Genomic DNA, 288,358 nt, shown 5'->3' with positions numbered 1-288,358 from the left:
AATGCAAAAAAATTCTAAAAATTAAAAAACATCATCCAGGCTTCATTTCAAGAAGAAACGGGTTAGGACAGGCTGAAAAATAGAGAAGAAAAAAAATTTCCTTCCTATCTGTTCGAACCCGACCTGGGTTAGAAAATTGAAAAATAAATGCAAAAAAATTCTAAAAATTAAAAAACATCATCCAGGCTTCATTTCAAGATTAAACGGGTCTGGACAGGTTGAAAAATAAAGAAGAAAAAAAAATTTCTTCCTATCCGTTCAAACCCGACCCGAGTTAGAAAATTCGAAAATAAATGCAAAAAAATTCTAAAAATTAAAAAACATCATCCAGGCTTCATTTCAAGAAGAAACGGGTTAGGACAGGCAGAAAAATAGAGAAGAAAAAAAATTTCCTTCCTATCCGTTCGAACCCGACCCGGGTTAGAAAATTGAAAAATAAATGCAAAAAAATTCTAAAAATTAAAAAACATCATCCAGGCTACATGTCAATACGAAACGGGAAAGGACAGGCCGAAAAATAGAGAACAAAAAAAATTTCCTACCTATCCGTTCGAACCCGACCCGAGTTAGAAAACTCAAAAACAATTGCAAAAAAAATTCTAAAAATTAAAAAACATCATCCAGGCTTCATTTCAGGATTAAACAGGTCTGGACAGGTTGAAAAATAACGAAGAAAAAAAAATTTCTTCCTATCCGTTCGAACCCGACCCGGGTTAGAAACTTCAAAAATAAATGCAAAAAACTCTAAAAATTAAAAAACAACATCCAGGCTTCATTTCAATACGAAACGGGAAAGGACAGGCCGAAAAATAGAGAACAAAAAAAATTTCCTTCCTATCCGTTCGAACCCGACCCGGGTTAGAAAATTGAAAAATAAATGCAAAAAAATTCTAAAAATTAAAAAACATCATCCAGGCTTCATTTCAATATGAAACGGAAAAGGACAGGCCGAAAAATAGAAAACAAAAAAAATTTCCTTCCTATCCGTTCGAACCCGACCCGAGTTAGAAAATTCAAAAACAAATGCAAAAAACATTCTAAAAATTAAAAAACATCATCCAGGCTTCATTTCAAGATTAAACGGGTCTGGACAGGTTGAAAAATAAAGAAGAAAAAAAATTTCTTCCTATCCGTTCAAACCCGACCCGAGATAGAAAATTCGAAAATAAATGAAAAAAAATTCTAAAAATTAAAAAACATCATCCAGGCTTCATTTCAATACGAAACGGGAAAGGACAGGCCGAAAAATAGAGAACAAAAAAAATTTCCTTCCTATCCGTTCGAACCCGACCCGGGTTAGAAAATTGAAAAATAAATGCAAAAAAATTCTAAAAATTAAAAAACATCATCCAGGCTTCATTTCAAGACTAAACGGGTCAAGGCAGGCTAAAAAATAAAGAGGAAAAAAAATTTCCTTACTATCCGTTCAAACCCGACCCGAGTTAGAAAATTCAAAAATAAATGCAAAAAAATTCTAAAAATTAAAAATCATCATCCAGGCTTTATTTCAAGACGAAACGGGTCAGCACAGGCCGAAAAATAGAGAACAAAAAAAATTTCCTTCCTATCCGTTCGAACCCGACTCGAGTTAGAAAACTGAAAAACAAATGCAAAAAAAATTCTAAAAATTAAAAAACATCAGCCAGGCTTCATTTCAGGATTAAACGGGTCTGGACAGGTTGAAAAATAAAAAAGAAAAAAATTTTCTTCCTATCCGTTCAAACCCAACCCGAGTTAGAAAATTCGAAAATAAATGAAAAAAAATTCTAAAAATTAAAAAACATCATCCAGGCTTCATTTCAAGATTAAACGGGTCAGGACAGGTTGAAAAATAAAGAAGAAAAAAAATTTTCTTCCTATCCGTTCAAACCCGACCCGAGTTAGAAAATTCGAAAATAAATGCAAAAAAATTCTAAAAATTAAAAAACATCATCTAGGCTTCATTTCAAGAAGAAACGGGTTTGGACAGGCTGAAAAATAGAGAAGAAAAAAAATTTCCTTCCTATCCGTTCGAACCCGACCCGGGTTAGAAAATTGAAAAATAAATGCAAAAAAATTCTAAAAATTTAAAAACATCATCCAGGCTTCATTTCAATACGAAACGGGAAAGGACAGGTCGAAAAATAGAGAACAAAAAAAATTTCCTTCCTATCCGTTCGAACCTGACCAGAGTTAGAAAATTCAAAAACAAATGCAAAAAAAATTCTAAAAATTAAAAAACATCATCCAGGCTTCATTTCAAGATTAAACGGGTCTGGACAGGTTGAAAAATAAAGAAGAAAAAAATTTTCTTCCTATCCGTTCAAACCCGACCCGAGTTAGAAAATTCGAAAATAAATGAAAAAAAATTCTAAAAATTAAAAAACATCATCCAGGCTTCATTTCAAGATTAAACGGGTCTGGACAGGATGAAAAATAAGGAAGAAAAAAAATTTTCTTCCTATCCGTTCAAACCCGACCCGAGTTAGAAAATTCTAAAATAAATGCAAAAAAATTCTAAAAATTAAAAAACATCATCCAGGCTTCATTTCAAGAAGAAACGGGTTAGGACAGGCTGAAAAATAGAGAAGAAAAAAAATTTCCTTCCTATCTGTTCGAACCCGACCTGGGTTAGAAAATTGAAAAATAAATGCAAAAAAATTCTAAAAATTAAAAAACATCATCCAGGCTTCATTTCAAGATTAAACGGGTCTGGACAGGTTGAAAAATAAAGAAGAAAAAAAAATTTCTTCCTATCCGTTCAAACCCGACCCGAGTTAGAAAATTCGAAAATAAATGCAAAAAAATTCTAAAAATTAAAAAACATCATCCAGGCTTCATTTCAAGAACAAACGGGTTAGGACAGGCAGAAAAATAAAGAAGAAAAAAAATTTCCTTCCTATCCGTTCGAACCCGACCCGGGTTAGAAAATTGAAAAATAAATGCAAAAAAATTCTAAAAATTAAAAAACATCATCCAGGCTACATGTCAATACGAAACGGGAAAGGACAGGCCGAAAAATAGAGAACAAAAAAAATTTCCTACCTATCCGTTCGAACCCGACCCGAGTTAGAAAACTCAAAAACAATTGCAAAAAAAATTCTAAAAATTAAAAAACATCATCCAGGCTTCATTTCAGGATTAAACAGGTCTGGACAGGTTGAAAAATAACGAAGAAAAAAAAATTTCTTCCTATCCGTTCGAACCCGACCCGGGTTAGAAACTTCAAAAATAAATGCAAAAAACTCTAAAAATTAAAAAACAACATCCAGGCTTCATTTCAATACGAAACGGGAAAGGACAGGCCGAAAAATAGAGAACAAAAAAAATTTTCTTCCTATCCGTTCAAACCCGACCCGAGTTAGAAAATTCGAAAATAAATGCAAAAAAATTATAAAAATTAATAAACATCATCCAGGCTTCATTTCAAGATGAAACGGGTCAGGGCAGGCTGAAAAATAGAGACGAAAAAAAATTTCCTTCCTATACGTTCGAACCCGACCCGGGTTAGGAAATTGAAAAATAAATGCAAAAAAATTCTAAAAATTACAAAACATCATCCAGGCTTCATTTCAAGACTAAACGGGTCAAGGCAGGCTAAAAAATAAAGAGGAAAAAAAATTTCCTTCCTATCCGTTGAAACCCGACCCGAGTTAGAAAATTCAAAAATAAATGCAAAAAAATTCTAAAAATTAAAAAACATCATCCAGGCTTGATTTCAAGACAAAACGGGTAAGGACAGGCCGAAAAAAAGAGAAGAAAAAAAATTTCCGGCCTATCCGTTCGAACCCGACCCGGGTTAGAAACTTCAAAAATAAATGCAAAAAAACTCTAAAAATTAAAAAACAACATCCAGGCTTCATTTCAATACGAAACGGGAAAGGACAGGCCGAAAAATAGAGAACAAAAAAAATTTCCTTCCTATCCGTTCGAACCCGACCCAAGTTAGAAAATTCAAATACAAATGCAAAAAACATTCTAAAATTTAAAAAACATCATCCAGGCTTCATTTCAGGATTAAACGGGTCAGGACACGTTGAAAAATAAAGAAGAAAAAAAATTTTCTTCCTATCCGTTCAAACCCGACCCGAGTTAGAAAATTCAAAAATAAATGCAAAAAAATTCTAAAAATTAAAAAACATCATCCAGGCTTCATTTCAAGAAGAAACGGGTATGGGCAGGCGGAAAAATAGAGAAGAAAAAAAATTTCCTTCCTATCCGTACGAACCCGACCCGAGTTAGAAAATTGAAAAATAAATGCAAAAAAATTCTAAAAATTAAAAAACATCATCCAGGCTTCATTTCAAGAGTAAACGGGTCAAGGCAGGCTAAAAAATAAAGAGGAAAAAAAATTTCCTTACTATCCGTTCAAACCCGACCCGAGTTAGAAAATTCAAAAATAAATGCAACAAAATTCTAAAAATTAAAAAACATCATCCAGGCATTATTTCAAGACGAAACGAGTCAGCACAGGCCGAAAAATAGAGAACAAAAAAAATTTCCTTCCTATCCGTTCGAACCCGACCCGAGTTAGAAAATTCAAAAACAAATGCAAAAAACATTCTAAAAATTAAAAAACATCATCCAGGCTTCATTTCAAGATTAAACGGGTCTGGACAGGTTGAAAAATAAAGAAGAAAAAAATTTTCTTCCTATCCGTTCAAACCCGACCCGAGTTAGAAAATTCGAAAATAAATGAAAAAAAATTCTAAAAATTAAAAAACATTATCCAGGCTTCATTTCAATACGAAACGGGAATGGACAGGCCGAAAAATAGAGAACAAAAAAAATTTTCTTCCTATCCGTTTGAACCCGACCCGGGTTAGAAAATTGAAAAATAAATGCAAAAAAATTCTAAAAATTAAAAAATATCATCCAGGCTTCATTTCAATACGAAACGGGAAAGGACAGGCCGAAAAATAGAGAACAAAAAAAATTTCCTTCCTATCCGTTCGAACCCGACCCAAGTTAGAAAATTCAAAAACAAATGCAAAAAACATTCTAAAAATTAAAAAACATCATCCAGGCTTCATTTCAAGATTAAACGGGTCTGGACAGGTTGAAAAATAAAGAAGAAAAAAATTTTCTTCCTATCCGTTCAAACCCGACCCGAGTTAGAAAATTCGAAAATAAATGAAAAAAAATTCTAAAAATTAAAAAACATCATCCAGGCTTCATTTCAATACGAAACGGGAAAGGACAGGCCGAAAAATAGAGAACAAAAAAAATTTCCTTCCTATCCGTTCGAACCCGACCCGGGTTAGAAAATTGAAAAATAAATGCAAAAAAATTCTAAAAATTAAAAAACATCATCCAGGCTTCATTTCAAGACAAAACGGGTCAAGGCAGGCTAAAAAATAAAGAGGAAAAAAAATTTCCTTACTATCCGTTCAAACCCGACCCGATTTAGAAAATTCAAAAATAAATGCAAAAAAATTCTAAAAATTAAAAATCATCATCCAGGCTTTATTTCAAGACGAAACGGGTCAGCACAGGCCGAAAAATAGAGAACAAAAAAAATTTCCTTCCTATCCGTTCGAACCCGACCCGAGTTAGAAAACTGAAAAACAAATGCAAAAAAAATTCTAAAAATTAAAAAACATCAGCCAGGCTTCATTTCAGGATTAAACGGGTCTGGACAGGTTGAAAAATAAAGAAGAAAAAAATTTTCTTCCTATCCGTTCAAACCCGACCCGAGTTAGAAAATTTGAAAATAAATAAAAAAAATTCTAAAAATTAAAAAAATCATCCAGGCTTCATTTCAAGATTAAACGGGTCTGGACAGGTTGAAAAATAAAGAAGAAAAAAAAATTTCTTCCTATCCGTTCAAACCCGACCCGAGTTAGAAAATTCGAAAATAAATGCAAAAAAATTCTAAAAATTAAAAAACATCATCCAGGCTTCATTTCAAGAAGAAACGGGTTTGGACAGGCTGAAAAATAGAGAAGAAAAAAAATTTCCTTCCTATCCGTTCGAACCCGACCCTGGTTAGAAAATTGAAAAATAAATGCAAAAAAACTCTAAAAATTAAAAAACATCATCCAGACTTCATTTCAAGATTAAACGGGTCTGGACAGGTTGAAAAATAAAGAAGAAAAAAAATTTTCTTCCTATCCGTTCAAACCCGACCCGAGTTAGAAAATTCGAAAATAATCGCAAAAAAATTCGAAAAATTAAAAAACATCATCCAGGCTTCATTTCAAGAAGAAACGGGTTAGGACAGGCAGAAAAATAGAGAAGAAAAAAAATTTCCTTCCTATCCGTTCGAACCCGACCCGGGTTAGAAAATTGAAAAATAAATGCAAAAAAATTCTAAAAATTAAAAAACATCATCCAGGCTTCATTTCAGGATTAAACGAGTCCGGACAGGTAGAAAAATAAAGAAGAAAAAAATTTTCTTCCTATCCGTTCAAACCCGACCCGAGTTAGAAAATTCGAAAATAAATGCAAAAAAATTCAAAACATTAAAAAACATCATCCAGGCTTCATTTCAAGAAGAAACGGGTTAGGACAGGCTAAAAAATAGAGAAGAAAACAAATTTCCTTCCTATCCGTTCAAACCCGACCCGGGTTAGAAAATTGAAAAATAAATGCAAAAAAATTCTAAAAATTAAAAAACATCATCCAGGCATCATTTCAATACGAAATGGGAAAGGACTGGCCGAAAAATAGAGAACAAAAAAAATTTCCTTCCTATCCGTTCGAACCCGACCCGAGTTAGAAAATTCAAAAACAAATGCAAAAAAAATTCTAAAAATTAAAAAACATCATCCAGGCTTCATTTCAGTATTAAACAGGTCTGGACAGGTTGAAAAATAAAGAAGAAAAAAAATTTTCTTCCTATCCGTTCAAACCCGACCCGGGTTAGAAACTTCAAAAATAAATGCAAAAAAACTCTAAAAATTAAAAAACAACATCCAGGGTTCATTTCAATACGAAACGGGAAAGGACAGGCCGAAAAATAGAGAACAAAAAAAATTTTCTTCCTATCCGCTCAAACCCGACCCGAGTTAGAAAATTCGAAAATAAATGCAAAAAAATTCTAAAAATTAATAAACATCATCCAGGCTTCATTTCAAGATGAAACGGGTCAAGGCAGGCTGAAAAATAGAGACGAAAAAAAATTTCCTTACTATACGTTTGAACCTGACCCGGGTTAGGAAATTGAAAAATAAATGCAAAAAAATTCTAAAAATTAAAAAACATCATCCAGGCTTCATTTCAAGACTAAGCGGGTCAAGGCAGGCTAAAAAATAAAGAGGAAAAAAAATTTCCTTCCAATCCGTTGAAACCCGACCCGAGTTAGAAAATTCAAAAATAAATACAAAAAAATTCTAAAAATTAAAAAACATCATCCAGGCATTATTTCAAGACGAAACGGGTAAGGACAGGCCGAAAAATAGAGAAGAAAAAAAATTTCCTGCCTATCCGTTCGAACCCGACCCGGGTTAGAAACTTCAAAAATAGATGCAAAAAAACTCTAAAAATTAAAAAACAACATCCAGGCTTCATTTCAATACGAAACGGGAAAGGACAGGCCGAAAAATAGGGAACAAAAAAAATTTCCTGCCTATCCGTTCGAACCCGACCCGAGTTAGAAACTTCAAAAATAAATGCAAAAAAACTCTAAAAATTAAAAAACAACATCCAGGCTTCATTTCAATACGAAACGGGAAAGGACAGGCCGAAAAATAGAGAACAAAAAAAATTTTCTTCCTATCCGCTCAAACCCGACCCGAGTTAGAAAATTCGAAAATAAATGCAAAAAAATTCTAAAAATTAATAAACATCATCCAGGCTTCATTTCAAGATGAAACGGGTCAGGGCAGGCTGAAAAATAGAGACGAAAAAAAATTTCCTTCCTATACGTTCGAACCCGACCCGGGTTAGGAAATTGAAAAATAAATGCAAAAAAATTCTAAAAATTAAAAAACATCATCCAGGCTTCATTTCAAGACTAAACGGGTCAAGGCAGGCTAAAAAATAAAGAGGAAAAAAAATTTCCTTCCTATCCGTTGAAACCCGACCCGAGTTAGAAAATTCAAAAATAAATACAAAAAAATTCTAAAAATTAAAAAACATCATCCAGGCATTATTTCAAGACGAAACGGGTAAGGACAGGCCGAAAAATAGAGAAGAAAAAAAATTTCCTGCCTATCCGTTCGAACCCGACCCGGATTAGAAACTTCAAAAATAGATGCAAAAAAACTCTAAAAATTAAAAAACAACATCCAGGCTTCATTTCAATACGAAACGGGAAAGGACAGGCCAAAAAATAGAGAACAAAAAAAATTTCCTTCCTATCCGTTCGAACCCGACCCAAGTTAGAAAATTCAAATACAAATGCAAAAAACATTCTAAAATTTAAAAAACATCATCCAGGCTTCATTTCAGGATTAAACGGGTCAGGACAGGTTGAAAAATAAAGAAGAAAAAAAATTTTCTTCCTATCCGTTCAAACCCGACCCGAGTTAGAAAATTCAAAAATAAATGCAAAAAAATTCTAAAAATTAAAAAACATCATCCAGGCTTCATTTCAAGAAGAAACGGGTCAGGGCAGGCGGAAAAATAGAGAAGAAAAAAAATTTCCTTCCTATCCGTACGAACCCGACCCGAGTTAGAAAATTGAAAAATAAATGCAAAAAAATTCTAAAAATTAAAAAACATCATCCAGGCTTCATTTTAAGAGTAAACGGGTCAAGGCAGGCTAAAAAATAAAGGGGAAAAAAAATTTCCTTACTATCCGTTCAAACCCGACCCGAGTTAGAAAATTTAAAAATAAATGCAACAAAATTCTAAAAATTAAAAAACATCATCCAGGCTTTATTTGAAGACGAAACGAGTCAGCACAGGCCGAAAAATAGAGAACAAAAAAAATTTCCTTCCTATCCGTTCGAACCCGACCCGGGTCAGAAAATTGAAAAATAAATGCAAAAAAATTCTAAAAATTAAAAAACATCATCCAGGCTTCATTTCAATACGAAACGGGAAAGGACAAGCTGAAAAATAGAGAACAAAAAAAATTTCCTTCCTATCCGTTCGAACCCGACCCGAGTTAGAAAATTCAAAAACAAATGCAAAAAACATTCTAAAAATTAAAAAACATCATCCAGGCTTCATTTCAAGACTAAACGGGTCAAGGCAGGCTAAAAAATAAAGAGGAAAAAAAATTTCCTTACTATCCGTTCAAACCCGACCCGAGTTAGAAAATTCAAAAATAAATGCAAAAAAATTCTAAAAATTAAAAATCATCATCCAGGCTTTATTTCAAGACGAAACGGGTCAGTACAGGCCGAAAAATAGAGAACAAAAAAAATTTCCTTCCTATCCGTTCGAACCCGACTCGAGTTAGAAAACTGAAAAACAAAGGCAAAAAAAGTTCTAAAAATTAAAAAACATCAGCCAGGCTTCATTTCAGGATTAAACGGGTCTGGACAGGTTGAGAAATAAAGAAGAAAAAAATTTTCATCCTATCCGTTCAAACCCGACCCGAGTTAGAAAATTCGAAAATAAATGAAAAAAAATTCTAAAAATTAAAAAACATCATCCAGGCTTCATTTCAAGATTAAACGGGTCTGGACAGGTTGAAAAATAAAGAAGAAAAAAAAATTTTCTTCCTATCCGTTCAAACCCGACCCGAGTTAGAAAATTCGAAAATAAATGCAAAAAAATTCTAAAAATTAAAAAACATCATCCAGGCTTCATTTCAAGAAGAAACGGGTTAGGACAGGCTGAAAAATAGAGAAGAAAAAAAATTTCCTTCCTATCCGTTCGAACCCGACCCGGGTTAGAAAATTGAAAAATAAATGCAAAAAAATTCTAAAAATTAAAAAACATCATCCAGGCTTCATTTCAGGATTAAACAGGTCTGGACAGGTTGAAAAATAAAGAAGAAAAAAAATTTTATTCCTATCCGTTCAAACCCGACCCGGGTTAGAAACTTCAAAAATAAATGCAAAAAAACTCTAAAAATTAAAAAACAACTTCCAGGCTTCATTTCAATACGAAACGGGAAAGGACAGGCCGAAAAATAGAGAACAACAAAAATTTCCTTCCTATCCGTTCGAACCCGACCCAAGTTAGAAAATTCAAATACAAATGCAAAAAACATTCTAAAATTTAAAAAACATCATCCAGGCTTCATTTCAAGAAGAAACGGGTCAGGGCAGGCGGAAAAATAGAGAAGAAAAAAAATTTCCTTCCTATCCGTACGAACCCGACCCGAGTTAGAACATTGAAAAATAAATGCAAAAAAATTCTAAAAATTAGAAAACATCATCCAGGCATCATTTCAAGAGTAAACGGGTCAAGGCAGGCTAAAAAATAAAGCGGAAAAAAAATTTCCTTACTATCCGTTCAAACCCGACCCGAGTTAGAAAATTCAATAATAAATGCAAAAAAATTCTAAAAATTAAAAAACATCATCCAGGCTTTATTTCAAGACGAAACGGGTCAGCACAGGCCGAAAAATAGAGAACAAAAAAAATTTCCTTCCTATCCGTTCGAACCCGACCCGGGTTAGAAAATTGAAAAATAAATGCAAAAAAATTCTAAAAATTAAAAAACATCATCCAGGCTTCATTTCAATACGAAACGGGAAAGGACAGGCCGAAAAATAGAGAACAAAAAAAATTTCCTTCCTATCCGTTCGAACCCGACCCGAGTTAGAAAATTCGAAAACAAATGCAAAAAAAATTCTAAAAATTAAAAAACATCATCCAGGCTTCATTTCAAGATTAAACGGGTCTGGACAGGTTGAAAAATAAAGAAGAAACAAATTTTCTTCCTATCCGTTCAAACCCGACCCGAGTTAGAAAATTCGAAAATAAATGAAAAAAAATTCTAAAAATTAAATAACATCATCCAGGCTTCATTTCAATACGAAACGGGAAAGGACAGGCCGAAAAATAGAGAACAAAAAAAATTTCCTTCCTATCCGTTCGAACCCGACCCGGGTTAGAAAATTGAAAAATAAATGCAAAAAAATTCTAAAAATTAAAAAACATCATCCAGGCTTCATTTCAAGACTAAACGGGTCAAGGCAGGTTTAAAAATAAAGAGGAAAAAAAATTTCCTTACTATCCGTTCAAACCCGACCCGAGTTAGAAAATTCAAAAATAAAAGCAAAAAAATTCTAAAAATTAAAAAACATCATCCAGGCTTCATTTCAAGAAGAAACGGGTCAGGGCAGGCAGAAAAATAGAGAAGAAAAAAAATTTCCTTCCTATCCGTTCGAACCCGACCCGGGTTAGAAAATTGAAAAATAAATGCAAAAAAATTCTAAAAATTAAAAAACATCATCCAGGCTTCATTTCAAGATTAAACGGGTCTGGACAGGTTGAAAAATAAAGAAGAAAACAAATTTTCTTCCTATCCGTTCAAACCCGACCCGAGTTAGAAAATTCGAAAATAAATGCAAAAAAATTCTAAAAATTAAAAAACATCATCCAGGCTTCATTTCAAGAAGAAACGGGTTAGGACAGGCAGAAAAATAGAGAAGAAAAAAAATTTCCTTCCTATCCGTTTGAACCCGACCCGGGTTAGAAAATTGAAAAATAAATGCAAAAAAATTCTAAAAATTAAAAAACATCATCCAGGCTTCATGTCAATACGAAACGGGAAAGGACAGGCCGAAAAATAGAGAACAAAAAAAATTTCCTACCTATCCGTTCGAACCCGACTCGAGTTAGAAAACTCAAAAACAAATGCAAAAAAAATTCTAAAAATTAAAAGACATCATCCAGGCTTCATTTCAGGATTAAACGAGTCCGGACAGGTTGAAAAATAAAGAAGAAAAAAATTTTCTTCCTATCCGTTCAAACCCGACCCGAGTTAGAAAATTCGAAAATAAATGCAAAAAAATTCAAAACATTAAAAAACATCATCCAGGCTTCATTTCAAGAAGAAACGGGTTAGGACAGGCTGAAAAATAGAGAAGAAAAAAAATTTCCTTCCTATCCGTTCGAACCCGACCCGGGTTAGAAAATTGAAAAATAAATGCAAAAAAATTCTAAAAATTAAAAAACATCATCCAGGCTTCATGTCAATACGAAATGGGAAAGGGCAGGCCGAAAAATAGAGAACAAAAAAAATTTCCTTCCTATCCGTTCGAACCCGACCCGAGTTAGAAAATTCAAAAACAAATGCAAAAATAATTCTAAAAATTAATAAACATCATACAGGCTTCATTTCAGGATTAAACAGGTCTGGACAGGTTGAAAAATAAAGAAGAAAAAAAATTTTCTTCCTATCCGTTCAAACCCGACCCGGGTTAGAAACTTCAAAAATAAATGCAAAAAAACTCTAAAAATTAAAAAACAACATCCAGGCTTCATTTCAATACGAAACGGGAAAGGACAGGCCGAAAAATAGAGAACAAAAAAAATTTTCTTCCTATCCGTTCAAACCCGACCCGAGTTAGAAAATTCGAAAATAAATGCAAAAAAATTCTAAAAATTAATAAACATGATCCAGGCTTCATTTCAAGATGAAACGGGTCAGGGCAGGCTGAAAAATAGAGACGAAAAAAAATTTCCTTCCTATACGTTCGAACCCGACCCGGGTTAGGAAATTGAAAAATAAATGCAAAAAAATTCTAAAAATTAAAAAACATCATCCAGGCTTCATTTCAAGACTAAACGGGTCAAGGCAGGCTAAAAAATAAAGAGGAAAAAAAATTTCCTTCCTATCCGTTGAAACCCGACCCGAGTTAGAAAATTCAAAAATAAATGCAAGAAAATTCTAAAAATTAAAAAACATCATCCAGGCTTTATTTCAAGACGAAACGGGTAAGGACAGGCCGAAAAATAGAGAAGAAAAAAAATTTCCTGCCTATCCGTTCGAACCCGACCCGGGTTAGAAACTTCAAAAATAAATGCAAAAAAACTCCAAAAATTAAAAAACAACTTCCAGGCTTCATTTCAATACGAAACGGGAAAGGACAGGCCGAAAAATAGAGAACAACAAAAATTTCCTTCCTATCCGTTCGAACCCGACCCAAGTTAGAAAATTCAAATACAAATGCAAAAAACATTCTAAAATTAAAAAAACATCATCCAGGCTTCATTTCAGGATTAAACGGGTCTGGACAGGTTGAGAAATAAAGAAGAAAAAAATTTTCTTCCAATCCGTTCAAACCCGACCCGAGTTAGAAAATTCGAAAATAAATGAAAAAAAATTCTAAAAATTAAAAAACATCATCCAGGCTTCATTTCAATACGAAACGGGAAAGGACAGGCCGAAAAATAGAGAACAAAAAAACTTTCCTTCCTATCCGTTCGAACCCGACCCGGGTTAGAAAATTGAAAAATAAATGCAAAAAAATTCTAAAAATTAAAAAACATCATCCAGGCTTCATTTCAAGACTAAACGGGTCAAGGCAGGCTAAAAAATAAAGAGGAAAAAAAATTTCCTTACTATCCGTTCAAACCCGACCCGAGTTAGAAAATTCAAAAATAAATGCAAAAAAATTCTAAAAATTAAAAATCATCATCCAGGCTTCATTTCAAGACGAAACGGGTCAGCACAGGCCGAAAAATAGAGAACAAAAAAAATTTCCTTCCTATCCGTTCGAACCCGACCCGAGTTAGAAAACTGAAAAACAAATGAAAAAAAAATTCTAAAAATTAAAAAACATCAGCCAGGCTTCATTTCAGGATTAAACGGGTCTGGACAGGTTGAAAAATAAAGAAGAAAAAAATTTTCTTCCTATCCGTTCAAACCCGACCCGAGTTAGAAAATTCGAAAATAAATGAAAAAAAATTCTAAAAATTTAAAAACATCATCCAGGCTTCATTTCAAGATTAAACGGGTCTGGACAGGTTGAAAAATAAAGAAGAAAAAAAATTTCTTCCTATCCGTTCAAACCCGACCCGAGTTAGAAAATTCGAAAATAAATGCAAAAAAATTCTAAAAATTAAAAAACATCATCCAGGCTTCATTTCAAGAAGAAACGGGTTTGGACAGGCTGAAAAATAGAGAAGAAAAAAAATTTCCTTCCTATCCGTTCGAACCCGACCCGGGTTAGAAAATTGAAAAATAAATGCAAAAAAATTCTAAAAATTAAAAAACATCATCCAGGCTTCATTTCAGGATTAAACAGGTCTGGACAGGTTGAAAAATAAAGAAGAAAAAAAATTTTATTCCTATCCGTTCAAACCCGACCCGGGTTAGAAACTTCAAAAATAAATGCAAAAAAACTCTAAAAATTAAAAAACAACTTCCAGGCTTCATTTCAATACGAAACGGGAAAGGACAGGCCGAAAAATAGAGAACAACAAAAATTTCCTTCCTATCCGTTCGAACCCGACCCAAGTTAGAAAATTCAAATACAAATGCAAAAAACATTCTAAAATTTAAAAAACATCATCCAGGCTTCATTTCAGGATTAAACGAGTCAGGACAGGTTGAAAAATAAGGAAGAAAAAAAATTTTCTTCCTATCCGTTCAAACCCGACCCGAGTTAGAAAATTCAAAAATAAATGCAAAAAAATTCTAAAAATTAAAAAACATCATCCAGGCTTCATTTCAAGAAGAAACGGGTCATGGCAGGCGGAAAAATAGAGAAGAAAAAAAATTTCCTTCCTATCCGTACGAACCCGACCCGAGTTAGAAAATTGAAAAATAAATGCAAAAAAATTCTAAAAATTAGAAAACATCATCCAGGCTTCATTTCAAGAGTAAACGGGTCAAGGCAGGCTAAAAAATAAAGAGGAAAAAAAATTTCCTTACTATCCGTTCAAACCCGACCCGAGTTAGAAAATTCAATAATAAATGCAAAAAAATTCTAAAAATTAAAAAACATCATCCAGACTTTATTTCAAGACGAAACGGGTCAGCACAGGCCGAAAAATAGACAACAAAAAAAATTTCTTTCCTATCCGTTCGAACCCGACCCGGGTTAGAAAATTGAAAAATAAATGCAAAAAAATTCTAAAAATTAAAAAACATCATCCAGGCTTCATTTCAATACGAAACGGGAAAGGACAGGCCAAAAAATAGAGAACAAAAAAAATTTCCTTCCTATCCGTTCGAACCCGACCCGAGTTAGAAAATTCGAAAACAAATGCAAAAAAAATTCTAAAAATTAAAAAACATCATCCAGGCTTCATTTCAAGATTAAACGGGTCTGGACAGGTTGAAAAATAAAGAAGAAAAAAATTTTCTTCCTATCCGTTCAAACCCGACCCGAGTTAGAAAATTCGAAAATAAATGAAAAAAAATTCTAAAAATTAAAAAACATCATCCAGGCTTCATTTCAATACGAAACGGGAAAGGACAGGCCGAAAAATAGAGAACAAAAAAAATTTCCTTCCTATCCGTTCGAACCCGACCCGGGTTAGAAAATTGAAAAATAAATGCAAAAAAATTCTAAAAATTAAAAAACATCATCCAGGCTTCATTTCAAGACTAAACGGGTCAAGGCAGGTTAAAAAATAAAGAGGAAAAAAAATTTCCTTACTATCCGTTCAAACCCGACCCGAGTTAGAAAATTCAAAAATAAAAGCAAAAAAATTCTAAAAATTAAAAAACATCATCCAGGCTTCATTTCAAGAAGAAACGGGTCAGGGCAGGCGGAAAAATAGAGAAGAAAAAAAATTTCCTTCCTATCCGTTCGAACCCGACCCGGGTTAGAAAATTGAAAAATAAATGCAAAAAAATTCTAAAAATTAAAAAACATCATCCAGGCTTCATTTCAAGATTAAACGGGTCTGGACAGGTTGAAAAATAAAGAAGAAAAAAAATTTTCTTCCTATCCGTTCAAACCCGACCCGAGTTAGAAAATTCGAAAATAAATGCAAAAAAATTCTAAAAATTAAAAAACATCATCCAGGCTTCATTTCAAGAAGAAACGGGTTTGGACAGGCAGAAAAATAGAGAAGAAAAAAAATTTCCTTCCTATCCGTTTGAACCCGACCCGGGTTAGAAAATTGAAAAATAAATGCAAAAAAATTCTAAAAATTAAAAAACATCATCCAGGCTTCATGTCAATACGAAACGGGAAAGGACAGGCCGAAAAATAGAGAACAAAAAAAATTTCCTACCTATCCGTTCGAACCCGACCCGAGTTAGAAAACTCAAAAACAAATGCAAAAAAAATTCTAAAAATTAAAAGACATCATCCAGGCTTCATTTCAGGATTAAACGAGTCCGGACAGGTTGAAAAATAAAGAAGAAAAAAATTTTCTTCCTATCCGTTCAAACCCGACCCGAGTTAGAAAATTCGAAAATAAATGCAAAAAAATTCAAAACATTAAAAAACATCATCCAGGCTTCATTTCAAGAAGAAACGGGTTAGGACAGGCTGAAAAATAGAGAAGAAAAAAAATTTCCTTCCTATCCGTTCGAACCCGACCCGGGTTAGAAAATTGAAAAATAAGTGCAAAAAAATTCTAAAAATTAAAAAACATCATCCAGGCTTCATTTCAATACGAAATGGGAAAGGGCAGGCCGAAAAATAGAGAACAAAAAAAATTTCCTTCCTATCCGTTCGAACCCGACCCGAGTTAGAAAATTAAAAAACAAATGCAAAAAAAATTCTAAAAATTAATAAACATCATACAGGCTTCATTTCAGGATTAAACAGGTCTGGACAGGTTGAAAAATAAAGAAGAAAAAAAATTTTCTTCCTATCCGTTCAAACCCGACCCGGGTTAGAAACTTCAAAAATAAATGCAAAAAAACTCTAAAAATTAAAAAACAACATCCAGGCTTCATTTCAATATGAAACGGGAAAGGACAGGCCGAAAAATAGAGAACGAAAAAAATTTTCTTCCTATCCGTTCAAACCCGACCCGAGTTAGAAAATTCGAAAATAAATGCAAAAAAATTCTAAAAATTAATAAACATGATCCAGGCTTCATTTCAAGATGAAACGGGTCAGGGCAGGCTGAAAAATAGAGACGAAAAAAAATTTCCTTCCTATACGTTCGAACCCGACCCGGGTTAGGAAATTGAAAAATAAATGCAAAAAAATTCTAAAAATTAAAAAACATCATCCAGGCTTCATTTAAAGACTAAACGGGTCAAGGCAGGCTAAAAAATAAAGAGGAAAAAAAATTTCCTTCCTATCCGTTGAAACCCGACCCGAGTTAGAAAATTCATAAATAAATGCAAAAAAATTCTAAAAATTAAAAAACATCATCCAGGCTTTATTTCAAGACGAAACGGGTAAGGACAGGCCGAAAAATAGAGAAGAAAAAAAATTTCCTGCCTATCCGTTCGAACCCGACCCGGGTTAGAAACTTCAAAAATAAATGCAAAAAAACTCTAAAAATTAAAAAACAACTTCCAGGCTTCATTTCAATACGAAACGGGAAAGGACAGGCCGAAAAATAGAGAACAACAAAAATTTCCTTCCTATCCGTTCGAACCCGACCCAAGTTAGAAAATTCAAATACAAATGCAAAAAACATTCTAAAATTTAAAAAACATCGTCCAGGCTTCATTTCAGGATTGAACGGATCAGGACAGGTTGAAAAATAAAGAAGAAAAAAAATTTTCTTCCTATCCGTTCAAACCCGACCCGAGTTAGAAAATTCAAAAATAAATGCAAAAAAATTCTAAAAATTAAAAAACATCATCCAGGCTTCATTTCAAGAAGAAACGGGTCAGGGCAGGCGGAAAAATAGAGAAGAAAAAAAATTTCCTTCCTATTCGTACGAACCCGACCCGAGTTAGAAAATTGAAAAAGTAAATGCAAAAAAATTCTAAAAATTAAAAAACATCATCCAGGCTTCATTTCAAGAGTAAACGGGTCAAGGCAGGCTAAAAAATAAAGAGGATAAAAAATTTCCTTACTATCCGTTCAAACCCGACCCGAGTTAGAAAATTCAAAAATAAATGCAAAAAAATTCTAAAAATTAAAAAACATCATCCAGGCTTTATTTCAAGACGAAACGGGTCAGCACAGGCAAATAGAGAACAAAAAAAATTTCCTTCCTATCCGTTCGAACCCGACCCGGGTTAGAAAATTCAAAAATAAATGCAAAAAAATTCTAAAAATTAAAAAACATCATCCAGGCTTCATTTCAATACGAAACGGGAAAGGACAGGCCGAAAAATAGAGAACAAAAAAAATTTCCTTCCTATCCGTTCGAACCCGACCCGAGTTAGAAAATTCAAAAACAAATGCAAAAAAAATTCTAAAAATTAAAAAACATCATCCAGGTTTCATTTCAAGATTAAACGGGTCTGGACAGGTTGAGAAATAAAGAAGAAAAAAATTTTCATCCAATCCGTTCAAACCCGACCCGAGTTAGAAAATTCGAAAATAAATGAAAAAAAATTCTAAAAATTAAAAAACATCATCCAGGCTTCATTTCAATACGAAACGGGAAAGGACAGGCCGAAAAATAGAGAACAAAAAAAATTTCCTTCCTATCCGTTCGAACCCGACCCGGGTTAGAAAATTGAAAAATAAATGCAAAAAAATTCTAAAAATTAAAAAACATCATCCAGGCTTCATTTCAAGACTAAACGGGTCAAGGTAGGCTAAAAAATAAAGAGGATAAAAAATTTCCTTACTATCCGTTCAAACCCGACCCGAGTTAGAAAATTCAAAAATAAATGCAAAAAAATTCTAAAAATTAAAAATCATCATCCAAGCTTCATTTCAAGACGAAACGGGTCAGCACAGGCCGAAAAATAGAGAACAAAAAAAATTTCCTTCCTATCCGTTCGAACCCGACCCGAGTTAGAAAACTGAAAAACAAATGCAAAAAAAATTCTAAAAATTAAAAAACATCAGCCAGGCTTCATTTCAGGATTAAACGGGTCTGGACAGGTTGAAAAATAAAGAAGAAAAAAATTTTCTTCCTATCCGTTCAAACCCGACACGAGTTAGAAAATTTGAAAATAAATGAAAAAAAATTCTAAAAATTTAAAAACATCATCCAGGCTTCATTTCAAGATTAAACGGGTCTGGACAGGTTGAAAAATAAAGAAGAAAAAAAATTTTCTTCCTATCCGTTCAAACCCGACCCGAGTTAGAAAATTCGAAAATAAATGCAAAAAAATTCTAAAAATTAAAAAACATCATCCAGGCTTCATTTCAAGAAGAAACGGGTTTGGACAGGCTGAAAAATAGAGAAGAAAAAAAATTTCCTTCCTATCCGTTCGAACCCGACCCGGGTTAGAAAATTGAAAAATAAATGCAAAAAAATTCTAAAAATTAAAAAACATCATCCAGGCTTCATTTCAAGACTAAACGGGTCAAGGCAGGCTAAAAAATAAAGAGGAAAAAAAATTTCCTTACTATCCGTTCAAACCCGACCCGAGTTAGAAAATTCAAAAATAAATGCAAAAAAATTCTAAAAATTAAAAATCATCATCCAGGCTTCATTTCAAGACGAAACGGGTCAGCACAGGCCGAAAAATAGAGAACAAAAAAAATTTCCTTCCTATCCGTTCGAACCCGACCCGATTTCGAAAACTGAAAAACAAATGCAAAAAAAATTCTAAAAATTAAAAAACATTAGCCAGGCTTCATTTCAGGATTAAACGGGTCTGGACAGGTTGAAAAATAAAGAAGAAAAAAATTTTCTTCCTATCCGTTCAAACCCGACCCGAGTTAGAAAATTCGAAAATAAATGAAAAAAAATTCTAAAAATTTAAAAACATCATCCAGGCTTCATTTCAAGATTAAACGGGTCTGGACAGGTTGAAAAATAAAGAAGAAAAAAAAATTTCTTCCTATCCGTTCAAACCCGACCCGAGTTAGAAAATTCGAAAATAAATGCAAAAAAATTCTAAAAATTAAAAAACATCATCCAGGCTTCATTTCAAGAAGAAACGGGTTTGGACAGGTTGAAAAATAGAGAAGAAAAAAAATTTCCTTCCTATCCGTTCGAACCCGACCCGGGTTAGAAAATTGAAAAATAAATGCAAAAAAATTCTAAAAATTAAAAAACATCATCCAGGCTTCATTTCAGGATTAAACAGGTCTGGACAGGTTGAAAAATAAAGAAGAAAAAAAATTTTATTCCTATCCGTTCAAACCCGACCCGGGTTAGAAACTTCAAAAATAAATGCAAAAAAACTCTAAAAATTAAAAAACAACTTCCAGGCTTCATTTCAATACGAAACGGGAAAGGACAGGCCGAAAAATAGAGAACAACAAAAATTTCCTTCCTATCCGTTCGAACCCGACCCAAGTTAGAAAATTCAAATACAAATGCAAAAAACATTCTAAAATTTAAAAAACATCATCCAGGCTTCATTTCAGGATTAAACGAGTCAGGACAGGTTGAAAAATAAGGAAGAAAAAAAATTTTCTTCCTATCCGTTCAAACCCGACCCGAGTTAGAAAATTCAAAAATAAATGCAAAAAAATTCTAAAAATTAAAAAACATCATCCAGGCTTCATTTCAAGAAGAAACGGGTCAGGGCAGGCGGAAAAATAGAGAAGAAAAAAAATTTCCTTCCTATCCGTACGAACCCGACCCGAGTTAGAACATTGAAAAATAAATGCAAAAAAATTCTAAAAATTAGAAAACATCATCCAGGCTTCATTTCAAGAGTAAACGGGTCAAGGCAGGCTAAAAAATAAAGCGGAAAAAAAATTTCCTTCCTATCCGTTCGAACCCGACCCGGGTTAGAAAATTGAAAAATAAATGCAAAAAAATTCTAAAAATTAAAAAACATCATCCAGGCTTCATTTCAATACGAAACGGGAAAGGACAGGCCGAAAAATAGAGAACAAAAAAAATTTCCTTCCTATCCGTTCGAACCCGACCCGAGTTAGAAAATTCGAAAACAAATGCAAAAAAAATTCTAAAAATTAAAAAACATCATCCAGGCTTCATTTCAAGATTAAACGGGTCTGGACAGGTTGAAAAATAAAGAAGAAAAAAATTTTCTTCCTATCCGTTCAAACCCGACCCGAGTTAGAAAATTCGAAAATAAATGAAAAAAAATTCTAAAAATTAAAAAACATCATCCAGGCTTCATTTCAATACGAAACGGGAAAGGACAGGCCGAAAAATAGAGAACAAAAAAAATTTCCTTCCTATCCGTTCGAACCCGACCCGGGTTAGAAAATTGAAAAATAAATGCAAAAAAATTCTAAAAATTAAAAAACATCATCCAGGCTTCATTTCAAGACTAAACGGGTCAAGGCAGGTTAAAAAATAAAGAGGAAAAAAAATTTCCTTAATATCCGTTCAAACCCGACCCGAGTTAGAAAATTCGAAAATAAATGCAAAAAAATTCTAAAAATTAAAAAACATCATCCAGGCTTCATTTCAAGAACAAACGGGTTAGGACAGGCAGAAAAATAGAGAAGAAAAAAAATTTCCTTCCTATCCGTTGGAACCCGACCCGGGTTAGAAAATTGAAAAATAAATGCAAAAAAATTCTAAAAATTAAAAAACATCATCCAGGCTTCATGTCAATACGAAACGGGAAAGGACAGGCCGAAAAATAGAGAACAAAAAAAATTTCCTACCTATCCGTTCGAACCCGACCCGAGTTAGAAAACTCAAAAACAAATGCAAAAAAAATTCTAAAAATTAAAAGACATCATCCAGGCTTCATTTCAGGATTAAACGAGTCCGGACAGGTTGAAAAATAAAGAAGAAAAAAATTTTCTTCCTATCCGTTCAAACCCGACCCGAGTTAGAAAATTCGAAAATAAATGCAAAAAAATTCAAAACATTAAAAAACATCATCCAGGCTTCATTTCAAGAAGAAACGGGTTAGGACAGGCTGAAAAATAGAGAAGAAAAAAAATTTCCTTCCTATCCGTTCGAACCCGACCCGGGTTAGAAAATTGAAAAATAAGTGCAAAAAAATTCTAAAAATTAAAAAACATCATCCAGGCTTCATTTCAATGCGAAATGGGAAAGGGCAGGCCGAAAAATAGAGAACAAAAAAAATTTCCTTCCTATCCGTTCGAACCCGACCCGAGTTAGAAAATTCAAAAACAAATGCAAAAAAAATTCTAAAAATTAATAAACATCATACAGGCTTCATTTCAGGATTAAACAGGTCTGGACAGGTTGGAAAATAAAGAAGAAAAAAAAATTTCTTCCTATCCGTTCAAACCCGACCCGGGTTAGAAACTTCAAAAATAAATGCAAAAAAACTCTAAAAATTAAAAAACAACATCCAGGCTTCATTTCAATACGAAACGGGAAAGGACAGGCCGAAAAATAGAGAACGAAAAAAATTTTCTTCCTATCCGTTCAAACCCGACCCGAGTTAGAAAATTCGAAAATAAATGCAAAAAAATTCTAAAAATTAATAAACATGATCCAGGCTTCATTTCAAGATGAAACGGGTCAGGGCAGGCTGAAAAATAGAGACGAAAAAAAATTTCCTTCCTATACGTTCGAACCCGACCCGGGTTAGGAAATTGAAAAATAAATGCAAAAAAATTCTAAAAATTAAAAAACATCATCCAGGCTTCATTTCAAGACTAAACGGGTCAAGGCAGGCTGAAAAATAAAGAGGAAAAAAATTTCCTTCCTATCCGTTGAAACCCGACCCGAGTTAGAAAATTCAAAAATAAATGCAAAAAAATTCTAAAAATTAAAAAACATCATCCAGGCTTTATTTCAAGACGAAACGGGTAAGGACAGGCCGAAAAATAGAGAAGAAAAAAAATTTCCTGCCTATCCGTTCGAACCCGACCCGGGTTAGAAACTTCAAAAATAAATGTAAAAAAACTCTAAAAATTAAAAAACAACTTCCAGGCTTCATTTCAATACGAAACGGGAAAGGACAGGCCGAAAAATAAAGAACAACAAAAATTTCCTTCCTATCCGTTCGAACCCGACCCAAGTTAGAAAATTCAAATACAAATGCAAAAAACATTCTAAAATTTAAAAAACATCATCCAGGCTTCATTTCAGGATTAAACGGATCAGGACAGGTTGAAAAATAAAGAAGAAAAAAAATTTTCTTCCTATCCGTTCAAACCCGACCCGAGTTAGAAAATTCAAAAATAAATGCAAAAAAATTCTAAAAATTAAAAAACATCATCCAGGCTTCATTTCAAGAAGAAACGGGTCAGGGCAGGCGGAAAAATAGAGAAGAAAAAAAATTTCCTTCCTATTCGTACGAACCCGACCCGAGTTAGAAAATTGAAAAAGTAAATGCAAAAAAATTCTAAAAATTAAAAAACATCATCCAGGCTTCATTTCAAGAGTAAACGGGTCAAGGCAGGCTAAAAAATAAAGAGGATATAAAATTTCCTTACTATCCGTTCAAACCCGACCCGAGTTAGAAAATTCAAAAATAAATGCAAAAAAATTCTAAAAATTAAAAAACATCATCCAGGCTATATTTCAAGACGAAACGGGTCAGCACAGGCCGAAAAATAGAGAACAAAAAAAATTTCCTTCCTATCCGTTCGAACCCGACCCGGGTTAGAAAATTCAAAAATAAATGCAAAAAAATTCTAAAAATTAAAAAACATCATCCAGGCTTCATTTCAATACGAAACGGGAAAGGACAGGCCGAAAAATAGAGAACAAAAAAAATTTCCTTCCTATCCGTTCGAACCCGACCCGAGTTAGAAAATTCAAAAACAAATGCAAAAAAAATTCTAAAAATTAAAAAACATCATCCAGGCTTCATTTCAAGATTAATCGGGTCTGGACAGGTTGAGAAATAAAGAAGAAAAAAATTTTCATCCAATCCGTTCAAACCCGACCCGAGTTAGAAAATTCGAAAATAAATGAAAAAAAATTCTAAAAATTAAAAAACATCATCCAGGCTTCATTTCAATACGAAACGGGAAAGGACAGGCCGAAAAATAGAGAACAAAAAAAATTTCCTTCCTATCCGTTCGAACCCGACCCGGGTTAGAAAATTGAAAAATAAATGCAAAAAAATTCTAAAAATTAAAAAACATCATCCAGGCTTCATTTCAAGACTAAACGGGTCAAGGCAGGCTAAAAAATAAAGAGGAAAAAAAATTTCCTTACTATCCGTTCAAACCCGACCCGAGTTAGAAAATTCAAAAATAAATGCAAAAAAATTCTAAAAATTAAAAATCATCATCCAGGCTTCATTTCAAGACGAAACGGGTCAGCACAGGCCGAAAAATAGAGAACAAAAAAAATTTCCTTCCTATCCGTTCGAACCCGACCCGAGTTAGAAAACTGAAAAACAAATGCAAAAAAAATTCTAAAAATTAAAAAACATCAGCCAGGCTTCATTTCAGGATTAAACGGGTCTGGACAGGTTGAAAAATAAAGAAGAAAAAAATTTTCTTCCTATCCGTTCAAACCCGACCCGAGTTAGAAAATTCGAAAATAAATGAAAAAAAATTCTAAAAATTTAAAAACATTCCAGGCTTCATTTCAAGATTAAACGGGTCTGGACAGGTTGAAAAATAAAGAAGAAAAAAAATTTTCTTCCTATCCGTTCAAACCCGACCCGAGTTAGAAAATTCGAAAATAAATGCAAAAAAATTCTAAAAATTAAAAAACATCATCCAGGCTTCATTTCAAGAAGAAACGGGTTTGGACAGGCTGAAAAATAGAGAAGAAAAAAAATTTCCTTCCTATCCGTTCGAACCCGACCCGGGTTAGAAAATTGAAAAATAAATGCAAAAAAATTCTAAAAATTAAAAAACATCATCCAGGCTTCATTTCAGGATTAAACAGGTCTGGACAGGTTGAAAAATAAAGAAGAAAAAAAATTTTATTCCTATCCGTTCAAACCCGACCCGGGTTAGAAACTTCAAAAATAAATGCAAAAAAACTCTAAAAATTAAAAAACGACATCCAGGCTTCATTTCAATACGAAACGGGAAAGGACAGGCCGAAAAATAGAGAACAAAAAAAATTTTCTTCCTATCCGTTCAAACCCGACCCGAGTTAGAAAATTCGAAAATAAATGCAAAAAAATTCTAAAAATTAATAAACATCATCCAGGCTTCATTTAAAGATGAAACGGGTCAGGGCAGGCTGAAAAATAGAGACGAAAAAAAATTTCCTTCCTATACGTTCGAACCCGACCCGGGTTAGGAAATTGAAAAATAAATGCAAAAAAATTCTAAAAATTAAAAAACATCATCCAGGCTTCATTTCAAGACTAAACGGGTCAAGGCAGGCTAAAAAATAAAGAGGAAAAAAAATTTCCTTCCTATCCGTTGAATCCCGACCTGAGTTAGAAAATTCAAAAATAAATGCAAAAAAATTCTAAAAATTAAAAAACATCATCCAGGCTTTATTTCAAGACGAAACGGGTAAGGACAGGCCGAAAAATAGAGAAGAAAAAAAATTTCCTGCCTATCCGTTCGAACCCGACCCGGGTTAGAAACTTCAAGAATAAATGCAAAAAAACTCTAAAAATTAAAAAACAACATCCAGGCTTCATTTCAATACGAAACGGGAAAGGACAGGCCGAAAAATAGAGAACAACAAAAATTTCCTTCCTATCCGTTCGAACCCGACCCAAGTTAGAAAATTCAAATACAAATGCAAAAAACATTCTAAAATTTAAAAAACATCATCCAGGTTTCATTTCAGGATTAAACGGATCAGGGCAGGTTGAAAAATAAAGAAGAAAAAAAATTTTCTACCTATCCGTTCAAACCCGACCTGAGTTAGAAAATTCAAAAATAAATGCAAAAAAATTCTAAAAATTAAAAAACATCATCCAGGCTTCATTTCAAGAAGAAACGGGTCAGGGCAGGCAGAAAAATAGAGAAGAAAAAAAATTTCCTTCCTATCCGTACGAACCCGACCCGAGTTAGAAAATTGAAAAATAAATGCAAAAAAATTCGAAAAATTAAAAAACATCATCCAGGCTTCATTTCAAGAGTAAACGGGTCAAGGCAGGCTAAAAAATAAAGAGGAAAAAAAATTTCCTTACTATCCGTTCAAACCCGACCCGAGTTAGAAAATTAAAAAAATAAATGCAAAAAAATTCTAAAAATTAAAAAACATCATCCAGGCTTTATTTCAAGACGAAACGGGTCAGCACAGGCCGAAAAATAGAGAACAAAAAAAATTTCCTTCCTATCCGTTCGAACCCGACCCGGGTTAGAAAATTGAAAAATAAATGCAAAAAAATTCTAAAAATTAAAAAACATCATCCAGGCTTCATTTCAATACGAAACGGGAAAGGACAGGCCGAAAAATAGAGAACAAAAAAAATTTCCTTCCTATCCGTTCGAACCCGACCCGAGTTAGAAAATTCAAAAACAAATGCAAAAAAAATTCTAAAAATTAAAAAACATCATCCAGGCTTCATTTAAAGATTAAACGGGTCTAGACAGGTTGAAAAATAAAGAAGAAAAAAATTTTCTTCCAATCCGTTCAAACCCGACCCGAGTTAGACAATTCGAAAATAAATGAAAAAAAATTCTAAAAATTAAAAAACATCATCCAGGCTTCATTTCAATACGAAACGGGAAAGGACAGGCCGAAAAATAGAGAACAAAAAAAATTTCCTTCCTATCCGTTCGAACCCGACCCGGGTTAGAAAATTGAAAAATAAATGCTAAAAAATTCTAAAAATTAAAAAACATCATCCAGGCTTCATTTCAAGACTAAACTTGTCAAGGCAGGCTAAAAAATAAAGAGGAAAAAAAATTTCCTTACTATCCGTTCAAACCCGACCCGAGTTAGAAAATTCAAAAATAAATGCAAAAAAATTCTAAAAATTAAAAATCATCATCCAGGCTTCATTTCAAGACGAAACGGGTCAGCACAGGCCGAAAAATAGAGAACAAAAAAAATTTCCTTCCTATCCGTTCGAACCCGACCCGAGTTAGAAAACTGAAAAACAAATGCAAAAAAAATTATAAAAATTAAAAAACATCAGCCAGGCTTCATTTCAGGATTAAACGGGTCTGGACAGGTTGAAAAATAAAGAAGAAAAAAATTTTCTTCCTATCCGTTCAAACCCGACCCGAGTTAGAAAATTCGAAAATAAATGAAAAAAAATTCTAAAAATTTAAAAACATCATCCAGGCTTCATTTCAAGATTAAACGGGTCTGGACAGGTTGAAAAATAAAGAAGAAAAAAAATTGTATTCCTATCCGTTCAAACCCGACCCGAGTTAGAAAATTCGAAAATAAATGACAAAAAATTCTAAAAATTAAAAAACATCATCCAGGCTTCATTTCAAGAAGAAACGGGTTTGGACAGGCTGAAAAATAGGGAAGAAAAAAAATTTCCTTCCTATCCGTTCGAACCCGACCCGGGTTAGAAAATTGAAAAATAAATGCAAAAAAATTCTAAAAATTAAAAAACATCATCCAGGCTTCATTTCAATACGAAACGGGAAAGGACAGGCCGAAAAATAGAGAACAAAAAAAATTTCCTTCCTATCCGTTCAAACCCGACCCGAGTTAGAAAATTCAAAAACAAATGCAAAAAAAATTCTAAAAATTAAAAAACATCATCCAGGCTTCATTTCAAGATTAAACGGGTTTGGACAGGTTGAAAAATAAAGAAGAAAAAAATTTTCTTCCTATCCGTTCAAACCCGACCCGAGTTAGAAAATTCGAAAATAAATGAAAAAAAATTCTAAAAACTAAAAAACATCATCCAGGCTTCATTTCAAGATCAAACGGGTCTGGACAGGTTGAAAAATAAAGAAGAAAAAAAAAATTTTCCTATCCGTTCAAACCCGACCCGAGTTAGAAAATTCGAAAATAAATGCAAAAAAATTCTAAAAATTAAAAAACATCATCCAGGCTTCATTTCAAGAAAAAACGGGTTAGGACAGGCAGAAAAATAGAGAAGAAAAAAAATTTCCTTCCTATCCGTTCGAACCCGACCCGGGTTAGAAAATTGAAAAATAAATGCAAAAAAATTCTAAAAATTAAAAAACATCATCCAGGCTTCATGTCAATACGAAACGGGAAAGGACAGGCCGAAAAATAGAGAACAAAAAAAATTTCCTACCTATCCGTTCGAACCCGACCCGAGTTAGAAAACTCAAAAACAAATGCAAAAAATATTCTAAAAATTAAAAAACATCATCCAGGCTTCATTTCAGGATTAAACGAGTCCGGACAGGTTGAAAAATAAAGAAGAAAAAAATTTTCTTCCTATCCGTTCAAACCCGACCCGAGTTAGAAAATTCGAAAATAAATGAAAAAAAATTCTAAAAACTAAAAAACATCATCCAGGCTTCATTTCAAGATCAAACGGGTCTGGACAGGTTGAAAAATAAAGAAGAAAAAAAAATTTTTCCTATCCGTTCAAACCCGACCCGAGTTAGAAAATTCGAAAATAAATGCAAAAAAATTCTAAAAATTAAAAAACATCATCCAGGCTTCATTTCAAGAAGAAACGGGTTAGGACAGGCAGAAAAATAGAGAAGAAAAAAAATTTCCTTCCTATCCGTTCGAACCCGACCCGGGTTAGAAAATTGAAAAATAAATGCAAAAAAATTCTAAAAATTAAAAAACATCATCCAGGCTTCATGTCAATACGAAACGGGAAAGGACAGGCCGAAAAATAGAGAACAAAAAAAATTTCCTACCTATCCGTTCGAACCCGACCCGAGTTAGAAAACTCAAAAACAAATGCAAAAAATATTCTAAAAATTAAAAAACATCATCCAGGCTTCATTTCAGGATTAAACGAGTCCGGACAGGTTGAAAAATAAAGAAGAAAAAAATTTTCTTCCTATCCGTTCAAACCCGACCCGAGTTAGAAAATTCGAAAATAAATGCAAAAAAATTCAAAACATTAAAAAACATCATCCAGGCTTCATTTCAAGAAGAAACGGGTTAGGACAGGCTGAAAAATAGAGAAGAAAAAAAATTTCCTTCCTATCCGTTCGAACCCGACCCGGGTTAGAAAATTGAAAAATAAATGCAAAAAAATTCTAAAAATTAAAAAACATCATCCAGGCTTCATTTCAATACGAAATGGGAAAGGACAGTCCGAAAAATAGAGAACAAAAAAAATTTCCTTCCTATCCGTTCGAACCCGACCCGAGTTAGAAAATTCAAAAACAAATGCAAAAAAAATTCTAAAAATTAAAAAACATCATCCAGGCTTCATTTCAGGATTAAACAGGTCTGGACAGGTTGAAAAATAAAGAAGAAAAAAAATTTTCTTCCTATCCGTTCAAACCCGACCAGAGTTAGAAAATTCGAAAATAAATGCAAAAAAATTCTAAAAATTAATAAACATCATCCAGGCTTCATTTCAAGAAGAAACGGGTCAGGGTAGGCTGAAAAATAGAGAAGAAAAAAAATTTCCTTCCTATCCGTTCGAACCCGACCCGGGTTAGAAAATTGAAAAATAAATGCAAAAAAATTCTAAAAATTAAAAAACATCATCCAGGCTTCATTTCAAGACTAAACGGGTCAAGGCAGGCTAAAAAATAAAGAGGAAAAAAAATTTCCTTACTATCCGTTCAAACCCGACCCGAGTTAGAAAATTAAAAAAATAAATGCAAAAAAATTCTAAAAATTAAAAAACATCATCCAGGCTTTATTTCAAGACGAAACGGGTCAGCACAGGCCGAAAAATAGAGAACAAAAAAAATTTCCTTCCTATCCGTTCAAACCCGACCCGGGTTAGAAAATTGAAAAATAAATGCAAAAAAATTCTAAAAATTAAAAAACATCATCCAGGCTTCATTTCAATACAAAACGGGAAAGGACAGGCCGAAAAATAGAGAACAAAAAAAATTTCCTTCCTATCCGTTCGAACCCGACCCGAGTTAGAAAATTCAAAAACAAATGCAAAAAAAATTCTAAAAATTAAAAAACATCATCCAGGCTTCATTTCAAGATTAAACGGGTCTAGACAGGTTGAAAAATAAAGAAGAAAAAAATTTTCTTCCAATCCGTTCAAACCCGACCCGAGTTAGACAATTCGAAAATAAATGAAAAAAAATTCTAAAAATTAAAAAACATCATCCAGGCTTCATTTCAATACGAAACGGGAAAGGACAGGCCGAAAAATAGAGAACAAAAAAAATTTCCTTCCTATCCGTTCGAACCCGACCCGGGTTAGAAAATTGAAAAATAAATGCAAAAAAATTCTAAAAATTAAAAAACATCATCCAGGCTTCATTTCAAGACTAAACTTGTCAAGGCAGGCTAAAAAATAAAGAGGAAAAAAAATTTCCTTACTATCCGTTCAAACCCGACCCGAGTTAGAAAATTCAAAAATAAATGCAAAAAAATTCTAAAAATTAAAAATCATCATCCAGGCTTCATTTCAAGACGAAACGGGTCAGCACAGGCCGAAAAATAGAGAACAAAAAAAATTTCCTTCCTATCCGTTCGAACCCGACCCGAGTTAGAAAACTGAAAAACAAATGCAAAAAAAATTCTAAAAATTAAAAAACATCAGCCAGGCTTCATTTCAGGATTAAACGGGTCTGGACAGGTTGAAAAATAAAGAAGAAAAAAATTTTCTTCCTATCCGTTCAAACCCGACCCGAGTTAGAAAATTCGAAAATAAATGAAAAAAAATTCTAAAAATTTAAAAACATCATCCAGGCTTCATTTCAAGATTAAACGGGTCTGGACAGGTTGAAAAATAAAGAAGAAAAAAAATTTTCTTCCTATCCGTTCAAACCCGACCCGAGTTAGAAAATTCGAAAATAAATGCAAAAAAATTCTAAAAATTAAAAAACATCATCCAGGCTTCATTTCAAGAAGAAACGGGTTTGGACAGGCTGAAAAATAGAGAAGAAAAAAAATTTCCTTCCTATCCGTTCGAACCCGACCCGGGTTAGAAAATTGAAAAATAAATGCAAAAAAATTCTAAAAATTAAAAAACATCATCCAGGCTTCATTTCAGGATTAAACAGGTCTGGACAGGTTGAAAAATAAAGAAGAAAAAAAATTTTATTCCTATCCGTTCAAACCCGACCCGGGTTAGAAACTTCAAAAATAAATGCAAAAAAACTCTAAAAATTAAAAAACAACATCCAGGCTTCATTTCAATACGAAACGGGAAAGGACAGGCCGAAAAATAGAGAACAAAAAAAATTTTCTTCCTATCCGTTCAAACCCGACCCGAGTTAGAAAATTCGAAAATAAATGCAAAAAAATTCTAAAAATTAATAAACATCATCCAGGCTTCATTTAAAGATGAAACGGGTCAGGGCAGGCTGAAAAATAGAGACGAAAAAAAATTTCCTTCCTATACGTTCGAACCCGACCCGGGTTAGGAAATTGAAAAATAAATGCAAAAAAATTCTAAAAATTAAAAAACATCATCCAGGCTTCATTTCAAGACTAAACGGGTCAAGGCAGGCTAAAAAATAAAGAGGAAAAAAAATTTCCTTCCTATCCGTTGAAACCCGACCCGAGTTAGAAAATTCAAAAATAAATGCAAAAAAATTCTAAAAATTAAAAAACATCATCCAGGCTTTATTTCAAGACGAAACGGGTAAGGACAGGCCGAAAAATAGAGAAGAAAAAAAATTTCCTGCCTATCCGTTCGAACCCGACCCGGGTTAGAAACTTCAAGAATAAATGCAAAAAAACTCTAAAAATTAAAAAAACAACATCCAGGCTTCATTTCAATACGAAACGGGAAAGGACAGGCCAAAAAATAGAGAACAAAAAAAATTTCCTTCCTATCCGTTCGAACCCGACCCAAGTTAGAAAATTCAAATACAAATGCAAAAAACATTCTAAAATTTAAAAAACATCATCCAGGCTTCATTTCAGGATTAAACGGATCAGGACAGGTTGAAAAATAAAGAAGAAAAAAAATTTTCTACCTATCCGTTCAAACCCGACCCGAGTTAGAAAATTCAAAAATAAATGCAAAAAAATTCTAAAAATTAAAAAACATCATCCAGGCTTCATTTAAAGAAGAAACGGGTCAGGGCAGGCAGAAAAATAGAGAAGAAAAAAAATTTCCTTCCTATCCGTACGAACCCGACCCGAGTTAGAAAATTGAAAAATAAATGCAAAAAAATTCGAAAAATTAAAAAACATCATCCAGGCTTCATTTCAAGAGTAAACGGGTCAAGGCAGGCTAAAAAATAAAGAGGAAAAAAAATTTCCTTACTATCCGTTCAAACCCGACCCGAGTTAGAAAATTAAAAAAATAAATGCAAAAAAATTCTAAAAATTAAAAAACATCATCCAGGCTTTATTTCAAGACGAAACGGGTCAGCACAGGCCGAAAAATAGAGAACAAAAAAAATTTCCTTCCTATCCGTTCGAACCCGACCCGGGTTAGAAAATTGAAAAATAAATGCAAAAAAATTCTAAAAATTAAAAAACATCATCCAGGCTTCATTTCAATACGAAACGGGAAAGGACAGGCCGAAAAATAGAGAACAAAAAAAATTTCCTTCCTATCCGTTCGAACCCGACCCGAGTTAGAAAATTCAAAAACAAATGCAAAAAAAATTCTAAAAATTAAAAAACATCATCCAGGCTTCATTTCAAGATTAAACGGGTCTAGACAGGTTGAAAAATAAAGAAGAAAAAAATTTTCTTCCAATCCGTTCAAACCCAACCCGAGTTAGACAATTCGAAAATAAATGAAAAAAAATTCTAAAAATTAAAAAACATCATCCAGGCTTCATTTCAATACGAAACGGGAAAGGACAGGCCGAAAAATAGAGAACAAAAAAAATTTCCTTCCTATCCGTTCGAACCCGACCCGGGTTAGAAAATTGAAAAATAAATGCAAAAAAATTCTAAAAATTAAAAAACATCATCCAGGCTTCATTTCAAGACTAAACTTGTCAAGGCAGGCTAAAAAATAAAGAGGAAAAAAAATTTCCTTACTATCCGTTCAAACCCGACCCGAGTTAGAAAATTCAAAAATAAATGCAAAAAAATTCTAAAAATTAAAAATCATCATCCAGGCTTCATTTCAAGACGAAACGGGTCAGCACAGGCCGAAAAATAGAGAACAAAAAAAATTTCCTTCCTATCCGTTCGAACCCGACCCGAGTTAGAAAACTGAAAAACAAATGCAAAAAAAATTATAAAAATTAAAAAACATCAGCCAGGCTTCATTTCAGGATTAAACGGGTCTGGACAGGTTGAAAAATAAAGAAGTAAAAAATTTTCTTCCTATCCGTTCAAACCCGACCCGAGTTAGAAAATTCGAAAATAAATGAAAAAAAATTCTAAAAATTTAAAAACATCATCCAGGCTTCATTTCAAGATTAAACGGGTCTGGACAGGTTGAAAAATAAAGAAGAAAAAAAATTGTATTCCTATCCGTTCAAACCCGACCCGAGTTAGAAAATTCGAAAATAAATGACAAAAAATTCTAAAAATTAAAAAACATCATCCAGGCTTCATTTCAAGAAGAAACGGGTTTGGACAGGCTGAAAAATAGGGAAGAAAAAAAATTTCCTTCCTATCCGTTCGAACCCGACCCGGGTTAGAAAATTGAAAAATAAATGCAAAAAAATTCTAAAAATTAAAAAACATCATCCAGGCTTCATTTCAATACGAAACGGGAAAGGACAGGCCGAAAAATAGAGAACAAAAAAAATTTCCTTCCTATCCGTTCAAACCCGACCCGAGTTAGAAAATTCAAAAACAAATGCAAAAAAAATTCTAAAAATTAAAAAACATCATCCAGGCTTCATTTCAAGATTAAACGGGTTTGGACAGGTTGAAAAATAAAGAAGAAAAAAATTTTCTTCCTATCCGTTCAAACCCGACCCGAGTTAGAAAATTCGAAAATAAATGAAAAAAAATTCTAAAAATTAAAAAACATCATCCAGGCTTCATTTCAAGATCAAACGGGTCTGGACAGGTTGAAAAATAAAGAAGAAAAAAAAATTTTTCCTATCCGTTCAAACCCGACCCGAGTTAGAAAATTCGAAAATAAATGCAAAAAAATTCTAAAAATTAAAAAACATCATCCAGGCTTCATTTCAAGAAGAAACGGGTTAGGACAGGCAGAAAAATAGAGAAGAAAAAAAATTTCCTTCCTATCCGTTCGAACCCGACCCGGGTTAGAAAATTGAAAAATAAATGCAAAAAAATTCTAAAAATTAAAAAACATCATCCAGGCTTCATGTCAATACGAAACGGGAAAGGACAGGCCGAAAAATAGAGAACAAAAAAAATTTCCTACCTATCCGTTCGAACCCGACCCGAGTTAGAAAACTCAAAAACAAATGCAAAAAATATTCTAAAAATTAAAAAACATCATCCAGGCTTCATTTCAGGATTAAACGAGTCCGGACAGGTTGAAAAATAAAGAAGAAAAAAATTTTCTTCCTATCCGTTCAAACCCGACCCGAGTTAGAAAATTCGAAAATAAATGCAAAAAAATTCAAAACATTAAAAAACATCATCCAGGCTTCATTTCAAGAAGAAACGGGTTAGGACAGGCTGAAAAATAGAGAAGAAAAAAAATTTCCTTCCTATCCGTTCGAACCCGACCCGGGTTAGAAAATTGAAAAATAAATGCAAAAAAATTCTAAAAATTAAAAAACATCATCCAGGCTTCATTTCAATACGAAATGGGAAAGGACAGGCCGAAAAATAGAGAACAAAAAAAATTTCCTTCCTATCCGTTCGAACCCGACCCGAGTTAGAAAATTCAAAAAAAAATGCAAAAAAAATTCTAAAAATTAAAAAACATCATCCAGGCTTCATTTCAGGATTAAACAGGTCTGGACAGGTTGAAAAATAAAGAAGAAAAAAAATTTTCTTCCTATCCGTTCAAACCCGACCAGAGTTAGAAAATTCGAAAATAAATGCAAAAAAATTCTAAAAATTAATAAACATCATCCAGGCTTCATTTCAAGAAGAAACGGGTCAGGGTAGGCTGAAAAATAGAGAAGAAAAAAAATTTCCTTCCTATCCGTTCGAACCCGACCCGGGTTAGAAAATTGAAAAATAAATGCAAAAAAATTCTAAAAATTAAAAAACATCATCCAGGCTTCATTTCAAGACTAAACGGGTCAAGGCAGGCTAAAAAATAAAGAGGAAAAAAAATTTCCTTCCTATCCGTTGAAACCCGACCCGAGTTAGAAAATTCAAAAATAAATGCAAAAAAATTCTAAAAATTAAAAAACATCATCCAGGCTTCATTTCAAGAGTAAACGGGTCAAGGCAGGCTAAAAAATAAAGAGGAAAAAAAATTTCCTTACTATCCGTTCAAACCCGACCCGAGTTAGAAAATTAAAAAAATAAATGCAAAAAAATTCTAAAAATTAAAAAACATCATCCAGGCTTTATTTCAAGACGAAACGGGTCAGCACAGGCCGAAAAATAGAGAACAAAAAAAATTTCCTTCCTATCCGTTCAAACCCGACCCGGGTTAGAAAATTGAAAAATAAATGCAAAAAAATTCTAAAAATTAAAAAACATCATCCAGGCTTCATTTCAATACGAAACGGGAAAGGACAGGCCGAAAAATAGAGAACAAAAAAAATTTCCTTCCTATCCGTTCGAACCCGACCCGAGTTAGAAAATTCAAAAACAAATGCAAAAAAAATTCTAAAAATTAAAAAACATCATCCAGGCTTCATTTCCAGATTAAACGGGTCTAGACAGGTTGAAAAATAAAGAAGAAAAAAATTTTCTTCCAATCCGTTCAAACCCGACCCGAGTTAGACAATTCGAAAATAAATGAAAAAAAATTCTAAAAATTAAAAAACATCATCCAGGCTTCATTTCAATACGAAACGGGAAAGGACAGGCCGAAAAATAGAGAACAAAAAAAATTTCCTTCCTATCCGTTCGAACCCGACCCGGGTTAGAAAATTGAAAAATAAATGCAAAAAAATTCTAAAAATTAAAAAACATCATCCAGGCTTCATTTCAAGACTAAACTTGTCAAGGCAGGCTAAAAAATAAAGAGGAAAAAAAATTTCCTTACTATCCGTTCAAACCCGACCCGAGTTAGAAAATTCAAAAATAAATGCAAAAAAATTCTAAAAATTAAAAATCATCATCCAGGCTTCATTTCAAGACGAAACGGGTCAGCACAGGCCGAAAAATAGAGAACAAAAAAAATTTCCTTCCTATCCGTTCGAACCCGACCCGAGTTAGAAAACTGAAAAACAAATGCAAAAAAAATTATAAAAATTAAAAAACATCAGCCAGGCTTCATTTCAGGATTAAACGGGTCTGGACAGGTTGAAAAATAAAGAAGTAAAAAATTTTCTTCCTATCCGTTCAAACCCGACCCGAGTTAGAAAATTCGAAAATAAATGAAAAAAAATTCTAAAAATTTAAAAACATCATCCAGGCTTCATTTCAAGATTAAACGGGTCTGGACAGGTTGAAAAATAAAGAAGAAAAAAAATTGTATTCCTATCCGTTCAAACCCGACCCGAGTTAGAAAATTCGAAAATAAATGACAAAAAATTCTAAAAATTAAAAAACATCATCCAGGCTTCATTTCAAGAAGAAACGGGTTTGGACAGGCTGAAAAATAGGGAAGAAAAAAAATTTCCTTACTATCCGTTCGAACCCGACCCGGGTTAGAAAATTGAAAAATAAATGCAAAAAAATTCTAAAAATTAAAAAACATCATCCAGGCTTCATGTCAATACGAAACGGGAAAGGACAGGCCGAAAAATAGAGAACAAAAAAAATTTCCTACCTATCCGTTCGAACCCGACCCGAGTTAGAAAACTCAAAAACAAATGCAAAAAATATTCTAAAAATTAAAAAACATCATCCAGGCTTCATTTCAGGATTAAACGAGTCCGGACAGGTTGAAAAATAAAGAAGAAAAAAATTTTCTTCCTATCCGTTCAAACCCGACCCGAGTTAGAAAATTCGAAAATAAATGAAAAAAAATTCTAAAAACTAAAAAACATCATCCAGGCTTCATTTCAAGATCAAACGGGTCTGGACAGGTTGAAAAATAAAGAAGAAAAAAAAATTTTTCCTATCCGTTCAAACCCGACCCGAGTTAGAAAATTCGAAAATAAATGCAAAAAAATTCTAAAAATTAAAAAACATCATCCAGGCTTCATTTCAAGAAGAAACGGGTTAGGACAGGCAGAAAAATAGAGAAGAAAAAAAATTTCCTTCCTATCCGTTCGAACCCGACCCGGGTTAGAAAATTGAAAAATAAATGCAAAAAAATTCTAAAAATTAAAAAACATCATCCAGGCTTCATGTCAATACGAAACGGGAAAGGACAGGCCGAAAAATAGAGAACAAAAAAAATTTCCTACCTATCCGTTCGAACCCGACCCGAGTTAGAAAACTCAAAAACAAATGCAAAAAATATTCTAAAAATTAAAAAACATCATCCAGGCTTCATTTCAGGATTAAACGAGTCCGGACAGGTTGAAAAATAAAGAAGAAAAAAATTTTCTTCCTATCCGTTCAAACCCGACCCGAGTTAGAAAATTCGAAAATAAATGCAAAAAAATTCAAAACATTAAAAAACATCATCCAGGCTTCATTTCAAGAAGAAACGGGTTAGGACAGGCTGAAAAATAGAGAAGAAAAAAAATTTCCTTCCTATCCGTTCGAACCCGACCCGGGTTAGAAAATTGAAAAATAAATGCAAAAAAATTCTAAAAATTAAAAAACATCATCCAGGCTTCATTTCAATACGAAATGGGAAAGGACAGTCCGAAAAATAGAGAACAAAAAAAATTTCCTTCCTATCCGTTCGAACCCGACCCGAGTTAGAAAATTCAAAAACAAATGCAAAAAAAATTCTAAAAATTAAAAAACATCATCCAGGCTTCATTTCAGGATTAAACAGGTCTGGACAGGTTGAAAAATAAAGAAGAAAAAAAATTTTCTTCCTATCCGTTCAAACCCGACCAGAGTTAGAAAATTCGAAAATAAATGCAAAAAAATTCTAAAAATTAATAAACATCATCCAGGCTTCATTTCAAGAAGAAACGGGTCAGGGTAGGCTGAAAAATAGAGAAGAAAAAAAATTTCCTTCCTATCCGTTCGAACCCGACCCGGGTTAGAAAATTGAAAAATAAATGCAAAAAAATTCTAAAAATTAAAAAACGCTTCATTTCAAGACTAAACGGGTCAAGGCAGGCTAAAAAATAAAGAGGAAAAAAAATTTCCTTACTATCCGTTCAAACCCGACCCGAGTTAGAAAATTAAAAAAATAAATGCAAAAAAATTCTAAAAATTAAAAAACATCATCCAGATTTATTTCAAGACGAAACGGGTCAGCACAGGCCGAAAAATAGAGAACAAAAAAAATTTCCTTCCTATCCGTTCAAACCCGACCCGGGTTAGAAAATTGAAAAATAAATGCAAAAAAATTCTAAAAATTAAAAAACATCATCCAGGCTTCATTTCAATACAAAACGGGAAAGGACAGGCCGAAAAATAGAGAACAAAAAAAATTTCCTTCCTATCCGTTCGAACCCGACCCGAGTTAGAAAATTCAAAAACAAATGCAAAAAAAATTCTAAAAATTAAAAAACATCATCCAGGCTTCATTTCAAGATTAAACGGGTCTAGACAGGTTGAAAAATAAAGAAGAAAAAAATTTTCTTCCAATCCGTTCAAACCCGACCCGAGTTAGACAATTCGAAAATAAATGAAAAAAAATTCTAAAAATTAAAAAACATCATCCAGGCTTCATTTCATTACGAAACGGGAAAGGACAGGCCGAAAAATAGAGAACAAAAAAAATTTCCTTCCTATCCGTTCGAACCCGACCCGGGTTAGAAAATTGAAAAATAAATGCAAAAAAATTCTAAAAATTAAAAAACATCATCCAGGCTTCATTTCAAGACTAAACTTGTCAAGGCAGGCTAAAAAATAAAGAGGAAAAAAAATTTCCTTACTATCCGTTCAAACCCGACCCGAGTTAGAAAATTCAAAAATAAATGCAAAAAAATTCTAAAAATTAAAAATCATCATCCAGGCTTCATTTCAAGACGAAACGGGTCAGCACAGGCCGAAAAATAGAGAACAAAAAAAATTTCCTTCCTATCCGTTCGAACCCGACCCGAGTTAGAAAACTGAAAAACAAATGCAAAAAAAATTCTAAAAATTAAAAAACATCAGCCAGGCTTCATTTCAGGATTAAACGGGTCTGGACAGGTTGAAAAATAAAGAAGAAAAAAATTTTCTTCCTATCCGTTCAAACCCGACCCGAGTTAGAAAATTCGAAAATAAATGAAAAAAAATTCTAAAAATTTAAAAACATCATCCAGGCTTCATTTCAAGATTAAACGGGTCTGGACAGGTTGAAAAATAAAGAAGAAAAAAAATTTTCTTCCTATCCGTTCAAACCCGACCCGAGTTAGAAAATTCGAAAATAAATGCAAAAAAATTCTAAAAATTAAAAAACATCATCCAGGCTTCATTTCAAGAAGAAACGGGTTTGGACAGGCTGAAAAATAGAGAAGAAAAAAAATTTCCTTCCTATCCGTTCGAACCCGACCCGGGTTAGAAAATTGAAAAATAAATGCAAAAAAATTCTAAAAATTAAAAAACATCATCCAGGCTTCATTTCAGGATTAAACAGGTCTGGACAGGTTGAAAAATAAAGAAGAAAAAAAATTTTATTCCTATCCGTTCAAACCCGACCCGGGTTAGAAACTTCAAAAATAAATGCAAAAAAACTCTAAAAATTAAAAAACAACATCCAGGCTTCATTTCAATACGAAACGGGAAAGGACAGGCCGAAAAATAGAGAACAAAAAAAATTTTCTTCCTATCCGTTCAAACCCGACCCGAGTTAGAAAATTCGAAAATAAATGCAAAAAAATTCTAAAAATTAATAAACATCATCCAGGCTTCATTTAAAGATGAAACGGGTCAGGGCAGGCTGAAAAATAGAGACGAAAAAAAATTTCCTTCCTATACGTTCGAACCCGACCCGGGTTAGGAAATTGAAAAATAAATGCAAAAAAATTCTAAAAATTAAAAAACATCATCCAGGCTTCATTTCAAGACTAAACGGGTCAAGGCAGGCTAAAAAATAAAGAGGAAAAAAAATTTCCTTCCTATCCGTTGAAACCCGACCTGAGTTAGAAAATTCAAAAATAAATGCAAAAAAATTCTAAAAATTAAAAAACATCATCCAGGCTTTATTTCAAGACGAAACGGGTAAGGACAGGCCGAAAAATAGAGAAGAAAAAAAATTTCCTGCCTATCCGTTCGAACCCGACCCGGGTTAGAAACTTCAAGAATAAATGCAAAAAAACTCTAAAAATTAAAAAAACAACATCCAGGCTTCATTTCAATACGAAACGGGAAAGGACAGGCCAAAAAATAGAGAACAAAAAAAATTTCCTTCCTATCCGTTCGAACCCGACCCAAGTTAGAAAATTCAAATACAAATGCAAAAAACATTCTAAAATTTAAAAAACATCATCCAGGCTTCATTTCAGGATTAAACGGATCAGGACAGGTTGAAAAATAAAGAAGAAAAAAAATTTTCTACCTATCCGTTCAAACCCGACCCGAGTTAGAAAATTCAAAAATAAATGCAAAAAAATTCTAAAAATTAAAAAACATCATCCAGGCTTCATTTAAAGAAGAAACGGGTCAGGGCAGGCAGAAAAATAGAGAAGAAAAAAAATTTCCTTCCTATCCGTACGAACCCGACCCGAGTTAGAAAATTGAAAAATAAATGCAAAAAAATTCGAAAAATTAAAAAACATCATCCAGGCTTCATTTCAAGAGTAAACGGGTCAAGGCAGGCTAAAAAATAAAGAGGAAAAAAAATTTCCTTACTATCCGTTCAAACCCGACCCGAGTTAGAAAATTAAAAAAATAAATGCAAAAAAATTCTAAAAATTAAAAAACATCATCCAGGCTTTATTTCAAGACGAAACGGGTCAGCACAGGCCGAAAAATAGAGAACAAAAAAAATTTCCTTCCTATCCGTTCGAACCCGACCCGGGTTAGAAAATTGAAAAATAAATGCAAAAAAATTCTAAAAATTAAAAAACATCATCCAGGCTTCATTTCAATACGAAACGGGAAAGGACAGGCCGAAAAATAGAGAACAAAAAAAATTTCCTTCCTATCCGTTCGAACCCGACCCGAGTTAGAAAATTCAAAAACAAATGCAAAAAAAATTCTAAAAATTAAAAAACATCATCCAGGCTTCATTTCAAGATTAAACGGGTCTAGACAGGTTGAAAAATAAAGAAGAAAAAAATTTTCTTCCAATCCGTTCAAACCCGACCCGAGTTAGACAATTCGAAAATAAATGAAAAAAAATTCTAAAAATTAAAAAACATCATCCAGGCTTCATTTCAATACGAAACGGGAAAGGACAGGCCGAAAAATAGAGAACAAAAAAAATTTCCTTCCTATCCGTTCGAACCCGACCCGGGTTAGAAAATTGAAAAATAAATGCAAAAAAATTCTAAAAATTAAAAAACATCATCCAGGCTTCATTTCAAGACTAAACTTGTCAAGGCAGGCTAAAAAATAAAGAGGAAAAAAAATTTCCTTACTATCCGTTCAAACCCGACCCGAGTTAGAAAATTCAAAAATAAATGCAAAAAAATTCTAAAAATTAAAAATCATCATCCAGGCTTCATTTCAAGACGAAACGGGTCAGCACAGGCCGAAAAATAGAGAACAAAAAAAATTTCCTTCCTATCCGTTCGAACCCGACCCGAGTTAGAAAACTGAAAAACAAATGCAAAAAAAATTATAAAAATTAAAAAACATCAGCCAGGCTTCATTTCAGGATTAAACGGGTCTGGACAGGTTGAAAAATAAAGAAGAAAAAAATTTTCTTCCTATCCGTTCAAACCCGACCCGAGTTAGAAAATTCGAAAATAAATGAAAAAAAATTCTAAAAATTTAAAAACATCATCCAGGCTTCATTTCAAGATTAAACGGGTCTGGACAGGTTGAAAAATAAAGAAGAAAAAAAATTGTATTCCTATCCGTTCAAACCCGACCCGAGTTAGAAAATTCGAAAATAAATGACAAAAAATTCTAAAAATTAAAAAACATCATCCAGGCTTCATTTCAAGAAGAAACGGGTTTGGACAGGCTGAAAAATAGGGAAGAAAAAAAATTTCCTTCCTATCCGTTCGAACCCGACCCGGGTTAGAAAATTGAAAAATAAATGCAAAAAAATTCTAAAAATTAAAAAACATCATCCAGGCTTCATTTCAATACGAAACGGGAAAGGACAGGCCGAAAAATAGAGAACAAAAAAAATTTCCTTCCTATCCGTTCAAACCCGACCCGAGTTAGAAAATTCAAAAACAAATGCAAAAAAAATTCTAAAAATTAAAAAACATCATCCAGGCTTCATTTCAAGATTAAACGGGTTTGGACAGGTTGAAAAATAAAGAAGAAAAAAATTTTCTTCCTATCCGTTCAAACCCGACCCGAGTTAGAAAATTCGAAAATAAATGAAAAAAAATTCTAAAAACTAAAAAACATCATCCAGGCTTCATTTCAAGATCAAACGGGTCTGGACAGGTTGAAAAATAAGGAAGAAAAAAAAATTTTTCCTATCCGTTCAAACCCGACCCGAGTTAGAAAATTCGAAAATAAATGCAAAAAAATTCTAAAAATTAAAAAACATCATCCAGGCTTCATTTCAAGAAGAAACGGGTTAGGACAGGCAGAAAAATAGAGAAGAAAAAAAATTTCCTTCCTATCCGTTCGAACCCGACCCGGGTTAGAAAATTGAAAAATAAATGCAAAAAAATTCTAAAAATTAAAAAACATCATCCAGGCTTCATGTCAATACGAAACGGGAAAGGACAGGCCGAAAAATAGAGAACAAAAAAAATTTCCTACCTATCCGTTCGAACCCGACCCGAGTTAGAAAACTCAAAAACAAATGCAAAAAATATTCTAAAAATTAAAAAACATCATCCAGGCTTCATTTCAGGATTAAACGAGTCCGGACAGGTTGAAAAATAAAGAAGAAAAAAATTTTCTTCCTATCCGTTCAAACCCGACCCGAGTTAGAAAATTCGAAAATAAATGCAAAAAAATTCAAAACATTAAAAAACATCATCCAGGCTTCATTTCAAGAAGAAACGGGTTAGGACAGGCTGAAAAATAGAGAAGAAAAAAAATTTCCTTCCTATCCGTTCGAACCCGACCCGGGTTAGAAAATTGAAAAATAAATGCAAAAAAATTCTAAAAATTAAAAAACATCATCCAGGCTTCATTTCAATACGAAATGGGAAAGGACAGGCCGAAAAATAGAGAACAAAAAAAATTTCCTTCCTATCCGTTCGAACCCGACCCGAGTTAGAAAATTCAAAAACAAATACAAAAAAAATTCTAAAAATTAAAAAACATCATCCAGGCTTCATTTCAGGATTAAACAGGTCTGGACAGGTTGAAAAATAAAGAAGAAAAAAAATTTTCTTCCTATCCGTTCAAACCCGACCAGAGTTAGAAAATTCGAAAATAAATGCAAAAAAATTCTAAAAATTAATAAACATCATCCAGGCTTCATTTCAAGAAGAAACGGGTCAGGGTAGGCTGAAAAATAGAGAAGAAAAAAAATTTCCTTCCTATCCGTTCGAACCCGACCCGGGTTAGAAAATTGAAAAATAAATGCAAAAAAATTCTAAAAATTAAAAAACATCATCCAGGCTTCATTTCAAGACTAAACGGGTCAAGGCAGGCTAAAAAATAAAGAGGAAAAAAAATTTCCTAACTATCCGTTCAAACCCGACCCGAGTTAGAAAATTCAAAAATAAATGCAAAAAAATTCTAAAAATTAAAAAACATCATCCAGGCTTTATTTCAAGACGAAACGGGTAAGCACAGGCCGAAAAATAGGGAAGAAAAAAAATTTCCTTCCTATCCGTTCAAACCCGACCCGGGTTAGAAACTTCAAAAATAAATGCAAAAAAACTCTAAAAATTAAAAAACAACATCCAGGCTTCATTTCAATACGAAACGGGAAAGGACAGGCCGAAAAATAGAGAACAAAAAAAATTTCCTTCCTCTCCGTTCGAACCCGACCCGGGTTAGAAAATTGAAAAATAAATGCAAAAAAATTCTAAAAATTAAAAAACATCATCCAGGCTTCATTTCAAGATTAAACGGATCTGGACAGGTTGAAAAATAAAGAAGAAAAAAAATTTTCTTCCTATCCGTTCAAACCCGACCCGAGTTAGAAAATTCGAAAATAAATGCAAAAAAATTCTAAAAATTAAAAAACATCATCCAGGCTTCATTTCAAGAAGAAACGGGTTAGGACAGGCAGAAAAATAGAGAAGAAAACAAATTTCCTTCCTATCCGTTCGAACCCGACCCGGGTTAGAAAATTGAAAAATAAATGCAAAAAAATTCTAAAAATTAAAAAACATCATCCAGGCTTCATTTCAGGATTAAACAGGTCTGGACAGGTTGAAAAATAAAGAAGAAAAAAAATTTTATTCCTATCCGTTCAAACCCGACCCGGGTTAGAAACTTCAAAAATAAATGCAAAAAAACTCTAAAAATTAAAAAACAACATCCAGGCTTCATTTCAATACGAAACGGGAAAGGACAGGCCGAAAAATAGAGAACAAAAAAAATTTTCTTCCTATCCGTTCAAACCCGACCCGAGTTAGAAAATTCGAAAATAAATGCAAAAAAATTCTAAAAATTAATAAACATCATCCAGGCTTCATTTAAAGATGAAACGGGTCAGGGCAGGCTGAAAAATAGAGACGAAAAAAAATTTCCTTCCTATACGTTCGAACCCGACCCGGGTTAGGAAATTGAAAAATAAATGCCAAAAAATTCTAAAAATTAAAAAACATCATCCAGGCTTCATTTCAAGACTAAACGGGTCAAGGCAGGCTAAAAAATAAAGAGGAAAAAAAATTTCCTTCCTATCCGTTGAAACCCGACCCGAGTTAGAAAATTCAAAAATAAATGCAAAAAAATTCTAAAAATTAAAAAACATCATCCAGGCTTTATTTCAAGACGAAACGGGTAAGGACAGGCCGAAAAATAGAGAAGAAAAAAAATTTCCTGCCTATCCGTTCGAACCCGACCCGGGTTAGAATCTTCAAGAATAAATGCAAAAAAACTCTAAAAATTAAAAAACAACATCCAGGCTTCATTTCAATACGAAACGGGAAAGGACAGGCCGAAAAATAGAGAACAAAAAAAATTTCCTTCCAATCCGTTCGAACCCGACCCAAGTTAGAAAATTCAAATACAAATGCAAAAAACATTCTAAAATTTAAAAAACATCATCCAGGCTTCATTTCAGGATTAAACGGATCAGGACAGGTTGAAAAATAAAGAAGAAAAAAAATTTTCTTCCTATCCGTTCAAACCCGACCCGAGTTAGAAAATTCAAAAATAAATGCAAAAAAATTCTAAAAATTAAAAAACATCATCCAGGCTTCATTTCAAGAAGAAACGGGTCAGGGCAGGTGGAAAAATAGAGAAGAAAAAAAATTTCCTTCCTATCCGTACGAACCCGACCCGAGTTAGAAAATTGAAAAATAAATGCAAAAAAATTCTAAAAATTAAAAAACATCATCCAGGCTTCATTTCAAGAGTAAACGGGTCAACGCAGGCTAAAAAATAAAGAGGAAAAAAAATTTCCTTACTATCCGTTCAAACCCGACCCGAGTTAGAAAATTAAAAAAATAAATGCAAAAAAATTCTAAAAATTAAAAAACATCATCCAGGCTTTATTTCAAGACGAAACGGGTCAGCACAGGCCGAAAAATAGAGAACAAATAAAATTTCCTTCCTATCCGTTCGAACCCGACCCGGGTTAGAAAATTAAAAAATAAATGCAAAAAAATTCTAAAAATTAAAAAACATCATCCAGGCTTCATTTCAATACGAAACGGGAAAGGACAGGCCGAAAAATAGAGAACAAAAAAAATTTCCTTCCTATCCGTTCGAACCCGACCCGAGTTAGAAAATTCAAAAACAAATGCAAAAAAAATTCTAAAAATTAAAAAACATCATCCAGGCTTCATTTCAAGATTAAACGGGTCTGGACAGGTTGAAAAATAAAGAAGAAAAAAATTTTTTTCCAATCCGTTCAAACCCGACCAGAGTTAGAAAATTCGAAAATAAATGAAAAAAAATTCTAAAAATTAAAAAACATCATCCAGGCTTCATTTCAATACGAAACGGGAAAGGACAGGCCGAAAAATAGAGAACAAAAAAAATTTCCTTCCTATCCGTTCGAACCCGACCCGGGTTAGAAAATTGAAAAATAAATGCAAAAAAATTCTAAAAATTAAAAAACATCATCCAGGCTTCATTTCAAGACTAAACGGGTCAAGGCAGGCTAAAAAATAAAGAGGAAAAAAAATTTCCTTACTATCCGTTCAAACCCGACCCGAGTTAGAAAATTCAAAAATAAATGCAAAAAAATTCTAAAAATTAAAAATTATCATCCAGGCTTCATTTCAAGACGAAACGGGTCAGCACAGGCCGAAAAATAGAGAACAAAAAAAATTTCCTTCCTATCCGTTCGAACCCGACCCGAGTTAGAAAACTGAAAAACAAATGCAAAAAAAATTCTAAAAATTAAAAAACAACAGCCAGGCTTCATATCAGGATTAAACGGGTCTGGACAGGTTGAAAAATAAAGAAGAAAAAAATTTTCTTCCTATCCGTTCAAACCCGACCCGAGTTAGAAAATTCGAAAATAAATGAAAAAAAATTCTAAAAATTTAAAAACATCATCCAGGCTTCATTTCAAGATTAAACGGGTCTGGACAGGTTGAAAAATAAAGAAGAAAAAAAATTTTCTTCCTATCCGTTCAAACCCGACCCGAGTTAGAAAATTCGAAAATAAATGACAAAAAATTCTAAAAATTAAAAAACATCATCCAGGCTTCATTTCAAGAAGAAACGGGTTTGGACAGGCTGAAAAATAGAGAAGAAAAAAAATTTCCTTCCTATCCGTTCGAACTCGACCCGGGTTAGAAAATTGAAAAATAAATGCAAAAAAATTCTAAAAATTAAAAAACATCATCCAGGCTTCATTTCAATACGAAACGGGAAAGGACAGGCCGAAAAATAGAGAACAAAAAAAATTTCCTTCCTATCCGTTCAAACCCGACCCGAGTTAGAAAATTCAAAAACAAATGCAAAAAAAATTCTAAAAATTAAAAAACATCATCCAGGCTTCATTTCAAGATTAAACGAATCAGGACAGGTTGAAAAATAAAGAAGAAAAAAATTTTCTTCCTATCCGTTCAAACCCGACCCGAGTTAGAAAATTCGAAAATAAATGAAAAAAAATTCTAAAAACTAAAAAACATCATCCAGGCTTCATTTCAAGATCAAACGGGTCTGGACAGGTTGAAAAATAAAGAAGAAAAAAAAATTTTTCCTATCCGTTCAAACCCGACCCGAGTTAGAAAATTCTAAAATAAATGCAAAAAAATTCTAAAAATTAAAAAACATCATCCAGGCTTCATTTCAAGAAGAAACGGGTTAGGACAGGCTGAAAAATAGAGATGAAAAAAAATTTCCTTCCTATCCGTTCGAACCCGACCCGGGTTAGAAAATTGAAAAATAAATGCAAAAAAATTCTAAAAATTAAAAAACATCATCCAGGCTTCATTTCAAGATTAAACGGGTCTGGACAGGTTGAAAAATAAAGAAGAAAAAAAATTTTCTTCCTATCCGTTCAAACCCGACCCGAGTTAGAAAATTCGAAAATAAATGCAAAAAAATTCTAAAAATTAAAAAACATCATCCAGGCTTCATTTCAAGAAGAAACGGGTTAGGACAGGCAGAAAAATAGAGAAGAAAAAAAATTTCCTTCCTATCCGTTCGAACCCGACCCGGGTTAGAAAATTGAAAAATAAATGCAAAAAAATTCTAAAAATTAAAAAACATCATCCAGGCTTCATGTCAATACGAAACGGGAAAGGACAGGCCGAAAAATAGAGAACAAAAAAAATTTCCTACCTATCCGTTCGAACCCGACCCGAGTTAGAAAACTCAAAAACAAATGCAAAAAATATTCTAAAAATTAAAAAACATCATCCAGGCTTCATTTCAGGATTAAACGAGTCCGGACAGGTTGAAAAATAAAGAAGAAAAAAATTTTCTTCCTATCCGTTCAAACCCGACCCGAGTTAGAAAATTCGAAAATAAATGCAAAAAAATTCAAAACATTAAAAAACATCATCCAGGCTTCATTTCAAGAAGAAACGGGTTAGGACAGGCTGAAAAATAGAGAAGAAAAAAAATTTCCTTCCTATCCGTTCGAACCCGACCCGGGTTAGAAAATTGAAAAATAAGTGCAAAAAAATTCTAAAAATTAAAAAACATCATCCAGGCTTCATTTCAATACGAAATGGGAAAGGACAGGCCGAAAAATAGAGAACAAAAAATATTTCCTTCCTATCCGTTCGAACCCGACCCGAGTTAGAAAATTCAAAAACAAATGCAAAAAAAATTCTAAAAATTAAAAAACATCATCCAGGCTTCATTTCAGGATTAAACAGGTCTGGACAGGTTGAAAAATAAAGAAGAAAAAAAATTTTCTTCCTATCCGTTCAAACTCGACCAGAGTTAGAAAATTCGAAAATAAATGCAAAAAAATTCTAAAAATTAATAAACATCATCCAGGCTTCATTTCAAGAAGAAACGGGTCAGGGTAGGCTGAAAAATAGAGAAGAAAAAAAATTTCCTTCCTATCCGTTCGAACCCGACCCGGGTTAGAAAATTGAAAAATAAATGCAAAAAAATTCTAAAAATTAAAAAACATCATCCAGGCTTCATTTCAAGACTAAACGGGTCAAGGCAGGCTAAAAAATAAAGAGGAAAAAAAATTTTCTTCCTATCCGTTCAAACCCGACCCGAGTTAGAAAATTCGAAAATAAATGAAAAAAAATTCTAAAAATTTAAAAACATCATCCAGGCTTCATTTCAAGATTAAACGGGTCTGGACAGGTTGAAAAATAAAGAAGAAAAAAAATTTTCTTCCTATCCGTTCAAACCCGACCCGAGTTAGAAAATTCGAAAATAAATGACAAAAAATTCTAAAAATTAAAAAACATCATCTAGGCTTCATTTCAAGAAGAAACGGGTTTGGACAGGCTGAAAAATAGAGAAGAAAAAAAATTTCCTTCCTATCCGTTCGAACTCGACCCGGGTTAGAAAATTGAAAAATAAATGCAAAAAAATTCTAAAAATTAAAAAACATCATCCAGGCTTCATTTCAATACGAAACGGGAAAGGACAGGCCGAAAAATAGAGAACAAAAAAAATTTCCTTCCTATCCGTTCAAACCCGACCCGAGTTAGAAAATTCAAAAACAAATGCAAAAAAAATTCTAAAAATTAAAAAACATCATCCAGGCTTCATTTCAAGATTAAACGGGTTTGGACAGGTTGAAAAATAAAGAAGAAAAAAATTTTCTTCCTATCCGTTCAAACCCGACCCGAGTTAGAAAATTCGAAAATAAATGAAAAAAAATTCTAAAAACTAAAAAACATCATCCAGGCTTCATTTCAAGATCAAACGGGTCTGGACAGGTTGAAAAATAAAGAAGAAAAAAAAATTTTTCCTATCCGTTCAAACCCGACCCGAGTTAGAAAATTCTAAAATAAATGCAAAAAAATTCTAAAAATTAAAAAACATCATCCAGGCTTCATTTCAAGAAGAAACGGGTTAGGACAGGCTGAAAAATAGAGATGAAAAAAAATTTCCTTCCTATCCGTTCGAACCCGACCCGGGTTAGAAAATTGAAAAATAAATGCAAAAAAATTCTAAAAATTAAAAAACATCATCCAGGCTTCATTTCAAGAGTAAACGGGTCTGGACAGGTTGAAAAATAAAGAAGAAAAAAAATTTTCTTCCTATCCGTTCAAACCCGACCCGAGTTAGAAAATTCGAAAATAAATGCAAAAAAATTCTAAAAATTAAAAAACATCATCCAGGCTTCATTTCAAGAAGAAACGGGTTAGGACAGGCAGAAAAATAGAGAAGAAAAAAAATTTCCTTCCTATCCGTTCGAACCCGACCCGGGTTAGAAAATTGAAAAATAAATGCAAAAAAATTCTAAAAATTAAAAAACATCATCCAGGCTTCATGTCAATACGAAACGGGAAAGGACAGGCCGAAAAATAGAGAACAAAAAAAATTTCCTACCTATCCGTTCGAACCCGACCCGAGTTAGAAAACTCAAAAACAAATGCAAAAAATATTCTAAAAATTAAAAAACATCATCCAGGCTTCATTTCAGGATTAAACGAGTCCGGACAGGTTGAAAAATAAAGAAGAAAAAAATTTTCTTCCTATCCGTTCAAACCCGACCCGAGTTAGAAAATTCGAAAATAAATGCAAAAAAATTCAAAACATTAAAAAACATCATCCAGGCTTCATTTCAAGAAGAAACGGGTTAGGACAGGCTGAAAAATAGAGAAGAAAAAAAATTTCCTTCCTATCCGTTCGAACCCGACCCGGGTTAGAAAATTGAAAAATAAGTGCAAAAAAATTCTAAAAATTAAAAAACATCATCCAGGCTTCATTTCAATACGAAATGGGAAAGGACAGGCCGAAAAATAGAGAACAAAAAATATTTCCTTCCTATCCGTTCGAACCCGACCCGAGTTAGAAAATTCAAAAACAAATGCAAAAAAAATTCTAAAAATTAAAAAACATCATCCAGGCTTCATTTCAGGATTAAACAGGTCTGGACAGGTTGAAAAATAAAGAAGAAAAAAAATTTTCTTCCTATCCGTTCAAACCCGACCAGAGTTAGAAAATTCGAAAATAAATGCAAAAAAATTCTAAAAATTAATAAACATCATCCAGGCTTCATTTCAAGAAGAAACGGGTCAGGGTAGGCTGAAAAATAGAGAAGAAAAAAAATTTCCTTCCTATCCGTTCGAACCCGACCCGGGTTAGAAAATTGAAAAATAAATGCAAAAAAATTCTAAAAATTAAAAAACATCATCCAGGCTTCATTTCAAGACTAAACGGGTCAAGGCAGGCTAAAAAATAAAGAGGAAAAAAAATTTCCTAACTATCCGTTCAAACCCGACCCGAGTTAGAAAATTCAAAAATAAATGCAAAAAAATTCTAAAAATTAAAAAACATCATGCAGGCTTTATTTCAAGACGAAACGGGTAAGCACAGGCCGAAAAATAGAGAAGAAAAAAAATTTCCTTCCTATCCGTTCAAACCCGACCCGGGTTAGAAACTTCAAAAATAAATGCAAAAAAACTCTAAAAATTAAAAAACAACATCCAGGCTTCATTTCAATACGAAACGGGAAAGGACAGGCCGAAAAATAGAGAACAAAAAAAATTTCCTTCCTCTCCGTTCGAACCCGACCCGGGTTAGAAAATTGAAAAATAAATGCAAAAAAATTCTAAAAATTAAAAAACATCATCCAGGCTTCATTTCAAGATTAAACGGATCTGGACAGGTTGAAAAATAAAGAAGAAAAAAAATTTTCTTCCTATCCGTTCAAACCCGACCCGAGTTAGAAAATTCGAAAATAAATGCAAAAAAATTCTAAAAATTAAAAAACATCATCCAGGCTTCATTTCAAGAAGAAACGGGTTAGGACAGGCAGAAAAATATAGAAGAAAAAAAATTTCCTTCCTATCCGTTCGAACCCGACCCGGGTTAGAAAATTGAAAAATAAATGCAAAAAAATTCTAAAAATTAAAAAACATCATCCAGGCTTCATGTCAATACGAAACGGGAAAGGACAGGCCGAAAAATAGAGAACAAAAAAAATTTCCTACGTATCCGTTCGAACCCGACCCGAGTTAGAAAACTCAAAAACAAATGCAAAAAATATTCTAAAAATTAAAAAACATCATCCAGGCTTCATTTCAGGATTAAACGAGTCCGGACAGGTTGAAAAATAAAGAAGAAAAAAATTTTCTTCCTATCCATTCAAACCCGACCCGAGTTAGAAAATTCGAAAATAAATGCAAAAAAATTCAAAACATTAAAAAATATCATCCAGGCTTCATTTCAAGAAGAAACGGGTTAGGACAGGCTGAAAAATAGAGAAGAAAAAAAATTTCCTTCCTATCCGTTCGAACCCGACCCGGGTTAGAAAATTTAAAAATAAATGCAAAAAAATTCTAAAAATTAAAAAACATCATCCAGGCTTCATTTCAATACGAAATGGGAAAGGACAGGCCGAAAAATAGAGAACAAAAAAAATTTCCTTCCCATCCGTTCGAACCCGACCCGGGTTAGAAAATTGAAAAATAAATGGAAAAAAATTCTAAAATTTAAAAAACATCATCCAGGCTTCATTTCAAGACGAAACGGGTCAGCACAGGCCGAAAAATAGAGAACAAAAAAAATTTCCTTCCTATCCGTTCGAACCCGACCCGAGTTAGAAAACTGAAAAACAAATGCAAAAAAAATTCTAAAAATTAAAAAACATCAGCCAGGCTTCATTTCAGGATTAAACGGGTCTGGACAGGTTGAAAAATAAAGAAGAAAAAAATTTTCTTCCTATCCGTTCAAACCCGACCCGAGTTAGAAAATTCGAAAATAAATGAAAAAAAATTCTAAAAATTTAAAAACATCATCCAGGCTTCATTTCAAGATTAAACGGGTCTTGACAGGTTGAAAAATAAAGAAGAAAAAAAATTTTCTTCCTATCCGTTCAAACCCGACCCGAGTTAGAAAATTCGAAAATAAATGCAAAAAAATTCTAAAAATTAAAAAACATCATCCAGGCTTCATTTCAAGAAGAAACGGGTTTTTACAGGCTGAAAAATAGAGAAGAAAAAAAATTTCCTTCCTATCCGTTCAAACCCGACCCGGGTTAGAAAATTGAAAAATAAATGTAAAAAAGTTCTAAAAATTAAAAAACATCATCCAGGCTTCATTTCAGGATTAAACAGGTCTGGACAGGTTGAAAAATAAAGAAGAAAAAAAATTTTATTCCTATCCGTTCAAACCCGACCCGGGTTAGAAACTTCAAAAATAAATGCAAAAAAACTCTAAAAATTAAAAAACAACATCCAGGCTTCATTTCAATACGAAACGGGAAAGGACAGGCCGAAAAATAGAGAACAAAAAAAATTTTCTTCCTATCCGTTCAAACCCGACCCGAGTTAGAAAATTCGAAAATAAATGCAAAAAAAATTCTAAAAATTAATAAACATCATCCAGGCTTCATTTCAAGATGAAACGGGTCAGGGCAGGCTGAAAAATAGAGACGAAAAAAAATTTCCTTCCTATACGTTCGAACCCGACCCGGGTTAGGAAATTGAAAAATAAATGCAAAAAAATTCTAAAAATTAAAAAACATCATCCAGGCTTCATTTCAAGACTAAACGGGTCAAGGCAGGCTAAAAAATAAAGAGGAAAAAAAATTTCCTTCCTATCCGTTGAAACCCGACCCGAGTTAGAAAATTCAAAAATAAATGCAAAAAAATTCTAAAAATTAAAAAACATCATCCAAGCTTTATTTCAAGACGAAACGGGTAAGGACAGGCCGAAAAATAGAGAAGAAAAAAAATTTCCTGCCTATCCGTTCGAACCCGACCCGGGTTAGAAACTTCAAAAATAAATGCAAAAAAACTCTAAAAATTAAAAAACAACATCCAGGCTTCATTTCAATACGAAACGGGAAAGGACAGGCCGAAAAATAGAGAACAAAAAAAATTTCCTTCCTATCCGTTCGAACCCGACCGAAGTTAGAAAATTCAAATACAAATGCAAAAAACATTCTAAAATTTAAAAAACATCATCCAGGCTTCATTTCAGGATTAAACGAATCAGGACAGGTTGAAAAATAAAGAAGAAAAAAAATTTTCTTCCTATCCGTTCAAACCCGACCCGAGTTAGAAAATTCAAAAATAAATGCAAAAAAATTCTAAAAATTAAAAAACATCATCCAGGCTTCATTTCAAGAAGAAACGGGTCAGGGCAGGCGGAAAAATAGAGAAGAAAAAAAATTTCCTTCCTATCCGTACGAACCCGCCCCGAGTTAGAAAATTGAAAAATAAATGCAAAAAAATTCTAAAAATTAAAAAACATCATCCAGGCTTCATTTCAAGAGTAAACGGGTCAAGGCAGGCTAAAAAATAAAGAGGAAAAAAAATTTCCTTACTATCCGTTCAAACCCGACCCGAGTCAGAAATTTCAAAAATAAATGCAAAAAAATTCTAAAAATTAAAAAACATCATCCAGGCTTTATTTCAAGACGAATCGGGTCAGCACAGGCCGAAAAATAGAGAACAAAAAAAATTTCCTTCCTATCCGTTTGAACCCGACCTGGGTTAGAAGATTGAAAAATAAATGCAAAAAAATTCTAAAAATTAAAAAAATCATCCAGGCTTCATTTCAATACGAAACGGGAAAGGACAGGCCGAAAAATAGAGAACAAAAAAAATTTCCTTCCTATCCGTTCGAACCCGACCTGAGTTAGAAAATTCAAAAACAAATGCAAAAAAAATTCTAAAAATTAAAAAACATCATCCAGGCTTCATTTCAAGATTAAACGGGTCTGGACAGGTTGAAAAATAAAGAAGAAAAAAATTTTCTTCCAATCCGTTCAAACCCGACCCGAGTTAGAAAATTCGAAAATAAATGAAAAAAAATTCTAAAAATTAAAAAACATCATCCAGGCTTCATTTCAATAGGAAACGGGAAAGGACAGGCCGAAAAATAGAGAACAAAAAAAATTTCCTTCCTATCCGTTCGAACCCGACCCGGGTTAGAAAATTGAAAAATAAATGCAAAAAAATTCTAAAAATTAAAAAACATCATCCAGGCTTCATTTCAAGACTAAACGGGTCAAGGCAGGCTAAAAAATAAAGAGGAAAAAAAATTTCCTTACTATCCGTTCAAACCCGACCCGAGTTAGAAAATTCAAAAATAAATGCAAAAAAATTCTAAAAATTAAAAATCATCATCCAGGCTTCATTTCAAGACGAAACGGGTCAGCACAGGCCAAAAAATAGAGAACAAAAAAAATTTCCTTCCTATCCGTTCGAACCCGACCCGAGTTAGAAAACTGAAAAACAAATGCAAAAAAAATTCTAAAAATTAAAAAACATCAGCCAGGCTTCATTTCAGGATTAAACGGGTCTGGACAGGTTGAAAAATAAAGAAGAAAAAAATTTTCTTCCTATCCGTTCAAACCCGACCCGAGTTAGAAAATTCGAAAATAAATGAAAAAAAATTCTAAAAATTTAAAAACATCATCCAGGCTTCATTTCAAGATTAAACGGGTCTGGACAGGTTGAAAAATAAAGAAGAAAAAAAAATTTCTTCCTATCCGTTCAAACCCGACCCGAGTTAGAAAATTCGAAAATAAATGCAAAAAAATTCTAAAAATTAAAAAACATCATCCAGGCTTCATTTCAAGAAGAAACGGGTTTGGACAGGCTGAAAAATAGAGAAGAAAAAAAATTTCCTTCCTATCCGTTCGAACCCGACCCGGGTTAGAAAATTGAAAAATAAATGCAAAAAAATTCTAAAAATTAAAAAACATCTTCCAGGCTTCATTTCAGGATTAAACAGGTCTGGACAGGTTGAAAAATAAAGAAGAAAAAAAATTTTATTCCTATCCGTTCAAACCCGACCCGGGTTAGAAACTTCAAAAATAAATGCAAAAAAACTCTAAAAATTAAAAAACAACATCCAGGCTTCATTTCAATACGAAACGGGAAAGGACAGGCCGAAAAATAGAGAACAAAAAAAATTTTCTTCCTATCCGCTCAAACCCGACCCGAGTTAGAAAATTCGAAAATAAATGCAAAAAAATTCTAAAAATTAATAAACATCATCCAGGCTTCATTTCAAGATGAAACGGGTCAGGGCAGGCTGAAAAATAGAGACGAAAAAAAATTTCCTTCCTATACGTTCGAACCCGACCCGGGTTAGGAAATTGAAAAATAAATGAAAAAAAATTCTAAAAATTAAAAAACATCATCCAGGCTTCATTTCAAGACTAAACGGGTCAAGGCAGGCTAAAAAATAAAGAGGAAAAAAAATTTCCTTCCTATCCGTTGAAACCCGACCCGAGTTAGAAAATTCAAAAATAAATGCAAAAAAATTCTAAAAATTAAAAAACATCATCCAGGCTTTATTTCAAGACGAAACGGGTAAGGACAGGCCGAAAAATAGAGAAGAAAAAAAATTTCCTGCCTATCCGTTCGAACCCGACCCGGGTTAGAAACTTCAAAAATAAATGCAAAAAAACTCTAAAAATTAAAAAACAACATCCAGGCTTCATTTCAATACGAAACGGGAAAGGACAGGCCAAAAAATAGAGAACAAAAAAAATTTCCTTCCTATCCGTTCGAACCCGACCCAAGTTAGAAAATTCAAATACAAATGCAAAAAACATTCTAAAATTTAAAAAACATCATCCAGGCTTCATTTCAGGATTAAACGGATCAGGACAGGTTGAAAAATAAAGAAGAAAAAAAATTTTCTTCCTATCCGTTCAAACCCGACCCGAGTTAGAAAATTCAAAAATAAATGTAAAAAAATTCTAAAAATTAAAAAACATCATCCAGGCTTCATTTCAAGAGTAAACGGGTCAAGGCAGGCTAAAAAATAAAGAGGAAACAAAATTTCCTTACTATCCGTTCAAACCCGACCCGAGTTAGAAAATTCAAAAAAAAATGCAAAAAAATTCTAAAAATTAAAAAACATCATCCAGGCTTTATTTCAAGACGAAACGGGTCAGCACAGGCCGAAAAATAGAGAACAAAAAAAATTTCCTTCCTATCCGTTCGAACCCGACCCGGGTTAGAAAATTGAAAAATAAATGCAAAAAAATTCTAAAAATTAAAAAACATCATCCAGGCTTCATTTCAATACGAAACGGGAAAGGACAGGCCGAAAAATAGAGAACAAAAAAATTTCCTTCCTATCCGTTCGAACCCGACCCAAGTTAGAAAATTCGAAAATAAATGAAAAAAAATTCTAAAAATTAAAAAACATCATCCAGACTTCATTTCAATACGAAACGGGAAAGGACAGGCCGAAAAATAGAGAACAAAAAAAATTTCCTTCCTATCCGTTCGAACCCGACCCGAGTTAGAAAATTCAAAAACAAATGCAAAAAAAATTATAAAAAATTAAAAAACATCATCCAGGCTTAATTTCAAGATTAAACGTGTCTGGACAGGTTGAAAAATAAAGAAGAAAAAAATTTTCTTCCTATCCGTTCAAACCCGACCCGAGTTAGAAAATTCGAAAATAAATGAAAAAAAATTCTAAAAATTAAAAAACATCATCCAGGCTTCATTTCAAGATTAAACGGGTCTGGACAGGTTGAAAAATAAAGAAGAAAAAAAATTTTCTTCCTATCCGTTCAAACCCGACCCGAGTTAGAAAATTCGAAAATAAATGCAAAAAAATTCTAAAAATTAAAAAACATCATCCAGGCTTCATTTCAAGAAGAAACGGGTTAGGACAGGCTGAAAAATAGAGAAGAAAAAAAATTTCCTTCCTATCCGTTCGAACCCGACCCGGGTTAGAGAATTGAAGAATAAATGCAAAAAAATTCTTAAAATTAAAAAACATCATCCAGGCTTCATTTCAATACGAAACGGGAAAGGACAGGCCAAAAAATAGAGAAAAAAAAAATTTCCTTCCTATCCGTTCGAACCCGACCCGAGTTAGAAAATTCAAAAACAAATGCAAAAAAAATTCTAAAAATTAAAAAACATCATCCAGGCTTCATTTCAAGATTAAACGGGTCTGGACAGGTTGAAAAATAAAGAAGAAAAAAAATTTTCTTCCTATCCGTTCAAACCCGACCCGAGTTAGAAAATTCGAAAATAAATGCAAAAAAATTCTAAAAATTAAAAAACATCATCCAGGCTTCATTTCAAGAAGAAACGGGTTAGGGCAGGCAGAAAAATAGAGAAGAAAAAAAATTTCCTTCCTATCCGTTCGAACCCGACCCGGGTTAGAAAATTGAAAAATAAATGCAAAAAAATTCTAAAAATTAAAAAACATCATCCAGGCTTCATTTCAATACGAAACGGGAAAGGACAGGCCGAAAAATAGAGAACAAAAAAATTTCCTTCCTATCCGTTCGAACCCGACCCGAGTTAGAAAATTCAAAAACAAATGCAAAAAAAATTCTAAAAATTAAAAAACATCATCCAGGCTTCATTTCAAGACTAAACTTGTCAAGGCAGGCTAAAAAATAAAGAGGAAAAAAAATTTCCTTACTATCCGTTCAAACCCGACCCGAGTTAGAAAATTCAAAAATAAATGCAAAAAAATTCTAAAAATTAAAAATCATCATCCAGGCTTCATTTCAAGACGAAACGGGTCAGCACAGGCCGAAAAATAGAGAACAAAAAAAATTTCCTTCCTATCCGTTCGAACCCGACCCGAGTTAGAAAACTGAAAAACAAATGCAAAAAAAATTCTAAAAATTAAAAAACATCAGCCAGGCTTCATTTCAGGATTAAACGGGTCTGGACAGGTTGAAAAATAAAGAAGAAAAAAATTTTCTTCCTATCCGTTCAAACCCGACCCGAGTTAGAAAATTCGAAAATAAATGAAAAAAAATTCTAAAAATTTAAAAACATCATCCAGGCTTCATTTCAAGATTAAACGGGTCTGGACAGGTTGAAAAATAAAGAAGAAAAAAAATTTTCTTCCTATCCGTTCAAACCCGACCCGAGTTAGAAAATTCGAAAATAAATGCAAAAAAATTCTAAAAATTAAAAAACATCATCCAGGCTTCATTTCAAGAAGAAACGGGTTTGGACAGGCTGAAAAATAGAGAAGAAAAAAAATTTCCTTCCTATCCGTTCGAACCCGACCCGGGTTAGAAAATTGAAAAATAAATGCAAAAAAATTCTAAAAATTAAAAAACATCATCCAGGCTTCATTTCAGGATTAAACAGGTCTGGACAGGTTGAAAAATAAAGAAGAAAAAAAATTTTATTCCTATCCGTTCAAACCCGACCCGGGTTAGAAACTTCAAAAATAAATGCAAAAAAACTCTAAAAATTAAAAAACAACATCCAGGCTTCATTTCAATACGAAACGGGAAAGGACAGGCCGAAAAATAGAGAACAAAAAAAATTTTCTTCCTATCCGTTCAAACCCGACCCGAGTTAGAAAATTCGAAAATAAATGCAAAAAAATTCTAAAAATTAATAAACATCATCCAGGCTTCATTTAAAGATGAAACGGGTCAGGGCAGGCTGAAAAATAGAGACGAAAAAAAATTTCCTTCCTATACGTTCGAACCCGACCCGGGTTAGGAAATTGAAAAATAAATGCAAAAAAATTCTAAAAATTAAAAAACATCATCCAGGCTTCATTTCAAGACTAAACGGGTCAAGGCAGGCTAAAAAATAAAGAGGAAAAAAAATTTCCTTCCTATCCGTTGAAACCCGACCCGAGTTAGAAAATTCAAAAATAAATGCAAAAAAATTCTAAAAATTAAAAAACATCATCCAGGCTTTATTTCAAGACGAAACGGGTAAGGACAGGCCGAAAAATAGAGAAGAAAAAAAATTTCCTGCCTATCCGTTCGAACCCGACCCGGGTTAGAAACTTCAAGAATAAATGCAAAAAAACTCTAAAAATTAAAAAAACAACATCCAGGCTTCATTTCAATACGAAACGGGAAAGGACAGGCCAAAAAATAGAGAACAAAAAAAATTTCCTTCCTATCCGTTCGAACCCGACCCAAGTTAGAAAATTCAAATACAAATGCAAAAAACATTCTAAAATTTAAAAAACATCATCCAGGCTTCATTTCAGGATTAAACGGATCAGGACAGGTTGAAAAATAAAGAAGAAAAAAAATTTTCTACCTATCCGTTCAAACCCGACCCGAGTTAGAAAATTCAAAAATAAATGCAAAAAAATTCTAAAAATTAAAAAACATCATCCAGGCTTCATTTAAAGAAGAAACGGGTCAGGGCAGGCAGAAAAATAGAGAAGAAAAAAAATTTCCTTCCTATCCGTACGAACCCGACCCGAGTTAGAAAATTGAAAAATAAATGCAAAAAAATTCGAAAAATTAAAAAACATCATCCAGGCTTCATTTCAAGAGTAAACGGGTCAAGGCAGGCTAAAAAATAAAGAGGAAAAAAAATTTCCTTACTATCCGTTCAAACCCGACCCGAGTTAGAAAATTAAAAAAATAAATGCAAAAAAATTCTAAAAATTAAAAAACATCATCCAGGCTTTATTTCAAGACGAAACGGGTCAGCACAGGCCGAAAAATAGAGAACAAAAAAAATTTCCTTCCTATCCGTTCGAACCCGACCCGGGTTAGAAAATTGAAAAATAAATGCAAAAAAATTCTAAAAATTAAAAAACATCATCCAGGCTTCATTTCAATACGAAACGGGAAAGGACAGGCCGAAAAATAGAGAACAAAAAAAATTTCCTTCCTATCCGTTCGAACCCGACCCGAGTTAGAAAATTCAAAAACAAATGCAAAAAAAATTCTAAAAATTAAAAAACATCATCCAGGCTTCATTTCAAGATTAAACGGGTCTAGACAGGTTGAAAAATAAAGAAGAAAAAAATTTTCTTCCAATCCGTTCAAACCCGACCCGAGTTAGACAATTCGAAAATAAATGAAAAAAAATTCTAAAAATTAAAAAACATCATCCAGGCTTCATTTCAATACGAAACGGGAAAGGACAGGCCGAAAAATAGAGAACAAAAAAAATTTCCTTCCTATCCGTTCGAACCCGACCCGGGTTAGAAAATTGAAAAATAAATGCAAAAAAATTCTAAAAATTAAAAAACATCATCCAGGCTTCATTTCAAGACTAAACTTGTCAAGGCAGGCTAAAAAATAAAGAGGAAAAAAAATTTCCTTACTATCCGTTCAAACCCGACCCGAGTTAGAAAATTCAAAAATAAATGCAAAAAAATTCTAAAAATTAAAAATCATCATCCAGGCTTCATTTCAAGACGAAACGGGTCAGCACAGGCCGAAAAATAGAGAACAAAAAAAATTTCCTTCCTATCCGTTCGAACCCGACCCGAGTTAGAAAACTGAAAAACAAATGCAAAAAAAATTATAAAAATTAAAAAACATCAGCCAGGCTTCATTTCAGGATTAAACGGGTCTGGACAGGTTGAAAAATAAAGAAGAAAAAAATTTTCTTCCTATCCGTTCAAACCCGACCCGAGTTAGAAAATTCGAAAATAAATGAAAAAAAATTCTAAAAATTTAAAAACATCATCCAGGCTTCATTTCAAGATTAAACGGGTCTGGACAGGTTGAAAAATAAAGAAGAAAAAAAATTGTATTCCTATCCGTTCAAACCCGACCCGAGTTAGAAAATTCGAAAATAAATGACAAAAAATTCTAAAAATTAAAAAACATCATCCAGGCTTCATTTCAAGAAGAAACGGGTTTGGACAGGCTGAAAAATAGGGAAGAAAAAAAATTTCCTTCCTATCCGTTCGAACCCGACCCGGGTTAGAAAATTGAAAAATAAATGCAAAAAAATTCTAAAAATTAAAAAACATCATCCAGGCTTCATTTCAATACGAAACGGGAAAGGACAGGCCGAAAAATAGAGAACAAAAAAAATTTCCTTCCTATCCGTTCAAACCCGACCCGAGTTAGAAAATTCAAAAACAAATGCAAAAAAAATTCTAAAAATTAAAAAACATCATCCAGGCTTCATTTCAAGATTAAACGGGTTTGGACAGGTTGAAAAATAAAGAAGAAAAAAATTTTCTTCCTATCCGTTCAAACCCGACCCGAGTTAGAAAATTCGAAAATAAATGAAAAAAAATTCTAAAAACTAAAAAACATCATCCAGGCTTCATTTCAAGATCAAACGGGTCTGGACAGGTTGAAAAATAAGGAAGAAAAAAAAATTTTTCCTATCCGTTCAAACCCGACCCGAGTTAGAAAATTCGAAAATAAATGCAAAAAAATTCTAAAAATTAAAAAACATCATCCAGGCTTCATTTCAAGAAGAAACGGGTTAGGACAGGCAGAAAAATAGAGAAGAAAAAAAATTTCCTTCCTATCCGTTCGAACCCGACCCGGGTTAGAAAATTGAAAAATAAATGCAAAAAAATTCTAAAAATTAAAAAACATCATCCAGGCTTCATGTCAATACGAAACGGGAAAGGACAGGCCGAAAAATAGAGAACAAAAAAAATTTCCTACCTATCCGTTCGAACCCGACCCGAGTTAGAAAACTCAAAAACAAATGCAAAAAATATTCTAAAAATTAAAAAACATCATCCAGGCTTCATTTCAGGATTAAACGAGTCCGGACAGGTTGAAAAATAAAGAAGAAAAAAATTTTCTTCCTATCCGTTCAAACCCGACCCGAGTTAGAAAATTCGAAAATAAATGCAAAAAAATTCAAAACATTAAAAAACATCATCCAGGCTTCATTTCAAGAAGAAACGGGTTAGGACAGGCTGAAAAATAGAGAAGAAAAAAAATTTCCTTCCTATCCGTTCGAACCCGACCCGGGTTAGAAAATTGAAAAATAAATGCAAAAAAATTCTAAAAATTAAAAAACATCATCCAGGCTTCATTTCAATACGAAATGGGAAAGGACAGGCCGAAAAATAGAGAACAAAAAAAATTTCCTTCCTATCCGTTCGAACCCGACCCGAGTTAGAAAATTCAAAAACAAATGCAAAAAAAATTCTAAAAATTAAAAAACATCATCCAGGCTTCATTTCAGGATTAAACAGGTCTGGACAGGTTGAAAAATAAAGAAGAAAAAAAATTTTCTTCCTATCCGTTCAAACCCGACCAGAGTTAGAAAATTCGAAAATAAATGCAAAAAAATTCTAAAAATTAATAAACATCATCCAGGCTTCATTTCAAGAAGAAACGGGTCAGGGTAGGCTGAAAAATAGAGAAGAAAAAAAATTTCCTTCCTATCCGTTCGAACCCGACCCGGGTTAGAAAATTGAAAAATAAATGCAAAAAAATTCTAAAAATTAAAAAACATCATCCAGGCTTCATTTCAAGACTAAACGGGTCAAGGCAGGCTAAAAAATAAAGAGGAAAAAAAATTTCCTAACTATCCGTTCAAACCCGACCCGAGTTAGAAAATTCAAAAATAAATGCAAAAAAATTCTAAAAATTAAAAAACATCATCCAGGCTTTATTTCAAGACGAAACGGGTAAGCACAGGCCGAAAAATAGGGAAGAAAAAAAATTTCCTTCCTATCCGTTCAAACCCGACCCGGGTTAGAAACTTCAAAAATAAATGCAAAAAAACTCTAAAAATTAAAAAACAACATCCAGGCTTCATTTCAATACGAAACGGGAAAGGACAGGCCGAAAAATAGAGAACAAAAAAAATTTCCTTCCTCTCCGTTCGAACCCGACCCGGGTTAGAAAATTGAAAAATAAATGCAAAAAAATTCTAAAAATTAAAAAACATCATCCAGGCTTCATTTCAAGATTAAACGGATCTGGACAGGTTGAAAAATAAAGAAGAAAAAAAATTTTCTTCCTATCCGTTCAAACCCGACCCGAGTTAGAAAATTCGAAAATAAATGCAAAAAAATTCTAAAAATTAAAAAACATCATCCAGGCTTCATTTCAAGAAGAAACGGGTTAGGACAGGCAGAAAAATAGAGAAGAAAACAAATTTCCTTCCTATCCGTTCGAACCCGACCCGGGTTAGAAAATTGAAAAATAAATGCAAAAAAATTCTAAAAATTAAAAAACATCATCCAGGCTTCATTTCAGGATTAAACAGGTCTGGACAGGTTGAAAAATAAAGAAGAAAAAAAATTTTATTCCTATCCGTTCAAACCCGACCCGGGTTAGAAACTTCAAAAATAAATGCAAAAAAACTCTAAAAATTAAAAAACAACATCCAGGCTTCATTTCAATACGAAACGGGAAAGGACAGGCCGAAAAATAGAGAACAAAAAAAATTTTCTTCCTATCCGTTCAAACCCGACCCGAGTTAGAAAATTCGAAAATAAATGCAAAAAAATTCTAAAAATTAATAAACATCATCCAGGCTTCATTTAAAGATGAAACGGGTCAGGGCAGGCTGAAAAATAGAGACGAAAAAAAATTTCCTTCCTATACGTTCGAACCCGACCCGGGTTAGGAAATTGAAAAATAAATGCCAAAAAATTCTAAAAATTAAAAAACATCATCCAGGCTTCATTTCAAGACTAAACGGGTCAAGGCAGGCTAAAAAATAAAGAGGAAAAAAAATTTCCTTCCTATCCGTTGAAACCCGACCCGAGTTAGAAAATTCAAAAATAAATGCAAAAAAATTCTAAAAATTAAAAAACATCATCCAGGCTTTATTTCAAGACGAAACGGGTAAGGACAGGCCGAAAAATAGAGAAGAAAAAAAATTTCCTGCCTATCCGTTCGAACCCGACCCGGGTTAGAATCTTCAAGAATAAATGCAAAAAAACTCTAAAAATTAAAAAACAACATCCAGGCTTCATTTCAATACGAAACGGGAAAGGACAGGCCGAAAAATAGAGAACAAAAAAAATTTCCTTCCAATCCGTTCGAACCCGACCCAAGTTAGAAAATTCAAATACAAATGCAAAAAACATTCTAAAATTTAAAAAACATCATCCAGGCTTCATTTCAGGATTAAACGGATCAGGACAGGTTGAAAAATAAAGAAGAAAAAAAATTTTCTTCCTATCCGTTCAAACCCGACCCGAGTTAGAAAATTCAAAAATAAATGCAAAAAAATTCTAAAAATTAAAAAACATCATCCAGGCTTCATTTCAAGAAGAAACGGGTCAGGGCAGGTGGAAAAATAGAGAAGAAAAAAAATTTCCTTCCTATCCGTACGAACCCGACCCGAGTTAGAAAATTGAAAAATAAATGCAAAAAAATTCTAAAAATTAAAAAACATCATCCAGGCTTCATTTCAAGAGTAAACGGGTCAACGCAGGCTAAAAAATAAAGAGGAAAAAAAATTTCCTTACTATCCGTTCAAACCCGACCCGAGTTAGAAAATTAAAAAAATAAATGCAAAAAAATTCTAAAAATTAAAAAACATCATCCAGGCTTTATTTCAAGACGAAACGGGTCAGCACAGGCCGAAAAATAGAGAACAAATAAAATTTCCTTCCTATCCGTTCGAACCCGACCCGGGTTAGAAAATTAAAAAATAAATGCAAAAAAATTCTAAAAATTAAAAAACATCATCCAGGCTTCATTTCAATACGAAACGGGAAAGGACAGGCCGAAAAATAGAGAACAAAAAAAATTTCCTTCCTATCCGTTCGAACCCGACCCGAGTTAGAAAATTCAAAAACAAATGCAAAAAAAATTCTAAAAATTAAAAAACATCATCCAGGCTTCATTTCAAGATTAAACGGGTCTGGACAGGTTGAAAAATAAAGAAGAAAAAAATTTTTTTCCAATCCGTTCAAACCCGACCAGAGTTAGAAAATTCGAAAATAAATGAAAAAAAATTCTAAAAATTAAAAAACATCATCCAGGCTTCATTTCAATACGAAACGGGAAAGGACAGGCCGAAAAATAGAGAACAAAAAAAATTTCCTTCCTATCCGTTCGAACCCGACCCGGGTTAGAAAATTGAAAAATAAATGCAAAAAAATTCTAAAAATTAAAAAACATCATCCAGGCTTCATTTCAAGACTAAACGGGTCAAGGCAGGCTAAAAAATAAAGAGGAAAAAAAATTTCCTTACTATCCGTTCAAACCCGACCCGAGTTAGAAAATTCAAAAATAAATGCAAAAAAATTCTAAAAATTAAAAATTATCATCCAGGCTTCATTTCAAGACGAAACGGGTCAGCACAGGCCGAAAAATAGAGAACAAAAAAAATTTCCTTCCTATCCGTTCGAACCCGACCCGAGTTAGAAAACTGAAAAACAAATGCAAAAAAAATTCTAAAAATTAAAAAACAACAGCCAGGCTTCATATCAGGATTAAACGGGTCTGGACAGGTTGAAAAATAAAGAAGAAAAAAATTTTCTTCCTATCCGTTCAAACCCGACCCGAGTTAGAAAATTCGAAAATAAATGAAAAAAAATTCTAAAAATTTAAAAACATCATCCAGGCTTCATTTCAAGATTAAACGGGTCTGGACAGGTTGAAAAATAAAGAAGAAAAAAAATTTTCTTCCTATCCGTTCAAACCCGACCCGAGTTAGAAAATTCGAAAATAAATGACAAAAAATTCTAAAAATTAAAAAACATCATCCAGGCTTCATTTCAAGAAGAAACGGGTTTGGACAGGCTGAAAAATAGAGAAGAAAAAAAATTTCCTTCCTATCCGTTCGAACTCGACCCGGGTTAGAAAATTGAAAAATAAATGCAAAAAAATTCTAAAAATTAAAAAACATCATCCAGGCTTCATTTCAATACGAAACGGGAAAGGACAGGCCGAAAAATAGAGAACAAAAAAAATTTCCTTCCTATCCGTTCAAACCCGACCCGAGTTAGAAAATTCAAAAACAAATGCAAAAAAAATTCTAAAAATTAAAAAACATCATCCAGGCTTCATTTCAAGATTAAACGAATCAGGACAGGTTGAAAAATAAAGAAGAAAAAAATTTTCTTCCTATCCGTTCAAACCCGACCCGAGTTAGAAAATTCGAAAATAAATGAAAAAAAATTCTAAAAACTAAAAAACATCATCCAGGCTTCATTTCAAGATCAAACGGGTCTGGACAGGTTGAAAAATAAAGAAGAAAAAAAAATTTTTCCTATCCGTTCAAACCCGACCCGAGTTAGAAAATTCTAAAATAAATGCAAAAAAATTCTAAAAATTAAAAAACATCATCCAGGCTTCATTTCAAGAAGAAACGGGTTAGGACAGGCTGAAAAATAGAGATGAAAAAAAATTTCCTTCCTATCCGTTCGAACCCGACCCGGGTTAGAAAATTGAAAAATAAATGCAAAAAAATTCTAAAAATTAAAAAACATCATCCAGGCTTCATTTCAAGATTAAACGGGTCTGGACAGGTTGAAAAATAAAGAAGAAAAAAAATTTTCTTCCTATCCGTTCAAACCCGACCCGAGTTAGAAAATTCGAAAATAAATGCAAAAAAATTCTAAAAATTAAAAAACATCATCCAGGCTTCATTTCAAGAAGAAACGGGTTAGGACAGGCAGAAAAATAGAGAAGAAAAAAAATTTCCTTCCTATCCGTTCGAACCCGACCCGGGTTAGAAAATTGAAAAATAAATGCAAAAAAATTCTAAAAATTAAAAAACATCATCCAGGCTTCATGTCAATACGAAACGGGAAAGGACAGGCCGAAAAATAGAGAACAAAAAAAATTTCCTACCTATCCGTTCGAACCCGACCCGAGTTAGAAAACTCAAAAACAAATGCAAAAAATATTCTAAAAATTAAAAAACATCATCCAGGCTTCATTTCAGGATTAAACGAGTCCGGACAGGTTGAAAAATAAAGAAGAAAAAAATTTTCTTCCTATCCGTTCAAACCCGACCCGAGTTAGAAAATTCGAAAATAAATGCAAAAAAATTCAAAACATTAAAAAACATCATCCAGGCTTCATTTCAAGAAGAAACGGGTTAGGACAGGCTGAAAAATAGAGAAGAAAAAAAATTTCCTTCCTATCCGTTCGAACCCGACCCGGGTTAGAAAATTGAAAAATAAGTGCAAAAAAATTCTAAAAATTAAAAAACATCATCCAGGCTTCATTTCAATACGAAATGGGAAAGGACAGGCCGAAAAATAGAGAACAAAAAATATTTCCTTCCTATCCGTTCGAACCCGACCCGAGTTAGAAAATTCAAAAACAAATGCAAAAAAAATTCTAAAAATTAAAAAACATCATCCAGGCTTCATTTCAGGATTAAACAGGTCTGGACAGGTTGAAAAATAAAGAAGAAAAAAAATTTTCTTCCTATCCGTTCAAACTCGACCAGAGTTAGAAAATTCGAAAATAAATGCAAAAAAATTCTAAAAATTAATAAACATCATCCAGGCTTCATTTCAAGAAGAAACGGGTCAGGGTAGGCTGAAAAATAGAGAAGAAAAAAAATTTCCTTCCTATCCGTTCGAACCCGACCCGGGTTAGAAAATTGAAAAATAAATGCAAAAAAATTCTAAAAATTAAAAAACATCATCCAGGCTTCATTTCAAGACTAAACGGGTCAAGGCAGGCTAAAAAATAAAGAGGAAAAAAAATTTTCATCCTATCCGTTCAAACCCGACCCGAGTTAGAAAATTCGAAAATAAATGAAAAAAAATTCTAAAAATTTAAAAACATCATCCAGGCTTCATTTCAAGATTAAACGGGTCTGGACAGGTTGAAAAATAAAGAAGAAAAAAAATTTTCTTCCTATCCGTTCAAACCCGACCCGAGTTAGAAAATTCGAAAATAAATGACAAAAAATTCTAAAAATTAAAAAACATCATCTAGGCTTCATTTCAAGAAGAAACGGGTTTGGACAGGCTGAAAAATAGAGAAGAAAAAAAATTTCCTTCCTATCCGTTCGAACTCGACCCGGGTTAGAAAATTGAAAAATAAATGCAAAAAAATTCTAAAAATTAAAAAACATCATCCAGGCTTCATTTCAATACGAAACGGGAAAGGACAGGCCGAAAAATAGAGAACAAAAAAAATTTCCTTCCTATCCGTTCAAACCCGACCCGAGTTAGAAAATTCAAAAACAAATGCAAAAAAAATTCTAAAAATTAAAAAACATCATCCAGGCTTCATTTCAAGATTAAACGGGTTTGGACAGGTTGAAAAATAAAGAAGAAAAAAATTTTCTTCCTATCCGTTCAAACCCGACCCGAGTTAGAAAATTCGAAAATAAATGAAAAAAAATTCTAAAAACTAAAAAACATCATCCAGGCTTCATTTCAAGATCAAACGGGTCTGGACAGGTTGAAAAATAAAGAAGAAAAAAAAATTTTTCCTATCCGTTCAAACCCGACCCGAGTTAGAAAATTCTAAAATAAATGCAAAAAAATTCTAAAAATTAAAAAACATCATCCAGGCTTCATTTCAAGAAGAAACGGGTTAGGACAGGCTGAAAAATAGAGATGAAAAAAAATTTCCTTCCTATCCGTTCGAACCCGACCCGGGTTAGAAAATTGAAAAATAAATGCAAAAAAATTCTAAAAATTAAAAAACATCATCCAGGCTTCATTTCAAGAGTAAACGGGTCTGGACAGGTTGAAAAATAAAGAAGAAAAAAAATTTTCTTCCTATCCGTTCAAACCCGACCCGAGTTAGAAAATTCGAAAATAAATGCAAAAAAATTCTAAAAATTAAAAAACATCATCCAGGCTTCATTTCAAGAAGAAACGGGTTAGGACAGGCAGAAAAATAGAGAAGAAAAAAAATTTCCTTCCTATCCGTTCGAACCCGACCCGGGTTAGAAAATTGAAAAATAAATGCAAAAAAATTCTAAAAATTAAAAAACATCATCCAGGCTTCATGTCAATACGAAACGGGAAAGGACAGGCCGAAAAATAGAGAACAAAAAAAATTTCCTACCTATCCGTTCGAACCCGACCCGAGTTAGAAAACTCAAAAACAAATGCAAAAAATATTCTAAAAATTAAAAAACATCATCCAGGCTTCATTTCAGGATTAAACGAGTCCGGACAGGTTGAAAAATAAAGAAGAAAAAAATTTTCTTCCTATCCGTTCAAACCCGACCCGAGTTAGAAAATTCGAAAATAAATGCAAAAAAATTCAAAACATTAAAAAACATCATCCAGGCTTCATTTCAAGAAGAAACGGGTTAGGACAGGCTGAAAAATAGAGAAGAAAAAAAATTTCCTTCCTATCCGTTCGAACCCGACCCGGGTTAGAAAATTGAAAAATAAGTGCAAAAAAATTCTAAAAATTAAAAAACATCATCCAGGCTTCATTTCAATACGAAATGGGAAAGGACAGGCCGAAAAATAGAGAACAAAAAATATTTCCTTCCTATCCGTTCGAACCCGACCCGAGTTAGAAAATTCAAAAACAAATGCAAAAAAAATTCTAAAAATTAAAAAACATCATCCAGGCTTCATTTCAGGATTAAACAGGTCTGGACAGGTTGAAAAATAAAGAAGAAAAAAAATTTTCTTCCTATCCGTTCAAACCCGACCAGAGTTAGAAAATTCGAAAATAAATGCAAAAAAATTCTAAAAATTAATAAACATCATCCAGGCTTCATTTCAAGAAGAAACGGGTCAGGGTAGGCTGAAAAATAGAGAAGAAAAAAAATTTCCTTCCTATCCGTTCGAACCCGACCCGGGTTAGAAAATTGAAAAATAAATGCAAAAAAATTCTAAAAATTAAAAAACATCATCCAGGCTTCATTTCAAGACTAAACGGGTCAAGGCAGGCTAAAAAATAAAGAGGAAAAAAAATTTCCTAACTATCCGTTCAAACCCGACCCGAGTTAGAAAATTCAAAAATAAATGCAAAAAAATTCTAAAAATTAAAAAACATCATCCAGGCTTTATTTCAAGACGAAACGGGTAAGCACAGGCCGAAAAATAGAGAAGAAAAAAAATTTCCTTCCTATCCGTTCAAACCCGACCCGGGTTAGAAACTTCAAAAATAAATGCAAAAAAACTCTAAAAATTAAAAAACAACATCCAGGCTTCATTTCAATACGAAACGGGAAAGGACAGGCCGAAAAATAGAGAACAAAAAAAATTTCCTTCCTCTCCGTTCGAACCCGACCCGGGTTAGAAAATTGAAAAATAAATGCAAAAAAATTCTAAAAATTAAAAAACATCATCCAGGCTTCATTTCAAGATTAAACGGATCTGGACAGGTTGAAAAATAAAGAAGAAAAAAAATTTTCTTCCTATCCGTTCAAACCCGACCCGAGTTAGAAAATTCGAAAATAAATGCAAAAAAATTCTAAAAATTAAAAAACATCATCCAGGCTTCATTTCAAGAAGAAACGGGTTAGGACAGGCAGAAAAATAGAGAAGAAAAAAAATTTCCTTCCTATCCGTTCGAACCCGACCCGGGTTAGAAAATTGAAAAATAAATGCAAAAAAATTCTAAAAATTAAAAAACATCATCCAGGCTTCATGTCAATACGAAACGGGAAAGGACAGGCCGAAAAATAGAGAACAAAAAAAATTTCCTACGTATCCGTTCGAACCCGACCCGAGTTAGAAAACTCAAAAACAAATGCAAAAAATATTCTAAAAATTAAAAAACATCATCCAGGCTTCATTTCAGGATTAAACGAGTCCGGACAGGTTGAAAAATAAAGAAGAAAAAAATTTTCTTCCTATCCATTCAAACCCGACCCGAGTTAGAAAATTCGAAAATAAATGCAAAAAAATTCAAAACATTAAAAAATATCATCCAGGCTTCATTTCAAGAAGAAACGGGTTAGGACAGGCTGAAAAATAGAGAAGAAAAAAAATTTCCTTCCTATCCGTTCGAACCCGACCCGGGTTAGAAAATTTAAAAATAAATGCAAAAAAATTCTAAAAATTAAAAAACATCATCCAGGCTTCATTTCAATACGAAATGGGAAAGGACAGGCCGAAAAATAGAGAACAAAAAAAATTTCCTTCCCATCCGTTCGAACCCGACCCGGGTTAGAAAATTGAAAAATAAATGGAAAAAAATTCTAAAATTTAAAAAACATCATCCAGGCTTCATTTCAAGACGAAACGGGTCAGCACAGGCCGAAAAATAGAGAACAAAAAAAATTTCCTTCCTATCCGTTCGAACCCGACCCGAGTTAGAAAACTGAAAAACAAATGCAAAAAAAATTCTAAAAATTAAAAAACATCAGCCAGGCTTCATTTCAGGATTAAACGGGTCTGGACAGGTTGAAAAATAAAGAAGAAAAAAATTTTCTTCCTATCCGTTCAAACCCGACCCGAGTTAGAAAATTCGAAAATAAATGAAAAAAAATTCTAAAAATTTAAAAACATCATCCAGGCTTCATTTCAAGATTAAACGGGTCTTGACAGGTTGAAAAATAAAGAAGAAAAAAAATTTTCTTCCTATCCGTTCAAACCCGACCCGAGTTAGAAAATTCGAAAATAAATGCAAAAAAATTCTAAAAATTAAAAAACATCATCCAGGCTTCATTTCAAGAAGAAACGGGTTTTTACAGGCTGAAAAATAGAGAAGAAAAAAAATTTCCTTCCTATCCGTTCAAACCCGACCCGGGTTAGAAAATTGAAAAATAAATGTAAAAAAGTTCTAAAAATTAAAAAACATCATCCAGGCTTCATTTCAGGATTAAACAGGTCTGGACAGGTTGAAAAATAAAGAAGAAAAAAAATTTTATTCCTATCCGTTCAAACCCGACCCGGGTTAGAAACTTCAAAAATAAATGCAAAAAAACTCTAAAAATTAAAAAACAACATCCAGGCTTCATTTCAATACGAAACGGGAAAGGACAGGCCGAAAAATAGAGAACAAAAAAAATTTTCTTCCTATCCGTTCAAACCCGACCCGAGTTAGAAAATTCGAAAATAAATGCAAAAAAAATTCTAAAAATTAATAAACATCATCCAGGCTTCATTTCAAGATGAAACGGGTCAGGGCAGGCTGAAAAATAGAGACGAAAAAAAATTTCCTTCCTATACGTTCGAACCCGACCCGGGTTAGGAAATTGAAAAATAAATGCAAAAAAATTCTAAAAATTAAAAAACATCATCCAGGCTTCATTTCAAGACTAAACGGGTCAAGGCAGGCTAAAAAATAAAGAGGAAAAAAAATTTCCTTCCTATCCGTTGAAACCCGACCCGAGTTAGAAAATTCAAAAATAAATGCAAAAAAATTCTAAAAATTAAAAAACATCATCCAAGCTTTATTTCAAGACGAAACGGGTAAGGACAGGCCGAAAAATAGAGAAGAAAAAAAATTTCCTGCCTATCCGTTCGAACCCGACCCGGGTTAGAAACTTCAAAAATAAATGCAAAAAAACTCTAAAAATTAAAAAACAACATCCAGGCTTCATTTCAATACGAAACGGGAAAGGACAGGCCGAAAAATAGAGAACAAAAAAAATTTCCTTCCTATCCGTTCGAACCCGACCGAAGTTAGAAAATTCAAATACAAATGCAAAAAACATTCTAAAATTTAAAAAACATCATCCAGGCTTCATTTCAGGATTAAACGAATCAGGACAGGTTGAAAAATAAAGAAGAAAAAAAATTTTCTTCCTATCCGTTCAAACCCGACCCGAGTTAGAAAATTCAAAAATAAATGCAAAAAAATTCTAAAAATTAAAAAACATCATCCAGGCTTCATTTCAAGAAGAAACGGGTCAGGGCAGGCGGAAAAATAGAGAAGAAAAAAAATTTCCTTCCTATCCGTACGAACCCGCCCCGAGTTAGAAAATTGAAAAATAAATGCAAAAAAATTCTAAAAATTAAAAAACATCATCCAGGCTTCATTTCAAGAGTAAACGGGTCAAGGCAGGCTAAAAAATAAAGAGGAAAAAAAATTTCCTTACTATCCGTTCAAACCCGACCCGAGTCAGAAATTTCAAAAATAAATGCAAAAAAATTCTAAAAATTAAAAAACATCATCCAGGCTTTATTTCAAGACGAATCGGGTCAGCACAGGCCGAAAAATAGAGAACAAAAAAAATTTCCTTCCTATCCGTTTGAACCCGACCTGGGTTAGAAGATTGAAAAATAAATGCAAAAAAATTCTAAAAATTAAAAAAATCATCCAGGCTTCATTTCAATACGAAACGGGAAAGGACAGGCCGAAAAATAGAGAACAAAAAAAATTTCCTTCCTATCCGTTCGAACCCGACCTGAGTTAGAAAATTCAAAAACAAATGCAAAAAAAATTCTAAAAATTAAAAAACATCATCCAGGCTTCATTTCAAGATTAAACGGGTCTGGACAGGTTGAAAAATAAAGAAGAAAAAAATTTTCTTCCAATCCGTTCAAACCCGACCCGAGTTAGAAAATTCGAAAATAAATGAAAAAAAATTCTAAAAATTAAAAAACATCATCCAGGCTTCATTTCAATAGGAAACGGGAAAGGACAGGCCGAAAAATAGAGAACAAAAAAAATTTCCTTCCTATCCGTTCGAACCCGACCCGGGTTAGAAAATTGAAAAATAAATGCAAAAAAATTCTAAAAATTAAAAAACATCATCCAGGCTTCATTTCAAGACTAAACGGGTCAAGGCAGGCTAAAAAATAAAGAGGAAAAAAAATTTCCTTACTATCCGTTCAAACCCGACCCGAGTTAGAAAATTCAAAAATAAATGCAAAAAAATTCTAAAAATTAAAAATCATCATCCAGGCTTCATTTCAAGACGAAACGGGTCAGCACAGGCCAAAAAATAGAGAACAAAAAAAATTTCCTTCCTATCCGTTCGAACCCGACCCGAGTTAGAAAACTGAAAAACAAATGCAAAAAAAATTCTAAAAATTAAAAAACATCAGCCAGGCTTCATTTCAGGATTAAACGGGTCTGGACAGGTTGAAAAATAAAGAAGAAAAAAATTTTCTTCCTATCCGTTCAAACCCGACCCGAGTTAGAAAATTCGAAAATAAATGAAAAAAAATTCTAAAAATTTAAAAACATCATCCAGGCTTCATTTCTAGATTAAACGGGTCTGGACAGGCTGAAAAATAAAGAAGAAAAAAAAATTTCTTCCTATCCGTTCAAACCCGACCCGAGTTAGAAAATTCGAAAATAAATGCAAAAAAATTCTAAAAATTAAAAAACATCATCCAGGCTTCATTTCAAGAAGAAACGGGTTAGGACAGGCTGAAAAATAGAGATGAAAAAAAATTTTCTTCCTATCCGTTCGAACCCGACCCGGGTTAGAAAATTGAAAAATAAATGCAAAAAAATTCTAAAAATTAAAAAACATCATCCAGGCTTCATTTCAGGATTAAACAGGTCTGGACAGGTTGAAAAATAAAGAAGAAAAAAAATTTTATTCCTATCCGTTCAAACCCGACCCGGGTTAGAAACTTCAAAAATAAATGCAAAAAAACTCTAAAAATTAAAAAACAACATCCAGGCTTCATTTCAATACGAAACGGGAAAGGACAGGCCGAAAAATAGAGAACAAAAAAAATTTTCTTCCTATCCGTTCAAACCCGACCCGAGTTAGAAAATTCGAAAATAAATGCAAAAAAATTCTAAAAATTAATAAACATCATCCAGGCTTCATTTCAAGATGAAACGGGTCAGGGCAGGCTGAAAAATAGAGACGAAAAAAAATTTCCTTCCTATACGTTCGAACCCGACCCGGGTTAGGAAATTGAAAAATAAATGCAAAAAAATTCTAAAAATTAAAAAACATCATCCAGGCTTCATTTCAAGACTAAACGGGTCAAGGCAGGATAAAAAATAAAGAGGAAAAAAAATTTCCTTCCTATCCGTTGAAACCCGACCCGAGTTAGAAAATTCAAAAATAAATGCAAAAAAATTCTAAAAATTAAAAAACATCATCCAGGCTTTATTTCAAGACGAAACGGGTAAGGACAGGCCGAAAAATAGAGAAGAAAAAAATTTTCCTGCCTATCCGTTCGAACCCGACCCGGGTTAGAAACTTCAAAAATAAATGCAAAAAAACTCTAAAAATTAAAAAACAACATCCAGGCTTCATTTCAATACGAAACGGGCAAGGACAGGCCGAAAAATAGAGAACAAAAAAAATTTCCTTCCTATCCGTTCGAACCCGACCCAAGTTAGAAAATTCAAATACAAATGCAAAAAACATTCTAAAATTTAAAAAACATCATCCAGGCTTCATTTCAGGATTAAACGGATCAGGACAGGTTGAAAAATAAAGAAGAAAAAAAATTTTCTTCCTATCCGTTCAAACCCGACCCGAGTTAGAAAATTCAAAAATAAATGCAAAAAAATTCTAAAAATTAAAAAACATCATCCAGGCTTCATTTCAAGAAGAAACGGGTCAGGGCAGGCGGAAAAATAGAGAAGAAAAAAAATTTCCTTCCTATCCGTACGAACCCGACCCGAGTTAGAAAATTGAAAAATAAATGCAAAAAAATTCTAAAAATTAAAAAACATCATCCAGGCTTCATTTCAAGAGTAAACGGGTCAAGGCAGGCTAAAAAATAAAGAGGAAAAAAAATTTCCTTACTATCCGTTCAAACCCGACCCGAGTTAGAAAATTCAAAAATAAATGCAAAAAAATTCTAAAAATTAAAAAACATCATCCAGGCTTTATTTCAAGACGAAACGGGTCAGCACAGGCCCAAAAATAGAGAACAAAAAAAATTTCCTTCCTATCCGTTCGAACCCGACCCGGGTTAGAAAATTGAAAAATAAATGCAAAAAAATTCTAAAAATTAAAAAACATCATCCAGGCTTCATTTCAATACGAAACGGGAAAGGACAGGCCGAAAAATAGAGAACAAAAAAATTTCCTTCCTATCCGTTCGAACCCGACCCGAGTTAGAAAATTCAAAAACAAATGCAAAAAAAATTCTAAAAATTAAAAAACATCATCCAGGCTTCATTTCAAGATTAAACGGGTCTGGACAGGTTGAAAAATAAAGAAGAAAAAAATTTTCTTCCAATCCGTTCAAACCAGACCCGAGTTAGAAAATTCGAAAATAAATGAAAAAAAATTCTAAAAATTAAAAAACATCATCCAGGCTTCATTTCAATACGAAACGGGAAAGGACAGGCCGAAAAATAGGGAACAAAAAAAATTTCCTTCCTATCCGTTCGAACCCGACCCGGGTTAGAAAATTGAAAAATAAATGCAAAAAAATTCTAAAAATTAAAAAACATCATCCAGGCTTCATTTCAAGACTAAACGGGTCAAGGCAGGCTAAAAAATAAAGAGGAAAAAAAATTTCCTTACTATCCGTTCAAACCCGACCCGAGTTAGAAAATTCAAAAATAAATGCAAAAAAATTCTAAAAATTAAAAATCATCATCCAGGCTTCATTTCAAGACGAAACGGGTCAGCACAGGCCGAAAAATAGAGAACAAAAAAAATTTCCTTCCTATCCGTTCGAACCCGACCCGAGTTAGAAAACTGAAAAACAAATGCAAAAAAAATTCTAAAAATTAAAAAACATCAGCCAGGCTTCATTTCAGGATTAAACGGGTCTGGACAGGTTGAAAAATAAAGAAGAAAAAAATTTTCTTCCTATCCGTTCAAACCCGACCCGAGTTAGAAAATTCGAAAATAAATGAAAAAAAATTCTAAAAATTTAAAAACATCATCCAGGCTTCATTTCAAGATTAAACGGGTCTGGACAGGTTGAAAAATAAAGAAGAAAAAAAAATTTCTTCCTATCCGTTCAAACCCGACCCGAGTTAGAAAATTCGAAAATAAATGCAAAAAAATTCTAAAAATTAAAAAACATCATCCAGGCTTCATTTCAAGAAGAAACGGGTTTGGACAGGCTGAAAAATAGAGAAGAAAAAAAATTTCCTTCCTATCCGTTCGAACCCGACCCGGGTTAGAAAATTGAAAAATAAATGCAAAAAAATTCTAAAAATTAAAAAACATCTTCCAGGCTTCATTTCAGGATTAAACAGGTCTGGACAGGTTGAAAAATAAAGAAGAAAAAAAATTTTATTCCTATCCGTTCAAACCCGACCCGGGTTAGAAACTTCAAAAATAAATGCAAAAAAACTCTAAAAATTAAAAAACAACATCCAGGCTTCATTTCAATACGAAACGGGAAAGGACAGGCCGAAAAATAGAGAACAAAAAAAATTTTCTTCCTATCCGCTCAAACCCGACCCGAGTTAGAAAATTCGAAAATAAATGCAAAAAAATTCTAAAAATTAATAAACATCATCCAGGCTTCATTTCAAGATGAAACGGGTCAGGGCAGGCTGAAAAATAGAGACGAAAAAAAATTTCCTTCCTATACGTTCGAACCCGACCCGGGTTAGGAAATTGAAAAATAAATGAAAAAAAATTCTAAAAATTAAAAAACATCATCCAGGCTTCATTTCAAGACTAAACGGGTCAAGGCAGGCTAAAAAATAAAGAGGAAAAAAAATTTCCTTCCTATCCGTTGAAACCCGACCCGAGTTAGAAAATTCAAAAATAAATGCAAAAAAATTCTAAAAATTAAAAAACATCATCCAGGCTTTATTTCAAGACGAAACGGGTAAGGACAGGCCGAAAAATAGAGAAGAAAAAAAATTTCCTGCCTATCCGTTCGAACCCGACCCGGGTTAGAAACTTCAAAAATAAATGCAAAAAAACTCTAAAAATTAAAAAACAACATCCAGGCTTCATTTCAATACGAAACGGGAAAGGACAGGCCAAAAAATAGAGAACAAAAAAAATTTCCTTCCTATCCGTTCGAACCCGACCCAAGTTAGAAAATTCAAATACAAATGCAAAAAACATTCTAAAATTTAAAAAACATCATCCAGGCTTCATTTCAGGATTAAACGGATCAGGACAGGTTGAAAAATAAAGAAGAAAAAAAATTTTCTTCCTATCCGTTCAAACCCGACCCGAGTTAGAAAATTCAAAAATAAATGTAAAAAAATTCTAAAAATTAAAAAACATCATCCAGGCTTCATTTCAAGAGTAAACGGGTCAAGGCAGGCTAAAAAATAAAGAGGAAACAAAATTTCCTTACTATCCGTTCAAACCCGACCCGAGTTAGAAAATTCAAAAATAAATGCAAAAAAATTCTAAAAATTAAAAAACATCATCCAGGCTTTATTTCAAGACGAAACGGGTCAGCACAGGCCGAAAAATAGAGAACAAAAAAAATTTCCTTCCTATCCGTTCGAACCCGACCCGGGTTAGAAAATTGAAAAATAAATGCAAAAAAATTCTAAAAATTAAAAAACATCATCCAGGCTTCATTTCAATACGAAACGGGAAAGGACAGGCCGAAAAATAGAGAACAAAAAAATTTCCTTCCTATCCGTTCGAACCCGACCCAAGTTAGAAAATTCGAAAATAAATGAAAAAAAATTCTAAAAATTAAAAAACATCATCCAGACTTCATTTCAATACGAAACGGGAAAGGACAGGCCGAAAAATAGAGAACAAAAAAAATTTCCTTCCTATCCGTTCGAACCCGACCCGAGTTAGAAAATTCAAAAACAAATGCAAAAAAAATTATAAAAAATTAAAAAACATCATCCAGGCTTAATTTCAAGATTAAACGTGTCTGGACAGGTTGAAAAATAAAGAAGAAAAAAATTTTCTTCCTATCCGTTCAAACCCGACCCGAGTTAGAAAATTCGAAAATAAATGAAAAAAAATTCTAAAAATTAAAAAACATCATCCAGGCTTCATTTCAAGATTAAACGGGTCTGGACAGGTTGAAAAATAAAGAAGAAAAAAAATTTTCTTCCTATCCGTTCAAACCCGACCCGAGTTAGAAAATTCGAAAATAAATGCAAAAAAATTCTAAAAATTAAAAAACATCATCCAGGCTTCATTTCAAGAAGAAACGGGTTAGGACAGGCTGAAAAATAGAGAAGAAAAAAAATTTCCTTCCTATCCGTTCGAACCCGACCCGGGTTAGAGAATTGAAGAATAAATGCAAAAAAATTCTTAAAATTAAAAAACATCATCCAGGCTTCATTTCAATACGAAACGGGAAAGGACAGGCCAAAAAATAGAGAAAAAAAAAATTTCCTTCCTATCCGTTCGAACCCGACCCGAGTTAGAAAATTCAAAAACAAATGCAAAAAAAATTCTAAAAATTAAAAAACATCATCCAGGCTTCATTTCAAGATTAAACGGGTCTGGACAGGTTGAAAAATAAAGAAGAAAAAAAATTTTCTTCCTATCCGTTCAAACCCGACCCGAGTTAGAAAATTCGAAAATAAATGCAAAAAAATTCTAAAAATTAAAAAACATCATCCAGGCTTCATTTCAAGAAGAAACGGGTTAGGGCAGGCAGAAAAATAGAGAAGAAAAAAAATTTCCTTCCTATCCGTTCGAACCCGACCCGGGTTAGAAAATTGAAAAATAAATGCAAAAAAATTCTAAAAATTAAAAAACATCATCCAGGCTTCATTTCAATACGAAACGGGAAAGGACAGGCCGAAAAATAGAGAACAAAAAAATTTCCTTCCTATCCGTTCGAACCCGACCCGAGTTAGAAAATTCAAAAACAAATGCAAAAAAAATTCTAAAAATTAAAAAACATCATCCAGGCTTCATTTTAGGATTAAACGGGTCTGGACAGGTTGAAAAATAAAGAAGAAAAAAATTTTCTTCCAATCCGTTCAAACCAGACCCGAGTTAGAAAATTCGAAAATAAATGAAAAAAAATTCTAAAAATTAAAAAACATCATCCAGGCTTCATTTCAATACGAAACGGGAAAGGACAGGCCGAAAAATAGGGAACAAAAAAAATTTCCTTCCTATCCGTTCGAACCCGACCCGGGTTAGAAAATTGAAAAATAAATGCAAAAAAATTCTAAAAATTAAAAAACATCATCCAGGCTTCATTTCAAGACTAAACGGGTCAAGGCAGGCTAAAAAATAAAGAGGAAAAAAAATTTCCTTACTATCCGTTCAAACCCGACCCGAGTTAGAAAATTCAAAAATAAATGCAAAAAAATTCTAAAAATTAAAAATCATCATCCAGGCTTCATTTCAAGACGAAACGGGTCAGCACAGGCCGAAAAATAGAGAACAAAAAAAATTTCCTTCCTATCCGTTCGAACCCGACCCGAGTTAGAAAACTGAAAAACAAATGCAAAAAAAATTCTAAAAATTAAAAAACATCAGCCAGGCTTCATTTCAGGATTAAACGGGTCTGGACAGGTTGAAAAATAAAGAAGAAAAAAATTTTCTTCCTATCCGTTCAAACCCGACCCGAGTTAGAAAATTCGAAAATAAATGAAAAAAAATTCTAAAAATTTAAAAACATCATCCAGGCTTCATTTCAAGATTAAACGGGTCTGGACAGGTTGAAAAATAAAGAAGAAAAAAAAATTCTTCCTATCCGTTCAAACCCGACCCGAGTTAGAAAATTCGAAAATAAATGCAAAAAAATTCTAAAAATTAAAAAACATCATCCAGGCTTCATTTCAAGAAGAAACGGGTTTGGACAGGCTGAAAAATAGAGAAGAAAAAAAATTTCCTTCCTATCCGTTCGAACCCGACCCGGGTTAGAGAATTGAAGAATAAATGCAAAAAAATTCTTAAAATTAAAAAACATCATCCAGGCTTCATTTCAATACGAAACGGGAAAGGACAGGCCAAAAAATAGAGAAAAAAAAAATTTCCTTCCTATCCGTTCGAACCCGACCCGAGTTAGAAAATTCAAAAACAAATGCAAAAAAAATTCTAAAAATTAAAAAACATCATCCAGGCTTCATTTCAAGATTAAACGGGTCTGGACAGGTTGAAAAATAAAGAAGAAAAAAAATTTTCTTCCTATCCGTTCAAACCCGACCCGAGTTAGAAAATTCGAAAATAAATGCAAAAAAATTCTAAAAATTAAAAAACATCATCCAGGCTTCATTTCAAGAAGAAACGGGTTAGGGCAGGCAGAAAAATAGAGAAGAAAAAAAATTTCCTTCCTATCCGTTCGAACCCGACCCGGGTTAGAAAATTGAAAAATAAATGCAAAAAAATTCTAAAAATTAAAAAACATCATCCAGGCTTCATTTCAATACGAAACGGGAAAGGACAGGCCGAAAAATAGAGAACAAAAAAATTTCCTTCCTATCCGTTCGAACCCGACCCGAGTTAGAAAATTCAAAAACAAATGCAAAAAAAATTCTAAAAATTAAAAAACATCATCCAGGCTTCATTTTAGGATTAAACGGGTCTGGACAGGTTGAAAAATAAAGAAGAAAAAAATTTTCTTCCAATCCGTTCAAACCAGACCCGAGTTAGAAAATTCGAAAATAAATGAAAAAAAATTCTAAAAATTAAAAAACATCATCCAGGCTTCATTTCAATATGAAACGGGAAAGGACAGGCCGAAAAATAGGGAACAAAAAAAATTTCCTTCCTATCCGTTCGAACCCGACCCGGGTTAGAAAATTGAAAAATAAATGCAAAAAAATTCTAAAAATTAAAAAACATCATCCAGGCTTCATTTCAAGACTAAACGGGTCAAGGCAGGCTAAAAAATAAAGAGGAAAAAAAATTTCCTTACTATCCGTTCAAACCCGACCCGAGTTAGAAAATTCAAAAATAAATGCAAAAAAATTCTAAAAATTAAAAATCATCATCCAGGCTTCATTTCAAGACGAAACGGGTCAGCACAGGCCGAAAAATAGAGAACAAAAAAAATTTCCTTCCTATCCGTTCGAACCCGACCCGAGTTAGAAAACTGAAAAACAAATGCAAAAAAAATTCTAAAAATTAAAAAACATCAGCCAGGCTTCATTTCAGGATTAAACGGGTCTGGACAGGTTGAAAAATAAAGAAGAAAAAAATTTTCTTCCTATCCGTTCAAACCCGACCCGAGTTAGAAAATTCGAAAATAAATGAAAAAAAATTCTAAAAATTTAAAAACATCATCCAGGCTTCATTTCAAGATTAAACGGGTCTGGACAGGTTGAAAAATAAAGAAGAAAAAAAAATTTCTTCCTATCCGTTCAAACCCGACCCGAGTTAGAAAATTCGAAAATAAATGCAAAAAAATTCTAAAAATTAAAAAACATCATCCAGGCTTCATTTCAAGAAGAAACGGGTTTGGACAGGCTGAAAAATAGAGAAGAAAAAAAATTTCCTTCCTATCCGTTCGAACCCGACCCGGGTTAGAAAATTGAAAAATAAATGCAAAAAAATTCTAAAAATTAAAAAACATCTTCCAGGCTTCATTTCAGGATTAAACAGGTCTGGACAGGTTGAAAAATAAAGAAGAAAAAAAATTTTATTCCTATCCGTTCAAACCCGACCCGGGTTAGAAACTTCAAAAATAAATGCAAAAAAACTCTAAAAATTAAAAAACAACATCCAGGCTTCATTTCAATACGAAACGGGAAAGGACAGGCCGAAAAATAGAGAACAAAAAAAATTTTCTTCCTATCCGCTCAAACCCGACCCGAGTTAGAAAATTCGAAAATAAATGCAAAAAAATTCTAAAAATTAATAAACATCATCCAGGCTTCATTTCAAGATGAAACGGGTCAGGGCAGGCTGAAAAATAGAGACGAAAAAAAATTTCCTTCCTATACGTTCGAACCCGACCCGGGTTAGGAAATTGAAAAATAAATGAAAAAAAATTCTAAAAATTAAAAAACATCATCCAGGCTTCATTTCAAGACTAAACGGGTCAAGGCAGGCTAAAAAATAAAGAGGAAAAAAAATTTCCTTCCTATCCGTTGAAACCCGACCCGAGTTAGAAAATTCAAAAATAAATGCAAAAAAATTCTAAAAATTAAAAAACATCATCCAGGCTTTATTTCAAGACGAAACGGGTAAGGACAGGCCGAAAAATAGAGAAGAAAAAAAATTTCCTGCCTATCCGTTCGAACCCGACCCGGGTTAGAAACTTCAAAAATAAATGCAAAAAAACTCTAAAAATTAAAAAACAACATCCAGGCTTCATTTCAATACGAAACGGGAAAGGACAGGCCAAAAAATAGAGAACAAAAAAAATTTCCTTCCTATCCGTTCGAACCCGACCCAAGTTAGAAAATTCAAATACAAATGCAAAAAACATTCTAAAATTTAAAAAACATCATCCAGGCTTCATTTCAGGATTAAACGGATCAGGACAGGTTGAAAAATAAAGAAGAAAAAAAATTTTCTTCCTATCCGTTCAAAACCGACCCGAGTTAGAAAATTCAAAAATAAATGTAAAAAAATTCTAAAAATTAAAAAACATCATCCAGGCTTCATTTCAAGAGTAAACGGGTCAAGGCAGGCTAAAAAATAAAGAGGAAACAAAATTTCCTTACTATCCGTTCAAACCCGACCCGAGTTAGAAAATTCAAAAATAAATGCAAAAAAATTCTAAAAATTAAAAAACATCATCCAGGCTTTATTTCAAGACGAAACGGGTCAGCACAGGCCGAAAAATAGAGAACAAAAAAAATTTCCTTCCTATCCGTTCGAACCCGACCCGGGTTAGAAAATTGAAAAATAAATGCAAAAAAATTCTAAAAATTAAAAAACATCATCCAGGCTTCATTTCAATACGAAACGGGAAAGGACAGGCCGAAAAATAGAGAACAAAAAAATTTCCTTCCTATCCGTTCGAACCCGACCCAAGTTAGAAAATTCGAAAATAAATGAAAAAAAATTCTAAAAATTAAAAAACATCATCCAGACTTCATTTCAATACGAAACGGGAAAGGACAGGCCGAAAAATAGAGAACAAAAAAAATTTCCTTCCTATCCGTTCGAACCCGACCCGAGTTAGAAAATTCAAAAACAAATGCAAAAAAAATTATAAAAAATTAAAAAACATCATCCAGGCTTAATTTCAAGATTAAACGTGTCTGGACAGGTTGAAAAATAAAGAAGAAAAAAATTTTCTTCCTATCCGTTCAAACCCGACCCGAGTTAGAAAATTCGAAAATAAATGAAAAAAAATTCTAAAAATTAAAAAACATCATCCAGGCTTCATTTCAAGATTAAACGGGTCTGGACAGGTTGAAAAATAAAGAAGAAAAAAAATTTTCTTCCTATCCGTTCAAACCCGACCCGAGTTAGAAAATTCGAAAATAAATGCAAAAAAATTCTAAAAATTAAAAAACATCATCCAGGCTTCATTTCAAGAAGAAACGGGTTAGGACAGGCTGAAAAATAGAGAAGAAAAAAAATTTCCTTCCTATCCGTTCGAACCCGACCCGGGTTAGAGAATTGAAGAATAAATGCAAAAAAATTCTTAAAATTAAAAAACATCATCCAGGCTTCATTTCAATACGAAACGGGAAAGGACAGGCCAAAAAATAGAGAAAAAAAAAATTTCCTTCCTATCCGTTCGAACCCGACCCGAGTTAGAAAATTCAAAAACAAATGCAAAAAAAATTCTAAAAATTAAAAAACATCATCCAGGCTTCATTTCAAGATTAAACGGGTCTGGACAGGTTGAAAAATAAAGAAGAAAAAAAATTTTCTTCCTATCCGTTCAAACCCGACCCGAGTTAGAAAATTCGAAAATAAATGCAAAAAAATTCTAAAAATTAAAAAACATCATCCAGGCTTCATTTCAAGAAGAAACGGGTTAGGGCAGGCAGAAAAATAGAGAAGAAAAAAAATTTCCTTCCTATCCGTTCGAACCCGACCCGGGTTAGAAAATTGAAAAATAAATGCAAAAAAATTCTAAAAATTAAAAAACATCATCCAGGCTTCATTTCAATACGAAACGGGAAAGGACAGGCCGAAAAATAGAGAACAAAAAAATTTCCTTCCTATCCGTTCGAACCCGACCCGAGTTAGAAAATTCAAAAACAAATGCAAAAAAAATTCTAAAAATTAAAAAACATCATCCAGGCTTCATTTTAGGATTAAACGGGTCTGGACAGGTTGAAAAATAAAGAAGAAAAAAATTTTCTTCCAATCCGTTCAAACCAGACCCGAGTTAGAAAATTCGAAAATAAATGAAAAAAAATTCTAAAAATTAAAAAACATCATCCAGGCTTCATTTCAATACGAAACGGGAAAGGACAGGCCGAAAAATAGGGAACAAAAAAAATTTCCTTCCTATCCGTTCGAACCCGACCCGGGTTAGAAAATTGAAAAATAAATGCAAAAAAATTCTAAAAATTAAAAAACATCATCCAGGCTTCATTTCAAGACTAAACGGGTCAAGGCAGGCTAAAAAATAAAGAGGAAAAAAAATTTCCTTACTATCCGTTCAAACCCGACCCGAGTTAGAAAATTCAAAAATAAATGCAAAAAAATTCTAAAAATTAAAAATCATCATCCAGGCTTCATTTCAAGACGAAACGGGTCAGCACAGGCCGAAAAATAGAGAACAAAAAAAATTTCCTTCCTATCCGTTCGAACCCGACCCGAGTTAGAAAACTGAAAAACAAATGCAAAAAAAATTCTAAAAATTAAAAAACATCAGCCAGGCTTCATTTCAGGATTAAACGGGTCTGGACAGGTTGAAAAATAAAGAAGAAAAAAATTTTCTTCCTATCCGTTCAAACCCGACCCGAGTTAGAAAATTCGAAAATAAATGAAAAAAAATTCTAAAAATTTAAAAACATCATCCAGGCTTCATTTCAAGATTAAACGGGTCTGGACAGGTTGAAAAATAAAGAAGAAAAAAAAATTCTTCCTATCCGTTCAAACCCGACCCGAGTTAGAAAATTCGAAAATAAATGCAAAAAAATTCTAAAAATTAAAAAACATCATCCAGGCTTCATTTCAAGAAGAAACGGGTTTGGACAGGCTGAAAAATAGAGAAGAAAAAAAATTTCCTTCCTATCCGTTCGAACCCGACCCGGGTTAGAGAATTGAAGAATAAATGCAAAAAAATTCTTAAAATTAAAAAACATCATCCAGGCTTCATTTCAATACGAAACGGGAAAGGACAGGCCAAAAAATAGAGAAAAAAAAAATTTCCTTCCTATCCGTTCGAACCCGACCCGAGTTAGAAAATTCAAAAACAAATGCAAAAAAAATTCTAAAAATTAAAAAACATCATCCAGGCTTCATTTCAAGATTAAACGGGTCTGGACAGGTTGAAAAATAAAGAAGAAAAAAAATTTTCTTCCTATCCGTTCAAACCCGACCCGAGTTAGAAAATTCGAAAATAAATGCAAAAAAATTCTAAAAATTAAAAAACATCATCCAGGCTTCATTTCAAGAAGAAACGGGTTAGGGCAGGCAGAAAAATAGAGAAGAAAAAAAATTTCCTTCCTATCCGTTCGAACCCGACCCGGGTTAGAAAATTGAAAAATAAATGCAAAAAAATTCTAAAAATTAAAAAACATCATCCAGGCTTCATTTCAATACGAAACGGGAAAGGACAGGCCGAAAAATAGAGAACAAAAAAATTTCCTTCCTATCCGTTCGAACCCGACCCGAGTTAGAAAATTCAAAAACAAATGCAAAAAAAATTCTAAAAATTAAAAAACATCATCCAGGCTTCATTTTAGGATTAAACGGGTCTGGACAGGTTGAAAAATAAAGAAGAAAAAAATTTTCTTCCAATCCGTTCAAACCAGACCCGAGTTAGAAAATTCGAAAATAAATGAAAAAAAATTCTAAAAATTAAAAAACATCATCCAGGCTTCATTTCAATATGAAACGGGAAAGGACAGGCCGAAAAATAGGGAACAAAAAAAATTTCCTTCCTATCCGTTCGAACCCGACCCGGGTTAGAAAATTGAAAAATAAATGCAAAAAAATTCTAAAAATTAAAAAACATCATCCAGGCTTCATTTCAAGACTAAACGGGTCAAGGCAGGCTAAAAAATAAAGAGGAAAAAAAATTTCCTTACTATCCGTTCAAACCCGACCCGAGTTAGAAAATTCAAAAATAAATGCAAAAAAATTCTAAAAATTAAAAATCATCATCCAGGCTTCATTTCAAGACGAAACGGGTCAGCACAGGCCGAAAAATAGAGAACAAAAAAAATTTCCTTCCTATCCGTTCGAACCCGACCCGAGTTAGAAAACTGAAAAACAAATGCAAAAAAAATTCTAAAAATTAAAAAACATCAGCCAGGCTTCATTTCAGGATTAAACGGGTCTGGACAGGTTGAAAAATAAAGAAGAAAAAAATTTTCTTCCTATCCGTTCAAACCCGACCCGAGTTAGAAAATTCGAAAATAAATGAAAAAAAATTCTAAAAATTTAAAAACATCATCCAGGCTTCATTTCAAGATTAAACGGGTCTGGACAGGTTGAAAAATAAAGAAGAAAAAAAAATTCTTCCTATCCGTTCAAACCCGACCCGAGTTAGAAAATTCGAAAATAAATGCAAAAAAATTCTAAAAATTAAAAAACATCATCCAGGCTTCATTTCAAGAAGAAACGGGTTTGGACAGGCTGAAAAATAGAGAAGAAAAAAAATTTCCTTCCTATCCGTTCGAACCCGACCCGGGTTAGAAAATTGAAAAATAAATGCAAAAAAATTCTAAAAATTAAAAAACATCATCCAGGCTTCATTTCAAGAAGAAACGGGTTTGGACAGGCTGAAAAATAGAGAAGAAAAAAAATTTCCTTCCTATCCGTTCGAACCCGACCCGGGTTAGAAAATTGAAAAATAAATGCAAAAAAATTCTAAAAATTAAAAAACATCATCCAGGCTTCATTTCAATACGAAACGGGAAAGGACAGGCCGAAAAATAGAGAACAAAAAAATTTCCTTCCTATCCGTTCGAACCCGACCCGAGTTAGAAAATTCAAAAACAAATGCAAAAAAAATTCTAAAAATTAAAAAACATCATCCAGGCTTCATTTCAAGATTAAACGGGTCTGGACAGGTTGAAAAATAAAGAAGAAAAAAATTTTCTTCCAATCCGTTCAAACCAGACCCGAGTTAGAAAATTCGAAAATAAATGAAAAAAAATTCTAAAAATTAAAAAACATCATCCAGGCTTCATTTCAATACGAAACGGGAAAGGACAGGCCGAAAAATAGGGAACAAAAAAAATTTCCTTCCTATCCGTTCGAACCCGACCCGGGTTAGAAAATTGAAAAATAAATGCAAAAAAATTCTAAAAATTAAAAAACATCATCCAGGCTTCATTTCAAGACTAAACGGGTCAAGGCAGGCTAAAAAATAAAGAGGAAAAAAAATTTCCTTACTATCCGTTCAAACCCGACCCGAGTTAGAAAATTCAAAAATAAGTGCAAAAAAATTCTAAAAATTAAAAATCATCATCCAGGCTTCATTTCAAGACGAAACGGGTCAGCACAGGCCGAAAAATAGAGAACAAAAAAAATTTCCTTCCTATCCGTTCGAACCCGACCCGAGTTAGAAAACTGAAAAACAAATGCAAAAAAAATTCTAAAAATTAAAAAACATCAGCCAGGCTTCATTTCAGGATTAAACGGGTCTGGACAGGTTGAAAAATAATGAAGAAAAAAATTTTCTTCCTATCCGTTCAAACCCGACCCGAGTTAGAAAATTCGAAAATAAATGAAAAAAAATTCTAAAAATTTAAAAACATCATCCAGGCTTCATTTCAAGATTAAACGGGTCTGGACAGGTTGAAAAATAAAGAAGAAAAAAAAATTTCTTCCTATCCGTTCAAACCCGACCCGTGTTAGAAAATTCGAAAATAAATGCAAAAAAATTCTAAAAATTAAAAAACATCATCCAGGCTTCATTTCAAGAAGAAACGGGTTTGGACAGGCTGAAAAATAGAGAAGAAAAAAAATTTCCTTCCTATCCGTTCGAACCCGACCCGGGTTAGAAAATTGAAAAATAAATGCAAAAAAATTCTAAAAATTAAAAAACATCTTCCAGGCTTCATTTCAGGATTAAACAGGTCTGGACAGGTTGAAAAATAAAGAAGAAAAAAAATTTTATTCCTATCCGTTCAAACCCGACCCGGGTTAGAAACTTCAAAAATAAATGCAAAAAAACTCTAAAAATTAAAAAACAACATCCAGGCTTCATTTCAATACGAAACGGGAAAGGACAGGCCGAAAAATAGAGAACAAAAAAAATTTTCTTCCTATCCGCTCAAACCCGACCCGAGTTAGAAAATTCGAAAATAAATGCAAAAAAATTCTAAAAATTAATAAACATCATCCAGGCTTCATTTCAAGATGAAACGGGTCAGGGCAGGCTGAAAAATAGAGACGAAAAAAAATTTCCTTCCTATACGTTCGAACCCGACCCGGGTTAGGAAATTGAAAAATAAATGAAAAAAAATTCTAAAAATTAAAAAACATCATCCAGGCTTCATTTCAAGACTAAACGGGTCAAGGCAGGCTAAAAAATAAAGAGGAAAAAAAATTTCCTTCCTATCCGTTGAAACCCGACCCGAGTTAGAAAATTCAAAAATAAATGCAAAAAAATTCTAAAAATTAAAAAACATCATCCAGGCTTTATTTCAAGACGAAACGGGTAAGGACAGGCCGAAAAATAGAGAAGAAAAAAAATTTCCTGCCTATCCGTTCGAACCCGACCCGGGTTAGAAACTTCAAAAATAAATGCAAAAAAACTCTAAAAATTAAAAAACAACATCCAGGCTTCATTTCAATACGAAACGGGAAAGGACAGGCCAAAAAATAGAGAACAAAAAAAATTTCCTTCCTATCCGTTCGAACCCGACCCAAGTTAGAAAATTCAAATACAAATGCAAAAAACATTCTAAAATTTAAAAAACATCATCCAGGCTTCATTTCAGGATTAAACGGATCAGGACAGGTTGAAAAATAAAGAAGAAAAAAAATTTTCTTCCTATCCGTTCAAACCCGACCCGAGTTAGAAAATTCAAAAATAAATGTAAAAAAATTCTAAAAATTAAAAAACATCATCCAGGCTTCATTTCAAGAGTAAACGGGTCAAGGCAGGCTAAAAAATAAAGAGGAAACAAAATTTCCTTACTATCCGTTCAAACCCGACCCGAGTTAGAAAATTCAAAAATAAATGCAAAAAAATTCTAAAAATTAAAAAACATCATCCAGGCTTTATTTCAAGACGAAACGGGTCAGCACAGGCCGAAAAATAGAGAACAAAAAAAATTTCCTTCCTATCCGTTCGAACCCGACCCGGGTTAGAAAATTGAAAAATAAATGCAAAAAAATTCTAAAAATTAAAAAACATCATCCAGGCTTCATTTCAATACGAAACGGGAAAGGACAGGCCGAAAAATAGAGAACAAAAAAATTTCCTTCCTATCCGTTCGAACCCGACCCAAGTTAGAAAATTCGAAAATAAATGAAAAAAAATTCTAAAAATTAAAAAACATCATCCAGACTTCATTTCAATACGAAACGGGAAAGGACAGGCCGAAAAATAGAGAACAAAAAAAATTTCCTTCCTATCCGTTCGAACCCGACCCGAGTTAGAAAATTCAAAAACAAATGCAAAAAAAATTATAAAAAATTAAAAAACATCATCCAGGCTTAATTTCAAGATTAAACGTGTCTGGACAGGTTGAAAAATAAAGAAGAAAAAAATTTTCTTCCTATCCGTTCAAACCCGACCCGAGTTAGAAAATTCGAAAATAAATGAAAAAAAATTCTAAAAATTAAAAAACATCATCCAGACTTCATTTCAATACGAAACGGGAAAGGACAGGCCGAAAAATAGAGAACAAAAAAAATTTCCTTCCTATCCGTTCGAACCCGACCCGAGTTAGAAAATTCAAAAACAAATGCAAAAAAAATTATAAAAAATTAAAAAACATCATCCAGGCTTAATTTCAAGATTAAACGTGTCTGGACAGGTTGAAAAATAAAGAAGAAAAAAATTTTCTTCCTATCCGTTCAAACCCGACCCGAGTTAGAAAATTCGAAAATAAATGAAAAAAAATTCTAAAAATTAAAAAACATCATCCAGGCTTCATTTCAAGATTAAACGGGTCTGGACAGGTTGAAAAATAAAGAAGAAAAAAAATTTTCTTCCTATCCGTTCAAACCCGACCCGAGTTAGAAAATTCGAAAATAAATGCAAAAAAATTCTAAAAATTAAAAAACATCATCCAGGCTTCATTTCAAGAAGAAACGGGTTAGGACAGGCTGAAAAATAGAGAAGAAAAAAAATTTCCTTCCTATCCGTTCGAACCCGACCCGGGTTAGAGAATTGAAGAATAAATGCAAAAAAATTCTTAAAATTAAAAAACATCATCCAGGCTTCATTTCAATACGAAACGGGAAAGGACAGGCCAAAAAATAGAGAAAAAAAAAATTTCCTTCCTATCCGTTCGAACCCGACCCGAGTTAGAAAATTCAAAAACAAATGCAAAAAAAATTCTAAAAATTAAAAAACATCATCCAGGCTTCATTTCAAGATTAAACGGGTCTGGACAGGTTGAAAAATAAAGAAGAAAAAAAATTTTCTTCCTATCCGTTCAAACCCGACCCGAGTTAGAAAATTCGAAAATAAATGCAAAAAAATTCTAAAAATTAAAAAACATCATCCAGGCTTCATTTCAAGAAGAAACGGGTTAGGGCAGGCAGAAAAATAGAGAAGAAAAAAAATTTCCTTCCTATCCGTTCGAACCCGACCCGGGTTAGAAAATTGAAAAATAAATGCAAAAAAATTCTAAAAATTAAAAAACATCATCCAGGCTTCATTTCAATACGAAACGGGAAAGGACAGGCCAAAAAATAGAGAACAAAAAAATTTCCTTCCTATCCGTTCGAACCCGACCCGAGTTAGAAAATTCAAAAACAAATGCAAAAAAAATTCTAAAAATTAAAAAACATCATCCAGGCTTCATTTTAGGATTAAACGGGTCTGGACAGGTTGAAAAATAAAGAAGAAAAAAATTTTCTTCCAATCCGTTCAAACCAGACCCGAGTTAGAAAATTCGAAAATAAATGAAAAAAAATTCTAAAAATTAAAAAACATCATCCAGGCTTCATTTCAATACGAAACGGGAAAGGACAGGCCGAAAAATAGGGAACAAAAAAAATTTCCTTCCTATCCGTTCGAACCCGACCCGGGTTAGAAAATTGAAAAATAAATGCAAAAAAATTCTAAAAATTAAAAAACATCATCCAGGCTTCATTTCAAGACTAAACGGGTCAAGGCAGGCTAAAAAATAAAGAGGAAAAAAAATTTCCTTACTATCCGTTCAAACCCGACCCGAGTTAGAAAATTCAAAAATAAATGCAAAAAAATTCTAAAAATTAAAAATCATCATCCAGGCTTCATTTCAAGACGAAACGGGTCAGCACAGGCCGAAAAATAGAGAACAAAAAAAATTTCCTTCCTATCCGTTCGAACCCGACCCGAGTTAGAAAACTGAAAAACAAATGCAAAAAAAATTCTAAAAATTAAAAAACATCAGCCAGGCTTCATTTCAGGATTAAACGGGTCTGGACAGGTTGAAAAATAAAGAAGAAAAAAATTTTCTTCCTATCCGTTCAAACCCGACCCGAGTTAGAAAATTCGAAAATAAATGAAAAAAAATTCTAAAAATTTAAAAACATCATCCAGGCTTCATTTCAAGATTAAACGGGTCTGGACAGGTTGAAAAATAAAGAAGAAAAAAAAATTCTTCCTATCCGTTCAAACCCGACCCGAGTTAGAAAATTCGAAAATAAATGCAAAAAAATTCTAAAAATTAAAAAACATCATCCAGGCTTCATTTCAAGAAGAAACGGGTTTGGACAGGCTGAAAAATAGAGAAGAAAAAAAATTTCCTTCCTATCCGTTCGAACCCGACCCGGGTTAGAAAATTGAAAAATAAATGCAAAAAAATTCTAAAAATTAAAAAACATCATCCAGGCTTCATTTCAGGATTAAACAGGTCTGGACAGGTTGAAAAATAAAGAAGAAAAAAAATTTTATTCCTATCCGTTCAAACCCGACCCGGGTTAGAAACTTCAAAAATAAATGCAAAAAAACTCTAAAAATTAAAAAACAACATCCAGGCTTCATTTCAATACGAAACGGGAAAGGACAGGCCGAAAAATAGAGAACAAAAAAAATTTTCTTCCTATCCGCTCAAACCCGACCCGAGTTAGAAAATTCGAAAATAAATGCAAAAAAATTCTAAAAATTAATAAACATCATCCAGGCTTCATTTCAAGATGAAACGGGTCAGGGCAGGCTGAAAAATAGAGACGAAAAAAAATTTCCTTCCTATACGTTCGAACCCGACCCGGGTTAGGAAATTGAAAAATAAATGCAAAAAAATTCTAAAAATTAAAAAACATCATCCAGGCTTCATTTCAAGACTAAACGGGTCAAGGCAGGCTAAAAAATAAAGAGGAAAAAAAATTTCCTTCCTATCCGTTGAAACCCGACCCGAGTTAGAAAATTCAAAAATAAATGCAAAAAAATTCTAAAAATTAAAAAACAACATCCAGGCTTCATTTCAATACGAAACGGGAAAGGACAGGCCAAAAAATAGAGAACAAAAAAAATTTCCTTCCTATCCGTTCGAACCCGACCCAAGTTAGAAAATTCAAATACAAATGCAAAAAACATTCTAAAATTTAAAAAACATCATCCAGGCTTCATTTCAGGATTAAACGGATCAGGACAGGTTGAAAAATAAAGAAGAAAAAAAATTTTCTTCCTATCCGTTCAAACCCGACCCGAGTTAGAAAATTCAAAAATAAATGTAAAAAAATTCTAAAAATTAAAAAACATCATCCAGGCTTCATTTCAAGAAGAAACGGGTCAGGGCAGGCGGAAAAATAGAGAAGAAAAAAAATTTCCTTCCTATCCGTACGAACCCGACCCGAGTTAGAAAATTGAAAAATAAATGCAAAAAAATTCTAAAAATTAAAAAACATCATCCAGGCTTCATTTCAAGAGTAAACGGGTCAAGGCAGGCTAAAAAATAAAGAGGAAACAAAATTTCCTTACTATCCGTTCAAACCCGACCCGAGTTAGAAAATTCAAAAATAAATGCAAAAAAATTCTAAAAATTAAAAAACATCATCCAGGCTTTATTTCAAGACGAAACGGGTCAGCACAGGCCGAAAAATAGAGAACAAAAAAAATTTCCTTCCTATCCGTTCGAACCCGACCCGGGTTAGAAAATTGAAAAATAAATGCAAAAAAATTCTAAAAATTAAAAAACATCATCCAGGCTTCATTTCAATACGAAACGGGAAAGGACAGGCTGAAAAATAGAGAACAAAAAAATTTCCTTCCTATCCGTTCGAACCCGACCCGAGTTAGAAAATTCAAAAACAAATGCAAAAAAAATTCTAAAAATTAAAAAACATCATCCAGGCTTCATTTCAAGATTAAACGGGTCTGGACAGGTTGAAAAATAAAGAAGAAAAAAATTTTCTTCCAATCCGTTCAAACCAGACCTGAGTTAGAAAATTCGAAAATAAATGAAAAAAAATTCTAAAAATTAAAAAACATCATCCAGGCTTCATTTCAATACGAAACGGGAAAGGACAGGCCGAAAAATAGAGAACAAAAAAAATTTCCTTCCTATCCGTTCGAACCCGACCCGGGTTAGAAAATTGAAAAATAAATGCAAAAAAATTCTAAAAATTAAAAAACATCATCCAGGCTTCATTTCAAGACTAAACGGGTCAAGGCAGGCTAAAAAATAAAGAGGAAAAAAAATTTCCTTACTATCCGTTCAAACCCGACCCGAGTTAGAAAATTCAAAAATAAATGCAAAAAAATTCTAAAAATTAAAAATCATCATCCAGGCTTCATTTCAAGACGAAACGGGTCAGCACAGGCCGAAAAATAGAGAACAAAAAAAATTTCCTTCCTATCCGTTCGAACCCGACCCGAGTTAGAAAACTGAAAAACAAATGCAAAAAAAATTCTAAAAATTAAAAAACATCAGCCAGGCTTCATTTCAGGATTAAACGGGTCTGGACAGGTTGAAAAATAAAGAAGAAAAAAATTTTCTTCCTATCCGTTCAAACCCGACCCGAGATAGAAAATTCGAAAATAAATGAAAAAAAATTCTAAAAATTTAAAAACATCATCCAGGCTTCATTTCAAGATTAAACGGGTCTGGACAGGTTGAAAAATAAAGAAGAAAAAAAATTTTCTTCCTATCCGTTCAAACCCGACCCGAGTTAGAAAATTCGAAAATAAATGCAAAAAAATTCTAAAAATTAAAAAACATCATCCAGGCTTCATTTCAAGAAGAAACGGGTTTGGACAGGCTGAAAAATAGAGAAGAAAAAAAATTTCCTTCCTATCCGTTCGAACCCGACCCGGGTTAGAAAATTGAAAAATAAATGCAAAAAAATTTTAAAAATTAAAAAACATCATCCAGGCTTCATTTCAATACGAAACGGGAAAGGACAGGCCGAAAAATAGCGAACAAAAAAAATTTCCTTCCTATCCGTTCAAACCCGACCCGAGTTAGAAAATTCAAAAACAAATGCAAAAAAAATTCTAAAAATTAAAAAACATCATCCAGGCTTCATTTCAAGATTAAACGGGTCTGGACAGGTTGAAAAATAAAGAAGAAAAAAATTTTCCTCCTATCCGTTCAAACCCGACCCGAGTTAGAAAATTCGAAAATAAATGAAAAAAAATTCTAAAAACTAAAAAACATCATCCAGGCTTCATTTCAAGATCAAACGGGTCTGGACAGGTTGAAAAATAAAGAAGAAAAAAAAATTTTTCCTATCCGTTCAAACCCGACCCGAGTTAGAAAATTCTAAAATAAATGCAAAAAAATTCTAAAAATTAAAAAACATCATCCAGGCTTCATTTCAAGAAGAAACGGGTTAGGACAGGCTGAAAAATAGAGATGAAAAAAAATTTCCTTCCTATCCGTTCGAACCCGACCCGGGTTAGAAAATTGAAAAATAAATGCAAAAAAATTCTAAAAATTAAAAAACGTCATCCAGGCTTCATTTCAAGATTAAACGGTTCTGGACAAGTTGAAAAATAAAGAAGAAAAAAAATTTTCTTCCTATCCGTTCAAACCCGACCCGAGTTAGAAAATTCGAAAATAAATGCAAAAAAATTCTAAAAATTAAAAAACATCATCCGGGCTTCATTTCAAGAAGAAACGGGTTAGGACAGGCAGAAAAATAGAGAAGAAAAAAAATTTCCTTCCTATCCGTTCGAACCCGACCCGGGTTAGAAAATTGAAAAATAAATGCAAAAAAATTCTAAAAATTAAAAAACATCATCCAGGCTTCATGTCAATACGAAACGGGAAAGGACAAGCCGAAAAATAGAGAACAAAAAAAATTTCCTACCTATCCGTTCGAACCCGACCCGAGTTAGAAAACTCAAAAACAAATGCAAAAAAAATTCTAAAAATTAAAAAACATCATCCAGGCTTCATTTCAGGATTAAACGAGTCCGGACAGGTTGAAAAATAAAGAAGAAAAAAATTTTCTTCCTATCCGTTCAAACCCGACCCGAGTTAGAAAATTCGAAAATAAATGCAAAAAAATTCAAAACATTAAAAAATATCATCCAGGCTTCATTTCAAGAAGAAACGGGTTAGGACAGGCTGAAAAATAGAGAAGAAAAAAAATTTCCTTCCTATCCGTTTGAACCCGACCCGGGTTAGAAAATTTAAAAATAAATGCAAAAAAATTCTAAAAATTAAAAAACATCATCCAGGCTTCATTTCAATACGAAATGGGAAAGGACAGGCCGAAAAATAGAGAACAAAAAAAATTTCCTTCCTATCCGTTCGAACCCGACCCGAGTTAGAAAATTCAAAAACAAATGCAAAAAAAATTCTAAAAATTAAAAAACATCATCCAGGCTTCATTTCAGGATTAAACAGGTCTGGACAGGTTGAAAAATAAAGAAGAAAAAAAATTTTCTTCCTATCCGTTCAAACCCGACCAGAGTTATAAAATTCGAAAATAAATGCAAAAAAATTCTAAAAATTAATAAACATCATCCAGGCTTCATTTCAAGAAGAAACGGGTCAGGGTAGGCTGAAAAATAGAGAAGAAAAAAAATTTCCTTCCTATCCGTTCGAACCCGACCCGGGTTAGAAAATTGAAAAATAAATGCAAAAAAATTCTAAAAATTAAAAAACATTATCCAGGCTTCATTTCAAGACTAAACGGGTCAAGGCAGGCTAAAAAATAAAGAGGAAAAAAAATTTCCTAACTATCCGTTCAAACCCGATCCGAGTTAGAAAATTCAAAAATAAATGCAAAAAAATTCTAAAAATTAAAAAACATCATCCAGGCTTTATTTCAAGACGAAACGGGTAAGCACAGGACGAAAAATAGAGAAGAAAAAAAATTTCCTTCCTATCCGTTCAAACCCGACCCGGGTTAGAAACTTCAAAAATAAATGCAAAAAAACACTAAAAATTAAAAAACAACATCCAGACTTCATTTCAATACGAAACGGGAAAGGACAGGCCGAAAAAGAGAGAACAAAAAAAATTTCCTTCCTCTCCGTTCGAACCCGACCCAAGTTAGAAAACTAAAAAACAAATGCAAAAAAAATTCTAAAAATTAAAAACATCATCCAGGCTTCATTTCAGGATTAAACGGGTCTGGACAGGTTGAAAAATAAAGAAGAAAAAAATTTTCTTCCTATCCGTTCAAACCCGACCCGAGTTAGAAAATTCGAAAATAAATGAAAAAAAATTCTAAAAATTAAAAAACATCATCCAGGCTTCATTTCTAGAAGAAACGGGTCAGGACAGGCTGAAAAATAGAGAAGAAAAAAAATTTCCTTCCTATCCATTCGAACCCGTCCCGGGTTAGAAAATTGAAAAATAAATGTAAAAATATTCTAAAAATTAAAAAACATCATCCAGGCTTCATTTCAAGACGAAACGGGTCAGGACAGGCTGAAAAATTGGGAAGAAAAAAAATTTCCTTCCTATTCGTTCGAACCCGACCCGAGTTAGAAACTTCAAAAATAAATGCAAAAAAACTCTAAAAATTAAAAAACAACATCCAGGCTTCATTTCAATACGAAACGGGGAAAGGACAGGCCGAAAAATAGAGAACAAAAAAAATTTCCTTCCTATCCGTTCGAACCCGACCCGAGTTAGAAAATTCAAAAACAAATGCAAAAAAAATTCTAAAAATTAAAAAACATCATCCGGGCTTCATTTCAAGATTAAACGGGTATGGACAGGTTGAAAAATAAAGAAGAAAAAAATTTTCTTCCTCTCCGTTCAAACCCGACCCAAGTTAGAAAATTCGAAAATAAATGAAAAAAAATTCTAAAAATTAAAAAACATCATCCAGACTTCATTTCAATACGAAACGGGAAACGACAGGCCGAAAAATAGAGAACAAAAAAAATTTCCTTCCTATCCGTTCGAACCCGACCCGAGTTAGAAAATTCAAAAACAAATGCAAAAAAAATTATAAAAAATTAAAAAACATCATCCAGGCTTAATTTCAAGATTAAACGTGTCTGGACAGGTTGAAAAATAAAGAAGAAAAAAATTTTCTTCCTATCCGTTCAAACCCGACCCGAGTTAGAAAATTCGAAAATAAATGAAAAAAAATTCTAAAAATTAAAAAACATCATCCAGGCTTCATTTCAAGATTAAACGGGTCTGGACAGGTTGAAAAATAAAGAAGAAAAAAAATTTTCTTCCTATCCGTTCAAACCCGACCCGAGTTAGAAAATTCGAAAATAAATGCAAAAAAATTCTAAAAATTAAAAAACATCATCCAGGCTTCATTTCAAGAAGAAACGGGTTAGGACAGGCTGAAAAATAGAGAAGAAAAAAAATTTCCTTCCTATCCGTTCGAACCCGACCCGGGTTAGAGAATTGAAGAATAAATGCAAAAAAATTCTTAAAATTAAAAAACATCATCCAGGCTTCATTTCAATACGAAACGGGAAAGGACAGGCCAAAAAATAGAGAAAAAAAAAATTTCCTTCCTATCCGTTCGAACCCGACCCGAGTTAGAAAATTCAAAAACAAATGCAAAAAAAATTCTAAAAATTAAAAAACATCATCCAGGCTTCATGTCAAGATTAAACGGGTCTGGACAGGTTGAAAAATAAAGAAGAAAAAAAATTTTCTTCCTATCCGTTCAAACCCGACCCGAGTTAGAAAATTCGAAAATAAATGCAAAAAAATTCTAAAAATTAAAAAACATCATCCAGGCTTCATTTCAAGAAGAAACGGGTTAGGGCAGGCAGAAAAATAGAGAAGAAAAAAAATTTCCTTCCTATCCGTTCGAACCCGACCCGGGTTAGAAAATTGAAAAATAAATGCAAAAAAAATTATAAAAAATTAAAAAACATCATCCAGGCTTAATTTCAAGATTAAACGTGTCTGGACAGGTTGAAAAATAAAGAAGAAAAAAATTTTCTTCCTATCCGTTCAAACCCGACCCGAGTTAGAAAATTCGAAAATAAATGAAAAAAAATTCTAAAAATTAAAAAACATCATCCAGGCTTCATTTCAAGATTAAACGGGTCTGGACAGGTTGAAAAATAAAGAAGAAAAAAAATTTTCTTCCTATCCGTTCAAACCCGACCCGAGTTAGAAAATTCGAAAATAAATGCAAAAAAATTCTAAAAATTAAAAAACATCATCCAGGCTTCATTTCAAGAAGAAACGGGTTAGGACAGGCTGAAAAATAGAGAAGAAAAAAAATTTCCTTCCTATCCGTTCGAACCCGACCCGGGTTAGAGAATTGAAGAATAAATGCAAAAAAATTCTTAAAATTAAAAAACATCATCCAGGCTTCATTTCAATACGAAACGGGAAAGGACAGGCCAAAAAATAGAGAAAAAAAAAATTTCCTTCCTATCCGTTCGAACCCGACCCGAGTTAGAAAATTCAAAAATAAATGCAAAAAAATTCTAAAAATTAAAAAACATCATCCAGGCTTCATTTCAAGAGTAAACGGGTCAAGGCAGGCTAAAAAATAAAGAGGAAACAAAATTTCCTTACTATCCGTTCAAACCCGACCCGAGTTAGAAAATTCAAAAATAAATGCAAAAAAATTCTAAAAATTAAAAAACATCATCCAGGCTTTATTTCAAGACGAAACGGGTCAGCACAGGCCGAAAAATAGAGAACAAAAAAAATTTCCTTCCTATCCGTTCGAACCCGACCCGGGTTAGAAAATTGAAAAATAAATGCAAAAAAATTCTAAAAATTAAAAAACATCATCCAGGCTTCATTTCAATACGAAACGGGAAAGGACAGGCTGAAAAATAGAGAACAAAAAAATTTCCTTCCTATCCGTTCGAACCCGACCCGAGTTAGAAAATTCAAAAACAAATGCAAAAAAAATTCTAAAAATTAAAAAACATCATCCAGGCTTCATTTCAAGATTAAACGGGTCTGGACAGGTTGAAAAATAAAGAAGAAAAAAATTTTCTTCCAATCCGTTCAAACCAGACCTGAGTTAGAAAATTCGAAAATAAATGAAAAAAAATTCTAAAAATTAAAAAACATCATCCAGGCTTCATTTCAATACGAAACGGGAAAGGACAGGCCGAAAAATAGAGAACAAAAAAAATTTCCTTCCTATCCGTTCGAACCCGACCCGGGTTAGAAAATTGAAAAATAAATGCAAAAAAATTCTAAAAATTAAAAAACATCATCCAGGCTTCATTTCAAGACTAAACGGGTCAAGGCAGGCTAAAAAATAAAGAGGAAAAAAAATTTCCTTACTATCCGTTCAAACCCGACCCGAGTTAGAAAATTCAAAAATAAATGCAAAAAAATTCTAAAAATTAAAAATCATCATCCAGGCTTCATTTCAAGACGAAACGGGTCAGCACAGGCCGAAAAATAGAGAACAAAAAAAATTTCCTTCCTATCCGTTCGAACCCGACCCGAGTTAGAAAACTGAAAAACAAATGCAAAAAAAATTCTAAAAATTAAAAAACATCAGCCAGGCTTCATTTCAGGATTAAACGGGTCTGGACAGGTTGAAAAATAAAGAAGAAAAAAATTTTCTTCCTATCCGTTCAAACCCGACCCGAGATAGAAAATTCGAAAATAAATGAAAAAAAATTCTAAAAATTTAAAAACATCATCCAGGCTTCATTTCAAGATTAAACGGGTCTGGACAGGTTGAAAAATAAAGAAGAAAAAAAATTTTCTTCCTATCCGTTCAAACCCGACCCGAGTTAGAAAATTCGAAAATAAATGCAAAAAAATTCTAAAAATTAAAAAACATCATCCAGGCTTCATTTCAAGAAGAAACGGGTTTGGACAGGCTGAAAAATAGAGAAGAAAAAAAATTTCCTTCCTATCCGTTCGAACCCGACCCGGGTTAGAAAATTGAAAAATAAATGCAAAAAAATTTTAAAAATTAAAAAACATCATCCAGGCTTCATTTCAATACGAAACGGGAAAGGACAGGCCGAAAAATAGAGAACAAAAAAAATTTCCTTCCTATCCGTTCAAACCCGACCCGAGTTAGAAAATTCAAAAACAAATGCAAAAAAAATTCTAAAAATTAAAAAACATCATCCAGGCTTCATTTCAAGATTAAACGGGTCTGGACAGGTTGAAAAATAAAGAAGAAAAAAATTTTCCTCCTATCCGTTCAAACCCGACCCGAGTTAGAAAATTCGAAAATAAATGAAAAAAAATTCTAAAAACTAAAAAACATCATCCAGGCTTCATTTCAAGATCAAACGGGTCTGGACAGGTTGAAAAATAAAGAAGAAAAAAAAATTTTTCCTATCCGTTCAAACCCGACCCGAGTTAGAAAATTCTAAAATAAATGCAAAAAAATTCTAAAAATTAAAAAACATCATCCAGGCTTCATTTCAAGAAGAAACGGGTTAGGACAGGCTGAAAAATAGAGATGAAAAAAAATTTCCTTCCTATCCGTTCGAACCCGACCCGGGTTAGAAAATTGAAAAATAAATGCAAAAAAATTCTAAAAATTAAAAAACATCATCCAGGCTTCATTTCAAGATTAAACGGTTCTGGACAAGTTGAAAAATAAAGAAGAAAAAAAATTTTCTTCCTATCCGTTCAAACCCGACCCGAGTTAGAAAATTCGAAAATAAATGCAAAAAAATTCTAAAAATTAAAAAACATCATCCGGGCTTCATTTCAAGAAGAAACGGGTTAGGACAGGCAGAAAAATAGAGAAGAAAAAAAATTTCCTTCCTATCCGTTCGAACCCGACCCGGGTTAGAAAATTGAAAAATAAATGCAAAAAAATTCTAAAAATTAAAAAACATCATCCAGGCTTCATGTCAATACGAAACGGGAAAGGACAAGCCGAAAAATAGAGAACAAAAAAAATTTCCTACCTATCCGTTCGAACCCGACCCGAGTTAGAAAACTCAAAAACAAATGCAAAAAAAATTCTAAAAATTAAAAAACATCATCCAGGCTTCATTTCAGGATTAAACGAGTCCGGACAGGTTGAAAAATAAAGAAGAAAAAAATTTTCTTCCTATCCGTTCAAACCCGACCCGAGTTAGAAAATTCGAAAATAAATGCAAAAAAATTCAAAACATTAAAAAATATCATCCAGGCTTCATTTCAAGAAGAAACGGGTTAGGACAGGCTGAAAAATAGAGAAGAAAAAAAATTTCCTTCCTATCCGTTTGAACCCGACCCGGGTTAGAAAATTTAAAAATAAATGCAAAAAAATTCTAAAAATTAAAAAACATCATCCAGGCTTCATTTCAATACGAAATGGGAAAGGACAGGCCGAAAAATAGAGAACAAAAAAAATTTCCTTCCTATCCGTTCGAACCCGACCCGAGTTAGAAAATTCAAAAACAAATGCAAAAAAAATTCTAAAAATTAAAAAACATCATCCAGGCTTCATTTCAGGATTAAACAGGTCTGGACAGGTTGAAAAATAAAGAAGAAAAAAAATTTTCTTCCTATCCGTTCAAACCCGACCAGAGTTATAAAATTCGAAAATAAATGCAAAAAAATTCTAAAAATTAATAAACATCATCCAGGCTTCATTTCAAGAAGAAACGGGTCAGGGTAGGCTGAAAAATAGAGAAGAAAAAAAATTTCCTTCCTATCCGTTCGAACCCGACCCGGGTTAGAAAATTGAAAAATAAATGCAAAAAAATTCTAAAAATTAAAAAACATTATCCAGGCTTCATTTCAAGACTAAACGGGTCAAGGCAGGCTAAAAAATAAAGAGGAAAAAAAATTTCCTAACTATCCGTTCAAACCCGATCCGAGTTAGAAAATTCAAAAATAAATGCAAAAAAATTCTAAAAATTAAAAAACATCATCCAGGCTTTATTTCAAGACGAAACGGGTAAGCACAGGACGAAAAATAGAGAAGAAAAAAAATTTCCTTCCTATCCGTTCAAACCCGACCCGGGTTAGAAACTTCAAAAATAAATGCAAAAAAACACTAAAAATTAAAAAACAACATCCAGACTTCATTTCAATACGAAACGGGAAAGGACAGGCCGAAAAATAGAGAACAAAAAAAATTTCCTTCCTCTCCGTTCGAACCCGACCCAAGTTAGAAAACTAAAAAACAAATGCAAAAAAAATTCTAAAAATTAAAAACATCATCCAGGCTTCATTTCAGGATTAAACGGGTCTGGACAGGTTGAAAAATAAAGAAGAAAAAAATTTTCTTCCTATCCGTTCAAACCCGACCCGAGTTAGAAAATTCGAAAATAAATGAAAAAAAATTCTAAAAATTAAAAAACATCATCCAGGCTTCATTTCTAGAAGAAACGGGTCAGGACAGGCTGAAAAATAGAGAAGAAAAAAAATTTCCTTCCTATCCATTCGAACCCGTCCCGGGTTAGAAAATTGAAAAATAAATGTAAAAATATTCTAAAAATTAAAAAACATCATCCAGGCTTCATTTCAAGACAAAACGGGTCAGGACAGGCTGAAAAATTGGGAAGAAAAAAAATTTCCTTCCTATTCGTTCGAACCCGACCCGAGTTAGAAACTTCAAAAATAAATGCAAAAAAACTCTAAAAATTAAAAAACAACATCCAGGCTTCATTTCAATACGAAACGGGGAAAGGACAGGCCGAAAAATAGAGAACAAAAAAAATTTCCTTCCTATCCGTTCGAACCCGACCCGAGTTAGAAAATTCAAAAACAAATGCAAAAAAAATTCTAAAAATTAAAAAACATCATCCGGGCTTCATTTCAAGATTAAACGGGTATGGACAGGTTGAAAAATAAAGAAGAAAAAAATTTTCTTCCTCTCCGTTCAAACCCGACCCAAGTTAGAAAATTCGAAAATAAATGAAAAAAAATTCTAAAAATTAAAAAACATCATCCAGACTTCATTTCAATACGAAACGGGAAACGACAGGCCGAAAAATAGAGAACAAAAAAAATTTCCTTCCTATCCGTTCGAACCCGACCCGAGTTAGAAAATTCAAAAACAGATGCAAAAAAAATTATAAAAAATTAAAAAACATCGTCCAGGCTTAATTTCAAGATTAAACGTGTCTGGACAGGTTGAAAAATAAAGAAGAAAAAAATTTTCTTCCTATCCGTTCAAACCCGACCCGAGTTAGAAAATTCGAAAATAAATGAAAAAAAATTCTAAAAATTAAAAAACATCATCCAGGCTTCATTTCAAGATTAAACGGGTCTGGACAGGTTGAAAAATAAAGAAGAAAAAAAATTTTCTTCCTATCCGTTCAAACCCGACCCGAGTTAGAAAATTCGAAAATAAATGCAAAAAAATTCTAAAAATTAAAAAACATCATCCAGGCTTCATTTCAAGAAGAAACGGGTTAGGACAGGCTGAAAAATAGAGAAGAAAAAAAATTTCCTTCCTATCCGTTCGAACCCGACCCGGGTTAGAGAATTGAAGAATAAATGCAAAAAAATTCTTAAAATTAAAAAACATCATCCAGGCTTCATTTCAATACGAAACGGGAAAGGACAGGCCAAAAAATAGAGAAAAAAAAAATTTCCTTCCTATCCGTTCGAACCCGACCCGAGTTAGAAAATTCAAAAACAAATGCAAAAAAAATTCTAAAAATTAAAAAACATCATCCAGGCTTCATGTCAAGATTAAACGGGTCTGGACAGGTTGAAAAATAAAGAAGAAAAAAAATTTTCTTCCTATCCGTTCAAACCCGACCCGAGTTAGAAAATTCGAAAATAAATGCAAAAAAATTCTAAAAATTAAAAAACATCATCCAGGCTTCATTTCAAGAAGAAACGGGTTAGGGCAGGCAGAAAAATAGAGAAGAAAAAAAATTTCCTTCCTATCCGTTCGAACCCGACCCGGGTTAGAAAATTGAAAAATAAATGCAAAAAAAATTATAAAAAATTAAAAAACATCATCCAGGCTTAATTTCAAGATTAAACGTGTCTGGACAGGTTGAAAAATAAAGAAGAAAAAAATTTTCTTCCTATCCGTTCAAACCCGACCCGAGTTAGAAAATTCGAAAATAAATGAAAAAAAATTCTAAAAATTAAAAAACATCATCCAGGCTTCATTTCAAGATTAAACGGGTCTGGACAGGTTGAAAAATAAAGAAGAAAAAAAATTTTCTTCCTATCCGTTCAAACCCGACCCGAGTTAGAAAATTCGAAAATAAATGCAAAAAAATTCTACAAATTAAAAAACATCATCCAGGCTTCATTTCAAGAAGAAACGGGTTAGGACAGGCTGAAAAATAGAGAAGAAAAAAAATTTCCTTCCTATCCGTTCGAACCCGACCCGGGTTAGAGAATTGAAGAATAAATGCAAAAAAATTCTTAAAATTAAAAAACATCATCCAGGCTTCATTTCAATACGAAACGGGAAAGGACAGGCCAAAAAATAGAGAAAAAAAAAATTTCCTTCCTATCCGTTCGAACCCGACCCGAGTTAGAAAATTCAAAAACAAATGCAAAAAAAATTCTAAAAATTAAAAAACATCATCCAGGCTTCATGTCAAGATTAAACGGGTCTGGACAGGTTGAAAAATAAAGAAGAAAAAAAATTTTCTTCCTATCCGTTCAAACCCGACCCGAGTTAGAAAATTCGAAAATAAATGCAAAAAAATTCTAAAAATTAAAAAACATCATCCAGGCTTCATTTCAAGAAGAAACGGGTTAGGGCAGGCAGAAAAATAGAGAAGAAAAAAAATTTCCTTCCTATCCGTTCGAACCCGACCCGGGTTAGAAAATTGAAAAATAAATGCAAAAAAATTCTAAAAATTAAAAAACATCATCCAGGCTTCATTTCAATACGAAACGGGAAAGGACAGGCCGAAAAATAGAGAACAAAAAAATTTCCTTCCTATCCGTTCGAACCCGACCCGAGTTAGAAAATTCAAAAACAAATGCAAAAAAAATTCTAAAAATTAAAAAACATCATCCAGGCTTCATTTCAGGATTAAACGGGTCTGGACAGGTTGAAAAATAAAGAAGAAAAAAATTTTCTTCCAATCCGTTCAAACCAGACCCGAGTTAGAAAATTCGAAAATAAATGAAAAAAAATTCTAAAAATTAAAAAACATCATCCAGGCTTCATTTCAATACGAAACGGGAAAGGACAGGCCGAAAAATAGGGAACAAAAAAAATTTCCTTCCTATCCGTTCGAACCCGACCCGGGTTAGAAAATTGAAAAATAAATGCAAAAAAATTCTAAAAATTAAAAAACATCATCCAGGCTTCATTTCAAGAAGAAACGGGTCAGGGTAGGCTGAAAAATAGAGAAGAAAAAAAATTTCCTTCCTATCCGTTCGAACCCGACCCGGGTTAGAAAATTGAAAAATAAATGCAAAAAAATTCTAAAAATTAAAAAACATTATCCAGGCTTCATTTCAAGACTAAACGGGTCAAGGCAGGCTAAAAAATAAAGAGGAAAAAAAATTTCCTAACTATCCGTTCAAACCCGATCCGAGTTAGAAAATTCAAAAATAAATGCAAAAAAATTCTAAAAATTAAAAAACATCATCCAGGCTTTATTTCAAGACGAAACGGGTAAGCACAGGACGAAAAATAGAGAAGAAAAAAAATTTCCTTCCTATCCGTTCAAACCCGACCCGGGTTAGAAACTTCAAAAATAAATGCAAAAAAACACTAAAAATTAAAAAACAACATCCAGACTTCATTTCAATACGAAACGGGAAAGGACAGGCCGAAAAATAGAGAACAAAAAAAATTTCCTTCCTCTCCGTTCGAACCCGACCCAAGTTAGAAAACTAAAAAACAAATGCAAAAAAAATTCTAAAAATTAAAAACATCATCCAGGCTTCATTTCAGGATTAAACGGGTCTGGACAGGTTGAAAAATAAAGAAGAAAAAAATTTTCTTCCTATCCGTTCAAACCCGACCCGAGTTAGAAAATTCGAAAATAAATGAAAAAAAATTCTAAAAATTAAAAAACATCATCCAGGCTTCATTTCTAGAAGAAACGGGTCAGGACAGGCTGAAAAATAGAGAAGAAAAAAAATTTCCTTCCTATCCATTCGAACCCGTCCCGGGTTAGAAAATTGAAAAATAAATGTAAAAATATTCTAAAAATTAAAAAACATCATCCAGGCTTCATTTCAAGACGAAACGGGTCAGGACAGGCTGAAAAATTGGGAAGAAAAAAAATTTCCTTCCTATTCGTTCGAACCCGACCCGAGTTAGAAACTTCAAAAATAAATGCAAAAAAACTCTAAAAATTAAAAAACAACATCCAGGCTTCATTTCAATACGAAACGGGAAAAGGACAGGCCGAAAAATAGAGAACAAAAAAAATTTCCTTCCTATCCGTTCGAACCCGACCCGAGTTAGAAAATTCAAAAACAAATGCAAAAAAAATTCTAAAAATTAAAAAACATCATCCGGGCTTCATTTCAAGATTAAACGGGTATGGACAGGTTGAAAAATAAAGAAGAAAAAAATTTTCTTCCTCTCCGTTCAAACCCGACCCAAGTTAGAAAATTCGAAAATAAATGAAAAAAAATTCTAAAAATTAAAAAACATCATCCAGACTTCATTTCAATACGAAACGGGAAACGACAGGCCGAAAAATAGAGAACAAAAAAAATTTCCTTCCTATCCGTTCGAACCCGACCCGAGTTAGAAAATTCAAAAACAAATGCAAAAAAAATTATAAAAAATTAAAAAACATCATCCAGGCTTAATTTCAAGATTAAACGTGTCTGGACAGGTTGAAAAATAAAGAAGAAAAAAATTTTCTTCCTATCCGTTCAAACCCGACCCGAGTTAGAAAATTCGAAAATAAATGAAAAAAAATTCTAAAAATTAAAAAACATCATCCAGGCTTCATTTCAAGATTAAACGGGTCTGGACAGGTTGAAAAATAAAGAAGAAAAAAAATTTTCTTCCTATCCGTTCAAACCCGACCCGAGTTAGAAAATTCGAAAATAAATGCAAAAAAATTCTAAAAATTAAAAAACATCATCCAGGCTTCATTTCAAGAAGAAACGGGTTTGGACAGGCTGAAAAATAGAGAAGAAAAAAAATTTCCTTCCTATCCGTTCGAACCCGACCCGGGTTAGAGAATTGAAGAATAAATGCAAAAAAATTCTTAAAATTAAAAAACATCATCCAGGCTTCATTTCAATACGAAACGGGAAAGGACAGGCCAAAAAATAGAGAAAAAAAAAATTTCCTTCCTATCCGTTCGAACCCGACCCGAGTTAGAAAATTCAAAAACAAATGCAAAAAAAATTCTAAAAATTAAAAAACATCATCCAGGCTTCATTTCAAGATTAAACGGGTCTGGACAGGTTGAAAAATAAAGAAGAAAAAAAATTTTCTTCCTATCCGTTCAAACCCGACCCGAGTTAGAAAATTCGAAAATAAATGCAAAAAAATTCTAAAAATTAAAAAACATCATCCAGGCTTCATTTCAAGAAGAAACGGGTTAGGGCAGGCAGAAAAATAGAGAAGAAAAAAAATTTCCTTCCTATCCGTTCGAACCCGACCCGGGTTAGAAAATTGAAAAATAAATGCAAAAAAATTCTAAAAATTAAAAAACATCATCCAGGCTTCATTTCAATACGAAACGGGAAAGGACAGGCCGAAAAATAGAGAACAAAAAAATTTCCTTCCTATCCGTTCGAACCCGACCCGAGTTAGAAAATTCAAAAACAAATGCAAAAAAAATTCTAAAAATTAAAAAACATCATCCAGGCTTCATTTCAGGATTAAACGGGTCTGGACAGGTTGAAAAATAAAGAAGAAAAAAATTTTCTTCCAATCCGTTCAAACCAGACCCGAGTTAGAAAATTCGAAAATAAATGAAAAAAAATTCTAAAAATTAAAAAACATCATCCAGGCTTCATTTCAATACGAAACGGGAAAGGACAGGCCGAAAAATAGGGAACAAAAAAAATTTCCTTCCTATCCGTTCGAACCCGACCCGGGTTAGAAAATTGAAAAATAAATGCAAAAAAATTCTAAAAATTAAAAAACATCATCCAGGCTTCATTTCAAGACTAAACGGGTCAAGGCAGGCTAAAAAATAAAGAGGAAAAAAAATTTCCTTACTATCCGTTCAAACCCGACCCGAGTTAGAAAATTCAAAAATAAATGCAAAAAAATTCTAAAAATTAAAAATCATCATCCAGGCTTCATTTCAAGACGAAACGGGTCAGCACAGGCCGAAAAATAGAGAACAAAAAAAATTTCCTTCCTATCCGTTCGAACCCGACCCGAGTTAGAAAACTGAAAAACAAATGCAAAAAAAATTCTAAAAAGTAAAAAACATCAGCCAGGCTTCATTTCAGGATTAAACGGGTCTGGACAGGTTGAAAAATAAAGAAGAAAAAAATTTTCTTCCTATCCGTTCAAACCCGACCCGAGTTAGAAAATTCGAAAATAAATGAAAAAAAATTCTAAAAATTTAAAAACATCATCCAGGCTTCATTTCAAGATTAAACGGGTCTGGACAGGTTGAAAAATAAAGAAGAAAAAAAAATTTCTTCCTATCCGTTCAAACCCGACCCGAGTTAGAAAATTCGAAAATAAATGCAAAAAAATTCTAAAAATTAAAAAACATCATCCAGGCTTCATTTCAAGAAGAAACGGGTTTGGACAGGCTGAAAAATAGAGAAGAAAAAAAATTTCCTTCCTATCCGTTCGAACCCGACCCGGGTTAGAAAATTGAAAAATAAATGCAAAAAAATTCTAAAAATTAAAAAACATCATCCAGGCTTCATTTCAGGATTAAACAGGTCTGGACAGGTTGAAAAATAAAGAAGAAAAAAAATTTTATTCCTATCCGTTCAAACCCGACCCGGGTTAGAAACTTCAAAAATAAATGCAAAAAAACTCTAAAAATTAAAAAACAACATCCAGGCTTCATTTCAATACGAAACGGGAAAGGACAGGCCGAAAAATAGAGAACAAAAAAAATTTTCTTCCTATCCGCTCAAACCCGACCCGAGTTAGAAAATTCGAAAATAAATGCAAAAAAATTCTAAAAATTAATAAACATCATCCAGGCTTCATTTCAAGATGAAACGGGTCAGGGCAGGCTGAAAAATAGAGACGAAAAAAAATTTCCTTCCTATACGTTCGAACCCGACCCGGGTTAGGAAATTGAAAAATAAATGCAAAAAAATTCTAAAAATTAAAAAACATCATCCAGGCTTCATTTCAAGACTAAACGGGTCAAGGCAGGCTAAAAAATAAAGAGGAAAAAAAATTTCCTTCCTATCCGTTGAAACCCGACCCGAGTTAGAAAATTCAAAAATAAATGCAAAAAAATTCTAAAAATTAAAAAACATCATCCAGGCTTTATTTCAAGACGAAACGGGTAAGGACAGGCCGAAAAATAGAGAAGAAAAAAAATTTCCTGCCTATCCGTTCGAACCCGACCCGGGTTAGAAACTTCAAAAATAAATGCAAAAAAACTCTAAAAATTAAAAAACAACATCCAGGCTTCATTTCAATACGAAACGGGAAAGGACAGGCCGAAAAATAGGGAACAAAAAAAATTTCCTTCCTATCCGTTCGAACCCGACCCGGGTTAGAAAATTGAAAAATAAATGCAAAAAAATTCTAAAAATTAAAAAACATCATCCAGGCTTCATTTCAAGACTAAACGGGTCAAGGCAGGCTAAAAAATAAAGAGGAAAAAAAATTTCCTTACTATCCGTTCAAACCCGACCCGAGTTAGAAAATTCAAAAATAAATGCAAAAAAATTCTAAAAATTAAAAATCATCATCCAGGCTTCATTTCAAGACGAAACGGGTCAGCACAGGCCGAAAAATAGAGAACAAAAAAAATTTCCTTCCTATCCGTTCGAACCCGACCCGAGTTAGAAAACTGAAAAACAAATGCAAAAAAAATTCTAAAAAGTAAAAAACATCAGCCAGGCTTCATTTCAGGATTAAACGGGTCTGGACAGGTTGAAAAATAAAGAAGAAAAAAATTTTCTTCCTATCCGTTCAAACCCGACCCGAGTTAGAAAATTCGAAAATAAATGAAAAAAAATTCTAAAAATTAAAAAACATCATCCAGGCTTCATTTCAAGATTAAACGGGTCTGGACAGGTTGAAAAATAAAGAAGAAAAAAAAATTTCTTCCTATCCGTTCAAACCCGACCCGAGTTAGAAAATTCGAAAATAAATGCAAAAAAATTCTAAAAATTAAAAAACATCATCCAGGCTTCATTTCAAGAAGAAACGGGTTTGGACAGGCTGAAAAATAGAGAAGAAAAAAAATTTCCTTCCTATCCGTTCGAACCCGACCCGGGTTAGAAAATTGAAAAATAAATGCAAAAAAATTCTAAAAATTAAAAAACATCATCCAGGCTTCATTTCAGGATTAAACAGGTCTGGACAGGTTGAAAAATAAAGAAGAAAAAAAATTTTATTCCTATCCGTTCAAACCCGACCCGGGTTAGAAACTTCAAAAATAAATGCAAAAAAACTCTAAAAATTAAAAAACAACATCCAGGCTTCATTTCAATACGAAACGGGAAAGGACAGGCCGAAAAATAGAGAACAAAAAAAATTTTCTTCCTATCCGCTCAATCCCGACCCGAGTTAGAAAATTCGAAAATAAATGCAAAAAAATTCTAAAAATTAATAAACATCATCCAGGCTTCATTTCAAGATGAAACGGGTCAGGGCAGGCTGAAAAATAGAGACGAAAAAAAATTTCCTTCCTATACGTTCGAACCCGACCCGGGTTAGGAAATTGAAAAATAAATGCAAAAAAATTCTAAAAATTAAAAAACATCATCCAGGCTTCATTTCAAGACTAAACGGGTCAAGGCAGGCTAAAAAATAAAGAGGAAAAAAAATTTCCTTCCTATCCGTTGAAACCCGACCCGAGTTAGAAAATTCAAAAATAAATGCAAAAAAATTCTAAAAATTAAAAAACATCATCCAGGCTTTATTTCAAGACGAAACGGGTAAGGACAGGCCGAAAAATAGAGAAGAAAAAAAATTTCCTGCCTATCCGTTCGAACCCGACCCGGGTTAGAAACTTCAAAAATAAATGCAAAAAAACTCTAAAAATTAAAAAACAACATCCAGGCTTCATTTCAATACGAAACGGGAAAGGACAGGCCAAAAAATAGAGAACAAAAAAAATTTCCTTCCTATCCGTTCGAACCCGACCCAAGTTAGAAAATTCAAATACAAATGCAAAAAACATTCTAAAATTTAAAAAACATCATCCAGGCTTCATTTCAGGATTAAACGGATCAGGACAGGTTGAAAAATAAAGAAGAAAAAAAATTTTCTTCCTATCCGTTCAAACCCGACCCGAGTTAGAAAATTCAAAAATAAATGTAAAAAAATTCTAAAAATTAAAAAACATCATCCAGGCTTCATTTCAAGAAGAAACGGGTCAGGGCAGGCGGAAAAATAGAGAAGAAAAAAAATTTCCTTCCTATCCGTACGAACCCGACCCGAGTTAGAAAATTGAAAAATAAATGCAAAAAAATTCTAAAAATTAAAAAACATCATCCAGGCTTCATTTCAAGAGTAAACGGGTCAAGGCAGGCTAAAAAATAAAGAGGAAACAAAATTTCCTTACTATCCGTTCAAACCCGACCCGAGTTAGAAAATTCAAAAATAAATGCAAAAAAATTCTAAAAATTAAAAAACATCATCCAGGCTTTATTTCAAGACGAAACGGGTCAGCACAGGCCGAAAAATAGAGAACAAAAAAAATTTCCTTCCTATCCGTTCGAACCCGACCCAGGTTAGAAAATTGAAAAATAAATGCAAAAAAATTCTAAAAATTAAAAAACATCATCCAGGCTTCATTTCAATACGAAACGGGAAAGGACAGGCCGAAAAATAGAGAACAAAAAAATTTCCTTCCTATCCGTTCGAACCCGACCCGAGTTAGAAAATTCAAAAACAAATGCAAAAAAAATTCTAAAAATTAAAAAACATCATCCAGGCTTCATTTCAAGATTAAACGGGTCTGGACAGGTTGAAAAATAAAGAAGAAAAAAATTTTCTTCCAATCCGTTCAAACCAGACCTGAGTTAGAAAATTCGAAAATAAATGAAAAAAAATTCTAAAAATTAAAAAACATCATCCAGGCTTCATTTCAATACGAAACGGGAAAGGACAGGCCGAAAAATAGAGAACAAAAAAAATTTCCTTCCTATCCGTTCGAACCCGACCCGGGTTAGAAAATTGAAAAATAAATGCAAAAAAATTCTAAAAATTAAAAAACATCATCCAGGCTTCATTTCAAGACTAAACGGGTCAAGGCAGGCTAAAAAATAAAGAGGAAAAAAAATTTCCTTACTATCCGTTCAAACCCGACCCGAGTTAGAAAATTCAAAAATAAATGCAAAAAAATTCTAAAAATTAAAAATCATCATCCAGGCTTCATTTCAAGACGAAACGGGTCAGCACAGGCCGAAAAATAGAGAACAAAAAAAATTTCCTTCCTATCCGTTCGAACCCGACCCGAGTTAGAAAACTGAAAAACAAATGCAAAAAAAATTCTAAAAATTAAAAAACATCAGCCAGGCTTCATTTCAGGATTAAACGGGTCTGGACAGGTTGAAAAATAAAGAAGAAAAAAATTTTCTTCCTATCCGTTCAAACCCGACCCGAGATAGAAAATTCGAAAATAAATGAAAAAAAATTCTAAAAATTTAAAAACATCATCCAGGCTTCATTTCAAGATTAAACGGGTCTGGACAGGTTGAAAAATAAAGAAGAAAAAAAATTTTCTTCCTATCCGTTCAAACCCGACCCGAGTTAGAAAATTCGAAAATAAATGCAAAAAAATTCTAAAAATTAAAAAACATCATCCAGGCTTCATTTCAAGAAGAAACGGGTTTGGACAGGCTGAAAAATAGAGAAGAAAAAAAATTTCCTTCCTATCCGTTCGAACCCGACCCGGGTTAGAAAATTGAAAAATAAATGCAAAAAAATTCTAAAAATTAAAAAACATCATCCAGGCTTCATTTCAATACGAAACGGGAAAGGACAGGCCGAAAAATAGAGAACAAAAAAAATTTCCTTCCTATCCGTTCAAACCCGACCCGAGTTAGAAAATTCAAAAACAAATGCAAAAAAAATTCTAAAAATTAAAAAACATCATCCAGGCTTCATTTCAAGATTAAACGGGTCTGGACAGGTTGAAAAATAAAGAAGAAAAAAATTTTCCTCCTATCCGTTCAAACCCGACCCGAGTTAGAAAATTCGAAAATAAATGAAAAAAAATTCTAAAAACTAAAAAACATCATCCAGGCTTCATTTCAAGATCAAACGGGTCTGGACAGGTTGAAAAATAAAGAAGAAAAAAAAATTTTTCCTATCCGTTCAAACCCGACCCGAGTTAGAAAATTCTAAAATAAATGCAAAAAAATTCTAAAAATTAAAAAACATCATCCAGGCTTCATTTCAAGAAGAAACGGGTTAGGACAGGCTGAAAAATAGAGATGAAAAAAAATTTCCTTCCTATCCGTTCGAACCCGACCCGGGTTAGAAAATTGAAAAATAAATGCAAAAAAATTCTAAAAATTAAAAAACATCATCCAGGCTTCATTTCAAGATTAAACGGTTCTGGACAAGTTGAAAAATAAAGAAGAAAAAAAATTTTCTTCCTATCCGTTCAAACCCGACCCGAGTTAGAAAATTCGAAAATAAATGTAAAAAAATTCTAAAAATTAAAAAACATCATCCGGGCTTCATTTCAAGAAGAAACGGGTTAGGACAGGCAGAAAAATAGAGAAGAAAAAAAATTTCCTTCCTATCCGTTCGAACCCGACCCGGGTTAGAAAATTGAAAAATAAATGCAAAAAAATTCTAAAAATTAAAAAACATCATCCAGGCTTCATGTCAATACGAAACGGGAAAGGACAAGCCGAAAAATAGAGAACAAAAAAAATTTCCTACCTATCCGTTCGAACCCGACCCGAGTTAGAAAACTCAAAAACAAATGCAAAAAAAATTCTAAAAATTAAAAAACATCATCCAGGCTTCATTTCAGGATTAAACGAGTCCGGACAGGTTGAAAAATAAAGAAGAAAAAAATTTTCTTCCTATCCGTTCAAACCCGACCCGAGTTAGAAAATTCGAAAATAAATGCAAAAAAATTCAAAACATTAAAAAATATCATCCAGGCTTCATTTCAAGAAGAAACGGGTTAGGACAGGCTGAAAAATAGAGAAGAAAAAAAATTTCCTTCCTATCCGTTCGAACCCGACCCGGGTTAGAAAATTTAAAAATAAATGCAAAAAAATTCTAAAAATTAAAAAACATCATCCAGGCTTCATTTCAATACGAAATGGGAAAGGACAGGCCGAAAAATAGAGAAGAAAAAAAATTTCCTTCCTATCCGTTCGAACCCGACCCGAGTTAGAAAATTCAAAAACAAATGCAAAAAAAATTCTAAAAATTAAAAAACATCATCCAGGCTTCATTTCAGGATTAAACAGGTCTGGACAGGTTGAAAAATAAAGAAGAAAAAAAATTTTCTTCCTATCCGTTCAAACCCGACCAGAGTTATAAAATTCGAAAATAAATGCAAAAAAATTCTAAAAATTAATAACCATCATCCAGGCTTCATTTCAAGAAGAAACGGGTCAGGGTAGGCTGAAAAAGAGAGAAGAAAAAAAATTTCCTTCCTATCCGTTCGAACCCGACCCGGGTTAGAAAATTGAAAAATAAATGCAAAAAAATTCTAAAAATTAAAAAACATTATCCAGGCTTCATTTCAAGACTAAACGGGTCAAGGCAGGCTAAAAAATAAAGAGGAAAAAAAATTTCCTAACTATCCGTTCAAACCCGATCCGAGTTAGAAAATTCAAAAATAAATGCAAAAAAATTCTAAAAATTAAAAAACATCATCCAGGCTTTATTTCAAGACGAAACGGGTAAGCACAGGACGAAAAATAGAGAAGAAAAAAAATTTCCTTCCTATCCGTTCAAACCCGACCCGGGTTAGAAACTTCAAAAATAAATGCAAAAAAACACTAAAAATTAAAAAACAACATCCAGACTTCATTTCAATACGAAACGGGAAAGGACAGGCCGAAAAATAGAGAACAAAAAAAATTTCCTTCCTCTCCGTTCGAACCCGACCCGAGTTAGAAAACTAAAAAACAAATGCAAAAAAAATTCTAAAAATTAAAAACATCATCCAGGCTTCATTTCAGGATTAAACGGGTCTGGACAGGTTGAAAAATAAAGAAGAAAAAAATTTTCTTCCTATCCGTTCAAACCCGACCCGAGTTAGAAAATTCGAAAATAAATGAAAAAAAATTCTAAAAATTAAAAAACATCATCCAGGCTTCATTTCTAGAAGAAACGGGTCAGGACAGGCTGAAAAATAGAGAAGAAAAAAAATTTCCTTCCTATCCATTCGAACCCGTCCCGGGTTAGAAAATTGAAAAATAAATGTAAAAATATTCTAAAAATTAAAAAACATCATCCAGGCTTCATTTCAAGACGAAACGGGTCAGGACAGGCTGAAAAATTGGGAAGAAAAAAAATTTCCTTCCTATTCGTTCGAACCCGACCCGAGTTAGAAACTTCAAAAATAAATGCAAAAAAACTCTAAAAATTAAAAAACAACATCCAGGCTTCATTTCAATACGAAACGGGGAAAGGACAGGCCGAAAAATAGAGAACAAAAAAAATTTCCTTCCTATCCGTTCGAACCCGACCCGAGTTAGAAAATTCAAAAACAAATGCAAAAAAAATTCTAAAAATTAAAAAACATCATCCGGGCTTCATTTCAAGATTAAACGGGTATGGACAGGTTGAAAAATAAAGAAGAAAAAAATTTTCTTCCTCTCCGTTCAAACCCGACCCAAGTTAGAAAATTCGAAAATAAATGAAAAAAAATTCTAAAAATTAAAAAACATCATCCAGACTTCATTTCAATACGAAACGGGAAAGGACAGGCCGAAAAACAGAGAACAAAAAAAATTTCCTTCCTATCCGTTCGAACCCGACCCGAGTTAGAAAATTCAAAAACAAATGCAAAAAAAATTATAAAAAATTAAAAAACATCATCCAGGCTTAATTTCAAGATTAAACGTGTCTGGACAGGTTGAAAAATAAAGAAGAAAAAAATTTTCTTCCTATCCGTTCAAACCCGACCCGAGTTAGAAAATTCGAAAATAAATGAAAAAAAATTCTAAAAATTAAAAAACATCATCCAGGCTTCATTTCAAGATTAAACGGGTCTGGACAGGTTGAAAAATAAAGAAGAAAAAAAATTTTCTTCCTATCCGTTCAAACCCGACCCGAGTTAGAAAATTCGAAAATAAATGCAAAAAAATTCTAAAAATTAAAAAACATCATCCAGGCTTCATTTCAAGAAGAAACGGGTTAGGACAGGCTGAAAAATAGAGAAGAAAAAAAATTTCCTTCCTATCCGTTCGAACCCGACCCGGGTTAGAGAATTGAAGAATAAATGCAAAAAAATTCTTAAAATTAAAAAACATCATCCAGGCTTCATTTCAATACGAAACGGGAAAGGACAGGCCAAAAAATAGAGAAAAAAAAAATTTCCTTCCTATCCGTTCGAACCCGACCCGAGTTAGAAAATTCAAAAACAAATGCAAAAAAAATTCTAAAAATTAAAAAACATCATCCAGGCTTCATTTCAAGATTAAACGGGTCTGGACAGGTTGAAAAATAAAGAAGAAAAAAAATTTTCTTCCTATCCGTTCAAACCCGACCCGAGTTAGAAAATTCGAAAATAAATGCAAAAAAATTCTAAAAATTAAAAAACATCATCCAGGCTTCATTTCAAGAAGAAACGGGTTAGGGCAGGCAGAAAAATAGAGAAGAAAAAAAATTTCCTTCCTATCCGTTCGAACCCGACCCGGGTTAGAAAATTGAAAAATAAATGCAAAAAAATTCTAAAAATTAAAAAACATCATCCAGGCTTCATTTCAATACGAAACGGGAAAGGACAGGCCGAAAAATAGAGAACAAAAAAATTTCCTTCCTATCCGTTCGAACCCGACCCGAGTTAGAAAATTCAAAAACAAATGCAAAAAAAATTCTAAAAATTAAAAAACATCATCCAGGCTTCATTTCAAGATTAAACGGGTCTGGACAGGTTGAAAAATAAAGAAGAAAAAAATTTTCTTCCAATCCGTTCAAACCAGACCCGAGTTAGAAAATTCGAAAATAAATGAAAAAAAATTCTAAAAATTAAAAAACATCATCCAGGCTTCATTTCAATACGAAACGGGAAAGGACAGGCCGAAAAATAGGGAACAAAAAAAATTTCCTTCCTATCCGTTCGAACCCGACCCGGGTTAGAAAATTGAAAAATAAATGCAAAAAAATTCTAAAAATTAAAAAACATCATCCAGGCTTCATTTCAAGACTAAACGGGTCAAGGCAGGCTAAAAAATAAAGAGGAAAAAAAATTTCCTTACTATCCGTTCAAACCCGACCCGAGTTAGAAAATTCAAAAATAAATGCAAAAAAATTCTAAAAATTAATAAACATCATCCAGGCTTCATTTCAAGAAGAAACGGGTCAGGGTAGGCTGAAAAATAGAGAAGGAAAAAAATTTCCTTCCTATCCGTTCGAACCCGACCCGGGTTAGAAAATTGAAAAATAAATGCAAAAAAATTCTAAAAATTAAAAAACATCATCCAGGCTTCATTTCAAGACTAAACGGGTCAAGGCAGGCTAAAAAATAAAGAGGAAAAAAAATTTCCTAACTATCCGTTCAAACCCGACACGAGTTAGAAAATTCAAAAATAAATGCAAAAAAATTCTAAAAATTAAAAAACATCATCCAGGCTTTATTTCAAGACGAAACGGGTCAGCATAGGCCGAAAAATAGTGAAGAAAAAAAATTTCCTTCCTATCCGTTCGAACCCGACCCGGGTTAGAAACTTCAAAAATAAATGCAAAAAAACTCTAAAAATTAAAAAACAACATCCAGGCTTCATTTCAATACGAAACAGGAAAGGACAGGCCGAAAAATAGAGAACAAAAAAAATTTCCTTCCTATCCGTTCGAACCCGACCCGAGTTAGAAAACTAAAAAACAAATGCAAAAAAAATTCTAAAAATTAAAAACATCATCCAGGCTTCATTTCAGGATTAAACGGGTCTGGACAGGTTGAAAAATAAAGAAGAAAAAATTTTTCTTCCTATCCGTTTAAACCCGACCCGAGTTAGAAAATTCGAAAATAAATGAAAAAAAATTCTAAAAATTAAAAAACATCATCCAGGCTTCATTTCAAGACTAAACGGGTCAGGGCAGGCTAAAAAATAAAGTGGAAAAAAAATTTCCTTCCTATCCGTTCAAATCCGACCCGAGTTAGAAAATTCAAAAATAAATACAAAAAAATTCAAAAAATTAAAAAACATCATCCAGACTTTATTTCAAGACGAAACGGGTCAGGACAGGCTGAAAAATAGAGAAGAAAAAAAATTTCCTTCCTATTCGTTCGAACCGACCCGGGTTAGAAACTTCAAAAATAAATGCAAAAAAACTCTAAAAATTAAAAAACAACATCCAGGCTTCATTTCAATACGAAACAGGAAAGGACAGGCCGAAAGATAGAGAACAAAAAAAATTTCCTTCCTATCCGTTCGAACCCGACCCGAGTTAGAAAACTCAAAAACAAATGCAAAAAATATTCTAAAAATTAAAAAACATCATCCAGGCTTCATTTCAGGATTAAACGAGTCCGGACAGGTTGAAAAATAAAGAAGAAAAAAATTTTCTTCCTATCCGTTAAAACCCGACCCGAGTTAGAAAATTCGAAAATAAATGCAAAAAAATTCAAAACATTAAAAAACATCATCCAGGCTTCATTTCAAGAAGAAACGGGTTAGGACAGGCTGAAAAATAAAGAAGAAAAAAAATTTCCTTCCTATCCGTTCGAACCCGACCCGGGTTAGAAAATTGAAAAATAAATGCAAAAAAATTCTAAAAATTAAAAAACATTATCCAGGCTTCATTTCAATACGAAATGGGAAAGGACAGGCCGAAAAATAGAGAACAAAAAAAATTTCCTTCCTATCCGTTCGAACCCGACCCGAGTTAGAAAATTCAAAAACAAATGCAAAAAAAATTCTAAAAATTAAAAAACATCATCCAGGCTTCATTTCAAGATTAAACGGGTCTGGACAGGTTCAAAAATAAAGAAGAAAAAAAAATTTCCTTCCTATCCGTTCGAACCCGACCCGAGTTAGAAAATTCAAAAACAAGTGCAAAAAAAATTCTAAAAATTAAAAAACATCATCCAGGCTTCATTTCAAGATTAAACGGGTCTGGACAGGATGAAAAATAAAGAAGAAAAAAAAATTTTCTTCCTATCCGTTCAAACCCGACCCGAGTTAGAAAATTCGAAAATAAATGCAAAAAAATTCTAAAAATTAAAAAACATCATCCAGGCTTCATTTCAAGAAGAAACGGGTTAGGGCAGGCAGAAAAATAGAGAAGAAAAAAAATTTCCTTCCTATCCGTTCGAACCCGACCCGGGTTAGAAAATTGAAAAATAAATGCAAAAAAATTCTAAAAATTAAAAAACATCATCCAGGCTTCATTTCAAGACTAAACGGGTCAAGGCAGGCTAAAAAATAAAGAGGAAAAAAAATTTCCTTCCTATCCGTTCAAATCCGACACGAGTTAGAAAATTCAAAAATAAATACAAAAAAATTCAAAAAATTAAAAAACATCATCCAGACTTTATTTCAAGACGAAACGGATCAGGACAAGCTGAAAAATAGAGAAGAAAAAAAATTTCCTTCCTATTCGTTCGAACCCGACCCGGGTTAGAAACTTCAAAAATAAATGCAAAAAAACTCTAAAAACTAAAAAACATCATCCAGGCTTCATTTCAAGACTAAACGGGTCAAGGCAGGCTAAAAAATAAAGAGGAAAAAAAATTTCCTAACTATCCGTTCAAACCCGACCCGAGTTAGAAAATTCAAAAATAAATGCAAAAAAATTGTAAAAATTAAAAAACATCATCCAGGCTTTATTTCAAGACGAAACGGGTAAGCACAGACCGAAAAATAGAGAAGAAAAAAAATTTCCTTCCTATCCGTTCAAACCCGACCCGGGTTAGAAACTTCAAAAATAAATGCAAAAAAACTCTAAAAATTAAAAAACAACATCCAGGCTTTATTTCAATACGAAACGGGAAAGGACAGGCCGAAAAATAGAGAACAAAAAAAATTTCCTTCCTCTCCGTTCGAACCCGACCCGGGTTAGAAAATTGAAAAATAAATGCAAAAAAATTCTAAAAATTAAAAAACATCATCCAGGCATCATTTCAAGATTAAACGGGTCTGGACAGGTTGAAAAATAAATAAGAAAAAAAATTTTCTTCCTATCCGTTCAAACCCGGCCCGAGATAGAAAATTCGAAAATAAATGCAAAAAAATTCTAAAAATTAAAAAACATCATCCAGGCTTCATTTCAAGAAGAAACGGGTTAGGACAGGCAGAAAAATAGAGAAGAAAAAAAATTTCCTTCCTATCCGTTCGAACCCGACCCGGGTTAGAAAATTGAAAAATAAATGCAAAAAAATTCTAAAAATTAAAAAACATCATCCAGGCTTCATGTCAATACGAAACGGGAAAGGACAGGCCGAAAAATAGAGAACAAAAAAAATTTCCTACCTATCCGTTCGAACCCGACCCGAGTTAGAAAACTCAAAACCAAATGCAAAAAAAATTCTAAAAATTAAAAAACATCATCCAGGCTTCATTTCAGGATTAAACGAGTCCGGACAGGTTGAAAAATAAAGAAGAAAAAAATTTTCTTCCTATCCGTTCAAACCCGACCCGAGTTAGAAAATTCGAAAATAAATGCAAAAAAATTCAAAACATTAAAAAACATCATCCAGGCTTCATTTCAAGAAGAAACGGGTTAGGACAGGCTGAAAAATAGAGAAGAAAAAAAATTTCCTTCCTATCCGTTCGAACCCGACCCGGGTTAGAAAATTTAAAAATAAATGCAAAAAAATTCTAGAAATTAAAAAACATCATCCAGGCTTCATTTCAATACGAAATGGGAAAGGACAGGCTGAAAAATAGAGAACAAAAAAAATTTCCTTCCTATCCGTTCGAACCCGACCCGAGTTAGAAAATTCAAAAACAAATGCAAAAAAAATTCTAAAAATTAAAAAACATCATCCAGGCTTCATTTCAGGATTAAACAGGTCTGGACAGGTTGAAAAATAAAGAAGAAAAAAAAATTTCTTCCTATCCGTTCAAACCCGACCAGAGTTAGAAAATTCGAAAATAAATGCAAAAAAATTCTAAAAATTAATAAACATCATCCAGGCTTCATTTCAAGAAGAAACGGGTCAGGGTAGGCTGAAAAATAGAGAAGAAAAAAAATTTCCTTCCTATCCGTTCGAACCCGACCCGGGTTAGAAAATTGAAAAATAAATGCAAAAAAATTCTAAAAATTAAAAAACATCATCCAGGCTTCATTTCAAGACTAAACGGGTCAAGGCAGGCTAAAAAATAAAGAGGAAAAAAAATTTCCTAACTATCCGTTCAAACCCGATCCGAGTTAGAAAATTCAAAAATAAATGCAAAAAAATTCTAAAAATTAAAAAACATCATCCAGGCTTTATTTCAAGACGAAACGGGTAAGCACAGGCCGAAAAATAGAGAAGAAAAAAAATTTCCTTCCTATCCGTTCAAACCCGACCCGGGTTAGAAACTTCAAAAATAAATGCAAAAAAACTCTAAAAATTAAAAAACAACATCCAGGCTTCATTTCAATACGAAACGGGAAAGGACAGGCCGAAAAATAGTGAACAAAGAAAATTTCCTTCCTCTCCGTTCGAACCCGACCCGAGTTAGAAAACTAAAAAACAAATGCAAAAAAAATTCTAAAAATTAAAAACATCATCCAGGCTTCATTTCAGGATTAAACGGGTCTGGACAGGTTGAAAAATAAAGAAGAAAAAAATTTTCTTCCTATCCGTTCAAACCCGACCCGAGTTAGAAAATTCGAAAATAAATGAAAAAAAATTCTAAAAATTAAAAAACATCATCCAGGCTTCATTTCAAGAAGAAACGGGTCAGGACAGGCTGAAAAATAGAGAAGAAAAAAAATTTCCTTCCTATCCGTTCGAACCCGACCCGGGTTAGAAAATTGAAAAATAAATGTAAAAAAATTCTAAAAATTAAAAAACATCATCCAGGCTTCATTTCAAGACGAAACGGGTCAGGACAGGCTGAAAAATTGAGAAGAAAAAAAATTTCCTTCCTATTCGTTCGAACCCGACCCGAGTTAGAAACTTCACAAATAAATACAAAAAAACTCTAAAAATTAAAAAACAACATCCAGGCTTCATTTCAATACGAAACGGGGAAAGGACAGGCCGAAAAATAGAGAAGAAAAAAAATTTCCTTCCTATCCGTTCGAACCCGACCCGAGTTAGAAAATTCAAAAACAAATGCAAAAAAAATTCTAAAAATTAAAAAACATCATCCAGGCTTCATTTCAAGATTAAACGGGTCTGGACAGGTTGAAAAATAAAGAAGAAAAAAATTTTCTTCCTATCCGTTCAAACCCGACCCGAGTTAGAAAATTCGAAAATAAATGAAAAAAAATTCTAAAAATTAAAAAACATCATCCAGGCTTCATTTCAAGAAGAAACGGGTTAGGACAGGCTGAAAAATAGAGAAGAAAAAAAATTTCCTTCCTATCCGTTCGAACCCGACCCGGGTTAGAAAATTGAAAAATAAATGCAAAAAAATTCTAAAAATTAAAAAACATCATCCAGGCTTCATTTCAATACGAAACGGGAAAGGACAGGCCAAAAAATAGAGAAAAAAAAAATTTCCTTCCTATCCGTTCGAACCCGACCCGAGTTAGAAAATTCAAAAACAAATGCAAAAAAAATTCTAAAAATTAAAAAACATCATCCAGGCTTTATTTCAAGACGAAACGGGTAAGCACAGGCCGAAAAATAGAGAAGAAAAAAAATTTCCTTCCTATCCGTTCAAACCCGACCCGGGTTAGAAACTTCAAAAATAAATGCAAAAAAACTCTAAAAATTAAAAAACAACATCCAGGCTTCATTTCAATACGAAACGGGGAAAGGACCGAAAAATAGAGAACAAAAAAAATTTCCTTCCTATCCGTTCGAACCCGACCCGAGTTAGAAAATTCAAAAACAAATGCAAAAAAAAATCTAAAAATTCAAAAACATCATCCAGGCTTCATTTCAAGATTAAACGGGTCTGGACAGGTTGAAAAATAAGGAAGAAAAAAATTTTCTTCCTATCCGTTCAAACCCGACCCGAGTTAGAAAATTCGAAAATAAATGAAAAAAAATTCTAAAAATTAAAAAACATCATCCAGACTTCATTTCAATACGAAACGGGAAAGGACAGGCCGAAAAATAGAGAACAAAAAAAATTTCCTTCCTATCCGTTCGAACCCGACCCGAGTTAGAAAATTAAAAAACAAATGCAAAAAAAATTATAAAAAATTAAAAAACATCATCCAGGCTTAATTTCAAGATTAATCGGGTCTGGACAGGTTGAAAAATAAAGAAGAAAAAAATTTTCTTCCTATCCGTTCAAACCCGACCCGAGTTAGAAAATTCGAAAATAAATGAAAAAAAATTCTAAAAATTAAAAAACATCATCCAGGCTTCATTTCAAGATTAAACGGGTCTGGACAGGTTGAAAAATAAAGAAGAAAAAAAATTTTCTTCCTATCCGTTCAAACCCGACCCTAGTTAGAAAATTCAAAAATAAATGCAAAAAAATTCTAAAAATTAAAAAACTTCATCCAGGCTTCATTTCAAGAAGAAACGGGTTAGGACAGGCTGAAAAATAGAGAAGAAAAAAAATTTCCTTCCTATCCGTTCGAACCCGACCCGGGTTAGAAAATTGAAAAATAAATGCAAAAAAATTCTAAAAATTAAAAAACATCATCCAGGCTTCATTTCAAGAAGAAACGGGTTAGGCCAGGCTGAAAAATAGAGAAGAAAAAAAATTTCCTTCCTATCCGTTCGAACCCGACCCGGGTTAGGAAATTGAAAAATAAATGCAAAAAAATTCTAAAAATTAAAAAACATCATCCAGGCTTCATTTCAATACGAAACGGGAAAGGACAGGCTGAAAAATAGAGAACAAAAAAAATTTCCTTCCTATCCGTTCGAACCCGACCCGAGTTAGAAAATTCAAAAACAAATGCAAAAAAAATTCTAAAAATTAAAAAACATCATCCAGGCTTCATTTCAGGATTAAATAGGTATGGACAGGTTGAAAAATAAAGAAGAAAAAAAATTTTCTTCCTATCTGTTCAAACCCGACCAGAGTTAGAAAATTCGAAAATAAATGCAAAAAAATTCTAAAAATTAATAAACATCATCCAGGCTTCATTTCAAGAAGAAACGGGTCAGGGTAGGCTGAAAAATAGAGAAGAAAAAAAATTTCCTTCCTATCCGTTCGAACCCGACCCGGGTTAGAAAATTGAAAAATAAATGCAAAAAAATTCTAAAAATTAAAAAACATCATCCAGGCTTCATTTCAAGACTAAACGGGTCAAGGCAGGCTAAAAAATAAAGAGGAAAAAAAATTTCCTAACTATCCGTTCAAACCCGACCCGAGTTAGAAAATTCAAAAATAAATGCAAAAAAATTCTAAAAATTAAAAAATATCATCCAGGCTTTATTTCAAGACGAAACGGGTCAGCACAGGCCGAAAAATAGAGAAGAAAAAAAATTTCCTTCCTATCCGTTCGAACCCGACCCGGGTTAGAAACTTCAAAAATAAATGCAAAAAAACTCTAAAAATTAAAAAACAACATCCAGGCTTCATTTCAATACGAAACAGGAAAGGACAGGCCGAAAAATAGAGAACAAAAAAAATTTCCTTCCTATCCGTTCGAACCCGACCCGAGTTAGAAAACTAAAAAACAAATGCAAAAAAAATTCTAAAAATTAAAAACATCATCCAGGCTTCATTTCAGGATTAAACGGGTCTGGACAGGTTGAAAAATAAAGAAGAAAAATTTTTTCTTCCTATCCGTTTAAACCCGACCCGAGTTAGAAAATTCGAAAATAAATGAAAAAAAATTATAAAAATTAAAAAACATCATCCAGGCTTCATTTCAAGAAGAAACGGGTCAGGACAGGCTGAAAAATAGAGAAGAAAAAAAAATTTCCTTCCTATCCGTTCGAACCCGACCCGGGTTAGAAAATTGAAAAATAAATGTAAAAAAATTCTAAAAATTAAAAAACATCATCCAGGCTTCATTTCAAGACTAAACGGGTCAAGGCAGGCTAAAAAATAAAGAGGAAAAAAAATTTCCTTCCTATCCGTTCAAATCCGACCCGAGTTAGAAAATTCAAAAATAAATACAAAAAAATTCAAAAAATTAAAAAACATCATCCAGACTTTATTTCAAGACGAAACGGGTCAGGACAGGCTGAAAAATAGAGAAGAAAAAAAATTTCCTTCCTATTCGTTCGAACCGACCCGGGTTAGAAACTTCAAAAATAAATGCAAAAAAACTCTAAAAATGAAAAAACAACATCCAGGCTTCATTTCAATACGAAACAGGAAAGGACAGGCCGAAAGATAGAGAACAAAAAAAATTTCCTTCCTATCCGTTCGAACCCGACCCGAGTTAGAAAACTCAAAAACAAATGGAAAAAAAATTCTAAAAATTAAAAAACATCATCCAGGCTTCATTTCAAGAGTAAACGGGTCGGACAGGTTGAAAAATAAAGAAGAAAAAAAATTTTCTTCCTATCCGTTCAAACCCGACCCGAGTTAGAAAATTCGAAAATAAATGCAAAAAAATTCTAAAAATTAAAAAACATCATCCAGGGTTCATTTCAAGAAGAAACGGGTTAGGACAGGCTGAAAAATAGAGAAGAAAAAAAATTTCCTTCCTATCCGTTCGAACCCGACCTGGGTTAGAAAATTGAAAAATAAATGCAAAAAAATTCTAAAAATTAAAAAACATCATCCAGGCCTCATTTCAATACGAAACGGGAAAGGACGGGCCGAGAAATAAAGAACAAAAAAAATTTCCTTCCTATCCGTTCGAACCCAACCCGAGTTAGAAAATTCAAAAATAAATGCAAAAAAAATTCTAAAAATTAAAAAACATCATCCAGGCTTCATTTCGGGATTAAACTGGTCTGGACAGGTTGAAAAATAAAGAAGAAAAAAAATTTTCTTCCTATCCGTTCAAACCCGACCTGAGTTAGAAAATTCGAAAATAAATGCAAAAAAATTCTAAAAATTAAAAAACATCATCCAGGCTTCATTTCAAGAAGAAACGGGTTAGGACAGGCTGAAAAATAGAGAAAAAAAAAATTTCCTTCCTATCCGTTCGAACCCGACCCGGGTTAGAAAATTGAAAAATAAATGCAAAAAAATTCTAAAAATTAAAAAACATCATCCAGGCTTCATTTCAATACGAAACGGGAAAGGACAGGCCGAAAAATAGAGAACAAAAAAAATTTCCTTCCTATCCGTTCGAACCCGACCCGAGTTAGAAAATTAAAAAACAAATGCAAAAAAAATTCTAAATATTAAAAAACATCATCCAGGCTTCATTTCAGGATTATATAGGTCTGGACAGGTTGAAAAATAAAGAAGAAAAAAAAAATTCTTCCTATCCGTTCAAACCCGACCCGAGTTAGAAAATTCGAAAATAAATGCAAAAAAATTCTAAAAATTAATAAACATCATCCAGGCTTCATTTCAAGAAGAAACGGGTCAGGGCAGGTTGAAAAATAGAGACGAAAAAAAATTTCCTTCCTATTCGTTCGAACCCGACCCGGGTTAGAAAATTGAAAAATAAATGCAAAAAAATTCTAAAAATTAAAAAACATCATCCAGGCTTCATTTCAAGACTAAACGGGTCAAGGTAGGCTAAAAAATAAAGAGGAAAAAAAATTTCCTTCCTATCCGTTCAAACCCGACCCGAGTTAGAAAATTCAAAAATAAATGCAAAAAAATTTTAAAAATTAAAAAACATCATCCAGGCTTTATTTCAAGAAGAAACGGTCAGGGCAGGCTGAAAAATAGAGAAGAAAAAAAATTTCCTTCCTATCCGTTCGTACGCGACCCGGGTTAGAAAATTGAAAAATATATGCAAAAAAATTCTAAAAATTAAAAAACATCATCCAGGCTTCATTTCAATACGAAACGGGAATGGACAGGCCGAAAAATAGAGAACAAAAAAAATTTCCTTCCTATCCGTTCGAACCCGACCCGAGTTAGAAAATTCAAAAACAAATGCAAAAAAAATTCTAAAAATTAAAAAACGTCATCCAGGCTTCATTTCAGAATTAAACAGGTCTGGACAGGTTGAAAAATAAAGAAGAAACAAAATTTTCTTCCTATCCGTTCAAACCCGACCAGAGTTAGAAAATTCGAAAATAAATGCAAAAAAATTCTAAAAATTAATAAACATCATCCAGGCTTCATTTCAAGAAGAAACGGGTCAGGGCAGGCTGAAAAATAGAGAAGAAAAAAAATTTCCTTCCTATCCGTTCGAACCCGACCCGGGTTAGAAAATTTAAAAATAAATGCAAAAAAATTCTAAAAATTAAAAAAACATCATCCAGGCATCATTTCAAGACTAAACGGGTCAAGGCAGGCTAAAAAATAAAGCGGAAAAAAAATTTCCTTACTATCCGTTCAAACCCGACCCGAGTTAGAAAATTAAAAAATAAATGCAAAAAAATTCTAAAAATTAAAAAACATCATCCAGGCTTTATTTCAAGACGAAACGAGTCAGCACAGGCCGAAAAATAGAGAAGGAAAAAAATTTCCTTCCTATCCGTTCGAACCCGACCCGGGTTAGAAACTTCAAAAATAAATGCAAAAAAACTCTAAAAATTAAAAAACAACATCCAGGCTTCCTTTCAATACGAAACGGGAAAGGACAGGCCGAAAAATAGAGAACAAAAAAAATTTCCTTCCTATCCGTTCGAACCCGACCCGAGTTAGAAAACTCAAAAAGAAATGCAAAAAAAATTCTAAAAATTAAAAAACATCATCCAGGCTTCATTTCAAGAAGAAACGGGTCAGAACAGGCTGAAAAATAGAGAAGAAAAAAAATTTCCTTCCTATCCGTTCGAACCCGACCCGGGTTAGAAAATTGAAAAATAAATGTAAAAAAATTCTAAAAATTAAAAAACATCATCCAGGCTTCATTTCAAGACTAAACGGGTCAAGGCAGGCTAAAAAATAAAGAGGAAAAAAAATTTCCTTCCTATCCGTTCAAATCCGACACGAGTTTGAAAAATCAAAAATAAATACAAAAAAATTCAAAAAATTAAAAAACATCATCCAGACTTTATTTCAAGACGAAACGGGTCAGGACAATCTGAAAAATAGAGAAGAAAAAAAATTTCCTTCCTATTCGTTCGAACCCGACCCGGGTTAGAAACTTCAAAAATAAATGCAAAAAAACTCTAAAAATTAAAAAACAACATCCAGGCTTCGTTTCAATACGAAACGGGGAAAGGAAGGGCCGAAAAATAGAGAACAAAAAAAATTTCCTTCCTATCCGTTCGCACCCGACCCGAGTTAGAAAACTCAAAAACAAATGCAAAAAAAATTCTAAAAATTAAAAAACATCATCCAGGCTTCATTTCAAGATTAAACGGGTCTGGACAGGTTGAAAAATAAAGAAGAAAAAAAATTTTCTTCCTATCCGTTCAAACCCGACCCGAGTTAGAAAATTCGAAAATAAATGCAAAAAAATTCTAAAAATTAAAAAACATCATCCAGGCTTCATTTCAAGAAGAAACGGGTTAGGACAGGCTAAAAAATAGAGAAGAAACAAAATTTCCTTCCTATTCGTTCGAACCCGAACCGGGTTAGAAAATTGAAAAATAAATGCAAATAAATTCTAAAAATTAAAAAACATCATCCAGGCCTCATTTCAATACGAAACAGGAAAGGACAGGCCGAAAAATAGAGAACAAAAAAAATTTCCTTCCTATCCGTTCGAACCCGACCCGAGTTAGAAAATTCAAAAACAAATGCAAAAAAAATTCTAAAAATTAAAAAACATCATCCAGGCTTCATTTCAGGATTAAACTGGTCTGGACAGGTTGAAAAATAAAGAAGAAAAAAAATTTTCTTCCTATCCGTTCAAACCCGACCCGAGTTAGAAAATTCGAAAATAAATGCAAAAAAATTCTAAAATTAAAAAACATCATCCAGGCTTCATTTCAAGAAGAAACGGGTTAGGACAGGCTGAAAAATAGAGAAGAAAAAAAATTTCCTTCCTATCCGTTCGAACCCGACCCGGGTTAGAAACTTCAAAAATAAATGCAAAAAAACTCTAAAAATTAAAAAACAACATCCAGGCTTCGTTTCAATACGAAACGGGGAAAGGAAGGGCCGAAAAATAGAGAACAAAAAAAATTTCCTTCCTATCCGTTCGCACCCGACCCGAGTTAGAAAACTCAAAAACAAATGCAAAAAAAATTCTAAAAATTAAAAAACATCATCCAGGCTTCATTTCAAGATTAAACGGGTCTGGACAGGTTGAAAAATAAAGAAGAAAAAAAATTTTCTTCCTATCCGTTCAAACCCGACCCGAGTTAGAAAATTCGAAAATAAATGCAAAAAAATTCTAAAAATTAAAAAACATCATCCAGGCTTCATTTCAAGAAGAAACGGGTTAGGACAGGCTAAAAAATAGAGAAGAAACAAAATTTCCTTCCTATTCGTTCGAACCCGAACCGGGTTAGAAAATTGAAAAATAAATGCAAATAAATTCTAAAAATTAAAAAACATCATCCAGGCCTCATTTCAATACGAAACAGGAAAGGACAGGCCGAAAAATAGAGAACAAAAAAAATTTCCTTCCTATCCGTTCGAACCCGACCCGAGTTAGAAAATTCAAAAACAAATGCAAAAAAAATTCTAAAAATTAAAAAACATCATCCAGGCTTCATTTCAGGATTAAACTGGTCTGGACAGGTTGAAAAATAAAGAAGAAAAAAAATTTTCTTCCTATCCGTTCAAACCCGACCCGAGTTAGAAAATTCGAAAATAAATGCAAAAAAATTCTAAAATTAAAAAACATCATCCAGGCTTCATTTCAAGAAGAAACGGGTTAGGACAGGCTGAAAAATAGAGAAGAAAAAAAATTTCCTTCCTATCCGTTCGAACCCGACCCGAGTTAGAAAATTGAAAAATAAATGCAAATAAATTCTAAAAATTAAAAAACATCATCCAGGCCTCATTTCAATACGAAACGGGAAAGGATAGGCCGAAAAATAGAGAACAAAAAAAATTTCCTTCCTATCCGTTCGAACCCGACCCGAGTTAGAAAATTCAAAAACAAATGCAAAAAAAATTCTAAAAATTAAAAAACATCATCCAGGCTTCATTTCAGGATTAAACTGGTCTGGACAGGTTGAAAAATAAAGAAGAAAAAAAATTTTCTTCCTATCCGTTCAAACCCGACCCGAGATAGAAAATTCGAAAATAAATGCAAAAAAATTCTAAAAATTAAAAAACATCATCCAGGCTTCATTTCAAGAAGAAACGGGTTAGGACAGGCTGAAAAATAGAGAAGAAAAAAAATTTCCTTCCTATCCGTTCGAACCCGACCCGGGTTAGAAAATGGAAAAATAAATGCAAAAAAATTCTAAAAATTAATAAACATCATCCAGGCTTCATTTCAGGAAGAAACGGGTCAAGGCAGGTTGAAAAATAGAGACAAAAAAAAATTTCCTTCCTATTCGTTCGAACCCGACCCGGGTTAGAAAATTGAAAAATAAATGCAAAAAAATTCTAAAAATTAAAAAACATCATCCAGGCTTCATTTCAAGACTAAACGGGTCTAGGCAGGCTAAAAAATAAAGAGGAAAAAATATTTCCTAACTATCCGTTCAAACCCGACACGAGTTAGAAAATTCAAAAATAAATGCAAAAAAATTCTAAAAATTAAAAAACATCATCCAGGCTTTATTTCAAGATGAAACGGGTCAGCACAGGCCGAAAAATAGAGAAGAAAAAAAATTTCCTTCCTATCCGTTCGAACCCGACCCGGGTTAGAAACTTCAAAAATAAATGCAAAAAAACTCTAAAAATTAAAAAACAACATCCAGGCTTCATTTCAATAAGAAACGGGAAAGGACAGGCCGAAAAAGAGAGAACAAAAAAAATTTCCTTCCTATCCGTTCGAACCCGACCCGAGTTAGAAAATTCAAAAACAAATGCAAAAAAAATTCTAAAAATTAAAAAACGTCGTCTAGGCTTCATTTCAGGATAAAACAGGTCTGGACAGGTTGAAAAATAAAGAAGAAACAAAATTTTCTTCCTATCCGTTCAAACCCGACCAGAGTTAGAAAATTCGAAAATAAATGCAAAAAAATTCTAAAAATTAATAAACATCATCCAGGCTTCATTTCAAGAAGAAACGGGTCAGGGCAGGCTGAAAAATAGAGAAGAAAAAAAATTTCCTTCCTATCCGTTCTAACCCGACCCGGGTTAGAAAATTAAAAAGTAAATGCAAAAAAATTCTAAAAATTAAAAAACATCATCCAGGCTTCATTTCAAGACTAAACGGGTCAAGGCAGGCTAAAAAATAAAGAGGAAAAAAAATTTCCTTCCTATCCGTTCAAATCCGACACGAGTTAGAAAATTCAAAAATAAATACAAAAAAATTCAAAAAATTAAAAAACATCATCCAGACTTTATTTCAAGACGAAACGGGTCAGGACAAGCTGAAAAATAGAGAAGAAAAAAAATTTCCTTCCTATTCGTTCGAACCCGTCCCGGGTTAGAAAATTGAAAAATAAATGCAAATAAATTCTAAAAATTAAAAAACATCATCCAGGCCTCATTTCAATACGAAACGGGAAAGGACAGGCCGAAAAATAGAGAACAAAAAAAATTTCCTTCCTATCCGTTCGAACCCGACCCGAGTTAGAAAATTCAAAAACAAATGCAAAAAAAAATTCTAAAAATTAAAAAACATCATCCAAGGTTCATTTCAGGATTAAACTGGTCTGGACAGGTTGAAAAATAAAGAAGAAAAAAAATTTTCTTCCTATCCGTTCAAATCCGACCCGAGTTAGAAAATTCGAAAATAAATGCAAAAAAATTCTAAAAATTAAAAAACATCATCCAGGCTTCATTTCAAGAAGAAACGGGTTAGGACAGGCTGAAAAATAGAGAAGAAAAAAAATTTCCTTCCTATCCGTTCGAACCCGACCCGGGTTAGAAAATTGAAAAATAAATGCAAATAAATTCTAAAAATTAAAAAACATCATCCAGGCCTCATTTCAATACGAAACGGGAAAGGACAGGCCGAAAAATAGAGAACAAAAAAAATTTCCTTCCTATCCGTTCGAACCCGACCCGAGTTAGAAAATTCAAAAACAAATGCAAAAAAAATTCTAAAAATTATAAAACATCATCCAGGCTTCATTTCAGGATTAAACAGGTCTGGACAGGTTGAAAAATAAAGAAGAAAAAAAATTTTCTTTCTATCCGTTCAAACCCGACCCGAGTTAGAAAATTCGAAAATAAATGCAAAAAAATTCTAAAAATTAATAAACATCATCCAGGCTTCATTTCAAGAAGAAACGGGTCAGGGCAGGTTGAAAAATAGAGACAAAAAAAAATTTCCTTCCTATCCGTTCGAACCCGACCCGGGTTAGAAAATTGAAAAATAAATGCAAAAAAATTCTAAAAATTAAAAAACATCATCCAGGCTTCATTTCAAGACTAAACGGGTCAAGGTAGGCTAAAAAATAAAGAGGAAAAAAAATTTCCTTCCTATTCGTTCAAACCCTACCCGAGTTAGAAAATTCAAAAATAAATGCAAAAAAATTCTAAAAATTAAAAAACATCATCCAGGCTTTATTTCAAGAAGAAACGGGTCAGGGCAGGCTGAAAAATAGAGAAGAAAAAAAATTTCCTTCCTATCCGTTCGAACCCGACCCGGGTTACAAAATTGAAAAATAAATGCAAAAAAATTCTAAAAATTAATAAACATCATCCAGGCTTTATTTCAAGAAGAAACGGGTCAGGGCAGGCTGAAAAATAGAGAAGAAAAAAAATTTCCTTCCTATCCGTTCGAACCCGACCCGGGTTACAAAATTGAAAAATAAATGCAAAAAAATTCTAAAAATTAAAAAACATCATCCAGGCTTCATTTCAAGACTAAACGGGTTTAGGCAGGCTAAAAAATAAAGAGGAAAAAAAATTTCCTAACTATCCGTTCAAACCCGACACGAGTTAGAAAATTCAAAAATAAATGCAAAAAAATTCTAAAAATTAAAAAACATCATCCAGGCTTTATTTCAAGATGAAACGGGTCAGCACAGGCCGAAAAATAGAGAAGAAAAAAAATTTCCTTCCTATCCGTTCGAACCCGACCCGGGTTAGAAACTTCAAAAATAAATGCAAAAAAACTCTAAAAATTAAAAAACAACATCCAGGCTTCATTTCAATAAGAAACGGGAGAGGACAGGCCGAAAAAGAGAGAACAAAACAAATTTCCTTCCTATCCGTTCGAACCCGACCCGAGTTAGAAAATTCAAAAACAAATGCAAAAAAAATTCTAAAAATTAAAAAACGTCGTCTAGGCTTCATTTCAGGATTAAACAGGTCTGGACAGGTTGAAAAATAAAGAAGAAACAAAATTTTCTTCCTATCCGTTCAAACCCGACCAGAGTTAGAAAATTCGAAAATAAATGCAAAAAAATTCTAAAAATTAATAAACATCATCCAGGCTTCATTTCAAGAAGAAACGGGTCAGGGCAGGCTGAAAAATAGAGAAGAAAAAAAATTTCCTTCCTATCCGTTCTAACCCGACCCGGGTTAGAAAATTGAAAAATAAATGCAAAAAAATTCTAAAAATTAAAAAACATCATCCAGGCTTCATTTCAAGACTAAACGGGTCAAGGCAGGCTAAAAAATAAAGAGGAAAAAAAATTTCCTTACTATCCGTTCAAACCCGACCCGAGTTAGAAAATTAAAAAATAAATGCAAAAAAATTCTAAAAATTAAAAAACATCATCCAGGCTTTATTTCAAGACGAAACGGGTCAGCACATGCCGAAAAATAGAGAAGGAAAAAAATTTCCTTCCTATCCGTTCGAACCCGACCCGGGTTAGAAACTTCAAAAATAAATGCAAAAAAAGTCTAAAAATTAAAAAACAACATCCAGGCTTCCTTTCAATACGAAACGGGAAAGGACAGGCCGAAAAATAGAGAACAAAAAAAATTTCCTTCCTATCCGTTCGAACCCGACCCGAGTTAGAAAACTCAAAAAGAAATGCAAAAAAAATTCTAAAAATTAAAAAACATCATCCAGGCTTCATTTCAGGATTAACCGGGTCTGGACAGGTTGAAAAATAAAGAAGAAAAAATTTTTTTTCCTATCCGTTCAAACCCGACCCGAGTTAGAAAATTCGAAAATAAATGAAAAAAAATTCTAAAAATTAAAAAACTTCATCCAGGCTTCATTTCAAGAAGAAACGGGTCAGGACAGGCTGAAAAATAGAGAAGAAAAAAAATTTCCTTCCTATCCGTTCGAACCCGACCCGGGTTAGAAAATTGAAAAATAAATGTAAAAAAATTCTAAAAATTAAAAAACATCATCCAGGCTTCATTTCAAGACTAAACGGGTCAAGGCAGGCTAAAAAATAAAGAGGAAAAAAAATTTCCTTCCTATCCGTTCAAATCCGACACGAGTTAGAAAATTCAAAAATAAATACAGAAAAATTCAAAAAATTAAAAAACATCATCCAGACTTTATTTCAAGACGAAACGGGTCAGGACAAGCTGAAAAATAGAGAAGAAAAAAAATTTCCTTCCTATTCGTTCGAACCCGTCCCGGGTTAGAAACTTCAAAAATAAATGCAAAAAAACTCTAAAAATTAAAAAACGACATCCAGGCTTCATTTCAATACGAAACGGGGAAAGGAAGGGCCGAAAAATAGAGAACAAAAAAAATTTCCTTCCTATCCGTTCGAACCCGACCCGAGTTAGAAAACTCAAAAACAAATGCAAAAAAAATTCTAAAAATTAAAAAACATCATCCAGGCTTCATTTCAAGATTAAACGGGTCTGGACAGGTTGAGAAATAAAGAAGAAAAAAAATTTTCTTCCTATCCGTTCAAACCCGACCCGAGTTAGAAAATTCGAAAATAAATGCAAAAAAATTCTAAAAATTAAAAAACATCATCCAGGCTTCATTTCAAGAAGAAACGGGTTAGGACAGGCTGAAAAATAGAGAAGAAAAAAAATTTCCTTCCTATCCGTTCGAACCCGACCCGGGTTAGAAAATTGAAAAATAAATGCAAATAAATTCTAAAAATTAAAAAACATCATCCAGGCCTCATTTCAATACGAAACGGGAAAGGACAGGCCGAAAAATAGAGAACAAAAAAAATTTCCCTCCTATCCGTTCGAACCCGACCCGAGTTAGAAAATTCAAAAACAAATGCAAAAAAAAATTCTAAAAATTAAAAAACATCATCCAAGGTTCATTTCAGGATTAAACTGGTCTGGACAGGTTGAAAAATAAAGAAGAAAAAAAATTTTCTTCCTATCCGTTCAAACCCGACCCGAGTTAGAAAATTCGAAAATAAATGCAAAAAAATTCTAAAAATTAAAAAACATCATCCAGGCTTCATTTCAAGAAGAAACGGGTTAGGACAGGCTGAAAAATAGAGAAGAAAAAAAATTTCCTTCCTATCCGTTCGAACCCGACCCGGGTTAGAAAATTGAAAAATAAATGCAAATAAATTCTAAAAATTAAAAAACATCATCCAGGCCTCATTTCAATACGAAACGGGAAAGGACAGGCCGAAAAATAGAGAACAAAAAAAATTTCCTTCCTATCCGTTCGAACCCGACCCGAGTTAGAAAATTCAAAAACAAATGCAAAAAAAATTCTAAAAATTATAAAACATCATCCAGGCTTCATTTCAGGATTAAACAGGTCTGGACAGGTTGAAAAATAAAAAAGAAAAAAAATTTTCTTTCTATCCGTTCAAACCCGACCCGAGTTAGAAAATTCGAAAATAAATGCAAAAAAATTCTAAAAATTAATAAACATCATCCAGGCTTCATTTCAAGAAGAAACGGGTCAGGGCAGGTTGAAAAATAGAAACAAAAAAAAATTTCCTTCCTATCCGTTCGAACCCGACCCGGGTTAGAAAATTGAAAAATAAATGCAAAAAAATTCTAAAAATTAAAAAACATCATCCAGGCTTCATTTCAAGACTAAACGGGTCAAGGTAGGCTAAAAAATAAAGAGGAAAAAAAATTTCCTTCCCATTCGTTCAAACCCGACCCAAGTTAGAAAATTCAAAAATAAATGCAAAAAAATTCTAAAAATTAAAAAACATCATCCAGGCTTTATTTCAAGAAGAAACGGGTCAGGGCAGGCTGAAAAATAGAGAAGAAAAAAAATTTCCTTCCTATCCGTTCGAACCCGACCCGGGTTACAAAATTGAAAAATAAATGCAAAAAAATTCTAAAAATTAATAAACATCATCCAGGCTTCATTTCAAGAAGAAACGGGTCAAGGCAGGTTGAAAAATAGAGACAAAAAAAAATTTCCTTCATATTCGTTCGAACCCGACCCGGGTTAGAAAATTGAAAAATAAATGCAAAAAAATTCTAAAAATTAAAAAACATCATCCAGGCTTCATTTCAAGACTAAACGGGTCTAGGCAGGCTAAAAAATAAAGAGGAAAAAAAATTTCCTAACTATCCGTTCAAACCCGACACGAGTTAGAAAATTCAAAAATAAATGCAAAAAAATTCTAAAAATTAAAAAACATCATCCAGGCTTTATTTCAAGATGAAACGGGTCAGCACAGGCCGAAAAATAGAGAAGAAAAAAAATTTCCTTCCTATCCGTTCGAACCCGACCCGGGTTAGAAACTTCAAAAATAAATGCAAAAAAACTCTAAAAATTAAAAAACAACATCCAGGCTTCATTTCAATAAGAAACGGGAAAGGACAGGCCGAAAAATAGAGAACAAAAAAAATTTCCTTCCTATCCGTTCGAACCCGACCCGAGTTAGAAAATTCAAAAACAAATGCAAAAAAAATTCTAAAAATTAAAAAACGTCATCTAGGCTTCATTTCAGGATTAAACAGGTCTGGACAGGTTGAAAAATAAAGAAGAAACAAAATTTTCTTCCTATCCGTTCAAACCCGACCAGAGTTAGAAAATTCGAAAATAAATGCAAAAAAATTCTAAAAATTAATAAACATCATCCAGGCTTCATTTCAAGAAGAAACGGGTCAGGGCAGGCTGAAAAATAGAGAAGAAAAACAATTTCCTTCCTATCCGTTCTAACCCGACCCGGGTTAGAAAATTGAAAAATAAATGCAAAAAAATTTTAAAAATTAAAAAACATCATCCAGGCTTCATTTCAACACAAAACGGGTCAAGGCAGGCTAAAAAATAAAGAGGAAAAAAAATTTCCTTACTATCCGTTCAAACCCGACCCGAGTTAGAAAATTAAAAAATAAATGCAAAAAAATTCTAAAAATTAAAAAACATCATCCAGGCTTTATTTCAAGACGAAACGGGTCAGCACAGGCCGAAAAATAGAGAAGGAAAAAAATTTCCTTCCTATCCGTTCGAACCCGACCCGGGTTAGAAACTTCAAAAATAAATGCAAAAAAACTCTAAAAATTAAAAAACAACATCCAGGCTTCCTTTCAATACGAAACGGGAAAGGACAGGCCGAAAAATAGAGAACAAAAAAAATTTCCTTCCTATCCGTTCGAACCCGACCCGAGTTAGAAAACTCAAAAACAAATGCTAAAAAAATTCTAAAAATTAAAAAACATCATCCAGGCTTCATTTCAGGATTAAACGGGTCTGGACAGGTTGAAAAATAAAGAAGAAAAAAATTTTCTTCCTATCCGTTCAAACCCGACCCGAGTTAGAAAATTCGAAAATAAATGAAAAAAAATTCTAAATATTAAAAAACATCATCCAGGCTTCATTTCAAGAAGAAACGGGTTAGGACAGGCTGAAAAATAGAGAAGAAAAAAAATTTCCTTCCTATCCGTTCGAACCCGATCCGGGTTAGAAAATTGAAAAATAAATGTAAAAAAATTCTAAAAATTAAAAAAAATCATCCAGTCTTCATTTCAAGACTAAACGGGTCAAGGCAGGCTAAAAAATAAAGAGGAAAAAAAATTTCCTTCCTATCCATTCAAATCCGACCCGAGTTAGAAAATTCAAAAATAAATACAAAAAAATTCAAAAAATTAAAAAACATCATCCAGACTTTATTTCAAGACGAAACGGGTCAGGACAGGCTGAAAAATAGAGAAGAAAAAAAATTTCTTTCCTATTCGTTCGAACCCGACCTGGGTTAGAAACTTCAAAAATAAATGCAAAAAAACTCTAAAAATTAAAAAACAACATCCAGGCTTCATTTCAATACGAAACGGGGAAAGGACAGGCCGAAAAATAGAGAACAAAAAAAATTTCCTTCCTATCCGTTCGAACCCGACCCGAGTTAGAAAACTCAAAAACAAATGCAAAAAAAATTCTAAAAATAAAAAAACATCATCCAGGCTTCATTTCAGGATTAAACTGGTTTGGACAGGTTGAAAAATAAAGAAGAAAAAAAATTTTCTTCCTATCCGTTCAAACCCGACCCGAGTTAGAAAATTCGAAAATAAATGCAAAAAAATTCTAAAAATTAAAAAACATCATCCAGTCTTCATTTCAAGAAGAAACGGGTTAGGACAGGCTGAAAAATAGAGAAGAAAAAAAATTTCCTTCCTATCCGTTCGAACCCGACCCGGGTTAGAAAATTGAAAAATAAATGCAAATAAATTCTAAAAATTAAAAAACATCATCCAGGCCTCATTTCAATACGAAACGGGAAAGGACAGGCCGAAAAATAGAGAACAAAAAAAATTTCATTCCTATCCGTTCGAACCCGACCCGAGTTAGAAAATTCAAAAACAAATGCAAAAAAAATTCTAAAAATTAAAAAACATCATCCAGGCTTCATTTCAGGATTAAACTGGTCTGGACAGGTTGAAAAATAAAGAAGAAAAAAAATTTTCTTCCTATCCGTTCAAACCCGACCCGAGTTAGAAAATTCGAAAATAAATGCAAAAAAATTCTAAAAATTAAAAAACATCATCCAGGCTTCATTTCAAGAAGAAACGGGTTAGGACAGGCTGAAAAATAGAGATGAAAAAAAATTTCCTTCCTATCCGTTCGAACCCGACCCGGGTTAGAAAATTGAAAAATAAATGCAAAAAAATTCTAAAAATTAAAAAACATCATCCAGGCTTCATTTCAATACGAAACGGGAAAGGACAGGCCGAAAAATAGAGAACAAAAAAAATTTCCTTCCTATCCGTTCGAACCCGACCCGAGTTAGAAAATTCAAAAACAAATGCAAAAAAAATTCTAAAAATTATAAAACATCATCCAGGCTTCATTTCAGGATTAAACAGGTCTGGACAGGTTGAAAAATAAAGAAGAAAAAAAATTTTCTTTCTATCCGTTCAAACCCGACCCGAGTTAGAAAATTCGAAAATAAATGCAAAAAAATTCTAAAAATTAATAAACATCATCCAGGCTTCATTTCAAGAAGAAACGGGTCAGGGCAGGTTGAAAAATAGAGACAAAAAAAAATTTCCTTCCTATTCGTTCGAACCCGACCCGGGTTAGAAAATTGAAAAGTAAATGCAAAAAAATTCTAAAAATTAAAAAACATCATCCAGGCTTCATTTCAAGACTAAACGGGTCAAGGTAGGCTAAAAAATAAAGAGGAAAAAAAATTTCCTTCCTATCCGTTCAAACCCGACCCGAGTTAGAAAATTCAAAAATAAATGCAAAAAAATTCTAAAAATTAAAAAAGATCATCCAGGCTTTATTTCAAGAAGAAACGGGTCAGGGCAGGCTGAAAAATAGAGAAGAAAAAAAATTTCCTTCCTATCCTTTCGAACCCGACCCGGGTTAGAAAATTGAAAAATAAATGCAAAAAAATTCTAAAAATTAAAAAACATCATCCAGGCTTCATTTCAAGAAGAAACGGGTCAGGGCAAGCTGAAAAATAGAGAAGAAAAAAAATTTCCTTCCTATCCGTTCAAACCCGACCCGGGTTAGAAAATTGAAAAATAAATGTAAAAAAATTCTAAAAATTAATAAACATCATCCAGGCTTCATTTGAAGAAGAAACGGGTCAAGGCAGGTTGAAAAATAGAGACAAAAAAAAATTTCCTTCCTATTCGTTCGAACCCGACCCAGGTTAGAAAATTGAAAAATAAATGCAAAAAAATTCTAAAAATTAAAAAACATCACCCAGGCTTCATTTCAAGACTAAACGGGTCTAGCCAGGCTAAAAAATAAAGAGGAAAAAAAATTTCCTAACTATCCGTTCAAACCCGACACGAGTTAGAAAATTCAAAAATAAATGCAAAAAAATTCTAAAAATTAAAAAACATCATCCAGGCTTTATTTCAAGATGAAACGGGTCAGCACAGGCCGAAAAATAGAGAAGAAAAAAAATTTCCTTCCTATCCGTTCGAACCCGACCCGGGTTAGAAACTTCAAAAATAAATGCAAAAAAACTCTAAAAATTAAAAAACAACATCCAGGCTTCATTTCAATAAGAAACGGGAAAGGACAGGCCGAAAAAGAGAGAACAAAAAAAATTTCCTTCCTATCCGTTCGAACCCGACCCGAGTTAGAAAATTCAAAAACAATTGCAAAAAAAATTCTAAAAATTAAAAAACGTCATCTAGGCTTCATTTCAGGATTAAACAGGTCTGGACAGGTTGAAAAATAAAGAAGAAACAAAATTTTCTTCCTATCCGTTCAAACCCGACCAGAGTTAGAAAATTCGAAAATAAATGCAAAAAAATTCTAAAAATTAATAAACATCATCCAGGCTTCATTTCAAGAAGAAACGGGTCAGGGCAGGCTGAAAAATAGAGAAGAAAAAAAATTTCCTTCCTATCCGTTCTAAACCGACCCGGGTTAGAAAATTGAAAAATAAATGCAAAAAAATTCTAAAAATTAAAAAACATCATCCAGGCTTCATTTCAATACGAAACGGGAAAGGACAGGCCGAAAAATAGAGAACAAAAAAAATTTCCTTCCTATCCGTTCGAACCCGACCCGAGTTAGAAAAGTCAAAAACAAATGCAAAAAAAATTCTAAAAATTAAAAAACATCATCCAGGCTTCATTTCAGGATTAAACAGGTCTGGACAGGTTGAAAAATAAAGAAGAAAAAAAATTTTCTTTCTATCCGTTCAAACCCGACCCGAGTTAGAAAATTCGAAAATAAATGCAAAAAAATTCTAAAAATTAATAAACATCATCCAGGCTTCATTTCAAGAAGAAACGGGTCAGGGCAGGTTGAAAAATAGAGACAAAAAAAAATTTCCTTCCTATTCGTTCGAACCCGACCCAGGTTAGAAAATTGAAAAATAAATGCAAAAAAATTCTAAAAATTAAAAAAACATCATCCAGGCTTCATTTCAAGACTAAACGGGTCAAGGTAGGCTAAAAAATAAAGAGGAAAAAAAATTTCCTTCCTATCCGTTCAAACCCGACCCGAGTTAGAAAATTCAAAAATAAATGCAAAAAAATTCTAAAAATTAAAAAACATCATCCAGGCTTTATTTCAAGAAGAAACGGGTCAGGGCAGGCTGAAAAATAGAGAAGAAAAAAAATTTCCTTCCTATCCGTTCGAACCCTACCCGGGTTAGAAAATTGAAAAATAAATGCAAAAAAATTCTAAAAATTAAAAAACATCATCCAGGCTTCATTTCAAGAAGAAACGGGTCAGGGCAGGCTGAAAAATGGAGAAGAAAAAAAATTTCCATCCTATCCGTTCGAACCCGACCCGGGTTACAAAATTGAAAAATAAATGCAAAAAAATTCTAAAAATTAATAAACATCATCCAGGCTTCATTTCAAGAAGAAACGGGTCAAGGCAGGTTGAAAAATAGAGACAAAAAAAAATTTCCTTCCTATTCGTTCGAACCCGACCCGGGTTAGAAAATTGAAAAATAAATGCAAAAAAATTCTAAAAATTAAAAAACATCATCCAGGCTTCATTTCAAGACTAAACGGGTCTAGGCAGGCTAAAAAATAAAGAGGAAAAAAAATTTCCTAACTATCCGGTCAAACCCGACACGAGTTAGAAAATTCAAAAATAAATGCAAAAAAATTCTAAAAATTAAAAAACATCATCCAGGCTTTATTTCAAGATGAAACGGGTCAGCATAGGCCGAAAAATAGAGAAGAAAAAAAATTTCCTTCCTATCCGTTCGAACCCGACCCGGGTTAGAAACTTCAAAAATAAATGCAAAAAAACTCTAAAAATTAAAAAACAACATCCAGGCTTCATTTCAATAAGAAACGGGAAAGGACAGGCCGAAAAATAGACAACAAAAAAAATTTCCTTCCTATCCGTTCGAACCCGACCCGAGTTAGAAAATTCAAAATCAAATGCAAAAAAAATTCTAAAAATTAAAAAACGTCATCTAGGCTTCATTTCAGGATTAAACAGGTCTGGACAGGTTGAAAAATAAAGAAGAAATAAAATTTTCTTCCTATCCGTTCAAACCCGACCAGAGTTAGAAAATTCGAAAATAAATGCAAAAAAATTCTAAAAATTAATAAACATCATCCAGGCTTCATTTCAAGAAGAAACGGGTCAGGGCAGGCTGAAAAATGGAGAAGAAAAAAAATTTCCTTCCTATCCGTTCTAACCCGACCCGGGTTAGAAAATTGAAAAATAAATGCAAAAAAATTCTAAAAATTAAAAAACATCATCCAGGCTTCATTTCAAGACTAAACGGGTCAAGGCAGGCTAAAAAATAAAGAGGAAAAAAAATTTCCTTCCTATCCGTTCGAACCCGACCCGGGTTAGAAACTTCAAAAATAAATGCAAAAAAAGTCTAAAAATTAAAAAACAACATCCAGGCTTCCTTTCAATACGAAACGGGAAAGGACAGGCCGAAAAATAGAGAACAAAAAAAATTTCCTTCCTATCCGTTCGAACCCGACCCGAGTTAGAAAACTCAAAAACAAATGCTAAAAAAATTCTAAAAATTAAAAAACATCATCCAGGCTTCATTTCAGGATTAAACGGGTCTGGACAGGTTGAACAATAAAGAGGAAAAAAATTTTCTTCCTATCCGTTCAAACCCGACCCGAGTTAGAAAATTCGAAAATAAATGAAAAAAAATTCTAAAAATTAAAAAACATCATCCAGGCTTTATTTCAAGAAGAAACGGGTCAGGACAGGCTGAAAAATAGAGAAGAAAAAAAATTTCCTTCCTATCCGTTCGAACCCGACCCGGGTTAGAAAATTGAAAAATAAATGTAAAAAAATTCTAAAAATTAAAAAACATCATCCAGGCTTCATTTCAAGACTAAACGGGTCAAGGCAGGCTAAAAAATAAAGAGGAAAAAAAATTTCCTTCCTATCCATTCAAATCCGACCCGAGTTAGAAAATTCAAAAATAAATACAAAAAAATTCAAAAAATTAAAAAACATCATGCAGACTTTATTTCAAGACGAAACGGGTCAGGACAGGCAGAAAAATAGAGAAGAAAAAAAATTTCATTCCTATTCGTTCGAACCCGACCTGGGTTAGAAACTTCAAAAATAAATGCAAAAAAACTCTAAAAATTAAAAAACAATATCCAGGCTTCATTTCAATACGAAACGGGGAAAGGACAGGCCGAAAAATAGAGAACAAAAAAAATTTCCTTCCTATCCGTTCGAACCCGACCCGAGTTAGAAAACTCAAAAACAAATGCAAAAAAAATTCTAAAAATTAAAAAACATCATCCAGGCTTCATTTCAAGATTAAACGGGTCTGGACAGATTGAAAAATAAAGAAGAAAAAAAATTTTCTTCCTATTCGTTCAAACCCGACCCGAGTTAGAAAATTCGAAAATAAATGCAAAAAAATTCTAAAAATTAAAAAACATCATCCAGGCTTCATTTCAAGAAGAAACGAGTTAGGACAGGCTGAAAAATAGAGAAGAAAAAAAATTTCCTTCCTATCCGTTCGAACCCGACCCGGGTTAGAAAATTGAAACATAAATGCAAATAAATTCTAAAAATTAAAAAACATCATCCAGGCCTCATTTCAATACGAAACGGGAAAGGACAGGCCGAAAAATAGAGAACAAAAAAAATTTCCTTCCTATCTGTTCGAACCCGACCCGAGTTAGAAAATTCAAAAACAAATGCAAAAAAAATTCTAAAAATTAAAAAACATCATCCAGGCTTCATTTCAGGATTAAACTGGTCTGGACAGGTTGAAAAATAAAGAAGAAAAAAAATTTTCTTCCTATCCGTTCAAACTCGACCCGAGTTAGAAAATTCGAAAATAAATGCAAAAAAATTCTAAAAATTAAAAAACATCAGCCAGGCTTCATTTCAAGAAGAAACGGGTTAGGACAGGCTGAAAAATAGAGAAGAAAAAAAATTTCCTTCCTATCCGTTCGAACCCGACCCGGGTTAGAAAATTGAAAAATAAATGCAAAAAAATTCTAAAAATTAAAAAACATCATCCAGGCTTCATTTCAATACGAAACGTGAAAGGACAGGCCGAAAAATAGTGAACAAAAAAAATTTTCTTTCTATCCGTTCAAACCCGACCCGAGTTAGAAAATTCGAAAATAAATGCAAAAAAATTCTAAAAATTAATAAACATCATCCAGGCTTCATTTCAAGAAGAAACGGGTCAGGGCAGGTTGAAAAATAGAGACAAAAAAGAATTTCCTTCCTATTCGTTCGAACCCGACCCGGGTTAGAAAATTGAAAAATAAATCCAAAAAAATTCTAAAAATTAAAAAACATCATCCAGGCTTCATTTCAAGACTAAACGGGTCAAGGTAGGCTAAAAAATAAAGAGGAAAAAAAATTTCCTTCCTATCCGTTCAAACCCGACCCGAGTTAGAAAATTCAAAAATAAATGCAAAAAAATTCTAAAAATTAAAAAACATCATCCAGGCTTCATTTCAAGAAGAAACGGGTCAGGGCAGGCTGAAAAATAGAGAAGAAAAAAAATTTCCTTCCTATCCGTTCGAACCCGACCCGGGTTAGAAAATTGAAAAATAAATGCAAAAAAATTCTAAAAATTAAAAAACATCATCCAGGCTTCATTTCAAGACTAAACGGGTCAAGGCAGGCTAAAAAATAAAGAGGAAAAAAAATTTCCTAACTATCCGTTCAAACCCGACACGAGTTAGAAAATTCAAAAATAAATGCAAAAAAATTCTAAAAATTAAAAAACATCATCCAGGCTTTATTTCAAGACGAAACGGGTCAGCACAGGCCGAAAAATAGAGAGGAAAAAAAATTTACTTCCTATCCGTTCGAACCCGACCCGGCTTAGAAACTTCAAAAATAAATGCAAAAAAACTCTAAAAATTAAAAAACAACATCCAGGCTTCATTTCAATACGAAACGGGAAAGGACATGCCGACAAATAGATAACAAAAAAAATTTCCTTCCTATCCGTTCGAACCCGACCCGAGTTAGAAAACTAAAAAACAAATGCAAAAAAAATTCTAAAAATTAAAAAACATCATCCAGGCTTCATTTCAGGATTAAACTGGTCTGGACAGGTTGAAAAATAAAGAAGAAAAAAATTTTCTTCCTATCCGTTCAAACCCGACCCGAGTTAGAAAATTCGAAAATAAATGAAAAAAAATTCTAAAAATTAAAAAACATCATCCAGGCTTCATTTCAAGAAGAAACGGGTCAGGACAGGCTGAAAAATAGAGAAGAAAAAAAAATTTCCTTCCTATCCGTTCGATCCCGACCCGGGTTAGAAAATTGAAAAATAAATGCAAAAAAATTCTAAAAATTAAAAAACATCATCCAGGCTTCATTTCAAGAAGAAAAGGGTCAGGGCAGGCTGAAAAATAGAGAAGAAAAAAAATTTCCTTCCTATCCGTTCGAACCCGACCCGGGTTAGAAAATTGAAAAATAAATGCAAAAAAATTCTAAAAATTAAAAAACATCATCCAGGCTTCATTTCAAGACTAAACGGGTCAAGGCAGGCTAAAAAATAAAGAGGGAAAAAAATTTCCTTCCTATCCTTTCAAACCCGACCCGAGTTAGAAAATTCAAAAATAAATGCAAAAAAATTCTAAAAATTAAAAAACATCATCCAGGCTTTATTTCAAGACGAAATGGGTAAGGACAGGCCAAAAAATAGAGAAGAAAAAAAATTTCCTTCCTTTCCGTTCGAACCCGACCCGGGTTAGAAACTTCAAAAATAAATGCAAAAAAACTCTAAAAATTAAAAAACAACATCCAGGCTTCATTTCAATACGAAACGGGAAAGGACAGGCCGAAAAATAGAGAACAAAGAAAATTTCCTTCCTATCCGTTCGAACCCGACCCGAGTTAGAAAATTCAAAAACAAATGCAAAAAAAATTCTAAAAATTAAAAAACATCATCCAGGCTTCATTTTAGGATTAAACGGGTCAGGACAGGTTGAAAAATAAAGAAGAAAAAAAATTTTCTTCCTATCCGTTCAAACCCGACCCGAGTTAGAAAATTCAAAAATAAATGCAAAAAAATTCTAAAAATTAAAAAACATCATCCAGGCTTCATTTCAAGAAGAAACGGGTCAGGGCAGGCGGATAAATAGAGAAGAAAAAAAATTTCCTTCCTATCCGTTCGAACCCAACCCGAGTAAGAAAATTGAAAGATAAATGCAAAAAAAATTTTAAAATTAAAAAACATCATCCAGGCTTCATTTCAAGACTAAACGGGTCAAGACAGGCTAAAAAATAAAGAGGAAAAAAAATTTCCTTCCTATCCGTTCAAACCCGACCCGGGTTAGAAAATTGAAAAATAAATTCAAAAAAATTCTAAAAATTAAAAAACATCATCCAAGCTTCATTTCAAGACTAAACGGGTCAAGGCAGGCTAAAAAGTAATGAGGAAAAAAAATTTCCTTCCTATCCGTTCAAACCCGACCCGAGTTGGAAAATTCCAAAATAAATGCAAAAAAATTCTAAAAATTAAAAAACATCATCCAGGCTTTATTTCAAGACGAAACGGGTCAGGACAGGCCGAAAAATAGAGAAGAAAAAAAATTTCCTTCCTATCCGTTCGAACCCGACCCGGGTTAGAAACTTCAAAAATAAATGCAAAAAAACTCTAAAAATTAAAAAACAACATCCAGGCTTCATTTCAATACGAAACGGGAAAGGACAGGCCGAAAAATAGAGAACAAAAAAAATTTACTTCCTATCCGTTCAAACCCGACCCGGGTTAGAAAATTGAAAAATAAATTCAAAAAAATTCTAAAAATTGAAAAACATCATCCAAGCTTCATTTCAAGACGAAACGGGTCAGCACAGGCCGAAAAATAGAGAAGAAAAAAAATTTCCTTCCTATCCGTTCGAACCCGACCCGGGTAAGAAAATTGAAAAATAAATTCAAAAAAATTCTAAAAATTAAAAAACATCATCCAGGCTTCATTTCAAGAATAAACGTGTCAAGGCAGGCTAAAAAATAAAGAGGAAAAAAAATTTCCTTCCTATCCGTTCAAACCCGACCCGGGTTAGAAAATTGAAAAATAAATTCAAAAAAATTCTAAAAATTAAAAAACATCATCCAAGCTTCATTTCAAGACGAAACGGGTCAGCACAGGCCGAAAAATAGAGAAGAAAAAAAATTTCCTTCCTATCCGTTCGAACCCGACCCGGGTAAGAAAATTGAAAAATAAATTCAAAAAAATTCTAAAAATTAAAAAACATCATCCAGGCTTCATTTCAAGAATAAACGTGTCAAGGCAGGCTAAAAAATAAAGAGGAAAAAAAATTTCCTTATTATCCGTTCAAACCTGACCCGAGTTAGAAAATTCAAAAATAAATGCAAAAAAATTCTAAAAATTAAAAAACAACATCCAGGCTTCATTTCAATACGAAACGGGAAAGGACAGGCCGAAAAATAGAGAACAAAAAAAATTTCCTTCCTATCCGTTCGAACCCGACCCGAGTTGGAAAACTCAAAAACAAATGCAAAAAAAATTCTAAAAATTAAAAATCATCATTCAGGCTTCATTTCAGGATTAAACGGGTCTGGACAGGTTGAAAAATAAAGAAGAAAAAAATTTTCTTCCTATCCGTTCACACCCGACCCAAGTTAGAAAATTTGAAAATAAATGAAAAAAAATTCTAAAAATTAAAAAATATCATCCAGGCTTCATTTAAAGAAGAAACGGGTCAGGACAGGCTGAAAAATAGAGAAGAAAAAAAATTTCCTTCCTATCCGTACGAACCCGACCCGGGTTTGAAAATTGAAAAATAAATGTAAAAAAATTTTAAAAATTAAAAAACATCATCCAGGTTTCATTTCAAGACTAAACGGGTCAAGGCAGGCTAAAAAATAAAGAGGAAAAAAAATTTCCTTTATATCCGTTCAAACCCGACCCGAGTTAGAAAACTCAAAAACAAATGCAAAAAAAATCTAAAAATTAAAAAACATCATCCAGGCTTCATTTCAAGATTAAACGGGTCTGGAGAGGTTGAAAAATAAAGAAGAAAAAAAATTTTCTTCCTATCCGTTCAAACCTGACCCGAGTTAGAAAATTCGAAAATAAATGCAAAAAAATTTTAAAAATTAAAAAACATCATCCAGGCTTCATTTCAAGAAGAAAAGGGTTAGGACAGGCTGAAAAATAGAGAAGAAAAAAAATTTCCTTCCTATCCGTTCGAACCCGACCCGGGTTAGAAAATTGAAAAATAAATGCAAAAAAATTCTAAAAATTAAAAAACATCATCCAGGCTTCATTTCAATACGAAACGGGAAAGGACAGGCCGAAAAATAGAGAACAAAAAAAATTTCCTTCCTCTCCGTTCGAACCCGACCCGAGTTAGAAAATTCAAAAACAAATGCAAAAAAAATTCTAAAAATTAAAAAACATCATCCAGGCTTCATTTCAGGATGAAACTGGTCTGGACAGGTTGAAAAATAAAGAAGAAAAAAAATTTTCTTCCTATCCGTTGAAACCCGACCCGAGTTAGAAAATTCGAAAATAAATGCAAAAAAATTCTAAAAATTAAAAAACATCATCCAGGCTTCATTTCAAGAAGAAACGGGTTAGGACAGGCTGAAAAATAGAGAAGAAAAAAAATTTCCTTCCTATCCGTTCGAACCCGACCCGTGTTAGAAAATTGAAAAATAAATGCAAAAAAATTCTAAAAATTAAAAAACATCATCCAGGCTTCATTTCAATACGAAACGGGAAAGGACAGGCCGAAAAATAGAGAACAAAAAAAATTTCCTTCCTATCCGTTCGAACCCGACCCGAGTTAGAAAATTCAAAAACAAATGCAAAAAAAATTCTAAAAATTAAAAAACATCATTCAGGCTTTATTTCAAGACGAAACGGGTAAGGACAGGCCGAAAAATAGAGAAGAAAAAAAATTTCCTGCCCATCCGTTCGAACCCGACACGGGTTAGAAACTTCAGAAATAAATGCAAAAAAACTCTAAAAATTAAAAAACAACATCCAGGCTTCATTTCAATACGAAACGGGAGAGGACAGGCCGAAAAATAGAGAACAAAAAAAATTTCCTTCCTATCCGTTCGAACCCGACCCGAGTTAGAAAACTCAAAAACAAATGCAAAAAAATTCTAAAAATTAAAAAACATCATCCAGGCTTCATTTCAGGATTAAATGGGTCTGGACAGGTTGAAAAATAAAGAAGAAAAAAATTTTCTTCCTATCCGTTCAAACCCGACTCGAGTTAGAAAATTCGAAAATAAATGCAAAAAAATTCAAAAAATTAAAAAACATCATCCAGGCTTCATTTCAAGAAGAAACGGGTTAGGACAGGCTGAAAAATAGAGAAGAAAAAAAATTTCCTTCCTATCCGTTCGAACCCGACCCGGGTTAGAAAATTGAAAAATAAATGCAAAAAATTCTAAAAATTAAAAAACATCATCCAGGATTCATTTCAAGACTAAACGGGTCAAGGCAGGCTAAAAAATAAAGAGGAAAAAAAATTTCCTTCCTATCCGTTCAAACCCGACCCGAGTTAGAAAATTCAAAAATAAATACAAAAAAATTCTAAAAATTAAAAAACATCATCCAGGCTTCATTTCAGGATTAAACGGGTCAGGACAGGTTGAAAAATAAAGAAGAAAAAAAATTTTCTTCCTATCCGTTCAAACCCGACCCGAGTTAGAAAATTCGAAAATAAATGCAAAAAAATTCTAAAAATTAATAAACATCATCCAGGCTTCATTTCAAGAAAAAACGGGTCAGGGCAGGCTGAAAAATAGAGAACAAAAAAAAATTTCCTTCCTATACGTTCGAACCCGACCCGGGTTAGAAAATTGAAAAATAAATGCAAAAAAATTCTAAAAATTAAAAAACATCATCCAGGCTTCGTTTCAAGACTAAACGGGTCAAGGCAGGCTAAAAAATAAAGAGGAAAAAAAATTTCCTTCCTATCCGATCAAACCCGACCCGAGTTAGAAAATTCGAAAATAAATGCAAAAAAATTCTAAAAATTAAAAAACATCATCCAGGCTTCATTTCAAGAAGAAACGGGTTAGGACAGGCTGAAAAATAGAGAAGAAAAAAAAATTTCCTTCCTATCCGTTCGAACCCAACCCGGGTTAGAAAATTGAAAAATAAATGCAAAAAAATTCAAAAAATTAAAAAACATCATCCAGGCTTCATTTCAAGACTAAACGGGTCAAGACAGGCTAAAAAATAAAGAGGAAAAAAAATTTCCTTCCTATCCGTTCAAACCCGACCCGGGTTAGAAAATTGAAAAATAAATACAAAAAAATTCTAAAAATTAAAAAACATCATCCAAGCTTCATTTCAAGACTATACGGGTTAAGGCAGGCTAAAAAGTAATGAGAAAAAAAATTTCCTTCCTATCCGTTCAAACCCGACCCGAGTTGGAAAATTCAAAAATAAATGCAAAAAAATTCTAAAACCTCATCCAGGCTTTATTTCAAGACGAAACGGGTCAGGACAGGCCGAAAAATAAAGAAGAAAAAAAATTTCCTTCCTATCCGTTCGAACCCGACCCGGGTTAGAAACTTCAAAAATAAATGCAAAAAAACTCTAAAAATTAAAAAACAACATCCAGGCTTCATTTCAATACGAAACGGGAAAGGACAGGCCGAAAAATAGAGAACCAAAAAAATTTCCTTCCTATCCGTTCGAACCCGACCCGAGTTAGAAAACTCAAAAACAAATGCAAAAAAAATTCTAAAATTAAAAAACATCATCCAGGCTTCATTTCAGGATTAAATGGGTCCGGACAGGTTGAAAAATAAAGAAGAAAAAAATTTTCTTCCTATCCGTTCAAACCCGACCCGAGTTAGAAAATTCGAAAATAAATGCAAAAAAATTCTAAAAATTAATAAACATCATCCAGTCTTCATTTCAAGAAGAAACGGGTCAGGGCAGGCTGAAAAATAGAGAACAAAAAAAATTTCCTTCCTATACGTTCGAACCCGACCCGGGTTAGAAAATTGAAAAATAAATGCAAAAAAATTCTAAAAATTAAAAAACATCATCCAGGCTTCATTTCAAGACTAAACGGGTCAAGGCAGGCTAAAAAATAAAGAGGAAAAAAAATTTCATTCCTATCCGTTCAAACCCGACCCGAGTTAGAAAATTCAAAAATAAATGCAAAAAAATTCTAAAAATTAAAAAACATCATCCAGGCTTTATTTCAAGACGAAACGGGTCAGCACAGGCCGAAAAATAGAGAAGAAAAAAAATTTCCTTCCTATCCGTTCGAACCCGACCCGGGTTAGAAAATTGAAAAATAAATGTAAAAAAATTCTAAAAATTAAAAATCATCATCCAGGTTTCATTTCAGGATTAAACGGGTCTGGACAGGTTGAAAAATAAAGAATAAAAAAATTTTCTTCCTATCCGTTCAAACCTGGCCCGAGTTAGAAAATTCGAAAATAAATGAAAAAAAATTCTAAAAATTAAAAAACATCATCCAGGCTTCATTTCAAGAAGGAACGGGTCAGGACAGGTTGAAAAATAGAGAAGAAAAAAATTTTCTTCCTATCCGTTCGAACCCGACCCGAGTTAGAAAATTCGAAAATAAATGCAAAAAAATTCAAAAAATTAAAAAACATCATCCAGGCTTCATTTCAAGAAGAAACGGGTTAGGACAGGCTGAAAAATAGAGAAGAAAAAAAATTTCCTACCTATCCGTTCGAACCCGACCCGGGTCAGAAAATTGAAAAATAAATGCAAAAAAATTCTAAAAATTAAAAAACATCATCCAGGCTTCATTTCAATACGAAACGGGAAAGGACAGGCCGAAAAATAGAGAACAAAAAAAATTTCCTTCCTATCCGTTCGAACCCGACCCGAGTTAGAAAATTCAAAAACAAATGCAAAAAAAATTCTAAAAATTAAAAAACATCATCCAGGCTTTATTTCAAGACGAAATGGGTAAGGACAGGCCAAAAAATAGAGAAGAAAAAAAATTTCCTTCCTTTCCGTTCGAACCCGACCCGGGTTAGAAACTTCAAAAATAAATGCAAAAAAACTCTAAAAATTAAAAAACAACATCCAGGCTTCATTTCAATACGAAACGGGAAAGGACAGGCCGAAAAATAGAGAACAAAGAAAATTTCCTTCCTATCCGTTCGAACCCGACCCGAGTTAGAAAATTCAAAAACAAATGCAAAAAAAATTCTAAAAATTAAAAAACATCATCCAGGCTTCATTTTAGGATTAAACGGGTCAGGACAGGTTGAAAAATAAAGAAGAAAAAAAATTTTCTTCCTATCCGTTCAAACCCGACCCGAGTTAGAAAATTCAAAAATAAATGCAAAAAAATTCTAAAAATTAAAAAACATCATCCAGGCTTCATTTCAAGAAGAAACGGGTCAGGGCAGGCGGATAAATAGAGAAGAAAAAAAATTTCCTTCCTATCCGTTCGAACCCAACCCGAGTAAGAAAATTGAAAGATAAATGCAAAAAAAATTTTAAAATTAAAAAACATCATCCAAGCTTCATTTCAAGACTAAACGGGTCAAGACAGGCTAAAAAATAAAGAGGAAAAAAAATTTCCTTCCTATCCGTTCAAACCCGACCCGGGTTAGAAAATTGAAAAATAAATTCAAAAAAATTCTAAAAATTAAAAAACATCATCCAAGCTTCATTTCAAGACTAAACGGGTCAAGGCAGGCTAAAAAGTAATGAGGAAAAAAAATTTCCTTCCTATCCGTTCAAACCCGACCCGAGTTGGAAAATTCCAAAATAAATGCAAAAAAATTCTAAAAATTAAAAAACATCATCCAGGCTTTATTTCAAGACGAAACGGGTCAGGACAGGCCGAAAAATAGAGAAGAAAAAAAATTTCCTTCCTATCCGTTCGAACCCGACCCGGGTTAGAAACTTCAAAAATAAATGCAAAAAAACTCTAAAAATTAAAAAACAACATCCAGGCTTCATTTCAATACGAAACGGGAAAGGACAGGCCGAAAAATAGAGAACAAAAAAAATTTACTTCCTATCCGTTCGAACCCGACCCGAGTTAGAAAATTCAAAAACAAATGCAAAAAAATTCTAAAAATTAAAAAACATCGTCCAAACTTCATTTCAGGATTAAACAGGTCTGGACAGGTTGAAAAATAAAGAAGAAAAAAAATTTTCTTCCTATCCGTTCAAACCCGACCCGAGTTAGAAAATTCGAAAATAAATGCAAAAAAATTCTAAAAATTAATAAACATCATCCAGGCTTCATTTCAAGAAGAAACGGGTCAGGGCCGGCAGAAAAATAGAGAAGAAAAAAAATTTCCTTCTTATCCGTTCGAACCCGACCCGGGTTAGAAAATTGAAAAATAAATTCAAAAAAATTCTAAAAATTAAAAAACATCATCCAGGCTTCATTTCAAGACTAAACGGGTCAAGGCAGGCTAAAAAATAAAGAGGAAAAAAAATTTCCTTATTATCCGTTCAAACCCGACCCGAGTTAGAAAATTCAAAAATAAATGCAAAAAAATTCGAAAAATTAAAAAACATCATCCAGGCTTTATTTCAAGACGAAACGGGTCAGCACAGGCCGAAAAATAGAGAAGAAAAAAAATTTCCTTCCTATCCGTTCGAACCCGACCCGGGTAAGAAAATTGAAAAATAAATTCAAAAAAATTCTAAAAATTAAAAAACATCATCCAGGCTTCATTTCAAGAATAAACGTGTCAAGGCAGGCTAAAAAATAAAGAGGAAAAAAAATTTCCTTATTATCCGTTCAAACCTGACCCGAGTTAGAAAATTCAAAAATAAATGCAAAAAAACTCTAAAAATTAAAAAACAACATCCAGGCTTCATTTCAATACGAAACGGGAAAGGACAGGCCGAAAAATAGAGAACAAAAAAAATTTCCTTCCTATCCGTTCGAACCCGACCCGAGTTGGAAAACTCAAAAACAAATGCAAAAAAAATTCTAAAAATTAAAAATCATCATTCAGGCTTCATTTCAGGATTAAACGGGTCTGGACAGGTTGAAAAATAAAGAAGAAAAAAATTTTCTTCCTATCCGTTCACACCCGACCCAAGTTAGAAAATTTGAAAATAAATGAAAAAAAATTCTAAAAATTAAAAAATATCATCCAGGCTTCATTTAAAGAAGAAACGGGTCAGGACAGGCTGAAAAATAGAGAAGAAAAAAAATTTCCTTCCTATCCGTACGAACCCGACCCGGGTTTGAAAATTGAAAAATAAATGTAAAAAAATTTTAAAAATTAAAAAACATCATCCAGGTTTCATTTCAAGACTAAACGGGTCAAGGCAGGCTAAAAAATAAAGAGGAAAAAAAATTTCCTTTATATCCGTTCAAACCCGACCCGAGTTAGAAAACTCAAAAACAAATGCAAAAAAAATCTAAAAATTAAAAAACATCATCCAGGCTTCATTTCAAGATTAAACGGGTCTGGAGAGGTTGAAAAATAAAGAAGAAAAAAAATTTTCTTCCTATCCGTTCAAACCTGACCCGAGTTAGAAAATTCGAAAATAAATGCAAAAAAATTTTAAAAATTAAAAAACATCATCCAGGCTTCATTTCAAGAAGAAAAGGGTTAGGACAGGCTGAAAAATAGAGAAGAAAAAAAATTTCCTTCCTATCCGTTCGAACCCGACCCGGGTTAGAAAATTGAAAAATAAATGCAAAAAAATTCTAAAAATTAAAAAACATCATCCAGGCTTCATTTCAATACGAAACGGGAAAGGACAGGCCGAAAAATAGAGAACAAAAAAAATTTCCTTCCTCTCCGTTCGAACCCGACCCGAGTTAGAAAATTCAAAAACAAATGCAAAAAAAATTCTAAAAATTAAAAAACATCATCCAGGCTTCATTTCAGGATGAAACTGGTCTGGACAGGTTGAAAAATAAAGAAGAAAAAAAATTTTCTTCCTATCCGTTGAAACCCGACCCGAGTTAGAAAATTCGAAAATAAATGCAAAAAAATTCTAAAAATTAAAAAACATCATCCAGGCTTCATTTCAAGAAGAAACGGGTTAGGACAGGCTGAAAAATAGAGAAGAAAAAAAATTTCCTTCCTATCCGTTCGAACCCGACCCGTGTTAGAAAATTGAAAAATAAATGCAAAAAAATTCTAAAAATTAAAAAACATCATCCAGGCTTCATTTCAATACGAAACGGGAAAGGACAGGCCGAAAAATAGAGAACAAAAAAAATTTCCTTCCTATCCGTTCGAACCCGACCCGAGTTAGAAAATTCAAAAACAAATGCAAAAAAAATTCTAAAAATTAAAAAACATCATTCAGGCTTTATTTCAAGACGAAACGGGTAAGGACAGGCCGAAAAATAGAGAAGAAAAAAAATTTCCTGCCCATCCGTTCGAACCCGACACGGGTTAGAAACTTCAGAAATAAATGCAAAAAAACTCTAAAAATTAAAAAACAACATCCAGGCTTCATTTCAATACGAAACGGGAAAGGACAGGCCGAAAAATAGAGAACAAAAAAAATTTCCTTCCTATCCGTTCGAACCCGACCCGAGTTAGAAAACTCAAAAACAAATGCAAAAAAATTCTAAAAATTAAAAAACATCATCCAGGCTTCATTTCAGGATTAAATGGGTCTGGACAGGTTGAAAAATAAAGAAGAAAAAAATTTTCTTCCTATCCGTTCAAACCCGACTCGAGTTAGAAAATTCGAAAATAAATGCAAAAAAATTCAAAAAATTAAAAAACATCATCCAGGCTTCATTTCAAGAAGAAACGGGTTAGGACAGGCTGAAAAATAGAGAAGAAAAAAAATTTCCTTCCTATCCGTTCGAACCCGACCCGGGTTAGAAAATTGAAAAATAAATGCAAAAAATTCTAAAAATTAAAAAACATCATCCAGGATTCATTTCAAGACTAAACGGGTCAAGGCAGGCTAAAAAATAAAGAGGAAAAAAAATTTCCTTCCTATCCGTTCAAACCCGACCCGAGTTAGAAAATTCAAAAATAAATACAAAAAAATTCTAAAAATTAAAAAACATCATCCAGGCTTCATTTCAGGATTAAACGGGTCAGGACAGGTTGAAAAATAAAGAAGAAAAAAAATTTTCTTCCTATCCGTTCAAACCCGACCCGAGTTAGAAAATTCGAAAATAAATGCAAAAAAATTCTAAAAATTAATAAACATCATCCAGGCTTCATTTCAAGAAAAAACGGGTCAGGGCAGGCTGAAAAATAGAGAACAAAAAAAATTTCCTTCCTATACGTTCGAACCCGACCCGGGTTAGAAAATTGAAAAATAAATGCAAAAAAATTCTAAAAATTAAAAAACATCATCCAGGCTTCGTTTCAAGACTAAACGGGTCAAGGCAGGCTAAAAAATAAAGAGGAAAAAAAATTTCCTTCCTATCCGATCAAACCCGACCCGAGTTAGAAAATTCGAAAATAAATGCAAAAAAATTCTAAAAATTAAAAAACATCATCCAGGCTTCATTTCAAGAAGAAACGGGTTAGGACAGGCTGAAAAATAGAGAAGAAAAAAAATTTCCTTCCTATCCGTTCGAACCCAACCCGGGTTAGAAAATTGAAAAATAAATGCAAAAAAATTCAAAAAATTAAAAAACATCATCCAGGCTTCATTTCAAGACTAAACGGGTCAAGACAGGCTAAAAAATAAAGAGGAAAAAAAATTTCCTTCCTATCCGTTCAAACCCGACCCGGGTTAGAAAATTGAAAAATAAATACAAAAAAATTTTAAAAATTAAAAAACATCATCCAAGCTTCATTTCAAGACTAAACGGGTTAAGGCAGGCTAAAAAGTAATGAGAAAAAAAATTTCCTTCCTATCCGTTCAAACCCGACCCGAGTTGGAAAATTCAAAAATAAATGCAAAAAAATTCTAAAACCTCATCCAGGCTTTATTTCAAGACGAAACGGGTCAGGACAGGCCGAAAAATAAAGAAGAAAAAAAATTTCCTTCCTATCCGTTCGAACCCGACCCGGGTTAGAAACTTCAAAAATAAATGCAAAAAAACTCTAAAAATTAAAAAACAACATCCAGGCTTCATTTCAATACGAAACGGGAAAGGACAGGCCGAAAAATAGAGAACCAAAAAAATTTCCTTCCTATCCGTTCGAACCCGACCCGAGTTAGAAAACTCAAAAACAAATGCAAAAAAAATTCTAAAATTAAAAAACATCATCCAGGCTTCATTTCAGGATTAAATGGGTCCGGACAGGTTGAAAAATAAAGAAGAAAAAAATTTTCTTCCTATCCGTTCAAACCCGACCCGAGTTAGAAAATTCGAAAATAAATGCAAAAAAATTCTAAAAATTAAAAAACATCATCCAGGCTTCATTTCAGGATTAAATGGGTCTGGACAGGTTGAAAAATAAAGAAGAAAAAAATTTTCTTCCTATCCGTTCAAACCCGACTCGAGTTAGAAAATTCGAAAATAAATGCAAAAAAATTCAAAAAATTAAAAAACATCATCCAGGCTTCATTTCAAGAAGAAACGGGTTAGGACAGGCTGAAAAATAGAGAAGAAAAAAAATTTCCTTCCTATCCGTTCGAACCCGACCCGGGTTAGAAAATTGAAAAATAAATGCAAAAAATTCTAAAAATTAAAAAACATCATCCAGGATTCATTTCAAGACTAAACGGGTCAAGGCAGGCTAAAAAATAAAGAGGAAAAAAAATTTCCTTCCTATCCGTTCAAACCCGACCCGAGTTAGAAAATTCAAAAATAAATGCAAAAAAATTCTAAAAATTAAAAAACATCATCCAGGCTTCATTTCAGGATTAAACGGGTCAGGACAGGTTGAAAAATAAAGAAGAAAAAAAATTTTCTTCCTATCCGTTCAAACCCGACCCGAGTTAGAAAATTCGAAAATAAATGCAAAAAAATTCTAAAAATTAATAAACATCATCCAGGCTTCATTTCAAGAAAAAACGGGTCAGGGCAGGCTGAAAAATAGAGAACAAAAAAAATTTCCTTCCTATACGTTCGAACCCGACCCGGGTTAGAAAATTGAAAAATAAATGCAAAAAAATTCTAAAAATTAAAAAACATCATCCAGGCTTCGTTTCAAGACTAAACGGGTCAAGGCAGGCTAAAAAATAAAGAGGAAAAAAAATTTCCTTCCTATCCGATCAAACCCGACCCGAGTTAGAAAATTCGAAAATAAATGCAAAAAAATTCTAAAAATTAAAAAACATCATCCAGGCTTCATTTCAAGAAGAAACGGGTTAGGACAGGCTGAAAAATAGAGAAGAAAAAAAATTTCCTTCCTATCCGTTCGAACCCAACCCGGGTTAGAAAATTGAAAAATAAATGCAAAAAAATTCAAAAAATTAAAAAACATCATCCAGGCTTCATTTCAAGACTAAACGGGTCAAGACAGGCTAAAAAATAAAGAGGAAAAAAAATTTCCTTCCTATCCGTTCAAACCCGACCCGGGTTAGAAAATTGAAAAATAAATACAAAAAAATTCTAAAAATTAAAAAACATCATCCAAGCTTCATTTCAAGACTAAACGGGTTAAGGCAGGCTAAAAAGTAATGAGAAAAAAAATTTCCTTCCTATCCGTTCAAACCCGACCCGAGTTGGAAAATTCAAAAATAAATGCAAAAAAATTCTAAAACCTCATCCAGGCTTTATTTCAAGACGAAACGGGTCAGGACAGGCCGAAAAATAAAGAAGAAAAAAAATTTCCTTCCTATCCGTTCGAACCCGACCCGGGTTAGAAACTTCAAAAATAAATGCAAAAAAACTCTAAAAATTAAAAAACAACATCCAGGCTTCATTTCAATACGAAACGGGAAAGGACAGGCCGAAAAATAGAGAACCAAAAAAATTTCCTTCCTATCCGTTCGAACCCGACCCGAGTTAGAAAACTCAAAAACAAATGCAAAAAAAATTCTGAAATTAAAAAACATCATCCAGGCTTCATTTCAGGATTAAATGGGTCCGGACAGGTTGAAAAATAAAGAAGAAAAAAATTTTCTTCCTATCCGTTCAAACCCGACCCGAGTTAGAAACTTCAAAAATAAATGCAAAAAAACTCTAAAAATTAAAAAACAACATCCAGGCTTCATTTCAATACGAAACGGGAAAGGACAGGCCGAAAAATAGAGAACAAAAAAAATTTACTTCCTATCCGTTCGAACCCGACCCGAGTTAGAAAATTCAAAAACAAATGCAAAAAAATTCTAAAAATTAAAAAACATCGTCCAGGCTTCATTTCAGGATTAAACAGGTCTGGACAGGTTGAAAAATAAAGAAGAAAAAAAATTTTCTTCCTATCCGTTCAAACCCGACCCGAGTTAGAAAATTCGAAAATAAATGCAAAAAAATTCTAAAAATTAATAAACATCATCCAGGCTTCATTTCAAGAAGAAACGGGTCAGGGCCGGCAGAAAAATAGAGAAGAAAAAAAATTTCCTTCTTATCCGTTCGAACCCGACCCGGGTTAGAAAATTGAAAAATAAATTCAAAAAAATTCTAAAAATTAAAAAACATCATCCAGGCTTCATTTCAAGACTAAACGGGTCAAGGCAGGCTAAAAAATAAAGAGGAAAAAAAATTTCCTTATTATCCGTTCAAACCCGACCCGAGTTAGAAAATTCAAAAATAAATGCAAAAAAATTCGAAAAATTAAAAAACATCATCCAGGCTTTATTTCAAGACGAAACGGGTCAGCACAGGCCGAAAAATAGAGAAGAAAAAAAATTTCCTTCCTATCCGTTCGAACCCGACCCGGGTAAGAAAATTGAAAAATAAATTCAAAAAAATTCTAAAAATTAAAAAACATCATCCAGGCTTCATTTCAAGAATAAACGTGTCAAGGCAGGCTAAAAAATAAAGAGGAAAAAAAATTTCCTTATTATCCGTTCAAACCTGACCCGAGTTAGAAAATTCAAAAATAAATGCAAAAAAATTCTAAAAATTAAAAAACAACATCCAGGCTTCATTTCAATACGAAACGGGAAAGGACAGGCCGAAAAATAGAGAACAAAAAAAATTTCCTTCCTATCCGTTCGAACCCGACCCGAGTTGGAAAACTCAAAAACAAATGCAAAAAAAATTCTAAAAATTAAAAATCATCATTCAGGCTTCATTTCAGGATTAAACGGGTCTGGACAGGTTGAAAAATAAAGAAGAAAAAAATTTTCTTCCTATCCGTTCACACCCGACCCAAGTTAGAAAATTTGAAAATAAATGAAAAAAAATTCTAAAAATTAAAAAATATCATCCAGGCTTCATTTAAAGAAGAAACGGGTCAGGACAGGCTGAAAAATAGAGAAGAAAAAAAATTTCCTTCCTATCCGTACGAACCCGACCCGGGTTTGAAAATTGAAAAATAAATGTAAAAAAATTTTAAAAATTAAAAAACATCATCCAGGTTTCATTTCAAGACTAAACGGGTCAAGGCAGGCTAAAAAATAAAGAGGAAAAAAAATTTCCTTTATATCCGTTCAAACCCGACCCGAGTTAGAAAACTCAAAAACAAATGCAAAAAAAATCTAAAAATTAAAAAACATCATCCAGGCTTCATTTCAAGATTAAACGGGTCTGGAGAGGTTGAAAAATAAAGAAGAAAAAAAATTTTCTTCCTATCCGTTCAAACCTGACCCGAGTTAGAAAATTCGAAAATAAATGCAAAAAAATTTTAAAAATTAAAAAACATCATCCAGGCTTCATTTCAAGAAGAAAAGGGTTAGGACAGGCTGAAAAATAGAGAAGAAAAAAAATTTCCTTCCTATCCGTTCGAACCCGACCCGGGTTAGAAAATTGAAAAATAAATGCAAAAAAATTCTAAAAATTAAAAAACATCATCCAGGCTTCATTTCAATACGAAACGGGAAAGGACAGGCCGAAAAATAGAGAACAAAAAAAATTTCCTTCCTCTCCGTTCGAACCCGACCCGAGTTAGAAAATTCAAAAACAAATGCAAAAAAAATTCTAAAAATTAAAAAACATCATCCAGGCTTCATTTCAGGATGAAACTGGTCTGGACAGGTTGAAAAATAAAGAAGAAAAAAAATTTTCTTCCTATCCGTTGAAACCCGACCCGAGTTAGAAAATTCGAAAATAAATGCAAAAAAATTCTAAAAATTAAAAAACATCATCCAGGCTTCATTTCAAGAAGAAACGGGTTAGGACAGGCTGAAAAATAGAGAAGAAAAAAAATTTCCTTCCTATCCGTTCGAACCCGACCCGTGTTAGAAAATTGAAAAATAAATGCAAAAAAATTCTAAAAATTAAAAAACATCATCCAGGCTTCATTTCAATACGAAACGGGAAAGGACAGGCCGAAAAATAGAGAACAAAAAAAATTTCCTTCCTATCCGTTCGAACCCGACCCGAGTTAGAAAATTCAAAAACAAATGCAAAAAAAATTCTAAAAATTAAAAAACATCATTCAGGCTTTATTTCAAGACGAAACGGGTAAGGACAGGCCGAAAAATAGAGAAGAAAAAAAATTTCCTGCCCATCCGTTCGAACCCGACACGGGTTAGAAACTTCAGAAATAAATGCAAAAAAACTCTAAAAATTAAAAAACAACATCCAGGCTTCATTTCAATACGAAACGGGAGAGGACAGGCCGAAAAATAGAGAACAAAAAAAATTTCCTTCCTATCCGTTCGAACCCGACCCGAGTTAGAAAACTCAAAAACAAATGCAAAAAAATTCTAAAAATTAAAAAACATCATCCAGGCTTCATTTCAGGATTAAATGGGTCTGGACAGGTTGAAAAATAAAGAAGAAAAAAATTTTCTCCCTATCCGTTCAAACCCGACTCGAGTTAGAAAATTCGAAAATAAATGCAAAAAAATTCAAAAAATTAAAAAACATCATCCAGGCTTCATTTCAAGAAGAAACGGGTTAGGACAGGCCGAAAAATAGAGAAGAAAAAAAATTTCCTTCCTATCCGTTCGAACCCGACCCGGGTTAGAAAATTGAAAAATAAATGCAAAAAATTCTAAAAATTAAAAAACATCATCCAGGATTCATTTCAAGACTAAACGGGTCAAGGCAGGCTAAAAAATAAAGAGGAAAAAAAATTTCCTTCCTATCCGTTCAAACCCGACCCGAGTTAGAAAATTCAAAAATAAATACAAAAAAATTCTAAAAATTAAAAAACATCATCCAGGCTTCATTTCAGGATTAAACGGGTCAGGACAGGTTGAAAAATAAAGAAGAAAAAAAATTTTCTTCCTATCCGTTCAAACCCGACCCGAGTTAGAAAATTCGAAAATAAATGCAAAAAAATTCTAAAAATTAATAAACATCATCCAGGCTTCATTTCAAGAAAAAACGGGTCAGGGCAGGCTGAAAAATAGAGAACAAAAAAAATTTCCTTCCTATACGTTCGAACCCGACCCGGGTTAGAAAATTGAAAAATAAATGCAAAAAAATTCTAAAAATTAAAAAACATCATCCAGGCTTCGTTTCAAGACTAAACGGGTCAAGGCAGGCTAAAAAATAAAGAGGAAAAAAAATTTCCTTCCTATCCGATCAAACCCGACCCGAGTTAGAAAATTCGAAAATAAATGCAAAAAAATTCTAAAAATTAAAAAACATCATCCAGGCTTCATTTCAAGAAGAAACGGGTTAGGACAGGCTGAAAAATAGAGAAGAAAAAAAATTTCCTTCCTATCCGTTCGAACCCAACCCGGGTTAGAAAATTGAAAAATAAATGCAAAAAAATTCAAAAAATTAAAAAACATCATCCAGGCTTCATTTCAAGACTAAACGGGTCAAGACAGGCTAAAAAATAAAGAGGAAAAAAAATTTCCTTCCTATCCGTTCAAACCCGACCCGGGTTAGAAAATTGAAAAATAAATACAAAAAAATTCTAAAAATTAAAAAACATCATCCAAGCTTCATTTCAAGACTAAACGGGTTAAGGCAGGCTAAAAAGTAATGAGAAAAAAAATTTCCTTCCTATCCGTTCAAACCCGACCCGAGTTGGAAAATTCAAAAATAAATGCAAAAAAATTCTAAAACCTCATCCAGGCTTTATTTCAAGACGAAACGGGTCAGGACAGGCCGAAAAATAAAGAAGAAAAAAAATTTCCTTCCTATCCGTTCGAACCCGACCCGGGTTAGAAACTTCAAAAATAAATGCAAAAAAACTCTAAAAATTAAAAAACAACATCCAGGCTTCATTTCAATACGAAACGGGAAAGGACAGGCCGAAAAATAGAGAACCAAAAAAATTTCCTTCCTATCCGTTCGAACCCGACCCGAGTTAGAAAACTCAAAAACAAATGCAAAAAAAATTCTAAAATTAAAAAACATCATCCAGGCTTCATTTCAGGATTAAATGGGTCCGAACAGGTTGAAAAATAAAGAAGAAAAAAAATTTCTTCCTATCCGTTCAAACCCGACCCGAGTTAGAAAATTCGAAAATAAATGCAAAAAAATTCTAAAAATTAATAAACATCATCCAGTCTTCATTTCAAGAAGAAACGGGTCAGGGCAGGCTGAAAAATAGAGAACAAAAAAAATTTCCTTCCTATACGTTCGAACCCGACCCGGGTTAGAAAATTGAAAAATAAATGCAAAAAAATTCTAAAATTTAAAAAACATCATCCAGGCTTCATTTCAAGACTAAACGGGTCAAGGCAGGCTAAAAAATAAAGAGGAAAAAAAATTTCATTCCTATCCGTTCGAACCCGACCCGGGTTAGAAAATTGAAAAATAAATGTAAAAAAATTCTAAAAATTAAAAAACATCATCCAGGTTTCATTTCAGGATTAAACGGGTCTGGACAGGTTGAAAAATAAAGAATAAAAAAATTTTCTTCCTATCCGTTCAAACCTGACCCGAGTTAGAAAATTCGAAAATAAATGAAAAAAAATTCTAAAAATTAAAAAACATCATCCAGGCTTCATTTCAAGAAGAAACGGGTTAGGACAGGCTGAAAAATAGAGAAGAAAAAAAATTTCCTTCCTATCCGTTCGAACCCAACCCGGGTTAGAAAATTGAAAAATAAATGCAAAAAAATTCAAAAAATTAAAAAACATCATCCAGGCTTCATTTCAAGACTAAACGGGTCAAGACAGGCTAAAAAATAAAGAGGAAAAAAAATTTCCTTCCTATCCGTTCAAACCCGACCCGGGTTAGAAAATTGAAAAATAAATACAAAAAAATTCTAAAAATTAAAAAACATCATCCAAGCTTCATTTCAAGACTAAACGGGTTAAGGCAGGCTAAAAAGTAATGAGAAAAAAAATTTCCTTCCTATCCGTTCAAACCCGACCCGAGTTGGAAAATTCAAAAATAAATGCAAAAAAATTCTAAAACCTCATCCAGGCTTTATTTTAAGACGAAACGGGTCAGGACAGGCCGAAAAATAAAGAAGAAAAAAAATTTCCTTCCTATCCGTTCGAACCCGACCCGGGTTAGAAACTTCAAAAATAAATGCAAAAAAACTCTAAAAATTAAAAAACAACATCCAGGCTTCATTTCAATACGAAACGGGAAAGGACAGGCCGAAAAATAGAGAACCAAAAAAATTTCCTTCCTATCCGTTCGAACCCGACCCGAGTTAGAAAACTCAAAAACAAATGCAAAAAAAATTCTAAAATTAAAAAACATCATCCAGGCTTCATTTCAGGATTAAATGGGTCCGGACAGGTTGAAAAATAAAGAAGAAAAAAATTTTCTTCCTATCCGTTCAAACCCGACCCGAGTTAGAAAATTCGAAAATAAATGCAAAAAAATTCTAAAAATTAATAAACATCATCCAGTCTTCATTTCAAGAAGAAACGGGTCAGGGCAGGCTGAAAAATAGAGAACAAAAAAAATTTCCTTCCTATACGTTCGAACCCGACCCGGGTTAGAAAATTGAAAAATAAATGCAAAAAAATTCTAAAAATTAAAAAACATCATCCAAGCTTCATTTCAAGACTAAACGGGTTAAGGCAGGCTAAAAAGTAATGAGAAAAAAAATTTCCTTCCTATCCGTTCAAACCCGACCCGAGTTGGAAAATTCAAAAATAAATGCAAAAAAATTCTAAAACCTCATCCAGGCTTTATTTCAAGACGATACGGGTCAGGACAGGCCGAAAAATAAAGAAGAAAAAAAATTTCCTTCCTATCCGTTCGAACCCGACCCGGGTTAGAAACTTCAAAAATAAATGCAAAAAAACTCTAAAAATTAAAAAACAACATCCAGGCTTCATTTAAATACGAAACGGGAAAGGACAGGCCGAAAAATAGAGAACAAAAAAAATTTCCTTCCTATCCGTTCGAACCCGACCCGAGTTAGAAAACTCAAAAACAAATGCAAAAAAAATTCTAAAATTAAAAAACATCATCCAGGCTTCATTTCAGGATTAAATGGGTCCGGACAGGTTGAAAAATAAAGAAGAAAAAAATTTTCTTCCTATCCGTTCAAACCCGACCCGAGTTAGAAAATTCGAAAATAAATGCAAAAAAATTCTAAAAATTAATAAACATCATCCAGTCTTCATTTCAAGAAGAAACGTGTCAGGGCAGGCTGAAAAATAGAAAACAAAAAAAATTTCCTTCCTATACGTTCGGACCCGACCCGGGTTAGAAAATTGAAAAATAAATGCAAAAAAATTCTAAAAATTAAAAAACATCATCCAGGCTTCATTTCAAGACTAAACGGGTCAAGGCAGGCTAAAAAATAAAGAGGAAAAAAAATTTCATTCCTATCCGTTCAAACCCGACCCGAGTTAGAAAATTCAAAATAAATGCAAAAAAATTCTAAAAATTAAAAAACATCATCCAGGCTTCATTTCAGGATTAAACTGGGCTGGACAGGTTGAAAAATAAAGAAGAAAGAAAATTTACTTCCTATCCATTCAAACCCGACCCGGGATAGAAAATTGAAAAATAAATGCAAAAAAATTCTAAAAATTAAAAAACATCATCCAGGCTTCATTTCAATACGAAACGGGAAAGGACAGGCCGAAAAATAGAGAACAAAAAAAATTTCCTTCCTATCCGTTCGAACCCGACCCGAGTTAGAAAATTCAAAAACAAATGCAAAAAAAATTCTAAAAATTAAAAAACATCATCCAGGCTTCATTTCAGGATTAAACAGGTCTGGACAGGTTGAAAAATAAAGAAGAAAAAAAAATTTTCTCCTATCCGTTCAAACCCGACCCGAGTTAGAAAATTCGAAAATAAATGCAAAAAAATTCTAAAAATTAATAACATCATCCAGGCTTCATTTCAAGAAGAAACGGGTCAGGGCAGGCTGAAAAATAGAGAACAAAAAAAATTTCCTTCCTATACGTTCGAACCCGACCCGGGTTAGAAAATTGAAAAATAAATGCAAAAAAATTCTAAAAGTTAAAAAACATCATCCAGGCTTCATTTCAAGACTAAACGGGTCAAGGCAGGCTAAAAAATAAAGAGGAAAAAAAATTTCCTTCCTATCCGTTCAAACCCGACCCGAGTTAGAAAATTCTAAAATAAATGTAAAAAAGTTCTAAAAATTAAAAAACATCATCCAGGCTTCATTTCAAGAAGAAACGGGTTAGGACAGGCTGAAAAATAGAGAAGAAAAAAATTTCCTTCCTTTCCGTTCGAACCCGACCCGGGTTAGAAAATTGAAAAATAAATGCAAAAAAATTCTAAAAATTAAAAAACATCATCCAGGCTTCATTTCAATACGAAACGGGAAAGGACAGGCCGAAAAATAGAGAACAAAAAAAATTTCCTTCCTATCCGTTCGAACCCGACCCGAGTTAGAAAATTCAAAAACATCCAGGCTTCTTTTCAGGATTAAACAGGTCTGGACAGGTTGAAAAATAAAGAAGAAAAAAAATTTTCTTCCTATCTGTTCAAACCCGACCCGAGTTAGAAAATTCGAAAATAAATGCAAAAAAATTCTAAAAATTAATAAACATCATCCAGTCTTCATTTCAAGAAGAAACGGGTCAGGGCAGGCTAAAAAATAGAGAACAAAAAAAATTTCCTTCCTATACGTTCGAACCCGACCCGGGTTAGAAAATTGAAAAATAAATGCAAAAAAATTCTAAAAATTAAAAAACATCATCCAGGCTTCATTTCAAGACTAAACGGGTCAAGGCAGGCTAAAAAATAAAGAGGAAAAAAAATTTCCTTCCTATCCGTTCGAACCCGACCCGGGTTAGAAAATTGAAAAATAAATGTAAAAAAATTCTAAAAATTAAAAAACATCATTCAGGCTTCATTTCAAGACTAAACGGGTCAAGGCAGGCTAAAAAATAAAGAGGAAAAAAAATTTCCTTCCTATCCGTTCAAACCCGACCCGAGTTAGAAAATTCAAAAATAAATACAAAAAAATTCAAAAAATTAAAAAACATCGTCCAGGCTTCATTTCAATACGATACGGGAAAGGACAGGCCGAAAAATAGAGAACAAAAAAAATTTCCTTCCTATCCGTTCGAACCCGACCCGAGTTAGAAAATTCAAAAACAAATGCAAAAAAAATTCTAAAAATTAGAAAACATCATCCAGGCTTCTTTTCAGGATTAAACAGGTCTGGACAGGTTGAAAAATAAAGAAGAAAAAATTTCCTTCCTATCCGTTCAAACCCGACCCGAGTTAGAAAATTCAAAAATAAATACAAAAAAATTCAAAAAATTAAAAAAACATCATCCAGGCTTTATTTCAAGATGAAACGGGTCAGGAAAGGCTGAAAAATAGAGAAAAAAAAAATTTCATTCCTATCCGTTCGGACCCGACCCGGGTTAGAAACTTCAAAAATAAATTCAAAAAAACTCTAAAAATTAAAAAACAACATCCAGACTTCATTTCAATAGAAACGGGAAAGGACAGGCCGAAAAATAGAGAACAAAAAAAATTTCCTTCCTATCCGTTCGAACCCGACCCGGTTTAGAAATTTCAAAAATAAATGCAAAAAAATTCTAAAAATTAAAAAACAACATCTAGGCTTCATTTTAAGACGAAACGGGCATGGACAGGCCGAAAAATAGAGAACGAAAAAAATTTCCTTCCTATCATTTTGAACCCGACCCGAGTTAGAAAATTCAAAAATAAATGCAAAAAAATTCTAAAAATTAAAAAACATCATCCAGGCTTCATTTCAAGAAGAAACGGGTCAGGGCAGGCCGAAAAATAGAGAAGAAAAAAAATTTCCTTCCTATCCGTTCGAACCAGACCCGATTTTGAAAATTGAAAAATAAATGTAAAAAAATTCTAAAAATTAAAAAACATCATCCAGGCTTTATTTCAAGACGAAACGGGTCTGGACAGGCTAAAAAATAAAGAGGAAAAAAAAATTTTCTTCCTATCCGTTCAAACCCGACCCGAGTTAGAAAATTCAAAAATAAAGGCAAAAAAATTCTAAAAATTAAAAAACATCACCTAGGCTTTATTTCAAGACGAAACGGGTCAGGACAGGCCGAAAAATAGAGAAGAAAAAAAATTTCCTTCCTATCCGTTCGAACCCGACCCGGGTTAGAAAATTGAAAAATAAATGCAAAAAAATTCTAAAAAATAAAAAACATCATCCAGGCTTCATTTCAAGACTAAACGGGTCAAGGCAGGCTAAAAAATAAATAGGAAAAAAAATTTCCTTACTATCCGTTCAAACCCGACCCGAGTTAGAAAATTCAAAAATAAATGTAAAAAAATTCTAAAAATTAAAAAACATCATCCAGGCTTCATTTCAAGAAGAAACGGGTCAGGGCAGGCAGAAAAATAAAGAAGAAAAAAAATTTCCTTCCGATCCGTTGGAACCCGACCCGAGTTAGAAAATTGAAAAATAAATGCAAAAAAATTCTAAAAATTAAAAAACATCATCCAGGCTTCATTTCAAGACTAAACGGGTCAAGACAGGCTAAAAAATAAAGAGGAAAAAAAATTTCCTTCCCATCCGTTCAAACCCGACCCGATTTAGAAAATTGAAAAATAAATGCAAAAAAATTCTAAAAATTAAAAAACATCATCCGGGCTTCATTTCAAGACTAAACGGGTCAAGACAGGCTAAAAAATAAAGAAGAAAAAAAATTTTCTTCCTATCCGTTCAAACCCGACCCGAGTTAGAAAATTCAAAAATAAAGGCAAAAAAATTCTAAAAATTAAAAAACATCACCCACGCTTTATTTCAAGACGAAACGGGTCAGGACAGGCCGAAACATAGAGAAGAAAAAAAATTTCCTTCCTATCCGTTCGAACCCGACCCGGGTTAGAATCTTCAAAAATTAATGCAAAAAAACTATAAAAATTAAAAAACAACATCCAGGCTTCATTTCAATACGAAACGGGAAAGGACAGGCCGAAAAATAGAGAACAAAAAAAAATTTCCTTCCTATCCGTTCGAACCCGACCCGGGTTAGAAAATTGCGAAATAAATGCAAAAAAATTCTAAAAATTTAAAAACATCATCCAGGCTTCATTTCAATACGAATCGGGAAAGGACAGGCCGAAAAATAGAGAACAAAAAAAATTTCCTTCCTATCCGTTCGAACCCGACCCGGGTTAGAAAATTGCGAAATAAATGCAAAAAAATTCTAAAAATTAAAAAACATCATCCAGGCTTCATTTCAATACGAATCGGGAAAGGACAGGCCGAAAAATAGAGAACAAAAAAAATTTCCTTCCTATCCGTTCGAACCCGACCCGAGTTAGAAAATTCAAAAACAAATGCAGAGAAAATTCTAAAAATTAAAAAAAATCATCCAGGCTTCATTTCAGGATTAAACGGGTCAGGACAGGTTGAAAAATAAAGAAGAAAAAAAATTTTCTTCCAATCCGTTCAAACCCGACCCAAGTTAGAAAATTAAAAAATAAATGCAAAAAAATTCTAAAAATTAAAAAACATCATCCTGGCTTCATTTCAAGAAGAAACGGGTTAGGACAGGCTGAAAAATAGAGAAGAAAAAAAATTTCCTTCCTATTCGTTCGAACCCGACCCGGGTTAGAAACTTCAAAAATAAATGCAAAAAAACTCTAAAAATTAAAAAACAACATCCAGGCTTCATTTCAATATGAAACGGGAAAGGACAGGCCGAAAAATAGAGAACAAAATAAATTTCCTTCCTATCCGTTCGAACCCGACCCGAGTTAGAAAACTCAAAAACAAATGCAAAAAAAATTCTAAAAATTAAAAAACATCATCCAGGCTTCATTTCAAGATTAAACGGGTCTGGACAGGTTGAAACATAAAGAAGAAAAAAAATTTTCTTCCTATCCGTTCGAACCCGACCCGAGTTAGAAAATTGAAAAATAAATGTAAAAAAATACAAAAAATTAAAAAACATCATCCAGGCTTCATTTCAAGACTAAACGGGTCAAGACAGGCTAAAAAATAAAGAGGAAAAAAAATTTCCTTCCTATCCGTTCAAACCCGACCCGGGTTAGAAAATTGAAAAATAAATGCAAAAAAATTCTAAAAATTAAAAAACATCATCCAAGCTTCATTTCAAGACTAAACGGGTCAAGGCAGGCTAAAAAGTAATGAGGAAAAAAAATTTCCTTCCTATCCGTTCAAACCCGACCCGAGTTGGAAAATTCAAAAATAAATGCAAAAAAATTCTAAAAATTAAAAAAAAAAACATCCAGGCTTCATTTCAATACGAAACGGGAAAGGACAGGCCGAAAAATAGAGAACAAAAAAAATTTCCTTCCTATCCGTTCGAACCCGACCCGAGTTAGAAAATTCAAAAACAAATGCAAAAAAAATTCTAAAAATTAAAAAACATCATCCAGGCTTCATTTCAGGATTAAATGGGTCCGGACAGGTTGAAAAATAAAGAAGAAAAAAATTTTCTTCCTATCCGTTCAAACCCGACCCGAGTTAGAAAATTCGAAAATAAATGCAAAAAAATTCTAAAAATTAATCAACATCATCCAGGCTTCATTTCAAGAAGAAACGGGTCAGGGCAGGCTGAAAAATAGAGAACAAAAAAAATTTCCTTCCTATACGTTCGAACCCGACACGGGTTAGAAAATTGAAAAATAAATGCAAAAAAATTCAAAAAATTAAAAAACATCATCCAGGCTTCATTTCAAGACTAAACGGGTCAAGACAGGCTAAAAAATAAAGAGGAAAAAAAATTTCCATCCTATCCGTTCAAACCCGACCCGAGTTAGAAAATTCGAAAATAAATGCAAAAAAATTCTAAAAATTAAAAAACATCATCCAGGCTTCATTTCAAGACTTAACGGGTCAAGGCAGGCTAAAAAATAAAGAGGAAAAAAAATTTCATTCCTATCCGTTCAAACCCGACCCGAGTTAGAAAATTCAAAAATAAATGCAAAAAAATTCTAAAAATTAAAAAACATCATCCAGGCTTCATTTCAAGAAGAAACGGGTTAGGACAGGCTGAAAAATAGGGAAGAAAAAAAATTTCCTTCCTATCCGTTCGAACCCGACCCGCGTTAGAAAATTGAAAAATAAATGCAAAAAATTCTAAAAATTAAAAAACATCATCCAGGCTTCATTTCAATACGAAACGGGAAAGGACAGGCCGAAAAATAGAGAACAAAAAAAATTTCCTTCCTATCCGTTCGAACCCGACCCGCGTTAGAAAATTGAAAAATAAATGCAAAAAAATTCTAAAAATTAAAAAACATAATCCACGCTTCATTTCAATACGAAACGGGAAAGGACAGGCCGAAAAATAGAGAACAAAATAAATTTCCTTCCTATCCGTTCGAACCCCACCCGAGTTAGAAAACTCAAAAACAAATGCAAAAAAAAATTCTAAAAATTAAAAAAAATCATCCAGGCTTCATTTCAGGATTAAATGGGTCCGGACAGGTTGAAAAATAAAGAAGAAAAAAATTTTCTTCCTATCCGTTAAAACCCGACCCGAGTTAGAAAATTCGAAAATAAATGCAAAAAAATTCAAAAAATTAAAAAACATCATCCAGGCTTCATTTCAATACGAAACGGGAAAGGACAGGCCGAAGAATAGAGAACAAAAAAAATTTCCTTCCTATCCGTTCGAACCCGACCCTCGTTAGAAAATTGAAAAATAGATGCAAAAAAATTCTAAAAATTAAAAAACATCATCCAGGCTTCATTTCAATACGAAACGGGAAAGGACAAGCCGAAAAATAGAGAACAAAAAAAATTTCCTTCCTATCCGTTCGAACCCGACCCGAGTTAGAAAATTCAAAAACAAATGCAAAAAAAATTCTAAAAATTAAAAAACATCATCCAGGCTTCATTTCAGGATTAAACAGGTCTGGACAGGTTGAAAAATAAAGAAGAAAAAAAATTTTCTTCCTATCCGTTCAAACCCGACCCGAGTTAGGAAATTGAAAAATAAATGCAAAAAAATTCAAAAAATTAAAAAACATCATCCAGGCTTCATTTCAATACGAAACGGGACAGGACAGGCCGAAAAATAGAGAACAAAAAAAATTTCCTTCCTATCCGTTCGAACCCGACCCGCGTTAGAAAATTGAAAAATAAATGCAAAAAAATTCTAAAAATTAAAAAACATCATCCAGGCTTCATTTCAATACGAAACGGGAAAGGACAGGCCGAAAAATAGAGAACAAAATAAATTTCCTTCCTATCCGTTCGAACCCGACCCGCGTTAGAAAATTGAAAAATAAATGCAAAAAAATTCTAAAAATTAAAAAACATCATCCAGGCATCAGTTCAATACGAAACGGGACAGGACAGGCCGAAAAATAGAGAACAAAAAAAATTTCCTTCCTATCCGTTCGAACCCGACCCGAGTTAGAAAATTCAAAAACAAATGCAAAAAAAATTCTAAAAATTAAAAAACATCATCCAGGCTTCATTTCAGGATTAAAAAGGTCTGGACAGGTTGAAAAATAAAGAAGAAAAAAAATTTTCTTCCTATCCGTTCAAACCCGACCCGAGTTAGAAAATTCGAAAATAAATGCAAAAAAATTTTAAAAATTAATAAACATCATCCAGGCTTCATTTCAAGAAGAAACGGGTCAGGGCAGGCTGAAAAATAGGGAACAAAAAAAATTTCCTTCCTATACGTTCGAACCCGACCCAGGTTAGAAAATTTAAAAATAAATGCAAAAAAATTCTAAAAATTAAAAAACATCATCCAGGCTTCATTTCAAGACTAAACGGGTCAAGGCAGGCTAAAAAATAAAGAGGAAAAAAAATTTCCTTCCTATCCGTTCAAACCCGACCCGAGTTAGAAAATTCGAAAATAAATGCAAAAAAATTCTAAAAATTAAAAAACATCATCCAGGCTTCATTTCAAGAAGAAACGGGTTAGGACAGGCAGAAAAATAGAGAAGAAAAAAAATTTCCTTCCTATCCGTTCGAACCCGACCCGCGTTAGAAAATTGAAAAATAAATGCAAAAAAATTCTAAAAATTAAAAAACATCATCCAGGCTTCATTTCAAGACGAAACGGGTCAAAGCAGGCTAAAAAATAAAGAGGAAAAAAAATTTCCTTCCTATCCGTTCAAACCCGACCCGAGTTAGAAAATTCGAAAATAAATGCAAAAAAATTCTAAAAATTAAAAAACATCATCCAGGCTTCATTTAAGAAGAAACGGGTTAGGACAGGCTGAAAATAGAGAAGAAAAAAAATTTCCTTCCTATCCGTTCGAACCCGACCCGCGTTAGAAAATTGAAAAATAAATGCAAAAAAATTCTAAAAATTAAAAAACATCATCCAGGCTTCATTTCAATACGAAACGGGAAAGGACAGGCCGAAAAATAGAGAACAAAATAAATTTCCTTCCTATCCGTTCGAACCCGACCCGCGTTAGAAAATTGAAAAATAAATGCAAAAAAATTCTAAAAATTAAAAAACATCATCCAGGCTTCATTTCAAGACTAAACGGGTCAAGGCAGGCTGAAAAATAAAGAGGTAAAAAAATTTCCTTCCTATCCGTTCAAACCCGACCCGCGTTAGAAAATTGAAAAATAAATGCAAAAAAATTCTAAAAATTAAAAAACATCATCCAGACTTCATTTCAATACGAAACGGGACAGGACAGGCCGAAAAATAGAGAACAAAAAAAATTTCCTTCCTATCCGTTCGAACCCGACCCGCGTTAGAAAATTGAAAAATAAATGCAAAAAAATTCTAAAAATTAAAAAACATCATCCAGGCTTCATTTCAATACGAAAGGGGAAAGGACAGGCCGAAAAATAGAGAACAAAATAAATTTCCTTCCTATCCGTTCGAACCCGACCCGCGTTAGAAAATTGAAAAATAAATGCAAAAAAATTCTAAAAATTAAAAAAAATCATCCAGGCATCATTTCAATACGAAACGGGACAGGACAGGCCGAAAAATAGGGAACAAAAAAAATTTCCTTCCTATCCGTTCGAACCCGACCCGAGTTAGAAAATTCAAAAACAAATGCAAAAAAAATTCTAAAAATTAAAAAACATCATCCAGGCTTCATTTCAGGATTAAATGGGTCCGGACAGGTTGAAAAATAAAGAAGAAAAAAATTTTCTTCCTATCCGTTCAAACCCGACCCGAGATAGAAAATTCGAAAATAAATGCAAAAAAATTCTAAAAATTAATAAACATCATCCAGGCTTCATTTCAAGAAGAAACGGGTCAGGGCAGGCTGAAAAATAGAGAACAAAAAAAATTTCCTTCCTATACGTTCGAACCCGACCCGGGTTAGAAAATTGAAAAATAAATGCAAAAAAATTCAAAAAATTAAAAAACATCATCCAGGCTTCATTTCAAGACTAAACGGGTCAAGACAGGCTAAAAAATAAAGAGGAAAAAAAATTTCCTTTCCTACCCGTTCAAACCCGACCCGAGTTAGAAAATTCGAAAATAAATGCAAAAAAATTCAAAAAATTAAAAAACATCATCCAGGCTTCATTTCAAGAAGAAACGGGTTAGGACAGGCTGAAAAATAGAGAAGAAAAAAAATTTCCTTCCTATCCGTTCGAACCCGACCCGCGTTAGAAAATTGAAAAATAAATGCAAAAAAATTCTAAAAATTAAAAAACATCATCCAGGCTTCATTTCAATACGAAACGGGAAAGGACAGGCCGAAAAATAGAGAAGAAAAAAAATTTCCTTCCTATCCGTTCGAACCCGACCCGCGTTAGAAAATTGAAAAATAAATGCAAAAAAATTCTAAAAATTAAAAAACATAATCCAGGCTTAATTTCAATACGAAACGGGAAAGGACAGGCCGAAAAATAGAGAACAAAATAAATTTCCTTCCTATCCGTTCGAACCCCACCCGAGTTAGAAAACTCAAAAACAAATGCAAAAAAAAATTCTAAAAATTAAAAAACATCATCCAGGCTTCATTTCAGGATTAAATGGGTCCGGACAGGTTGAAAAATAAAGAAGAAAAAAATTTTCTTCCTATCCGTTCAAACCCGACCCGAGTTAGAAAATTCGAAAATAAATGTAAAAAAATTCAAAAAATTACAAAACATCATCCAGGCTTCATTTCAAGAAGAAACGGGTTAGGACAGGCTGAAAAATAGAGAAGAAAAAAAATTTCCGTCCTATCCGTTCGAACCCGACCCGCGTAAGAAAATTGAAAAATAAATGCAAAAAAATTCTAAAAATTAAAAAACATCATCCAGGCTTCATTTCAATACGAAACGGGAAAGGACAGGCCGAAAAATAGAGAACAAAAAAAATTTCCTTCCTATCCGTTCGAACCCGACCCGAGTTAGAAAATTCAAAAATAAATGCAAAAAAAATTCTAAAAATTAAAAAACATCATCTAGGCTTCATTTCAGGATTAAACAGGTCTGGACAGGTTGAAAAATAAAGAAGAAAAAAAAATTTCTTCCTATCCGTTCAAACCCGACCCGAGTTAGAAAATTCGAAAATAAATGCAAAAAAATTCTAAAAATTAATAAACATCATCCAGGCTTCATTTCAAGAAGAAAGGGGTCAGGGCAGGCTGAAAAATAGAGAACAAAAAAAATTTCCTTCCTATACGTTCGAACCCGACCCAGGTTAGAAAATTGAAAAATAAATGCAAAAAAATTCTAAAAATTAAAAAACATCATCCAGGCTTCATTTCAAGACTAAACGGGTCGAGGCAGGCTAAAAATTAAAGAGGAAAAAAAATTTCCTTCCTATCCATTCAAACCCGACCCGAGTTAGAAAATTCGAAAATAAAAGCAAAAAAATTCTAAAAATTAAAAAACATCATCCAGGCTTCATTTCAAGAAGAAACGGGTTAGGACAGGCTGAAAAATAGAGAAGAAAAAAAATTTTCTTCCTATCCGTTCGGACCCGACCCGCGTTAGAAAATTGAAAAATAAATGCAAAAAAATTCTAAAAATTAAAAAACATCATCCAGGCTTCATTTCAATACGAAACGGGAAAGGACAGGCCGAAAAATAGAGAACAAAAAAAATTTCCTTCCTTTCCGTTCGAACCCGACCCGCGTTAGAAAATTGAAAAATAAATGCAAAAAAATTCTAAAAATTAAAAAACATCATCCAGGCATCATTTCAATACGAAACGGGACAGGACAGGCCGAAAAATAGAGAACAAAAAAAATTTACTTCCTATCCGTTCGAACCCGACCCGAGTTAGAAAATTCAAAAACAAATGCAAAAAAAATTCTAAAAATTAAAAAACATCATCCAGGCTTCATTTCAGGATTAAACAGGTCTGGACAGGTTGAAAAATAAAGAAAAAAAATTTTCTTCCTATCCGTTCAAATCCGACCCGAGTTAGAAAATTCGAAAATAAATGCAAAAAAATTCTAAAAATTAATAAACATCATCCAGGCTTCATTTCAAGAAGAAACGGGTCAGGGCAGGCTGAAAAATAGAGAACAAAAAAAACTTCCTTCCTATACGTTCGAACCCGACCCAGGTTAGAAAATTGAAAAATAAATGGAAAAAAATTATAAAAATTAAAAAAATCATCCAGGCTTCATTTCAAGACTAAACGGGTCAAGGCAGGCTAAAAAATAAAGAGGAAAAAAAATTTGCTTCCTATCCGTTCAAACCCGACCCGAGTTAGAAAATTCAAAAATAAATGCAAAAAAATTCTAAAAATTAAAAAACATCATCCAGGCTTCATTTCAAGAAGAAACGGGTTAGGACAGGCTGAAAAATAGGGAAGAAAAAAAATTTCCTTCCTATCCGTTCGAACCCGACCCGCGTTAGAAAATTGAAAAATAAATGCAAAAAAATTCTAAAAATTAAAAAACATCATCCAGGCTTCATTTCAATACGAAACGGGAAAGGACAGGCCGAAGAATAGAGAACAAAAAAAATTTCCTTCCTATCCGTTCGAACCCGACCCGCGTTAGAAAATTGAAAAATAGATGCAAAAAAATTCTAAAAATTAAAAAACATCATCCAGGCTTCATTTCAATATGAAACGGGAAAGGACAGGCCGAAAAATAGAGAACAAAATAAATTTCCTTCCTATCCGTTCGAACCCGACCCGCGTTAGAAAATTGAAAAATAAATGCAAAAAAATTCTAAAAATTAAAAAACATCATCCAGGCTTCATTTCAAGACTAAACGGGTCAAGGCAGGCTAAAAAATAAAGAGGAAAAAAAATTTCCTTCCTATCCGTTCAAACCCGACCCGCGTTAGAAAATTGAAAAATAAATGCAAAAAAATTCTAAAAATTAAAAAACATCATCCAGGCTTCATTTCAATACGAAATGGGACAGGACAGGCCGAAAAATAGAGAACAAAAAAAATTTCCTTCCTATCCGTTCGAACCCGACCCGCGTTAGAAAATTGAAAAATAAATGCAAAAAAATTCTAAAAATTAAAAAACATCATCCAGGCTTCATTTCAATACGAAACGGGAAAGGACAGGCCGAAAAATAGAGAACAAAATAAATTTCCTTCCTATCCGTTCGAACCCGACCCGCGTTAGAAAATTGAAAAATAAATGCAAAAAAATTCTAAAAATTAAAAAACATCAACCAGGCATCATTTGAATACGAAACGGGACAGGACAGGCCGAAAAATAGAGAACAAAAAAAATTTCCTTCCTATCCGTTCGAACCCGACCCGAGTTAGAAAATTCAAAAACAAATGCAAAAAAAATTCTAAAAATTAAAAAACATCATCCAGGCTTCATTTCAGGATTAAATGGGTCCGGACAGGTTGAAAAATAAAGAAGAAAAAAATTTTCTTCCCATCCGTTCAAACCCGACCCGAGTTAGAAAATTCAAAAATAAATGCAAAAAAATTCTAAAAATTAATAAACATCATCCAGGCTTCATTTCAAGAAGAAACGGGTCAGGGCAGGCTGAAAAATATAGAACAAAAAAAATTTCCTTCCTATCCGTTCGAACCCGACCTGCGTTAGAAAATTGAAAAATAAATGCAAAAAAATTCTAAAAATTAAAAAACATCATCCAGGCTTCATTTCAATACGAAACGGGAAAGGACAGGCCGAAAAATAGAGAACAAAAAAAATTTCCTTCCTATCCGTTCGAACCCGACCCGCGTTAGAAAATTGAAAAATAAATGCAAAAAAATTCTAAAAATTAAAAAACATAATCCAGGCTTCATTTCAATACGAAACGGGAAAGGACAGGCCGAAAAATAGAGAACAAAATAAATTTCCTTCCTATCCGTTCGAACCCCACCCGAGTTAGAAAACTCAAAAACAAATGCAAAAAAAAATTCTAAAAATTAAAAAACATCATCCAGGCTTCATTTCAGGATTAAATGGGTCCGGACAGGTTGAAAAATAAAGAAGAAAAAAATTTTCTTCCTATCCGTTCAAACCCGACCCGAGTTAGAAAATTCGAAAATAAATGCAAAAAAATTCAAAAAATTAAAAAACATCATCCAGGCTTCATTTCAAGAAGAAACGGGTTAGGACAGGCTGAAAAATAGAGAAGAAAAAAAATTTCCGTCCTATCCGTTCGAACCCGACCCGCGTTAGAAAATTGAAAAATAAATGCAAAAAAATTCTAAAAATTAAAAAACATCATCCAGGCTTCATTTCAATACGAAACGGGAAAGGACAGGCCGAAAAATAGAGAACAAAAAAAATTTCCTTCCTATCCGTTCGAACCCGACCCGAGTTAGAAAATTCAAAAATAAATGCAAAAAAAATTCTAAAAATTAAAAAACATCATCTAGGCTTCATTTCAGGATTAAACAGGTCTGGACAGGTTGAAAAATAAAGAAGAAAAAAAATTTTCTTCCTATCCGTTCAAACCCGACCCGAGTTAGAAAATTCGAAAATAAATGCAAAAAAATTCTAAAAATTAATAAACATCATCCAGGCTTCATTTCAAGAAGAAAGGGGTCAGGGCAGGCTGAAAAATAGAGAACAAAAAAAATTTCCTTCCTATACGTTCGAACCCGACCCAGGTTAGAAAATTGAAAAATAAATGCAAAAAAATTCTAAAAATTAAAAAACATCATCCAGGCTTCATTTCAAGACTAAACGGGTCAAGGCAGGCTAAAAAATAAAGAGGAAAAAAAATTTCCTTCCTATCCGTTCAAACCCGACCCGAGTTAGAAAATTCGAAAATAAATGCAAAAAAATTCTAAAAATTAAAAAACATCATCCAGGCTTCATTTCAAGAAGAAACGGGTTAGGACAGGCTGAAAAATAGAGAAGAAAAAAAATTTCCTTCCTATCCGTTCGAACCCGACCCGCGTTAGAAAATTGAAAAATAAATGCAAAAAAATTCTAAAAATTAAAAAACATCATCCAGGCTTCATTTCAATACGAAACGGGAAAGGACTGGCCGAAAAATAGAGAACAAAAAAAATTTCCTTCCTATCCGTTCGAACCCGACCCGCGTTAGAAAATTGAAAAATAAATGCAAAAAAATTCTAAAAATTAAAAAACATCATCCAGGCTTCATTTCAATACGAAACGGGAAAGGACAGGCCGAAAAATAGAGAACAAAATAAATTTCCTTCCTATCCGTTCGAACCCGACCCGCGTTAGAAAATTGAAAAATAAATGCAAAAAAATTCTAAAAATTAAAAAACATCATCCAGGCATCATTTCAATACGAAACGGGACAGGACAGGCCGAAAAATAGAGAACAAAAAAAATTTACTTCCTATCCGTTCGAACCCGACCCGAGTTAGAAAATTCAAAAACAAATGCAAAAAAAATTCTAAAAATTAAAAAACATCATCCAGGCTTCATTTCAGGATTAAACAGGTCTGGACAGGTTGAAAAATAGAGAACAAAAAAAATTTCCTTCCTATCCGTTCGAACCCGACCCGAGTTAGAAAATTCAAAAACAAATGCAAAAAAAATTCTAAAAATTAAAAAACATCATCCAGGCTTCATTTCAGGATTAAATGGGTCCGGACAGGTTGAAAAATAAAGAAGAAAAAAATTTTCTTCCTATCCGTTCAAACCCGACCCGAGTTAGAAAATTCGAAAATAAATGCAAAAAAATTCTAAAAATTAATAAACATCATCCAGGCTTCATTTCAAGAGGAAACGGGTCAGGGCAGGCTGAAAAATAGAGAACAAAAAAAATTTCCTTCCTATACGTTCGAACCCGACCCGGGTTAGAAAATTGAAAAATAAATGCAAAAAAATTCAAAAAATTAAAAAACATCATCCAGGCTTCATTTCAAGACTAAACGGGTCAAGACAGGCTAAAAAATAAAGAGGAAAAAAAATTTCCTTCCTACCCGTTCAAACCCGACCCGAGTTAGAAAATTCGAAAATAAATGCAAAAAAATTCTAAAAATTAAAAAACATCATCCAGGCTTCATTTCAAGAAGAAACGGGTTAGGACAGGCTGAAAAATAGAGAAGAAAAAAAATTTCCTTCCTATCCGTTCGAACCCGACCCGCGTTAGAAAATTGAAAAATAAATGCAAAAAAATTCTAAAAATTAAAAAACATCATCCAGGCTTCATTTCAATACGAAACGGGAAAGGACGGGCCGAAAAATAGAGAACAAAAAAAATTTCCTTCCTATCCGTTCGAACCCGACCCGCGTTAGAAAATTGAAATATAAATGCAAAAAAATTCTAAAAATTAAAAAACATAATCCAGGCTTCATTTCAATACGAAACGGGAAAGGACAGGCCGAAAAATAGAGAACAAAATAAATTTCCTTCCTATCCGTTCGAACCCCACCCGAGTTAGAAAACTCAAAAACAAATGCAAAAAAAAATTCTAAAAATTAAAAAACATCATCCAGGCTTCATTTCAGGATTAAATGGGTCCGGACAGGTTGAAAAATAAAGAAGAAAAAAATTTTCTTCCTATCCGTTCAAACCCGACCCGAGTTAGAAAATTCGAAAATAAATGCAAAAAAATTCAAAAAATTAAAAAACATCATCCAGGCTTCATTTCAAGAAGAAACGGGTTAGGACAGGCTGAAAAATAGAGAAGAAAAAAAATTTCCGTCCTATCCGTTCGAACCCGACCCGCGTTAGAAAATTGAAAAATAAATGCAAAAAAATTCTAAAAATTAAAAAACATCATCCAGGCATCATTTCAATACGAAACGGGACAAGACAGGCCGAAAAATAGAGAACAAAAAAAATTTACTTCCTATCCGTTCGAACCCGACCCGAGTTAGAAAATTCAAAAACAAATGCAAAAAAAAATTCTAAAAATTAAAAAACATCATCCAGGCTTCATTTCAGGATTAAACAGGTCTGGACAGGTTGAAAAATAAAGAAGAAAAAAAATTTTCTTCCTATCCGTTCAAATCCGACCCGAGTTAGAAAATTCGAAAATAAATGCAAAAAAATTCTAAAAATTAATAAACATCATCCAGGCTTCATTTCAAGAAGAAACGGGTCAGGGCAGGCTGAAAAATAGAGAACAAAAAAAATTTCCTTCCTATACGTTCGAACCCGACCCAGGTTAGAAAATTGAAAAATAAATGCAAAAAAATTATAAAAATTAAAAAAATCATCCAGGCTTCATTTCAAGACTAAACGGGTCAAGGCAGGCTAAAAAATAAAGAGGAAAAAAAATTTCCTTCCTATCCGTTCAAACCCGACCCGAGTTAGAAAATTCGAAAATAAATGCAAAAAAATTCTAAAAATTAAAAAACATCATCCAGGCTTCATTTCAAGAAGAAACGGGTTAGGACAGGCTGAAAAATAGGGAAGAAAAAAAATTTCCTTTCTATCCGTTCGAACCCGACCCGCGTTAGAAAATTGAAAAATAAATGCAAAAAAATTCTAAAAATTAAAAAACATCATCCAGGCTTCATTTCAATACGAAACGGGAAAGGACAGGCCGAAGAATAGAGAACAAAAAAAATTTCCTTCCTATCCGTTCGAACACGACCCGCGTTAGAAAATTGAAAAATAGATGCAAAAAAATTCTAAAAATTAAAAAACATCATCCAGGCTTCATTTCAATACGAAACGGGAAAGGACAGGCCGAAAAATAGAGAACAAAATAAATTTCCTTCCTATCCGTTCGAACCCGACCCGCGTTAGAAAATTGAAAAATAAATGCAAAAAAATTCTAAAAATTAAAAAACATCATCCAGGCTTCATTTCAAGACTAAACGGGTCAAGGCAGGCTAAAAAATAAAGAGGAAAAAAAATTTCCTTCCTATCCGTTCAAACCCGACCCGCGTTAGAAAATTGAAAAATAAATGCAAAAAAATTCTAAAAATTAAAAATCATCATCCAGGCTTCATTTCAATACGAAATGGGACAGGACAGGCCGAAAAATAGAGAACAAAAAAAATTTCCTTCTTATCCGTTCGAACCCGACCCGCGTTAGAAAATTGAAAAATAAATGCAAAAAAATTCTAAAAATTAAAAAACATCATCCAGGCTTCATTTCAATACGAAACGGGAAAGGACAGGCCGAAAAATAGAGAACAAAATAAATTTCCTTCCTATCCGTTCGAACCCGACCCGCGTTAGAAAATTGAAAAATAAATGCAAAAAAATTCTAAAAATTAAAAAACATCATCCAGGCTTCATTTCAATACGAAACGGGAAAGGACAGGCCGAAGAATAGAGAACAAAAAAAATTTCCTTCCTATCCGTTCGAACCCGACCCGCGTTAGAAAATTGAAAAATAGATGCAAAAAAATTCTAAAAATTAAAAAACATCATCCAGGCTTCATTTCAATACGAAACGGGAAAGGACCGGCCGAAAAATAGAGAACAAAATAAATTTCCTTCCTATACGTTCGAACCCGACCCGCGTTAGAAAATTGAAAAATAAATGCAAAAAAATTCTAAAAATTAAAAAACATCATCCAGGCTTCATTTCAAGACTAAACGGGTCAAGGCAGGCTAAAAAATAAAGAGGAAAAAAAATTTCCTTCCTATCCGTTCAAACCCGACCCGCGTTAGAAAATTGAAAAATAAATGCAAAAAAATTCTAAAAATTAAAAAACATCATCCAGGCTTCATTTCAATACGAAACGGGATAGGACAGGCCGAAAAATAGAGAACAAAAAAAATTTCCTTCCTATCCGTTCGAACCCGACCCGCGTTAGAAAATTGAAAAATAAATGCAAAAAAATTCTAAAAATTAAAATACATCATCCAGGCTTCATTTCAATACGAAACGGGAAAGGACGGGCCGAAAAATAGAGAACAAAATAAATTTCCTTCCTATCCGTTCGAACCCGACCCGCGTTAGAAAATTGAAAAATAAATGCAAAAAAATTCTAAAAATTAAAAAACATCATCCAGGCATCATTTCAATACGAAACGGGACAGGACAGGCCGAAAAATAGAGAACAAAAAAAATTTCCTTCCTATCCGTTCGAACCCGACCCGAGTTAGAAAATTCAAAAACAAATGCAAAAAAAATTCTAAAAATTAAAAAACATCATCCAGGCTTCATTTCAAGAAGAAACGGGTTAGGACAGGCTGAAAAATAGAGAAGAAAAAAAATTTCCTTCCTATCCGTTCGAACCCGACCCGCGTTAGAAAATTGAAAAATAAATGCAAAAAAATTCTAAAAATTAAAAAACATCATCCAGGCTTCATTTCAATACGAAACGGGATAGGACAGGCCGAAAAATAGAGAACAAAAAAAATTTCCTTCCTATCCGTTCGAACCCGACCCGCGTTAGAAAATTGAAAAATAGATGCAAAAAAATTCTAAAAATTAAAAAACATCATCCAGGCTTCATTTCAATACGAAACGGGAAAGGACAGGCCGAAAAATAGAGAACAAAATAAATTTCCTTCCTATCCGTTCGAACCCGACCCGCGTTAGAAAATTGAAAAATAAATGCAAAAAAATTCTAAAAATTAAAAAACATCATCCAGGCATCAGTTCAATACGAAATGGGACAGGACAGGCCGAAAAATAGAGAACAAAAAAAATTTCCTTCTTATCCGTTCGAACCCGACCCGCGTTAGAAAATTGAAAAATAAATGCAAAAAAATTCTAAAAATTAAAAAACATCATCCAGGCTTCATTTCAATACGAAACGGGAAAGGACAGGCCGAAAAATAGAGAACAAAATAAATTTCCTTCCTATCCGTTCGAACCCGACCCGAGTTAGAAAATTGAAAAATAAATGCAAAAAAATTCTAAAAATTAAAAAACATAATCCAGGCTTCATTTCAATACGAAACGGGAAAGGACAGGCCGAAGAATAGAGAACAAAAAAAATTTCCTTCCTATCCGTTCGAACCCGACCCGCGTTAGAAAATTGAAAAATAGATGCAAAAAAATTCTAAAAATTAAAAAACATCATCCAGGCTTCATTTCAATACGAAACGGGAAAGGACCGGCCGAAAAATAGAGAACAAAATAAATTTCCTTCCTATCCGTTCGAACCCGACCCGCGTTAGAAAATTGAAAAATAAATGCAAAAAAATTCTAAAAATTAAAAAACATCATCCAGGCTTCATTTCAAGACTAAACGGGTCAAGGCAGGCTAAAAAATAAAGAGGAAAAAAAATTTCCTTCCTATCCGTTCAAACCCGACCCGCGTTAGAAAATTGAAAAATAAATGCAAAAAAATTCTAAAAATTAAAAAACATCATCCAGGCTTCATTTCAATACGAAACGGGATAGGACAGGCCGAAAAATAGAGAACAAAAAAAATTTCCTTCCTATCCGTTCGAACCCGACCCGCGTTAGAAAATTGAAAAATAAATGCAAAAAAATTCTAAAAATTAAAAAACATCATCCAGGCTTCATTTCAATACGAAAAGGGAAAGGACGGGCCGAAAAATAGAGAACAAAATAAATTTCCTTCCTATCCGTTCGAACCCGACCCGCGTTAGAAAATTGAAAAATAAATGCAAAAAAATTCTAAAAATTAAAAAACATCATCCAGGCATCATTTCAATACGAAACGGGACAGGACAGGATGAAAAATAGAGAACAAAAAAAATTTCCTTCCTATCCGTTCGAACCCGACCCGAGTTAGAAAATTCAAAAACAAATGCAAAAAAAATTCTAAAAATTAAAAAACATAATCCAGGCTTCATTTCAAGAAGAAACGGGTTAGGACAGGCTGAAAAATAGAGAAGAAAAAAAATTTCCTTCCTATCCGTTCGAACCCGACCCTCGTTAGAAAATTGAAAAATAAATGCAAAAAAATTCTAAAAATTAAAAAACATCATCCAGGCTTCATTTCAAGACTAAACGGGTCAAGGCAGGCTAAAAAATAAAGAGGAAAAAAAATTTCCTTCCTATCCGTTCAAACCCGACCCGAGTTAGAAAATTCGAAAATAAATGCAAAAAAATTCTAAAAATTAAAAAACATCATCCAGGCTTCATTTCAAGAAGAAACGGGTCAGGGCAGGCTGAAAAATAGAGAACAAAAAAAATTTCCTTCCTATACGTTCGAACCCGACCCAGGTTAGAAAATTGAAAAATAAATGCAAAAAAATTATAAAAATTAAAAAAATCATCCAGGCTTCATTTCAAGACTAAACGGGTCAAGGCAGGCTAAAAAATAAAGAGGAAAAAAAATTTCCTTCCTATCCGTTCAAACCCGACCCGAGTTAGAAAATTCGAAAATAAATGCAAAAAAATTCTAAAAATTAAAAAACATCATCCAGGCTTCATTTCAAGAAGAAACGGGTTAGGACAGGCTGAAAAATAGGGAAGAAAAAAAATTTCCTTCCTATCCGTTCGAACCCGACCCGCGTTAGAAAATTGAAAAATAAATGCAAAAAAATTCTAAAAATTAAAAAACATCATCCAGGCTTCATTTCAATACGAAACGGGAAAGGACTGGCCGAAGAATAGAGAACAAAAAAAATTTCCTTCCTATCCGTTCGAACACGACCCGCGTTAGAAAATTGAAAAATAGATGCAAAAAAATTCTAAAAATTAAAAAACATCATCCAGGCTTCATTTCAATACGAAACGGGAAAGGACAGGCCGAAAAATAGAGAACAAAATAAATTTCCTTCCTATCCGTTCGAACCCGACCCGCGTTAGAAAATTGAAAAATAAATGCAAAAAAATTCTAAAAATTAAAAAACATCATCCAGGCTTCATTTCAAGACTAAACGGGTCAAGGCAGGCTAAAAAATAAAGAGGAAAAAAAATTTCCTTCCAATCCGTTCAAACCCGACCCGCGTTAGAAAATTGAAAAATAAATGCAAAAAAATTCTAAAAATTAAAAAACATCATCCAGGCTTCATTTCAATACGAAATGGGACAGGACAGGCCGAAAAATAGAGAACAAAAAAAATTTCCTTCCTATCCGTTCGAACCCGACCCGCGTTAGAAAATTGAAAAATAAATGCAAAAAAATTCTAAAAATTAAAAAACATCATCCAGGCTTCATTTCAATACGAAACGGGAAAGGACAGGCCGAAAAATAGAGAACAAAATAAATTTCCTTCCTATCCGTTCGAACCCGACCCGCGTTAGAAAATTGAAAAATAAATGCAAAAAAATTCTAAAAATTAAAAAACATCATCCAGGCTTCATTTCAATACGAAACGGGAAAGGACGGGCCGAAAAATAGAGAACAAAATAAATTTCCTTCCTATCCGTTCGAACCCGACCCGCGTTAGAAAATTGAAAAATAAATGCAAAAAAATTCTAAAAATTAAAAAACATCATCCAGGCTTCATTTCAATACGAAACGGGATAGGACAGGCCGAAAAATAGAGAACAAAAAAAATTTCCTTCCTATCCGTTCGAACCCGACCCGCGTTAGAAAATTGAAAAATAAATGCAAAAAAATTCTAAAAATTAAAAAACATCATCCAGGCTTCATTTCAATACGAAACGGGAAAGGACGGGCCGAAAAATAGAGAACAAAATAAATATCCTTCCTATCCGTTCGAACCCGACCCGCGTTAGAAAATTGAAAAATAAATGCAAAAAAATTCTAAAAATTAAAAAACATCATCCAGGCATCATTTCAATACGAAACGGGACAGGACAGGCCGAAAAATAGAGAACAAAAAAAATTTCCTTCCTATCCGTTCGAACCCGACCCGAGTTAGAAAATTCAAAAACAAATGCAAAAAAAATTCTAAAAATTAAAAAACATCATCCAGGCTTCATTTCAGGATTAAACAGGTCTGGACAGGTTGAAAAATAAAGAAGAAAAAAAATTTTCTTCCTATCCGTTCAAATCCGACCCGAGTTAGAAAATTCGAAAATAAATGCAAAAAAATTCTAAAAATTAATAAACATCATCCAGGCTTCATTTCAAGAAGAAACGTGTCAGGGCAGACTGAAAAATAGAGAACAAAAAAAATTTCCTTCCTATACGTTCGAACCCGACCCAGGTTAGAAAATTGAAAAATAACTGCAAAAAAATTCTAAAAATTAAAAAACATCATCCAGGCTTCATTTCAAGACTAAACGGGTCAAGGCAGGCTAAAAAATAAAGAGGAAAAAAAATTTCCTTCCTATCCGTTCAAACCCGACCCGAGTTAGAAAATTCGAAAATAAATGCAAAAAAATTCTAAAAATTAAAAAACATCATCCAGGCTTCATTTCAAGAAGAAACGGGTTAGGACAGGCTGAAAAATAGGGAAGAAAAAAAATTTCCTTCCTATCCGTTCGAACCCGACCCGCGTTAGAAAATTGAAAAATAAATGCAAAAAAATTCTAAAAATTAAAAAACATCATCCAGGCTTCATTTCAATACGAAACGGGATAGGACAGGCCGAAAAATAGAGAACAAAAAAAATTTCCTTCCTATCCGTTCGAACCCGACCCGCGTTAGAAAATTGAAAAATAGATGCAAAAAAATTCTAAAAATTAAAAAACATCATCCAGGCTTCATTTCAATACGAAACGGGAAAGGACAGGCCGAAAAATAGAGAACAAAATAAATTTCCTTCCTATCCGTTCGAACCCGACCCGCGTTAGAAAATTGAAAAATAAATGCAAAAAAATTCTAAAAATTAAAAAACATCATCCAGGCATCAGTTCAATACGAAATGGGACAGGACAGGCCGAAAAATAGAGAACAAAAAAAATTTCCTTCTTATCCGTTCGAACCCGACCCGCGTTAGAAAATTGAAAAATAAATGCAAAAAAATTCTAAAAATTAAAAAACATCATCCAGGCTTCATTTCAATACGAAACGGGAAAGGACAGGCCGAAAAATAGAGAACAAAATAAATTTCCTTCCTATCCGTTCGAACCCGACCCGCGTTAGAAAATTGAAAAATAAATGCAAAAAAATTCTAAAAATTAAAAAACATCATCCAGGCTTCATTTCAATACGAAACGGGAAAGGACAGGCCGAAGAATAGAGAACAAAAAAAATTTCCTTCCTATCCGTTCGAACCCGACCCGCGTTAGAAAATTGAAAAATAGATGCAAAAAAATTCTAAAAATTAAAAAACATCATCCAGGCTTCATTTCAATACGAAACGGGAAAGGACCGGCCGAAAAATAGAGAACAAAATAAATTTCCTTCCTATCCGTTCGAACCCGACCCGCGTTAGAAAATTGAAAAATAAATGCAAAAAAATTCTAAAAATTAAAAAACATCATCCAGGCTTCATTTCAAGACTAAACGGGTCAAGGCAGGCTAAAAAATAAAGAGGAAAAAAAATTTCCTTCCTATCCGTTCAAACCCGACCCGCGTTAGAAAATTGAAAAATAAATGCAAAAAAATTCTAAAAATTAAAAAACATCATCCAGGCTTCATTTCAATACGAAACGGGATAGGACAGGCCGAAAAATAGAGAACAAAAAAAATTTCCTTCCTATCCGTTCGAACCCGACCCGCGTTAGAAAATTGAAAAATAAATGCAAAAAAATTCTAAAAATTAAAAAACATCATCCAGGCTTCATTTCAATACGAAAAGGGAAAGGACGGGCCGAAAAATAGAGAACAAAATAAATTTCCTTCCTATCCGTTCGAACCCGACCCGCGTTAGAAAATTGAAAAATAAATGCAAAAAAATTCTAAAAATTAAAAAACATCATCCAGGCATCATTTCAATACGAAACGGGACAGGACAGGATGAAAAATAGAGAACAAAAAAAATTTCCTTCCTATCCGTTCGAACCCGACCCGAGTTAGAAAATTCAAAAACAAATGCAAAAAAAATTCTAAAAATTAAAAAACATCATCCAGGCTTCATTTCAAGAAGAAACGGGTTAGGACAGGCTGAAAAATAGAGAAGAAAAAAAATTTCCTTCCTATCCGTTCGAACCCGACCCTCGTTAGAAAATTGAAAAATAAATGCAAAAAAATTCTAAAAATTAAAAAACATCATCCAGGCTTCATTTCAAGACTAAACGGGTCAAGGCAGGCTAAAAAATAAAGAGGAAAAAAAATTTCCTTCCTATCCGTTCAAACCCGACCCGAGTTAGAAAATTCGAAAATAAATGCAAAAAAATTCTAAAAATTAAAAAACATCATCCAGGCTTCATTTCAAGAAGAAACGGGTCAGGGCAGGCTGAAAAATAGAGAACAAAAAAAATTTCCTTCCTATACGTTCGAACCCGACCCAGGTTAGAAAATTGAAAAATAAATGCAAAAAAATTATAAAAATTAAAAAAATCATCCAGGCTTCATTTCAAGACTAAACGGGTCAAGGCAGGCTAAAAAATAAAGAGGAAAAAAAATTTCCTTCCTATCCGTTCAAACCCGACCCGAGTTAGAAAATTCGAAAATAAATGCAAAAAAATTCTAAAAATTAAAAAACATCATCCAGGCTTCATTTCAAGAAGAAACGGGTTAGGACAGGCTGAAAAATAGGGAAGAAAAAAAATTTCCTTCCTATCCGTTCGAACCCGACCCGCGTTAGAAAATTGAAAAATAAATGCAAAAAAATTCTAAAAATTAAAAAACATCATCCAGGCTTCATTTCAATACGAAACGGGAAAGGACTGGCCGAAGAATAGAGAACAAAAAAAATTTCCTTCCTATCCGTTCGAACACGACCCGCGTTAGAAAATTGAAAAATAGATGCAAAAAAATTCTAAAAATTAAAAAACATCATCCAGGCTTCATTTCAATACGAAACGGGAAAGGACAGGCCGAAAAATAGAGAACAAAATAAATTTCCTTCCTATCCGTTCGAACCCGACCCGCGTTAGAAAATTGAAAAATAAATGCAAAAAAATTCTAAAAATTAAAAAACATCATCCAGGCTTCATTTCAAGACTAAACGGGTCAAGGCAGGCTAAAAAATAAAGAGGAAAAAAAATTTCCTTCCAATCCGTTCAAACCCGACCCGCGTTAGAAAATTGAAAAATAAATGCAAAAAAATTCTAAAAATTAAAAAACATCATCCAGGCTTCATTTCAATACGAAATGGGACAGGACAGGCCGAAAAATAGAGAACAAAAAAAATTTCCTTCCTATCCGTTCGAACCCGACCCGCGTTAGAAAATTGAAAAATAAATGCAAAAAAATTCTAAAAATTAAAAAACATCATCCAGGCTTCATTTCAATACGAAACGGGAAAGGACAGGCCGAAAAATAGAGAACAAAATAAATTTCCTTCCTATCCGTTCGAACCCGACCCGCGTTAGAAAATTGAAAAATAAATGCAAAAAAATTCTAAAAATTAAAAAACATCATCCAGGCTTCATTTCAATACGAAACGGGAAAGGACGGGCCGAAAAATAGAGAACAAAATAAATTTCCTTCCTATCCGTTCGAACCCGACCCGCGTTAGAAAATTGAAAAATAAATGCAAAAAAATTCTAAAAATTAAAAAACATCATCCAGGCTTCATTTCAATACGAAACGGGATAGGACAGGCCGAAAAATAGAGAACAAAAAAAATTTCCTTCCTATCCGTTCGAACCCGACCCGCGTTAGAAAATTGAAAAATAAATGCAAAAAAATTCTAAAAATTAAAAAACATCATCCAGGCTTCATTTCAATACGAAACGGGAAAGGACGGGCCGAAAAATAGAGAACAAAATAAATATCCTTCCTATCCGTTCGAACCCGACCCGCGTTAGAAAATTGAAAAATAAATGCAAAAAAATTCTAAAAATTAAAAAACATCATCCAGGCATCATTTCAATACGAAACGGGACAGGACAGGCCGAAAAATAGAGAACAAAAAAAATTTCCTTCCTATCCGTTCGAACCCGACCCGAGTTAGAAAATTCAAAAACAAATGCAAAAAAAATTCTAAAAATTAAAAAACATCATCCAGGCTTCATTTCAGGATTAAACAGGTCTGGACAGGTTGAAAAATAAAGAAGAAAAAAAATTTTCTTCCTATCCGTTCAAATCCGACCCGAGTTAGAAAATTCGAAAATAAATGCAAAAAAATTCTAAAAATTAATAAACATCATCCAGGCTTCATTTCAAGAAGAAACGTGTCAGGGCAGACTGAAAAATAGAGAACAAAAAAAATTTCCTTCCTATACGTTCGAACCCGACCCAGGTTAGAAAATTGAAAAATAACTGCAAAAAAATTCTAAAAATTAAAAAACATCATCCAGGCTTCATTTCAAGACTAAACGGGTCAAGGCAGGCTAAAAAATAAAGAGGAAAAAAAATTTCCTTCCTATCCGTTCAAACCCGACCCGAGTTAGAAAATTCGAAAATAAATGCAAAAAAATTCTAAAAATTAAAAAACATCATCCAGGCTTCATTTCAAGAAGAAACGGGTTAGGACAGGCTGAAAAATAGGGAAGAAAAAAAATTTCCTTCCTATCCGTTCGAACCCGACCCGCGTTAGAAAATTGAAAAATAAATGCAAAAAAATTCTAAAAATTAAAAAACATCATCCAGGCTTCATTTCAATACGAAACGGGAAAGGACAGGCCGAAGAATAGAGAACAAAAAAAATTTCCTTCCTATCCGTTCGAACCCGACCCGCGTTAGAAAATTGAAAAATAGATGCAAAAAAATTCTAAAAATTAAAAAACATCATCCAGGCTTCATTTCAATACGAAACGGGAAAGGACAGGCCGAAAAATAGAGAACAAAATAAATTTCCTTCCTATCCGTTCGAACCCGACCCGCGTTAGAAAATTGAAAAATAAATGCAAAAAAATTCTAAAAATTAAAAAACATCATCCAGGCTTCATTTCAAGACTAAACGGGTCAAGGCAGGCTAAAAAATAAAGAGGAAAAAAAATTTCCTTCCTATCCGTTCAAACCCGACCCGCGTTAGAAAATTGAAAAATAAATGCAAAAAAATTCTAAAAATTAAAAAACATCATCCAGGCTTCATTTCAATACGAAACGGGAAAGGACGGGCCGAAAAATAGAGAACAAAAAAAATTTCCTTCCTATCCGTTCGAACCCGACCCGCGTTAGAAAATTGAAAAATAAATGCAAAAAAATTCTAAAAATTAAAAAACATCATCCAGGCTTCATTTCAATACGAAACGGGAAAGGACAGGCCGAAAAATAGAGAACAAAATAAATTTCCTTCCTATCCGTTCGAACCCGACCCGAGTTAGAAAATTCAAAAACAAATGCAAAAAAAATTCTAAAAATTAAAAAACATCATCCAGGCTTCATTTCAGGATTAAACAGGTCTGGACAGGTTGAAAAATAACTGCAAAAAAATTCTAAAAATTAAAAAACATCATCCAGGCTTCATTTCAAGACTAAACGGGTCAAGGCAGGCTAAAAAATAAAGAGGAAAAAAAATTTCCTTCCTATCCGTTCAAACCCGACCCGAGTTAGAAAATTCGAAAATAAATGCAAAAAAATTCTAAAAATTAAAAAACATCATCCAGGCTTCATTTCAAGAAGAAACGGGTTAGGACAGGCTGAAAAATAGGGAAGAAAAAAAATTTCCTTCCTATCCGTTCGAACCCGACCCGCGTTAGAAAATTGAAAAATAAATGCAAAAAAATTCTAAAAATTAAAAAACATCATCCAGGCTTCATTTCAATACGAAACGGGAAAGGACAGGCCGAAGAATAGAGAACAAAAAAAATTTCCTTCCTATCCGTTTGAACCCGACCCGCGTTAGAAAATTGAAAAATAGATGCAAAAAAATTCTAAAAATTAAAAAACATCATCCAGGCTTCATTTCAATACGAAACGGGAAAGGACAGTCCGAAAAATAGAGAACAAAATAAATTTCCTTCCTATCCGTTCGAACCCGACCCGCGTTAGAAAATTGAAAAATAAATGCAAAAAAATTCTAAAAATTAAAAAACATCATCCAGGCTTCATTTCAAGACTAAACGGGTCAAGGCAGGCTAAAAAATAAAGAGGAAAAAAAATTTCCTTCCTATCCGTTCAAACCCGACCCGCGTTAGAAAATTGAAAAATAAATGCAAAAAAATTCTAAAAATTAAAAAACATCATCCAGGCTTCATTTCAATACGAAATGGGACAGGACAGGCCGAAAAATAGAGAACAAAAAAAATTTCCTTCCTATCCGTTCGAACCCGACCCGCGTTAGAAAATTGAAAAATAAATGCAAAAAAATTCTAAAAATTAAAAAACATCATCCAGGCTTCATTTTAATACGAAACGGGAAAGGACAGGCCGAAAAATAGAGAACAAAATAAATTTCCTTCCTATCCGTTCGAACCCGACCCGCGTTAGAAAATTGAAAAATAAATGCAAAAAAATTCTAAAAATTAAAAAACATCATCCAGGCATCATTTCAATACGAAACGGGACAGGACAGGCCGAAAAATAGAGAACAAAAAAAATTTCCTTCCTATCCGTTCGAACCCGACCCGAGTTAGAAAATTCAAAAACAAATGCAAAAAATATTCTAAAAATTAAAAAACATCATCCAGGCTTCATTTCTGGATTAAACAGGTCTGGACAGGTTGAAAAATAAAGAAGAAAAAAAATTTTCTTCCTATCCGTTCAAACCCGACCCGAGTTAGAAAATTGAAAAATAAATGCAAAAAAATTCTAAAAATTAAAAAACATCATCCAGGCTTCATTTCAATACGAAACGGGACAGGACAGGCCGAAAAATAGAGAACAAAAAAAATTTCCTTCCTATCCGTTCGAACCCGACCCGCGTTAGAAAATTGAAAAATAAATGCAAAAAAATTCTAAAAATTAAAAAACATCATCCAGGCTTCATTTCAATACGAAACGGGAAAGGACAGGCCGAAAAATAGAGAACAAAATAAATTTCCTTCCTATCCGTTCGAACCCGACCCGCGTTAGAAAATTGAAAAATAAATGCAAAAAAATTCTAAAAATTAAAAAACATCATCCAGGCATCAGTTCAATACGAAACGGGACAGGACAGGCCGAAAAATAGAGAACAAAAAAAATTTCCTTCCTATCCGTTCGAACCCGACCCGAGTTAGAAAATTCAAAAACAAATGCAAAAAAAATTCTAAAAATTAAAAAACATCATCCAGGCTTCATTTCAGGATTAAACAGGTCTGGACAGGTTGAAAAATAAAGAAGAAAAAAAATTTTCTTCCTATCCGTTCAAACCCGACCCGAGTTAGAAAATTCGAAAATAAATGCAAAAAAATTTTAAAAATTAATAAACATCATCCAGGCTTCATTTCAAGAAGAAACGGGTCAGGGCAGGCTGAAAAATTGAGAACAAAAAAAATTTCCTTCCTATACGTTCGAACCCGACCCGGGTTAGAAAATTTAAAAATAAATGCAAAAAAATTCTAAAAATTAAAAAACATCATCCAGGCTTCATTTCAAGACTAAACGGGTCAAGGCAGGCTAAAAAATAAGGAGGAGAAAAAATTTCCTTCCTATCCGTTCAAACCCGACCCGAGTTAGAAAATTCGAAAATAAATGCAAAAAAATTCTAAAAATTAAAAAACATCATCCAGGCTTCATTTCAAGAAGAAACGGGTTAGGACAGGCTGAAAAATAGAGAAGAAAAAAAATTTCCTTCCTATCCGTTCGAACCCGACCCGCGTTAGAAAATTGAAAAATAAATGCAAAAAAATTCTAAAAATTAAAAAACATCATCCAGGCTTCATTTCAATACGAAACGGGAAAGGACAGGCCGAAAAATAGAGAACAAAATAAATTTCCTTCCTATCCGTTCGAACCCGACCCGCGTTAGAAAATTGAAAAATAAATGCAAAAAAATTCTAAAAATTAAAAAACATCATCCAGGCTTCATTTCAATACGAAACGGGAAAGGACAGGCCGAAAAATAGAGAACAAAATAAATTTCCTTCCTATCCGTTCGAACCCGACCCGCGTTAGAAAATTGAAAAATAAATGCAAAAAAATTCTAAAAATTAAAAAACATCATCCAGGCATCATTTCAATACGAAACGGGACAGGACAGGCCGAAAAATAGAGAACAAAAAAAATTTCCTTCCTATCCGTTCGAACCCGACCCGAGTTAGAAAATTCAAAAACAAATGCAAAAAAAATTCTAAAAATTAAAAAACATCATCCAGGCTTCATTTCAGGATTAAACAGGTCTGGACAGGTTGAAAAATAAAGAAGAAAAAAAATTTTCTTCCTATCCGTTCAAACCCGACCCGAGTTAGAAAATTCGAAAATAAATGCAAAAAAATTCTAAAAATTAAAAAACATCATCCAGGCTTCATTTCAAGAAGAAACGGGTCAGGGCAGGCTAAAAAATATATAACAAAAAAAATTTCCTTCCTATACGTTCGAACCCGACCCAGGTTAGAAAATTGAAAAATAAATGCAAAAAAATTCTAAAAATTAATAAACATCATCCAGGCTTCATTTCAAGACTAAACGGGTCAAGGCAGGATAAAAAATAAAGAGGAAAAAAAATTTCCTTCCTATCCGTTCAAACCCGACCCGAGTTAGAAAATTAAAAAATAAATACAAAAAAATTCAAAAAATTAAAAAACATCATCCAGGCTTTATTTCAAGATGAAACGGTTCAGGACAGGCTGAAAAATAGAGAAGAAAAAAAATTTCCTTCCTATCCGTTCAAACCCGACCCGAGTTAGAAAATTCGAAAATAAATGCAAAAAAATTCTAAAAATTAAAAAACATCATCCAGGCTTCATTTCAAGAAGAAACGGGTCAGGGCAGGCTAAAAAATATATAACAAAAAAAATTTCCTTCCTATACGTTCGAACCCGACCCAGGTTAGAAAATTGAAAAATAAATTCAAAAAAATTCTAAAAATTAAAAAACATCATCCAGGCTTCATTTCAAGACTAAACGGGTCAAGGCAGGATAAAAAATAAAGAGGAAAAAAAATTTCCTTCCTATCCGTTCAAACCCGACCCGAGTTAGAAAATTAAAAAATAAATACAAAAAAATTCAAAAAATTAAAAAACATCATCCAGGCTTTATTTCAAGACGAAACGGTTCAGGACAGGCTGAAAAATAGAGAAGAAAAAAAATTTCCTTCCTATCCGTTCGAACCCGACCCGGGTTAGAAACTTCAAAAATAAATTCAAAAAAACTCTAAAAATTAAAAAACAACATCCAGGCTTCATTTCAATAGAAACGGGAAAGGACAGGCCGAAAAATATAGAACAAAAAAAATTTCCTTCCTATCCGTTCGAACCCGACCCGGTTTAGAAATTTCAAAAATAAATGCAAAAAAATTCTAAAAATTAAAAAACAACATCTAGGCTTCATTTCAAGACGAAACGGGCATGGACAGGCCGAAAAATAGAGAACGAAAAAAATTTCCTTCCTATCCTTTCGAACCCGACCCGAGTTAGAAAATTCAAAAATAAATGCAAAAAAATTCTAAAAATTAAAAAACATCATCCAGGCTTCATTTGAAGAAGAAACGGGTCAGGGCAGGCCGAAAAATAGAGAAGAAAAAAAATTTCCTTCCTATCCGTTCGAACCCGACCCGATTTAGAAAATTGAAAAATAAATGCAAAAAAATTCTAAAAATTAAAAAACATCATCCCCGCTTTATTTCAAGACGAAAAGGGTCAGGACAGGCCGAAAAATAGAGAAGAAAAAAAATTGCCTTCCTATCCGTTCGAACCTGACCCGAGTTAGAAAATTCAAAAACAAATGCAAAAAAAATTCTAAAAATTAAAAAACATCATCCAGGCTTCATTTCAGGATTAAACAGGTCTGGACAGGTTGAAAAATAAAGAAGAAAAAAAATTTTCTTCCTATCCGTTCAAACCCGACCCGAGTTAGAAAATTCGAAAATAAATGCAAAAAAATTCTAAAAATTAATAAACATCATCCAGGCTTCATTTCAAGAAGAAACGGGTCAGGGCAGGCTGAAAAATAGAGAACCAAAAAAATTTCCTTCCTATACGTTCGAACCCGACCCAGGTTAGAAAATTTAAAAATAAATGCAAAAAAATTCTAAAAATTAAAAAACATCATCCAGGCTTCATTTCAAGACTAAACGGGTCAAGGCAGGCTAAAAAATAAAGAGGAAAAAAAATTTCCTTCCTATCCGTTCAAACCCGACCCGCGTTAGAAAATTGAAAAATAAATGCAAAAAAATTATAAAAATTAAAAAACATCATCCAGGCTTCATTTCAATACGAAACGGGACAGGACAGGCCGAAAAATAGAGAACAAAAAAAATTTCCTTCCTATCCGTTCAAACCCGACCCGCGTCAGAAAATTGAAAAATAAATGCAAAAAAATTCTAAAAATTAAAAAACATCATCCAGGCTTCATTTCAATACTAAACGGGAAAGGACAGGCCGAAAAATAGAGAACAAAATAAATTTCCTTCCTATCCGTTCGAACCCGACCCGCGTTAAAAAATTGAAAAATAAATGCAAAAAAATTCTAAAAATTAAAAAACATCATCCAGGCATCATTTCAATACGAAACGGGACAGGACAGGCCGAAAAATAGAGAACAAAAAAAATTTCCTTCCTATCCGTTCGAACCCGACCCGAGTTAGAAAATTCAAAAACAAATGCAAAAAAAATTCTAAAAATTAAAAAACATCATCCAGGCTTCATTTCAGGATTAAACAGGTCTGGACAGGTTGAAAAATAAAGAAGAAAAAAAATTTTCTTCCTATCCGTTCAAACCCGACCCGAGTTAGAAAATTCGAAAATAAATGCAAAAAAATTCTAAAAATTAATAAACATCATCCAGGCTTCATTTCAAGAAGAAACGGGTCAGGGCAGGCTGAAAAATAGAGAACAAAAAAAATTTCCTTCCTATACGTTCGAACCCGACCCAGGTTAGAAAATTTAAAAATAAATGCAAAAAAATTCTAAAAATTAAAAAACATCATCCAGGATTCATTTCAAGACTAAACGGGTCAAGGCAGGCTAAAAAATAAAGAGGAAAAAAATTTCCTTCCTATCCGTTCAAACCCGACCCGAGTTAGAAAATTCGAAAATAAATGCAAAAAAATTCTAAAAATTAAAAAACATCATCCAGGCTTCATTTCAAGAAGAAACGGGTTAGGACAGGCTGAAAAATAGAGAAGAAAAAATATTTCCTTCCTATCCGTTCGAACCCGACCCGCGTTAGAAAATTGAAAAATAAATGCAAAAAAATTCTAAAAATTAAAAAACATCATCCCGGCTTCATTTCAATACGAAACGGGAAAGGACAGGACGAAAAATAGAGAACAAAAAAAATTTCCTTCCTATCCGTTCGAACCCGACCCGCGTTAGAAAATTGAAAAATAAATGCAAAAAAATTCTAAAAATTAAAAAACATCATCCAGGCTTCATTTCAATACGAAACGGGAAAGGACAGGCCGAAAAATAGAGAACAAAATAAATTTCCTTCCTATTCGTTCGAACCCGACCCGCGTTAGTAAATTGAAAAATAAATGCAAAAAAAATTCTAAAAATTAAAAAACATCATCCAGGCATCATTTCAATACGAAACGGGACAGGACAGGCCGAAAAATAGAGAACAAAATAAATTTCCTTCCTATTCGTTCGAACCCGACCCGCGTTAGAAAATTGAAAAATAAATGCAAAAAAATTCTAAAAATTAAAAAACATCATCCAGGCTTCATTTCAATACGAAACGGGAAAGGACAGGCCGAAGAATAGAGAACAAAAAAAATTTCCTTCCTATCCGTTTGAACCCGACCCGCGTTAGAAAATTGAAAAATAGATGCAAAAAAATTCTAAAAATTAAAAAACATCATCCAGGCTTCATTTCAATACGAAACGGGAAAGGACAGTCCGAAAAATAGAGAACAAAATAAATTTCCTTCCTATCCGTTCGAACCCGACCCGCGTTAGAAAATTGAAAAATAAATGCAAAAAAATTCTAAAAATTAAAAAACATCATCCAGGCTTCATTTCAAGACTAAACGGGTCAAGGCAGGCTAAAAAATAAAGAGGAAAAAAAATTTCCTTCCTATCCGTTCAAACCCGACCCGCGTTAGAAAATTGAAAAATAAATGCAAAAAAATTCTAAAAATTAAAAAACATCATCCAGGCTTCATTTCAATACGAAATGGGACAGGACAGGCCGAAAAATAGAGAACAAAAAAAATTTCCTTCCTATCCGTTCGAACCCGACCCGCGTTAGAAAATTGAAAAATAAATGCAAAAAAATTCTAAAAATTAAAAAACATCATCCAGGCTTCATTTCAATACGAAACGGGAAAGGACAGGCCGAAAAATAGAGAACAAAATAAATTTCCTTCCTATCCGTTCGAACCCGACCCGCGTTAGAAAATTGAAAAATAAATGCAAAAAAATTCTAAAAATTAAAAAACATCATCCAGGCTTCATTTCAATACGAAACGGGAAAGGACTGGCCGAAGAATAGAGAACAAAAAAAATTTCCTTCCTATCCGTTCGAACACGACCCGCGTTAGAAAATTGAAAAATAGATGCAAAAAAATTCTAAAAATTAAAAAACATCATCCAGGCTTCATTTCAATACGAAACGGGAAAGGACAGGCCGAAAAATAGAGAACAAAATAAATTTCCTTCCTATCCGTTCGAACCCGACCCGCGTTAGAAAATTGAAAAATAAATGCAAAAAAATTCTAAAAATTAAAAAACATCATCCAGGCTTCATTTCAAGACTAAACGGGTCAAGGCAGGCTAAAAAATAAAGAGGAAAAAAAATTTCCTTCCAATCCGTTCAAACCCGACCCGCGTTAGAAAATTGAAAAATAAATGCAAAAAAATTCTAAAAATTAAAAAACATCATCCAGGCTTCATTTCAATACGAAATGGGACAGGACAGGCCGAAAAATAGAGAACAAAAAAAATTTCCTTCCTATCCGTTCGAACCCGACCCGCGTTAGAAAATTGAAAAATAAATGCAAAAAAATTCTAAAAATTAAAAAACATCATCCAGGCTTCATTTCAATACGAAACGGGAAAGGACAGGCCGAAAAATAGAGAACAAAATAAATTTCCTTCCTATCCGTTCGAACCCGACCCGCGTTAGAAAATTGAAAAATAAATGCAAAAAAATTCTAAAAATTAAAAAACATCATCCAGGCTTCATTTCAATACGAAACGGGAAAGGACGGGCCGAAAAATAGAGAACAAAATAAATTTCCTTCCTATCCGTTCGAACCCGACCCGCGTTAGAAAATTGAAAAATAAATGCAAAAAAATTCTAAAAATTAAAAAACATCATCCAGGCTTCATTTCAATACGAAACGGGATAGGACAGGCCGAAAAATAGAGAACAAAAAAAATTTCCTTCCTATCCGTTCGAACCCGACCCGCGTTAGAAAATTGAAAAATAAATGCAAAAAAATTCTAAAAATTAAAAAACATCATCCAGGCTTCATTTCAATACGAAACGGGAAAGGACGGGCCGAAAAATAGAGAACAAAATAAATATCCTTCCTATCCGTTCGAACCCGACCCGCGTTAGAAAATTGAAAAATAAATGCAAAAAAATTCTAAAAATTAAAAAACATCATCCAGGCATCATTTCAATACGAAACGGGACAGGACAGGCCGAAAAATAGAGAACAAAAAAAATTTCCTTCCTATCCGTTCGAACCCGACCCGAGTTAGAAAATTCAAAAACAAATGCAAAAAAAATTCTAAAAATTAAAAAACATCATCCAGGCTTCATTTCAGGATTAAACAGGTCTGGACAGGTTGAAAAATAAAGAAGAAAAAAAATTTTCTTCCTATCCGTTCAAATCCGACCCGAGTTAGAAAATTCGAAAATAAATGCAAAAAAATTCTAAAAATTAATAAACATCATCCAGGCTTCATTTCAAGAAGAAACGTGTCAGGGCAGACTGAAAAATAGAGAACAAAAAAAATTTCCTTCCTTTACGTTCGAACCCGACCCAGGTTAGAAAATTGAAAAATAACTGCAAAAAAATTCTAAAAATTAAAAAACATCATCCAGGCTTCATTTCAAGACTAAACGGGTCAAGGCAGGCTAAAAAATAAAGAGGAAAAAAAATTTCCTTCCTATCCGTTCAAACCCGACCCGAGTTAGAAAATTCGAAAATAAATGCAAAAAAATTCTAAAAATTAAAAAACATCATCCAGGCTTCATTTCAAGAAGAAACGGGTTAGGACAGGCTGAAAAATAGGGAAGAAAAAAAATTTCCTTCCTATCCGTTCGAACCCGACCCGCGTTAGAAAATTGAAAAATAAATGCAAAAAAATTCTAAAAATTAAAAAACATCATCCAGGCTTCATTTCAATACGAAACGGGAAAGGACAGGCCGAAGAATAGAGAACAAAAAAAATTTCCTTCCTATCCGTTCGAACCCGACCCGCGTTAGAAAATTGAAAAATAGATGCAAAAAAATTCTAAAAATTAAAAAACATCATCCAGGCTTCATTTCAATACGAAACGGGAAAGGACAGGCCGAAAAATAGAGAACAAAATAAATTTCCTTCCTATCCGTTCGAACCCGACCCGCGTTAGAAAATTGAAAAATAAATGCAAAAAAATTCTAAAAATTAAAAAACATCATCCAGGCTTCATTTCAAGACTAAACGGGTCAAGGCAGGCTAAAAAATAAAGAGGAAAAAAAATTTCCTTCCTATCCGTTCAAACCCGACCCGCGTTAGAAAATTGAAAAATAAATGCAAAAAAATTCTAAAAATTAAAAAACATCATCCAGGCTTCATTTCAATACGAAACGGGAAAGGACGGGCCGAAAAATAGAGAACAAAAAAAATTTCCTTCCTATCCGTTCGAACCCGACCCGCGTTAGAAAATTGAAAAATAAATGCAAAAAAATTCTAAAAATTAAAAAACATCATCCAGGCTTCATTTCAATACGAAACGGGAAAGGACGGGCCGAAAAATAGAGAACAAAATAAATTTCCTTCCTATCCGTTCGAACCCGACCCGAGTTAGAAAATTCAAAAACAAATGCAAAAAAAATTCTAAAAATTAAAAAACATCATCCAGGCTTCATTTCAGGATTAAACAGGTCTGGACAGGTTGAAAAATAACTGCAAAAAAATTCTAAAAATTAAAAAACATCATCCAGGCTTCATTTCAAGACTAAACGGGTCAAGGCAGGCTAAAAAATAAAGAGGAAAAAAAATTTCCTTCCTATCCGTTCAAACCCGACCCGAGGTAGAAAATTCGAAAATAAATGCAAAAAAATTCTAAAAATTAAAAAACATCATCCAGGCTTCATTTCAAGAAGAAACGGGTTAGGACAGGCTGAAAAATAGGGAAGAAAAAAAATTTCCTTCCTATCCGTTCGAACCCGACCCGCGTTAGAAAATTGAAAAATAAATGCAAAAAAATTCTAAAAATTAAAAAACATCATCCAGGCTTCATTTCAATACGAAACGGGAAAGGACAGGCCGAAGAATAGAGAACAAAAAAAATTTCCTTCCTATCCGTTTGAACCCGACCCGCGTTAGAAAATTGAAAAATAGATGCAAAAAAATTCTAAAAATTAAAAAACATCATCCAGGCTTCATTTCAATACGAAACGGGAAAGGACAGTCCGAAAAATAGAGAACAAAATAAATTTCCTTCCTATCCGTTCGAACCCGACCCGCGTTAGAAAATTGAAAAATAAATGCAAAAAAATTCTAAAAATTAAAAAACATCATCCAGGCTTCATTTCAAGACTAAACGGGTCAAGGCAGGCTAAAAAATAAAGAGGAAAAAAAATTTCCTTCCTATCCGTTCAAACCCGACCCGCGTTAGAAAATTGAAAAATAAATGCAAAAAAATTCTAAAAATTAAAAAACATCATCCAGGCTTCATTTCAATACGAAATGGGACAGGACAGGCCGAAAAATAGAGAACAAAAAAAATTTCCTTCCTATCCGTTCGAACCCGACCCGCGTTAGAAAATTGAAAAATAAATGCAAAAAAATTCTAAAAATTAAAAAACATCATCCAGGCTTCATTTTAATACGAAACGGGAAAGGACAGGCCGAAAAATAGAGAACAAAATAAATTTCCTTCCTATCCGTTCGAACCCGACCCGCGTTAGAAAATTGAAAAATAAATGCAAAAAAATTCTAAAAATTAAAAAACATCATCCAGGCATCATTTCAATACGAAACGGGACAGGACAGGCCGAAAAATAGAGAACAAAAAAAATTTCCTTCCTATCCGTTCGAACCCGACCCGAGTTAGAAAATTCAAAAACAAATGCAAAAAATATTCTAAAAATTAAAAAACATCATCCAGGCTTCATTTCTGGATTAAACAGGTCTGGACAGGTTGAAAAATAAAGAAGAAAAAAAATTTTCTTCCTATCCGTTCAAACCCGACCCGAGTTAGAAAATTGAAAAATAAATGCAAAAAAATTCTAAAAATTAAAAAACATCATCCAGGCTTCATTTCAATACGAAACGGGACAGGACAGGCCGAAAAATAGAGAACAAAAAAAATTTCCTTCCTATCCGTTCGAACCCGACCCGCGTTAGAAAATTGAAAAATAAATGCAAAAAAATTCTAAAAATTAAAAAACATCATCCAGGCTTCATTTCAATACGAAACGGGAAAGGACAGGCCGAAAAATAGAGAACAAAATAAATTTCCTTCCTATCCGTTCGAACCCGACCCGCGTTAGAAAATTGAAAAATAATTGCAAAAAAATTCTAAAAATTAAAAAACATCATCCAGGCATCAGTTCAATACGAAACGGGACAGGACAGGCCGAAAAATAGAGAACAAAAAAAATTTCCTTCCTATCCGTTCGAACCCGACCCGAGTTAGAAAATTCAAAAACAAATGCAAAAAAAATTCTAAAAATTAAAAAACATCATCCAGGCTTCATTTCAGGATTAAACAGGTCTGGACAGGTTGAAAAATAAAGAAGAAAAAAAATTTTCTTCCTATCCGTTCAAACCCGACCCGAGTTAGAAAATTCGAAAATAAATGCAAAAAAATTTTAAAAATTAATAAACATCATCCAGGCTTCATTTCAAGAAGAAACGGGTCAGGGCAGGCTGAAAAATAGAGAACAAAAAAAATTTCCTTCCTATACGTTCGAACCCGACCCGGGTTAGAAAATTTAAAAATAAATGCAAAAAAATTCTAAAAATTAAAAAACATCATCCAGGCTTCATTTCAAGACTAAACGGGTCAAGGCAGGCTAAAAAATAAGGAGGAGAAAAAATTTCCTTCCTATCCGTTCAAACCCGACCTGAGTTAGAAAATTCGAAAATAAATGCAAAAAAATTCTAAAAATTAAAAAACATCATCCAGGCTTCATTTCAAGAAGAAACGGGTTAGGACAGGCTGAAAAATAGAGAAGAAAAAAAATTTCCTTCCTATCCGTTCGAACCCGACCCGCGTTAGAAAATTGAAAAATAAATGCAAAAAAATTCTAAAAATTAAAAAACATCATCCAGGCTTCATTTCAATACGAAACGGGAAAGGACAGGCCGAAAAATAGAGAACAAAATAAATTTCCTTCCTATCCGTTCGAACCCGACCCGCGTTAGAAAATTGAAAAATAAATGCAAAAAAATTCTAAAAATTAAAAAACATCATCCAGGCTTCATTTCAATACGAAACGGGAAAGGACAGGCCGAAAAATAGAGAACAAAATAAATTTCCTTCCTATCCGTTCGAACCCGACCCGCGTTAGAAAATTGAAAAATAAATGCAAAAAAATTCTAAAAATTAAAAAACATCATCCAGGCATCATTTCAATACGAAACGGGACAGGACAGGCCGAAAAATAGAGAACAAAAAAAATTTCCTTCCTATCCGTTCGAACCCGACCCGAGTTAGAAAATTCAAAAACAAATGCAAAAAAAATTCTAAAAATTAAAAAACATCATCCAGGCTTCATTTCAGGATTAAACAGGTCTGGACAGGTTGAAAAATAAAGAAGAAAAAAAATTTTCTTCCTATCCGTTCAAACCCGACCCGAGTTAGAAAATTCGAAAATAAATGCAAAAAAATTCTAAAAATTAAAAAACATCATCCAGGCTTCATTTCAAGAAGAAACGGGTCAGGGCAGGCTAAAAAATATATAACAAAAAAAATTTCCTTCCTATACGTTCGAACCCGACCCAGGTTAGAAAATTGAAAAATAAATGCAAAAAAATTCTAAAAATTAATAAACATCATCCAGGCTTCATTTCAAGACTAAACGGGTCAAGGCAGGATAAAAAATAAAGAGGAAAAAAAATTTCCTTCCTATCCGTTCAAACCCGACCCGAGTTAGAAAATTAAAAAATAAATACAAAAAAATTCAAAAAATTAAAAAACATCATCCAGGCTTTATTTCAAGATGAAACGGTTCAGGACAGGCTGAAAAATAGAGAAGAAAAAAAATTTCCTTCCTATCCGTTCAAACCCGACCCGAGTTAGAAAATTCGAAAATAAATGCAAAAAAATTCTAAAAATTAAAAAACATCATCCAGGCTTCATTTCAAGAAGAAACGGGTCAGGGCAGGCTAAAAAATATATAACAAAAAAAATTTCCTTCCTATACGTTCGAACCCGACCCAGGTTAGAAAATTGAAAAATAAATGCAAAAAAATTCTAAAAATTAAAAAACATCATCCAGGCTTCATTTCAAGACTAAACGGGTCAAGGCAGGATAAAAAATAAAGAGGAAAAAAAATTTCCTTCCTATCCGTTCAAACCCGACCCGAGTTAGAAAATTAAAAAATAAATACAAAAAAATTCAAAAAATTAAAAAACATCATCCAGGCTTTATTTCAAGACGAAACGGTTCAGGACAGGCTGAAAAATAGAGAAGAAAAAAAATTTCCTTCCTATCCGTTCGAACCCGACCCGGGTTAGAAACTTCAAAAATAAATTCAAAAAAACTCTAAAAATTAAAAAACAACATCCAGGCTTCATTTCAATAGAAACGGGAAAGGACAGGCCGAAAAATATAGAACAAAAAAAATTTCCTTCCTATCCGTTCGAACCCGACCCGGTTTAGAAATTTCAAAAATAAATGCAAAAAAATTCTAAAAATTAAAAAACAACATCTAGGCTTCATTTCAAGACGAAACGGGCATGGACAGGCCGAAAAATAGAGAACGAAAAAAATTTCCTTCCTATCCTTTCGAACCCGACCCGAGTTAGAAAATTCAAAAATAAATGCAAAAAAATTCTAAAAATTAAAAAACATCATCCAGGCTTCATTTGAAGAAGAAACGGGTCAGGGCAGGCCGAAAAATAGAGAAGAAAAAAAATTTCCTTCCTATCCGTTCGAACCCGACCCGATTTAGAAAATTGAAAAATAAATGCAAAAAAATTCTAAAAATTAAAAAACATCATCCCCGCTTTATTTCAAGACGAAAAGGGTCAGGACAGGCCGAAAAATAGAGAAGAAAAAAAATTGCCTTCCTATCCGTTCGAACCTGACCCGAGTTAGAAAATTCAAAAACAAATGCAAAAAAAATTCTAAAAATTAAAAAACATCATCCAGGCTTCATTTCAGGATTAAACAGGTCTGGACAGGTTGAAAAATAAAGAAGAAAAAAAATTTTCTTCCTATCCGTTCAAACCCGACCCGAGTTAGAAAATTCGAAAATAAATGCAAAAAAATTCTAAAAATTAATAAACATCATCCAGGCTTCATTTCAAGAAGAAACGGGTCAGGGCAGGCTGAAAAATAGAGAACCAAAAAAATTTCCTTCCTATACGTTCGAACCCGACCCAGGTTAGAAAATTTAAAAATAAATGCAAAAAAATTCTAAAAATTAAAAAACATCATCCAGGCTTCATTTCAAGACTAAACGGGTCAAGGCAGGCTAAAAAATAAAGAGGAAAAAAAATTTCCTTCCTATCCGTTCAAACCCGACCCGCGTTAGAAAATTGAAAAATAAATGCAAAAAAATTATAAAAATTAAAAAACATCATCCAGGCTTCATTTCAATACGAAACGGGACAGGACAGGCCGAAAAATAGAGAACAAAAAAAATTTCCTTCCTATCCGTTCAAACCCGACCCGCGTTAGAAAATTGAAAAATAAATGCAAAAAAATTCTAAAAATTAAAAAACATCATCCAGGCTTCATTTCAATACTAAACGGGAAAGGACAGGCCGAAAAATAGAGAACAAAATAAATTTCCTTCCTATCCGTTCGAACCCGACCCGCGTTAAAAAATTGAAAAATAAATGCAAAAAAATTCTAAAAATTAAAAAACATCATCCAGGCATCATTTCAATACGAAACGGGACAGGACAGGCCGAAAAATAGAGAACAAAAAAAATTTCCTTCCTATCCGTTCGAACCCGACCCGAGTTAGAAAATTCAAAAACAAATGCAAAAAAAATTCTAAAAATTAAAAAACATCATCCAGGCTTCATTTCAGGATTAAACAGGTCTGGACAGGTTGAAAAATAAAGAAGAAAAAAAATTTTCTTCCTATCCGTTCAAACCCGACCCGAGTTAGAAAATTCGAAAATAAATGCAAAAAAATTCTAAAAATTAATAAACATCATCCAGGCTTCATTTCAAGAAGAAACGGGTCAGGGCAGGCTGAAAAATAGAGAACAAAAAAAATTTCCTTCCTATACGTTCGAACCCGACCCAGGTTAGAAAATTTAAAAATAAATGCAAAAAAATTCTAAAAATTAAAAAACATCATCCAGGATTCATTTCAAGACTAAACGGGTCAAGGCAGGCTAAAAAATAAAGAGGAAAAAAATTTCCTTCCTATCCGTTCAAACCCGACCCGAGTTAGAAAATTCGAAAATAAATGCAAAAAAATTCTAAAAATTAAAAAACATCATCCAGGCTTCATTTCAAGAAGAAACGGGTTAGGACAGGCTGAAAAATAGAGAAGAAAAAATATTTCCTTCCTATCCGTTCGAACCCGACCCGCGTTAGAAAATTGAAAAATAAATGCAAAAAAATTCTAAAAATTAAAAAACATCATCCCGGCTTCATTTCAATACGAAACGGGAAAGGACAGGACGAAAAATAGAGAACAAAAAAAATTTCCTTCCTATCCGTTCGAACCCGACCCGCGTTAGAAAATTGAAAAATAAATGCAAAAAAATTCTAAAAATTAAAAAACATCATCCAGGCTTCATTTCAATACGAAACGGGAAAGGACAGGCCGAAAAATAGAGAACAAAATAAATTTCCTTCCTATTCGTTCGAACCCGACCCGCGTTAGTAAATTGAAAAATAAATGCAAAAAAAATTCTAAAAATTAAAAAACATCATCCAGGCATCATTTCAATACGAAACGGGACAGGACAGGCCGAAAAATAGAGAACAAAATAAATTTCCTTCCTATTCGTTCGAACCCGACCCGCGTTAGAAAATTGAAAAATAAATGCAAAAAAATTCTAAAAATTAAAAAACATCATCCAGGCTTCATTTCAATACGAAACGGGAAAGGACAGGCCGAAGAATAGAGAACAAAAAAAATTTCCTTCCTATCCGTTTGAACCCGACCCGCGTTAGAAAATTGAAAAATAGATGCAAAAAAATTCTAAAAATTAAAAAACATCATCCAGGCTTCATTTCAATACGAAACGGGAAAGGACAGTCCGAAAAATAGAGAACAAAATAAATTTCCTTCCTATCCGTTCGAACCCGACCCGCGTTAGAAAATTGAAAAATAAATGCAAAAAAATTCTAAAAATTAAAAAACATCATCCAGGCTTCATTTCAAGACTAAACGGGTCAAGGCAGGCTAAAAAATAAAGAGGAAAAAAAATTTCCTTCCTATCCGTTCAAACCCGACCCGCGTTAGAAAATTGAAAAATAAATGCAAAAAAATTCTAAAAATTAAAAAACATCATCCAGGCTTCATTTCAATACGAAATGGGACAGGACAGGCCGAAAAATAGAGAACAAAAAAAATTTCCTTCCTATCCGTTCGAACCCGACCCGCGTTAGAAAATTGAAAAATAAATGCAAAAAAATTCTAAAAATTAAAAAACATCATCCAGGCTTCATTTCAATACGAAACGGGAAAGGACAGGCCGAAAAATAGAGAACAAAATAAATTTCCTTCCTATCCGTTCGAACCCGACCCGCGTTAGAAAATTGAAAAATAAATGCAAAAAAATTCTAAAAATTAAAAAACATCATCCAGGCATCATTTCAATACGAAACGGGACAGGACAGGCCGAAAAATAGAGAACAAAAAAAATTTCCTTCCTATCCGTTCGAACCCGACCCGAGTTAGAAAATTCAAAAACAAATGCAAAAAATATTCTAAAAATTAAAAAACATCATCCAGGCTTCATTTCTGGATTAAACAGGTCTGGACAGGTTGAAAAATAAAGAAGAAAAAAAATTTTCTTCCTATCCGTTCAAACCCGACCCGAGTTAGAAAATTGAAAAATAAATGCAAAAAAATTCTAAAAATTAAAAAACATCATCCAGGCTTCATTTCAATACGAAACGGGACAGGACAGGCCGAAAAATAGAGAACAAAAAAAATTTCCTTCCTATCCGTTCGAACCCGACCCGCGTTAGAAAATTGAAAAATAAATGCAAAAAAATTCTAAAAATTAAAAAACATCATCCAGGCTTCATTTCAATACGAAACGGGAAAGGACAGGCCGAAAAATAGAGAACAAAATAAATTTCCTTCCTATCCGTTCGAACCCGACCCGCGTTAGAAAATTGAAAAATAAATGCAAAAAAATTCTAAAAATTAAAAAACATCATCCAGGCATCAGTTCAATACGAAACGGGACAGGACAGGCCGAAAAATAGAGAACAAAAAAAATTTCCTTCCTATCCGTTCGAACCCAACCCGAGTTAGAAAATTCAAAAACAAATGCAAAAAAAATTCTAAAAATTAAAAAACATCATCCAGGCTTCATTTCAGGATTAAACAGGTCTGGACAGGTTGAAAAATAAAGAAGAAAAAAAATTTTCTTCCTATCCGTTCAAACCCGACCCGAGTTAGAAAATTCGAAAATAAATGCAAAAAAATTTTAAAAATTAATAAACATCATCCAGGCTTCATTTCAAGAAGAAACGGGCCAGGGCAGGCTGAAAAATAGAGAACAAAAAAAATTTCCTTCCTATACGTTCGAACCCGACCCGGGTTAGAAAATTTAAAAATAAATGCAAAAAAATTCTAAAAATTAAAAAACATCATCCAGGCTTCATTTCAAGACTAAACGGGTCAAGGCAGGCTAAAAAATAAAGAGGAGAAAAAATTTCCTTCCTATCCGTTCAAACCCGACCCGAGTTAGAAAATTCGAAAATAAATGCAAAAAAATTCTAAAAATTAAAAAACATCATCCAGGCTTCATTTCAAGAAGAAACGGGTTAGGACAGGCTGAAAAATAGAGAAGAAAAAAAATTTCCTTCCTATCCGTTCGAACCCGACCCGCGTTAGAAAATTGAAAAATAAATGCAAAAAAATTCTAAAAATTAAAAAACATCATCCAGGCTTCATTTCAATACGAAACGGGAAAGGACAGGCCGAAGAATAGAGAACAAAAAAAATTTCCTTCCTATCCGATCGAACCCGACCCGCGTTAGAAAATTGAAAAATAGATGCAAAAAAATTCTAAAAATTAAAAAACATCATCCAGGCTTCATTTCAATACGAAACGGGAAAGGACAGGCCGAAAAATAGAGAACAAAATAAATTTCCTTCCTATCCGTTCGAACCCGACCCGCGTTAGAAAATTGAAAAATAAATGCAAAAAAATTCTAAAAATTAAAAAACATCATCCAGGCTTCATTTCAATACGAAACGGGAAAGGACAGGCCGAAAAATAGAGAACAAAATAAATTTCCTTCCTATCCGTTCGAACCCGACCCGCGTTAGAAAATTGAAAAATAAATGCAAAAAAATTCTAAAAATTAAAAAACATCATCCAGGCATCATTTCAATACGAAACGGGACAGGACAGGCCGAAAAATAGAGAACAAAAAAAATTTCCTTCCTATCCGTTCGAACCCGACCCGAGTTAGAAAATTCAAAAACAAATGCAAAAAAAATTCTAAAAATTAAAAAACATCATCCAGGCTTCATTTCAGGATTAAACAGGTCTGGACAGGTTGAAAAATAAAGAAGAAAAAAAATTTTCTTCCTATCCGTTCAAACCCGACCCGAGTTAGAAAATTCGAAAATAAATGCAAAAAAATTCTAAAAATTAAAAAACATCATCCAAGCTTCATTTCAAGAAGAAACGGGTCAGGGCAGGCTAAAAAATATATAACAAAAAAAATTTCCTTCCTATACGTTCGAACCCGACCCAGGTTAGAAAATTGAAAAATAAATGCAAAAAAATTCTAAAAATTAAAAAACATCATCCAGGCTTCATTTCAAGACTAAACGGGTCAAGGCAGGATAAAAAATAAAGAGGAAAAAAAATTTCCTTCCTATCCGTTCAAACCCGACCCGAGTTAGAAAATTAAAAAATAAATACAAAAAAATTCAAAAAATTAAAAAACATCATCCAGGGTTTATTTCAAGACGAAACGGTTCAGGACAGGCTGAAAAATAGAGAAGAAAAAAAATTTCCTTCCTATCCGTTCGAACCCGACCCGGGTTAGAAACTTCAAAAATAAATTCAAAAAAACTCTAAAAATTAAAAAACAACATCCAGGCTTCATTTCAATAGAAACGGGAAAGGACAGGCCGAAAAATATAGAACAAAAAAAATTTCCTTCCTATCCGTTCGAACCCGACCCGGTTTAGAAATTTCAAAAATAAATGCAAAAAAATTCTAAAAATTAAAAAACAACATCTAGGCTTCATTTCAAGACGAAACGGGCATGGACAGGCCGAAAAATAGAGAACGAAAAAAATTTCCTTCCTATCCTTTCGAACCCGACCCGAGTTAGAAAATTCAAAAATAAATGCAAAAAAATTCTAAAAATTAAAAAACATCATCCAGGCTTCATTTGAAGAAGAAACGGGTCAGGGCAGGCCGAAAAATAGAGAAGAAAAAAAATTTCCTTCCTATCCGTTCGAACCCGACCCGATTTAGAAAATTGAAAAATAAATGCAAAAAAATTCTAAAAATTAAAAAACATCATCCCCGCTTTATTTCAAGACGAAACGGGTCAGGACAGGCCGAAAAATAGAGAAGAAAAAAAATTGCCTTCCTATCCGTTCGAACCTGACCCGAGTTAGAAAATTCAAAAACAAATGCAAAAAAAATTCTAAAAATTAAAAAACATCATCCAGGCTTCATTTCAGGATTAAACAGGTCTGGACAGGTTGAAAAATAAAGAAGAAAAAAAATTTTCTTCCTATCCGTTCAAACCCGACCCGAGTTAGAAAATTCGAAAATAAATGCAAAAAAATTCTAAAAATTAATAAACATCATCCAGGCTTCATTTCAAGAAGAAACGGGTCAGGGCAGGCTGAAAAATAGAGAACCAAAAAAATTTCCTTCCTATACGTTCGAACCCGACCCAGGTTAGAAAATTTAAAAATAAATGCAAAAAAATTCTAAAAATTAAAAAACATCATCCAGGCTTCATTTCAAGACTAAACGGGTCAAGGCAGGCTAAAAAATAAAGAGGAAAAAAAATTTCCTTCCTATCCGTTCAAACCCGACCCGCGTTAGAAAATTGAAAAATAAATGCAAAAAAATTATAAAAATTAAAAAACATCATCCAGGCTTCATTTCAATACGAAACGGGACAGGACAGGCCGAAAAATAGAGAACAAAAAAAATTTCCTTCCTATCCGTTCAAACCCGACCCGCGTTAGAAAATTGAAAAATAAATGCAAAAAAATTCTAAAAATTAAAAAACATCATCCAGGCTTCATTTCAATACTAAACGGGAAAGGACAGGCCGAAAAATAGAGAACAAAATAAATTTCCTTCCTATCCGTTCGAACCCGACCCGCGTTAGAAAATTGAAAAATAAATGCAAAAAAATTCTAAAAATTAAAAAACATCATCCAGGCATCATTTCAATACGAAACGGGACAGGACAGGCCGAAAAATAGAGAACAAAAAAAATTTCCTTCCTATCCGTTCGAACCCGACCCGAGTTAGAAAATTCAAAAACAAATGCAAAAAAAATTCTAAAAATTAAAAAACATCATCCAGGCTTCATTTCAGGATTAAACAGGTCTGGACAGGTTGAAAAATAAAGAAGAAAAAAAATTTTCTTCCTATCCGTTCAAACCCGACCCGAGTTAGAAAATTCGAAAATAAATGCAAAAAAATTCTAAAAATTAATAAACATCATCCAGGCTTCATTTCAAGAAGAAACGGGTCAGGGCAGGCTGAAAAATAGAGAACAAAAAAAATTTCCTTCCTATACGTTCGAACCCGACCCAGGTTAGAAAATTTAAAAATAAATGCAAAAAAATTCTAAAAATTAAAAAACATCATCCAGGATTCATTTCAAGACTAAACGGGTCAAGGCAGGCTAAAAAATAAAGAGGAAAAAAAATTTCCTTCCTATCCGTTCAAACCCGACCCGAGTTAGAAAATTCGAAAATAAATGCAAAAAAATTCTAAAAATTGAAAAACATCGTCCAGGCTTCATTTCAAGAAGAAACGGGTTAGGACAGGCTGAAAAATAGAGAAGAAAAAATATTTCCTTCCTATCCGTTCGAACCCGACCCGCGTTAGAAAATTGAAAAATAAATGCAAAAAAATTCTAAAAATTAAAAAACATCATCCCGGCTTCATTTCAATACGAAACGGGAAAGGACAGGACGAAAAATAGAGAACAAAAAAAATTTCCTTCCTATCCGTTCGAACCCGACCCGCGTTAGAAAATTGAAAAATAAATGCAAAAAAATTCTAAAAATTAAAAAACATCATCCAGGCTTCATTTCAATACGAAACGGGAAAGGACAGGCCGAAAAATAGAGAACAAAATAAATTTCCTTCCTATTCGTTCGAACCCGACCCGCGTTAGTAAATTGAAAAATAAATGCAAAAAAAATTCTAAAAATTAAAAAACATCATCCAGGCATCATTTCAATACGAAACGGGACAGGACAGGCCGAAAAATAGAGAACAAAAAAAATTTCCTTCCTATCCGTTCGAACCCGACCCGAGTTAGAAAATTCAAAAACAAATGCAAAAAAAATTCTAAAAATTAAAAAACATCATCCAGGCATCATTTCAGGATTAAACAGGTCTGGACAGGTTGAAAAATAAAGAAGAAAAAAAATTTTCTTCCCATCCGTTCAAACCCGACCCGAGTTAGAAAATTCGAAAATAAATGCAAAAAAATTCTAAAAATTAATAAACATCATCCAGGCTTCATTTCAAGAAGAAACGGGTCAGGGCAGGCTGAAAAATAGAGAACAAAAAAAATTTCCTTCCTATACGTTCGAACCCGACCCAGGTTAGAAAGTTTAAAAATAAATGCAAAAAAATTCTAAAAATTAAAAAACATCATCCAGGCTTCATTTCAAGACTAAACGGGTCAAGGCAGGCTAAAAAATAAAGAGGAAAAAAAATTTCCTTCCTATCCGTTCAAACCCGACCCGAGTTAGAAAATTCGAAAATAAATGCAAAAAAATTCTAAAAATTAAAAAACATCATCCAGGCTTCATTTCAAGAAGAAACGGGTTAGGAAAGGCTGAAAAATAGAGAAGAAAAAAAATTCCTTCCTATCCGTTCGAACCCGACCCGCGTTAGAAAATTGAAAAATAAATGCAAAAAAATTATAAAAATTAAAAAACATCATCCAGGCTTCATTTCAATACGAAACGGGAAAGGACAGGCCGAAGAATAGAGAACAAAAAAAATTTCCTTCCTATCCGTTCGAACCCGACCCGCGTTAGAAAATTGAAAAATAGATGTAAAAAAATTCTAAAAATTAAAAAACATCATCCAGGCTTCATTTCAATACGAAACGGGAAAGGACAGGCCGAAAAATAGAGAACAAAATAAATTTCCTTCCCATCCGTTCGAACCCGACCCGCGTTAGAAAATTGAAAAATAAATGCAAAAAAATTCTAAAAACTAAAAAACATCATCCAGGCTTCATTTCAATACGAAACGGGAAAGGACAGGCCGAAAAATAGAAAACAAAATAAATTTCCTTCCTATCCGTTCGAACCCGACCCGAGTTAGAAAACTCAAAAACAAATGCAAAAAAAATTCTAAAAATTAAAAAACATCATCCAGGCTTCATTTCAGGATTAAATGGGTCCGGACAGGTTGAAAAATAAAGAAGAAAAAAATTTTCTTCCTATCCGTTCAAATCCGACCCGAGTTAGAAATTCGAAAATAAATGCAAAAAAATTCAAAAAATTAAAAAACATCATCCAGGCTTCATTTCAAGAAGAAACGGGTTAGGACAGGCTGAAAAATAGAGAAGAAAAAAAATTTCCGTCCTATCCGTTCGAACCCGACCCGCGTTACAAAATTGAAAAATAAATTCAAAAAAATTCTAAAAATTAAAAAACATCATCCAGGCTTCATTTCAATACGAAATGGGAAAGGACAGGCCGAAAAATAGAGAACAAAAAAAATTTCCTTCCTATCCGTTCGAATCCGACCCGAGTTAGAAAATTCAAAAACAAATGCAAAAAAAATTCTGAAAATTAAAAAACATCATCCAGGCTTCATTTCAGGATTAAACAGGTCTGGACAGGTTGAAAAATAAAGAAGAAAAAAAATTTTCTTCCTATCCGTTCAAACCCGACCCGAGTTAGAAAATTCGAAAATAAATGCAAAAAAATTCTAAAAATTAAAAAACATCATCCAGGCTTCATTTCAAGAAGAAACGGGTCAGGGCAGGCTAAAAAATATATAACAAAAAAAATTTCCTTCCTATACGTTCGAACCCGACCCAGGTTAGAAAATTGAAAAATAAATGCAAAAAAATTCTAAAAATTAAAAAACATCATCCAGGCTTCATTTCAAGACTAAACGGGTCAAGGAAGGCTAAAAAATAATGAGGAAAAAAAATTTCCTTCCTATCCGTTCAAACCCGACCCGAGTTAGAAAATTCGAAAATAAATGCAAAAAAATTCTAAAAATTAAAAAACATCATCCAGGCTTTATTTCAAGACGAAACGGGTCAGCACAGGCCGAAAAATAGAGAAGAAAAAAAATTTCCTTCCTATCCGTTCGAACCCGACCCGGGTTAGAAAACTCAAAAACAAATGCAAAAAAAATTCTAAAAATTAAAAAACATCATCTAGGCTTCATTTCAGGATTAAACGGGTCTGGACAGGTTGAAAAATAAAGAAGAAAAAAATTTTCTTCCTATCCGTTCGAACCCGACCCGGGTTAGAAAATTGAAAAATAAATGCAAAAAAATTCTAAAAATTAAGAAACATCATCCAGGCTTCATTTCAAGACTAAACGGGTCAAGGCAGGCTAAAAAATAAAGAGGAAAAAAAATTTCCTTCCTATCCGTTCAAACCCAACCCGAGTTAGAAAATTCAAAAATAAATACAAAAAAATTCAAAAAATTAAAAAACATCATCCTGGCTTCATTTCAATACGAAACGGGAAAGGACAGGCCGAAAAATAGAGAACAAAAAAAATTTCCTACCTATCCGTTCGAACCCGACCCGAGTTAGAAAATTCAAAAACAAATGCAAAAAAAATTCTAAAAATTAAAAAACATCATCCAGGCTTCTTTTCAGGATTAAACAGCTCTGGACAGGTTGAAAAATAAAGAAGAAAAAAATTTTCTTCCTATCCGTTCAAACCCAACCCGAGTTAGAAAATTCGAAAATAAATGAAAAAAAATTCTAAAAATTAAAAAACATCATCCAGGCTTCATTTCAAGAAGAAACGGGTCAGGACAGGCTGAAAAATGGAGAAGAAAAAAAATTTCCTTCCTATCCGTTCGAACCCGACCCGGGTTAGAAAATTGAAAAATAAATGTAAAAAAATTCTAAAAATTAAAAAACATCATCCAGGCTTCATTTCAAGACTAAACGGGTCAAGGCAGGCTAAAAAATAAAGAGGAAAAAAAATTTCCTTCCTATCCGTTCAAACCCGACCCGAGTTAGAAAACTAAAAAATAAATACAAAAAAATTCAAAAAATTAAAAAACATCATCCAGGCTTTATTTCAAGACGAAACGGGTCAGGACAGGCTGAAAAATAGAGAAGAAAAAAAATTTCCTTCCTATCCGCTCGAACCCGACCCGATTTAGAAAATTGAAAAATAAATGCAAAAAAATTCTAAAAATTAAAAAACATCATCCCCGCTTTATTTCAAGACGAAACGGGTCAGGACAGGCCGAAAAATAGAGAAGAAAAAAAATTTCCTTCCTATCCATTCGAACCCGACCCGATTTAGAAAATTGAAAAATAAATGCAAAAAAATTCTAAAAATTAAAAAACATCATCCCCGCTTTATTTCAAGACGAAACAGGTCAGGACAGGCCGAAAAATAGAGAACAAAAAAAATTTCCTTCCTATCCGTTCGAACCCGACCCGGTTTAGAAATTTCAAAAATAAATGCAAAAAAATTCTAAAAATTAAAAAACAACATCTAGGCTTCATTTCAAGACGAAACGGGCATGGACAGGCCGAAAAATAGAGAACGAAAAAAATTTCCTTCCTATCCTTTCGAACCCGACCCGAGTTAGAAAATTCAAAAATAAATGCAAAAAAATTCTAAAAATTAAAAAACATCATCCAGGCTTCATTTCAAGAAGAAACGGGTCAGGGCAGGCCGAAAAATAGAGAAGAAAAAAAATTTCCTTCCTATCCGTTCGAACCCGACCCGATTTAGAAAATTGAAAAATAAATGCAAAAAAATTCTAAAAATTAAAAAACATCATCCCCGCTTTATTTCAAGACGAAACGGGTCAGGACAGGCCGAAAAATAGAGAAGAAAAAAAATTTCCTTCCTATCCGTTCGAACCTGACCCGAGTTAGAAAATTCAAAAACAAATGCAAAAAAAATTCTAAAAATTAAAAAACATCATCCAGGCTTCATTTCAGGATTAAACAGGTCTGGACAGGTTGAAAAATAAAGAAGAAAAAAAAATTTCTTCCTATCCGTTCAAACCCGACCCGAGTTAGAAAATTCGAAAATAAATGCAAAAAAATTCTAAAAATTAATAAACATCATCCAGGCTTCATTTCAAAAAGAAACGGGTCAGGGCAGGCTGAAAAATAGAGAACCAAAAAAATTTCCTTCCTATACGTTCGAACCCGACCCAGGTTAGAAAATTTAAAAATAAATGCAAAAAAATTCTAAAAATTAAAAAACATCATCCAGGCTTCATTTCAAGACTAAACGGGTCAAGGAAGGCTAAAAAATAAAGAGGAAAAAAAATTTCCTTCCTATCCGTTCAAACCCGACCCTCGTTAGAAAATTGAAAAATAAATGCAAAAAAATTCTAAAAATTAAAAAACATCATCCAGGCTTCATTTCAATACGAAACGGGACAGGACAGGCCGAAAAATAGAGAACAAAAAAAATTTCCTTCCTATCCGTTCGAACCCGACCCGCGTTAGAAAATTGAAAAATAAATGCAAAAAAATTCTAAAAATTAAAAAACATCATCCAGGCTTCATTTCAATACTAAACGGGAAAGGACAGGCCGAAAAATAGAGAACAAAATAAATTTCCTTCCTATCCGTTCGAACCCGACCCGCGTTAGAAAATTGAAAAATAAATGCAAAAAAATTCTAAAAATTAAAAAACATCATCCAGGCATCATTTCAATACGAAACGGGATAGGACAGGCCGAAAAATAGAGAACAAAAAAAATTTCCTTCCTATCCGGTCGAACCCGACCCGAGTTAGAAAATTCAAAAACAAATGCAAAAAAAATTCTAAAAATTAAAAAACATCATCCAGGCTTCATTTCAGTATTAAACAGGTCTGGACAGGTTGAAAAATAAAGAAGAAAAAAAATTTTCTTCCTATCCGTTCAAACCCGACCCGAGTTAGAAAATTCGAAAATAAATGCAAAAAAATTCTAAAAATTAATAAACATCATCCAGGCTTCATTTCAAGAAGAAACGGGTCAGGGCAGGCTGAAAAATAGAGAACAAAAAAAATTTCCTTCCTATACGTTCGAACCCGACCCAGGTTAGAAAATTTAAAAATAAATGCAAAAAAATTCTGAAAATTAAAAAACATCATCCAAGATTCATTTCAAGACTAAACGGGTCAAGGCAGGCTAAAAAATAAAGAGGAAAAAAAATTTCCTTCCTATCCGTTCAAACCCGACCCGAGTTAGAAAATTCGAAAATAAATGCAAAAAAATTCTAAAAATTAAAAAACATCATCCAGGCTTCATTTCAAGAAGAAACGGGTTAGGACAGGCTGAAAAATAGAGAAGAAAAAATATTTCCTTCCTATCCGTTCGAACCCGACCCGCGTTAGAAAATTGAAAAATAAATGCAAAAAAATTCTAAAAATTAAAAAACATCATCCCGGCTTCATTTCAATACGAAACGGGAAAGGACAGGACGAAAAATAGAGAACAAAAAAAATTTCCTTCCTATCCGTTCGAACCCGACCCGCGTTAGAAAATTGAAAAATAAATGCAAAAAAATTCTAAAAATTAAAAAACATCATCCAGGCTTCATTTCAATACGAAACGGGAAAGGACAGGCCGAAAAATAGAGAACAAAATAAATTTCCTTCCTATCCGTTCGAACCCGACCCGCGTTAGTAAATTGAAAAATAAATGCAAAAAAATTCTAAAAATTAATAAACATCATCCAGGCATCATTTCAATACGAAACGGGACAGGACAGGCCGAAAAATAGAGAACAAAAAAAATTTCCTTCCTATCCGTTCGAACCCGACCCGAGTTAGAAAATTCAAAAACAAATGCAAAAAAAATTCTAAAAATTAAAAAACATCATCCAGGCTTCATTTCAGGATTAAACAGGTCTGGACAGGTTGAAAAATAAAGAAGAAAAAAAATTTTCTTCCTATCCGTTCAAACCCGACCCGAGTTAGAAAATTCGAAAATAAATGCAAAAAAATTCTAAAAATTAATAAACATCATCCAGGCTTCATTTCAAGAAGAAACGGGTCAGGGCAGGCTGAAAAATAGAGAACAAAAAAAATTTCCTTCCTATACGTTCGAACCCGACCTAGGTTAGAAAGTTTAAAAATAAATGCAAAAAAATTCTAAAAATTAAAAAACATCATCCAGGCTTCATTTCAAGACTAAACGGGTCAAGGCAGGCTAAAAAATAAAGAGGAAAAAAAATTTCCTTCCTATCCGTTCAAACCCGACCCGAGTTAGAAAATTCGAAAATAAATGCAAAAAAATTCTAAAAATTAAAAAACATCATCCAGGCTTCATTTCAAGAAGAAACGGGTTAGGAAAGGCTGAAAAATAGAGAAGAAAAAAAATTTCCTTCCTATCCGTTCGAACCCGACCCGCGTTAGAAAATTGAAAAATAAATGCAAAAAAATTCTAAAAATTAAAAAACATCATCCAGGCTTCATCTCAATCCGAAACGGGAAAGGACAGGCCGAAGAATAGAGAACAAAAAAAATTTCCTTCCTATCCGTTCGAACCCGACCCGCGTTAGAAAATTGAAAAATAGATGCAAAAAAATTCTAAAAATTAAAAAACATCATCCAGGCTTCATTTCAATACGAAACGGGAAAGGACAGGCCAAAAAATAGAGAACAAAATAAATTTCCTTCCTATCCGTTCGAACCCGACCCGCGTTAGAAAATTGAAAAATAAATGCAAAAAAATTCTAAAAATTAAAAAACATCATCCAGGCTTCATTTCAAGACTAAACGGGTCAAGGCAGGCTAAAAAATAAAGAGGAAAAAAAATTTCCTTCCTATCCGTTCAAACCCGACCAGCGTTAGAAAATTGAAAAATAAATGCAAAAAAATTCAAAAAATTAAAAAACATCATCCAGGCTTCATTTCAATACGAAACGGGACAGGACAGGCCGAAAAATAGAGAACAAAAAAAATTTCCTTCGTATCCGTTCGAACCCGACCCGCGTTAGAAAATTGAAAAATAAATGCAAAAAAATTCTAAAAATTAAAAAACATCATCCAGGCTTCATTTCAATACGAAACGGGAAAGGACAGGCCGAAAAATAGAGAACAAAATAAATTTCCTTCCTATCCGTTCGAACCCGACCCGCGTTAGAAAATTGAAAAATAAATGCAAAAAAATTCTAAAAATTAAAAAACATCATCCAGGCATCATTTCAATACGAAACGGGACAGGACAGGCCGAAAAATAGAGAACAAAAAAAATTTCCTTCCTATCCGTTCGAACCCGACCCGAGTTAGAAAATTCAAAAACAAATGCAAAAAAAATTCTAAAAATTAAAAAACATCATCCAGGCTTCATTTCAGGATTAAACAGGTCTGGACAGGTTGAAAAATAAAGAAGAAAAAAAATTTTCTTCCTATCCGTTCAAACCCGACCCGAGTTAGAAAATTCGAAAATAAATGCAAAAAAATTCTAAAAATTAATAAACATCATCCAGGCTTCATTTCAAGAAGAAACGGGTCAGGGCAGGCTGAAAAATAGAGAACAAAAAAAATTTCCTTCCTATACGTTCGAACCCGACCCAAGTTAGAAAATTTAAAAATAAATGTAAAAAAATTCTAAAAATTAAAAAACATCATCCAGGCTTCATTTCAAGACTAAACGGGTCAAGCCAGGCTAAAAAATAAAGAGGAAAAAAAATTTCCTTCCTATCCGTTCAAACCCGACCCGAGTTAGAAAATTTGAAAATAAATGCAAAAAAATTCTAAAAATTGAAAAACATCATCCAGGCTTCATTTCAAGAAGAAACGGGTTAGGACAGGCTGAAAAATAGAGAAGAAAAAAAATTTCCTTCCTATCCGTTCGAACCCGACCCGCGTTAGAAAATTGAAAAATAAATGCAAAAAAATTCTAAAAATTAAAAAACATCATCCAGGCTTCATTTCAATACGAAATGGGAAAGGACAGGCCGAAGAATAGAGAACAAAAAAAATTTCCTTCCTATCCGTTCGAACCCGACCCGCGTTAGAAAATTGAAAAATAGATGCAAAAAAATTCAAAAAATTAAAAAACATCATCCAGGCTTCATTTCAATACGAAACGGGACAGGACAGGCCGAAAAATAGAGAACAAAAAAAATTTCCTTCGTATCCGTTCGAACCCGACCCGCGTTAGAAAATTGAAAAATAAATGCAAAAAAATTCTAAAAATTAAAAAACATCATCCAGGCTTCATTTCAATACGAAACGGGAAAGGACAGGCCGAAAAATAGAGAACAAAATAAATTTCCTTCCTATCCGTTCGAACCCGACCCGCGTTAGAAAATTGAAAAATAAATGCAAAAAAATTCTAAAAATTAAAAAACATCATCCAGGCATCATTTCAATACGAAACGGGACAGGACAGGCCGAAAAATAGAGAACAAAAAAAATTTCCTTCCTATCCGTTCGAACCCGACCCGAGTTAGAAAATTCAAAAACAAATGCAAAAAAAATTCTAAAAATTAAAAAACATCATCCAGGCTTCATTTCAGGATTAAACAGGTCTGGACAGGTTGAAAAATAAAGAAGAAAAAAAATTTTCTTCCTATCCGTTCAAACCCGACCCGAGTTAGAAAATTCGAAAATAAATGCAAAAAAATTCTAAAAATTAATAAACATCATCCAAGTTCATTTCAAGAAGAAACGGGTCAGGGCAGGCTGAAAAATAGAGAACAAAAAAAATTTCCTTCCTATACGTTCGAACCCGACCCAGGTTAGAAAATTTAAAAATAAATGTAAAAAAATTCTAAAAATTAAAAAACATCATCCAGGCTTCATTTCAAGACTAAACGGGTCAAGGCAGGCTAAAAAATAAAGAGGAAAAAAAATTTCCTTCCTATCCGTTCAAACCCGACCCGAGTTAGAAAATTTGAAAATAAATGCAAAAAAATTCTAAAAATTGAAAAACATCATCCAGGCTTCATTTCAAGAAGAAACGGGTTAGGACAGGCTGAAAAATAGAGAAGAAAAAAAATTTCCTTCCTATCCGTTCGAACCCGACCCGCGTTAGAAAATTGAAAAATAAATGCAAAAAAATTCTAAAAATTAAAAAACATCATCCAGGCTTCATTTCAATACGAAATGGGAAAGGACAGGCCGAAGAATAGAGAACAAAAAAAATTTCCTTCCTATCCGTTCGAACCCGACCCGCGTTAGAAAATTGAAAAATAAATGCAAAAAAATTCTAAAAATTAAAAAACATCATCCAGGCTTCATTTCAATACGAAACGGAAAAGGACAGGCCGAAAAATAGAGAACAAAATAAATTTCCTTCCTATCCGTTCGAACCCGACCCGCGTTAGAAAATTGAAAAATAAATGCAAAAAAATTCTAAAAATTAAAAAACATCATCCAAGCTTCATTTCAAGACTAAACGGGTCAAGGCAGGCTAGAAAATAAAGAGGAAAAAAAATTTCCTTCCTATCCGTTCAAACCCGACCCGAGTTAGAAAATTCGAAAATAAATGCAAAAAAATTCTAAAAATTAAAAAACATCATCCAGGCTTCATTTCAAGAAGAAACGGGTTAGGACAGGCTGAAAAATAGAGAAGAAAAAAAATTTCCTTCCTATCCGTTCGAACCCGACCCGCGTTAGAAAATTGAAAAATAAATGCAAAAAAATTCTAAAAATTAAAAAACATCATCCAGGCTTCATTTCAAGAAGAAACGGGTCAGGGCAGGCTGAAAAATAGAGAACAAAAAAAATTTCCTTCCTATACGTTCGAACCCGACCCAGGTTAGAAAATTGAAAAATAAATGCAAAAAAATTCTAAAAATTAAAAAACATCATCCAGGCTTCATTTCAAGACTAAACGGGTCAAGGCAGGCTAAAAAATAAAGAGGAAAAAAAATTTCCTTCCTACCCGTTCAAACCCGACCCGAGTTAGAAAATTCGAAAATAAATGCAAAAAAATTCTAAAAATTAAAAAACACCATCCAGGCTTTATTTCAAGACGAAACGGGTCAGCACAGGCCGAAAAATAGAGAAGAAAAAAAATTTCCTACCTATCCGTTCGAACCTGACCCGAGTTAGAAAATTCAAAAACAAATGCAAAAAAAATTCTAAAAATTAAAAAACATCATCCAGGCTTCATTTCAGGATTAAACAGGTCTGGACAGGTTGAAAAATAAAGAAGAAAAAAAAATTTCTTCCTATCCGTTCAAACTCGACCCGAGTTAGAAAATTCGAAAATAAATGCAAAAAAATTCTAAAAATTAAAAAACATCATCCAGGCTTCATTTCAAGACTAAACGGGTCAAGGCAGGCTAAAAAATAAAGAGGAAAAAAAATTTCCTTCCTATCCGTTCAAACCCGACCCGCGTTAGAAAATTGAAAAATAAATGCAAAAAAATTCTAAAAATTAAAAAACATCATCCAGGCTTCATTTCAATACGAAACGGGACAGGACAGGCCGAAAAATAGAGCACAAAAAAAATTTCCTTCCGATCCGTTCGAACCCGACCCGCGTTAGAAAATTGAAAAATAAATGCAAAAAAATTCTAAAAATTAAAAAACATCATCCAGGCTTCATTTCAATACTAAACGGGAAAGGACAGGCTGAAAAATAGAGAACAAAATAAATTTCCTTCCTATCCGTTCGAACCCGACCCGCGTTAGAAAATTGAAAAATAAATGCAAAAAAATTTTAAAAATTAAAAAACATCATCCAGGCATCATTTCAATACGAAACGGGACAGGACAGGCCGAAAAATAGAGAACAAAAAAAATTTCCTTCCTATCCGTTCGAACCCGACCCGCGTTAGAAAATTGAAAAATAAATGCAAAAAAATTCTAAAAATTAAAAAACATCATCCAGGCTTCATTTCAAGAAGAAACGGGTCAGGGCAGGCTGAAAAATAGAGAACAAAAAAAATTTCCTTCATATACGTTCGAACCCGACCCAGGTTAGAAAATTGAAAAATAAATGTAAAAAAATTCTAAAAATTAAAAAACATCATCCAGGCTTCATTTCAAGACTAAACGGGTCAAGGCAGGCTAAAAAATAAAGAGGAAAAAAAATTTCCTTCCTATCCGTTCAAACCCGACCCGAGTTAGAAAATTCGAAAATAAATGCAAAAAAATTCTAAAAATTAAAAAACACCATCCAGGCTTTATTTCAAGACGAAACGGGTCAGCACAGGCCGAAAAATAGAGAAGAAAAAAAATTTTCTTCCTATCCGTTCGAACCTGACCCGAGTTAGAAAATTCAAAAACAAATGCAAAAAAAATTCTAAAAATTAAAAAACATCATCCAGGCTTCATTTCAGGATTAAACAGGTCTGGACAGGTTGAAAATTAAAGAAGAAAAAAAATTTTCTTCCTATCCGTTCAAACCCGACCCGAGTTAGAAAATTCGAAAATAAATGCAAAAAAATTCTAAAAATTAATAAACATCATCCAGGCTTCATTTCAAGAAGAAACGGGTCAGGGCAGGCTGAAAAATAGAGAACAAAAAAAATTTCCTTCCTATACGTTCGAACCCGACCCAGGTTAGAAAATTTAAAAATAAATGCAAAAAAATTCTAAAAATTAAAAAACATCATCCAGGATTCATTTCAAGACTAAACGGGTCAAGGCAGGCTAAAAAATAAAGAGGAAAAAAAATTTTCTTCCTATCCGTTCAAACCCGACCCGAGTTAGAAAATTCGAAAATAAATGCAAAAAAATTCTAAAAATTAAAAAACATCATCCAGGCTTCATTTCAAGAAGAAACGGGTTAGGACAGGCTGAAAAATAGAGAAGAAAAAATATTTCCTTCCTATCCGTTCGAACCCGACCCGCGTTAGAAAATTTAAAAATAAATGCAAAAAAATTCTAAAAATTAAAAAACATCATCCCGGCTTCATTTCAATACGAAACGGGAAAGGACAGGACGAAAAATAGAGAACAAAAAAAATTTCCTTCCTATCCGTTCGAACCCGACCCGCGTTAGAAAATTGAAAAATAAATGCAAAAAAATTCTAAAAATTAAAAAACATCATCCAGGCTTCATTTCAATACGAAACGGGAAAGGACAGGCCGAAAAATAGAGAACAAAATAAATTTCCTTCCTATCCGTTCGAACCCGACCCGCGTTAGTAAATTGAAAAATAAATGCAAAAAAATTCTAAAAATTAAAAAACATCATCCAGGCATCATTTCAATACGAAACGGGACAGGACAGGCCGAAAAATAGAGAACAAAAAAAATTTCCTTCCTATACGTTCGAACCCGACCCAGGTTAGAAAGTTTAAAAATAAATGCAAAAAAATTCTAAAAATTAAAAAACATCATCCAGGCTTCATTTCAAGACTAAACGGGTCAAGGCAGGCTAAAAAATAAAGAGGAAAAAAAATTTCCTTCCTATCCGTTCAAACCCGACCCGAGTTAGAAAATTCGAAAATAAATGCAAAAAAATTCTAAAAATTAAAAAACATCATCCAGGCTTCATTTCAAGAAGAAACGGGTTAGGAAAGGCTGAAAAATAGAGAGGAAAAAAAATTTCCTTCCTATCCGTTCGAACCCGACCCGCGTTAGAAAATTGAAAAATAAATGCAAAAAAATTCTAAAAATTAAAAAACATCATCCAGGCTTCATTTCAATACGAAACGGGAAAGGACAGGCCGAAGAATAGAGAACAAAAAAAATTTCCTTCCTATCCGTTCGAACCCGACCCGCGTTAGAAAATTGAAAAATAGATGCAAAAAAATTCTAAAAATTAAAAAACATCATCCAGGCTTCATTTCAATACGAAACGGGAAAGGACAGGCCGAAAAATAGAGAAGAAAATAAATTTCCTTCCTATCCGTTCGAACCCGACCCGCGTTAGAAAATTGAAAAATAAATGCAAAAAAATTCTAAAAATTAAAAAACATCATCCAGGCTTCATTTCAAGACTAAACGGGTCAAGGCAGGCTAAAAAATAAAGAGGAAAAAAAATTTCCTTCCTATCCGTTCAAACCCGACCCGCGTTAGAAAATTGAAAAATAAATGCAAAAAAATTCAAAAAATTAAAAAACATCATCCAGGCTTCATTTCAATACGAAACGGGACAGGACAGGCCGAAAAATAGAGAACAAAAAAAATTTCCTTCGTATCCGTTCGAACCCGACCCGCGTTAGAAAATTGAAAAATAAATGCAAAAAAATTCTAAAAATTAAAAAACATCATCCAGGCTTCATTTCAATACGAAACGGGAAAGGACAGGCCGAAAAATAGAGAACAAAATAAATTTCCTTCCTATCCGTTCGAACCCGACCCGCGTTAGAAAATTGAAAAATAAATGCAAAAAAATTCTAAAAATTAAAAAACATCATCCAGGCATCATTTCAATACGAAACGGGACAGGACAGGCCGAAAAATAGAGAACAAAAAAAATTTCCTTCCTATCCGTTCGAACCCGACCCGAGTTAGAAAATTCAAAAACAAATGCAAAAAAAATTCTAAAAATTAAAAAACATCATCCAGGCTTCATTTCAGGATTAAACAGGTCTGGACAGGTTGAAAAATAAAGAAGAAAAAAAATTTTCTTCCTATCCGTTCAAACCCGACCCGAGTTAGAAAATTCGAAAATAAATGCAAAAAAATTCTAAAAATTAATAAACATCATCCAGGCTTCATTTCAAGAAGAAACGGGTCAGGGCAGGCTGAAAAATAGAGAACAAAAAAAATTTCCTTCCTATACGTTCGAACCCGACCCAAGTTAGAAAATTTAAAAATAAATGTAAAAAAATTCTAAAAATTAAAAAACATCATCTAGGCTTCATTTCAAGACTAAACGGGTCAAGGCAGGCTAAAAAATAAAGAGGAAAAAAAATTTCCTTCCTATCCGTTCAAACCCGACCCGAGTTAGAAAATTTGAAAATAAATGCAAAAAAATTCTAAAAATTAAAAAACATCATCCAGGCTTCATTTCAAGAAGAAACGGGTTAGGACAGGCTGAAAAATAGAGAGAAAAAAAATTTCCTTCCTATTCGTTCGAACCCGACCCGCGTTAGAAAATTGAAAAATAAATGCAAAAAAATTCTAAAAATTAAAAAACATCATCCAGGCTTCATTTCAAGACTAAACGGGTCAAGGCAGGCTAGAAAATAAAGAGGAAAAAAAATTTCCTTCCTATCCGTTCAAACCCGACCCGAGTTAGAAAATTCGAAAATAAATGCAAAAAAATTCTAAAAATTGAAAAACATCATCCAGGCTTCATTTCAAGAAGAAACGGGTTAGGACAGGCTGAAAAATAGAGAAGAAAAAAAATTTCCTTCCTATCCGTTCGAACCCGACCCGCGTTAGAAAATTGAAAAATAAATGCAAAAAAATTCTAAAAATTAAAAAACATCATCCAGGCTTCATTTCAATACGAAATGGGAAAGGACAGGCCGAAGAATAGAGAACAAAAAAAATTTCCTTCCTATCCGTTCGAACCCGACCCGCGTTAGAAAATTGAAAAATAGATGCAAAAAAATTCAAAAAATTAAAAAACATCATCCAGGCTTCATTTCAATACGAAACGGGACAGGACAGGCCGAAAAATAGAGAACAAAAAAAATTTCCTTCGTATCCGTTCGAACCCGACCCGCGTTAGAAAATTGAAAAATAAATGCAAAAAAATTCTAAAAATTAAAAAACATCATCCAGGCTTCATTTCAATACGAAACGGGAAAGGACAGGCCGAAAAATAGAGAACAAAATAAATTTCCTTCCTATCCGTTCGAACCCGACCCGCGTTAGAAAATTGAAAAATAAATGCAAAAAAATTCTAAAAATTAAAAAACATCATCCAGGCATCATTTCAATACGAAACGGGACAGGACAGGCCGAAAAATAGAGAACAAAAAAAATTTCCTTCCTATCCGTTCGAACCCGACCCGAGTTAGAAAATTCAAAAACAAATGCAAAAAAAATTCTAAAAATTAAAAAACATCATCCAGGCTTCATTTCAGGATTAAACAGGTCTGGACAGGTTGAAAAATAAAGAAGAAAAAAAATTTTCTTCCTATCCGTTCAAACCCGACCCGAGTTAGAAAATTCGAAAATAAATGCAAAAAAATTCTAAAAATTAATAAACATCATCCAGGCTTCATTTCAAGAAGAAACGGGTCAGGGCAGGCTGAAAAATAGAGAACAAAAAAAATTTCCTTCCTATACGTTCGAACCCGACCCAGGTTAGAAAATTTAAAAATAAATGTAAAAAAATTCTAAAAATTAAAAAACATCATCCAGGCTTCATTTCAAGACTAAACGGGTCAAGGCAGGCTAAAAAATAAAGAGGAAAAAAAATTTCCTTCCTATCCGTTCAAACCCGACCCGAGTTAGAAAATTTGAAAATAAATGCAAAAAAATTCTAAAAATTGAAAAACATCATCCAGGCTTCATTTCAAGAAGAAACGGGTTAGGACAGGCTGAAAAATAGAGAAGAAAAAAAATTTCCTTCCTATCCGTTCGAACCCGACCCGCGTTAGAAAATTGAAAAATAAATGCAAAAAAATTCTAAAAATTAAAAAACATCATCCAGGCTTCATTTCAATACGAAATGGGAAAGGACAGGCCGAAGAATAGAGAACAAAAAAAATTTCCTTCCTATCCGTTCGAACCCGACCCGCGTTAGAAAATTGAAAAATAGATGCAAAAAAATTCTAAAAATTAAAAAACATCATCCAGGCTTCATTTCAATACGAAACGGAAAAGGACAGGCCGAAAAATAGAGAACAAAATAAATTTCCTTCCTATCCGTTCGAACCCGACCCGCGTTAGAAAATTGAAAAATAAATGCAAAAAAATTCTAAAAATTAAAAAACATCATCCAAGCTTCATTTCAAGACTAAACGGGTCAAGGCAGGCTAGAAAATAAAGAGGAAAAAAAATTTCCTTCCTATCCGTTCAAACCCGACCCGAGTTAGAAAATTCGAAAATAAATGCAAAAAAATTCTAAAAATTAAAAAACATCATCCAGGCTTCATTTCAAGAAGAAACGGGTTAGGACAGGCTGAAAAATAGAGAAGAAAAAAAATTTCCTTCCTATCCGTTCGAACCCGACCCGCGTTAGAAAATTGAAAAATAAATGCAAAAAAATTCTAAAAATTAAAAAACATCATCCAGGCTTCATTTCAAGAAGAAACGGGTCAGGGCAGGCTGAAAAATAGAGAACAAAAAAAATTTCCTTCCTATACGTTCGAACCCGACCCAGGTTAGAAAATTGAAAAATAAATGCAAAAAAATTCTAAAAATTAAAAAACATCATCCAGGCTTCATTTCAAGACTAAACGGGTCAAGGCAGGCTAAAAAATAAAGAGGAAAAAAAATTTCCTTCCTACCCGTTCAAACCCGACCCGAGTTAGAAAATTCGAAAATAAATGCAAAAAAATTCTAAAAATTAAAAAACACCATCCAGGCTTTATTTCAAGACGAAACGGGTCAGCACAGGCCGAAAAATAGAGAAGAAAAAAAATTTCCTTCCTATCCGTTCGAACCTGACCCGAGTTAGAAAATTCAAAAACAAATGCAAAAAAAATTCTAAAAATTAAAAAACATCATCCAGGCTTCATTTCAGGATTAAACAGGTCTGGACAGGTTGAAAAATAAAGAAGAAAAAAAAAATTTCTTCCTATCCGTTCAAACCCGACCCGAGTTAGAAAATTCGAAAATAAATGCAAAAAAATTCTAAAAATTAATAAACATCATCCAGGCTTCATTTCAAGAAGAAACGGGTCAGGGCAGGCTGAGAAATAGAGAACCAAAAAAATTTCCTTCCTATACGTTCGGACCCGACCCAGGTTAGAAAATTTAAAAATAAATGCAAAAAAATTCTAAAAATTAAAAAACATCATCCAGGCTTCATTTCAAGACTAAACGGGTCAAGGCAGGCTAAAAAATAAAGAGGAAAAAAAATTTCCTTCCTATCCGTTCAAACCCGACCCGCGTTAGAAAATTGAAAAATAAATGCAAAAAAATTCTAAAAATTAAAAAACATCATCCAGGCTTCATTTCAATACGAAACGGGACAGGACAGGCCGAAAAATAGAGCACAAAAAAAATTTCCTTCCTATCCGTTCGAACCCGACCCGCGTTAGAAAATTGAAAAATAAATGCAAAAAAATTCTAAAAATTAAAAAACATCATCCAGGCTTCATTTCAATACTAAACGGGAAAGGACAGGCTGAAAAATAGAGAACAAAATAAATTTCCTTCCTATCCGTTCGAACCCGACCCGCGTTAGAAAATTGAAAAATAAATGCAAAAAAATTTTAAAAATTAAAAAACATCATCCAGGCATCATTTCAATACGAAACGGGACAGGACAGGCCGAAAAATAGAGAACAAAAAAAATTTCCTTCCTATCCGTTCGAACCCGACCCGCGTTAGAAAATTGAAAAATAAATGCAAAAAAATTCTAAAAATTAAAAAACATCATCCAGGCTTCATTTCAAGAAGAAACGGGTCAGGGCAGGCTGAAAAATAGAGAACAAAAAAAATTTCCTTCATATACGTTCGAACCCGACCCAGGTTAGAAAATTGAAAAATAAATGTAAAAAAATTCTAAAAATTAAAAAACATCATCCAGGCTTCATTTCAAGACTAAACGGGTCAAGGCAGGCTAAAAAATAAAGAGGAAAAAAAATTTCCTTCCTATCCGTTCAAACCCGACCCGAGTTAGAAAATTCGAAAATAAATGCAAAAAAATTCTAAAAATTAAAAAACACCATCCAGGCTTTATTTCAAGACGAAACGGGTCAGCACAGGCCGAAAAATAGAGAAGAAAAAAAATTTTCTTCCTATCCGTTCGAACCTGACCCGAGTTAGAAAATTCAAAAACAAATGCAAAAAAAATTCTAAAAATTAAAAAACATCATCCAGGCTTCATTTCAGGATTAAACAGGTCTGGACAGGTTGAAAATTAAAGAAGAAAAAAAATTTTCTTCCTATCCGTTCAAACCCGACCCGAGTTAGAAAATTCGAAAATAAATGCAAAAAAATTCTAAAAATTAATAAACATCATCCAGGCTTCATTTCAAGAAGAAACGGGTCAGGGCAGGCTGAAAAATAGAGAACAAAAAAAATTTCCTTCCTATACGTTCGAACCCGACCCAGGTTAGAAAATTTAAAAATAAATGCAAAAAAATTCTAAAAATTAAAAAAAATCATCCAGGATTCATTTCAAGACTAAACGGGTCAAGGCAGGCTAAAAAATAAAGAGGAAAAAAAATTTTCTTCCTATCCGTTCAAACCCGACCCGAGTTAGAAAATTCGAAAATAAATGCAAAAAAATTCTAAAAATTAAAAAACATCATCCAGGCTTCATTTCAAGAAGAAACGGGTTAGGACAGGCTGAAAAATAGAGAAGAAAAAATATTTCCTTCCTATCCGTTCGAACCCGACCCGCGTTAGAAAATTTAAAAATAAATGCAAAAAAATTCTAAAAATTAAAAAACATCATCCCGGCTTCATTTCAATACGAAACGGGAAAGGACAGGCCGAAGAATAGAGAACAAAAAAAATTTCCTTCCTATCCGTTCGAACCCGACCCGCGTTAGAAAATTGAAAAATAGATGCAAAAAAATTCTAAAAATTAAAAAACATCATCCAGGCTTCATTTCAATACGAAACGGGAAAGGACAGGCCGAAAAATAGAGAAGAAAATAAATTTCCTTCCTATCCGTTCGAACCCGACCCGCGTTAGAAAATTGAAAAATAAATGCAAAAAAATTCTAAAAATTAAAAAACATCATCCAGGCTTCATTTCAATACGAAACGGGAAAGGACAGGCCGAAAAATAGAGAAGAAAATAAATTTCCTTCCTATCCGTTCGAACCCGACCCGCGTTAGAAAATTGAAAAATAAATGCAAAAAAATTCTAAAAATTAAAAAACATCATCCAGGCTTCATTTCAGGACTAAACGGGTCAAGGCAGGCTAAAAAATAAAGAGGAAAAAAAATTTCCTTCCTATCCGTTCAAACCCGACCCGCGTTAGAAAATTGAAAAATAAATGCAAAAAAATTCAAAAAATTAAAAAACATCATCCAGGCTTCATTTCAATACGAAACGGGACAGGACAGGCCGAAAAATAGAGAACAAAAAAAATTTCCTTCGTATCCGTTCGAACCCGACCCGCGTTAGAAAATTGAAAAATAAATGCAAAAAAATTCTAAAAATTAAAAAACATCATCCAGGCTTCATTTCAATACGAAACGGGAAAGGACAGGCCGAAAAATAGAGAACAAAATAAATTTCCTTCCTATCCGTTCGAACCCGACCCGCGTTAGAAAATTGAAAAATAAATGCAAAAAAATTCTAAAAATTAAAAAACATCATCCAGGCATCATTTCAATACGAAACGGGACAGGACAGGCCGAAAAATAGAGAACAAAAAAAATTTCCTTCCTATCCGTTCGAACCCGACCCGAGTTAGAAAATTCAAAAACAAATGCAAAAAAAATTCTAAAAATTAAAAAACATCATCCAGGCTTCATTTCAGGATTAAACAGGTCTGGACAGGTTGAAAAATAAAGAAGAAAAAAAATTTTCTTCCTATCCGTTCAAACCCGACCCGAGTTAGAAAATTCGAAAATAAATGCAAAAAAATTCTAAAAATTAATAAACATCATCCAGGCTTCATTTCAAGAAGAAACGGGTCAGGGCAGGCTGAAAAATAGAGAACAAAAAAAATTTCCTTCCTATACGTTCGAACCCGACCCAAGTTAGAAAATTTAAAAATAAATGTAAAAAAATTCTAAAAATTAAAAAACATCATCCAGGCTTCATTTCAAGACTAAACGGGTCAAGGCAGGCTAAAAAATAAAGAGGAAAAAAAATTTCCTTCCTATCCGTTCAAACCCGACCCGAGTTAGAAAATTTGAAAATAAATGCAAAAAAATTCTAAAAATTAAAAAACATCATCCAGGCTTCATTTCAAGAAGAAACGGGTTAGGACAGGCTGAAAAATAGAGAGAAAAAAAATTTCCTTCCTATTCGTTCGAACCCGACCCGCGTTAGAAAATTGAAAAATAAATGCAAAAAAATTCTAAAAATTAAAAAACATCATCCAGGCTTCATTTCAATACGAAACGGGAAAGGACAGGCCGAAGAATAGAGAACAAAAAAAATTTCCTTCCTATCCGTTCGAACCCGACCCGCGTTAGAAAATTGAAAAATAGATGCAAAAAAATTCTAAAAATTAAAAAACATCATCCAGGCTTCATTTCAATACGAAACGGAAAAGGACAGGCCGAAAAATAGAGAACAAAATAAATTTCCTTCCTATCCGTTCGAACCCGACCCGCGTTAGAAAATTGAAAAATAAATGCAAAAAAATTCTAAAAATTAAAAAACATCATCCAGGCTTCATTTCAAGACTAAACGGGTCAAGGCAGGCTAGAAAATAAAGAGGAAAAAAAATTTCCTTCCTATCCGTTCAAACCCGACCCGAGTTAGAAAATTCGAAAATAAATGCAAAAAAATTCTAAAAATTAAAAAACATCATCCAGGCTTCATTTCAAGAAGAAACGGGTTAGGACAGGCTGAAAAATAGAGAAGAAAAAAAATTTCCTTCCTATCCGTTCGAACCCGACCCGCGTTAGAAAATTGAAAAATAAATGCAAAAAATTCTAAAAATTAAAAAACATCATCCACGCTTCATTTCAATACGAAACGGGAAAGGACAGGCCGAAAAATAGAGAACGAAAAAAATTTCCTTCCTATCCGTTCGAACCCGACCCGCGTTAGAAAATTGAAAAATAAATGCAAAAAAATTCTAAAAATTAAAAAACATCATCCAGGCTTCATTTCAAGAAGAAACGGGTCAGGGCAGGCTGAAAAATAGAGAACAAAAAAAATTTCCTTCCTATACGTTCGAACCCGACCCAGGTTAGAAAATTGAAAAATAAATGCAAAAAAATTCTAAAAATTAAAAAACATCATCCAGGCTTCATTTCAAGACTAAACGGGTCAAGGCAGGCTAAAAAATAAAGAGGAAAAAAAATTTCCTTCCTATCCGTTCAAACCCGACCCGAGTTAGAAAATTCGAAAATAAATGCAAAAAAATTCTAAAAATTAAAAAACACCATCCAGGCTTTATTTCAAGACGAAACGGGTCAGCACAGGCCGAAAAATAGAGAAGAAAAAAAATTTCCTTCCTATCCGTTCGAACCTGACCCGAGTTAGAAAATTCAAAAACAAATGCAAAAAAAATTCTAAAAATTAAAAAACATCATCCAGGCTTCATTTCAGGATTAAACAGGTCTGGACAGGTTGAAAAATAAAGAAGAAAAAAAATTTTTTTCCTATCCGTTCAAACCCGACCCGAGTTAGAAAATTCGAAAATAAATGCAAAAAAATTCTAAAAATTAATAAACATCATCCAGGCTTCATTTCAAGAAGAAACGGGTCAGGGCAGGCTGAAAAATAGAGAACCAAAAAAATTTCCTTCCTATACGTTCGGACCCGACCCAGGTTAGAAAATTTAAAAATAAATGCAAAAAAATTCTAAAAATTAAAAAACATTATCCAGGCTTCATTTCAAGACTAAACGGGTCAAGGCAGGCTAAAAAATAAAGAGGAAAAAAAATTTCCTTCCTATCCGTTCAAACCCGACCCGCGTTAGAAAATTGAAAAATAAATGCAAAAAAATTCTAAAAATTAAAAAACATCATCCAGGCTTCATTTCAATACGAAACGGGACAGGACAGGCCGAAAAATAGAGAACAAAAAAAATTTCCTTCCTATCCGTTCGAACCCGACCCGAGTTAGAAAATTCAAAAACAAATGTAAAAAAAATTCTAAAAATTAAAAAACATCATCCAGGCTTCATTTCAGGATTAAACAGGTCTGGACAGGTTGAAAAATAAAGAAGAAAAAAAATTTTCTTCCTATCCGTTCAAACCCGACCCGAGTTAGAAAATTCGAAAATAAATGCAAAAAAATTCTAAAAATTAATAAACATCATCCAGGCTTCATTTCAAGAAGAAACGGGTCTGGGCAGGCTGAAAAATAGAGAACAAAAAAAATTTCCTTCCTATACGTTCGAACCCGACCCAGGTTAGAAAGTTTAAAAATAAATGCAAAAAAATTCTAAAAATTAAAAAACATCATCCAGGCTTCATTTCAAGACTAAACGGGTCAAGGCAGGCTAAAAAATAAAGAGGAAAAAAAATTTCCTTCCTATCCGTTCAAACCCGACCCGAGTTAGAAAATTCGAAAATAAATGCAAAAAAATTCTAAAAATTAAAAAACATCATCCAGGCTTCATTTCAAGAAGAAACGGGTTAGGAAAGGCTGAAAAATAGAGAAGAAAAAAAATTTCCTTCCTATCCGTTCGAACCCGACCCGCGTTAGAAAATTGAAAAATAAATGCAAAAAAATTCTAAAAATTAAAAAACATCATCCAGGCTTCATTTCAATACGAAACGGGAAAGGACAGGCCGAAGAATAGAGAACAAAAAAAATTTCCTTCCTATCCGTTCGAACCCGACCCGCGTTAGAAAATTGAAAAATAGATGCAAAAAAATTCTAAAAATTAAAAAATATCATCCAGGCTTCATTTCAATACGAAACGGGAAAGGACAGGCCGAAAAATAGAGAACAAAATAAATTTCCTTCCTATCCGTTCGAACCCGACCCGCGTTAGAAAATTGAAAAATAAATGCAAAAAAATTCTAAAAATTAAAAAACATCATCCAGGCTTCATTTCAAGACTAAACGGGTCAAGGCAGGCTAAAAAATAAAGAGGAAAAAAAATTTCCTTCCTATCCGTTCAAACCCGACCCGCGTTAGAAAATTGAAAAATAAATGCAAAAAAATTCTAAAAATTAAAAAACATCATCCAGGCTTCATTTCAATACGAAACGGGACAGGACAGGCCGAAAAATAGAGAACAAAAAAAATTTCCTTCGTATCCGTTCGAACCCGACCCGCGTTAGAAAATTGAAAAATAAATGCAAAAAAATTCTAAAAATTAAAAAACATCATCCAGGCTTCATTTCAATACGAAACGGGAAAGGACAGGCCGAAAAATAGAGAACAAAATAAATTTCCTTCCTATCCGTTCGAACCCGACCCGCGTTAGAAAATTGAAAAATAAATGCAAAAAAATTCTAAAAATTAAAAAACATCATCCAGGCATCATTTCAATACGAAACGGGACAGGACAGGCCGAAAAATAGAGAACAAAAAAAATTTCCTTCCTATCCGTTCGAACCCGACCCGAGTTAGAAAATTCAAAAACAAATGCAAAAAAAATTCTAAAAATTAAAAAACATCATCCAGGCTTCATTTCAGGATTAAACAGGTCTGGACAGGTTGAAAAATAAAGAAGAAAAAAAAATTTCTTCCTATCCGTTCAAACCCGACGCGAGTTAGAAAATTCGAAAATAAATGCAAAAAAATTCTAAAAATTAATAAACATCATCCAGGCTTCATTTCAAGAAGAAACGGGTCAGGGCAGGCTGAAAAATAGAGAACAAAAAAAATTTCCTTCCTATACGTTCGAACCCGACCCAAGTTAGAAAATTTAAAAATAAATGTAAAAAAATTCTAAAAATTAAAAAACATCATCCAGGCTTCATTTCAAGACTAAACGGGTCAAGGCAGGCTAAAAAATAAAGAGGAAAAAAAATTTCCTTCCTATCCGTTCAAACCCGACCCGAGTTAGAAAATTTGAAAATAAATGCAAAAAAATTCTAAAAATTAAAAAACATCATCCAGGCTTCATTTCAAGAAGAAACGGGTTAGGACAGGCTGAAAAATAGAGAAGAAAAAAAATTTCCTTCCTATTCGTTCGAACCCGACCCGCGTTAGAAAATTGAAAAATAAATGCAAAAAAATTCTAAAAATTAAAAAACATCATCCAGGCTTCATTTCAATACGAAACGGGAAAGGACAGGCCGAAGAATAGAGAACAAAAAAAATTTCCTTCCTATCCGTTCGAACCCGACCCGCGTTAGAAAATTGAAAAATAGATGCAAAAAAATTCTAAAAATTAAAAAACATCATCCAGGCTTCATTTCAATACGAAACGGAAAAGGACAGGCCGAAAAATAGAGAACAAAATAAATTTCCTTCCTATCCGTTCGAACCCGACCCGCGTTAGAAAATTGAAAAATAAATGCAAAAAAATTCTAAAAATTAAAAAACATCATCCAGGCTTCATTTCAAGACTAAACGGGTCAAGGCAGGCTAGAAAATAAAGAGGAAAAAAAATTTCCTTCCTATCCGTTCAAACCCGACCCGAGTTAGAAAATTCGAAAATAAATGCAAAAAAATTCTAAAAATTAAAAAACATCATTCAGGCTTCATTTCAAGAAGAAACGGGTTAGGACAGGCTGAAAAATAGAGAAGAAAAAAAATTTCCTTCCTATCCGTTCGAACCCGACCCGCGTTAGAAAATTGAAAAATAAATGCAAAAAAATTCTAAAAATTAAAAAACATCATCCACGCTTCATTTCAATACGAAACGGGAAAGGACAGGCCGAAAAATAGAGAACAAAAAAAATTTCCTTCCTATCCGTTCGAACCCGACCCGCGTTAGAAAATTGAAAAATAAATGCAAAAAAATTCTAAAAATTAAATAACATCATCCAGGCTTCATTTCAAGAAGAAACGGGTCAGGGCAGGCTGAAAAATAGAGAACAAAAAAAATTTCCTTCCTATACGTTCGAACCCGACCCAGGTTAGAAAATTGAAAAATAAATGCAAAAAAATTCTAAAAATTAAAAAACATCATCCAGGCTTCATTTCAAGACTAAACGGGTCAAGGCAGGCTAAAAAATAAAGAGGAAAAAAAATTTCCTTCCTATCCGTTCAAACCCGACCCGAGTTAGAAAATTCGAAAATAAATGCAAAAAAATTCTAAAAATTAAAAAACACCATCCAGGCTTTATTTCAAGACGAAACGGGTCAGCACAGGCCGAAAAATAGAGAAGAAAAAAAATTTCCTTCCTATCCGTTCGAACTTGACCCGAGTTAGAAAATTCAAAAACAAATGCAAAAAAAATTCTAAAAATTAAAAAACATCATCCAGGCTTCATTTCAGGATTAAACAGGTCTGGACAGGTGGAAAAATAAAGAAGAAAAAAAATTTTCTTCCTATCCGTTCAAACCCGACCCGAGTTAGAAAATTCGAAAATAAATGCAAAAAAATTCTAAAAATTAAAAAACATCATCCAGGCTTCATTTCAAGAAGAAACGGGTTAGGAAAGGCTGAAAAATAGAGAAGAAAAAAAATTTCCTTCCTATCCGTTCGAACCCGACCCGCGTTAGAAAATTGAAAAATAAATGCAAAAAAATTCTAAAAATTAAAAAACATCATCCAGGCTTCATTTCAATATGAAACGGGAAAGGACAGGCCGAAGAATAGAGAACAAAAAAAATTTCCTTCCTATCCGTTCGAACCCGACCCGCGTTAGAAAATTGAAAAATAGATGCAAAAAAATTCTAAAAATTAAAAAACATCGTCCAGGCTTCATTTCAATACGAAACGGGAAAGGACAGGCCGAAAAATAGAGAACAAAATAAATTTCCTTCCTATCCGTTCGAACCCGACCCGCGTTAGAAAATTGAAAAATAAATGCAAAAAAATTCTAAAAATTAAAAAACATCATCCAGGCTTCATTTCAAGACTAAACGGGTCAAGGCAGGCTAAAAAATAAAGAGGAAAAAAAATTTCCTTCCTATCCGTTCAAACCCGACCCGCGTTAGAAAATTGAAAAATAAATGCAAAAAAATTCTAAAAATTAAAAAACATCATCCAGGCTTCATTTCAATACGAAACGGGACAGGACAGGCCGAAAAATAGAGAACAAAAAAAATTTCCTTCGTATCCGTTCGAACCCGACCCGCGTTAGAAAATTGAAAAATAAATGCAAAAAAATTCTAAAAATTAAAAAACATCATCCAGGCTTCATTTCAATACGAAACGGGAAAGGACAGGCCGAAAAATAGAGAACAAAATAAATTTCCTTCCTATCCGTTCGAACCCGACCCGCGTTAGAAAATTGAAAAATAAATGCAAAAAAATTCTAAAAATTAAAAAACATCATCCAGGCATCATTTCAATACGAAACGGGACAGGACAGGCCGAAAAATAGAGAACAAAAAAAATTTCCTTCCTATCCGTTCGAACCCGACCCGAGTTAGAAAATTCAAAAACAAATGCAAAAAAAATTCTAAAAATTGAAAAACATCATCCAGGCTTCATTTCAGGATTAAACAGGTCTGGACAGGTTGAAAAATAAAGAAGAAAAAAAATTTTCTTCCTACCCGTTCAAACCCGACGCGAGTTAGAAAATTCGAAAATAAATGCAAAAAAATTCTAAAAATTAATAAACATCATCCAGGCTTCATTTCAAGAAGAAACGGGTCAGGGCAGGCTGAAAAATAGAGAACAAAAAAAATTTCCTTCCTATACGTTCGAACCCGACCCAAGTTAGAAAATTTAAAAATAAATGTAAAAAAATTCTAAAAATTAAAAAACATCATCCAGGCTTCATTTCAAGACTAAACGGGTCAAGGCAGGCTAAAAAATAAAGAGGAAAAAAAATTTCCTTCCTATCCGTTCAAACCCGACCCGAGTTAGAAAATTTGAAAATAAATGCAAAAAAATTCTAAAAATTAAAAAACATCATCCAGGCTTCATTTCAAGAAGAAACGGGTTAGGACAGGCTGAAAAATAGAGAAGAAAAAAAATTTCCTTCCTATTCGTTCGAACCCGACCCGCGTTAGAAAATTGAAAAATAAATGCAAAAAAATTCTAAAAATTAAAAAACATCATCCAGGCTTCATTTCAATACGAAACGGGAAAGGACAGGCCGAAGAATAGAGAACAAAAAAAATTTCCTTCCTATCCGTTCGAACCCGACCCGCGTTAGAAAATTGAAAAATAGATGCAAAAAAATTCTAAAAATTAAAAAACATCATCCAGGCTTCATTTCAATACGAAACGGAAAAGGACAGGCCGAAAAATAGAGAACAAAATAAATTTCCTTCCTATCCGTTCGAACCCGACCCGCGTTAGAAAATTGAAAAATAAATGCAAAAAAATTCTAAAAATTAAAAAACATCATCCAGGCTTCATTTCAAGACTAAACGGGTCAAGGCAGGCTAGAAAATAAAGAGGAAAAAAAATTTCCTTCCTATCCGTTCAAACCCGACCCGAGTTAGAAAATTCGAAAATAAATGCAAAAAAATTCTAAAAATTAAAAAACATCATCCAGGCTTCATTTCAAGAAGAAACGGGTTAGGACAGGCTGAAAAATAGAGAAGAAAAAAAATTTCCTTCCTATCCGTTCGAACCCGACCCGCGTTAGAAAATTGAAAAATAAATGCAAAAAAATTCTAAAAATTAAAAAACATCATCCACGCTTCATTTCAATACGAAACGGGAAAGGACAGGCCGAAAAATAGAGAACAAAAAAAATTTCCTTCCTATCCGTTCGAACCCGACCCGCGTTAGAAAATTGAAAAATAAATGCAAAAAAATTCTAAAAATTAAATAACATCATCCAGGCTTCATTTCAAGAAGAAACGGGTCAGGGCAGGCTGAAAAATAGAGAACAAAAAAAATTTCCTTCCTATACGTTCGAACCCGACCCAGGTTAGAAAATTGAAAAATAAATGCAAAAAAATTCTAAAAATTAAAAAACATCATCCAGGCTTCATTTCAAGACTAAACGGGTCAAGGCAGGCTAAAAAATAAAGAGGAAAAAAAATTTCCTTCCTATCCGTTCAAACCCGACCCGAGTTAGAAAATTCGAAAATAAATGCAAAAAAATTCTAAAAATTAAAAAACACCATCCAGGCTTTATTTCAAGACGAAACGGGTCAGCACAGGCCGAAAAATAGAGAAGAAAAAAAATTTCCTTCCTATCCGTTCGAACTTGACCCGAGTTAGAAAATTCAAAAACAAATGCAAAAAAAATTCTAAAAATTAAAAAACATCATCCAGGCTTCATTTCAGGATTAAACAGGTCTGGACAGGTGGAAAAATAAAGAAGAAAAAAAATTTTCTTCCTATCCGTTCAAACCCGACCCGAGTTAGAAAATTCGAAAATAAATGCAAAAAAATTCTAAAAATTAAAAAACATCATCCAGGCTTCATTTCAAGAAGAAACGGGTTAGGAAAGGCTGAAAAATAGAGAAGAAAAAAAATTTCCTTCCTATCCGTTCGAACCCGACCCGCGTTAGAAAATTGAAAAATAAATGCAAAAAAATTCTAAAAATTAAAAAACATCATCCAGGCTTCATTTCAATATGAAACGGGAAAGGACAGGCCGAAGAATAGAGAACAAAAAAAATTTCCTTCCTATCCGTTCGAACCCGACCCGCGTTAGAAAATTGAAAAATAGATGCAAAAAAATTCTAAAAATTAAAAAACATCGTCCAGGCTTCATTTCAATACGAAACGGGAAAGGACAGGCCGAAAAATAGAGAACAAAATAAATTTCCTTCCCATCCGTTCGAACCCGACCCGCGTTAGAAAATTGAAAAATAAATGCAAAAAAATTCTAAAAATTAAAAAACATCATCCAGGCTTCATTTCAAGACTAAACGGGTCAAGGCAGGCTAAAAAATAAAGAGGAAAAAAAATTTCCTTCCTATCCGTTCAAACCCGACCCGCGTTAGAAAATTGAAAAATAAATGCAAAAAAATTCTAAAAATTAAAAAACATCATCCAGGCTTCATTTCAATACGAAACGGGACAGGACAGGCCGAAAAATAGAGAACAAAAAAAATTTCCTTCGTATCCGTTCGAACCCGACCCGCGTTAGAAAATTGAAAAATAAATGCAAAAAAATTCTAAAAATTAAAAAACATCATCCAGGCTTCATTTCAATACGAAACGGGAAAGGACAGGCCGAAAAATAGAGAACAAAATAAATTTCCTTCCTATCCGTTCGAACCCGACCCGCGTTAGAAAATTGAAAAATAAATGCAAAAAACTTCTAAAAATTAAAAAACATCATCCAGGCATCATTTCAATACGAAACGGGACAGGACAGGCCGAAAAATAGAGAACAAAAAAAATTTCCTTCCTATCCGTTCGAACCCGACCCGAGTTAGAAAATTCAAAAACAAATGCAAAAAAAATTCTAAAAATTAAAAAACATCATCCAGGCTTCATTTCAGGATTAAACAGGTCTGGACAGGTTGAAAAATAAAGAAGAAAAAAAATTTTCTTCCTATCCGTTCAAACCCGACGCGAGTTAGAAAATTCGAAAATAAATGCAAAAAAATTCTAAAAATTAATAAACATCATCCAGGCTTCATTTCAAGAAGAAACGGGTCAGGGCAGGCTGAAAAATAGAGAACAAAAAAAATTTCCTTCCTATACGTTCGAACCCGACCCAAGTTAGAAAATTTAAAAATAAATGTAAAAAAATTCTAAAAATTAAAAAACATCATCCAGGCTTCATTTCAAGAAGAAACGGGTTAGGACAGGCTGAAAAATAGAGAAGAAAAAAAATTTCCTTCCTATTCGTTCGAACCCGACCCGCGTTAGAAAATTGAAAAATAAATGCAAAAAAATTCTAAAAATTAAAAAACATCATCCAGGCTTCATTTCAATACGAAACGGGAAAGGACAGGCCGAAGAATAGAGAACAAAAAAAATTTCCTTCCTATCCGTTCGAACCCGACCCGCGTTAGAAAATTGAAAAATAGATGCAAAAAAATTCTAAAAATTAAAAAACATCATCCAGGCTTCATTTCAATACGAAACGGAAAAGGACAGGCCGAAAAATAGAGAACAAAATAAATTTCCTTCCTATCCGTTCGAACCCGACCCGCGTTAGAAAATTGAAAAATAAATGCAAAAAAATTCTAAAAATTAAAAAACATCATCCAGGCTTCATTTCAAGACTAAACGGGTCAAGGCAGGCCAGAAAATAAAGAGGAAAAAAAATTTCCTTCCTATCCGTTCAAACCCGACCCGAGTTAGAAAATTCGAAAATAAATGCAAAAAAATTCTAAAAATTAAAAAACATCATCCAGGCTTCATTTCAAGAAGAAACGGGTTAGGACAGGCTGAAAAATAGAGAAGAAAAAAAATTTCCTTCCTATTCGTTCGAACCCGACCCGCGTTAGAAAATTGAAAAATAAATGCAAAAAAATTCTAAAAATTAAAAAACATCATCCAGGCTTCATTTCAATACGAAACGGGAAAGGACAGGCCGAAGAATAGAGAACAAAAAAAATTTCCTTCCTATCCGTTCGAACCCGACCCGCGTTAGAAAATTGAAAAATAGATGCAAAAAAATTCTAAAAATTAAAAAACATCATCCAGGCTTCATTTCAATACGAAACGGAAAAGGACAGGCCGAAAAATAGAGAACAAAATAAATTTCCTTCCTATCCGTTCGAACCCGACCCGCGTTAGAAAATTGAAAAATAAATGCAAAAAAATTCTAAAAATTAAAAAACATCATCCAGGCTTCATTTCAAGACTAAACGGGTCAAGGCAGGCTAGAAAATAAAGAGGAAAAAAAATTTCCTTCCTATCCGTTCAAACCCGACCCGAGTTAGAAAATTCGAAAATAAATGCAAAAAAATTCTAAAAATTAAAAAACATCATCCAGGCTTCATTTCAAGAAGAAACGGGTTAGGACAGGCTGAAAAATAGAGAAGAAAAAAAATTTCCTTCCTATCCGTTCGAACCCGACCCGCGTTAGAAAATTGAAAAATAAATGCAAAAAAATTCTAAAAATTAAAAAACATCATCCACGCTTCATTTCAATACGAAACGGGAAAGGACAGGCCGAAAAATAGAGAACAAAAAAAATTTCCTTCCTATCCGTTCGAACCCGACCCGCGTTAGAAAATTGAAAAATAAATGCAAAAAAATTCTAAAAATTAAAAAACATCATCCAGGCTTCATTTCAAGAAGAAACGGGTCAGGGCAGGCTGAAAAATAGAGAACAAAAAAAATTTCCTTCCTATACGTTCGAACCCGACCCAGGTTAGAAAATTGAAAAATAAATGCAAAAAAATTCTAAAAATTAAAAACCATCATCCAGGCTTCATTTCAATACTAAACGGGTCAAGGCAGGCTAAAAAATAAAGAGGAAAAAAAATTTCCTTCCTATCCGTTCAAACCCGACCCGAGTTAGAAAATTCGAAAATAAATGCAAAAAAATTCTAAAAATTAAAAAACACCATCCAGGCTTTATTTCAAGACGAAACGGGTCAGCACAGGCCGAAAAATAGAGAAGAAAAAAAATTTCCTTCCTATCCGTTCGAACCTGACCCGAGTTAGAAAATTCAAAAACAAATGCAAAAAAAATTCTAAAAATTAAAAAACATCATCCATGTTTCATTTCAGGATTAAACAGGTCTGGACAGGTTGAAAAATAAAGAAGAAAAAAAATTTTCTTCCTATCCGTTCAAACCCGACCCGAGTTAGAAAATTCGAAAATAAATGCAAAAAAAATCTAAAAATTAAAAAACATCATCCAGGCTTCATTTCAAGAAGAAACGGGTTAGGAAAGGCTGAAAAATAGAGAAGAAAAAAAATTTCCTTCCTATCCGTTCGAACCCGGCCCGCGTTAGAAAATTGAAAAATAAATGCAAAAAAATTCTAAAAATTAAAAAACATCATCCAGGCTTCATTTCAATACGAAACGGGAAAGGACAGGCCGAAGAATAGAGAACAAAAAAAATTTCCTTCCTATCCGTTCGAACCCGACCCGCGTTAGAAAATTGAAAAATAGAGGCAAAAAAATTCTAAAAATTAAAAAACATCATCCAGGCTTCATTTCAATACGAAACGGGAAAGGACAGGCCGAAAAATAGAGAACAAAATAAATTTCCTTCCTATCCGTTCGAACCCGACCCGCGTTAGAAAATTGAAAAATAAATGCAAAAAAATTCTAAAAATTAAAAAACATCATCCAGGCTTCATTTCAAGACTAAACGGGTCAAGGCAGGCTAAAAAATAAAGAGGAAAAAAAATTTCCTTCCTATCCGTTCAAACCCGACCCGCGTTAGAAAATTGAAAAATAAATGCAAAAAAATTCTAAAAATTAAAAAACATCATCCAGGCATCATTTCAATACGAAACGGGACAGGACAGGCCGAAAAATAGAGAACAAAAAAAATTTCCTTCCTATCCGTTCGAACCCGACCCGAGTTTGAAAATTCAAAAACAAATGCAAAAAAAATTCTAAAAATTAAAAAACATCATCCAGGCTTCATTTCAGGATTAAACAGGTCTGGACAGGTTGAAAAATAAAGAAGAAAAAAAATTTTCTTCCTATCCGTTCAAACCCGACCCGAGTTAGAAAATTCGAAAATAAATGCAAAAAAATTCTATAAATTAATAAACATCATCCAGGCTTCATTTCAAGAAGAAACGGGTCAGGGCAGGCTGAAAAATAGAGAACAAAAAAAATTTCCATCCTATACGTTCGAACCCGACCCAAGTTAGAAAATTTAAAAATAAATGTAAAAAAATTCTAAAAATTAAAAAACATCATCCAGGCTTCATTTCAAGACTAAACGGGTCAAGGCAGGCTAAAAAATAAAGAGGAAAAAAAATTTCCTTCCTATCCGTTCAAACCCGACCCGAGTTAGAAAATTTGAAAATAAATGCAAAAAAATTCTAAAAATTAAAAAACATCATCCAGGCTTCATTTCAAGAAGAAACGGGTTAGGACAGGCTGAAAAATAGAGAAGAAAAAAAATTTCCTTCCTATTCGTTCGAACCCGACCCGCGTTAGAAAATTGAAAAATAAATGCAAAAAAATTCTAAAAATTAAAAAACATCATCCAGGCTTCATTTCAATACGAAACGGCAAAGGACAGGCCGAAGAATAGAGAACAAAAAAAATTTCCTTCCTATCCGTTCGAACCCGACCCGCGTTAGAAAATTGAAAAATAGATGCATAAAAATTCTAAAAATTAAAAAACATCATCCAGGCTTCATTTCAATACGAAACGGAAAAGGACAGGCCGAAAAATAGAGAACAAAATAAATTTCCTTCCTATCCGTTCGAACCCGACCCGCGTTAGAAAATTGAAAAATAAATTCAAAAAAATTCTAAAAATTAAAAAACATCATCCAGGCTTCATTTCAAGACTAAACGGGTCAAGGCAGGCTAGAAAATAAAGAGGAAAAAAAATTTCCTTCCTATCCGTTCAAACCCGACCCGAGTTAGAAAATTCGAAAATAAATGCAAAAAAATTCTAAAAATTAAAAAACATCATCCAGGCTTCATTTCAAGAAGAAACGGGTTAGGACAGGCTGAAAAATAGAGAAGAAAAAAAATTTCCTTCCTATTCGTTCGAACCCGACCCGCGTTAGAAAATTGAAAAATAAATGCAAAAAAATTCTAAAAATTAAAAAACATCATCCAGGCTTCATTTCAATACGAAACGGGAAAGGACAGGCCGAAGAATAGAGAACAAAAAAAATTTCCTTCCTATCCGTTCGAACCCGACCCGCGTTAGAAAATTGAAAAGTAGATGCAAAAAAATTCTAAAAATTAAAAAACATCATCCAGGCTTCATTTCAATACGAAACGGAAAAGGACAGGCCGAAAAATAGAGAACAAAATAAATTTCCTTCCTATCCGTTCGAACCCGACCCGCGTTAGAAAATTGAAAAATAAATGCAAAAAAATTCTAAAAATTAAAAAACATCATCCAGGCTTCATTTCAAGACTAAACGGGTCAAGGCAGGCTAGAAAATAAAGAGGAAAAAAAATTTCCTTCCTATCCGTTCAAACCCGACCCGAGTTAGAAAATTCGAAAATAAATGCAAAAAAATTCTAAAAATTAAAAAACATCATCCAGGCTTCATTTCAAGAAGAAACGGGTTAGGACAGGCTGAAAAATAGAGAAGAAAAAAAATTTCCTTCCTATCCGTTCGAACCCGACCCGCGTTAGAAAATTGAAAAATAAATGCAAAAAAATTCTAAAAATTAAAAAACATCATCCACGCTTCATTTCAATACGAAACGGGAAAGGACAGGCCGAAAAATAGAGAACAAAAAAAATTTCCTTCCTATCCGTTCGAACCCGACCCGCGTTAGAAAATTGAAAAATAAATGCAAAAAAATTCTAAAAATTAAAAAACATCATCCAGGCTTCATTTCAAGAAGAAACGGGTCAGGGCAGGCTGAAAAATAGAGAACAAAAAAAATTTCCTTCCTATACGTTCGAACCCGACCCAGGTTAGAAAATTGAAAAATAAATGCAAAAAAATTCTAAAAATTAAAAAACATCATCCAGGCTTCATTTCAAGACTAAACGGGTCAAGGCAGGCTAAAAAATAAAGAGGAAAAAAAATTTCCTTCCTATCCGTTCAAACCCGACCCGAGTTAGAAAATTCGAAAATAAATGCAAAAAAATTCTAAAAATTAAAAAACACCATCCAGGCTTTATTTCAAGACGAAACGGGTCAGCACAGGCCGAAAAATAGAGAAGAAAAAAAATTTCCTTCCTATCCGTTCGAACCTGACCCGAGTTAGAAAATTCAAAAACAAATGCAAAAAAAATTCTAAAAATTAAAAAACATCATCCAGGTTTCATTTCAGGATTAAACAGGTCTGGACAGGTTGAAAAATAAAGAAGAAAAAAAATTTTCTTCCTATCCGTTCAAACCCGACCCGAGTTAGAAAATTCGAAAATAAATGCAAAAAAATTCTAAAAATTAAAAAACATCATCCAGGCTTCATTTCAAGAAGAAACGGGTTAGGAAAGGCTGAAAAATAGAGAAGAAAAAAAATTTCCTTCCTATCCGTTCGAACCCGACCCGCGTTAGAAAATTGAAAAATAAATGCAAAAAAATTCTAAAAATTAAAAAACATCATCCAGGCTTCATTTCAATACGAAACGGGAAAGGACAGGCCGAAGAATAGAGAACAAAAAAAATTTCCTTCCTATCCGTTCGAACCCGACCCGCGTTAGAAAATTGAAAAATAGATGCAAAAAAATTCTAAAAATTAAAAAACATCATCCTGGCTTCATTTCAATACGAAACGGGAAAGGACAGGCCGAAAAATAGAGAACAAAATAAATTTCCTTCCTATCCGTTCGAACCCGACCCGCGTTAGAAAATTGAAAAATAAATGCAAAAAAATTCTAAAAATTAAAAAACATCATCCAGGCTTCATTTCAAGACTAAACGGGTCAAGGCAGGCTAAAAAATAAAGAGGAAAAAAAATTTCCTTCCTATCCGTTCAAACCCGACCCGCGTTAGAAAATTGAAAAATAAATGCAAAAAAATTCTAAAAATTAAAAAACATCATCCAGGCATCATTTCAATACGAAACGGGACAGGACAGGCCGAAAAATAGAGAACAAAAAAAATTTCCTTCCTATCCGTTCGAACCCGACCCGAGTTAGAAAATTCAAAAACAAATGCAAAAAAAATTCTAAAAATTAAAAAACATCATCCAGGCTTCATTTCAGGATTAAACAGGTCTGGACAGGTTGAAAAATAAAGAAGAAAAAAAATTTTCTTCCTATCCGTTCAAACCCGACCCGAGTTAGAAAATTCGAAATTAATGCAAAAAAATTCTATAAATTAATAAACATCATCCAGGCTTCATTTCAAGAAGAAACGGGTCAGGGCAGGCTGAAAAATAGAGAACAAAAAAAATTTCCATCCTATACGTTCGAACCCGACCCAAGTTAGAAAATTTAAAAATAAATGTAAAAAAATTCTAAAAATTAAAAAACATCATCCAGGCTTCATTTCAAGACTAAACGGGTCAAGGCAGGCTAAAAAATAAAGAGGAAAAAAAATTTCCTTCCTATCCGTTCAAACCCGACCCGAGTTAGAAAATTTGAAAATAAATGCAAAAAAATTCTAAAAATTAAAAAACATCATCCAGGCTTCATTTCAAGAAGAAACGGGTTAGGACAGGCTGAAAAATAGAGAAGAAAAAAAATTTCCTTCCTATTCGTTCGAACCCGACCCGCGTTAGAAAATTGAAAAATAAATGCAAAAAAATTCTAAAAATTAAAAAACATCATCCAGGCTTCATTTCAATACGAAACGGGAAAGGACAGGCCGAAGAATAGAGAACAAAAAAAATTTCCTTCCTATCCGTTCGAACCCGACCCGCGTTAGAAAATTGAAAAATAGATGCAAAAAAATTCTAAAAATTAAAAAACATCATCCAGGCTTCATTTCAAGACTAAACGGGTCAAGGCAGGCTAGAAAATAAAGAGGAAAAAAAATTTCCTTCCTATCCGTTCAAACCCGACCCGAGTTAGAAAATTCGAAAATAAATGCAAAAAAATTCTAAAAATTAAAAAACATCATCCAGGCTTCATTTCAAGAAGAAACGGGTTAGGACAGGCTGAAAAATAGAGAAGAAAAAAAATTTCCTTCCTATCCGTTCGAACCCGACCCGCGTTAGAAAATTGAAAAATAAATGCAAAAAAATTCTAAAAATTAAAAAACATCATCCACGCTTCATTTCAATACGAAACGGGAAAGGACAGGCCGAAAAATAGAGAACAAAAAAAATTTTCTTCCTATCCGTTCAAACCCGACCCGAGTTAGAAAATTCGAAAATAAATGCAAAAAAATTCTAAAAATTAATAAACATCATCCAGGCTTCATTTCAAGAAGAAACAGGTCAGGGCAGGCTGAAAAATAGAGAACCAAAAAAATTTCCTTCCTATACGTTCGGACCCGACCCAGGTTAGAAAATTTAAAAATAAATGCAAAAAAATTCTAAAAATTAAAAAACATTATCCAGGCTTCATTTCAAGACTAAACGGGTCAAGGCAGGCTAAAAAATAAAGAGGAAAAAAAATTTCCTTCCTATCCGTTCAAACCCGACCCGCGTTAGAAAATTGAAAAATAAATGCAAAAAAATTCTAAAAATTAAAAAACATCATCCAGGCTTCATTTCAATACGAAACGGGACAGGACAGGCCGAAAAATAGAGAACAAAAAAAATTTCCTTCCTATCCGTTCGAACCCGACCCGAGTTAGAAAATTCAAAAACAAATGTAAAAAAAATTCTAAAAATTAAAAAACATCATCCAGGCTTCATTTCAGGATTAAACAGGTCTGGACAGGTTGAAAAATAAAGAAGAAAAAAAGTTTTCTTCCTATCCGTTCAAACCCGACCCGAGTTAGAAAATTCGAAAATAAATGCAAAAAAATTCTAAAAATTAATAAACATCATCCAGGCTTCATTTCAAGAAGAAACGGGTCAGGGCAGGCTGAAAAATAGAGAACAAAAAAAATTTCCTTCCTATACGTTCGAACCCGACCCAGGTTAGAAAGTTTAAAAATAAATGCAAAAAAATTCTAAAAATTAAAAAACATCATCCAGGCTTCATTTCAAGACTAAACGGGTCAAGGCAGGCTAAACAATAAAGAGGAAAAAAAATTTCCTTCCTATCCGTTCAAACCCGACCCGAGTTAGAAAATTCGAAAATAAATGCAAAAAAATTCTAAAAATTAAAAAACATCATCCAGGCTTCATTTCAAGAAGAAACGGGTTAGGAAAGGCTGAAAAATAGAGAAGAAAAAAAATTTCCTTCCCATCCGTTCGAACCCGACCCGCGTTAGAAAATTGAAAAATAAATGCAAAAAAATTCTAAAAATTAAAAAACATCATCCAGGCTTCATTTCAATACGAAACGGGAAAGGACAGGCCGAAGAATAGAGAACAAAAAAAATTTCCTTCCTATCCGTTCGAACCCGACCCGCGTTAGAAAATTGAAAAATAGATGCAAAAAAATTCTAAAAATTAAAAAACATCATCCAGGCTTCATTTCAATACGAAACGGGAAAGGACAGGCCGAAAAATAGAGAACAAAATAAATTTCCTTCCTATCCGTTCGAACCCGACCCGCGTTAGAAAATTGAAAAATAAATGCAAAAAAAAATTCTAAAAATTAAAAAACATCATCCAGGCTTCATTTCAAGACTAAACGGGTCAAGGCAGGCTAAAAAATAAAGAGGAAAAAAAATTTCCTTCCTATCCGTTCAAACCCGACCCGCGTTAGAAAATTGAAAAATAAATGCAAAAAAATTCTAAAAATTAAAAAACATCATCCAGGCTTCATTTCAATACGAAACGGGACAGGACAGGCCGAAAAATAGAGAACAAAAAAAATTTCCTTCGTATCCGTTCGAACCCGACCCGCGTTTGAAAATTGAAAAATAAATGCAAAAAAATTCTAAAAATTAAAAAACATCATCCAGGCTTCATTTCAATACGAAACGGGAAAGGACAGGCCGAAAAATAGAGAACAAAATAAATTTCCTTCCTATCCGTTCGAACCCGACCCGCGTTAGAAAATTGAAAAATAAATGCAAAAAAATTCTAAAAATTAAAAAACATCATCCAGGCATCATTTCAATACGAAACGGGACAGGACAGGCCGAAAAATAGAGAACAAAAAAAATTTCCTTCCTATCCGTTCGAACCCGACCCGAGTTAGAAAATTCAAAAACAAATGCAAAAAAAATTCTAAAAATTAAAAAACATCATCCAGGCTTCATTTCAGGATTAAACAGGTCTGGACAGGTTGAAAAATAAAGAAGAAAAAAAATTTTCTTCCTATCCGTTCAAACCCGACGCGAGTTAGAAAATTCGAAAATAAATGCAAAAAAATTCTAAAAATTAATAAACATCATCCAGGCTTCATTTCAAGAAGAAACGGGTCAGGGCAGGCTGAAAAATAGAGAACAAAAAAAATTTCCTTCCTATACGTTCGAACCCGACCCAAGTTAGAAAATTTAAAAATAAATGTAAAAAAATTCTAAAAATTAAAAAACATCATCCAGGCTTCATTTCAAGACTAAACGGGTCAAGGCAGGCTAAAAAATAAAGAGGAAAAAAAATTTCCTTCCTATCCGTTCAAACCCGACCCGAGTTAGAAAATTTGAAAATAAATGCAAAAAAATTCTAAAAATTAAAAAACATCATCCAGGCTTCATTTCAAGAAGAAACGGGTTAGGACAGGCTGAAAAATAGAGAAGAAAAAAAATTTCCTTCCTATTCGTTCGAACCCGACCCGCGTTAGAAAATTGAAAAATAAATGCAAAAAAATTCTAAAAATTAAAAAACATCATCCAGGCTTCATTTCAATACGAAACGGGAAAGGACAGGCCGAAGAATAGAGAACAAAAAAAATTTCCTTCCTATCCGTTCGAACCCGACCCGCGTTAGAAAATTGAAAAATAGATGCAAAAAAATTCTAAAAATTAAAAAACATCATCCAGGCTTCATTTCAATACGAAACGGAAAAGGACAGGCCGAAAAATAGAGAACAAAATAAATTTCCTTCCTATCCGTTCGAACCCGACCCGCGTTAGAAAATTGAAAAATAAATGCAAAAAAATTCTAAAAATTAAAAAACATCATCCAGGCTTCATTTCAAGACTAAACGGGTCAAGGCAGGCTAGAAAATAAAGAGGAAAAAAAATTTCCTTCCTATCCGTTCAAACCCGACCCGAGTTAGAAAATTCGAAAATAAATGCAAAAAAATTCTAAAAATTAAAAAACATCATCCAGGCTTCATTTCAAGAAGAAACGGGTTAGGACAGGCTGAAAAATAGAGAAGAAAAAAAATTTCCTTCCTATCCGTTCGAACCCGACCCGCGTTAGAAAATTGAAAAATAAATGCAAAAAATTCTAAAAATTAAAAAACATCATCCACGCTTCATTTCAATACGAAACGGGAAAGGACAGGCCGAAAAATAGAGAACAAAAAAAATTTCCTTCCTATCCGTTCGAACCCGACCCGCGTTAGAAAATTGAAAAATAAATGCAAAAAAATTCTAAAAATTAAATAACATCATCCAGGCTTCATTTCAAGAAGAAACGGGTCAGGGCAGGCTGAAAAATAGAGAACAAAAAAAATTTCCTTCCTATACGTTCGAACCCGACCCAGGTTAGAAAATTGAAAAATAAATGCAAAAAAATTCTAAAAATTAAAAAACATCATCCAGGCTTCATTTCAAGACTAAACGGGTCAAGGCAGGCTAAAAAATAAAGAGGTAAAAAAATTTCCTTCCTATCCGTTCAAACCCGACCCGAGTTAGAAAATTCGAAAATAAATGCAAAAAAATTCTAAAAATTAAAAAACACCATCCAGGCTTTATTTCAAGACGAAACGGGTCAGCACAGGCCGAAAAATAGAGAAGAAAAAAAATTTCCTTCCTATCCGTTCGAACTTGACCCGAGTTAGAAAATTCAAAAACAAATGCAAAAAAAATTCTAAAAATTAAAAAACATCATCCAGGCTTCATTTCAGGATTAAACAGGTCTGGACAGGTTGAAAAATAAAGAAGAAAAAAAATTTTCTTCCTATCCGTTCAAACCCGACCCGAGTTAGAAAATTCGAAAATAAATGCAAAAAAATTCTAAAAATTAAAAAACATCATCCAGGCTTCATTTCAAGAAGAAACGGGTTAGGAAAGGCTGAAAAATAGAGAAGAAAAAAAATTTCCTTCCTATCCGTTCGAACCCGACCCGCGTTAGAAAATTGAAAAATAAATGCAAAAAAATTCTAAAAATTAAAAAACATCATCCAGGCTTCATTTCAATATGAAACGGGAAAGGACAGGCCGAAGAATAGAGAACAAAAAAAATTTCCTTCCTATCCGTTCGAACCCGACCTGCGTTAGAAAATTGAAAAATAGATGCAAAAAAATTCTAAAAATTAAAAAACATCGTCCAGGCTTCATTTCAATACGAAACGGGAAAGGACAGGCCGAAAAATAGAGAACAAAATAAATTTCCTTCCTATCCGTTCGAACCCGACCCGCGTTAGAAAATTGAAAAATAAATGCAAAAAAATTCTAAAAATTAAAAAACATCATCCAGGCTTCATTTCAAGACTAAACGGGTCAAGGCAGGCTAAAAAATAAAGAGGAAAAAAAATTTCCTTCCTATCCGTTCAAACCCGACCCGCGTTAGAAAATTGAAAAATAAATGCAAAAAAATTCTAAAAATTAAAAAACATCATCCAGGCTTCATTTCAATACGAAACGGGACAGGACAGGCCGAAAAATTGAGAACAAAAAAAATTTCCTTCGTATCCGTTCGAACCCGACCCGCGTTAGAAAATTGAAAAATAAATGCAAAAAAATTCTAAAAATTAAAAAACATCATCCAGGCTTCATTTCAATACGAAACGGGAAAGGACAGGCCGAAAAATAGAGAACAAAATAAATTTCCTTCCTATCCGTTCGAACCCGACCCGCGTTAGAAAATTGAAAAATAAATGCAAAAAAATTCTAAAAATTAAAAAACATCATCCAGGCATCATTTCAATACGAAACGGGACAGGACAGGCCGAAAAATAGAGAACAAAAAAAATTTCCTTCCTATCCGTTCGAACCCGACCCGAGTTAGAAAATTCAAAAACAAATGCAAAAAAAATTCTAAAAATTAAAAAACATCATCCAGGCTTCATTTCAGGATTAAACAGGTCTGGACAGGTTGAAAAATAAAGAAGAAAAAAAATTTTCTTCCTATCCGTTCAAACCCGACGCGAGTTAGAAAATTCGAAAATAAATGCAAAAAAATTCTAAAAATTAATAAACATCATCCAGGCTTCATTTCAAGAAGAAACGGGTCAGGGCAGGCTGAAAAATAGAGAACAAAAAAAATTTCCTTCCTATACGTTCGAACCCGACCCAAGTTAGAAAATTTAAAAATAAATGTAAAAAAATTCTAAAAATTAAAAAACATCATCCAGGCTTCATTTCAAGACTAAACGGGTCAAGGCAGGCTAAAAAATAAAGAGGAAAAAAAATTTCCTTCCTATCCGTTCAAACCCGACCCGAGTTAGAAAATTTGAAAATAAATGCAAAAAAATTCTAAAAATTAAAAAACATCATCCAGGCTTCATTTCAAGAAGAAACGGGTTAGGACAGGCTGAAAAATAGAGAAGAAAAAAAATTTCCTTCCTATTCGTTCGAACCCGACCCGCGTTAGAAAATTGAAAAATAAATGCAAAAAAATTCTAAAAATTAAAAAACATCATCCAGGCTTCATTTCAATACGAAACGGGAAAAGACAGGCCGAAGAATAGAGAACAAAAAAAATTTCCTTCCTATCCGTTCGAACCCGACCCGCGTTAGAAAATTGAAAAATAGATGCAAAAAAATTCTAAAAATTAAAAAACATCATCCAGGCTTCATTTCAATACGAAACGGAAAAGGACAGGCCGAAAAATAGAGAACAAAATAAATTTCCTTCCTATCCGTTCGAACCCGACCCGCGTTAGAAAATTGAAAAATAAATGCAAAAAAATTCTAAAAATTAAAAAACATCATCCAGGCTTCATTTCAAGACTAAACGGGTCAAGGCAGGCTAGAAAATAAAGAGGAAAAAAAATTTCCTTCCTATCCGTTCAAACCCGACCCGAGTTAGAAAATTCGAAAATAAATGCAAAAAAATTCTAAAAATTAAAAAACATCATCCAGGCTTCATTTCAAGAAGAAACGGGTTAGGACAGGCTGAAAAATAGAGAAGAAAAAAAATTTCCTTCCTATCCGTTCGAACCCGACCCGCGTTAGAAAATTGAAAAATAAATGCAAAAAAATTCTAAAAATTAAAAAACATCATCCACGCTTCATTTCAATACGAAACGGGAAAGGACAGGCCGAAAAATAGAGAACAAAAAAAATTTCCTTCCTATCCGTTCGAACCCGACCCGCGTTAGAAAATTGAAAAATAAATGCAAAAAAATTCTAAAAATTAAAAAACATCATCCAGGCTTCATTTCAAGAAGAAACGGGTCAGCACAGGCCGAAAAATAGAGAAGAAAAAAAATTTCCTTCCTATCCGTTCGAACCTGACTCGAGTTAGAAAATTCAAAAACAAATGCAAAAAAAATTCTAAAAATTAAAAAACATCATCCAGGTTTCATTTCAGGATTAAACAGGTCTGGACAGGTTGAAAAATAAAGAAGAAAAAAAATTTTCTTCCTATCCGTTCAAACCCGACCCGAGTTAGAAAATTCGAAAATAAATGCAAAAAAATTCTAAAAATTAAAAAACATCATCCAGGCTTCATTTCAAGAAGAAACGGGTTAGGAAAGGCTGAAAAATAGAGAAGAAAAAAAATTTCCTTCCTATCCGTTCGAACCCGACCCGCGTTAGAAAATTGAAAAATAAATGCAAAAAAATTCTAAAAATTAAAAAACATCATCCAGGCTTCATTTCAATACGAAACGGGAAAGGACAGGCCGAAGAATAGAGAACAAAAAAAATTTCCTTCCTATCCGTTCGAACCCGACCCGCGTTAGAAAATTGAAAAATAGATGCAAAAAAATTCTAAAAATTAAAAAACATCATCCAGGCTTCATTTCAATACGAAACGGGAAAGGACAGGCCGAAAAATAGAGAACAAAATAAATTTCCTTCCTATCCGTTCGAACCCGACCCGCGTTAGAAAATTGAAAAATAAATGCAAAAAAATTCTAAAAATTAAAAAACATCATCCAGGCTTCATTTCAAGACTAAACGGGTCAAGGCAGGCTAAAAAATAAAGAGGAAAAAAAATTTCCTTCCTATCCGTTCAAACCCGACCCGCGTTAGAAAATTGAAAAATAAATGCAAAAAAATTCAAAAAATTAAAAAACATCATCCAGGCTTCATTTCAATACGAAACGGGACAGGACAGGCCGAAAAATAGAGAACAAAAAAAATTTCCTTCATATCCGTTCGAACCCGACCCGCGTTAGAAAATTGAAAAATAAATGCAAAAAAATTCTAAAAATTAAAAAACATCATCCAGGCTTCATTTCAATACGAAACGGGAAAGGACAGGCCGAAAAATAGAGAACAAAATAAATTTCCTTCCTATCCGTTCGAACCCGACCCGCGTTAGAAAATTGAAAAATAAATGCAAAAAAATTCTAAAAATTAAAAAACATCATCCAGGCATCATTTCAATACGAAACGGGACAGGACAGGCCGAAAAATAGAGAACAAAAAAAATTTCCTTCCTATCCGTTCGAACCCGACCCGAGTTAGAAAATTCAAAAACAAATGCAAAAAAAATTCTAAAAATTAAAAAACATCATCCAGGCTTCATTTCAGGATTAAACAGGTCTGGACAGGTTGAAAAATAAAGAAGAAAAAAAATTTTCTTCCTATCCGTTCAAACCCGACCCGAGTTAGAAAATTCGAAAATAAATGCAAAAAGTTCTATAAATTAATAAACATCATCCAGGCTTCATTTCAAGAAGAAACGGGTCAGGGCAGGCTGAAAAATAGAGAACAAAAAAAATTTCCATCCTATACGTTCGAACCCGACCCAAGTTAGAAAATTTAAAAATAAATGTAAAAAAATTCTAAAAATTAAAAAACATCATCCAGGCTTCATTTCAAGACTAAACGGGTCAAGGCAGGCTAAAAAATAAAGAGGAAAAAAAATTTCCTCCCTATCCGTTCAAACCCGACCCGAGTTAGAAAATTTGAAAATAAATGCAAAAAAATTCTAAAAATTAAAAAACATCGTCCAGGCTTCATTTCAAGAAGAAACGGGTTAGGACAGGCTGAAAAATAGAGAAGAAAAAAAATTTCCTTCCTATTCGTTCGAACCCGACCCGCGTTAGAAAATTGAAAAATAAATGCAAAAAAATTCTAAAAATTAAAAAACATCATCCAGGCTTCATTTCAATACGAAACGGGAAAGGACAGGCCGAAGAATAGAGAACAAAAAAAATTTCCTTCCTATCCGTACGAACCCGACCCGCGTTAGAAAATTGAAAAATAGATGCAAAAAAATTCTAAAAATTAAAAAACATCATCCAGGCTTCATTTCAATACGAAACGGAAAAGGACAGGCCGAAAAATAGAGAACAAAATAAATTTCCTTCCTATCCGTTCGAACCCGACCCGCGTTAGAAAATTGAAAAATAAATGCAAAAAAATTCTAAAAATTAAAAAACATCATCCAGGCTTCATTTCAAGACTAAACGGGTCAAGGCAGGCTAGAAAATAAAGAGGAAAAAAAATTTCCTTCCTATCCGTTCAAACCCGACCCGAGTTAGAAAATTCGAAAATAAATGCAAAAAAATTCTAAAAATTAAAAAACATCATCCAGGCTTCATTTCAAGAAGAAACGGGTTAGGACAGGCTGAAAAATAGAGAAGAAAAAAAATTTCCTTCCTATCCGTTCGAACCCGACCCGCGTTAGAAAATTGAAAAATAAATGCAAAAAAATTCTAAAAATTAAAAAACATCATCCACGCTTCATTTCAATACGAAACGGGAAAGGACAGGCCGAAAAATAGAGAACAAAAAAAATTTCCTTCCTATCCGTTCGAACCCGACCCGCGTTAGAAAATTGAAAAATAAATGCAAAAAAATTCTAAAAATTAAAAAACATCATCCAGGCTTCATTTCAAGAAGAAACGGGTCAGGGCAGGCTGAAAAATAGAGAACAAAAAAAATTTCCTTCCTATACGTTCGAACCCGACCCAGGTTAGAAAATTGAAAAATAAATGCAAAAAAATTCTAAAAATTAAAAAACATCATCCAGGCTTCATTTCAAGACTAAACGGGTCAAGGCAGGCTAAAAAATAAAGAGGAAAAAAAATTTCCTTCCTATCCGTTCAAACCCGTCCCGAGTTAGAAAATTCAAAAATAAATGCAAAAAAATTCTAAAAATTAAAAAACACCATCCAGGCTTTATTTCAAGACGAAACGGGTCAGCACAGGCCGAAAAATAGAGAAGAAAAAAAATTTCCTTCCTATCCGTTCGAACCTGACCTGAGTTAGAAAATTCAAAAACAAATGCAAAAAAAATTCTAAAAAATTAAAAAACATCATCCAGGCTTCATTTCAGGATTAAACAGGTCTGGACAGGTTGAAAAATAAAGAAGAAAAAAAATTTTCTTCCTATCCGTTCAAACCCGACCCGAGTTAGAAAATTCGAAAATAAATGCAAAAAAATTCTAAAAATTAATTAACATCATCCAGGCTTCATTTCAAGAAGAAACGGGTCAGGGCAGGCTGAAAAATAGAGAACCAAAAAAATTTCCTTCCTATACGTTCGGACCCGACCCAGGTTAGAAAATTTAAAAATAAATGCAAAAAAATTCTAAAAATTAAAAAACATCATCCAGGCTTCATTTCAAGACTAAACGGGTCAAGGCAGGCTAAAAAATAAAGAGGAAAAAAAATTTCCTTCCTATCCGTTCAAACCCGACCCGCGTTAGAAAATTGAAAAATAAATGCAAAAAAATTCTAAAAATTAAAAAACATCATCCAGGCTTCATTTCAATTCGAAACGGGACAGGACAGGCCGAAAAATAGAGAACAAAAAAAATTTCCTTCCTATCCGTTCGAACCCGACCCGAGTTAGAAAATTCAAAAACAAATGCAAAAAAAATTCTAAAAATTAAAAAACATCATCCAGGCTTCATTTCAGGATTAAACAGGTCTGGACAGGTTGAAAAATAAAGAAGAAAAAAAATTTTCTTCCTATCCGTTCAAACCCGACCCGAGTTAGAAAATTCGAAAATAAATGCAAAAAAATTCTAAAAATTAATAAACATCATCCAGGCTTCATTTCAAGAAGAAACGGGTCAGGGCAGGCTGAAAAATAGAGAACAAAAAAAATTTCCTTCCTATACGTTCGAACCCGACCCAGGTTAGAAAGTTTAAAAATAAATGCAAAAAAATTCTAAAAATTAAAAAACATCATCCAGGCTTCATTTCAAGACTAAACGGGTCAAGGCAGGCTAAAAAATAAAGAGGAAAAAAAATTTCCTTCCTATCCGTTCAAACCCGACCCGAGTTAGAAAATTCGAAAATAAATGCAAAAAAATTCTAAAAATTAAAAAACATCATCCAGGCTTCATTTCAAGAAGAAACGGGTTAGGAAAGGCTGAAAAATAGAGAAGAAAAAAAATTTCCTTCCTATCCGTTCGAACCCGACCCGCGTTAGAAAATTGAAAAATAAATGCAAAAAAATTCTAAAAATTAAAAAACATCATCCAGGCTTCATTTCAATACGAAACGGGAAAGGACAGGCCGAAGAATAGAGAACAAAAAAAATTTCCTTCCTATCCGTTCGAACCCGACCCGCGTTAGAAAATTGAAAAATAGATGCAAAAAAATTCTAAAAATTAAAAAACATCATCCAGGCTTCATTTCAATACGAAACGGGAAAGGACAGGCCGAAAAATAGAGAACAAAATAAATTTCCTTCCTATCCGTTCGAACCCGACCCGCGTTAGAAAATTGAAAAATAAATGCAAAAAAATTCTAAAAATTAAAAAACATCATCCAGGCTTCATTTCAAGACTAAACGGGTCAAGGCAGGCTAAAAAATAAAGAGGAAAAAAAATTTCCTTCCTATCCGTTCAAACCCGACCCGCGTTAGAAAATTGAAAAATAAATGCAAAAAAATTCTAAAAATTAAAAAACATCATCCAGGCTTCATTTCAATACGAAACGGGACAGGACAGGCCGAAAAATAGAGAACAAAAAAAATTTCCTTCGTATCCGTTCGAACCCGACCCGCGTTAGAAAATTGAAAAATAAATGCAAAAAAATTCTAAAAATTAAAAAACATCATCCAGGCATCATTTCAATACGAAACGGGACAGGACAGGCCGAAAAATAGAGAACAAAAAAAATTTCCTTCCTATCCGTTCGAACCCGACCCGAGTTAGAAAATTCAAAAACAAATGCAAAAAAAATTCTAAAAATTAAAAAACATCATCCAGGCTTCATTTCAGGATTAAACAGGTCTGGACAGGTTGAAAAATAAAGAAGAAAAAAAATTTTCTTCCTATCCGTTCAAACCCGACCCGAGTTAGAAAATTCGAAAATAAATGCAAAAAAATTCTAAAAATTAATAAACATCATCCAGGCTTCATTTCAAGAAGAAACGGGTCAGGGCAGGCTGAAAAATAGAGAACAAAAAAAATTTCCATCCTATACGTTCGAACCCGACCCAAGTTAGAAAATTTAAAAATAAATGTAAAAAAATTCTAAAAATTAAAAAACATCATCCAGGCTTCATTTCAAGACTAAACGGGTCAAGGCAGGCTAAAAAATAAAGAGGAAAAAAAATTTCCTTCCTATCCGTTCAAACCCGACCCGAGTTAGAAAATTTGAAAATAAATGCAAAAAAATTCTAAAAATTAAAAAACATCATCCAGGCTTCATTTCAAGAAGAAACGGGTTAGGACAGGCTGAAAAATAGAGAAGAAAAAAAATTTCCTTCCTATCCGTTCGAACCCGACCCGCGTTAGAAAATTGAAAAATAAATGCAAAAAAATTCTAAAAATTAAAAAACATCATCCAGGCTTCATTTCAATACGAAACGGGAAAGGACAGGCCGAAGAATAGAGAACAAAAAAAATTTCCTTCCTATCCGTTCGAACCCGACCCGCGTTAGAAAATTGAAAAATAGATGCAAAAAAATTCTAAAAATTAAAAAACATCATCCAGGCTTCATTTCAATACGAAACGGAAAAGGACAGGCCGAAAAATAGAGAACAAAATAAATTTCCTTCCTATCCGTTCGAACCCGACCCGCGTTAGAAAATTGAAAAATAAATGCAAAAAAATTCTAAAAATTAAAAAACATCATCCAGGCTTCATTTCAAGACTAAACGGGTCAAGGCAGGCTGAAAAATAGAGAACCAAAAAAATTTCCTTCCTATACGTTCGGACCCGACCCAGGTTAGAAAATTTAAAAATAAATGCAAAAAAATTCTAAAAATTAAAAAACATCATCCAGGCTTCATTTCAAGACTAAACGGGTCAAGGCAGGCTAAAAAATAAAGAGGAAAAAAAATTTCCTTCCTATCCGTTCAAACCCGACCCGCGTTAGAAAATTGAAAAATAAATGCAAAAAAATTCTAGAAATTAAAAAACATCATCCAGGCTTCATTTCAATTCGAAACGGGACAGGACAGGCCGAAAAATAGAGAGCAAAAAAAATTTGCTTCCTATCCGTTCGAACCCGACCCGAGTTAGAAAATTCAAAAACAAATGCAAAAAAAATTCTAAAAATTAAAAAACATCATCCAGGCTTCATTTCAGGATTAAACAGGTCTGGACAGGTTGAAAAATAAAGAAGAAAAAAAATTTTCTTCCTATCCGTTCAAACCCGACCCGAGTTAGAAAATTCGAAAATAAATGCAAAAAAATTCTAAAAATTAATAAACATCATCCAGGCTTCATTTCAAGAAGAAACGGGTCAGGGCAGGCTGAAAAATAGAGAACCAAAAAAATTTCCTTCCTATACGTTCGGACCCGACCCAGGTTAGAAAATTTAAAAATAAATGCAAAAAAATTCTAAAAATTAAAAAACATCATCCAGGCTTCATTTCAAGACTAAACGGGTCAAGGCAGGCTAAAAAATAAAGAGGAAAAAAAATTTCCTTCCTATCCGTTCAAACCCGACCCGCGTTAGAAAATTGAAAAATAAATGCAAAAAAATTCTAAAAATTAAAAAACATCATCCAGGCTTCATTTCAATACGAAACGGGACAGGACAGGCCGAAAAATAGAGAACAAAAAAAATTTCCTTCCTATCCGTTCGAACCCGACCCGAGTTAGAAAATTCAAAAACAAATGCAAAAAAAATTCTAAAAATTAAAAAACATCATCCAGGCTTCATTTCAGGATTAAACAGGTCTGGACAGGTTGAAAAATAAAGAAGAAAAAAAATTTTCTTCCTATCCGTTCAAACCCGACCCGAGTTAGAAAATTCGAAAATAAATGCAAAAAAATTCTAAAAATTAATAAACATCATCCAGGCTTCATTTCAAGAAGAAACGGGTCAGGGCAGGCTGAAAAATAGAGAACAAAAAAAATTTCCTTCCTATACGTTCGAACCCGACCCAGGTTAGAAAGTTTAAAAATAAATGCAAAAAAATTCTAAAAATTAAAAAACATCATCCAGGCTTCATTTCAAGACTAAACGGGTCAAGGCAGGCTAAAAAATAAAGAGGAAAAAAAATTTCCTTCCTATCCGTTCAAACCCGACCCGAGTTAGAAAATTCGAAAATAAATGCAAAAAAATTCTAAAAATTAAAAAACATCATCCAGGCTTCATTTCAAGAAGAAACGGGTTAGGAAAGGCTGAAAAATAGAGAAGAAAAAAAATTTCCTTCCTATCCGTTCGAACCCGACCCGCGTTAGAAAATTGAAAAATAAATGCAAAAAAATTCTAAAAATTAAAAAACATCATCCAGGCTTCATTTCAATACGAAACGGGAAAGGACAGGCCGAAGAATAGAGAACAAAAAAAATTTCCTTCCTATCCGTTCGAACCCGACCCGCGTTAGAAAATTGAAAAATAGATGCAAAAAAATTCTAAAAATTAAAAAACATCATCCAGGCTTCATTTCAATACGAAACGGGAAAGGACAGGCCGAAAAATAGAGAACAAAATAAATTTCCTTCCTATCCGTTCGAACCCGACCCGCGTTAGAAAATTGAAAAATAAATGCAAAAAAATTCTAAAAATTAAAAAACATCATCCAGGCTTCATTTCAAGACTAAACGGGTCAAGGCAGGCTAAAAAATAAAGAGGAAAAAAAATTTCCTTCCTATCCGTTCAAACCCGACCCGAGTTAGAAAATTGAAAAATAAATGCAAAAAAATTCTAAAAATTAAAAAACATCATCCAGGCTTCATTTCAATACGAAACGGGACAGGACAGGCCGAAAAATAGAGAACAAAAAAAATTTCCTTCGTATCCGTTCGAACCCGACCCGCGTTAGAAAATTGAAAAATAAATGCAAAAAAATTCTAAAAATTAAAAAACATCATCCAGGCTTCATTTCAATACGAAACGGGAAAGGACAGGCCGAAAAATAGAGAACAAAATAAATTTCCTTCCTATCCGTTCAAACCCGACCCGCGTTAGAAAATTGAAAAATAAATGCAAAAAAATTCTAAAAATTAAAAAACATCATCCAGGCATCATTTCAATACGAAACGGAACAGGACAGGCCGAAAAATAGAGAACAAAAAAAATTTCCTTCCTATCCGTTCGAACCCGACCCGAGTTAGAAAATTCAAAAACAAATGCAAAAAAAATTCTAAAAATTAAAAAACATCATCCAGGCTTCATTTCAGGATTAAACAGGTCTGGACAGGTTGAAAAATAAAGAAGAAAAAAAATTTTCTTCCTATCCGTTCAAACCCGACGCGAGTTAGAAAATTCGAAAATAAATGCAAAAAAATTCTAAAAATTAATAAACATCATCCAGGCTTCATTTCAAGAAGAAACGGGTCAGGGCAGGCTGAAAAATAGAGAACAAAAAAAATTTCCTTCCTATACGTTCGAACCCGACCCAAGTTAGAAAATTTAAAAATAAATGTAAAAAAATTCTAAAAATTAAAAAACATCATCCAGGCTTCATTTCAAGACTAAACGGGTCAAGGCAGGCTAAAAAATAAAGAGGAAAAAAAATTTCCTTCCTATCCGTTCAAACCCGACCCGAGTTAGAAAATTTGAAAATAAATGCAAAAAAATTCTAAAAATTAAAAAACATCATCCAGGCTTCATTTCAAGAAGAAACGGGTTAGGACAGGCTGAAAAATAGAGAAGAAAAAAAATTTCCTTCCTATTCGTTCGAACCCGACCCGCGTTAGAAAATTGAAAAATAAATGCAAAAAAATTCTAAAAATTAAAAAACATCATCCAGGCTTCATTTCAATACGAAACGGGAAAGGACAGGCCGAAGAATAGAGAACAAAAAAAATTTCCTTCCTATCCGTTCGAACCCGACCCGCGTTAGAAAATTGAAAAATAGATGCAAAAAAATTCTAAAAATTAAAAAATATCATCCAGGCTTCATTTCAATACGAAACGGAAAAGGACAGGCCGAAAAATAGAGAACAAAATAAATTTCCTTCCTATCCGTTCGAACCCGACCCGCGTTAGAAAATTGAAAAATAAATGCAAAAAAATTCTAAAAATTAAAAAACATCATCCAGGCTTCATTTCAAGACTAAACGGGTCAAGGCAGGCTAGAAAATAAAGAGGAAAAAAAATTTCCTTCCTATCCGTTCAAACCCGACCCGAGTTAGAAAATTCGAAAATAAATGCAAAAAAATTCTAAAAATTAAAAAACATCATCCAGGCTTCATTTCAAGAAGAAACGGGTTAGGACAGGCTGAAAAATAGAGAAGAAAAAAAATTTCCTTCCTATCCGTTCGAACCCGACCCGCGTTAGAAAATTGAAAAATAAATGCAAAAAAATTCTAAAAATTAAAAAACATCATCCACGCTTCATTTCAATACGAAACGGGAAAGGACAGGCCGAAAAATAGAGAACAAAAAAAATTTCCTTCCTATCCGTTCGAACCCGACCCGCGTTAGAAAATTGAAAAATAAATGCAAAAAAATTCTAAAAATTAAATAACATCATCCAGGCTTCATTTCAAGAAGAAACGGGTCAGGGCAGGCTGAAAAATAGAGAACAAAAAAAATTTCCTTCCTATACGTTCGAACCCGACCCAGGTTAGAAAATTGAAAAATAAATGCAAAAAAATTCTAAAAATTAAAAAACATCATCCAGGCTTCATTTCAAGACTAAACGGGTCAAGGCAGGCTAAAAAATAAAGAGGAAAAAAAATTTCCTTCCTATCCGTTCAAACCAGACCCGAGTTAGAAAATTCGAAAATAAATGCAAAAAAATTCTAAAAATTAAAAAACACCATCCAGGCTTTATTTCAAGACGAAACGGGTCAGCACAGGCCGAAAAATAGAGAAGAAAAAAAATTTCCTTCCTATCCGTTCGAACCTGACCCGAGTTAGAAAATTCAAAAACAAATGCAAAAAAAATTCTAAAAATTAAAAAACATCATCCAGGCTTCATTTCAGGATTAAACAGGTCTGGACAGGTTGAAAAATAAAGAAGAAAAAAAATTTTCTTCCTATCCGTTCAAACCCGACCCGAGTTAGAAAATTCGAAAATAAATGCAAAAAAATTCTAAAAATTAAAAAACATCATCCAGGCTTCATTTCAAGAAGAAACGGGTTAGGAAAGGCTGAAAAATAGAGAAGAAAAAAATTTCCTTCCTATCCGTTCGAACCCGACCCGCGTTAGAAAATTGAAAAATAAATGCAAAAAAATTCTAAAAATTAAAAAACATCATCCAGGCTTCATTTCAATACGAAACGGGAAAGGACAGGCCGAAGAATAGAGAACAAAAAAAATTTCCTTCCTATCCGTTCGAACCCGACCCGCGTTAGAAAATTGAAAAATAGATGCAAAAAAATTCTAAAAATTAAAAAACATCATCCAGGCTTCATTTCAATACGAAACGGGAAAGGACAGGCCGAAAAATAGAGAACAAAATAAATTTCCTTCCTATCCGTTCGAACCCGACCCGCGTTAGAAAATTGAAAAATAAATGCAAAAAAATTCTAAAAATTAAAAAACATCATCCAGGCTTCATTTCAAGACTAAACGGGTCAAGGCAGGCTAAAAAATAAAGAGGAAAAAAAATTTCCTTCCTATCCGTTCAAACCCGACCCGCGTTAGAAAATTGAAAAATAAATGCAAAAAAATTCAAAAAATTAAAAAACATCATCCAGGCTTCATTTCAATACGAAACGGGACAGGACAGGCCGAAAAATAGAGAACAAAAAAAATTTCCTTCGTATCCGTTCGAACCCGACCCGCGTTAGAAAATTGAAAAATAAATGCAAAAAAATTCTAAAAATTAAAAAACATCATCCAGGCTTCATTTCAATACGAAACGGGAAAGGACAGGCCGAAAAATAGAGAACAGAATAAATTTCCTTCCTATCCGTTCGAACCCGACCCGCGTTAGAAAATTGAAAAATAAATGCGAAAAAATTCTAAAAATTAAAAAACATCATCCAGGCATCATTTCAATACGGAACGGGACAGGACAGGCCGAAAAATAGAGAACAAAAAAAATTTCCTTCCTATCCGTTCGAACCTGACCCGAGTTAGAATATTCAAAAACAAATGCAAAAAAAATTCTAAAAATTAAAAAACATCATCCAGGCTTCATTTCAGGATTAAACAGGTCTGGACAGGTTGAAAAATAAAGAAGAAAAAAAATTTTCTTCCTATCCGTTCAAACCCGACCCGAGTTAGAAAATTCGAAAATAAATGCAAAAAAATTCTAAAAATTAAAAAACATCATCCAGGCTTCATTTCAAGAAGAAACGGGTTAGGAAAGGCTGAAAAATAGAGAAGAAAAAAAATTTCCTTCCTATCCGTTCGAACCCGACCCGCGTTAGAAAATTGAAAAATAAATGCAAAAAAATTCTAAAAATTAAAAAACATCATCCAGGCTTCATTTCAATACGAAACGGGAAAGGACAGGCCGAAGAATAGAGAACAAAAAAAATTTCCTTCCTATCCGTTCGAACCCGACCCGCGTTAGAAAATTGAAAAATAGATGCAAAAAAATTCTAAAAATTAAAAAACATCATCCAGGCTTCATTTCAATACGAAACGGGAAAGGACAGGCCGAAAAATAGAGAACAAAATAAATTTCCTTCCTATCCGTTCGAACCCGACCCGCGTTAGAAAATTGAAAAATAAATGCAAAAAAATTCTAAAAATTAAAAAACATCATCCAGGCTTCATTTCAAGACTAAACGGGTCAAGGCAGGCTAAAAAATAAAGAGGAAAAAAAATTTCCTTCCTATCCGTTCAAACCCGACCCGCGTTAGAAAATTGAAAAATAAATGCAAAAAAATTCAAAAAATTAAAAAACATCATCCAGGCTTCATTTCAATACGAAACGGGACAGGACAGGCCGAAAAATAGAGAACAAAAAAAATTTCCTTCGTATCCGTTCGAACCCGACCCGCGTTAGAAAATTGAAAAATAAATGCAAAAAAATTCTAAAAATTAAAAAACATCATCCAGGCATCATTTCAATACGAAACGGGACAGGACAGGCCGAAAAATAGAGAACAAAAAAAATTTCCTTCCTATCCGTTCGAACCCGACCCGAGTTAGAAAATTCAAAAACAAATGCAAAAAAAATTCTAAAAATTAAAAAACATCATCCAGGCTACATTTCAGGATTAAACAGGTCTGGACAGGTTGAAAAATAAAGAAGAAAAAAAATTTTCTTCCTATCCGTTCAAACCCGACCCGAGTTAGAAAATTCGAAAATAAATGCAAAAAAATTCTAAAAATTAATAAACATCATCCAGGCTTCATTTCAAGAAGAAACGGGTCAGGGCAGGCTGAAAAATAGAGAACAAAAAAAATTTCCTTCCTATACGTTCGAACCCGACCCAAGTTAGAAAATTTAAAAATAAATGTAAAAAAATTCTAAAAATTAAAAAACATCATCCAGGCTTCATTTCAAGACTAAACGGGTCAAGGCAGGCTAAAAAATAAAGAGGAAAAAAAATTTCCTTCCTATCCGTTCAAACCCGACCCGAGTTAGAAAATTTGAAAATAAATGCAAAAAAATTCTAAAAATTAAAAAACATCATACAGGCTTCATTTCAAGAAGAAACGGGTTAGGACAGGCTGAAAAATAGAGAAGAAAAAAAATTTCCTTCCTATTCGTTCGAACCCGACCCGCGTTAGAAAATTGAAAAATAAATGCAAAAAAATTCTAAAAATTAAAAAACATCATCCAGGCTTCATTTCAATACGAAACGGGAAAGGACAGGCCGAAGAATAGAGAACAAAAAAAATTTCCTTCCTATCCGTTCGAACCCGACCCGCGTTAGAAAATTGAAAAATAGATGCAAAAAAATTCTAAAAATTAAAAAACATCATCCAGGCTTCATTTCAATACGAAACGGAAAAGGACAGGCCGAAAAATAGAGAACAAAATAAATTTCCTTCCTATCCGTTCGAACCCGACCCGCGTTAGAAAATTGAAAAATAAATGCAAAAAAATTCTAAAAATTAAAAAACATCATCCAGGCTTCATTTCAAGACTAAACGGGTCAAGGCAGGCTAGAAAATAAAGAGGAAAAAAAATTTCCTTCCTATCCGTTCAAACCCGACCCGAGTTAGAAAATTCGAAAATAAATGCAAAAAAATTCTAAAAATTAAAAAACATCATCCAGGCTTCATTTCAAGAAGAAACGGGTTAGGACAGGCTGAAAAATAGAGAAGAAAAAAAATTTCCTTCCTATCCGTTCGAACCCGACCCGCGTTAGAAAATTGAAAAATAAATGCAAAAAAATTCTAAAAATTAAAAAACATCATCCACGCTTCATTTCAATACGAAACGGGAAAGGACAGGCCGAAAAATAGAGAACAAAAAAAATTTCCTTCCTATCCGTTCGAACCCGACCCGCGTTAGAAAATTGAAAAATAAATGCAAAAAAATTCTAAAAATTAAAAAACATCATCCAGGCTTCATTTCAAGAAGAAACGGGTCAGGGCAGGCTGAAAAATAGAGAACAAAAAAAATTTCCTTCCTATACGTTCGAACCCGACCCAGGTTAGAAAATTGAAAAATAAATGCAAAAAAATTCTAAAAATTAAAAAACATCATCCAGGCTTCATTTCAAGACTAAACGGGTCAAGGCAGGCTAAAAAATAAAGAGGAAAAAAAATTTCCTTCCTATCCGTTCAAACCCGACCCGAGTTAGAAAATTCGAAAATAAATGCAAAAAAATTCTAAAAATTAAAAAACACCATCCAGGCTTTATTTCAAGACGAAACGGGTCAGCACAGGCCGAAAAATAGAGAAGAAAAAAAATTTCCTTCCTATCCGTTCGAACCTGACCCGAGTTAGAAAATTCAAAAACAAATGCAAAAAAAATTCTAAAAATTAAAAAACATCATCCAGGCTTCATTTCAGGATTAAACAGGTCTGGACAGGTTGAAAAATAAAGAAGAAAAAAAAATTTCTTCCTATCCGTTCAAACCCGACCCGAGTTAGAAAATTCGAAAATAAATGCAAAAAAATTCTAAAAATTAAAAAACATCATCCAGGCTTCATTTCAAGAAGAAACGGGTTAGGAAAGGCTGAAAAATAGAGAAGAAAAAAAATTTCCTTCCTATCCGTTCGAACCCGACCCGCGTTAGAAAATTGAAAAATAAATGCAAAAAAATTCTAAAAATTAAAAAACATCATCCAGGCTTCATTTCAATACGAAACGGGAAAGGACAGGCCGAAGAATAGAGAACAAAAAAAATTTCCTTCCTATCCGTTCGAACCCGACCCGCGTTAGAAAATTGAAAAATAGATGCAAAAAAATTCTAAAAATTAAAAAACATCATCCAGGCTTCATTTCAATACGAAACGGGAAAGGACAGGCCGAAAAATAGAGAACAAAATAAATTTCCTTCCTATCCGTTCGAACCCGACCCGCGTTAGAAAATTGAAAAATAAATGCAAAAAAATTCTAAAAATTAAAAAACATCATCCAGGCTTCATTTCAAGACTAAACGGGTCAAGGCAGGCTAAAAAATATAGAGGAAAAAAAATTTCCTTCCTATCCGTTCAAACCCGACCCGCGTTAGAAAATAGAAAAATAAATGCAAAAAAATTCAAAAAATTAAAAAACATCATCCAGGCTTCATTTCAATACGAAACGGGACAGGACAGGCCGAAAAATAGAGAACAAAAAAAATTTCCTTCGTATCCGTTCGAACCCGACCCGCGTTAGAAAATTGAAAAATAAATGCAAAAAAATTCTAAAAATTAAAAAACATCATCCAGGCTTCATTTCAATACGAAACGGGAAAGGACAGGCCGAAAAATAGAGAACAAAATAAATTTCCTTCCTATCCGTTCGAACCCGACCCGCGTTAGAAAATTGAAAAATAAATGCAAAAAAATTCTAAAAATTAAAAAACATCATCCAGGCATCATTTCAATACGAAACGGGACAGGACAGGCCGAAAAATAGAGAACAAAAAAAATTTCCTTCCTATCCGTTCGAACCCGACCCGAGTTAGAAAATTCAAAAACAAATGCAAAAAAAATTCTAAAAATTAAAAAACATCATCCAGGCTTCATTTCAGGATTAAACAGGTCTGGACAGGTTGAAAAATAAAGAAGAAAAAAAATTTTCTTCCTATCCGTTCAAACCCGACCCGAGTTAGAAAATTCGAAAATAAATGCAAAAAAATTCTAAAAATTAATAAACATCATCCAGGCTTCATTTCAAGAAGAAACGGGTCAGGGCAGGCTGAAAAATAGAGAACAAAAAAAATTTCCTTCCTATACGTTCGAACCCGACCCAAGTTAGAAAATTTAAAAATAAATGTAAAAAAATTCTAAAAATTAAAAAACATCATCCAGGCTTCATTTCAAGACTAAACGGGTCAAGGCAGGCTAAAAAATAAAGAGGAAAAAAAATTTCCTTCCTATCCGTTCAAACCCGACCCGAGTTAGAAAATTTGAAAATAAATGCAAAAAAATTCTAAAAATTAAAAAACATCATACAGGCTTCATTTCAAGAAGAAACGGGTTAGGACAGGCTGAAAAATAGAGAAGAAAAAAAATTTCCTTCCTATTCGTTCGAACCCGACCCGCGTTAGAAAATTGAAAAATAAATGCAAAAAAATTCTAAAAATTAAAAAACATCATCCAGGCTTCATTTCAATACAAAACGGGAAAGGACAGGCCGAAGAATAGAGAACAAAAAAAATTTCCTTCCTATCCGTTCGAACCCGACCCGCGTTAGAAAATTGAAAAATAGATGCAAAAAAATTCTAAAAATTAAAAAACATCATCCAGGCTTCATTTCAATACGAAACGGAAAAGGACAGGCCGAAAAATAGAGAACAAAATAAATTTCCTTCCTATCCGTTCGAACCCGACCCGCGTTAGAAAATTGAAAAATAAATGCAAAAAAATTCTAAAAATTAAAAAACATCATCCAGGCTTCATTTCAAGACTAAACGGATCAAGGCAGGCTAGAAAATAAAGAGGAAAAAAAATTTCCTTCCTATCCGTTCAAACCCGACCCGAGTTAGAAAATTCGAAAATAAATGCAAAAAAATTCTAAAAATTAAAAAACATCATCCAGGCTTCATTTCAAGAAGAAACGGGTTAGGACAGGCTGAAAAATAGAGAAGAAAAAAAATTTCCTTCCTATCCGTTCGAACCCGACCCGCGTTAGAAAATTGAAAAATAAATGCAAAAAAATTCTAAAAATTAAAAAACATCATCCACGCTTCATTTCAATACGAAACGGGAAAGGACAGGCCGAAAAATAGAGAACAAAAAAAATTTCCTTCCTATCCGTTCGAACCCGACCCGCGTTAGAAAATTGAAAAATAAATGCAAAAAAATTCTAAAAATTAAAAAACATCATCCAGGCTTCATTTCAAGAAGAAACGGGTCAGGGCAGGCTGAAAAATAGAGAACAAAAAAAATTTCCTTCCTATACGTTCGAACCCGACCCAGGTTAGAAAATTGAAAAATAAATGCAAAAAAATTCTAAAAATTAAAAAACATCATCCAGGCTTCATTTCAAGACTAAACGGGTCAAGGCAGGCTAAAAAATAAAGAGGAAAAAAAATTTCCTTCCTATCCGTTCAAACCCGACCCGAGTTAGAAAATTCGAAAATAAATGCAAAAAAATTCTAAAAATTAAAAAACACCATCCAGGCTTTATTTCAAGACGAAACGGGTCAGCACAGGCCGAAAAATAGAGAAGAAAAAAAATTTCCTTCCTATCCGTTCGAACCTGACCCGAGTTAGAAAATTCAAAAACAAATGCAAAAAAAATTCTAAAAATTAAAAAACATCATCCAGGCTTCATTTCAGGATTAAACAGGTCTGGACAGGTTGAAAAATAAAGAAGAAAAAAAAATTTCTTCCTATCCGTTCAAACCCGACCCGAGTTAGAAAATTCGAAAATAAATGCAAAAAAATTCTAAAAATTAAAAAACATCATCCAGGCTTCATTTCAAGAAGAAACGGGTTAGGAAAGGCTGAAAAATAGAGAAGAAAAAAAATTTCCTTCCTATCCGTTCGAACCCGACCCGCGTTAGAAAATTGAAAAATAAATGCAAAAAAATTCTAAAAATTAAAAAACATCATCCAGGCTTCATTTCAATACGAAACGGGAAAGGACAGGCCGAAGAATAGAGAACAAAAAAAATTTCCTTCCTATCCGTTCGAACCCGACCCGCGTTAGAAAATTGAAAAATAGATGCAAAAAAATTCTAAAAATTAAAAAACATCATCCAGGCTTCATTTCAATACGAAACGGGAAAGGACAGGCCGAAAAATAGAGAACAAAATAAATTTCCTTCCTATCCGTTCGAACCCGACCCGCGTTAGAAAATTGAAAAATAAATGCAAAAAAATTCTAAAAATTAAAAAACATCATCCAGGCTTCATTTCAAGACTAAACGGGTCAAGGCAGGCTAAAAAATATAGAGGAAAAAAAATTTCCTTCCTATCCGTTCAAACCCGACCCGCGTTAGAAAATTGAAAAATAAATGCAAAAAAATTCAAAAAATTAAAAAACATCATCCAGGCTTCATTTCAATACGAAACGGGACAGGACAGGCCGAAAAATAGAGAACAAAAAAAATTTCCTTCGTATCCGTTCGAACCCGACCCGCGTTAGAAAATTGAAAAATAAATGCAAAAAAATTCTAAAAATTAAAAAACATCATCCAGGCTTCATTTCAATACGAAACGGGAAAGGACAGGCCGAAAAATAGAGAACAAAATAAATTTCCTTCCTATCCGTTCGAACCCGACCCGCGTTAGAAAATTGAAAAATAAATGCAAAAAAATTCTAAAAATTAAAAAACATCATCCAGGCATCATTTCAATACGAAACGGGACAGGACAGGCCGAAAAATAGAGAACAAAAAAAATTTCCTTCCTATCCGTTCGAACCCGACCCGAGTTAGAAAATTCAAAAACAAATGCAAAAAAAATTCTAAAAATTAAAAAACATCATCCAGGCTTCATTTCAGGATTAAACAGGTCTGGACAGGTTGAAAAATAAAGAAGAAAAAAAATTTTCTTCCTATCCGTTCAAACCCGACCCGAGTTAGAAAATTCGAAAATAAATGCAAAAAAATTCTAAAAATTAATAAACATCATCCAGGCTTCATTTCAAGAAGAAACGGGTCAGGGCAGGCTGAAAAATAGAGAACAAAAAAAATTTCCATCCTATACGTTCGAACCCGACCCAAGTTAGAAAATTTAAAAATAAATGTAAAAAAATTCTAAAAATTAAAAAACATCATCCAGGCTTCATTTCAAGACTAAACGGGTCAAGGCAGGCTAAAAAATAAAGAGGAAAAAAAATTTCCTTCCTATCCGTTCAAACCCGACCCGAGTTAGAAAATTTGAAAATAAATGCAAAAAAATTCTAAAAATTAAAAACCATCATCCAGGCTTCATTTCAAGAAGAAACGGGTTAGGACAGGCTGAAAAATAGAGAAGAAAAAAAATTTCCTTCCTATTCGTTCGAACCCGACCCGCGTTAGAAAATTGAAAAATAAATGCAAAAAAATTCTAAAAATTAAAAAACATCATCCAGGCTTCATTTCAATACGAAACGGGAAAGGACAGGCCGAAGAATAGAGAACAAAAAAAATTTCCTTCCTATCCGTTCGAACCCGACCCGCGTTAGAAAATTGAAAAATAGATGCAAAAAAATTCTAAAAATTAAAAAACATCATCCAGGCTTCATTTCAATACGAAACGGGAAAGGACAGGCCGAAAAATAGAGAACAAAATAAATTTCCTTCCTATCCGTTCGAACCCGACCCGCGTTAGAAAATTGAAAAATAAATGCAAAAAAATTCTAAAAATTAAAAAACATCATCCAGGCTTCATTTCAAGACTAAACGGGTCAAGGCAGGCTAAAAAATATAGAGGAAAAAAAATTTCCTTCCTATCCGTTCAAACCCGACCCGCGTTAGAAAATTGAAAAATAAATGCAAAAAAATTCAAAAAATTAAAAAACATCATCCAGGCTTCATTTCAATACGAAACGGGACAGGACAGGCCGAAAAATAGAGAACAAAAAAAATTTCCTTCGTATCCGTTCGAACCCGACCCGCGTTAGAAAATTGAAAAATAAATGCAAAAAAATTCTAAAAATTAAAAAACATCATCCAGGCTTCATTTCAATACGAAACGGGAAAGGACAGGCCGAAAAATAGAGAACAAAATAAATTTCCTTCCTATCCGTTCGAACCCGACCCGCGTTAGAAAATTGAAAAATAAATGCAAAAAAATTCTAAAAATTAAAAAACATCATCCAGGCATCATTTCAATACGAAACGGGACAGGACAGGCCGAAAAATAGAGAACAAAAAAAATTTCCTTCCTATCCGTTCGAACCCGACCCGAGTTAGAAAATTCAAAAACAAATGCAAAAAAAATTCTAAAAATTAAAAAACATCATCCAGGCTTCATTTCAGGATTAAACAGGTCTGGACAGGTTGAAAAATAAAGAAGAAAAAAAATTTTCTTCCTATCCGTTCAAACCCGACCCGAGTTAGAAAATTCGAAAATAAATGCAAAAAAATTCTAAAAATTAATAAACATCATCCAGGCTTCATTTCAAGAAGAAACGGGTCAGGGCTGGCTGAAAAATAGAGAACAAAAAAAATTTCCATCCTATACGTTCGAACCCGACCCAAGTTAGAAAATTTAAAAATAAATGTAAAAAAATTCTAAAAATTAAAAAACATCATCCAGGCTTCATTTCAAGACTAAACGGGTCAAGGCAGGCTAAAAAATAAAGAGGAAAAAAAATTTCCTTCCTATCCGTTCAAACCCGACCCGAGTTAGAAAATTTGAAAATAAATGCAAAAAAATTCTAAAAATTAAAAAACATCATCCAGGCTTCATTTCAAGAAGAAACGGGTTAGGACAGGCTGAAAAATAGAGAAGAAAAAAAATTTCCTTCCTATTCGTTCGAACCCGACCCGCGTTAGAAAATTGAAAAATAAATGCAAAAAAATTCTAAAAATTAAAAAACATCATCCAGGCTTCATTTCAATACGAAACGGGAAAGGACAGGCCGAAGAATAGAGAACAAAAAAAATTTCCTTCCTATCCGTTCGAACCCGACCCGCGTTAGAAAATTGAAAAATAGATGCAAAAAAATTCTAAAAATTAAAAAACATCATCCAGGCTTCATTTCAATACGAAACGGAAAAGGACAGGCCGAAAAATAGAGAACAAAATAAATTTCCTTCCTATCCGTTCGAACCCGACCCGCGTTAGAAAATTGAAAAATAAATGCAAAAAAATTCTAAAAATTAAAAAACATCATCCAGGCTTCATTTCAAGACTAAACGGATCAAGGCAGGCTAGAAAATAAAGAGGAAAAAAAATTTCCTTCCTATCCGTTCAAACCCGACCCGAGTTAGAAAATTCGAAAATAAATGCAAAAAAATTCTAAAAATTAAAAAACATCATCCAGGCTTCATTTCAAGAAGAAACGGGTTAGGACAGGCTGAAAAATAGAGAAGAAAAAAAATTTCCTTCCTATCCGTTCGAACCCGACCCGCGTTAGAAAATTGAAAAATAAATGCAAAAAAATTCTAAAAATTAAAAAACATCATCCACGCTTCATTTCAATACGAAACGGGAAAGGACAGGCCGAAAAATATAGAACAAAAAAAATTTCCTTCCTATCCGTTCGAACCCGACCCGCGTTAGAAAATTGAAAAATAAATGCAAAAAAATTCTAAAAATTAAAAAACATCATCCAGGCTTCATTTCAAGAAGAAACGGGTCAGGGCAGGCTGAAAAATAGAGAACAAAAAAAATTTCCTTCCTATACGTTCGAACCCGACCCAGGTTAGAAAATTGAAAAATAAATGCAAAAAAATTCTAAAAATTAAAAAACATCATCCAGGCTTCATTTCAAGACTAAACGGGTCAAGGCAGGCTAAAAAATAAAGAGGAAAAAAAATTTCCTTCCTATCCGTTCAAACCCGACCCGAGTTAGAAAATTCGAAAATAAATGCAAAAAAATTCTAAAAATTAAAAAACACCATCCAGGCTTTATTTCAAGACGAAACGGGTCAGCACAGGCCGAAAAATAGAGAAGAAAAAAAATTTCCTTCCTATCCGTTCGAACCTGACCCGAGTTAGAAAATTCAAAAACAAATGCAAAAAAAATTCTAAAAATTAAAAAACATCATCCAGGCTTCATTTCAGGATTAAACAGGTCTGGACAGGTTGAAAAATAAAGAAGAAAAAAAAATTTCTTCCTATCCGTTCAAACCCGACCCGAGTTAGAAAATTCGAAAATAAATGCAAAAAAATTCTAAAAATTAAAAAACATCATCCAGGCTTCATTTCAAGAAGAAACGGGTTAGGAAAGGCTGAAAAATAGAGAAGAAAAAAAATTTCCTTCCTATCCGTTCGAACCCGACCCGCGTTAGAAAATTGAAAAATAAATGCAAAAAAATTCTAAAAATTAAAAAACATCATCCAGGCTTCATTTCAATACGAAACGGGAAAGGACAGGCCGAAGAATAGAGAACAAAAAAAATTTCCTTCCTATCCGTTCGAACCCGACCCGCGTTAGAAAATTGAAAAATAGATGCAAAAAAATTCTAAAAATTAAAAAACATCATCCAGGCTTCATTTCAATACGAAACGGGAAAGGACAGGCCGAAAAATAGAGAACAAAATAAATTTCCTTCCTATCCGTTCGAACCCGACCCGCGTTAGAAAATTGAAAAATAAATGCAAAAAAATTCTAAAAATTAAAAAACATCATCCAGGCTTCATTTCAAGACTAAACGGGTCAAGGCAGGCTAAAAAATATAGAGGAAAAAAAATTTCCTTCCTATCCGTTCAAACCCGACCCGCGTTAGAAAATTGAAAAATAAATGCAAAAAAATTCAAAAAATTAAAAAACATCATCCAGGCTTCATTTCAATACGAAACGGGACAGGACAGGCCGAAAAATAGAGAACAAAAAAAATTTCCTTCGTATCCGTTCGAACCCGACCCGCGTTAGAAAATTGAAAAATAAATGCAAAAAAATTCTAAAAATTAAAAAACATCATCCAGGCTTCATTTCAATACGAAACGGGAAAGGACAGGCCGAAAAATAGAGAACAAAATAAATTTCCTTCCTATCCGTTCGAACCCGACCCGCGTTAGAAAATTGAAAAATAAATGCAAAAAAATTCTAAAAATTAAAAAACATCATCCAGGCATCATTTCAATACGAAACGGGACAGGACAGGCCGAAAAATAGAGAACAAAAAAAATTTCCTTCCTATCCGTTCGAACCCGACCCGAGTTAGAAAATTCAAAAACAAATGCAAAAAAAATTCTAAAAATTAAAAAACATCATCCAGGCTTCATTTCAGGATTAAACAGGTCTGGACAGGTTGAAAAATAAAGAAGAAAAAAAATTTTCTTCCTATCCGTTCAAACCCGACCCGAGTTAGAAAATTCGAAAATAAATGCAAAAAAATTCTAAAAATTAATAAACATCATCCAGGCTTCATTTCAAGAAGAAACGGGTCAGGGCAGGCTGAAAAATAGAGAACAAAAAAAATTTCCATCCTATACGTTCGAACCCGACCCAAGTTAGAAAATTTAAAAATAAATGTAAAAAAATTCTAAAAATTAAAAAACATCATCCAGGCTTCATTTCAAGACTAAACGGGTCAAGGCAGGCTAAAAAATAAAGAGGAAAAAAAATTTCCTTCCTATCCGTTCAAACCCGACCCGAGTTAGAAAATTTGAAAATAAATGCAAAAAAATTCTAAAAATTAAAAACCATCATCCAGGCTTCATTTCAAGAAGAAACGGGTTAGGACAGGCTGAAAAATAGAGAAGAAAAAAAATTTCCTTCCTATTCGTTCGAACCCGACCCGCGTTAGAAAATTGAAAAATAAATGCAAAAAAATTCTAAAAATTAAAAAACATCATCCAGGCTTCATTTCAATACGAAACGGGAAAGGACAGGCCGAAGAATAGAGAACAAAAAAAATTTCCTTCCTATCCGTTCGAACCCGACCCGCGTTAGAAAATTGAAAAATAGATGCAAAAAAATTCTAAAAATTAAAAAACATCATCCAGGCTTCATTTCAATACGAAACGGGAAAGGACAGGCCGAAAAATAGAGAACAAAATAAATTTCCTTCCTATCCGTTCGAACCCGACCCGCGTTAGAAAATTGAAAAATAAATGCAAAAAAATTCTAAAAATTAAAAAACATCATCCAGGCTTCATTTCAAGACTAAACGGGTCAAGGCAGGCTAAAAAATATAGAGGAAAAAAAATTTCCTTCCTATCCGTTCAAACCCGACCCGCGTTAGAAAATTGAAAAATAAATGCAAAAAAATTCAAAAAATTAAAAAACATCATCCAGGCTTCATTTCAATACGAAACGGGACAGGACAGGCCGAAAAATAGAGAACAAAAAAAATTTCCTTCGTATCCGTTCGAACCCGACCCGCGTTAGAAAATTGAAAAATAAATGCAAAAAAATTCTAAAAATTAAAAAACATCATCCAGGCTTCATTTCAATACGAAACGGGAAAGGACAGGCCGAAAAATAGAGAACAAAATAAATTTCCTTCCTATCCGTTCGAACCCGACCCGCGTTAGAAAATTGAAAAATAAATGCAAAAAAATTCTAAAAATTAAAAAACATCATCCAGGCATCATTTCAATACGAAACGGGACAGGACAGGCCGAAAAATAGAGAACAAAAAAAATTTCCTTCCTATCCGTTCGAACCCGACCCGAGTTAGAAAATTCAAAAACAAATGCAAAAAAAATTCTAAAAATTAAAAAACATCATCCAGGCTTCATTTCAGGATTAAACAGGTCTGGACAGGTTGAAAAATAAAGAAGAAAAAAAATTTTCTTCCTATCCGTTCAAACCCGACCCGAGTTAGAAAATTCGAAAATAAATGCAAAAAAATTCTAAAAATTAATAAACATCATCCAGGCTTCATTTCAAGAAGAAACGGGTCAGGGCTGGCTGAAAAATAGAGAACAAAAAAAATTTCCATCCTATACGTTCGAACCCGACCCAAGTTAGAAAATTTAAAAATAAATGTAAAAAAATTCTAAAAATTAAAAAACATCATCCAGACTTCATTTCAAGACTAAACGGGTCAAGGCAGGCTAAAAAATAAAGAGGAAAAAAAATTTCCTTCCTATCCGTTCAAACCCGACCCGAGTTAGAAAATTTGAAAATAAATGCAAAAAAATTCTAAAAATTAAAAAACATCATCCAGGCTTCATTTCAAGAAGAAACGGGTTAGGACAGGCTGAAAAATAGAGAAGAAAAAAAATTTCCTTCCTATTCGTTCGAACCCGACCCGCGTTAGAAAATTGAAAAATAAATGCAAAAAAATTCTAAAAATTAAAAAACATCATCCAGGCTTCATTTCAATACGAAACGGGAAAGGACAGGCCGAAGAATAGAGAACAAAAAAAATTTCCTTCCTATCCGTTCGAACCCGACCCGCGTTAGAAAATTGAAAAATAGATGCAAAAAAATTCTAAAAATTAAAAAACATCATCCAGGCTTCATTTCAATACGAAACGGAAAAGGACAGGCCGAAAAATAGAGAACAAAATAAATTTCCTTCCTATCCGTTCGAACCCGACCCGCGTTAGAAAATTGAAAAATAAATGCAAAAAAATTCTAAAAATTAAAAAACATCATCCAGGCTTCATTTCAAGACTAAACGGATCAAGGCAGGCTAGAAAATAAAGAGGAAAAAAAATTTCCTTCCTATCCGTTCAAACCCGACCCGAGTTAGAAAATTCGAAAATAAATGCAAAAAAATTCTAAAAATTAAAAAACATCATCCAGGCTTCATTTCAAGAAGAAACGGGTTAGGACAGGCTGAAAAATAGAGAAGAAAAAAAATTTCCTTCCTATCCGTTCGAACCCGACCCGCGTTAGAAAATTGAAAAATAAATGCAAAAAAATTCTAAAAATTAAAAAACATCATCCACGCTTCATTTCAATACGAAACGGGAAAGGACAGGCCGAAAAATAGAGAACAAAAAAAATTTCCTTCCTATCCGTTCGAACCCGACCCGCGTTAGAAAATTGAAAAATAAATGCAAAAAAATTCTAAAAATTAAAAAACATCATCCAGGCTTCATTTCAAGAAGAAACGGGTCAGGGCAGGCTGAAAAATAGAGAACAAAAAAAATTTCCTTCCTATACGTTCGAACCCGACCCAGGTTAGAAAATTGAAAAATAAATGCAAAAAAATTCTAAAAATTAAAAAACATCATCCAGGCTTCATTTCAAGACTAAACGGGTCAAGGCAGGCTAAAAAATAAAGAGGAAAAAAAATTTCCTTCCTATCCGTTCAAACCCGACCCGAGTTAGAAAATTCGAAAATAAATGCAAAAAAATTCTAAAAATTAAAAAACACCATCCAGGCTTTATTTCAAGACGAAACGGGTCAGCACAGGCCGAAAAATAGAGAAGAAAAAAAATTTCCTTCCTATCCGTTCGAACCTGACCCGAGTTAGAAAATTCAAAAACAAATGCAAAAAAAATTCTAAAAATTAAAAAACATCATCCAGGCTTCATTTCAGGATTAAACAGGTCTGGACAGGTTGAAAAATAAAGAAGAAAAAAAAATTTCTTCCTATCCGTTCAAACCCGACCCGAGTTAGAAAATTCGAAAATAAATGCAAAAAAATTCTAAAAATTAAAAAACATCATCCAGGCTTCAATTCAAGAAGAAACGGGTTAGGAAAGGCTGAAAAATAGAGAAGAAAAAAAATTTCCTTCCTATCCGTTCGAACCCGACCCGCGTTAGAAAATTGAAAAATAAATGCAAAAAAATTCTAAAAATTAAAAAACATCATCCAGGCTTCATTTCAATACGAAACGGGAAAGGACAGGCCGAAGAATAGAGAACAAAAAAAATTTCCTTCCTATCCGTTCGAACCCGACCCGCGTTAGAAAATTGAAAAATAGATGCAAAAAAATTCTAAAAATTAAAAAACATCATCCAGGCTTCATTTCAATACGAAACGGGAAAGGACAGGCCGAAAAATAGAGAACAAAATAAATTTCCTTCCTATCCGTTCGAACCCGACCCGCGTTAGAAAATTGAAAAATAAATGCAAAAAAATTCTAAAAATTAAAAAACATCATCCAGGCTTCATTTCAAGACTAAACGGGTCAAGGCAGGCTAAAAAATATAGAGGAAAAAAAATTTCCTTCCTATCCGTTCAAACCCGACCCGCGTTAGAAAATTGAAAAATAAATGCAAAAAAATTCAAAAAATTAAAAAACATCATCCAGGCTTCATTTCAATACGAAACGGGACAGGACAGGCCGAAAAATAGAGAACAAAAAAAATTTCCTTCGTATCCGTTCGAACCCGACCCGCGTTAGAAAATTGAAAAATAAATGCAAAAAAATTCTAAAAATTAAAAAACATCATCCAGGCTTCATTTCAATACGAAACGGGAAAGGACAGGCCAAAAAATAGAGAACAAAATAAATTTCCTTCCTATCCGTTCGAACCCGACCCGCGTTAGAAAATTGAAAAATAAATGCAAAAAAATTCAAAAAATTAAAAAACATCATCCAGGCATCATTTCAATACGAAACGGGACAGGACAGGCCGAAAAATAGAGAACAAAAAAAATTTCCTTCCTATCCGTTCGAACCCGACCCGAGTTAGAAAATTCAAAAACAAATGCAAAAAAAATTCTAAAAATTAAAAAACATCATCCAGGCTTCATTTCAGGATTAAACAGGTCTGGACAGGTTGAAAAATAAAGAAGAAAAAAAATTTTCTTCCTATCCGTTCAAACCCGACCCGAGTTAGAAAATTCGAAAATAAATGCAAAAAAATTCTAAAAATTAATAAACATCATCCAGGCTTCATTTCAAGAAGAAACGGGTCAGGGCAGGCTGAAAAATAGAGAACAAAAAAAATTTCCATCCTATACGTTCGAACCCGACCCAAGTTAGAAAATTTAAAAATAAATGTAAAAAAATTCTAAAAATTAAAAAACATCATCCAGGCTTCATTTCAAGACTAAACGGGTCAAGGCAGGCTAAAAAATAAAGAGGAAAAAAAATTTCCTTCCTATCCGTTCAAACCCGACCCGAGTTAGAAAATTTGAAAATAAATGCAAAAAAATTCTAAAAATTAAAAACCATCATCCAGGCTTCATTTCAAGAAGAAACGGGTTAGGACAGGCTGAAAAATAGAGAAGAAAAAAAATTTCCTTCCTATTCGTTCGAACCCGACCCGCGTTAGAAAATTGAAAAATAAATGCAAAAAAATTCTAAAAATTAAAAAACATCATCCAGGCTTCATTTCAATACGAAACGGGAAAGGACAGGCCGAAGAATAGAGAACAAAAAAAATTTCCTTCCTATCCGTTCGAACCCGACCCGCGTTAGAAAATTGAAAAATAGATGCAAAAAAATTCTAAAAATTAAAAAACATCATCCAGGCTTCATTTCAATACGAAACGGGAAAGGACAGGCCGAAAAATAGAGAACAAAATAAATTTCCTTCCTATCCGTTCGAACCCGACCCGCGTTAGAAAATTGAAAAATAAATGCAAAAAAATTCTAAAAATTAAAAAACATCATCCAGGCTTCATTTCAAGACTAAACGGGTCAAGGCAGGCTAAAAAATATAGAGGAAAAAAAATTTCCTTCCTATCCGTTCAAACCCGACCCGCGTTAGAAAATTGAAAAATAAATGCAAAAAAATTCAAAAAATTAAAAAACATCATCCAGGCTTCATTTCAATACGAAACGGGACAGGACAGGCCGAAAAATAGAGAACAAAAAAAATTTCCTTCGTATCCGTTCGAACCCGACCCGCGTTAGAAAATTGAAAAATAAATGCAAAAAAATTCTAAAAATTAAAAAACATCATCCAGGCTTCATTTCAATACGAAACGGGAAAGGACAGGCCGAAAAATAGAGAACAAAATAAATTTCCTTCCTATCCGTTCGAACCCGACCCGCGTTAGAAAATTGAAAAATAAATGCAAAAAAATTCTAAAAATTAAAAAACATCATCCAGGCATCATTTCAATACGAAACGGGACAGGACAGGCCGAAAAATAGAGAACAAAAAAAATTTCCTTCCTATCCGTTCGAACCCGACCCGAGTTAGAAAATTCAAAAACAAATGCAAAAAAAATTCTAAAAATTAAAAAACATCATCCAGGCTTCATTTCAGGATTAAACAGGTCTGGACAGGTTGAAAAATAAAGAAGAAAAAAAATTTTCTTCCTATCCGTTCAAACCCGACCCGAGTTAGAAAATTCGAAAATAAATGCAAAAAAATTCTAAAAATTAATAAACATCATCCAGGCTTCATTTCAAGAAGAAACGGGTCAGGGCTGGCTGAAAAATAGAGAACAAAAAAAATTTCCATCCTATACGTTCGAACCCGACCCAAGTTAGAAAATTTAAAAATAAATGTAAAAAAATTCTAAAAATTAAAAAACATCATCCAGGCTTCATTTCAAGACTAAACGGGTCAAGGCAGGCTAAAAAATAAAGAGGAAAAAAAATTTCCTTCCTATCCGTTCAAACCCGACCCGAGTTAGAAAATTTGAAAATAAATGCAAAAAAATTCTAAAAATTAAAAAACATCATCCAGGCTTCATTTCAAGAAGAAACGGGTTAGGACAGGCTGAAAAATAGAGAAGAAAAAAAATTTCCTTCCTATTCGTTCGAACCCGACCCGCGTTAGAAAATTGAAAAATAAATGCAAAAAAATTCTAAAAATTAAAAAACATCATCCAGGCTTCATTTCAATACGAAACGGGAAAGGACAGGCCGAAGAATAGAGAACAAAAAAAATTTCCTTCCTATCCGTTCGAACCCGACCCGCGTTAGAAAATTGAAAAATAGATGCAAAAAAATTCTAAAAATTAAAAAACATCATCCAGGCTTCATTTCAATACGAAACGGAAAAGGACAGGCCGAAAAATAGAGAACAAAATAAATTTCCTTCCTATCCGTTCGAACCCGACCCGCGTTAGAAAATTGAAAAATAAATGCAAAAAAATTCTAAAAATTAAAAAACATCATCCAGGCTTCATTTCAAGACTAAACGGGTCAAGGCAGGCTAGAAAATAAAGAGGAAAAAAAATTTCCTTCCTATCCGTTCAAACCCGACCCGAGTTAGAAAATTCGAAAATAAATGCAAAAAAATTCTAAAAATTAAAAAACATCATCCAGGCTTCATTTCAAGAAGAAACGGGTTAGGACAGGCTGAAAAATGGAGAAGAAAAAAAATTTCCTTCCTATCCGTTCGAACCCGACC

Source organism: Quercus robur, chromosome 11 (genome assembly GCF_932294415.1).
Source record: "Quercus robur chromosome 11, dhQueRobu3.1, whole genome shotgun sequence".
In the NCBI taxonomy this organism is placed as follows: Eukaryota; Viridiplantae; Streptophyta; class Magnoliopsida; order Fagales; family Fagaceae; genus Quercus; species Quercus robur.
The sequence above is the reverse complement of the archived record's forward strand: the minus strand, read 5'-3'. Positions refer to the sequence as shown.